At 37.9% G+C, this 288,358-nt stretch overlaps 1 protein-coding gene across 1 annotated transcript; it reads left to right on the plus strand.

Annotated features, from left to right (window-relative positions):
- Positions 1-1,623: 1,623 nt before the first annotated feature.
- Positions 1,624-142,272, plus strand: CHSY3 (chondroitin sulfate synthase 3). The gene is made up of 3 exons (XM_062513637.1): positions 1,624-2,335; positions 3,967-4,250; positions 140,707-142,272. The coding sequence occupies exons 1-3, from the start codon at positions 1,624-1,626 to the stop codon at positions 142,270-142,272; spliced, it is 2,562 nt and encodes an 853-aa protein (XP_062369621.1).
- Positions 142,273-288,358: the final 146,086 nt, after the last annotated feature.

The following is a 288,358-nucleotide window of genomic DNA, read 5'->3' on the forward strand; positions in this document are numbered from 1 at the left end:
TCCATTAACAGTGGACTGCTTGGAAAGTACACTCAGTCCTGGGGAAGCCATAGGATATGCTTCCTGAGCCTGATGATTCCACATCTAAAAACACAAAGAGCACACAGCCTGCTCACTCCCATGTCACATGGAAAAACTGCAAATTACTTCAGTAAGTGACTTCTTCACAGCCAAAGACTATGCAGAATAGACGTGCTTTGTTAGGTAGGTAAAGTGGTACCAGTCTTTTTCCAAAAAGGCTTGAAATTTTTCTCTCACTATTCACATACTTTTGCTAACATCTCAGAATGCCAGCCTCCATACTCCTCCTCCCACCTTGACACGAGCCTGACATTTGATAAAGTCACAAGAGATTATAAGGCACCACCACAAATTAGCCACAAAAATGGGTGGTTTTGCTGAAAACTATTAAATATATGCTACCAGATCTGTCATATTGATGTATTTCAGTGAAAAGGCAAATGGATGTGAGGAACAATTTATGGCGTTTGTTGGAGACAGACATCTTGCACAATCAAATACGGGATGCACATAAATACGGAGGATATGTAGACAACCTTAAACTTCAGGTTTAAAACTGTCCTTGTAGGCAGCACCCTGAACGTTTAATTCCTGCTGTAAGTCATCCTGGACTGTGGACACTGCCGTTACCCAGAGGTCACCCAGACATCAGGAAGATGAAGAAGCATTGCTCCAGGATCTTCGAGAACCAAATTAGTACCAATTAGAACCAAATATTATCAATACCAATAATACTAATAGCAATTATATACTCAGGCCATGCCACAGGAAAAGGCACTATTATCTGGGTAGTCGTTAATCGTCGAGGGCAGAAAGCAGAGCGGGGGCAGCGGAGAGGGCTTCTCTCCTCCCGACACGACATCCCAGACTTGCCTTCCACGACCAGCCCTCACTGAGGAGGAGGCGGCCGGGCGGAACGGTCCCGTCCAGCGCCCCGCGGCAGCCCTCGGATGGTGCGGAGCCGCGGCTGCTGATGAGACCCCGGTCTCACCCGCTGCGATAAGCGGGCGCGGGACGCACCGGGGGATGCAGAGATAAGCGAGGCTGCCGGGGGCAGCCCCACCGCGCCCCACCACTCCGCAGCGCCCGGCGGACGGCCCCGGCCCCGGCCCCCGCCCCAGCGGGCAGGAGGGTCGCTGGCGGACAGCGGGGCCGGTTCGGGTGCCGAGGCCGCGGCGCGGGGGATCCGCGAGAGGCAGCTAAAAAAATCGTTTCCTTCCGGAGCGGCGGCAGCCACCACTTCTCCGGCGCGGCTAGGGCGCCGGCGGCGCCCTCCGGGGTGAGGCGCTCGGCAGCCGCGGAGGAAGGCGGCGGGCGCTGCGCGGGGCCGGGGCGGAGGCGCCTGAGCGGAGGGAGGGGCAGGGAGGGACCAGCCGCGGCGGGGACAAGGTGCCAGCGGAACGGAGGCGCCGCCGCTCGCGCTCCGCCGCCCTCCCGCCCGCAGAAGTTTGACGCGGGAGCAGCGCAGCCGCCCGGACCGCCGCGGCGGGGCAGGGACCCGCGGCGGGAGACGCCGCCCCTGAGGCCGCGGTGGGACGGGGGTCGTCTCTTGCGGGACGCCGGCGGCGGTAGCGCTGCTCCGGGAGCCGCCCCGCCCGCGACATGGCAGCGCGATCCCGGAGACCCTGGCTGAGCGTCGTGCTGGGGCTGGTGCTGGGTTTCACCGCCGCCTCCTGGCTCATCGCCCCTAGAGTGGCCGAGCTCAGCGAGAAGAAGCGGCGCGGCGCCAGCCTCTGCTCCTACTACGGCCGCGCGGCGGGGCCGGGGGCGGCCCGGGGCGCGGCGGCGGTGGCGGGTGGGCAGCAGGCACCGCCGGGGGCAGCGGCGGTGCTGGGCGGCACGAGTTTCAGGAGCAGCCCCTGGGAGCTGGCGGCGGCGGAGGGCACGGTCTCCAGCCCCGCTGCCGGCGGGGAAGGGGAGCCGGAGGAGGAGGACGAAGGCGGCGAGAAGCGGAGCGGCCGGCCTGGTGCCAACCACAACGGGAGCGGGGACTGGGGGGGCGCCCAGAGCTGCACCAAGCCCCGCAACTTCCTCTACGTGGGGGTGATGACGGCCCAGAAGTACCTGGGCAGTCGGGCGGTGGCGGCGCAGCGGACTTGGGCGTCCTCGGTGCCGGGCCGCGTGGAGTTCTTCTCCAGCCAGGGCTCCGCTGCCCCCCCCGGGATGCCCCCGCTGCCCGTCGTCGCCCTGCCAGGAGTGGACGACTCTTACCCACCGCAAAAGAAGTCCTTCATGATGATCAAGTACATGCACGACCACTACCTGGACAAGTACGAGTGGTTCATGCGGGCGGACGACGACGTCTACATAAAAGGTGACCAGGGCGCATCCCGCCGGCGGGAGACGGGGAGGAAGGGGAGCGGTGTCTGGGAGCCCAGCGGAGTCCCTCGGTGGGTCGGGGAGAGATTCGGTTCCCGCCTGGGGAGGGGAGAGAGCATGGTGTGCCTGCGTTTGCTTCCAGCCCCGGTGTGCGGGGCATGGGAGCCGCCCTATCCCTGAGGGAACCCCGACGTGCCCGGGCCGGGCCGTATCGGCGGAGGCCGCCACTCATTGGAGAGCTGAAACTGCGGATTGGACCAAGCCGGGTACGGTGAGCGGTCCCTTGGATAGGCGTGTGGTCCCAGCGCTGCCGTCCCCGCCCTCGCTTCCGAGGCGATCCTGCGGGCGAGACTCCGCCGTGGTCCGGCCAAGAGGGTCCGGTCCGACAGCGGGGCAGTGCGGGACCCACGATCCGACCGCAGGGTGTCTGGCGGTCGTGCCTCGCCCCGGACCCCCCGGTGGAGTCGGTGTGGGACTCCTCGGGAGTGGTGCTGCTGTCACCAGCTTTCCGCCTGCCTCGACCCCTGGGCTGGGCGAGAGCAGCCGCCGCAGGATCCAAGTGAAGCCGCTGTTGAGTGCAGCGGTGCCTCCGGGCAGCACCAGCCCTGCTCCCGGGCGACTTTGGTACAGCACCATTAGGACGTGATGCTCTGCAGGCTGCTTCCTTTTGGTCTACGCTTGGGGCTGGCATGGTTCATGCCGTGTCCCGCGCTTAGGAAAAGGAAGCTGAAGTTGAAAGCATGAGCCCGGGCTGTGAGCTTGGTTTCTTGCACTGTTGTAAGTTCATTGGTGGTGGCTATACCCTTCCCCGTTTGTCACTTAGTTTTGAGTTGTTTAATAGGCTGCCTGCTCATCAGCTATCATTCACCTATCGCATACTTGTAGATGTACACGTTTATATATATATGTATATCTATATATATAGATATACATTCAGTTGCAGATGTAAAGTTGTGTTTTCTTTCAGCTCATTTCGAAGTTGTACTGAACCTGTCTTTAATTGATTACATGGTAGCAAATTAAACCTATCTGGAAACTTTAAATTTCAAATAAATATTAAACAAAGTTTCCCAGAATAACTAGCTAAGGGGTTTAGAGGAAAGCTGTATAAACATTGTAGTACTGGAACTGATTGAAACTAACAAACGTTTTACTTTCTTTCTAAGATTAGTCTATAATCAAACATGTGTTTCTTAGTTAATTTGGATTTGCTCTGGTATTTAAAAAAAAAAATCCTATAAATATCCTACCTGATATTTCCCATCCACTAGTTTTCCTCCCCAAGTTGTCCAAATTGTCCAGCTTTGTGGACTTTAATACTAGTGTGTGCTTTCCATCAGTATTGTTTGAACAGAACAAAGTTTACTGTTAAAAATTAAATTTTGACTGTATTGCAGCTTTTGGCTGAAAGGAAAATGTCATTGTAATGATAATTAAAAAAAAAAAAAAAGAAAACTGTTAACTTCTCCAAGGATGTTTTCTGTGAGGTGTAGGATATTGCTTTTGAAGTGATTTCCTCTGACAGTCTCAGATATCTGTTATACTTTTATAAAAGCTTGAAGTACAGGAAAAGAGATGTCTGGCAGAGTAGTCAGAGAAATAACAGTAATCTTGTCTTTTTGTCAGGTGAAAAATTGGAGGAGTTTCTTCGCTCACTGAACAGCAGTAAACCTCTGTATTTGGGGCAGACTGGTCTGGGTAATATTGAAGAACTTGGAAAACTGGGGCTTGAGCCTGGAGAAAATTTCTGCATGGGAGGGCCAGGAATGATCTTCAGCCGGGAAGTTCTCCGGAGGATGGTGCCACATATAGGTGAATGCCTTCGAGAAATGTACACCACTCATGAGGATGTGGAAGTGGGCAGGTGTGTCCGGAGGTTTGGAGGAACTCAGTGCGTTTGGTCCTATGAGGTAAGTAAAAATGTGAATTGCAGTGTGCTATTTGTTTACAGAGTTTTTCGTCTTGCAAGGTGAGTAGCTGTATGTGCAATCTCTTTCCACCTTAATTATCTTCCAGTGCTGGCATCAGGATGTGAACTGCAGACTGTGAGGAAAAATGAGAGGGAAACGTTCGCAGAATATTGCTGTAATCATATTTATTTCTACTTGTGTCTTATTGTTTTCATTGGTGACAATTACTGCAGCCTTGTAAGTGTTGCTATGCTGTAAAGTTGCTAGAGCATTACACAGAGGGTTTCAAAACAAGCCTTCACACGAAGCTGTTGTATTTGATATATGTAGTGTTCAGGACAGATTGTTTTAAGCAGATCTTTTCAAGTTTGGATAAACACAAAACATATCTGTTTGCTCTGCATCACAGTCACTTAAAATATATTGTGGGATTTGAAGAATCGCTTGTATATTCTTAATACTCAGGTGTATTTTACTCCAGTTCATTATTGACAAAAGCAGAAATAGGCGTTGTTTGGTTGGGTTTTTTCTTTTGGTACAGAAATGAAATTTATTAAACTGCCTTTATATAATACAACTTCAGTAGTGTTTTTCTTAGCATAGAACAGTGTTAAAATGGATTAAGAACATGTGCAGTGTAACAAATTTTCCTATGCTGAAGTAATTTTAGGAACAAATTACTTGATTCAGCAGTAGCATTTTCTAAAGTAATAAGGGTCTGTTGCAGTATCCGAAAGATTTACCTGCAATGCTGTGACTAAAATTCACGCTGGTATCTCTGGAAATATTGTGGTTATTTGCAAGGCTATCTTTGTAGTATCTTGCAAAATGCACTGAGCATACAACTACAAGAAAGGGTAAAGGGTGAAACCTAATATAACTAATATTATTTCACTTATTGTGAACAATTCTTTAATATCAATAATCAATATGCATTTGCTCTTGTGGCATTCCCTCATTAATCAGGAAAAATCCATTTAAATGGACCACAGAAAGAGGTTATATGGTTTTTAGTGTCAAAAAGTAAAAAAAAAAAAAACCCAAAAAAAACCCAAAAAAACCCCCAAAAAACCCACAAACCCTAATTTCCTGTAATAACATTTTTCTGAAAGGCCCAGGGGAAGGTGAGCATTTATAAATGGGTTTGGTAGGCTGCAGTGTATGTAAACAGGTGAACGAAAGAAAATACTCCATGCTTGGTACTAATTAGGTAGAAGTCTTAGGGGGGCAAATCTTCTTTACTTCACCATGGAAACATGCTTTTCGAGACTATTTCATTACATGTTGCAAGTGCCACTGTGAAATAATACACCTGTTCCTCTGACAGAGCAGGGAAGGCATTTATGGTGTTGATGGAAATCCATGTAGAACTACATAGAACCAGTGGTTCCTAATCAGACATCCAAATTGCGTGGTGCATCAGCAGCCTAATCTTACACTCTGGTGTGTTTGGGCTGTGTCTGTACAAAGCTTTTTTCCGGTCCTTACCGGCATGTGATGCTTGCTGATCTGTATCAGGTGACAGCGTCAATATTCTGCCTTGACTGTTGTATTGTGGAAAGGGTTTTGGTTTTGCTCTTATGTCTTGAATTGGGGAGAAATCTATGGAAGGGAAGAAAACTGATAGTATTGTCACCATGGTTATAATTGATTTCGATGTTGTATGTCAGGAAATGTTGACTCCAGGCACTGATCTTAAGGGAGTGGAACAAAAAAATAAAGTTTTGGAGACTGATTTATATGACTGCCCAGAAGCTGAGCTTTTCATGGTAAGATTGAGGTCTGAAAACAGACTTTTTGAAAACAAACTCATGCATGTATGGGATGTGGAATAGAGTGACACCAGTCTTGGTTGTCAGTTGCTATTGAAGGGCCTAGGTCAATGTAATAAAGAATAGAAGAAGAAAAACTGTGTTGGGCATACCAATAGTCCCTACTAGTATCTGACCAGTATTTCTGTCAGATTTTGAAGAATCTTTGACTCTGTTTCCAGTGCAGAAGCTGCTTGGGAAAATGCAGATGATTAAGACAAAGCTGCTTAGGATGTTAACCTATTAAACCTGTTTACATGGGAAGCAGTGAAATGGGTTGTCTGGAAAGAGAAGCTGCATTTGTGCTTTCGCATAGTTTGTTCTGTGTGACAGGATGATATGATACTCCACCTGAGAAAATCTGTGTGTTGCAGATTGCTATATTATTTGGTGAAAAGAGTGATTTACTGTTTCTGTGCAGTTTTTCATTCCTGCATTTTATCAGAAATTCTCTCTATGTGCTAGAAGGACGTTCAGATATTCCTTCAGATACATGTGCAAAAAATCAAAGGTTGGGGCCAGGATTTCCCTTATAACCAGTTGCACTTTTGTCCTGAAACCCTCTTGTTCTATGTAAGTATTAAACTGAGTCCTGTTGAGCTGCAAGATCATTATGAACTTAGTTGATTTTGGTAAGATAAATAATTTGCATTTTGTATATATTGGTAAAGACCAATGTAAGCTGGAAACAATTACGTTAACATTCATAGGAGCTTTTTAGCTCCAGAAGAGTTGAATCCCTGTTTCCTCATTTTTTTACTAGATTTCTTTTCTAAGAACTGGATCAGAAAGTCAAGGAGTTGCTGATAAAACCTGAAATGCTTGATCTTTTCTGAGTGGTTCAGCTGGTGTAATTGACTGGCTGCCTGTCAGAGTTTGTTCTGATGCTACTTATGGTTAAGTAACCATATGGTAGCTTATATGTATAATATGCTTGTTGACAAGAAGAAGGTAACAACTTTGGGTAACTTTCTTTTGTTGTTGTTGTTGTTATTGTTGTTGTTGTAAGAATGAATAAGGAGAAAAGATATTTATGAGCCTACAGTGAGGTACTCATATGTTTTGAGCTTTCTAGAGTTAAATTCTTGTTCTGCCAGATTTGAAGCCAGGTCTAAAGATTGGGACTCCCACGTACCCAGTGATTCACGGCTGAGGTGATGAGCCTTTCTCTGCTGATGGAGCTCCTCTGCTCTAAATAAAGAATTAGTCATTAGATTGCTGAGAGAGTGAGTCTAATGACAGTGTTTTTACGGTCCTTTGTGAAAAATGGAGAAAAGAAAGAGTACACACTTGACTTCGTGTCTCTTTTTGGTTGCTGTCCAGTTCTGCTGGACTTTTTCAGGCCTGTGGTGAGCTGGAACATGGGAGGATCTGCTTTACTGAGCATGAGCATCAGGAGAAATAGAGGTGGTCATAGCTAGGAATAAAGGACTAGCAAAATGTCAAACTGTTGTCTTGACAGCAGCTTGGACTCAAATTGTCTGAACGAAGCAACAGCTGAACTATAGCCTAAATCTAGACCATTTCCTTGCTTCATGAGAAGGTATCTGACAGAAGTGTATTTTAGATTAATCTTTTTTTTTTTTTCTACAGAAGATCCACACTTGTTCTGGTATAATTTTTCAAATATGTTTTAATTTATCCTTAGTTTTGATGATGCTGTAATTACTGAGCTATAATAAAACTGACAAATTTTTCTGAAGTATCTCTGTAAAAAGGCTATTAGTTTTTGTAAGGTCATAGCATCTCTTGCTTCCCCAGATCAGAAACTAAGCATTAAAAGGGCCTTTTGATTTGTTTTCAGAATCCATATTTCAAGCTATGACTCTCTTCCACTAATTTTGAAGCCTTCAAATGTTTTTATTTTAAAGCAATGAAGAAATTATCTTGATTTTAGTGAGTCATGTTTCCTATTCTTTTGAAAACAGAAGTATAGTTATAAAGTTATTGTTAAAAAAGCTGAGATGTTGTGTACTTCCTTGTTTGGCTGTTTAAGAGGGACTTGAGTATAAAGGATGATTTGAAATAAAGGGGTGATTGCTCTAGCTCTCTTCCCTTCCCCCCTGTTTTTTAAAATATGTTTTGGGTTTCAGAAGACCATTTTGTAATTTAAAACCTGAGATTTGAGCAGATCAAATAGTGTAGCTCCATAAAATGTCGAAATAAAATGCTGTGTATGAAATAAGTGGCTACAACAATGGAAGAAGATGTTGTGTGTAAATGCTATCAGAGAAGGTGTTTTTTTTTTTAGAAAATGAAAAATGTCAAATGCAGTATAAAATGTCTAAAGGAAATTCATTGATGTATTTATAACATATGTTCAAATGCTTGCAAAGATTTTCTTTTTGTAGCCTTTTTTCCTTTTTTATGGATGAAAATCACATAGAATATCTTATGGTAGAAGATTACCATAAGGATTATCAAGTCCAGTGCTCGCTGTGTTCACTTTAGAGTTAAAAACTACATTCCTCCAAAGCATCCTATACAGCATTGTTCCTTTGGTATTGGGTAGGGTGATGTTGAAAAAAAATATGGTACTTTGTACATATAAGTAGTCCACATAAATGAAATATCTATTTTTCCCATTGTTTTTTTCTCCCCATTGTTTCCAAAGTTCAAGGACAGCCATAGAATACAGTCTCATTATTGCAACATTCTTTTAGTAAAAAAGCTATTATCCTATTTGTTGTTGATTCCCAGTAGTAACAGTAAATATTGCAGTAAATGTCATGGGGAAATGCCTCTTTGGATAAAGCTGTGTACTCAGAAACTTCTCCCTTACAACACATTGGTATTATGACTGTCTCTGGTGGTACTGGAATTTTGTAAACTGTTTTATGTCTCTTCCTCTAAAAATACTTTATATTTTCTGTTTTAATTTAAGTTTTTCTTCCTGATATATTTCAATCTCTCATTTAAGGCTTTATCTCTCCATTTGGTGAAGATCAGTCCTGAGCTTTGAGTTCAACCCTGCACCAAACAGAAGCTTTAGAGGTGTGTGTGCCTTTGATGATGATAGGATGCTATTTTGCTCATTTTGGGTATTGTAATGATCAGTCTTGAAGCAGCAGTGCCCACCCCCACTTAAGCTGCTGAATTTGGACAGCGTCATTAGGTAGTTACATAAATGCAGCCAATACTTTAAATAAAACCCATGAAAACGCAGAGTGAGCTCTCAGTGATCCTAGAATAAAAATGCATAGAAGAGTTGATCTGTGCAGTACAGGTCTTTGAAGGTTTATGAAGAGAAATCAGATGATTCCAGAGGCCTTAGAACTTAGAAAAAACATTTTTTGCATAAATGCAAATATTTTCTGATACAGGATTGCTTGTGTGCTGTCTTAACTGTTTATTACCAATATCTATCCTATTAGTGATGTGAACTGTACTTAACAAATTTCTTTATGTTATTCTCACCTGGTTGGAAAAATTGAGTTATATTTTCATACTATTGTAGTACAGTGTTTCTATGTGTACATGATACAAATAACTGTAAATCCTTAAATGCATATCCTATTGTTGTAACCATGCTGCTGAGCTAAGTCGTTACTCTTGTCCTGTGTGGCTCTGTCTGGTCCTTACTTGGGCTGCCAGCCCTGACTGGGCAGGACTGTGCAGCCTTCCATGCAGACCATGCATGGAAGTGCAGACTTCCTGCTCTTTCTCTGGCTTTCTACATAACCTCCTGTCATTAATTTGGTTTTTTACATGGGGAATTTGGGGAGACTGCCTGAGGGCACTGCCTCCTTGGGTTCATGAACCCTGGGAGCTCCTTGTCTTCTTAGTCCTTGATCCTGCCATGATCAGCTTGGCTGGGAAGTTGAGAAATGTCATGGTGAGAAAGCAGAGTCATCCCCAGTGCTTGCATGTTCCCGAGTCATGTTTCCTCATGTGGCTCAGCACAGCAGCAAGAGCTAGAGATACCATTTTTTAGTGACTTTATTGTGACAGATGGCATTCCCATAGCTACCACAGAGATGTGCAGAACACACAAGCCTGTGTCTATAGTCCACTGTATGAGGGTATCTGATCTGTGGAGCCAAGAGCTGAGAGGTCCATTTCTCATCTGGTTGAGTGCTAAGGTCTCTTACATTTCTGTCTTGGTTTCATGTTAGTGTTCTGTTTTCTGCTCTGCCCCAAGAGGAAATATTGCTTGTGCCTTTTTGGAGTTGTACAGCTGTGTAATTGTGACACCTGGTGCTGAGTTACCAAGTTGCTGAAAGACTCTGGGACATGTTTTGTTTTTTTTTGTCCCTGGTGTGAAGAATTAATGGCTGCACCTTCCATCCAATGTGTTTTTATCTAACATTGTGGAAGACTAAATGAGCTAGCTAACAGTTTTGAGTCAGTTGCAAATGCTTGATTATTCTTAAAGCAAGTATTTCAAAGTTTTTCCTCTTTAAGAATAAGCTCTTGTTTGATTTACCAAAGGATCCCACAGACAAGAAGAAAAGAGTTCCTGAATTATTAGAAATTTGTCTTTAGTTCTGCATATGGGTGTTCTGAACCATGTCTCAGTGTCTCTGAATGTTTAAAGCTAACCATGTAAGATGTTTTCCCTCAAGTTTACTGTCATTTTGTTGGAAATATTTTCTTGGAAATATTTTCTCAAGACTTTTGTGCTATTGAATATATCTCGGTGGTACTTTCACAGATGTCTAGTGAAGAAGTCTAGGTGTTCAAGTGTTTCAAAGAGTGTTTGTCATGAGCTGATGGAATGGTAGCACAACTGTTGTAAGAGATATCTCATTTAAACCCATCAAATCATCAGTTTTTAAAATACCCTATTACTGTACTAGGAATAAGCTTGATTTTTTGAAATAAGAGTAACAGATGAATAACTGCATTAGTGCCAGCTTTAAGTGAATTCTTGAAACAAAGCAAGATGAAGTCCTTATATTTACTTTTTTATGAAATAATTTTCTATATTTTACCCTAAAATATAATAAACCTAACCACACAGGAAGCATTAGTTTCTATAGATATTTTCAGCATTACCTATGCTTTCAAAGTTTTGTCTTTCCTACAAGTTCTAAAATAACTGTGTTTCACATGTACAGATCTTATTGTGGTAATTGGTCATGCTTTGACTAACAGTTTTGTTTAACTCTCCTACTTCAACCTTTCTGAAGATGAATGGTTAGTTGAAATTAAATAGCAGAGAGTTGCTGAAAGTGTGTTTAATCTTCTCCAAGACACAGATAGTCCACAAGTAGTTTCCTCCTGTTCCCTCCTGACCTCCAGTATAGATGGGTTTTCTGGGCTGTTCTTTTTATCTCTTCTCATTCCAACTTAGAAAAATCTCACAGAGGTAACATTTTCCTGACTTTCCAACTTCACATCTTTTGAGATCAAAAAACATGCTTCTACTGAAATGCTCACAAAAGAGAGAGGCTGGAAGTTGTAAACAGAGGGAGTTAAAAAATTATTTGAAATAAAAGCTAAAAATGTACTCTTGAAAGTAATGGAATGCTACAGTAGGATATGTCTTTTTTAGAAGACTAAGCTTTCTAGCTACTCTTCCAGTTTGTGTCTCTTTTTGGAGTTTTCTTCAGGTAGACAACTAGCCATAAAATGTAGCTGGGTCATTTGAAGTCTTCTTGCTTTATTTTACGGTTTTCCTTACCAAAGCACTTGCCAGCTCTTTCCAATTCTTATGTGAAAATATGTATATTAACTCATCATCAGTATATTCTCTGCAGTATGTTTTTATTTAGGTACATCACTGCATTGCATAACACAAAATACTTGAAGAATACATCACATATTAAAATTGTAGCAAGAATTGCCAGCTTTGAGGACCAGTGCTGATTTAAACTCAAGATGAGCGCCAGATTGGTCACTTTTTAGTACATATTTGGAGCTGGGGAGCAAATAAATGTGTAGTTCCACCCCCGCTGCAGTATTTTTAGCTTCTGGGTATTACTCTAAGCAAAGAATTTTGGCGTGCCTGTAAGAAGTCTTTTAAAGCATTCATATACTTTTGAAAATAAAGAACATCTTGCAGTAGAGGTATAATTTAAGAAATTCTGGAGGAGGATGAGCAGCCTAGTAGCTGATGCAGGCTTCTGGAAACCTGTTTTTTGTATGAATTAGTCTTAAAGTGAACCTAGGAAAGGAATTAGCTTATATATGTATATCTGTGTGTGTGTATTTTTTTTTTACATAGTGGTGTTGAAATACATTTCCATTGTCTTTTCTGTAGTGCTCTTGAGATACACGTTCAACACATTGGTTGAATTTTTACCATTAGTAAAATAAACACTTTAAAATATTTTTTAGAAGGCTTAAAATAAATCTTCTGGAATATGTTGGTTTAACTGTACAGTTGAATACTGGAAGCTGAAACCTGAGGTTCTGACTGGACAGATTATTTGGTATTAATTTTTGGTTTGGAATATTTTATTTAGAAACTTGAAGCTGTTCATTTTAATAAGTTTAAAATAGGATGGTAAGCTTTTTGTTTGTTTAGTTTGGGGTTTTTCTTTGTGTGTGTGTACTTGTTACTCTGAAGGACTTTATACTTTCAGGAGTGCTTTAAAGTGTGCTTTAAAGTGATTTGCAATGCTTTTAAAACATTTGAGAACCTAAAATGTTTTGCTTTTTTAAATTAATTTTAAATTTTTTTAAAAATTAATTAATTTTTTTACAAACATTCATCACCTGAAGGACAAAAATCTGATCACCAGGGACACTGCTTCTTTTGACTCTGCATTTGCTGGTATAAGAAATTCTTGTTCATGGGGTCCTTTCTGAGTGCAGCATCTGTGAATGTGCTACTCACGGTGTATGAACAAATGCATTGAAGAAGTGCAGCATTTCTTTAGCACTATAAATGTGGCTGCAATGCAGTGGAAATATATGTGGCCTTTGCTGCTGCATGAGGCACACACTGTAACCCTGCATGCACAGAAATGTTCATGTGTGCATACACGTAAGTTTAAAGCTTGTGCCTAGGTGATAACCAAGCTTCCTGTGGCATCAGTGAAAGTCCTTTGAAGAATAAATTTGGTTTCTAAGTAGTTATTGCAGTGTCTCTACTGTAAAGCTTAAGAACTTATCTTTCAGTTTGTTTTAATTTATCTTTCCAGTTAGGTCTGTGTCCTTCCGTTCTGTATATGTGTAATTTTTTGCCTTCCATTTCACATAGCTTTCTTTAGCCTTTCTTGAAAGCTTCTTCTTTACTGCTGCAGACTGTAGTATACCTATTATCATGACTTTTCATCACAGAAAGGGCCTATCTTACCGTCCAACTCTTATCCTACTTGAATTGCACAAGTTCCTACTGTTGATCATGACAAAACTCAATGACTTTTTACAACATTTTTTATCAGTGTGGGGCAAAATTTTGTGAAGTGCAGTGAGTTCCAGAAGTCAGGGAATTTTACTACAACAAACGTAGCTGATAACTAAGCTTTTAAGAAAGTGCTTAGCTCAGCAAATGAAACAGTTTTGTTATGTGCTTTTGATATATTTAATTATTTTAAAATAATCTGCTAGGTATGAATCTGAATCTGAAAGAAGGAATGAAAGAAGATGCTAGTATTAAGCAGCCTTTTCTTCTGTGTTATATTTTTCCTTTTTCTTCATTTGGTAGGGGGGAAAACTGAGGGTAATTGACTACAATAGAAAATACGGTCAAATGGTACAAAATAATTTAGAAAAATATAATATGGAGGGGTCCAAGAAGGCCATATAAGTGTATATGCATTTCTTTTGTGGGATTTATTGCTTGAGGCTTGCTTAGAGTTATGGAGTGTGTCTGTTACATCCTTGCAAAAATTGATTATTGTTTTTACTTTCAAGAAAGAACTCTGTACTGAAACTATGCACTGGGCATTGCTTCATCCTCGCCATAGGAACTTGGTGCTCATGTCTGGTGTTCCAAATCTGCTAGCCTTAGTTTCCAGTCTATTATTTCTCTTATTCTTTAGTTCAAGAATGAACACTTTTCTGTTCTTAAATTCCTAACCATGCTGTGGTGGTGGCATGTATGCTTGAAGTGGCAACTCTGTCATGGGAGTGAGATATAAAAGATGTATAGTCTTTGTGGGTCAGAGAGCCTTGAGTGAGCTAAGACTGGCCTTCTTTTTGCAGTAGACTTATCAACTTGCCCAGCCTGAGCTTCCTAACTCATGACTGGAAAAATGTTTTGAACAGCAGTGACTTTATTATTGTAGCTCTACTCCTGCTAGAAAAACTGACTGCCTATGTCTTGGATGAGTGGCCTCTTTATTGGGTAAAACACTATCAACAACTGAGAGGCAGACAGGGACTACTGATTTGTGATCAGAATCCAAATTTACTGTGAGCTACATATGCTTATATACCGTTTTTAGGAAGGGTAGTAATTCATTTAGTTAAACATCACACAGACAGCTTTACATTTCTACTTAATTCAATATTCTTTCCTGTCAGCCAGACTAGATCCAATCTTCTTGTAATCTTCAAAGGTCTGTTTGCTCTTGCCAAGGCATCGTGGTTATCCAACTGCATATGCTAATTAAATCTACAGTGCTATCAATCTCAGTTACAGTTACCACAAAACACTGGATGTCTATGCCCTGATTGTGGTGAATGGAGATAAATGCAGTTGGTGGCTGATTGCTAGCACTGTTCTCCTGGTAACAGGATTTTGGTGCCAGTCCTGTTTGACATCCTTATTCATGGTATGGACATGGGGATTGAGGGCATCCTCAGTAGTTGTGTTGTAGACACCACAAAGCTGGATGGGAGTGTTGGTCCACTCGAGGGTAGGAAGGCTGTACAGAGACCCGGACAGGCTCGATCAGTGTGCCAAGAACAACAGCATGAGGCTCAATAAGGCAAGATGCTGGTTCTGCTCTTTAGTCTCAGCACACCCATGCAGTGCTGCAGGCTGGGGGAGGAGTGGCCTGAGAGCTGCTGGGCAAAAAGGGATTTGGGGGTGCTTGTTGAGAGCCAGCTCAGTGTGATCCGCTGTGTGCCCGGGTAGCCAAGAAAGCCGATGAATTCTGATCCAAGAATAGTGTGGCCAGCAGGACAAGGGAAGTGGTCATCCTCCTGTACTTGGTGTTGCTGAGGCTGCACCTCGAGTTCAGTTTTGGCCCCCTCACACCTCCAGGACACTGAGGTGTTGGAGCTTGTCCAGTGGAAGTCAACAAGGCTCATGGGAGGACTAGAAAACATGTCTTGTGAGAAATAGCAGAAGGAGCTGTGTTTGTTTAGTCACGAGAAGGGAAGGCTCAGGGGGGACCCCATCACTCTCTGCATCTCCCTGGGTAGAGGCTGTAGTGAGGTGGGGGTTGGTCACTTCTACTGTGCCTGCCGTGAGAGGATCAGAGGAAATGGCCTTCAACTGGGACAGGAGAATCAGATTAGGTGTTAATAAAAAAAAAAAATACTGTTAGGTTGGTCAGGCATTGGAGTAGGTTTTCCTGGCAGGTGGTGCAGTTGCTGTCCCTGGAGGTGTTGAAGAGACGTCTGGATCTGATGCTGAGTGATGTGGTTTATGGGTTACAGTGGTAGTGCTGGGTGGATAGTTGGACTTGATCTTGGAAAATCTTTCAAATTCTGTGATTGTATGAATGCTCAAAGCAGGAGAGGGAAATACTGGGAGGAGGTAGCTTGGAATAACAAACTGACTTGCCTTTCATTTTGGTGAGTTAGCAAACAGCTACTACAAATCAGCTGCTTGTAACTAGGTTTCATCCACACACAAGTAGGACTTCTTTTGTGAGTTTCTTCCTGAAGATAGGATGTGGTATTCATCCTCTGTGTGTGTCTAGATGTGTGTATACACATAGGTGTGTGTGGAAGTCTTTATTTATATGTTTAAGTATATTGCAGGGTATTGGCATTTGCCTTTTTACTCCACTTTGGGGAGTGAAAAATGATAAAGACCATTAAATACTTGCCAGTTTGTTACCAACTTTTTTCTGGAGACTGTTTATTACTATAGCCATTGTTGTGCCTAGAACTATCTGGTAATGTAGATTTCTCATCCCCATGTAATAATCCAGCATTAGAATGTTGTTAAGTTTCTGTTAAATATGCGAGTTATTTTCTGTAATATTCACTTACTGATTATGTTTGGCCAGTGTATGGAGGAATGTGAAAGCACTCAATAATCGACATTGATCAGAATAGGATTTCTATTAGCTATGTGTAGTGTTGATGAAATGCTGATAAAAATTTGGGAGTTCAGAAGAGGAAAAATCTAACTGAGGACGTCAGAACAATCATGTTCCAGAATGTAGAAGTCAAATTTTTCACAGTTCTGAATGCTGGTGGTACCTTCTTTTTTTATATGTAAATATACTTCAGAAGTAACATTCCTGCAGGGTAAGTCCAGAACTGCAGGGCCTTCCTGCTTACCTTAAAATAACTTTGCTGTTGCTTGTTGGAATATTTAGTTTAGTACTAAACTCAAAATTTTAGTAAAAAACTTCATTGTTAATTTTTCATTGCGAAATGTAATTTACTGACCTACTGCTTTCTTTGGAAATGGCCTCCAAGAAGATATTATGAAGATTCTGTCACAAATCTGTGATGTGGCCAACAAAAACAAAGGAACTAGGTTTTACTAGTTTTAATAGCCATTTAACCTTCAGTGTAGGCACACTGTATACTTTCTAACTTGAAATTTAGAAAAAAGTAATGGCCTGAGTTGTGGGGAGAGAGGGATTTTTTTTCCTTCCTTGTTGACTTTAATTTAGTTATTTCTGTTTGGCCATAATCATATTAGTCAGTTTGGTCCAACCTTCTCTGCAGAGTAGATACTAGCCTGTACAAATTAAGTAAATCTTTGCCCTTGTTATATCCATAATGACCATGTAGATAGATAACAAAAATAGTTGCTGGGTTAAGTATTTCAGTTATATGGGAAAAGAAGCTGTAGTGAGCAGTATAAAAATGGAATTGAAAAAAGTTGCTCTGTTACTCTTTAATAAACAGTTTAAATAATTTTTTTAATGTTTCATGGTATAATTTTTTCTCTTGGTTTACTGGGGAAAAATACATATTAATGACAGATGTTACATAGTTTTTTGGCATCTGTTAATCAATACAGATAATAAACCATCAGTGCTCTTGTTTTTAACAGGTTGAAATTTCCATTCATTCACAGACTCTGAGGACATATTAAAAACACCTTCCACACACACCACCATTAGTTTTTTTATATACACATTGAGCTACACATAGGATTTTCCATTTTACTTGTCCTGTGACTCAGGAATATTGTTGTATAAATGCAGTTTCCTCAGTAAGAATCAGTTTAAACTTATTTGAGGCAAATATGCAGCCTTTTTTTCTTCTATGAGCTGTTATTATTTACTTTAAAATAAGCTTTTGTTTTTTTTTCCTTGTATCTATATTGATAAGGTACTACTGAGCTTCTATTTGGCGAGGCATAAGGATTCACGATCCTTTTGTCCTCTTAATCACCCTTTCTTTCATTTGCCTCAGTATATTTATTTATTTATTTATTTTAAAAATATATTATCAGGATTATGTATGGTACTGTGTGTGGGCACTTACACATGTGTAACTCCTGCTGTGATGCTTAATGTTCAGCCTTGCTCCTGCAGCTCTGGAATCCATTTATCATTTTTAAGTTTTTGTCACTATAAATTGATCACCATTTTTCAGTTGGTTAGTACTGCCAGGTCAGTGTCACCTTTGGCTGTTTTCACCTACTGAACTTCTGACTGGCTGAACATTCCAGTTGTGTTGAAATTTACTAGTATAGTAGTTGCATTGCTTCATCCTGTTGCTGTTGGAAAACTGTGCCATCCTAAACATCATGTTGTAATATCAGCCAAAAATGGCTTTTTCTTGTGTAAAAGGAATGTTCCTGGTTCCTGCTGTGACCTCCACAGCAAAGGCAGATGCTGTGATAGTATGAGAGGGAATGTAGAGTACCATGTGATCATGTTCCTTGTGGAAAATGCCAGCAGTTTTGTCCGTTCAGCTTGTACCTCCTGGCATGCACATGGTTAGTGAATAAGAAAGGTTTCCTTTCACAAAGAGCTGAGTACTTGTTGAGGGCTTTAATTCCAACTGAAGGAAGCAGTTCAGTGCAACTTAGAGGGAAGCCTCCTTCTGGTTTTTCACCTTTATCCTGTCATTTACCTTTTTTGTCTGCTGTTCATTGTTAGTTAAATGACACCAAATAAACATGTAGATGATTAGAAACCCCCGAAGGATTATCTTTGGACACTGGACTTCCTTTTTCAAATCTGTTCTGTGAAGCTAAAGCTGAGCATCTATGGAAGATAAACATACAGTAATTTCCCATTTTGCTCTGCACCCTTCATAGCAAGGACAAATAACAAATGAATACTGGAATCTGCTGGCAGAGTTGAAGTTTCTGGTTAAAGCATGTTGGCTGTGTAATACAAGTCCTTTTGTGCTATGAATTCGTACCTAATTTAGAAAAAAGAAAATCCTCTGTATATTGTTTCTGAATGCTTTAATTCATGAAGAATTGAAATGGAAAATTCCAATTAATTGTTTATGGGAATAAAGTTTTAAGAAGTGTTTATGCATATGAGTGCCACACACGTGTGTGTATGTATATATATATATATATATATATATATATATATATATATTTGTGACAAATGCTGGAAGAGCACTTTTCAGTGTGACAGCTTGAGGCAATTTCCTTGAAATGTCTGAAATAATATACAAAATTTTAAAAGAGGTTTTTGGCTAAGTTGGCAGTCATGTTCTTGTGAAAACAAGACTTGCATAAATGCATGGGTTTTTTCCAGTGCTGATGCTTCTTCAGAGCTTTTAAATTTCAGTAATAAGTAGTAAATATATGTGTGTCAAATCTTGTATGTACCTATGTTCATTAGGCAGTTTAGTTCATGCCTGTGTGTTCAGGTTGGCACCAGTCCTGCAACTGATACCAAACAAATGGCTCAGTCATTGCAGTGTAGAAGCAGTCTGCTTCTGCCAGCTCTGGCAGCTTTCTTGGAAGAGAGATGTCAACTTTTAGCTTTTCCTAAGTAAATGAATTAATGCAAGTTGTAGACCTAAAACTGCCTTTGGAGTCTGCTTGCAGTGTTCTGCACTACATGCTGGTATATCCTTTGGTATGAAAAGATGTGTTTTCAGTGCTTTTTTGGCATTCAAAGGATAAGAGCCATAAAACTCTTGAGGAAGCTCTGAGGGCCCTTAGTATGTGCAGGCAATAAAGCTACTGCCCGTGAAGGGTGTTCTGAGCTGAGAATAAATCAGTCCATCTTATCTCTTTGCTCTGAAAAAAAATCTTTTAATGTCTTTCACTGACAGCTGTAGCAGGGAACCTGTGTCTTGTAGGAGTGATGCAGCCCTTGAATTTGTCATAGTATACAGCAGCTTTTTTGTGTTCTGCTTTTGGGTGACACAAAACCATGTGGTAGCAGGAAGCTCTACAAGGTGTTTGTTTTAAAAGGAGTCATTTCTCCCCTAGGGAAGGTTTGTTTCCTCTCCTACCTTGCTGCACTTGCTCTCTGTATACGTCTTTTTAGCCTATCTGTCAGAAGTCTCTTCAATTTAAAGCTCAATTAAATGTATGTCACATACTTATATAGTGACTTTTCTGCCATAAAATTGCCTCCTTGCTTAGAGCTTACATTCCCTTCGTCCTCTGTCTCTTTCTATGGTTTTGCCCTTTGTGTTCTGTTGCCACTTGGTCTTGTTTGCAGTAAAATTTTTCTTCTGACTATTGCCTCTGCTTTTGAAGTGGCATGAAAGCCTATAAAACCATACACAATTGCTCTGTGTTACTGTGGAAGAGAAGCTGTTTCAATAAAAGCTGTAATTGTCTATGAAAAGAAAAAAAAATTTCTAATGAGATAGATGTGCAAGGCAAACATATTAAAGGAATGTTGTGGGCTGTTAATGTTTCCTTCAGTGGTTTGAACACACATAGATGTCATTTTCAGTGCATGAAACATTAATCACTTTTGGAGGTTATTAAGGAGGGAGTATGTTTTTTCTGTAGTTTTTGAGCTTTTTTTTCCCACCAAGGTCCCAGTAGCTTTTAAGTAGCTTTTAAGTAAGCTGCTTGCTTCAATCAATAAATATGTCCATAGTCTCTTCTCAGCTATAATCTCTCCTCAAATCTTCAGATTTTTAAATTAATATATGTATTTTCTTCAGAATACTGCCGCTATAGTCTTATTTTCTTATGTCTTACAATTTTTTAAAATTTTTTTTAGTTTTGTAGGAAGGTGACAACTGGAAGTAATTCTCTGAGGCTGGGTGGAGAATGGATTACTGCTGTGTCAATGTGTGGTGCACTTCATCCTGAAATGGAAGGGTATGAGACACCAGGTTGTTTTGTCCTCACACAGTGGTAATGGCACTGAAGATGGTGCTCTACCTTCTTCCTTCTGTGTTACCCCATAATGCTGAGCAGCTGAATGCCATTGCCTGAAGTGTTGCTTTGACACCAGACAGATTTTAAGATAAACTCAATCTTCTTTGGTCTTCCTGTACACCTCTGTGTCTTGAGTATTTGTTATTTGTTTTATTATTTATTATTAATTATTAATTTATTCTTATAATTTATCTTCAGTACCTTTTTAGTGGCAAAAGGTCATATAAAATGCTGCTGAACTCATAAGACCACATCTTTTATACATCCCCTTTTTGTTCAGTCATGATCCACAGTTCTTCAGCTCTTAAACATTAATGGCACCGAGCATTCTTTGTTACAAATGTTCAAAACCTGAACAATGTAATCTTCATGGGACACATCTTCAACATTTTGCCTAATAAGAGGGTAAAAAAACCAGTAATTGCTTTTAGAAAGCATTTTTAATGTTTAATAATTTCATACACATTAATACCATAATGTTCTCCAGATGGTGAAATCATCAAGTAATAAAAATGCTTTCACTCTGGTAATGTGCGTGTCTCACTGAATGCCTGCAGCCATGTTCTCTGTTGTAAATCTTTCAGATGGAATCAGTTAAATGTGGTTAGTTCTCCAAATTAGTTCGATGGGAGACTTATGGAAGACATTAGGTGATTGAAATAAATGATCTTGGCAGTACCTGGTGCATTTCTCACTTTCCTTAATCCATACTTAGAAAATACCTGCAGACCAGAGTGAGGAGTGAAGATCTTGGGGTACTGCTTGCTGAGGCACTTTCTCTAGAAGAGTTATCAATTGTGGTTCTTGGAACTAGTGACCCAAAGAAATCCCATGTTAATCTGCTTGACAGTCTTCATCTTTTCCTGTTTCATGATCAGCCTACATAAGTCTCTTTGAAAATTGTTACAGTATTGCCATGTATTATGAAGTAGCTCAACAATGTTAATTTTTTTAGCTACATGGATTTTTTTCCCTGTTCAACAGCTGAACTATTTGGATTTCTGTACAAGCGATTAGAAAATATTCCAGTGTTCAAATGGTCTATGATCTTCTTCGAGGTGACTTTTTACGATGTGTGTGCTTTGTAAGTAATCAGTGGTAGGCAAAGCTGTTGTTTGGGTTGTGAACTGCTAGTGCATACTGTTGGTTTGACAGCTGAGCTTCTGTAACAGGATTGCAAAGTGTTCCTGAAATGTAGGTATAGAAAAAATATGTCCTTTAAGAGGGTATATTCTCTCAAGGCCAGGTGCTTGGAAAGCCCTGCAGTGCTGAAGAGGTGGAAGGGATGGGAGCGTCACATGCATGGCTTGGACATCTGCATGATCATCACTGAAGATGGAACACAAGATTGAGAGATGATTTTATTAGGCAAAATGAGGATATCTGAACAGATTGTCAACCGAAAAGTCTTCTATGAGCTCTGAAGAGACAAAAAAGAGAGCAGTGTCCAACAGTCTCCTTGTCTCCTGTGTAGCGGGAGATGGATGTGAGACAATGAGCATGAAAGAGGAAAGTGGAGCAAAAGGAAATGTGCTCATGTAGGAAGGGATAAAATCAAGTGTTTTCAGTCTGGGGTAACATGTATAGCCTGGCGATAGGGCCTTGAAGTTGAGAACTTTGAACCAAGAGATGTGGGAGCTGAAAACCGATGGAGTCTTTCCGTGGTTGTGAGTGATTTGTTTCCAGCTAAGGAGATACCTTTGGGGCTCTTGTAGGTAAGTGAAGAAAGGATGAACTGGAAGTACTAAATAAAAATAATGTTAAAATATAGTGGCGATGGGATGTTCTGAATAAAATTAAAGTTGCACTAGTTAAGGCATATTTGCTGGAAGAAGCTAATGTGCTCTCACACTTTAAAAGAGCTAGTTCATGAAGGGTTCATACTAACATAAAGGATACTTGAATCAACTGCAGTTTTAATAATGAAAAGTCCTCTCCTTGAGCAGCCTTAAAAAAAAAGGATTTTTTATTTCATCACTTTCCTGGTTAATTTAGTTTTCTTTATTTATTTTATAATTAATTTTTATTTTTATAGTTTATGTGATAGGTAACCAAATCAACACAAAATTAATAAAGATTTATAAAACAGCAATGATTCATGCATGCAAGAGTAAGAATAAGTTTAAGTGTATGAAGCTGTATTTTATAGGGATTTGCTACTATTGCTGTTTCGGTTTTTGTTGTTGGGGTTTTTCTGTTTGTTTGCTTTTCCTTTTTTTTTTTATGTTTTTTTTTTTCTCCCCCAGTTTAATGGATTAGTGCCAGCGCTCAGGCATCCTTGGTCTGTAATTTCTTGGAACAATAAATCCATAGCCTTTCAGTATTATCTACACTAACGGCAAGAAGTCATGTTGGAGTCTGTGCAGTAGGCTGATGATTTTGTTCATTTTCATTTTCAGAATGTGCATGTGTATCTTGCTTCCTAGTTGAGTGCTGGACTGAGGCACCCAGTTCTAGCATCTGGTTGCCTCATGAACATAGTCAGACAGGACAGTGTCCATACTGCTAGGTCTGCACCTGGTTAGGTTAATTTTCTGTAAAATATTTAGTATGGATCCAGTCTAAGGGGGCAGCAGTGGGGGGCGAAGGTATGAAATTGCAGCTTTTGTGACTCCCTCTTACTTATGGTAATAATTTATAGATGGAAGTTAGCCCATATAAAATACCTGTCAGGCTCATGTTTTCCTTCAGGTGTTGCTTTTCAGACACTGGATGAAACCGGGCCTCTTCTTCCTCAGTCCAAATGCATAGTCCAAGTTAAGAGCACCTCTGTGCAGAGGCTCTGGTACCTACCTTTTCAAATAGGCCTCTCAGACCGTGGGGAGCAATATGGTGTTTAAAGCCAGGATTTGCAAGTTCATGGGAATTTTTTTTTGCTCTCTACTTATTGAATGCTTCCCATCTTGCATGGAATACTTTTTTGTTTTCAGTCAGTCTATTCTTCTCTTCCTATGAAGAATGCCAATTAAAAAAACTAAGGACTTGTAAATCTAATAGAATAAACAAGAACATATTTTCTATTTTGCCCCCATGGCAGTCACCTCATCAAATTTCAGTCACGTTTTGATTCTGCTTGGTGATTTTTTTGACAAATCTAACTTTTAAACCAGCGTATATGTTATGCTACATACTGTCATTTCATACAGGTTTTCAGCTGAAAATTGTACTTAATTTCTATCAACAGTTTTCTTCAGTAAACTTACTGGAAAGCGCCTTAGTTTTTCATATACTACATTCTAGAACAAGTTCTGCAAGCATGAGCTAAAGGTAAAATTTTGATGCTTGGCAGATGTGGTTTTTGCAGACTATTGCGTGCAGTACAGAGGTAGAAAGGCAAACCAACTTCATAACAGCTGTTCAGAAATCTGTAGTTTACAGGCTTAGAGGGTTTTTAGGGTTTTTGCCTAAAGATGGTAGCTTTAAATAATATGCCATTTGTATGGTAATTTATCATAATCAATTTTAGTAATTCTTCTTTGCTTACAATTAAAAAAATGTAGTTTCATTTAAATGCTTGCTAGACAGATTATGTTAATTTGTCTGTTTTTCATCCAAACATTTCAAGAGTGCTATAATAGAGATAGCAACACAACATAAAAGCAAATGACCATCTCATTTTAAAAAAAAGCTTATAAAGTCAAGTGAAGACAAATGAGTTATGAGTGTTCTTATTTTTCCCTACTGTTATAGTCCACAACACTTCCATTATGCCTGTCATTTATCACAAAAAGTTCTTTGGGAGGAAGCACTGTAAGGAAACTCTCCATCAGCACATCTGCTAGTTTTAGGAAGTGGTAGGATACATCATCAGCTGCCTGAGGAATGCAAAGGAAAAGGCAGGAGCCTTCCTTTTGGCAACCAGAGAGGGGCAGGAAGGTGTTTTTCCTTTCTAGGTGCAACTAGCCATGGACTGGTCTATGGTAGTTTTTCCTCCCTTCAGCCCATACGTTGGCATTCTCCGAGACCCTCCTTACTCATAGGAGAGTCCTCACGATATGGACAGTCCTTCGCTTGCTGTAACACAGGAGGAAAATAGTGTGTTCCTATGTGAAGGAATTGGGGAGGATCGTGAAATAGAAGCTTTTCTGAATGCATTTTTCTTTATTGTCTGACATTGCAAGTCCCAGGATTTGTCCCATAATAAAGGGGGATTTGCCATGCAAATTGTCAGCTCCATAAGAATTAGGGTTTTATTTTTTGGTTCTGAATTATAATGTATGAACATTTTAAAGTGTTTAGGATGCATATGACACTAAGTGGCATTTCTGTCCCTGACTGACTTTCAATTGAATATTTTTACAGACATTCATTGTGACATTTTGTCACACAAGGTTTAGGAGAATCAGGATATTCTTTAAGTGCAGAACATACATATTTCCCTTTCTTGGGGCTCTTTTGTGTAGATCTGTCTGAGAGGTGCAGGAAGTAAAAAAATCCCACAGTTATTTGGTCAACTGTATCTTGTGATTCCATACTTAATACTCTGAGAACTTTTCTGCTTCATGATTACATTATCAAAACTGATTAATTTAAGGTTTTATTTCCACCTTTTACTTATAGTCTATACTAATGGCAACCATGTTACCAAAATAATTCCTCTAACATAAGCCAGTGTAATTTAAAAGATGCAGGATTTTTCTTGCATGTTGTGCAGTAACAGCTATTTTATTCTGTGCAGGTGCAAGTAGAACATACATGTGTATTAATGAACTTGCTATTTATGGAAAAGTACTTCTGTGACTGCATGTGTGAATACCTATTCTCTCATTTCTTCATCCAACTTTTTGTTCCAAAGTCCTTTTCCATAGATTTTGTATTGGTTGTGTAATTTTGTTCTTCCTGAGAAAGTTGAAGTCTAACACTTTCTCACTGAGACCCTGTAAAAAAACCTCTTGGGGATGACAAACTGAATTGAAGAGTTTGTTACGACATGAATAGTGTCTTGATTTCAGCAGCTTTGCTGCTAGACTCAGCTTTACTATGTGGCTATGTGCTACTTTTACAAAGAGGAATCTTTCAACCTTTTATTTAAAGCTAAACCATAATATACTTTGTTCAAAGACAAGCAGCATGTGGTAATTGCCTAGCATAAACCTGCAGCATTTATGAGCTATACTACTGTGGAATCACAGCTTATGCTTTGCATGTTATTTTTTATTATTTCTTCTGATCCCTGGGATAAAGTGTTCTAATTTTTCTCATCTCTTGTCATGTTTATTCTGGTTCTTAAATTCTAAATGTTTTTCCACTGTGCCTAATGCTTTTCATAGTTATCCAGAAGTTCCCCAGGGTCTTTAAATATTTGATACAGAATCAGTTATTATAATAAGAATTAAACAAAAATAAATTTATCAGGTTTCCCTTTTTGCTAGGTATTCTGAGGATTTATCTCTTTTTTTAGATTTTTTTAACTTGGTCAAAAGTTGTGTGTTAAGTTTGTCATTAAAATTGAAATACAGGTTGTTTGACCAAAAGCAATATTTAGCTATTACAGAATTGAAGGATACACTGATTCACTTCAGCTTTTTTGGGGAAGAGGCAATATAGTTTTAAGTATTTATCTTGTCTTTATCTTGTATTTATTAATAAACCTTCTCTTTTGGCTAGTATGTAAGAGATGGAGAAATAGTAAATTCCATTGAGCAGTTTGCAGAGATGGATAGACATTTTCTTTGGTGATACCTGTTCAGTGGTAGTATCTTCTGGTTTCTAACAGACTTCCATAAATGATCAGATTAATTCACTGGCATTGGTTTAGCTGTTGTAATTAGATTAGTTTGGCTTTAGTGCACTGAGTTCATAATTAGTAAGTATCATGTGCTTTTTTTCCTGTGCCATCTCTGAAAGAGTTGATATTATGATGGTGTTCTCTAAGCAGGTTGCTAAAATGGCTATTCTCATACTACAGTTACTTTACAGAATCATATACAACTGAATTTTAAAAGACTGACTAAAAGTAAGAACCTATTTAAGAAATTGTATCATTCTACCTGTTCTCAGCTTTTCACCTTCTTGATGCTTTGCTTACTTATGTTTTAAGATTGCTTGCTGTTCCATACTTAAGTTCCTATATTGCAAGAGCCCTGCTACTTCTTCTTAGTTATATTATCTTTCAGTGTGCAAAGAAACTTGCTTATTAATGTTCTTTTAAAGTAGAGGAATACATAAATCTGTCTGTTTAGTTTGTTTACACTGTTGCTGAAGAAGATGGAAATCCTTTATAACAATTTCAGAAGTGTTTAAAAAAATGAAAAAAAAATTAAAAATTTGGCCTGTAAGGACTAAAAGTGGTCGTTATGTCAATATTCTTTGTGTTCAGAAAGTAATTACAAATGCAAATAATTTGCTTTCTCAACATGAAAATAAAGGGAAAGTCAAAGTCTGAGAGAAGCCTTCTTTCTTCCCAAAAAGCAGTTAATGTTTTACTTGGTTTCAAGGCATGCTATTTACAGGTGTCTTCTTAGCTCTTGGCCATAATGGCTATATTTTTATTGCTTTAATTTGCAGACACAAAGTGACTTTTATTTCAGTCCACTAGTATGGCATAAAGCATATATTGGAAAAATGCACTTCAAATATTTGGTTTCAAGTGAGACAGTTTCTATTTATTGCTAGAAATACAGTAAAGCTATATGACAAACACAATAGCAAGGATAATCTTACTGTATGTTTTCTCTCTGTGATTAAATAGTTTCAGACAATCCTAATTGTAAAAGCTGCTTTTCAATGCTGAGTTTTGGAAAAAAAGCCTTTTTTCCTGTAATTTTATTAATTTTTCCCTTTATTTTTTTTCCCTGCAAATTTATTTTTTTCTCAGTATTTTGTCAGTATTTATTTGTGCAAAAGTTTTTTAATAAACCCCTTTTTAATTCTGCACTTCTCTCAGTATTAAAATCCTGTTTGTTAATATCAGTTTGAAATTAAACATCGAGCTAATAATAAGTGTGGGAATATGACAACAGAATGTAAACCGATAATGGTAATTTTTAAGTTCTAAGAAGTTTCTAAGATCTTTCTATTATTATTGTTCAAGCTTATGTCAAAAAATTACTCTTGTCTGTGTTTGACAAAACTTACATGCTTGATATTTTCTCCAAGATCTGAACTGCCTAATTAAATGTATTTTTAGAGGATGTTTTTGTGTTATTATTGTGCTTCAATAGTTTTCACTCTGCAGCAGATTATATAGTTCTCATGGACGCATGATGGTAATTAGTAAGTTCTACTCCTTGAATAAGAATGGTAATGTTTGTATTTGATAAGGATAATTCAATGCCATTTTTTTACATTTCCAGGAAGCATATATCTTCTGACATGTCTTTTAAAAACTAGTTTGACATTGTAATGGAAATTTCCAGTTTCCAACAAATACCTAATAAGGGAAGATCGATTTAATTGTCCGCTGGGTTTCAGTTTAAGTCTGTCTGCAGAAAGCAATTAGTCCAATGCACTCTCTGTTAATTTCCCTGACCACAAAATCACAGTAAAATACTGCTGTGTTTTGTCAGAGGATCATGGTTTGGTGAAGGTCCTGCAGGTCTGGTTGGTCTACAGAGGTAAAATGTTGCAAAGGGAGAAAAAAGTGTTACGCATATCAGCTTGTTTCATGAGTGGTGATATGGCTGTAGGGGCAAATCAATCTGATAAAAAGTGATTTTACCTGTACCTGAAAACAGGCTTACTTCATCTGCCTGTGGTAAATGAATGGAGAGAACAATAAAATAGTAAAAAAAAAAAGGGAGAAGGCTTTGATTGTAATCCTTTTTGAATGGAAATACTCAGGATTAAGGAATATGTGGAAAAAGTGAATAAAAATATGTACTTTTTTTCCCTTAACAGAAAATACAAAATAATTAGTAGAGGTCTAGTCTGTCAGTTGCAAGTGCAGGCCTATTATTTACTTTTTAACAAGAAAAGGAGATGAAAATATTTTATATTTTTAGTTGTAGTAATTGAAAAAAAAAAACAAAATTGCAAAACAATATGCACACTGTAAAAATTTGATGTCATGTGAATTTTCAGTTTTAAAATTTGTTGGGTTATGGTGACTGGACAGTAGGTAGTGCTTAGGAACTAATTTTGATTTGTACACAAACACACTAAGATTCTGAACTGTCAGTAACTACTCAGTGATGCTGCCTGATGCTAGGGAGATCTTTACAAATTATGCCTTGTTTGAGTGAAATGTCATGATACCAATTCTATCTTTTCTAATTTAGATGACTCCCCTGTACAAATGTATCATGGTATACAAATATTTGTAGATTAATAGGCATTTTTTTAAAAGTAGATTTACCCTTGCTAAAGATAGCTATTGACCAGGACAGGAATTAATTTGAAAAAAAAAAAGTAGGGGAAGAAAAAAAAAGGTTATCTACATAATTTCAAATATTCATAGCATTAAAGTTACAGCATTAGAATCTTCTAAGATGTTTAGAAAAGTTGAAGTTTCAGCATTCTTAAACAATAGGCAGAGAGAAAATAAATGTGATTTAAGTTTGGAAAAGGTGGAATTATATAAGTCAGTAGCTTAAAAACTATTTTTGATCATAGTGCAGTCTTGGGCAAAGCACATGAAAATGTCTAATTTTCTGCAATGGTTTTAAATTGTATGCATTGTTTGTTTGGTTGTATTGATTGGCTATATCATTATAGTTTTTATAAACTTCTTTCAAGCATAAGACAATGTTATAGTATTTTTCCAGTGCTCTTATGCCTGTCGGATTCCCTGCTTTGTATTTTTATCTCAAATTTTACTGAAGTTCTCTAAGTAAATATAGTGTCAGTTATATAAACTCTTTGACTTGGCACCTTTTAATGGTATCAAATTGCAGCAATATTTAGTCTTTAAGAAGTTGGTCATACTTCTGTTTGTCAGATTGGACTTAAATCATAGACTCAAAACTACTTCTCCATCCCTTTCATAGTTTTTTTTTCTTCCCACTGTGTAGAAAACACTTAATTCATGAGATCGTTAGGATGCACAGCTAGCAAAAGTGATTGCCACATTTTTGGTGTGTGATATATGATATGATATATGATTTGATATGCTGATATATGCAGCAAACTTAAGTGTTTTAAAAACTGACAATGAAAGGCTTCCTGTCAGAAACATATGTTACCTGTCAGTAACATATATTGACAGTTAATGGTCTTACAGTATGGTTATGCAGTATTGATAATCAGAAATCCAACTAGTGACTGTTCTTGCTGTTTTGGAGATGTGAGCTTTTATTTCCTGCTGGTTACACTGCAGTTGTGGTTAGTCAAAGGAAGTGGTCTGGAGGACTTGGCTGCATTTGAGACTAGGGAAAAAAACAAACTCCGTTTTTTTTATGTTAAGAAAACAAATAGAAATTCCTTCCTTTCCCTCTTTTCCCTTCCTTCCTTTCCTCCCTCCCTCCACTTTAAATGTATCCTGTCCCTGACACCCCCTAGCACTCCAGTTACATTCTTAAATCCTATTGACAGGATCCCAAGTGCATGATTTCTGCATGAATATTTCCTTGACTTGCAAGAGAAGCGTCTGTGCCATGTGCCTCTATCAAAGCTTCACACCTTATTACTCAGAAATAATAGTGTTGTTTATATAAATGATAAAAGATTTAAGAAAGATACCTGCATATTTGTAATCATATCTAGTGAGTACAATGAGAAAAATGGACAGCTCACAAGAACAACATTTTTCTTGTTACAGGAGCAAAATCTCCAAGCCTCAAATGAGTGTGCTTTGATTTATGCTATATGCAGTAAACCCTCACTTGACTAGTATGGTGCTCCAAAGGTAGCTCTTTTTCCTCTCTGAAGGAGAAGAAATAACCTGCTACACTACCAGGAAACAAATTTTCAAGCATGATTTACCACACTAATGCACTGCACAGGCTGAAATCTGTTTCAGCTTGATTTCAGACACTTACAAGCCTGGTGAATAGTGAGCAAAAAAGCTGACTCTATAGATGAGTCAGATCCCCTCTTTATGAAAATTTTTATGTTACTTAAATTTATGTCTGCATTTTACAAATTAGTCTGAGGAAGTGAAGACTAAGAAGGGCTTTAAATACAGAAAACAGTAATTTTGCTCAAAAAATATGAGTTGTGTGTATTTAGTGTGTTGCTAGAAAGTATTAATTAGTTGAAATCAAGTTACCACAAAAGCTTATGTTTGAAGCTCTTTCAGTGAGCACATTAAGTGAAGTTTCTCTTTTTCAGAGCTGAACCCCTCTGAAATTGTTCAAAAGGGCTTATCTGTTATTGGCATCAATATATATCCAAGGTGGGTACTGAAAATGCCAGCTGTTGCATTTTTAAGTACAGATGGCTGATCCAACTTCATCATTACTGAGTGCTTTGAGTAATAAATTCTCTATTTGTTTATTTTATTTTTTTGTTCATGTTGTCCTCTTGCATTTGGTGGCTGGTTAGCTGTTAGAGACAGCAAATGTCTGTATGTATTGGTTATAAATTACTGTCTGTATGAAACCTACAGTAAGTAATCTTGCTTAACTGTATATATATATATATATTCTGATATATACAGAAGCAGGAATGTGATTCTTGTACTAAGTTCTGCCATGTATTTCAGACTTAGATTTTAAATCATACAAACGTTGAACACACAAATGTTTTAAGACCTGATTCTACTGGAGCAGATTATTTAACATGCTCTTTTTAAGCTTTTTGCAAATTGGAAGTTATTTGAAGGTTATTGGAACTATATATCTATCCATTCTAAACTATCTATCCATGCTAAACACTTTCTGATAAGAAGTTCAACATATTTAAAAGAATAGTACTTTGTTTCAAAAACGGATGGAGGGATCTATCACAAACCCCCTGTTGATTAAATGTAGCCTAGTTACTGGGGATTACTGGGGTTAATTCCATATTTGTTAGATCTGCTGTACAACAGGGATATACGTCATCTCTTGAAATAAAGCAGATGCTACAATAGCTGTATGAATTACTGTAGCAGCAGCAGCAACCTCTCCCTAGAGTGTGTTGAGACAGAAGAATGAAATGGAGACACTGCTGTGAAATAATACACTTCTGAGATCAGTATAAAACTTAGGAGATTTATCTCCCTTTTTATGGATTGCTTCTCCTTGTATATAAATCAGTTAAAATAATCCTTCAGCATAAAAAGATGATTTTATGAAATGTGGTCAGGTAATACGGCTTATAATAAATGTCTGATGTGAAAACATAAAAGGAATGTAAAAATATTTCAAAACCCAATGGAGCTGATTTTTGCTTTTGTGTATTGTATAATAAAATCTGGAACCTTTTTAGGAAAGCTGTGTCCTCAAGTGTGCTTGCTTAAAAAAACTGCCATTTACTGTTAAGCAGCCTATGTACTTTTACAGGCCTGGAAGAGTAATAGTGATGTGACTGGAAGAGTCATGAAGGCTGTGCAATATTATTCTTATAGGAATTAATAGTTAAATTTATGGTAATTCTTACCACCGTTATCCTGCTCAAGACTAGATATTGACATCACCTGCCGTTCCGTCTAGGAATTACTTCCAATATGCGGTTTTGCTCCCTAGTGGCAATCTTAGGTTTCTGCCAAATTCTGGGACAAATCAGTGTGACAAGGCTCATGCTGTGTTTCGGGCATTTTTAAGCCCTGCGCTAGATTCAGTTACCATGGTGTGTTACTAAATTACTGTCAGTAGAGCAAAAGGAAGCAACTTTGTGTACTTAATTAGATATCCTTCTTAAACTGTTCTTTGAAATTTGGTTCTGGAAACTGCTGAATTAGTTTGCTTTATAAAATGATTCTTCATTTGGCAGTGAATTAAAAGCATATATACAAACAAATTAAACCTATCTATTAAAAACTAGTGGAATTTCTTTGTCAAGCACCTAAAACTTGGAGCACCAGGACGTAATTTAAATGCATCTTGCTTGTGTTAAAATAGAATTTCTAATCATAATCTTACATGTAGGTGTTCTTTTAATGGAAAAATGTAAAATTTGGCTTTAAAGGTTTTTAATAAAATCATCACAAGCTGGTAGAGTATTCTGCTGAACAGTAACATGTAGTGACCTTGGTAAGGCAGCAGATCATGATTTATGTTTTCTCTCTTAGATGTTTTGTCACAAATATCAGCAAACTTAAATGGGGTAATATAATGAATAATGAATTCTTCTTTCTAAAGCATATTTCTATTGTTCAATTATGTGTTATGTAGACTATAAAAAAAGGCTTTAATAACATGCCTTCTGAATAGGCTTGGGTAACTTAAAAATTCATTTATGGACTAATAGTCTAACATTTAATGATGTTTGAAATGAAAAAGTTAGACCTATCAGCTGTGGTTTGTGGACCATTGGTTATTTTGTAGTCAGTTGCATCTTTGAATAAAACAGAGAATTTGTGTAGCATCATCTAAAGTTGTTCTCTTAATTGCCTCTTCACTTTTTGTGTCATGTGATAAATCATGTTTCTTCACTTTGAACATATTATAGCTTTGACAGCTCATAAATGTAAAATTACTTTTGCAGAAGTATAACAGGCACTCTTTGCTGACAGTGTAAAACTGATGTGCTGCAGGTCTCTTCATCTCAAAGATAACTGACTACAGTCTGCTTTGTCTCTTCTGTTTGCATTCAATTTTACTGAGTTGCCCTTCAGATAATGCTTTACAAGTTAGAGGAAATTGAGTATTGGTTGTAACAGTAGAGTATTTTCAAATGACTGAAACTATTCCTTCATAAAATAGTATATTCAGATGTGTATAAATTTATTTTATTTCATTTTAGGGTTTTGCCTCTGTCCAAACTAAAACATTAAAACAATAGAATGTTGGGGTGTTTTACAAGAAAAATGTTTAAAGGCTTGAAAATACATACTCCTGTTTCTTTGCATGGGAGATAAATTTAAAATTAGCTGGCCAAATTAGAGGTTTACTTTTGTCCTGCTTTTAAGAAATAATCCCAGAGACCTTTAAAAATATGCAGTACTAATGGAGAAAATTTTTCTTATTTACTTCACATTGTTATGTGGAGGACTGTGCAATAGTTTTTCCAGCTGGATGATGTGACATGTGTTGCACTTGAGAACAAGTTAGAACAGAGAGCCAGTGATAAGATATTTTTGAGGAGTTAACAATTTCTGTGTTACTGGATTAAAGTTTAGGTATGGATGTTTCATTTCAGTAAGTGTCATGTTCAGTAGAGCTGAATTATTTGCTTTTGGCTGCATTAGAAAAAATGAGTGAAAAAGGTATTGCAGACTAACACTACTGCTGAACAAGTGAAAAGGCATGTGTAGTTTTTATAGTTTAATAGCTTTTAATTTATAACTTATACCTTAAAAAAACCTGTATGCTGAACTGGAATCAATGCATTTTAAAGCTGTTTGTTTTAGCAGTACAGTATTTAAGACATTAATCTCTGTGTCTAAGCATCAAATTTCAGTATTACAGTCCCCTAATCTTTTGCTTGCTAAACCAGTAAGCAATAATCACTTTGAGAATACTTCAGTGTTCTTATAAGAAGGTTGTGTGTTGTATTACTTCACATACTCATTTTCCTTCACGATCTCACAGTGATTCAGCTCTTTAAATGACTGTTTTGACTACAGTTAAGAATCTATTTTTTCTAAGTCTTGCACAAATGCAAGCTATTTTATTATAGAACCACAGAATACTTTGTATTGGAAGGAAGCTTTAAAGGCTATCTACTTCAACTTCTCTGCAATGACAAGAGACATCTTCAGCTGGGTCAGGAGCCTGATCCAGACTGACCTGGAATGCTTCCAGGTATCTACCTGGGTATCTACCGCCTCTCTGGGCAACATCCTCCAGTATCTCACCATCCTTATTGAGACAAATACCTTCCTTACATGTAGCAGAATTTACAATTTTTGTAGTTTAAAACCATTTCTCATTGAACTATCTCAACAAGTCCTGCTTTAAAAATCTGAGCCCGTCTTTCTTGCTAACTTGCTTTTGGTTCTGGAAGGCCACAGTGAGGTCATCCCACAATCTTCTCCAGGCTGAGCAACCCCAGCTTTCTCATCCTTCAGTCACTGGAAAGTGTTCCCTCTGGTTGCTTCTGTGTCCCTCCTCTGAACTCCCTCCAGCAGTTCCATGTCCTTCCTGTGCTGGACCCCAGAGCTGGATGCAGGGTTCCAGCTGGGGTCTCACCAGAGCAGAGCAGAGGGACAGAATCCCCTCCCTCCTCTGCTGCCCACGCTGCTCTGGATGCAGCCCAGGACACGTTTGGCTTTCTGGGCCGGGTCATGCCCAGCCTCTCACCCACCATTTGGTCAGGCAGGACTTGTCCTTGATGAAGCTGTGCATCTCAAGTCACCTTCCTGTCCTCCACATGCCTTAGCACAGCTTCTAGAAGGGTCATTCCAGACACAGAGAGGAGGCTGATAGGTTGGTAGTTCCCAAGATCATCCTTGCTAGCTTTTCTAAAAATGGGTGCAGTTTTTTCTCTGTTTTTGTTCACCAGTGTCTTCACCTGACTTCCATGGCTTTTCAGATATCATGGAGAGAGGCTTGGCAACTGTGTGGAATCATAGAGTTGTTTAGGTTAGAAAAGACCTGTAACATCATTCATCAGTCCAGCCATAAACCCAACCCTACCAAGTCTACCATCCTTACATAATTCGATACCTTCCCTATGCTCTTCCCTGAAAACCTGTTCCTGCTTTCATGTCTGCATTTGCTTTGTGTACTTCAGTTTGAGCAGCTGGTGTGCACTCATCCATGCTGGTCTCTGGCCTTGTTTGCCTGTTTTCTTGCTCCTGGGGATTGTGCTCCATGGAATGTGTTCTTTTAAGATCTGCCAGGCCTGTTCTGCTTATTTGTCTCTGAGGGCAGATTCCCTGGGGTCCTACTGACTAGCTCCCTTAGGAGGTAGAAATTTGCTGTCATGGCATTCAAGACTTTCCTCTCCTCCTCACACTCACATCTGCAAACTCCACCAGCACATCTTCACTCCAGGCTTGTATCCAGTCTTGCTGTTCCCAAATGGCTCACTTGCATTGGTGACCACTAGGTCCATCCTCTCATAGGGGAGTGTATTTAATATTTTAAGAAGTTATTCTCCATGCATTCAAGGAGTCTCCTGGGTTGCTCAGCATGCAACTTCTACAGTAGATATCAGGGTAGTTGAAAAACCACAGCAGGACCAGAACCTGCAAGCCTTTGATTTGGATTTATTTCCACATTAATTATTGAGGTTTTTTTAAATTAGATTGCTGTCTGGAAGTAATGTGTTGATTTATTACTGTAATGTTACTAAAAAAGACAACAAGCCTAGATTTTTTGACATTTGAAGTAACTGATTGTACCTTATGCTCAGCTCTACCTTTTCATTGTTCTTTTACTTGATGTCTATCTTGGGTGTTCAAATGAAACAGTTCTTTATTTAAAAAACAAAAAGTGATAGGAAACTTGCAGATTTCATGACTTAAATTGATTGACTTTTGCAGTCTTGAGAAAACAATCGAAATATTTTTGTGGCAGAGTATGTGTGTTCTGTTTGGGAATCTGAATGTTGGAAACATAAGGCAACTGTTTTTAAAGTATTTAGCACATTCTTACCACCATTTTGAAATGAAGGAATCAAAGAAACAGACTGTGAAATCTGAAGGATAAAATAGCCTTAAACCAAGAAATTTTGGCAGGAAAATTCAAGACAGTAAATGCCCATTTCCTATGACCAAAGTATTAACCATCTTAGATCTATCTATCTATCTATCTATCTATCTATCTATCTATCTATCTATCTATCTATCTATCTCTATCTATGTGTGTGTATGTCTGTGTGTGTGTGTGCACTGGCTCTTATCACAAATGAATTATTTTACACTAGAGGTCCTAAGAGGTTCTGCTATACAGGAATGAAAGTACTTCTTTTTAATACATCTCCAAATCTTAAAGCAGAAATTACAATATTGGTACCTAATTTTTTTAGACTTTTGTCAAGAAGAATGTATTTTTAAATTGTGATTAGGAGTACTTGGGTATCTAAAGATAGGCATAATATCTTCTACTTGTCTAATATGTGTTGATGCCTAACGCTGCTATAAATTTTCTCCTGGTCAGTATTAGTTTCACTGAAGTCAGGACATCCATAATATTTATCTGACTTTTTTTTAGGGAATTTCTTTGAAGTAAATGACCAAAAAATGCCTCCAACCTAAAAACCAAAACCAAACAAACAACACAAAACCCCCCCAAAACCACAAAAACAATAAACCCCCCAAAAAATTAACAACTCCCCCCCACCAAAGTCCCCAAAAAGCAACAAGAAAAAACCCTAAAAAAAAAAATCTAGCCTCTGTGCTGCAGAGAAGATGAGGTTTTTTTTCTCTGAGGTAAATCTCTAAGATTTATGTCACCTTGTTATTTCAGAAAGCTGACAACAATGCATTACAGTGATTGGATTCTTCTGCTGGCACATTCTGACTCACCTGCTTTTTTGGCAAGACAAATATCATTATGTTAAATTGGAAGGATGATACCTGGTGTCCCATTTGCAAAACCTCTTGTGTATCTGTTCCTGTTTGAAAATGTCTTGGTATGAGCACTGTGGAATTGTTTCCATTCTTCCACAGACTCTGCTTGCATTTAAATTTTCTGGGCATCTCATTGTTTTAATATTTTAGAAGAGTTATGGGAGATGTGGAATTATGAATTTAGAAGAATTATGGAATATTCAATGTCAAAAGAAGTACAAATTAGTAACATGCTGGCATTTTATACTGTCTGCTGAAAGTGTGTTCAGGTGCACTTAATTATTAATAGAGGGCAAAAATCTTGACGTCTGGATATTCCTTGAGCTGAAAAGGGTCTCCCAACAAATTTATTTAGACTATGGCTGAACTGTTCAGCTAATTTGGCAATTATTTCCTGGATTGTGGAGATAACTAAACTGTCTGTAGTATCTAATTTAAACAATTTCAGCATAGTCCTAGGAATTTTATGAGATAAAAATCCTTTTTGGTGTGTTCATAATTGCTTGTCTGCAATTTTAAGAATTATGTAGCAACAACACAGGAGTGTTCTCAGAACAGTAGTTCTGTTGGCTCCCATGCTGGGAATCCTGAAGTTATTTGTCATCAGCAAAGGTCATACTTCAGCTTTTTTTTGTGTTGATCTGAGTTTTTGTGAGACATCTACTTTGAGAAGTAGACTTCCTGAGGAGGACAGACAATTCCCCAGACAATGAAAATAGGTATTTATAGCAACAGGGTTTTTTTCACTTTCTTTCTCCTTAATCAAATCAGGCCTCCAGTTGTGTTGTGGGAAGTGTGAAACATATTGTTGTTTCAGCCAATACAAGTAGCTGATAACCCATCACTGCATTGGAAGATAGGTGTGACAGGCACAAAGGGTTAATACTGGTCATATGTGGGAACATAGCCATCACTTTCCCCTTTCTACTCACCTCTTAAGAATTGATTTCTATGGCAAGTTCTAAATAAGTCCCACTCATATATTTGTAATTAATTACAAACATGCTGCTGGCAGTGCATGGGGGTGGATCTCCAAGTAAAAACTGGGAGAACCCACAAGATGTCTGGGGGCCTGTCTCCAAGGCAGAAGTGCTAGGGAAGGAATACAGTGTGGCACTGAGCTTGTGATGGGTGTCCAGGCTTTGGTCTTGAGGCACAAGCAAGTATCTGTGAAGGGTGCAGGCTGAGACCAGACACACTCAGCTGGCTGAGTTACAGGAGCCAGGGAGAAACCTGTGTGGTGCTGGACAGGCTGAAGAAGAAACAGAGGAGGGCTTTTGTAACCAGTCCCTGATGGTTGATGCTACTCTAAGTAACACGCCACAGATCCTGGTGACTCAAGAGAGCAGAACTCCGGTGCGCTCTCTGCTCTCCTGCCTAGAAACCAGGATGAGATGAGAATAAAAGCAGTGTGACCAGCAGGTTGAGGGAGGTGATTCTCTCTGGTGAGATCTCAGCTGGAACCCTCCATCCAGCTCTGGGGTCCTGGCACAGAAAGGACATGGACCTGTTGGAATGAGTCCAGAGGAGGACACCAAGATGATTAGAAGGATGGAGCATCTTTACTACAAGGAAAAGCTTTAAGAATTGGGATTGTGAACCTGGAGAAGGTTTCAGGGTGTAAACATTGAGTATGTCAAGGGAGTCTACCAGGAAGGTGGAAAGAAACTTTTTCAAGGGCATGTAGTAACAGGACAAAGGGTAATAGTTTTAGACTTAAAGAGAGGACAGGTTTAGATTAGATATTAAGAATTTACTGTAGGGGTGGTGAGGCACTGGCCCAGGTTGCCCAGAGAAGCTGAAGAAGTCCCATCTCTGTCAATGCTCAAGGCCAGACTGGATGGGGCTTTGAGCAACCCGGCCTAGTGGAAGGTATTCCTGACCATGACATGGGGATTGGAACTGGATGGCCTTCAAGGTACTTTCCAATCCAAAACATTCTTTGATTCTAGCATATCCTGACACTCAAAGACACCAATGAGTAAGCTCTGGAGGGAGAAATCATACCCACAGCACACAAAAAGAAATTATGAGTGCTCATTTTAATTATATCTCTGCAAAGGAGTACTGACCCGTTTGTGAGCCTGTTAAGGATTCACCCGAATTTTGCTGCTTTCCAGGTGCCATGGCCTGGGGTGCCACAGAGACCACAACCTAGTAGAAACAGGGATTGTTATAGCTTCTTCTTCTCTCACATTGGCATGAATGGCACAGCAAACCAGGACGTGGGCAGAATCAAACAAGATGGCAAAGTTCTGGGTGTATTATTGAAAGGGATTAGTGCCCAGGTTACCTGCTCCTCTCTTTAGCAGTAAGAGGAAGAAGTGTAGGCAGGGAGTATTGGGGCAGGACCATCTTGGCACTTGACTGTTCTGGCTGTGGTTGGCTACCAAGAAGCACTGCACAGTATTCAGACTTGCTCTTCTCCCCCATGATAGATTTTGTAGAGCAAGCCAAAGGTCCTCTTGGAGCCTGCATGTGATGGGCAGAGGCTTTAGCTGCTGGGACACCACCTGTTACTTATCTCCATTTGGATATTGAGCCATTGACTGCAGTATTTTCTCTTTGTCTGCTGCTGTCCAGCCAGTTTGTTGTCCATAGAACAGTTCATACAGAAAATCCATATCTCTCCAGTTTATTGGCAAGGATGTTCTGTGTAACTATATCAAAGGTCTGCAGAAGTCTAGGGAGATACTGTTGCTCTTGCCTTGTCCAGCAGCACAAGTCACCCTGTTGCAGATGGCAGCCAGATTAGACTGGCACAATTTTCCATTGGTGAAGCCAAGTTGGCTGACTCCTATCACCTCCCTGTCTACCATATGCCTTGGCACAGCTTCCAAGAGGATATGTTCCATGATCTTACTGGGGCTTAGGATGTTTCTGAGAACCTCCATTTTACCCTTTTTAAAAATGAGTGCAATATTTCTCTGTTTTTCAGTCACAGGGCACTTCATCTGGCTGCCAGGACTGCTCAAATATGCTTGAGAATGGCTGGGCAACTACATCAGCCGTTTCCTTCAGGAACCTGAGGTGCATCCTATTGGATCCTGAAGTCTTCTGTATGTTTGAATTCCCCCAGTGATCTTATAATGATGGAAAGGAATTAACTCCCCTAGTTCCTGCCTTAAGCTTCAGGGACTTGAGAGTGTGGGAGGAGTACCTGCCAAAGAAAACGAAGGCTCTTGCTCTGTATTTGCAGCATCCTGTTTTCTCCTTTCCCTTCTTCCTCCTCCCTACTCTGCTTGGTTAGCATCTTTTAATCTGGATTGATTTAGTATACAAGTCCTTTTCACTTTTTTTTTTCCTCTTTCTCTCCATTCCACTACTTCCCTTGCTCCCTATTAAATTTTATGAGCTAGCTTTATCCTTTAACTTCTTTCAAATATGCTTGGATACAAGCTGCTTTTGTTCCTGGATTTGGGATAAGTAAATCCTGGATTTAACTAATATTACTTCATGCTGCTGAACACCTCAGTGATGCACACTTCTTTTCTGCAGCAGTGCTGCCAGCTTTTGAAGCCTGGTTTGGTGGAATATTGCAAAAATGTTGTAAAGATGTTAAACACGTTTTAATGTGATATCCAATAACAGATTGGAGATAGAAGTTCTTAGTGCATTAAAATTCAAAAATAAATTTTGCCCCCTCCCAGTGGTAGACTCTTGTTCATTTCTGTGATTCACAGTGGAATATTTTCTGCAGTGTATCATTATTGTTGGCATTAGTACAGTCCTGTATATTTTCAAAGTGAATCTTCATACCATAAGCATAATTTCTTCAATGCTGCTGATAATAACAAAGTCAGATATAAACTCACCCTTGAAAGATTTCATCTTGAATTTATAAACTGATGCCATTTTATGATGCTTACTTTCTGCCACCTGCTGCCACTTGTTAGTTGATGTAAAGTCCTTCTGTTTATAAGGACAGGCCAAATGTGTTGGGAGTTCCTTAGCAAAAGGATGTAAAGTGTCAAAAAGACAATTACAGTAGAGATCTTTATGCCTTTATCTGCATATCTTAAATGGACTTGTGATTTTTGTGGCTGTTAATCATATGCTAGACACAGGGTGAATGTATAAAGGATATTACAAAGACACACTGTCTAGACTGCTGTTTTTGCCCTTAAGTATTGCTCCTTTTCACTGACAGGTCTTAATTAAACAGAAAGTTTAGATTTTGCTATGATAAAGACCTGAAGGGCTTGTATTTGGAATCCTTTTAATTTAGTCTGTTGTGAAGTCATTTATCTCAAAGTCTTTGTTATAGTCTTCTGATAGATTAAAAAAGCATCTATCATGATGTGTAAAACCTGACAAAAGAGGTGTGCTTCTTGATACAAAATCCTACCCAAGCTGTAAGTGATGCTAAAAGGCTGTTAAAAATTTCCACTGTAGTATTTTACTGTGTTTTAAAGGCATGCAGTTCAGGATATAATTGCACATTTTACAGAGATGTGTCAATAAGTATTCTGTGCCTGGTTAGCCACATAATTTGTGAAAAATTTTCTATTTTGTACTTGCCTTGGCTATATATTTAAACATGGTTGTGCTGAATGCTTTTAAATGGAAACAGGTATATTTTTAATGACCTAACAGTAAATAATTTGAAAATTAAGTGGTATTCAACTGAAATTTCGAGCAACCATATATTAAAGGCAGTGTTTCCCAAAGAAAACATTTTCATGAGGATGTAGTGATCATCACACTCTACAAATTTTTTGGAAGGCTCAAGACTAGGTGACACAGCATAAGGAGAGTTAGGTGGAAAGTTTAAAGCAGGGGCAAAGATAACTTGTTACTAGTTGGAAGCCCTAAAGAATATACTTGTTAAGATCTCAGTATGATCATTCTATACCACTTGATGTGTTTGAGTGGACTTGGCATGTGAAGGAAACAGTTTAACTTGATGATCTGAAATGTCTTCTCCAACTGAGTTCTATGATTCTGTGAAATCCTATAGATATGATATAAAGTAGGCTGCAGAGTTATGAATGAATTATTTTAAATTTTAGGCAAAGTTGCATGTCTTTGCATGTTGCGAAGAGAGCAATGAAACCGCAGTGTGATCGGCTACAAAGGAATAAAATGCCTTTGAGCTTGAAACAGCATATGCTAATGTTCTTTTTAAATCTGCTCTTGCATTAGGAAATAAAAGGGAAAAGTAAAGAACAAAAAGGTGGAACTAAAAGATAGGACACTCCTTCCTCCACTTCTTTTATATTTAAAATGAAATGTGGGGTGGATGGAAGAACTCTTGATCCATCTTCATTTCCGTATTGTAAATCAGTAGTAATAATATAATAATTTATATTGCCTTAAAAAAAAGAGGGAATAATGTGTTGGAAGAAAAGAAAGACTGATAGCACCATTAAATAAAAAAGTACCGTAGATACCCTTAAGTAAAAAAAAACCTCTTCAAAAAAGTATTTTATTTTAATCTGTGTCACATTGTGGCTCTTTGCGTATGATCAGACATGTTGTTTGTATTTGGCAATGATCCTAAAATTCTGCAGAACCAGTATCACTCAAAACTTGGAGTTACAAATAGCCTCCCAATTACATTTCTGATAAATACTATTGAGACCCTGTATTACTTTTGGTTTGCACATGACTCTGCTAGGATTACAGTTTTTCTGCTTTGAATCAGGACAAATGCTCAGAGATGATGGGTTAAAGTTTGGGAACTGGATCCACCAGCACCAGCACTCTCAGTAATGGAGAAACTCTGCTTGCCTGAAAGGAGAAGAATGTGGCCTGGAAAGTTAGTGGAAAACTCTGAAAGAGATGTCAGAATTGAAAAATGGGAACCTGATTTTAAGGGCCTTTGCTGGAAGAAATAAATTTTTGACACAACAGATTTGAGAGAATTTAATAAATGCTGCTGAGTGGAGATAATTTCATTTTTCATGGTAATTCCTGAGATGGATAGTGCCTATCTTGGCTCTCAGCCTAGACTAAGTTTGCAATACTTCCAGCTAGGAAGGCTTTTGGTCTACCACCTGGGCTGCTTTTGCATGAAATCTGTGAGAAAAGACATTGTGAGCACCCAAATGCTTTTTCTGAGGCACTTCACCCAAACACCAAATCAAAGCACCAAATGCTTTTGAGTCACCCTTAAAGGTAATTTCTTTCTGAGGCATGTGTCCCTAAAGGATTATGAGTTAATGCAATTTATATATATATTCATTATAATCCTGATACCCATAGTCTTCAGTTCAAAAAGTCAATACTGGTTTTAGAGATTACATCTGAAATACCACAAAAATTGTTTCAATGAGCTAAATTTTGTAATGTTTGAATTTGTCCTTGTGTGTACCTCATTCATATAGATGAATAGAAAGACAAAAAGTTCAAGTGATCTCTTTACAACTGAAGAATGAATACCTACATGGGAATTATAAATGATGAAAACAATGAAACGCAGGATTGAATCACAGTTACAATCTCAAAACAACAGCTGTGTGAACTCAGATTCAAAGTAAATTCTAATATGCTTAGAATGAGGAAACCCAAAGCATTTTATCCACTAGCAGCTGAGATGTAAGCCACAGAGAAGCTTATAATGCTCAGGTAGACATAGCCATTTTCCAGCCTTGGGCTCCTCCCAAGGTTTTCCCTCTCGCTGAGTTTTGGAAGTTTTGACTCCTGAATCGATGAAGTTTCTTAACAGAAGAAATGGTCAGAAAAATTCAAGCCCCTGTGAAGTGGCATGTAAATAGTATTGGAAGATATTTTTTTTTTCCAAACAAGTAGAATTCTGCAATTGGAATATTTTGATCCAATATGTGTCTATTTTAAAGTCTCAATTTGGTCAACTGGAAGTGTGTGTGAGAAATTGAGAGTAGCATACTTCTTTCGGCTAGTGTCACAATGATTGTTGGCTGACTAGACAGTGCTTTTTTCAGCAAGATTGATCAACTGGTATTTCTTTAGCATTTGGTGTGGAGAGTTTTCATATTTTATATTAAATCATAGTGATGGGATTTAAAGCAAAGTATCTAATACAAAGGTCTTGTTTTCAGTACAGAAGTAGGTCTTTGGGAGGTTTGTTTTTCAGACTCATGAAGAAAAATCAAATTGCAGGAACTGATCAACTTGAATCATTATGATACAGAAACTTCAGTAGATCTTTCCTGCCCTGTTTAAAAGGAGCACACAACATACTCTGAAGAGCTGAAAAGTAATTAAATATATTTAGTGGGCCAGAACAGGGCATGTGTTGTGGTTTTTTTTTCACAGTAGCTTAGCCATGGGTATGCAGACTCTGGTATATAGTATGTGGTTTTCTTTTTTAGATGAGTTCACATAATTTTCACTAAGTTAGTTGAGCTAGTGGAAGAGGCATCTTCTGCTCCAAAATCAGAAAGTTGTGACATTTTTGTTTCTTGAGTTCCCAAATGAATTGGCATTTGGAAACTAATTTCAGCCTTATGTAAAAATTTGTAGTGTACCAAAATAAGCTTTCAGCCAAACAAGTTATATCATTCAGTCTGAAACTAAATATGGCCATGGTCTGCATTTGACTTTTTCCTGTGGGGAAAATAAAAAAATAAGCCATCACCTCAGACTCTAGAAAGCTGATGGAATGGCTTTCACCATGAATGGCTAATCCTAGAGACCATCTCTAAGCATGTGGAAGACAAGAAGGTGATCAGGAGTAGTCAGCATGGGTTTGTTAAAGCAATCTGATTGCTTTCTATGGTGGGACAGCTGATAGATGGGAGGGAGAGCAATGGTAGCTACCTACCTAGACATCAGCAAGGCTTTTGGGACTGTTGTACATGATGCCCTCATAAGCAAACCCAGGAAGTGTGGGCTGGACCAGTGGGCATTGAAGTGGGTTGATAAATCACTGAATGGCAGAGCCCAGAGAGTAATGATCAATGGCACAGCATCTAGTTGGAGGTTTGTCACTAGTGGTATCCTTCAAAGGCTGAAGCTTAGTCCAGTAATGTGACATCTTTCAAGAGGATGCCAGAAGACCTGGTTATTTTAATTGAAGTGGCAGGAAATTATTCCATTTTTGTGCATGAAAATACAATAGATTTTACAAATTTCATTTGTAAGGTTTTGAAGAACTATTATAATTTTGTGTAGTCATTTATATGTAAAGTTTTGCAAATTATCTTTAATCTCTAGACTATTTGCTTTGATGAGGAGACATACATTATGGAAGCAATAATAATTGGATATTAAAAAATCCTGCTACTGTAGCATACTTTGAAACACTGCAAGTGTTTATGTTACTAGATCTCTGTTCTGACAGCCTTGAGGTGGTAATTGTTACTGGAAAACTGAGCAACTGCATGTGCAGTGCTTAACTTTACCCCTACTGATTGTTAGTGGTTTGCTTCTGGGCACTTGAGAACTGAGTTTTATGGTTGCTTCTATGAAGAAACTCCACATTCTGATAGCTGACTACTTTGGTAGGAAGATAAAGAGTACTTACCACAGATAGGATTAATAAAACCTCAGGATTATACAGAGATGGAAGCAGGTACATTGTAGAATTTTTAGCCTGATCATAGTATGATTAGCTTTCAAGCTTACTTTCAGTGGTGAAAGGCTTGTGGGCTTTCCCCAGTCAGCTGCAGCCTCTCCAACTCTTAGCTGGAATGATCTGTGCTCACTGGTCACTAAATTGAAAATCCATTGTGTTCTGGGAGGTAGAATCATCTTATCCCTTAAGTAATTTGGATATATTCAGGAAAGGCATAAAGGAAAGATTTCAATCCTTCATGGATCTTTGAGAAATGCAGTCTTAATTGTGTGAATCATCCACAGAGCATTTTAAAATGCAGATATAGTATAAAAACTGGCCACTCAAAGACAACTTTAAAAACTACTGCTTCACCATCAGTCTTTTGGGAACCACATCCTACTGTTTTCTGTAGGCTTTTGTGAAGTTATCCTGTAGTTCCCTGACCATATGCACCCTAAAACACAAGGTTGGCCAAGTTATATGAAAAATTGAAAGTCACTGTAACTTTAATCCAAAAGTTTGAGTTAGCATATGCTGTTCCCTCCTGTTCAAACCGTGTCACAAGTCAGTGTGCTGAAAGAAGGACATGGTGTATAGCAATCAGAACACAACTTGAATATTTTAACTGCAGTATTTAGCTTTGATATCATGGCATGGGTTAATAAGAGTTCAGTATTTTGAAACACTAAGACCTGATTAAAGCAAATCTATGACCTAAAGTATGGGAAAAAATAAATAGTCAGGTAGTCCCATGATTCTTGGTATCTTGTCAAACCACAATACCTCTTCAAGTATAATTTCAGAAAGTTTGTATTTATTTATTTATTTCTAAGTTTTGAATTTATGCTTTATGTTTGTATATGCAGCATAAAACTGCAGTATATTCTTCTTTGTTACAGTACAGCTTTTTATAGAAACATCCAGAATCCCTACACATATTGTAGAGATTTTTTTTCTGGTGATCTCTGCCCAGGAGGAACTAAACAATGTTTATAATGTTAAATCTGTGGCCTTCTACAGTTACTCAAGGCTTGTCTGACAACAGATACTTCACAGTTGTTTTTTTTTTTTCTCAGAGACCTCAACACTAAACATCAGCTTTCTGATGCTCAGCGCATAAAACTAAGGCCCAGATTCTCTGTGGAATGAACTTAAATGCTGAAGTGCAAGATGTGAATTCTCACCTATGCTTCTAGGTCAGCTGAATACTCTAATCACCTGATACTGAGTGCTTGCATTATTGCTGTTCATGTCTGAAGGCATTTACATTGGCAGACCTTAGCAGCTATCATTCGTATTTGAGGCTGTTTGGATTTAATGGTGTGTTTTAATGCTGCAAATTTTGCATTATTTTTAATGCCAAACCTGTCACAGTAAGATTGCAGGCATATCACTCTCTTAGGTGTTTTATCTGACTGGCTTAGCATACTGAGGCAACGAGACAGCAGAGAAGTTTTCAGCGTTGCAGTTTTTATTTCATTTTTCTTAAGCTCTTTGTCCTTTTGATGAATTGTGTGGGGAACTTGACAGTGTAATTTGGGAAAACTTGCGCTTTATGATGCTGGAAGCCCAAGACAGTCGCTTCTATGGTCAGTATCATTGGTATTTTTTTAAAAATGGGATTCCGAAATTGTCATTCTGGAAACCTTGAGGCTGAAGTCTAATGTGAAAACAATAACTCCAAGTATGTCCCTCATCTTTCTTGAGTATATTATTAGTTGGCATGGGCCTCTGTACAGTTATGGTGTCCAAGAGTAAATAGTCACTAAGATCAAAGGTGACAGCTCTTGGCATTGGAATGCAAGTCCTAAAGTACAGAAAAGATGAAGAAAGGTAGGAAACAGATTAACAGTTTCTGCAAAGTACGAGGCAGAAGACTCCTGAGAATTTTTTCAAGGAGGATAAGGCAGAGAAGGGAGTATTCAAAATAACAGGATGACTGTGCAAGTTCAGCATAACATGTGGAGTTTTAAACCGGGTGTTTGATACCTTTCATCAAGTCTTGCAAAAGTGGCATTTGTTTGTAATGTACTTGTTTTTCTTACAAAACTTATTTTTGTTGCTTTTCTAGCAGTGTTTCTCTGTTGCTTATTACCTAGGTTATAGTTATTAATATTTTTAAATATTTTTGAATCTTAAACTTCTCTCAAGAGTGTGAAACACACACCTTAGGTTTTCTGTATTTACAGCTACTCCTGTTGGTATTTAAACAATTACTCCTGTGTTTTGTTGGGAAGACTTATATTTCTCATTTGAATCTCTTCCATGGTGCCTTTTATGAACTTCTTAATAACTGGCTGTATCAGCCAGTTACAGCTTTTTAGATAAGCAGACTATAAAACAATGACTTTTTAAGTGGCAGCCTTACAGCTGTGTCTTGTGACCCCTGCATCTGTTAATTGCTTGGTGATATTAGAAAAGTGAGAGGTGTATATCAGAAGTGCAGGAAGAACTGGTGAGAAAAAAAAAGAGAAAGAACACTGAATTTCATTCATTATGCATAAAGGCAATAATTGAGAAACAGTGAGTGAAAAGTAGGAGATTTGATTTGTTCTGAAATTGTGAGTATAAAAACATGAACTTGGGGAGAAGGAGGATTAAATGGAAGCAGTTTTCTCTAGGTGAATAGCAATATCCTGGATGTGATTTCTTGATTTTACTCTGAAATATTTCATGCTTTCATATTTTTATACTCTGAAATTATTTCATTAAGTAAAAAAAAAAAAAAATTTTTATTCAATTGAGTTTTGAACTGCTGTTTCATTTTTGGACCTTGAAACATCATGCTTGTTAGCAAGTCTTGTTAGAATGTCTTGCACTTTCACTTACTGGATGACACTGAATACCTCTAAATACTGCAGAGCTTCTACCAGGAAAAGACCATGAAGTTTGTCCAAAAAACACAGATCCAAAGCAGACTGTTTTCCAAGTCTGTGACATTTTTGCGTAAAAATCAGTAAATTTGCGTAGGCCAAAATTATTCTCATCTTGAAAACTGAAGGCACTTTTAACTAGAGGAGACACTTCAAATTGGAAAATAGTATATTTTGTCTTTTACGAAGTAAGTTTTGCCTGATGTTAAAGTACAAATATTTTCAGTGTCATTTCATAATAACAGTACTGCAACACAGTGCATAGCTACTACTATTAATTTCATTTGATCATTTTTTTCCTTTTGTTCCACCATGGAATAAAATTTAGAAATGTGGCTTTTTCTATTGCTTTTAAATTTAGTACATGCTAGAGAGTGAGATATTAGAGCATGCAAATTTTAAATCCAGCTGATTGACAAATTACTATATTGTAAAAACAGATGGAAAATTAATCTTTCATTCAACTTGATAAAAGAAAAAGTTAAACTTTAATTATAATCTTGCCTGCTGCTGCTTTGTATCAACAATTATGCTACAGCTATGCCTGTGGCATTTTTCATGCAGCAGTGTGTCAGGGACTTCTGTCCAACAACAAATTGTCTTTACTTCACTCTTACAGAGATACTTCTCTAGAGATAAAGATGTTAATTTTTATTAGGCATTTTCTTGCTTGGAATAATTTCCTTATAATTGTAGTAAGTCATTACATTCATTGAGGGATTGCTTCGAATTTTAACAAGTGTTAGTAGCATTTGAAACAATTTTATTACTAAAAGTTTTGGGAGTGACTGCACTATATATTATAAGTGTAGAAAATTGCATCATTTTATAAAGCATAAACCATGTTACTAACAGGTTCCATTGTTTGATTACATTGATTTATATGAATAATATCTTTACAGTGCTGACTTTTTTTTTTACTAAATATAAGCTTATTTTGCATTTCTGCAATTGAAAAGCAAATATGGAAATTCATGGGACTGAAGAATAATTGAAATTAATTCCTTTCCAGAATCTTAGTGTTGCCAGTTGACCACTTGATTTTGATTTTCATGTTGTCCCATGGATTAGATGTTTCTGCTGAAGAGCAGTCTTTTCTTATAGAGCAGTAAGACTATTTTTCCCATTTCTTTTAAAAAGTCTCTAATTTATGAGCCTTTCCTCCCTTTTTTTTGATCCCAGGGACTGGCCCAGCACCTGGAGTGCCAGATTTGACTCTAAAATTTGGTGAGATGTCTTTTGGAACTGGGAGCATGAGAGGGTGTTATGTGAATAGTATTCACACTTGATTAGATACATACATGATGTTTCTTTTGTGGCCTCATTGTGTATATTTGGTACAGATACTTGGGCTTTACAAACTCTTGACAGTTTAATTTTCAGGAATCTTACACACATTTGCTCTCATTCATCTGAGATGTGAGCATCTTTTTCTACTGCAAGAATGGTATTTTCTTTTCCCAGTAATCCATCTGTGTTTGTTGAGTGCAGTCCTTGTGTCTTCAGAGTTATTCCACTTTAAATTATTTCAAGGTTACCTGGTGTCTCTTGTGTTTTCTAGATAATTAAGGATATAGATGTTGCATGATTAGTCTAGCAACTATTAAATGTTGTTTCTTAGTTGCGATTTTACCCTTTTTAAAAAAAATATTTCGAATGTTCCCAGAATGTGTTAAAGAATCTGATTATTTTAGCAGAATTAGAAAATAATTTAATCTTAATGATGTTTTAAAATTTTCAAATACTGCTTCTTAAATTTAGTGGCTTAATTCCTATTTGGCTAACTCCTCAGGAGGGAGAAGATTTTGCAGAAAAATATGTGAAAACATTGTTAAGTATAACTCAGTAATCCTCTAATCTAATCTAGATGCAGTTTAACTGTGCAGTAGAGTTCCCTTCTGATACATTTGAATAATTGCTACTTTTTGAGTAATGCCTTCTGAGGATTTAGATCAGTGCAAGTCAGTAGATCTTGCAGAGCAATAAAATATATGTATCAAAACTATAATGACATTCCAGTTCCATTCAAATACCTTGGTATATGAGTTCTTCTGTACTATAGACTTCAGGTTAGTAGAGAGCACCATGAAGTAGCTAGGATAACAGAGGTGCAGAAGGCATGACAGTGTGGAATTTATGTGCAGTAATGTACCCTGCATCACATGGGTTTTGGTAAGTTATTGGAAGGTATCATATAGTGCACTGTAATTGTAAGCCAAAAATATCCAGTTATGTTTGGGGCTGGTAATGTAAAACCAGAATTATAGTAAAGTAGGGCAAGGAGCCTGAGCATCTTAGCAAAAATAGTATAACCGCTTGCATTCTTTATTTCTGTGATGTATAGTAATTAAGTCCTATTATCTTCTTTCACAATCAATTTCAGCATGTGGAGAAGGATCTGAGATTCTTTTTCTTTCCACTTTGTTGTTAGCACTAGGAGACTGCTTTACAAGCAGTTGGGTTTGTAATTACACTGGTCCATCTATAATAAAGGCATGAAAATCAATTTGTTTACATCCAAAAATGTGAATGTTCATAAGTGTAAATCTTATGAACTGTCAAGTGATCCCCTCAAATCTTCCTTTTCCTTCAGGGCACACAGTTGCAGTGGCAGAGACATCCACAGCCATGTCTCCACAACCGTGTTAGATCCAGGGCAAGATAGACTTCATTAGCTTACTACAAGGAACAAGAAGTGTTTAATCTTGGTAAAAAGTTCCTGAGGTTTAATTTTATTGTTCAGAACACAAGTATAATGCTCAAGTCATTTTTAATCACTTAAGTCCTTTTGTCCTCTAGAAGATGCTGATACTGGTGGCCTCTATAATACCATGCTAAACTTTATTCTCAAAAGCATCATGTTGGAGAGGGGGTATTGCATCATGCAAGCATTTTCTTTTCCTTTAAGATTGACCAAAGTGAGGCATGTTTTAATGGCATCTAATGTTTCCTTTTTCCTTGGGCGATTTTTGAAAGGTTTTTTGCTCAGTGAACTCATCTGTCATTTCCTAAATGACAATTTAATGTTTTAAATGACAATGTAATGTTTTTGGAAGCAGAAGACTTCAGAGAAGCCTTATTATTACTAACTTAAAGTCTAATATATTTCTTCTTCCTCTAAGAACTGCATATCATGAACTGGACCTTCTGCATCTGAAACTGATGCTTAGATCCATCTGTTCTGTAATTGCTGAAAAGGTGAAGTTTAAAACTGCAGGCTATGAGTGTCTTCTTCAGTGCATTTTACTGACTGCCTGGAATTTAATAATTTAAATTATGTATTATCAGTACAGCCCAAGAGTATTTTCTGCTTAGATTCTGTAATGATTGGCTCTTGGAGTTTTACTCTTGATTGTATAAAGAATATAATATTAAACGTGACTAACTGGAAGTTTCAGAGAACATGAGTTTTTCTATGATACATCTAAGATGTATGCATTTATTCCAAATGTGTTATACTCGGAAGAGAAAAGCATTTAGTAACATCATTTTGCCCTCTTTTGGGCCAAGTCCCAAAATAAAGGCGATAAGGAGTATCTTCTTTCAGGATAAACATAAACTTTCTGAAAACTTCATAACTTTTTATTACTGTTACCTTCACTATTGTTTTGTGGCAGTCAGTCTCATTTTCTATTCAAGCACTCATGTTGTTAAATTTTCCCTGAGACCACACCATCTGTTCATCGACATGTTTAGGTTGGGAATTAGGTGCTTTTTCAAGTAACAGTGTTTTTTGGGCTGTGTTGTCTCACACGTCATCACAAATACGTCTCTATCAGCAGCAGCAGTTCTGTGGTAGTGGAAGGAGATCTACTGCTACAGGTGCCCATCTATTCTAATGACCACACAACGGCACATTTTACTTATTCAAGAAGTTACACTGTGCTGTCAAAAGCCAGTTCTGAGTCCTGAGAATAGCATGTGCAATACAAAGCTCCTGAAATGAGTTGAGCTCCAGGTCTGAAGAGAAAAAAATAAAGGATTTGTGGCTTTGAAGGTGTATTTAAGGAGAGAGGAACTGATGGGAAAAGGGGTGTCAGCTAGGTGATACCTGACATGAAAACCAAGACCAGAAAAGGCTTTTAGTGAAGCATAAAACTGTGAACAATATTGTTCATCCTTTTCATGGAACTTCATTAATATATTTCTACTTGGTCATATAAATTCATATGGACTTTGGAGGTTGAATATACTTCAAAGTAAATTAAATAGTTTCTTGTTTTGTAGTTGTCTTTCTCTAATTGACTATGTGAAAACATATATATATGTATACATTTATGTACAAGGCAGGTGTGAAATATATGCTGTTGTAGTCTTCATGATATTAGATTTGATACTTTTGTATCCTTCATTACATGTAGTATAGTCTGTAAAATGCTAATTTACTATTTGAGAGTAATAACTTTTCCTCTGGAGCTGGTCTGGTTTTTTTTGTTTGTTTAATTTTTCTTCTTGTTGTTGTTGGGGTTTTTTTTGTTTTTTTTTTTTTTTGTTTTGTTTCTAATATGACAAATCTAGGTTTATTTTTTTGTTCAGTTTAGTCAACTTTGTTAAGTTTAAATTACTTTTAAATTGTTTGCCTTTTTTAAATTGTAGGTGCTTTTTTTAAGGAACAGCTTTTGGAGCCAGTAAATTGATCATGTGTCCGCTGGCTTACTGTGAAATGTAGTTCATAGTAACAGCTGTGTAAGGGTGCTCTTTTTGGCAATCTCTTACAGACTCTTTAGTGGTCAACTGAAGGAAAACTGGTTTGCAGAAGCATTTGAAAGGGACCATTTAACTGTTATAAACATGCTGCACTTCAGAGTATTCTCATGTTTGACAGCGATGTTTGGCATTAGAGACATTGTTAGTATTTTTGGTGTGCCTCTGTGGCACAAACTTAATATTGTGGGAAAGGATTGGATGATACATTTATCTTCACAACTGCTCTTACTGAAAAGGCTAAAGAGACATTTTTTATCATTTCTTTAGTAATGTGTATTACTAAAAAGGTCATAATTTCGTTCTAAAAAAACTGTTGGCAAAGTTAAGTATAAAATACAACTGGGTACCTGTGGCATGATGCAGAATCTTCGTATTACTATTGCCATGGCATCTAGTCATCCAGTACAGAATCACAGAATGGTCTGGGATAGAAAGGACCTTAAATATGTTCTGTTTCCAGCCTCCCCTGTCATAGATGGGGATGCCATTCACTGCATCAGGTTGGTCAGAGCCACATGCTGTCTAGCTTAGAACGCTGCCAGGGATGGGGCATCCCCAGCTGCTTTGGGCAGCCTGTTCCAGTGCCTCACCACCCTAACAGTAGGGACTATCTTCCTTTTCTAACCTAAACCTCTCCCGCTTTAGTTTAAAATCATTCCATCTTGTCCTATCATCCTCTGCCTGTGTAAAAAGTTTCTCTCCCTTTTCTTTATCAAGAAAGGGGAATACTTTAAATGCTGGAAGGACCTTGCAGTAAGGTTTCCTTTGAGCCTTCTCTTCACCAGGCTGAACCACTGCAGGTGTCTCAGCCTGTGTTTGTAGGAGAGGTGCTCCAGCTCTGTGGTCATTTTCATAGTCTGCTCTGGACCACCTCTAAGAGATCCATGCCTTGTGCTGGAGGCCCCTGTACTAAACACAACACTGCAGGTTAAGTCCACAAGGGCAGAGTAGAGGGGAAGGATCACCTCTTTAGGTTGCAAGTGCACACTATTGGCTTATCTCCAGGTTTTCATCCAAAATTACCTCAAGTCCTTCTCCACAGGACTGCTCTCAGTTCTACTTCTGTTCTGTACTCATGTCTCTGATGGCCCTGAACCAGGTGGAGAGCCTTGAACTTGGATTTGTTGATTTTCATGAGATTTTCATGGGCCCCTTTCTCAAGATTTTCTAGATCCCTCTCGATGACATTCCATCCTGTAATGTCAACAGCACCATTCAACTTCATGTTACCTACAAACCTTCTGAGTGTGCACTCGATCCCACTGTGTGTTTCATTGATGAAGATACTGAAGAGCACCTGTCCCAAGAGAGCCCTGAGGGATATCACTTCTGCTGGCCTGCATCTGGACATAGAGCCTTATACCACAGCTGTCTGTGTCCATCTTACCAATTCCTTATCCCCCAAATAGTCTACCCTTCAAATGTATGTCAAAGGATTTAAAGCAATCTAGGTAAATTATGTTAGTTGTTCTTCCCTTTGTTGACTGTTGTACTCCCTCAGTAACTGAAGGCCACCAAAGGTTGGTCAGGCAAAACTTGGACTTAGTAAAACTTCTTTGGCTGTCTTGGATTCCTTTCTTATCTTCTTTCTACCTTAACAGAGTTCTGTGAGGATCTACCCCATGATCTTCCCAGGCTCAGAGATAAGGTCTGCCAGTGTGTAGTCCCTGAGTCTCCCTTTATATTCTTTTAAAAGTAGAAGTGATGCTTCTCTTTTTCCGGCCACAGTGGACTTTGTCTGACTGCCATGACTTTTCAGATATGATTGAGAGGTGTTGCAGGCTTGGCAACAACCTTAGCCAGGACCGTGGGAAGCATCTCATGAGGCCTCATAGACTTGTGACTGTTCAGTTTCATCATGTGGTGCCAAACCTGCTCTTCATTTACAGTGAGAGAGATTTCACTCCCCCAGCATCCACTTAGAGGTTCACGGACTGCAAAGAAGTGAGAAGCCCAAAGTGAAGCCAGTGAAGACTGAGGCAAAACCCAGCCTTCTCCATATCCATTGTCATATCCACCATGACCATATCCACCAGTTCTGCCTTCACATTTACTGAGATTGTACATTCTTCTTGGCCTTTCTTTTCTGACTGATGCACTTAGAGAATCCCCACTTGGTATTCTTCACATCTCTTGCCAAGTCCATTGTATCTGTGCCTTAGGTTTCGTTACCCCATGCCTACACATCTGGACCATACCCCTCTACCTTTCCAGGCTTCTACTGGCTGTGCATTTCTTTTTTATTCCTCAGTTTGAGGAGCAGACCTTCCTCTTCAGACCTTACAGGTTTCCAGTCTGCCTTTCTTGATTTCCTAAACATCAGGATAGAAGGTTCTTGTGCTCCAAGAAGAAGTGTCCTTAAAGAGTTGCCAGCTCCTATCAGCTGCTTTGTCCCTAAGGACAGTTTGTCAGGGGATCTCACCTGCTAGTTCTTTGAGCAGCTGGAATTCTACTCTTCCAAAATTCAGGGTCTTGACTCTGCTCTTTTTTCGGCCTGCGTTCCTCAGGAACATGAACTCAGCAAGGGTGTGGTCGCTACAGCCTGGACTTCTTCAGCCTTGAGTCCTCTAATGAGCTCATCATGTATGAAGAAGTGAAGAAAAGTGAAAATTAAAAGCTAGCATTACTACTAGGTATTCATGTTTCAGGGTGTAATTTCTATATTTAATATTTAGATCTTCATAAAACTTGGAAAAAGATTGCTCTATGACTGAGATAAAGGACAAAATCCTAACTACAAATTCATGAAAATTGTTTGAAAGAAATAGTTCTCTGTCTTTTTTTACCCTAGGTTTGTGTATAAATTTAATTTGTAGATCAAAAAATTGAGTATTTTTAGTGCCTTGGCATTATCTAATTGTCTTGTGTGCAATTGGTGGCTGTAAAAATACACACTCATCTCACAAATTCTACCATTACAAATACCAGCCATTTTAAAATTTTTTAGGCAAAAATGGGATTTTCTTGGTATTAAAAGGCCAGCTTGTCTTTCAACATTATGTCTAACTACTATGCAATCTATTTATTTAAAACAAAAATAAATGAAGTGCAAAATCAACCAAACTCTAGTATGTTAGTTGTGGATGCTGAAGTTAACATTGCTTTAGCATTAGCACAGTGATTTATATATTTAATAATTTGTAAATAAGTCTACATTTCTCAGACTAAAAACTCAGAGCTAGTGCATCCTTAGGACCTTAGTCTGTTTTTATTCCTTCACTTGTTAAAGTGGAAAAATTTGCAAGTCTGTTGTGAGAGGGAGAAAGGTATTAATATGTGTGAGGTGTTCTTTTAGCAATGATCATTGCAGAAGAGCACAGATAAAACTAATTATTGTTAGTTCAGAACATAACTTATGGGACATACAGTAAAATGTATGGATAAAAAAGGGTAGTAAGTATTTTTCCATCGTATTTTTTCAAAAAACGCAGTACATTTTGTACCTTCATTGAAGTGTGCCTTCATTCCTCCTTTTGGAGAAATGTGTACCCAATATTGTATTCTGTGAATACCTGTGACCCAAAATAAGGAACCTTCAAGTTGTTATTTCTGAGTGGAATTTTGGACTTCACAACTTCAGTCCTTAAAATGTTGTATAAAAGGTTTTATATTTTAAGAGATCTGTTCTGCACAGTGATTTTTCCTAGAGGATAGCAGAAAGCAACATCCTTTTCACTCAGTTTTTGCCATATTTCAAATATCTGTTTTCTGCTTTCAGCTTTGCTAAAACAGTTCTCTAGCATTTTTATATGATCAGTGCTTTGTTTAGCTAGCATCACCTTTCCCTTGTCTGGCTTCCCTCGTTCTACAGAAAACAACATTTATTCTGAGGTAGATAGACATTGACAATTTCCATGCTGAAACATTGGGATTAAGAGTTTGCTAAAGTTATATTCCCAGGGAGGAAGAGGTGAACTAAGGGTATCTTATTAGTGTTTTGTGATAATACACACCACTGTGCAAGTGGCATGACAGCAGCCAGGTGGCTGTATTGGCCTTTTATCCACAGCAAAACACCATCAAACCCAATGTGCAAATCACAGATGGGCTCTTGAAGTATTGTGTGGCCTAAGCATGCAGACAGCATCCACTGTATATATTTTTCTACAATTCTCTTTCCAGGTTTTTCTATCCTGTTAATAAGATGTTGGGAATGAAGGTGGTCAGTATACCAGACAAAACTGAGTTGTGTGATTCTTTACCAATCTACAGGATTAGGTAGTCTTTTAATAACTAAAGAGCAGAGGAAGATGGTACATCAGCATATAATATTTAAGATGGTAAACGTAATGTTATCTATAAAGTAGCGGGTTTATGTTTTCTTCTTATCAATAGAGCAAATATAAGTGATATATTTAGCACCTGCTACACTGAGATATCTTACTTTTCACTTGACTTTGGTTTCCTGCACATTGCTATTAATATGACATTTTTCTTTACAATTTATATCAAACAACTGTAAAATTATAGTATTTTTAATAAATGGTTTTACAGTGAATTATACTGTAAGTACTTAAATGAGTGTGCTTACTTAAAATCCTTTTTAAAAAAATCTATAATTAGCAGTTTTCCTGTCAGGGATTGTTGTGTGTTTGAGCTGCTGCTTTTAACTCAGCTCTCATTTGCATTACTTAAACATATAGGATCAAAGCAACCACCATATTAATGGCAAGTGATGTAGAAGTATTTAAGACATGTAATAAAGCCTGTTGCAGGAAAACTGGTGATTCAGCCTCTCCTCCATCCACCTGACTATCTGTTTATGCATCCCATTCTTCATTAGCATTTCTCTGAGGATCTTTTATGAGACAGTGTCTAAAGCTTTTCTAATGTCAAGATAGACAATACCAATTACTCTTCTGTTGTCTGGCACTATCAATCATGGCTGCTTCCTGGCTAAAGATGAAGTTTGTAACAGAAGACAGTATTTTTTGAAAATAATGCAAAGTGAGAAATGATAGAGTATGAGAGTCAGTGTCATGGTGGGCTACTGAGAGAATTGGTAGGACTATAGCTACCAGATAGGCTTTTCTTCCTGGGAAGTAAAAACTGGAATGTGGGAAGCTCAGTCTGGTAAAAAGGAATAAATCAGTGAAGATTGAATAAGATTGAAGATTGAATCAGTGAAGACTGAATTCCTCGAGAGGAATTTCAAGAATTGCCTCTAAGATTATTAATGTGTTCTGTGAGTGACTTTTGTTTTGCAGCCAGACAGCATAGACGGATTACTTGAACTCAGAAACCCAGACAGGTTTATGTGTCTAATCCAACCACCCTGTTTAAATAGGGGACATGTTTTCCTGGGAGACACCACACTGAGATTGCTTTGTAGATCCTCAGGGTTGAAGACTTCACCACCTCCTTGGGTACCTTGCTTAGGTGCTCAGTCACTCTCATAGCAAAGAGTGTTTTCCAAAGTTCATATTTCAGTTTGGACCCACGGCATCTGGTCCTGTGACTAGGCACCAGTGAAAAGCTCTGGTCATATTTTTTATTACCCCTTCATTTCAGGTATACCTTCACCACCATCCCTTCAGGTATTTGCATTAAAAATGGCTTTATGCCATTACATACTGTAGTTTTACATTTGCATAGTTTGAATGGAGTGGTCAACCAGTGTCTCTGTAAAAGCACAGCCATCCAATCCTGTCCTGGTCCAGCTTATGTTCCTCTGAGTCAGGAGCTACGTCTGCTGACTGGAAGCATCAAAGTAATGACATTGAAGCATCAATATTGTGAAATGGCTTAGTGGGGTTCAGTTGGCTTACTTTCTGCTTGGAAAGACATCAGAATTAGGCAAAGGTAAGCAGTGGGTACACAGTCAGAGGTGAATGAGTTGTGGAGGGGAAAGGAGAGAAAGGGCCTTTATGTTTGATGGTAGAAAACTGTTAATTCAGTTAAGTAGGACAGAAAAATTACTCTCTGATAAATTATTCTGAACAGTGACAGAATCAAAACAGTATAAAATTTAGGAAGAAAGGTATGTAATGATTAGAGAAGAAGCACATGTTTAAAACGAGGAAGTTAATTACATTGTCAGTTTCTTGGATATCTTGTGATTTATGTTGTAACAAAATATAAGGCAAGTATGTGAGCGTTAAATGTAGTTACAGTTTCAGGTACATTGTAGTTAGTTTTGCTGGTAAATTTGTAATTTTAACAGTGTTTCAATATTACTGATATATATTACAACAGCATAATTTACTGCTGAATGAAAATTAAATTACCAATTTTTTTATTTAACATTTACCCATTTTTCAGGATTACTGCTTTAAAAGCAGCTTGTTGTCCACTATGTACATAGTGCAACGTAAATTTTTGACCCATTCTGGATGGATGACTCTTCATGGCTGTTCTTGGATTTACATCAGAATTTGAAGTAGCAGCTCTCTTGCAAGTATTCTGATTTTGTAGTGAAGCATTGGCTCACTTTATTGTAATTCAGCTCTACAGAGCCACACTGTTCATTCAGCAGTTTAGTCCCTTGACTGCCAAAAAGATCCTGATGAGTTCCAGTTTTCCTTTTGAAGAACAGAAGCACCAGAATACTGCAAAACAAGCATGCTTTCAAACTGATTATCGCTAACTTCTGCCAGGGTACCTGTTTTTCTTTGTTTGCTTCATGGCAAAATAGAGTGTATTAATACAGAAGACTTTCTTGGGTTACTTAATGCAGGTAATGTTTAAAAAATGGCTTCTCCATTTCACCACACCTGTGCAATTCTGTTTTGGAGTGTTTATTTCTATCCAAGCACTGTCACTTCAGACAATATTTCAGGCAAGTTTTGGATCTCACAGAGCATATAATATATATATTTATATATATATAATCCCAGGAATTCTTGGTTCTAGCAATCTAAAATCATTATATTGGTTGGTAGTCATCCAGATTTCATACTTTGATGTTTTGTAGTGTTGCTGGGAAGGACTTTGTAAATCAGTGAGGTTGTTAAGGAAACAAATAGAACAGCTGAAATTATTAAAACAATGGTGCGCTCTTTTTCCCCTATTTCTCTGAACTAAAACTGTAAGGAGTTTTTAACATCAGATTATGGTGACTTGCTTGATCCATGCTTCCAGCTGTTCCAATAGAAAGGAATTCATGGACCACTTTAGTCTCAGAGAACAGCAATCACTAACGCAGGGAGCTCTTTCTCCATGATATCACAAACAGAAATATGGCTTTATTCCCAGAAGCAGCATAGTATTTTGAAAACAAGATACTGTGCCTTCCCTTGGAGAAAAATGCATTTGTGTATTAAATAAATATGGCAATTATATTTAAGTTCATTTTCAGTATCAAGTTTCTTGGTAATGCTGCTTTTCATACCATCTGTAGAAGTATATATTATGCCTTAGATTTTATTACTATGGGATGACACTTCCACACAGAAAAAAAAATAAAAAGCAAACCTTTTAATTTAAGTAGTTTCTATTGTGTTTTGTTCTTAGAAGTGGTACTTAAGAATAATCATATTTTTAAGACATAGAATTCTGGTAGATTTTGCAGTTTCATAGTTTCATAATTCTGGGATTTTAGGTGGTAAGTGATCAGATGTATTTAAAATGGTATGTGATCTAATTGGACTGGTAATGCTTTCTCTTTTGAAGACATGCTAATGCTCTGGTTTTTTGCTGTTTATTTCAATCTGCTAATTTATTACATTTCTGCCCAAGAAAAAGGTTTATTGAATATGTGGTCTCTTTATCCATTATCTCATATAAACGCAGGGCATTTCTCATACCTACTAACATTTTCTAATCCTTTCCCTTTTTTGTCTGTGTTCAGCTGCACTATAATAACTGTCTACACTGACTTCCAATTCTGTTCTTTGGTTTAACTTATTTGAAAGTCTTCAAGTCCTCCCTGTATCCAGTTTTATGTTCTAATTCTCTGGGCTGCTTTTGGACTTCATACCCCTCCCTGTTGTCGCTCTCAGTCTGGTTAAACAAGTCATACTTCTTATCCATCTTTAAATTATCCTTACTGTTTACTTTGTTGTTTTTTTAGTACTTGGTTGTTTTTATTTGTCTCTGCTTTCCTCTATATAAAAAGAAAGTTTTCTTCTCCTGGACCTTGTTCTTTTGAAGGTCATTCTTCATTGCAGTGTGCAGTATGTCAAGTGCATTTGGTGTTGGAATTGTCATACCACATTTCTTTTATCAGGGGTTGATGTCTGGGAAGAACTTCATAAAGCATTTTTTCAAGTTTCATTTCTCCATTAATTTTCATATTTAAACTGGGTATTACTTCCCTTATTACTCAGTATTTATTCTGATCTTTCACTCTTATTTTTTTGTGATTTTATTTTACTTATTCTTGCATATTTCTGCCAGTGTTTAGGACTTTTTCAGTATTCAGTGTCTTCTGATTTCTCCTCTTTATCTTGTAGTTTGGTATATTTTCTTTCTAGCATTTTAAAAGAAATTGCCAGTTTATATTATGTTATTTTTTTCTGGTGATCTGCATCAACTTACCTTATTTTCAGTGTGTCAGTCTTCTCAGATGCTGTTCATATATACATCTACAATTCTGAACTGTTTAGCAAAAATAAAAGAAAGATCTTTCCACTGATGATCTTTGTCATTTTATCCCTCCCATTTCATATAGGGGGAGGAAGTTTTCCTGTAGCTATTAAACAGTTTCTCATTTTCCATGCTGACTTCACCTATATTCTTAGGCTGTTTTTTCTTCAATGTTTGCCTAAATTCTATGTACTCAAGGATATCCTTTCACTTAATTTTCTATTACTTGTCAGGATTATTCTAACTGTGGGTTTTTTATCCTTTTATCAAGTTCTTTATTTCTGCCTACAATTCCTCTCATGGAAGAGAATGAAGACATTGAAGCCTTTTCTGGAGTCAGGACTATTTGGTCTTCCCTCTGTAATTTCCCCTGCAAAATATGCATTTCCTTTTGAGAACTGTTTTTTAATACGTGTGCTTAAGTGTTTTTCTGAGTCACTACCTTTAGAAAGACAGAAGACTTTTTATGTCTGTTTGGTTGTTCTTATTGTTTGTTTTGTTGTTGTTCTTATTGTTATTCTTTGGGGGGTTTTGTTGAGTTTTTTTGTTGTTGTTTCCTGGGAGAATAACATTTTAGCTGAATCTGCTTCTATGTTTTTTCCACTCTACTGATATTCCTCCCATCAGGACGTGATTGTAAATTTTTCGTACATCTTTTGTGAATCTCTGACGCTTTATTTACTATATAACATTGAGGTTTGATAATATGTTAAACCTAAATTCTAGTCACTGACTGCTTACTTATCTGCTTGTTTCAACAGCAGCTGGAATTTCAGTAAGGCTCTGTAAGAGATTGTTGCAGAAGTTGTTGCTTCTCTGAGGGGGATAATTTTATTTTTATTTATTTTTTGACTGCTCACTATACACAATAACAATTCCAAGTGTTAAATGTTTTCATTTATGCTGCCTCCCTTGCAGTGATGATCAATGTAGGTTGCAAACACTGTCCTATCATCTGTAAAATGTTCATTTCCTGTAAAGTGAAATGGTACTTTTACCATTAAAATATTTTTTTTATTTTGTAAAGAATAAATTCCTACAGTTCACACTAGTAGCTATTAATTTCATTTAGGTTAGTGTTAATTTTTTTTTTAATTATAGCTCTGACTCATCAAAAAATATTTTCTGGCTGGTTCTTTCTTTGAAAATGTAGGTGTGAGAGTAATCACAGTGCTGTGCCTATGTGAGAGACAGAGAGGGATTTGTATTTTTGGCTTCCTCATTAAGCATTTCACTCCTTCCTTTCTTCTGAGTTGTCCCTTTAATCAGTTCCAGCACACTACTACTTACTGGAACAGAAGCACAGAAATATTGATGTTTTTTCTTACAATGGCTTAATTAGAGGCATGTTCTTTCTGACTAGAAACAAGTTGAGAGATAATAAAGATCAGACTCAAAGTTGGTTTTCCAGATGCGAACTGAACAGAGCCATTCCTTAGGATTTTAATGGAGCACTGAAGAAGTTTGTCATTGACTCTACAGGCAATGTCTTAATACAGTCTTCTGTCTTACCTGATCTAGTTTATTAACCTGTTCAAGATAACAATCTGTTTCTAAGCCAGAGAAAACAAAAAATATATAAGTATACAAACTGAATATGTTGCTAATGATGTGTGGTTTATTGAGAGCTGTCACAAATTAGAAATGCTTACAATTTGTGGATGTAAGCAGAAAGCAAAAATCTTCTACTGTTGCATCTCTTGTTCTTTCCAGGATGTTTGGATTGCTGAAATATTTTGATACTTAATGCAGCACACAATATGGTATTATATTTCTCAGATACTGCTTCGAAAAAAATTATCAGAATTTGAAAGATGTAATTGAAATCTCCTTAATTAGAAATGGATGTATCAAAATGTGCATTACCACTGAAATGCTTTGAATTTGACTTGATAGAATTTAGGGAGAGCTATATAATGAGATGAGGATTTAACAGTATTTTAAAGGTTTTGTAAATTTATTTGAAGTTTTTTTTTCCCCAAAAATTGCTATTATCCTTAAGTTTTAGTAGCAAAGTTCTTTATACTGAGGCTTGTTTTGTATATAAAAAATTCTCATAAAATGTATTTAAGGGAAATTTTTTTAAGCTTACTTTGTTCATTTGTTTTACATAGACGCTAACTTTGAATGCTCTGTCGAGTGGAGGTCGGGTTTTTAGTTAGTTTTCTTAGCTGAATGTTAAGAGGCAGCTAGATTTATTCTTTCTTCCCCACCATATTTGGTTGGTTATTTTGTATGAATACTGTGAAGTAGTTTAGTTGGTGGCTGTGAGGTGTGAAATGACTGGCATGAGGGTCAGTACTGAAACAACCACCACATTGTTGAGGTTTGTAAACACTGTCAAAGTAGATGTCTGCTCAAAATTTTACAGGCTGATGTCTAGACTGTGTTTCATGTCTCCTTTTGTCTAGTTTACTGCTTTAGCCAGAACATGTCAGTTCTTTTAATTTAAGTGTTTCCTCCCCGGAGAATTCTGTTTCCTTGTTTAGTGTTTCAGATTTTCTCTCTAAGTAAAACATTTAAGTATGTATATTTTACGATTTACTGTTTCATTACTGCTTTATTTTTTATTCTTTCTGCCCTCTTCACTTGGTCTATCTATATTTTTTGCAGAGAGGAGGTTTTTGTATCCATTTTCTCCTCACTACTAGGTTTGCTACAGGATATGATGACTTTGTTTTACAGCTCACTTTTTTGGACTCTCAAATTACTTCTGTTTTTGAATCTGATACTAAGTGGCATGGGATTTCTTTAATTATTTATTTATTTATTCTTAAAGGCAGTCTGTAGGTTGAGTTGTTTCTTAAATACATGTCAACCCCCATGAAATGTTGAGGAAAACATCTTATGGCTAACTTGATGTTTCGTGACTATCTTGAAAAATAAATAAATTAAAATTTTTACATCTTTTTAAAGACTGTATTAGTACACAGAAGACACACTTGAGATTTTATGGTAACTATATTACTATAACATTCTCCTGATAAAAAGAATGTAAAAGCAGCAGATTTAAATGAGCTGACTGGAGAAGGAAAGTAATTCATTCATCTGACCCTTGGATTGAATTTTAAAACAAAGTAAAAGAAGACTTTAAGGTACCAATTTTTAGGCTTTTTCAAGCTGACTTCCCATTTCCTAAATTTATGTCTTTGTAGTTCTTCATCCCTCTATTTTCTTTTCCTCGCTCTTGAGGGGGCTTTTTGTTTTTTGTTTTTGTTTTTTTTTGTTTGTTTGTTTTGTTTTTTTGTTTTTTTCTCCTAATATTGAAAAAAAAAATCTCACACTTGTAAACATTGTCTCCAAACAACTGGAAAAAAGGTATCCTTATTTACTAGCTGAAATGGAATGTATTTTTGTATTTTGCTTTATAATTTGTTTTTCTGGGTGTTGTGGTTGAAGAATTTCAGAACATAATTCATTCAACATTTTTTGTTACTTTTCTGTGGAATTGCCTGTTAGAAAGAGTGCTATTTCCTTCATTTCCTTACCTTCATTTATGGTAAGACAGAACTATTGTATATTAAAATTCTATTACACTTCACTTTTGAAGAGTCATTTTGCTATTATATTCAAATAATCTTACTTAAAGAGGGATTTTATATTAGAGTGGATATAAAAGTGTTTGTATCAAAACTGTGAACTTTTATCTCCTTGGGGCATTCTGCTTGGTCTTTAAATTTTCATTAAAATTTTATGGCATATAAAATTTTTAATTTTAGTTTCTTCTTAAGGCAGTGTTTTAATGTCAAAAACAGGGGTTGAAAATGTAGTTTTCCAGGAAGAGTGTATTTTTAGTTCACAGTTTCTGGAAATGTGTGTAATGCCACCCATGAGAAAATACGGACATTTGGAACATAATATACTACTGCTAATGTCTGGTACTACACACCTGCACAATTCTCTTGTAGTGACAGAAAATGCCAATTGGGCTAAGTGAGACTGATGATGATAAGGCTGATGATAATATTTGAGTAAGAACATAGTTATGCAGCTAAACTCTTTAATAAAAGAGCTTTGAAGTCAGAGCCAATGTGTTGCTGGCAGTTGGTGCTAAATAGAATTGTTCACTGGTATGCTGACAAACTGAATTTGTTAATTTTATCATTCTTTATGTTTCAGATTCTAATACTATCACTGGTATTTTAAACCAATCAGTCTCTGACACCCAGCCCTGTTCTGTGCAATCTGGCATAAACAAAACAAACCGAAAACTAGCTTATATATACTTGGGATGTGAAAACAACTACGAAATCTTTGAATCAGATATTTGATATACTGAAGGTTATATTTACAGAGATTATAGGAGATGCATTTTGCCAAATAATTTATTTCATTGTCCTTTTCTAGTGAGTTGTACAGGGAATAGATTCAGAAACAATTTGCATTTCATAACCTTCCACTGCAGAGTAAAACTTTGTTTTACTTGCGGATGGTTAGTGATATAAGTATTTCTGCTTTGTATTAATGTTTCAAAAGGACAATTAATTATAATTACTTTGGAGAAATAAACTCTTTTGCTGGAAATCAAAATTTTTCTAACAGTTGGTTGACTATTGATGCTATTAAAAAACTGTCCTCTTTTGTGTCTATATTCATTTAAGGTATTAAATACTTCTACCATTGTAGTGTTGGTGCTCTCTGTACAGTGTCAAGCACTTGGGGCATTGGTTAACTATGACAGGCTGCATAAGTACTTAGAGTTTCTACTAGTCCTTATTTCCATACAGGCAGTATAAAGCAGCACATATGCACAGAATTGATTTAAGAACAAAATATTTAGAAGCAGATGGAAAATTCAATAATGTGAATAAAATACATTGGTACATCTTGTGGCAGAAAGTTCCAAGTTAAATTAGCAATATTAGGAAAGAAAGGAAATGCCTTTCTAATACTTTTTTTTTCAATATTATCTGTTAGTTTGTCTGGTATGTTAAATAGAAAGCAATTTATAAAGCACTCATAATTCTACTATTACTTGGTTCAGGTCTTTTGTAGAAAAATAGGTACAAGTATGTGAATTTGATTGTGCACCAGAGGAAGTCTGTTGCTTTTTGTTTCCTGCTATGAAATAGTTCTGAAAATTCCAATGAACCTGAAAAAAAAAAAAAGAAATAATTTCTTTGCTTTCAAAATAATTTGAGTTAATATGAATCTATAATTTTCCCAGGTTGATAACTATCCAGATAACAAAATATTTTCCCATTTTTACTCCTATCAGACTGTTTATTTTTAGTACAGGCAATTTCCTTCCAGTTTCCCCTGTTGCTTCTGCTGGTTTTGGCAGAGGTGAAATCTGAAACTCTTTCTTCATACCATTGTGTGAAATTAATTTTAAAATTTGCATTAAAATTTCTGTAACTGTTTTTTAATGCAACCCATTAGTCCTGATCATCAGGCTAACAGATAGTAAGCTTTAAATTTTAGAGTTCTGACTTGGATTTGACAGAGTTGAAGCAAATGCAAGCTGATATTTTTTCTCCTTAGCAGTAGAGGCCCCTCTTTTCTGACTCATCTTTCTGAAACAAAAACCCAGGTCTTCTTATGAATTTTTTTACCTTTTTCAAAATGTTAGAGCTGGACTCCATCCTGCAAGTCACAAATGTGTGTGTAAGAATGGTGGGCCACGTGATGTTGGTTGTATCGAGCTGTCTTTGGGAGAAGACTAGGGGTGTACATTATCCATATACACAGCAGGTTGCTCTCAGCAGAGGGGGTCACGCTGGTCACCATCCATTTTTTCTGCCCTTTCTTGTCTTGATGCACATGGAATTTCTGACTACTGAGACTGTAAGCAGCACATTATCTCTGGAACTGTTTAAGCAGTTCAGACCTCCTGTACACACCACATCCTGTGGCAGGGCAAAGACCTAACAAAGTGAGCAGAAGGAGGAATGAACCACTAGTTGATGTCCTGACTGGGCTGGGCTCCTGGATTTTCTTGAAATCTTAAAGGAATATAACTAATTTTTTAGAAAGAAAAAGCCTGAATAATTGATGCTAATGCTTATTCCCCAGCAAAAACATTCATTCTGGCAGTGAGATTAAGTGAAAATAAATGGTCAGCAAATACTCTATAATAAAATAATTTTTTTACTCTTAGCTTTTTTGAAGTACACAGATTCATGTATATGACTGAGCCCCACACACAAAATAGCATGAAGAAGGTAAATTATTTGTCCCACAAGCCAAATGAGAAATGAGAAAGTTCTCTATCTGATAAAATTCCAAGGTGCTCTTGTAGATGCACAGGGGGCTTTCAGGTATATTGGTTCACAGTTCTAGCAATATCTGGAGTAAGTGCTTTTTAAGGGACAAGCTGTGGGGTTTTAAACATTTTCTGTTTTCATCAGTTTTAATTCAAAGTGTTTTAATATTACTGATAGTTATTTTCATTCAAACCTAACTTTATTTTAAAGAATGCATTTTTTTCAATTTTATTTTATCAGGTCTGGTCACACTTTTCTATGTCACAGACTAGCTAAATGTGGAGTCTGAATGGAGTCTCTTTAAAAATATTTATAGATCTGTGGAAATGAATTGAGAAGTCAAAGAAAATTTCAGAAAAAGAAAAGGAACCAAAACATTAAGATATGAAAGGAAAAATTAAAGATAAAAAAGGGCACACCTAAAGCCAGTATTCTGCTAAAAAGAATTATAGTAACTGTCAACTACAAATATTAGCAATAGATGTTTTGTTCATAGTAGCTTTGACAGAAACAAATATTTTTTTTTTTTTTTGTGTAAAGGCAAAAAATGTCTTTTTTTATTAGGGTTTTTCGTTTCAGTTTGGTGGACTTCAATAACCTAGCTACTTCAGGATAACAGAAAAGCTGCACTTATTTTAATTCTCTAAGTACTAATGGTAATTTCCTGTCCCTATGTTGCGACCTCCTAGAAAAATCTAATTTAATCATGATTTATTCTGCAGAACCCTTAAAAACTCAATTATAAAATTCAAATTGAGGGGTTTTTTATAAATAGTATTTGTAACCCTAGATTTTAAAAAACAATTAGCAGATATTTCTGGTTTAATGCTGAAATAAACAATCAGTTTCTGTGGTTTTTTTGCAGCCAATGACAATCAATCCTGCAAGAAAGTTATTATAATAATGAAAAGAATCACAGGAAAATCAAGTATACCAGTACAGTAAAAATGTCTCCACACTCAGTAACTTTACATTTCAATATAGCTCTCTTCAAAACTTGGATGTGGAAGTCAGTTAGCTCCTGCAGTTTTGACAGATTCCTCCTTTTATTTTCAAGCTCAGAAACACTGATTTTTTTTCCAACTTTATATATATTTGTATTTTCAATGCTCTTTGACCACAACTGCTAGGGTTTTTTTGTAGTTCGCAGATTTTCTAATTCTGTAATAATCTAAACTATTTGGAAGCAAGCTTGGGAGGATGTGCTTAATTTTTATTTATGACTGCTTATAATAATGAAAAGGTGCAAGATTAGACAGTGTCTTAGTTTTTTACATTCACTTCTTTTATTTACTGTTTTCTTGCTTTTGAGGAATCCTGCTGTACACTTGTCAATAGGGGTGTGTTTTTTTAAAAGACTTTACAGTAGCTGTGAAAAAAAAAATTACTTCCAGTGCGTTTGGACAGTACCCAGTTCTTTGGGGTTCCAAACTTTAAGATCTCTAGATGTTACCAAAATTATGCAGTCATAAGTCTAGTTTCAGAGAATATGGGGCTGCTTTGCAGAGCTGCTGACTGCCAGTAGCTGCAGAGCAGCTTCTGTTAACCTGTATACATTTTGAAACATGCAGTCGTCCTTCTGAAGGAGTAAGAAAATCCAAGGAACAGATATTTTATAACCTTATTTTGGAAATTCTGTTTAGCTGCAGAATAAGAAAAACTCCTGTGTCGTAATTGTCAGCAGCCAGGCCAGGAAATACAGCTTTCAATTGTATTCTTTGTTGTGGGATTGATCAAAGTAAGATGGTAAGAGTTTTGGTATGAGAATTATTAGTGTCAGATGTTTAAGAAGCCAAGGGGCATCTTAAAGTTCAAGAGGAGCAGTCTTCCCAGCAAGGGCAGAATCCACCTTTAGATGTGACACTAAGTCAGAATAATAAGGTTGCAGAAACTTAACAGTCAAATCTGAAAGTTTTGGTTATGCTGTGTTGTATTGTTAGTGTTCATTCAAGAGACTATCAATTGCAGCATAAAATATTTTCAGTCCTAACTTTTTTGCATGACTGTCCATGTACATTATATTGACCTCAGCCATTCATATTATCAGAAGGTAAAGATTTTACTATCCATTAATCTGTCTCAATTTAATCCCCAGAAGTTGGTATTTGTTTCCTCCTGCTTTTTAGGAACGTTCCTGTTAGTTAACATTTAAAAATCTTTGTGTTCTGATTTGTGATAGAAGTTTTAGTTTTATTTTTAGCACTAAGATGATTCAGTAAACTTGTAAGGAGTGTATATACATACTGTGAACATATATGTGTGCATATAAGTGTGCTAGATTGCCAGCTTCTAGAATGAAGTTGGTTTCTAGTGTATCACAGAGCAATTTAGTAAAGAAAATGGAAAAGCAACTTTAAGTTGAGAGGAAGTAGTTAAAAGGAAAAGGCTTTTTTATACAGCGTGTGTTGATTCAGTTTCAAGTTGGGATTGGGGCATGTGAGAGGGCATGAAAGGAATGAATCTGCCTTTTAATTAAATCTGCTGTAGCTGGATTAGATGCACTGTAAATGCACAGATACCAATGTAGAAATTGAATGTTGGAATTCAATCTGAACATAATCTCGAATGATGTTTACTGCTGGTACAGCTTAGCCAGGCTTTAGTGGAATACTTGATCCTTAATTCCTAACTCTGACAACTGTTTCTAGAAGATACATGATTTTTCTAGAAAATATATGATTTTTCAACATTTTCCTCCTGCAGCCAGTTTTTGGTACAGGAGCATTGACTGAACGGGACTTGAGGATGAGAAGAAATTACACTGTGGATGAATCTATATACTTATCATCTCACTAAAAATGCTCTGAATTTTCTATTGGAAAGTAAGATTTTCAATATTCAAATTCAGAGCTAATAAGTAAGAGAAGAGCAGTTAGAGAAGTAGCAAAGTGGGCTTCCCTAAAGGACCGTTGCAAATACTGTATGTATAGCTTTGTGTATATATGTATACATATTATTAATTACAATTAACAATTTTTATACCATGTCCAAGACAAATAATGCATCTTAAAACTGACTCTGATTCCTTGTTGCATACCTGCTTCAGTAAATCAAATATACAGTTATTATCTTTTAATATCATTCTTACATGAAATTACAAGCATTTGCTGGTATGGAAGGAGCATAAGGAGCAATTCTTTAGGGATACAAGAGCCTTTGTTCAATGAAGCTAAATCTCAGGCTTCAGCATTTCTGAAAGAAGAATTGAAGTACTTAGTGCTCTGTCAAATTTGTACCCAGCGTATGTCAGTGGTAAAGGACCATTAGCACAGAGAATTCAGCTGTTAGATTGTTGTCTGTAGGGGTAGGTGGAGGATTCTTGCAGGCATCCCTCTTACACAGCCCCCAAGACAGAGGTGACTGTGAGACTGATACTGTAAGTCTGGTGAACAGGATAGTGAGCAATTTTCATGAAACTCAAAAGTTCAAGGAAGACAACAGTAGTAGCATTCTTTTCCATAGTTTCTGTTACACCGTTTTGTAGAAACTCAAAATATAGAAATTTCTTTAAAGTTTATTGGTATTTACAGAACTGTGTGGAAACCCTGCAGTTTCCTATTTAATTAAATATGAGTATTCTGTAAGGGAAAGCAGTTTGCATAAAATCTAGGGTGAAGCTGACTGTGCGTCTCAGAGAAGAAACTGCCAGATCTTTCCTTTGAAGGCCAGTGCACAGTGCACACAGCCAGTAGCTATGTGTCAGTCCAGCACTGGTTATATGTTAGCCTGTGATAAAAGTACCTGGTGATCTACTGTGTAATATTGAAGTGGTTGCTGCTTTTCTGGCCTCCTGGAGAACTGTGATTAATCTCTGCTGTTTTCCCAGAAAAATAAGTGCCTATCTGTGCCCTTTGCTGTGTTTAATGCCCTGTAAGTTGGTCTGCATGAGATGCAGGTTTGGGTTGGTGCTGCTGGCACAAGGGAGTTACAGAAACTGCCACAAGAACTGAGGCTTCTTGCTCTGGCAGCACAATACTCTGCCTCTAGCTTCAAGTTAGGGCACCAAAGTAAACCCAAAACCACCTTCTTCAGGTGAGTGATAGCATCTCTTCTGTCAGGTGAATCCCACTTTTTTTTATTAAATAGGACTCATTTCAGCAACCATGCTGCATAAGCCCCTTTGATGCTTTGTTGTTTTGGGCTGAGTGCATTGCCCCCAGAGATGACTGAAAAAACCTGTCTGCTCTCCTGAGCATCACGCTGAAATAGCTGTCATGGGTGTGTTGCTGATTGTGCAGGTCGCCGTTGAACTGCTGAAGTGTGGAGTGTCTGTGTTCCTAGCAGAGTTACTAAGGAATTTCAGAGAGAAGTGATAAAAAATTCCAGGGTATTTTCTGCATGGAGAGCTGTGAAATGACAGAGTATGTCTGTGTTTCGAGTCTGAAGAAACCAGTCTTAAACTCTAGTCATATCTTGGTCAAGCATCAATTCCAAAGTCACTGTTAAGCCCATACTTTGTGACTGAGCTAAATTGAAATGTTGATTTTAGTAATTATTTTTTTCTGAATCGCTATTTATGAGTACACTTTATGAAATTGCATGGCTCTAAGTTCTGAATTACATTTTTTTATCTTCGGAATGGCCTGCATTTTCTCAGTAGAGGTAAAGGTATTTGATGGCATATCAGGAGGATTAGAATTCATTTCATGGTGACTGTCAAGTCTTTGAAATTTGATTTTGTTCTGCAAATACAGATAAAATATCCTAATGTCAAAAGAATGCTTCAGTAAAAGTTGTTTAGAGGTTTGACTGTATCTATATTGCATCAAGTAAGTAGTGACTATTTTACTGCCCAGTACCTGGCATTTTTTTTCACTATTACTGTCTGTAGATGTAGGTCTGATTAAACTTCTGTTTGAGGGTTTCCCTGCCTATGGGTATGTATGCAAAAGAGTAGAAGAGAGGGAATATAAGATTTATGTTAACTGTGACTGTTAATTTGAGCTAGGCAACATATGAGTTCATGGATTAATTCTGCCTTTAGATTCTTTACGTAGTCATTTTTTCAATTGCATTATTATAGTGCCATTATGTTTTAAATTTATGTTTAAATATTAATATAAACCTCCTCACTTTTACTTGATCTCCTTCTGCCACTTCGCCTACAATGTTTCTTAGCATCAAGAAACTTATTTGGGGTTTCAAAAGTTGGCACTGTTTTGTTAAATAGAATTGAAAGATCACATACCATAGTATTCCATATCTGCAGGAGAACCAAACCATAAGAGAGAAAATTAATTTATTTAGCAACTCAGCTGGTATTCAAGAGATTAGAAATGGTCTCTCATGTAATTCAGCTTACCTAATTTGGATGTTTAAAATCAGTGTAGTTCTGCAAGTAGCTCTTACTGTACCTGGTTCATCAGCAAGTATATACCTTTGTCTCAGAGTAAGGGTTGCCTCTCATTTTGGAGTGGCCAGAGGAGGAGTAACTTGCTCAGCTGCTAGTGGAAGGGGGATTGGATACAAGGAGGTGGGCTGTGAAAGAGTCTGGTCACCCTGAAATGCAATGACACTGCAACCTGCAGAGTGTTCTCAGTGAGTAATGCATTTACAGGGACTCCTTGACTGTTTCACTCTTGAGAGTGAGTGCTTTCCAGTTTGTAGTTGTTGTATGGACTTACCACTGCAGCTAATATAGCTGTGAATAGGTCAAAATACTTGCTGGAGTTTGTTGGTTTTGTTTGGTTTTGATGCAGATGATGCAGCTTTTATTGCTCAGTTAGACTCAAGTAAAAATCATTTATTCAGGCCACGTCCTCTTGATTTAGCCACACTGATTCTCTGGGTGTTATATGCTCAGGCTTTTGAAATCCAAATGTAAATTTCCACGTGAAACAATTTTGTCCTAAGCTATACTGATTAGCTGAATTTTTTAACAGGTCTTCAGGGACTGTCAGACATTCAGATATTTTAAATGCAGTTTCTGATTCATGAAACAATGATTATTTTTAACCTTTTTCACTGTTTTCAGTTTGAAGGGACTGTTACCTTTGTGTGAGCCTGTGGTAACTTAGGCACTGCAGTGCCTATACATATAATGAATCGTACAAGTATCACAGCACTTTCTTAAACTACTGCTCATGTTCAAACTACTGCTCATGTCTCTTGCAAAATACAAAGCATTGGCCTTTTAATTGAATTTAATCAAAAATCTTATAGGCTATCTTAAAAAGGATGAAAGTAAATCAGAGGAAGTTCCTAGCAGTCAATTTAAAATGAAAGAATTAAAGTATCCAGAGGTTTGCTAAATGTTCATGTTTCTCTAATCATCTATAATTTCCTTTGCATGAAATCAAATTAGGAATGCTACCTTGCGTGAAGTCTTGGCCAGTAATTTTAAAATTATTAATGATCACATTCATATTCTTTTTATTTATTCAAGTTTCTACAATTCTGAAAAGCACAGACTGAACTGAGAATAAATGAAAGGTATACACTTCTTTCCATTTTACTTCTGCCTTTTCAGTCTGCATCTCAGTTATATCAGGGGTTCCACTGTTCCACTCAGTTAAAATGATGCTCTCTAGAAAGAATTTTGATAATGATTTAGTAGCAGGGTTTTTTTAATAGCAAGAAGAAAAAAGTTTTTCTTTAAATATGGCTGAACTGCATACAGAGTGTCTGCTATGTTGCATCATAATTTCATTCTCTATTAAAATGATTGGTGAGCTCCATATTAATGTACTTGCAACATTAAAATTGTATTTTGGTATTTGCAATTGCAGAACTGTGTAAAACTCCTTAAATGTTCCATGAAGAGGAGCTTGTTTCTGCATGCTGTTACACAACAGATAAAAAAAATTGTGAATATATGTTTTCTCAAGCCCAACTGCATTCGTTGTCAGGTTATTGCAAGTCTTTGCAATAAATTTAAGAGATTTCAGGATAATTGCTTTTGTGATTTTCCTTCAATTGGATAGACTCTTGCTTTTTAAATTTTTGTGCCAAAAAGTAGTCTCACAGAATTGTGTTGTTTGATTTTTAAGAATCAGCTATGAGAAGATGCTTTCCTGTTACAATTTCACAATTTTATGAAAGTGTAACAGAAACTAAAAAGATACTTGCTACACTATTTATGAAATACTTTATGCATTTAATGAAACTTGTGCAGTATTTCAACTACTATGTGATATTTATTTCTTTTGAGGCAATATTCTTCTTTTACAGTAGTTTTCTTTACCAACATTCAGTAGTAGATCAAAATTAATAAACTGGTGTTCCTGTAAGTGTTTCTCCCTACATTGTCTAGATCATAGCAAAGTTTCTTCCACTGTTTTTTTTGTTTGTTTGTTTCTTTTGGGTTTTTTTTGTGTGTTGCATGTTGTCCATAGAAAATTCTAGATGAAAAAGAATGTTCATAGAAGAGAAAATATGCAACATAGCAATGAATTTTTTAGTGTTTTTAACCCTTGTAAAATCAATCATACCATCTAAATATGTACCTAAGTAATAATTCTGTGTATTACATGGGAAAAAAAAAAGAGAAAAGGAAAATTAGTCTGGATACTGTAGGAAATATACAGACAAGCAGTATTCTAGTTAAGAATATGTGTGGTTTGAAGCTTTTCCATTATAGATAACAAATAGAGTTCAACATCCTAGAGGCAAATGTGTACTAGCACTGATGGTTTAAATAATCATCTTCACATCATGCTTAACACTTCACATTGTTTTAATATAGAATGTAGTTTGTTGGGGTATTTTTTGTTTGTTTTTTGGCTTTTGGGCTTCTTTTAATTTTATCAGAGTACATGCCTAAAATTCTTATCTAGAATTGCAGGAATGGAATTCCGGTCAAGCTGTGGAGCTTGGAGCAAAACTTAGCTCCTTCCAAGGCAGAATTTAAATGTAAATGCCAAAGACATGCACTCACCAGGCTTCAAAGTACTCTTGGGCATGACCACATGAACAGTGCTGGCAGGTCTGAACTTTTTAATTATTTGAAGGCTTTGATTTTTTTTTTTTTTAGAAGGACAGAAAGAAATATTATGGAGGGTTAACATTTAAAATGTATTTTGGTGCAACTGCTATTGTGTATCGAATAGTAATCACTGATACTAAGTACAATACAGATTGTAACATTTTCTATTTATTTGTCCTCCTTGTTTTTTTTTCTTTTGTTACTTAGCATATGTAAATTTTTTTTCATCAAAGCATACCAAATAATTTAATGATTTTCCTCTAAAACTTAACCATTGTCACATATTTACGAAGTACCATCACTATGGTCAGATTAATAAAGAAGAGGAAACAGGCCCTTTGACAAAACTTATACCAAAGCTGGACTTTCCATATCATTCCATTCCCCACCTCTTCTTAAGTAAGAACCAGTCTAAATGTCAAACATCAGTGAATTGAGCTAAAAATTCTCATTATAATTAATTCATCGTTACTTCCTACCCATAAAAAGATACTATATTATTTATGCTAAGAAGTATTAGTGTGGAAGTGAAAAAGGCAGTGAAATAGAATCAGGGTAGTGTAGCCTACACTTGAATGTGACAGAAGCCATACAAAATGGTTCCATTTTACTTCTTCAATTGTTGCTTTTCAGCCTAATTAATCAGGTTTCTGATTAATAGAGGGCTTGTGAGAGTCAGTATTCTTCAGTATATTACTTCTTCATTAAGTGTTTTACTTCACATGTTAATCAGTTCATGAAGGGAACTTTGCCCAAGTGGCTTGGCAGTTTTGCAGTCTAGAGTATTAACACTTGGAATTATCCAATTAAGAGTACACTTTGTTTTTCGAGGTTAAGACTGGAGCATGGGATATTTTGAGATGAGAAGGCTATGCTATTTAGATAACTGCCGTAGGGTAGCTGTTCCTTTATTCATGAGCCATCAAAAGAGGTGAACTGCATTATATCTGGGCTGCAGCTGGGTTGAAGTTACTTTGTTCTACTCTAGAAGACCCAAATAGTAATTTAGTTCATAGTTATCTTGCAATAGGTCAAAAGTTGTCTTTTGAAAACTTTTATTCAGGCTTTTCAAGATCTTACTGATCAAGATCTTTGTGCCAAGAAGTCTTGAAAATCATGTGCTTTTGTTTCATTTCTGAGGACATCCTATATTCACATCAGTGAATACAGTTCATTGACCCAGAAAGCCTTTGATGGCAGCTACTGGGTACTTGAAGCAAACTTCAACCAATTAAAGCTGTGCCCCATGAAAGATGAGGGAGAAAAAGCTGACAGTATGTTGTTCATGCAAAGATAAAGGATAAAAGATAGTAGTGTGTTGCTTTCTGTGCCAAAGACTTCTTTCTTGCCTCTTTTTCCACAGCTGTTTTTACTTACATGTTTGGCTTAGGCTATTAGCATAGTAAAAGCAAGTGCTCTTCTAAGGAACTACTTGTTGAATATGAATGTTTTGACAGTAGTCATTGGTGCTTTTAAAGCCCCACAGACTGATAGGTATCTGTGCTGAATAACTATACAAATCATTAAATATCCATATAGCAAAAAAAAAAAATACAAATCACAGAAAAGTGTTTGTACTTGCTATCTTTTTGCTTGCATGCAGAAGTTAATTTTGCTGTATCACAATTAGAAGCCTGCGCTACCATTTTGTAGCAACTCCATCTTTCAAACACTTGAGCTCATGTCGTTTATTATGCTGTATATTAATTATTTACTATCCAGTGCTTGATTGCACTATATGCAGTCTATGGAAAAGCATTCTCTCCAGTAAGTTCAACTGAACTATGCACAAGTTTGTGGAATACACTTTCTGCCTCTTAATGTGTACTTACTTATAATGCTGATGTTTTTAATCATGGATTTAAGTACCCACAATTGTTTAAAACATAAATAAAAAGTATGACATTGCAGAGGCTTTACAGTGCCATCCCACACCTTCACTCCTTATAGTATAGTAATACTTTAGTATAGTAATATAGTATAGTATAGTAATACTTTTGTGATTGTTACACTTTTCCATGTTTTACTCATGCAGCTTCTTTGAGATTGAAATACACTGAAAAAGTGAGATTTTTATAAATGTGTAGGTTGAGGGCCATCATTTCCTAGTGCTGTTTTTTCATTTCAGGTAAGGCTGCTTCTCTGAGACTGCTGTCACTGGAATTGTACCCTGTCCTGTTATAATGAAAATTAATTGAGTACACTTAAATTTAAGTAAGCAGCCTGACCGATAAATCAAGAGGTCAGAAGTCTCTGGCAGTGGTGGACACACTGAAATGGTATTGCAGTGGTGCTAGCTGTGTTAGCTAGCCCTAAAGGGAGGTCCAACCCTAAGCTGGCTGTTACCTTTGTCAGCCACACTTGGAATAAGTAGCACAAGAAATTGATACACTTGATTATACTGCCTTGCAGCATGAACCTGCTTACCAGATAGTAATTTTCCTTTAGCTAGTCAGCATATAAACATTGAAAGTTTGAGCTTCCTAGAAGCAAGTAATATAGCTTCTAATTCCTTCAGGTTAGAGCAGCTCATTAGTCTGTAAATACTTAGGGATATACATGTAGGCAGACATTACAGGGAACGAGACTTTTGAGTCTCATTTAGAAACAGGTCTCTGGGAAAGCTGGGCTTTTGGGGCTATCTAGATAAATATCTTAAATATAGAAGCAACTGTAGTGTTCTTCTCCAGCTAGGAGCTATAAGGCAGTCTGAAAAATAATTATTGAAAGGTAAAAAAAGCAGGAGAATGTTTGATAAATCCCTATGTTCAACAAAGCAAGTTTTCTGTGAGCAGTAGGTACACACATGGCTATTTTTGCCATAGGTATATTTATTTATTATATTAAGAAGGCACTTAAAGATCTCCTTGTCTAGTTCTCAAATAATTGATTTTAAATCTCTGTGCAATTTAATGATTAACAACTCTTAACTGTTTACCACTTGGATGTAAATTCAATGCATTGCTTATAGTAAAAACTATTGCTTGTAATTAGAAAATCTCTGTATCTGACAACTATTTTGAATGGTAATTTTGATCATGAATATCTGGATTCTGTTATATGAATGTAAAATATTCTTCAAGAGCTTATCTGTAGCAGGGAGATCTCTTAATTAACTCCTGCTGTTTGTGTGTGTCTTATTTATTTTAATCTAGTTCCAAAGTATTTCCTTTGGAAGAAGCATAATTATATATTTGTGTGTGTGTGTGTGTGTGTGTGTGTGTGTGTCTGTGTGTGTGTGTGCATTCATACTTTATACAAAGGTTAAATTTGAACAGTGCTTTTAAAATACTACTTTATTCAGTAGACTTGTATAGGTAGATCTCAAAAGGTAGTATTCTCTCTTGTCTTCATCTGTACTTTTGTAAAGAATGGCCTTCTCAAGATCCTTCTCAAGGACATTTTTTTATTTCTGCATTTCAAGTCTTATCAACAGCTTAATTCATTAAAAATGCATAGCTCCTTCAGCACAGAGCTTTACTTACTTCAACAGACAGTGCTCTGATGAAATGGTTTACTTTTAGGAAATTACTTTACAAACTGAATTCTTTTCAAATATGTTTTCATAGTTGCCATGAATTGCATGATAAAGAAGTAAATGTAATCTTAAGAAATGCAATTAGAAGAAGGCTGTGTATATTTAACAGTGGTATTATAAAGGGTTCGGTACAAAAATTATGTAACAAAACATAATTTTAAATTTAAAAATAGTAAAGCATTTTAAGAAACAACGAAAACAAATTGCAACCAATGTCTCCACAAACTGCTTGGTTTTTACTGTCTTCATAAGTATGATATCCTTCCTGTTCTTTTAAACTTATTAAGTAACACAATTGACAAAACGTCTGACATAAATCAGTTTCTTACTGTCTCAGCTCTAACAGCTGGTTTATCCTCTTGATGTGTAAACTGCACATTTGGAACTTAAAGAGCAAAAGCTGAGTAGATTGACCTCTCTGGGTGAATGAAGAGGATGATTAATCTTAGAATATTTTTAGAATTTCCTAGCATAATTAATTTCTATTTTGGATACACAGTTCATCACTGTGGCCCTGGTAATCTTGTAGCATTAAATTAAGGTTGTATTTTTATACTCTGTTGAGAAGAGTTGCAGAATCAAATGCCTTTCCCATGAGACCAGAGAGGGAAATCTGGGAAATTTTTTTACTTAGAACTTCTTTCTCAAAGGCTGAAGTAATAGCCAACTACAGATAAAATAAAAATCTGGGTTTAAGGGGTTTAATATTTTCTTTTTTATTAGAAAGTATTAAGAAGTAGCACCTTCTATCAGCTAAAGCCTGTCATATTTTCCCCCTATCTTTATAGGAATACTGCTGATAATGATAAACTATTGCAAAGGTGGTACTCCTTGTTCTTCAAGTATTGTGGATAGTTTTGAGCTGGTTTCACAGTCAAGACAAAAAGGAGAGTGAAAAAGATGAGGGTTAGACACATGGCAGCTTTCTTTCCTTTCTTTCTTTCTTTCTTTCTTTCTTTCTTTCTTTCTTTCTTTCTTTCTTTCTTTCTTTCTTTCTTTTTTTCTTTCTTTCTTTCTGTTAGGGTGAAAAGACAGTAACAACATCAAAGCTGCAATTGTTTTAAGTTTGCTTACTTTCCCTTTTTTTTTTATTTTATTTTTTTATTTTTAAGATTCTTATGATTCAAATTGAAAATTGCCATGTCAGCTCTTAGGAAAAATGGAGGAAGAAAAAATCTTTCATGCATGCCTTTTTTTCTCTGACATTGGTATGTATGTAGTGAAAGTTAGTGGAAAAATATTTTATTTAATACCAAAGTAGAATAAGTCTTCCACCTGTTTTCTGTGCTAGTATATGTAAGGAAGGTTATTTATGTTTGTCAGTTGCAGAGCCATTCATTCCAGTAATGTTTTTCCTCAACCATTTGTCTTTAGGCTTATAACATGATGTACATTGCCTACATCCCAGCCATGTCACATCACTACACATGGGATAATATTGCTTTAGATATCAGATTAGGTATCTTTGCATTTAGCCTTCACATAAGAATTCTTTCTTGCTTAGTTACTCGCCCTTTTTTGTTGCAGAATTCATTTGCATAAGACATGATTGTTTGAAAAGAGATGAGTAAATAATATCTCATTTACATTGCTGTTTAATAAGGGATGATAATATTATTGATGTTTTAATAACTTTCATTGTATTTTTACTCCATGGAGGGACTGACTAAATTTTAACTTCTGGAAATGAATGTTGTAAAGTCCAACTATTGAGTAACTTAAAATTCTTTGCCAAAATTGTTATGGTAATGTTATATCATCCCTATTTCACATGCATTTGGCAAAATGTTAACTTTGATATTAGGTAAGTTCAGTGTTAAAGAAAAAACATGAACCTAGGGAAGGAAGTTTGAAAGATACCTTCTGATATAATTTTGTCTGCTACTTGAAGATGTTTTATATTAGTGGGAAACTTCTTTGTGGTTTCTCCTCAATTTTTCTGCTCACCACCCTTAAAGGCAATAAAATCTTTAAGTTGTAGCAGCAATAGTTTTCAATAGTGAAGACCTGCAAATACTTGTACTGCTGTTACTTCTTAAGTACATGAGTATCACTATGAACAGCCGAATCTTTTATCAAAAATCATGTGATAAAAAGACAAGGAGACAAGGAGTGGCTTAAAATTTCTGACGGGAAAACTGTGACAGAAAGACACATCTGGGAAGAGTAAGGATAAGATTCTTCCCAAGCCAACAGCAGATTAGAGCAGAAACTTCAGAGCCACAAATGTTTCAGTAGTCATGATGCAGCCACTATCCTACAGCCCTGGAAAGAGTCTTGGGTGGGTGGACATTGTGAGAAACATTATGTCTGGAGTGTTAGAGGAGAAACTTTTAAGTTAGTCTCTTTTTTCAGAGATTATGAATGTCATAACAAAGCTTAAGGACCATTTTTGCAATTTATATATAATTTCAATTCTTATGGATTAGCTATCTCTATAGAAATAATTGTCTGCTCTACAGTATATACAGATTTCTCTTTATAGGGAAAGCACTCCAGCAGCTGTCACATTTTAGGCTGGAAATGCAGCCCTTGATGTCTGTTCTCTTTGCAGCTTTGAATGATGACTTGTTTGTTGTGGGAAGACACTAGGAGCTTCTTGTTCTTAAGACAGTGATAAAAGCAAGTTGCCATCAGAGAATACATTGTATATTGCTGAACAGAAGTTTTATGAGGATTGCTGGTAAATAATATAAACCCATAGCACGTAATATAGTACAAACTATCTTTAATATTTTGCCATTTTAGAAGAATGTACTCTCTAAAGAATATCACTTTTCTGGTACCTTTTTAAAATGAAAACTGAATTATGTTAATAAGAATTATTATTTCAATCCTTATTTTCTAGTAGTGAGAAGTAATGAATAGTGACAACTGCAACAAAAAGGAAACTGCACCTTAGTTTTGGAAAACAAGTGTGAGGGCTTATTGCATGTCTGTTACAAAGCAATGTAACATTCAGTACAGGGACATGTTTCCCCTACTTTTAGGTGGTTGGTAGTCCAGTGCACCTCCATATGCAGGAGGTCTGGGTGTTGGGCTGTTAGGCTGTTCTGTTACTGGCTCCACTCATCAGTAAATGCCAGTTTATCCCATCCTACTGACTATGTTAGTTCAATGAGAGATCACAGACACTGAATTAGTCAGCTGACTTGAAAGTAAGTGTTTTGGTCACTGTTGAAGCTTTAAAACAGATGGTAATTTTGACTACATAGGTTTTAAAAGGTAACTGTAACTTTTGCAAATCAAAAAGGGATAATGTTGCCTACCTGGCTCAGCTTAAAAATTGACATATGCTTTTATTATTAGCCCTCAAAGCTCACCCTGTAAGCCCTTAAATTTTTAAGTGCATTTATGCAGCTCTGTGATAACTTGAAAACATCACTTCATTCAAGTCATCCTAGACATCAAATATCTTGCCAGCTTTCAGAATCTGTGGTGTGGTAAAAAAATAAATAAATAATCCTTCCTTAAAATCAGATGCAAGGCTATACTGCATTATTTGGTACTTTTAAGAATTTATGTGTAGCCTTTCAGACTTCATAGCATAGAAATACATGGAATACTGATCATTCTCAGCCTTGCTGCAAAAATTTTGTGCTTTTCTGTGCAAGTCTGTCAATATTTGATCTTAAGGTACCTTATAGAAGAAAAGCGGAGAAACATAACTCTTCCTGTTATTTTGTGTTATGTATGTCAAATAAAATATATCTGTAGGATGTCTATTACTTGGTCTTGTTTAGTATGTTTTTTTTTAATTGATTTTCTTTAAAGCTGTTGGAGTGAGATAGTTTCTTCAGTATACTTGCTGAGCATAAACATTCTTAATGCCTAGAGTTTTCAACATTAGAAGTACTTTGTGGAAGAAGTATGGCACTGATTTGTTTTTCAGTGTTAGTACTGGTTAGGAGATCTGAAATGTTTATTTAAAAATGCCGTAGTTGTCTTCATGTCTGTGTAGAGAGAGATGGTTGTAGTAGGCAGAGTTCATTTGGTTTACATTTATGAGAAATATCAGATCTGTCTTTATTTGTCACCATTTTCAGGAGTGTTCTAAAGGTGTGAAAATTTGATGTCAACAGACTCTTAAACTTGCCAATACAAGGCAGAAGAGAATCTTAAAATTAATTTTAGAAAGGGATTGTGTTGATCCTTTGTTTAACCTTACTGCTCTTTAAAATTGTCAACTGTCCTTGAGTGTACTCTATTATGAAGTATTTTGAATAGAAATGTACCTGTTAATTTCCTCAGTGTCAGGTAGTATATTTTGTGTACCTTTGGTAGCTGGTTTTCAGAGGCATTTGTTAAAGATCTTTATGAAAAGACCTACCTGAAGTGATCCTTACAGCTTTTATGCTCCTGATCAATCTATGCAAACACACCTAACAGAAGAAAGTCCTTCAGCATATTTCAGAGCACTGTGGCAAATCTCAACTAGCCCTTCTTCTCTACTACATCTGTAAAGAAAAGTCAGGAGGAGATTATGTTACTTAGTGTAGAATTGCATTGTCAGGATTTTTCATCTACAAGCAAGGTAAATGTATTTTAGAAAGCAGAATTGTTACATGCAATTTGCTACTGTAATACTGTATTTGTGTGGATAGTACAGCCTGAATTATTCTCAAAGTCATCCTTTTGTATGCTCTCAGCATTGCTGTAGAGGCCTCCGTTGTGTGGAGTACAATTGTGCCAGATTAAAAAGCTGTAGGAATTTTGACAGTGAGAGCTGGGTAGAATAAAAACAAGAGTTGAGTAGAGCAATCTCATAAAGTACTTTGAAATTATGTAATGCACATCATATTGTTACTGGAAATTTTCAAAATCTTTCAAACCTGATAGTACTCCTGCTGCATCTTTGCTAACCTGTGGTTAATAATATGCATTCCACTTAAAGCTGTTTGAGGTGCAGAAATCAATTTCAATTAAATCAAGCAGAGAAAATACTGATCTTTTACTTTGAGATGAAAGTTCTTCTAGTTTACCCTTAAAGGGACGCTGAAATTTGCAATGTATTCTGTACCTAAGACCATATGTATGACAGACAAGTGGTTGGCAAATCCTGTTTCTTGGGTGCTGGGCTCAACATGCCATTGACTGGATTCCAAACTTTTCCAAATCCTCATCTACCATGTACCTCTGTTCAAGGAACATTACTTACATCCTGGGTCATGCTTCTGGAATCATCCTTGTAGGTATTTCTATGTGTAACCTCCTGGCATCTTAAGTTCAATTAGAGAGCTTGCTTCAGCATGAAGAGTAAATATAAGTGTATTGATAATTTTCAGTGCTACTATCTAAAAACCTGGGATTGTTTACCACTAAACAGTATGGTGAGAATGGAAAACTATGTAGCTAGACAGCTCTATATTTACATACATTATGAATCTGTCCTAATTCTTCCAGTACTGTATGAAAGTCAGATGGAAGAGTGGACATAGAAGTGCAGATAAAAATGTATTTGTTTGTTCAAAACATTAAAGACATCAAATGTATGATACTTATTGTTAGTTGCCTTCCATGAATTCAGCAGGAGACCATTCAACAGATTTTTTTCCAGTGCTACCTGCTAAAATTCCTTGTATCATATTTTAAAATGTTTGAATGTGGAAACCTCATGTGAAACAGCTTATCTTCTTTTCATCTTTCAGGGAGAGTCTATGGTTAAATTTGCTTAAATAATTTCTTTCTTTTATCAGTTGGTCTGTAGGAATAATGAAAGAACTTTATTTCAAACATGCTTTACTAAAACAACACAAGTCATTGCTTTATAGAAAAAATGTATTTCTTTCTTCACAAGAAGGTATAATTTAATTGCTCAATCATTTGCTAGTTTTATTCTGAATAATTTTATTTAAATTTCAGATTGGACAAAGTAAATATGGAAATCTCTACAAAATAGAAGTCCATGAGGTTGAATAACACTTCCTGTTTTTCCTACTCTAAGTATAGGCTTTTATCAATGTTGAGTTAAGCTTGTCATCCACTGAGTGGATCACACAGATGTGATGATGAAGAAGACATACTGCTAGTTCTTAAATTGGGATGTTAACCTGATGATTAATTTTAAAAAGTATTTGTTTCTTTAGAACATAATATTATTTTGAGTAAGTCTTCCCTCTAGCATAATTTTTTATTGTTAAAAAATTGAAAAAAAAAACTTTAGTATATTTTAAGGTTTATCAAAATGTATGTCTGAGAAAGCCTGATGTTTTGCATGAATTCTAACAGTCTTAAAATAAACAAACTCTCCAGAAAATCTACCTTAGCTGTCAGTTGCATATCCACTGCACAGCCTAGTGATATTTGTAGTTGCAAATGTATCCTTAGCAAATGTGAAAGAAATCACAGTTCTAACTTCCTCCCAATTACTAGAATATAATTTTTGATTTTCCACATCCCCCCCTTTAAAATTACTTATTCACAACCTGCCAATTTTCTCCTAAAGTGATCCTATGATGCTACTTAAAATAGCCTAAAAATTTACAGAAAAACGCTAAAAAAGTTGTAGATGCTGTCTCAAATTTTGGCCCTAACTTCTACCATTTGTCATTCAATATTGTTGTAATAATTAATCCTGTAATCTTTAAATTAATGCCTTACCCTGTGTTGAGAAAACAGAGAGAGGAACATTTTTACTAGGTAAGGCTGCAGAACTTTTGTTCTGCTGTCTTCAACATTAACCAATAGGAGTTGAGTGGAATTTTTGTTAGTGGAAATTGTTTCCAGACCTATTTTTTTTTTCTTTGAAATATAAACAGCAAGAAGAGAAGGCATACATCACTAATTATCATATAACTTCAGATCACCACTACATTAACCAGTAGTACAGAGATACTGTAGACTTACATTTAGAAAGAGTGCAGTCTTGCAACAGAAAATGATGACTCCTTTTTACTTTAAACCTGCATTTAATGGAATTTTTTATTCTTATGAAGAGAATGCAGAATGAGCAGGAAAATAATAAACACAACTAGATTTGTCTTCACTGAATTGAATGCTCTATGGTTTTACGTGGCACATGCACATATATTTGTGCACTTTGGTCTTTATTTACCAACAATAAAGGAAATAGGAAGCAGATAACAACTGTGAGGTCTAGTTAGTAAAGGTTTAGTAGAACTTACTGAAAGAAACTATTTTTCTAAGTTGTTAAATATAAGTGAAGATGATCATCTCCAACAAATACTGCAAATCAGAAAGCTATTTTGAGTTTTTAATTGTTTGATGGTTGGTTTTGTTCTTATTGTTGCAACAACAACAACAAAAAATCTATGGTTTTAAAGGCAGTGCCAAATCTTCTGATACTATCTGTTGGCAATACAGTGAAGTATACTCATGTTTAAAAATGTGTCAATGTGAAGATTGACCGTACCAATTTTAATGTAATCACCTCGGCCTGTGCACATCATGCAATTTCCACTGTTACATCCAAGTACTTTTTTTACCTGGATACAGGAAATGTATAATACTTAGGAATGCTTAGCTGGAACAAATCTAGCACACAATGAGTGACTGTTGTGGTTTAACCCTAGCCACTGAAGCTGCCAGAGAGACCTAAGTGTTTGCATTGTGAAACTTAGTGTTAATTTCCATGCCATAGTTCTTTCCTTATAAAAGAAACAATTACCAACTTACTCTCATAACACATACTAAAAAATTGTGAATTTCTCTGTTGCACTTGCTGGGAATAATGTGGTGCAGATTAATAAATACGGTGTTTAAAAAGTAATTTTAAGTTATCTACTGAATATAATTAAAACTATCAAGGGTCCATTCCCATGCTGATAAACAATATGAATTTCTGTCCTCTGATTCTTATCACTCATAGGCTGAATCCCTTCAACAGTGATGTTGCCTTGCAAAGGGGCTGGATTTCTCTATCTCCAGATGTCTCCTTTGTACATAAAGATATATAATACCTCTTCTTCCTCCAGTATATCCCCTCTCTTCCCTTTGTTTTATTAATAGCAGATTACTTGATAATTCAAGCCAGGCAACAGGGGTGTAGTACCTCAGAGGAAACTGATGAGTGAATTCAGAGATACAAAAAGGAAATTTGGGAACTGGAGCAGGTTGTGAAGGAAGATAAGAACCCTCCATGAAGGAGCTGGATGAACTACATAGCACAGAAAATAGAGCTGTTGCTGCATATTCCCAGACACCTATGAGATGGGAAAAATATTTGTCACAGATTTGCTCACAGGGTTAGCTATGGTTTGACAATATCTCAACCCCCTTTATAACCTACACTGGGACTTTATCCTCTACTGTTGTGGCTGCATTGTGGCTCTTTTAATCTGATTTTACTTGTTTTTCTTCAAAACCTCACTATTATTTGGCATGTGTGAAATATGATTAGAATTTAATTTGTAAGGTGTACAGTAGCATAAGTAGACCCTGAATGTAACTGTGAGTACTCAACTCAATATTCATTTTACAAAGGTAAGATGTCTCTCAGTATGTAAAATGCGTGAGCATTACTGATATATTTTAAAGCACAGCAACCCTATTTTCTAGGTTATCAACATTTAAGTGCAGTTGGCAGTCTTACTGCTTGAAATTGATGTTTTACCAGAAGATAAATTACAATGAGTTCGGAACATGAACAGGAACATGAAACATGAACAGTGGTGGGGGTTTGTTTTGTTTTGGTTGTTGTTTGTTTGCTTGTGGGAGAAGTTTGGTGGGAGTGTGAGTCGACTTTTGGAATGTTTAGTCAAGAGAAGACTAAGTGGGGGCCTAATTAGTGAATATAAATATCTAGAAGGTGGGTGCTAAGAGGATGGTGCCAGACTCCTCAGTGGTGCCCAAAGACAGGATGAGGATCAATGGCCATGAACCAAACCACAAGAAGTTCCACCTCAAATTCTTTGCACTGAGGGTGTCAGAGCACTGGAACAGCTGCCTGGGAAGGTCATGGAGTCTCCCTCTCTGGAAACATTAAAAATCCATCTGGACATGTTCCTGTGTCACCTGTTCTAGGTGACCCTGCCTTGGTAGTTGTGTTGGACTAGGTGAACTCCAGACTAGATGATTTCTAACTATACTATGATTCTGTTAAATTGTTTACCTGTAAGCTTACTTTCCCAACATACTTGAGACTCAAATCAGTGTCATTCTCTTGCTGCTTGAAGTTGTGGAATTAATCAGTTGTTTTATGTGCTGTTTTGTGGTTCCTCAATTACCATAACCTGTAACCACTTTGGTTACTTCCCTGTGGATTCTTCTCTTTGCTCTCCTATCTTCAGCTACTAGAGTGGACCTCGTATTTTAATACTTATCTTGTTACAAGGATTATGTTATTAATTTTTTTCATAATCTATGAATTATGTTATCTTGAACATTTTTGTCAGTAAGCATCAACAGAAGACAGGGAATGATTACAGCTGGGGCTGAAAATTAAGTATTTGTTCAGTATCTCATATCTTAGCCTACTTTCTTCATAAGTAAGAATTTCCCCATAAAGCTCTCAAGCTATATAGTAGTGTCTACTTATATCTTAATATAACTAAGCGTAAAACCTTATTACATATATTAATTAAAGCTAAATTCAATGTCTACAGACAAAGTCTGTTTCCTTGTGAGGACAAGTAGATGGTGATGTGCTGTCCTGACCCTTGCTGCCAGATGTGAAAGAGAAAACACTTTCCAATGTTAGTCAGATCCAGTAGTTTTCATGTTGACTTCACATGACCACCTAAGAAGTAGATTTTACATCATTTATAGCTTTTTATATTCAAATTTAGTATAACAAATTAATTTCATGCTATATTTCCCAAATTACTTGAATGCATACAATCCATAGGCTACATTTTTAGTAGCTGTCTCTTATTAGTATTGTCTAGTTTTCTGCACATTGTGAGGAAAAGATGTTTCTCTTTACATACCTTATGTATATTATCCTCATTGTCAAACCTGCTCAAATAGTGTATTTCATCTTCATGCCCTTGTTTTTTTAAGAATGTGTTTTGGAGGAACTGGGTGGGGGGAAAACATGAAACACGTCTGCCTGAGTGCTGTTGGAAGCAATTCCGAATTGCCAGATGACGAAGAAATGCAGAGACAGAGACAGCTGCATGCAGAAAGTTATGTTAGGGTGAGCTTTTTGTAAAGTCAGATATGAAAGGAAATACTAATTTGGGCTCTGCTCTATTTTTAAAAAATATAATAAAAGATTATGATAGAAGAACAATTATGTTTATACTTCAGGATTGCGATCTATCTCTTTAATTCCCTCCTATGTTCCCCAGTTTCTAGTAGTATTGTGATATTTTAGTCTTCAGTGCATTTTGATCACTTGTAGTAATTCTAAGACAGCTGTAAACTGTGTATTCGTTAAGAAAAAAGATATAAAATTCTTTAATCTCATCTGCAGTACAAAATAAATTATCTTAAAATTCATTTATTTCTTTAGTTTTTATAATTTTTTCCCCTCTGACTTTCTTCTGCACAAGTTCTGTCAATTAGACATTTAAATATACATGTACCAATTTTACAGCCTAGGTCAGTGCTCTGTTCCCCTGCATTACACTGAACTTATTTTGGATATTTACTAGCAATTGTCTGTTTAGTGACTTCATGCTAGAAAAATACAAAATCTTAAGCTGCAAAACTACCAGATTAAGGTGAAGTACTCTTCTGGTAACAAAATAAGCAAGAATTTGATGTTTAGCACTTTGTAGTAGAAGACATGTGAAAACTTGTTTTTTTTTTTTTTTTTTCCCTCCTCTTTTTGATTGATGAAGTATTTTAGAAAAATACAGAAGAAATTTATAGATGGAATTATACCTTTAGGAAACACAAGTCACGGACTGCTGTATTACATGGCAACAGACATGAAGGGTTGAATATGACTTAATTTTTACTTACCTGATTATTAATATTTGACAGTTAATTAGAAACACTTCTATAATTTTTTTAATCTCTGTTTACTGTAGTTATTGTAGAACTTCAAATGAAACCCAACTCAACCAAAAAATAACCTACAAACCCTGAATGTTAGACTTTCCCAATTACTTTTTAATTGATTGTGCTTTTCATACTCACCTAGGACAGTCAATGTGTTACTTTAATCAAACCTTGCTGTAATGTTTTTACGGGTAAAAATTTGAAAGAGCTTATTCTTCATGACTGAGAATCAGGGTTTTTGTCATTGTTGCTTTATTCTGATGTAGATCTAATTTTAGCAATGATGCACTTACATAAGCGTTTAAATAAGATTGAATAAGACTTCTGAGTTTTGTCGCAGTCAAAATAACATTTTTGAACAAACAGTCTTCATGATTTTAGATTGTTTGTTTTCTGGGGCCATCTACCTGTTAAGCAGAACATACAGTGAAATAAAGCTTCCAAAATATATAGGGTTTAAGTACAATTTCTTTCATGGTGTAAAATCCTTGTACAATCTCAGGAAGGTAGACATCAGGCAAGTGGGATAACCCTCAAGGAATCCTTCTTTACACTTCTGTGTATATGTCACAGTTGTAATAAGGTGTTTCTATTTATTATTTCTACATACCAGTCTAATGTGATTATCTTCTGTGTTGAAAACGCTTTATGAGAGAAAATTCACTGTAAATAAATGTAACAAACTTTCAAATCAAATTTTAAAAAAAGAATCAACCTCAGGCTGTGGAAATATTGGAACCATAGATTAAAAATAATACATTGCAAATAAGTATTACATGGGATTTTAAAATATTTTCAGGTGGTAGAACTATCAAGTGCCAAATCTGAATTAAGAAAGAAAGGATTTTAGTTTGCGTAGCTCTCATTACCTTAAAAAAACCCTATCTTCATATATGGAAATATATTTTCTCTTTCTCCACCATAAATGATGTTACCAAATTTTGGGATATTTGCAGCAGCTGTAGTGATGCTTGAAGCCATTGTGCTGGCCGAAATACACACTGGCTCAGCACACCATGAAAAGACTGGAGATGAAACAAACAACAAAGAATTCTCTGTTTTAGGAGCAACTGAAGACAGTGCTGCATGCAGTAGCTACTCTTGCAGGTTTTCAGACTTACAATGGGAATTGATGTGATATGGTCCATCTAACATACAATTTCTTCATTATAACACTGATGCCAAGCACTGTTCTCTCACAATTCCATGTGGGTGACTTGCCTGTGACTGGTGGGTGTTGGGCAGGGACATGACTGGTGTCTTCAACAATACTGTTCAATTCCCTCTTTCATTTTTTATCTTCTTTTGTCCCTAATATTTCAATTTTAATTATATCTGCACTTTTAACAGAAAAGGAAAAAAGGAGTATACATATAAAAAATAAAAAATGTGAGTGGGTAGAAATAAATGGAAGAACTAATGGTATGTCAGGTACATCTCTTAATAGACTAAAATCTGGTAAAGTTAAATATCAACAATGGAATTCAACCAGGTAGAAATAACAGTGAAAATAGTTCAAGAATAGAGAACAGGCAGTAATCTGAAGCAAAAATTTGGAACTGAGAGAGTACCCTCAGGACAGGAAAGACAACTGGTTAGCATAGAGAAAATCCAATTAAGTAAGAGCACATCTAATGAATATAACAGGAACTAGTGCAAGATGAAACTACAATTAATTAATGAAGTTAATACCTTTAGATGTATTTAAATTGAATTAATTAGGGTGAAATACAGTTACATTCCTATATGTAAACATTCGGTGATGCATGAATACATGAGTCTGCTGCTGACACCTACCCTGTCTGTCAGCATAAATATGCCAGTCCAGTAAGTCCATGCTCATTATCAAATAAAGAGATTCCTATTTATACCATTTGTCCTTTCATTTTCCTGTAAGATGATTTTACAATTATCATAAACTGAATACAGTAATATTTTATTGTTGTTTTAGCTCAAAAAAATAGCAAACTCTACAGATTATAGATTTGCATTTTTTGAAAAAAAGTAAGGGTTTTTAAAAAATCAATGTAATACATGTTTTCTGAATGGAATTAAGTATTTTTTTCTGTTAAATGACATTGCGTCTTTACATTACATTGCCCAGCAGGCTCTTAAAAACTTCTCAGCTTCTTCATATGGAAAATTTGTTTGACCCATTTTGTTTTTAAACTAGCAATTTCATCAGCATCAGCCCAAATGACCCTCATAGAGCTGAATTATGTCTCTGGATGATTTTAGGGGGAGGACACCCTCTCTGGAGATAATTGGTTGGAATATTGTTCTGGAAAATTTTTAGGTTTTATGTGGCTACTTTGGCATTAAATTTTATTTGATTTGATAAAAAAATAATTGGTGGCATATGCTTGCTGCAGCCTCACAGAGCACTGGAAGTGTGCTTTAACTGTAGCAGTGCAAAGGTCTGACCTCAGGTGTAGGGGAGCCCATCCACAGCACAACTTTATACAGCTTGTTAAAATCATTAATTTTTATTCTGCCTTAGCAGTGACGTCCAGTGACAGCATGGTGCAGGGGACGTTTGAAGGCGTGCTCTTACACAAAACAGGAGTGATGTGATTTATTCAGTGTCAAAAAAACACTAACCGGATGGAGATAGCTGCTACATGTTTTAGAAAAGTTGATAGATTCTAATGTAGTCATTCCTAACTTACATTACACACCAAACTGATAAGATACCGTGTGAAGTGTGTTGTGTCTGTCTTCTCCACAGCCCACCTCTGCAAGCTTGGGATTGACAAAGTTATTCCTGAGAGCTGCTTCTGAGGTGGAGTGCTGTTTGTCGTGAAAACACAGCCTAGCCTGTGGGGGAGGCTAGTGTTACCTAGGTTTAAAAATTCTTTCAGCTGGGCACCACACCGTGCAGTCTTGATAACAGCTAACCCGTACTTCTCTTGAGCAGTAGCACTCTCTTCTGCTGCCCAAGTACACCTGTGCATGTGGACAGGCATCTACACCTGTACCAGCCACAGAACTTGCAGCAAAGCTCTATGCCTCTAGAAGCCACCATGGGACTAAATCAGCTTTCTGTCCACAATAAAAAAGACCTGGTTTCCTCCTCATTATGTTCTGCACTTTGTTGCAGCCTGTAATTCAGGATATCCATGCAGTTCTCATATCATTGAGAGGCTCCTCCTGTCTCTAGATTACTGGTATGGGGGCTTGGCAGTGAGATACTTAAGAAATAAATTTAAAAGTTAAGTGATTACTAGGGAAGCTTATTGTTATTTCCACTGAAAACAATGGGCTTTTAGAAATGAAATATGTAACCCATGTTTTCAGCTATTAATTTTATATTAATAATAGCAGCTCTGTAAAATATAAGTAAAAATAACTGATTAAACTATAAATCTTTGCTGAGATAATATTATTTTTTGCCCTTTGAGGGAGTTGTCTTTATTGCTTTTAGAGATTTAAAGTAATTGCTCCAAGCTTTCAACAAGTGTACAAAACTTACTTTGATTTTCCAACCATATTTTGTGTTTAGTACAATGGAAATACTATTATAGAATAACAAAGTTTTAGTTAAATAGATCTATATTTATATAATATCTTCAATAGCTGTAAGGAGTCACTGTGATTTTCTTACATGTGTTTGGTCTGTGGGACCTGGAAGACTTTATTCAAGCCTTAAACTGTAGGAAATGATGAGGAATACACCTGCTGCAGGTAGCTCACTTTGCAAACTGCAGGTCAGGACACAGATTGAGATGCAGCTGGAGTTCTGGGTGAGAGCCCACAGAGACAAGAGCTGTGAGCTGCCCACCCTTTGCACAGCAAAGAGCACAAAGAGCAGTGGCACCGGCCAGGGGAAGGGACACTGGGAGACACAGCAGGAGCTGAGGGCTCAGGGGGAAGAGAGAGGTTTGGGGACTTGAGACTTGCACCCAGTTTGGACTGTGAGGGTATAAAATCCCAGGGGTTCCTTTGTTCAGGATCCTCCTCGGAGGCACCATCTCAGGCTGTCTCCACGTTACTGCACCGTGAATAAACTGTTCTGTGGAATGGGACACCTACGGCTCTGCCCTGGAAGTCTCCTCTGACTGTGAGTGGGGCTCACAAGCTCAGTGCAGCCCCCACTTGTGAAGGGGCTGTGGTCCCAGCAGTGACAGTCTCTGACACAGGGACTCGACTGCCAGAGTCTCATCAATGGTCAGACTGGGAAGTTTCCTTTACCGGACAACCCCTTCTGTGGTCAAATTCTTGATTACATGTCTATAAGTAGGAACAAACCACTGATATTTAGCATTTAAAAACATACCCCCAATCCCCTCCAGTCAGCATTTTCACTGTGGGAAGAGTATGCTTTTAAAATGAGTATTCCAGTCACAGCTACCTATTGCAACATCACCTTCCTGACTTAATATATTATAACTACCATGACAAATCATGGTGTATTATTTTTTAGGTCTGAAAAACTTCAATATCATATATTGGCCAGTATACACACACAGCAAAAAAAAAAAAATTAAAAAAAAAAAAGTAGTTTTCAGCTGTGCCATTGCCGCAGGCTTTTCCTGCAGCTGACTGAAAGCTTGAGAAAAAGGATTTAGGTTATGCTTAGTGACTCCATAGTGTGAGTTTGCCTGCTAAGACACCGGTCTGGATTTTAGCTGGTGTAATGCTGCAACCAGAAGCAAAGTACACCAACAGCAGGCGAGTGTAGCCATGGTGCAGAGCTAGAGAGCTGTCAGCAGAATTGCTTCTGTGTCTTTGAGCACAGCACTGAGCTTCTTCCTTCAGCCATGCAGAAGCCAAGTAGCAGCAGGCCAAAGTACAACTCTCTCTATGCCTCCCATAGTATCTAGAGACGTACGAGTACAGCTCTTTGAGTAACAGGACTGTGGATTGGAAATGAAAATTGTTTCATTTTTTATTGTCATTCTCACTAATAAGTCCTGTTAATCTGTGCAGTAACAAGTGCAGCAATGTATAGATTTGGTATTTAGAGTTAATTTTTACTGGGGAAAAAATGAGTAACTATTATATCTAGTTAAAATTTCAGCATAAAACATTGCAACTATGTGTATTCTTGTCACTCTTCACAAAAAAATATTTCTAATTTCCTAAATATACTGTTTTATTTTAGAAGGTGGCCATGCATAGAATGCCTGGGCATTTTGTATTCTTGACAAAGAAACTGGTTTTTTTCCCTTTAATTTGTTAATTTTTTGGGATTGTGTAGAGGCTTTTTCCCACACTCAAATTTTGTGATGCCACACTGTGGAATTCTGGTAACATATCAACGAGGTGGTATCATGTGCTTCATTTATATCAAAGAAGTTACATGTAAGTTAGATGTTGTGGTGACCTGCCTCTCAGGCAGGTTTGGTGTTCACAGACTCTTTGGAGTGCATTAAAGCAAATTGATGCAAAATATCCAATAAAGCAACAAACTTTGTTAGAACAAATGCTTTGAAAACATAACTGGAAAAAATCATAATGATCTGGGAAAGATCATATAGATCATATAGATGTTCTGGGGTGTATGATCACTGTATGAGAAGATAATTGCCAGGAGAAAAAACAGAGAAAAAGATAGGAGAGGATTCTGGAAGGCTGGTGGTGTTGAGAGGAGGGGATGAGTGTGTATTGGTCTGTCTGGGTGTGCTTAGACAGACTTTCGGAGTACACCCTGAATTTTGTGGCCATGCAGTGGTGGCTAACAGTGTGGGAAAGAGACAGGCATTAAAGAGAACACTGACCCTGCTTCTGCAGGATCCACTGCTTGACAGCAGCTTCTGCTTTAGCTCAAAAACAACTTGTTTAAGGTAAAATTTAGCTGCAAGGTTCCAGTGGTTCATTACAGATTTTTTTTCATAACAAAACAGAACAAAACAAACAAACAAACAAAACCTAACAAACTTGTCCTGTAGAAGGAAGACTTGAGAAAGTTATGAACTGACGTGCCAAAGCTGTGGAAGCACTTGTCTGCAAAACACTCAGCAGGGAGAAAATGAATAAATAAGCAAAAAGCAAAAAAACCCCAAAGATAATCAGCAGGGGAGTGTCACACATATTGTTTGCTGCCACCTGCCTTTTTTCTGCCTAATGTAAAGCTTCTCTGCAGTGCAATAAATCAGCATGGCAGGAAGCAGAAAATGGGTTATATTCTGTATGTTCACTGTGCTTGTACATCTCCTTTGGCGAGTTCTTGCATGAGATACTTCTGCAGATATCTTTCTTGCTGGATTAGAGAGATTTGTGTGCTGAGCAGAATGAAAAGGAAGGAACAATACCTTCAGCCTTCACTATTAATGCACATAGAGGACTGATGTTCTCAGAGGAGCAAGCAATCCTGTTGCAGGTAATAAAGAGTTAGGAGCAAGTTTCTATGACAAAATGCCTATCCAGAGTTTGACCAGTTTTCACTCTTACCTAAACTGAATGCTTTTCCTAATATCTTTTGCTAAGTAGCTGTTTTATTCATTAAACCTAATGGGAGCGGTTCATCCTTAAAACAAATTATTGCTTTGTGTGAAGTTAGTGGTGACATCAGAGTGATGGTCTTTGATTTCATTTTAGCTTTATTTGATCCTGAATGTGGAAAGCAGGAATTACTATTTTCGCACTCAGGTCAAGCAAATTCACTCTTTCTGCAGCTCATAATAACATATGAAGAAAAATAGAGCTACCAAAGAAGCTCTAAGGATCAAAAATCTGTTTTAATTAATTCCTCTCAAAATTCAGGGAGCAATTACTTGCAAAATTATTCTAAGACAACAGAATAGTTACAGCCTTACCTAAATTGCCCCAAGTAAAATCTACATTTCAGGCTTAGTGAGTTTGGGTGATACACCTAAAGATTCACTGCTAGTTTATTAATAGCATATTTAAGTGGTTTGCTATAATGGCAGTGAAGTAGGGGAGAAGGATGGGAGGAAGCTTGAAAAATATATGCTGGGAAGAATTTCAAATGACTTTAAAAACTATAAATTGTTGCAATATGCAGTGCATAGTCTATTTCTTCTTTCCTTCAGCAGAATCAGACTGGTTTACAGTAGCCCTTCCTTGAATACTATCTCTCATATTATAATATTCAATTTTTAAAGAAACCATGAATATTTTCTATTTTGCATGTTGAGATCCACAGAGAACAGTAACAATTCTTCCTATTAGTGATGCAAATGGAACACAGCAAATCAAACACTCTTTTAAAGTGATACTTATTTTATCCCAGTGGTTCTCAGATTTATCTGATTCATTGGTATGTTTAATTTCCTGTTCTCTGTAAGCCAAAAAAATATTCCTAGGGCACATGTGGTGTCTCAGCTGCTCTTTGTAGTATTTCTTCCTGCGCCATCTTCCTAATCTCTTTCACTGAAGCAGTACCTCTGTCTGACAGTAGTCAGACCATGATATTTGCCTGTGAACAGTTTCAGAATAAGTTTGTGTCTTCACATGTGACCTTGAGAATTTAATCTTTATTAATAGCTTTCCATTTAAACTGCTTTTTATATCAATATTTAATTGCTTTCAATATTTGAGGTCTTTATGATAGCATTTTTCTGTCAAGAGATCACATTTAAATATGGTATTTTAACTATTACATGCAAGCTACCTATTGGTATTAAAATATTTGTCTGCTTGTGTATCTTATCAGGAAGGTTTAAAAGTGATGTAATACTGAAGAGCCAAATAAATCAGGATGATTAATGGTGTAGTGCAAATTTTAATTAGTGTGACATTTTAGGTGAGCACTTATGAACAATGGCTTGTGTTCCTTCTTTTCTTACAAAAGTGCAGAACAATAGGATAATAAGCAAAGGAGAACATCTCTGAAGATGGAAAGGTTCAGGTGGAAATTTTGTGGTCACATACTTGTGAGTGCATACTGGCTTGCTGTGCATCATCCTCATCGGTTCATCTTCTTGGGCTCATACTATACTGAGTGGAAAAAAAGGCCTCCATATTTTTTAAGGTGATTCAGGGAAGGAGGCTGAATTAGGTTCTTGGTTTAGACAATTCAAATGTTTGTCTTTAAGAGATCCTTTTCTGCTTCCTTCTACTCCTGTTCTACCCACTGTACAAGTTATAATCTCTCAAATGGGGAGATCTGTTTGGTCAAGGATGACAAGGGATTAGATGCTGGTGGTGTGACAGATGCATTCTCCTTCTTGTAATTGCTTCTGATTCTGCCACCTCTCATTTCAGTCTGGGGGGTGCTGGAGTGGAGCCTTCACAATGACAAGCTTTGCTGTACAAATATCCCACTTCTGTGGGACCTCTTAAGGCTCTTGCATTATATTGTTCCATGGACCATCTTGTAACAGATGACTGAAATGTCATCTAATTTAGAGGAATCATGTTTTCTGAAAATATTTGGTGAATACCTATGTAAAGGATTGTGCCCATGTATGGGATCTATACAAACTTTTATAACTTGGTCTAAACTCACAGTAAAGAGGTGGCAAAATGCCATTTAACTGCTATTCAGACCACACCATGTTAGAAAAATATGGCAATACTGCAAAATCTATTAATGCTGTTTCACAAAGGTTCTCTTAGACCTAAGGAAAGGCAAGGTCTGGTTTCTTTCAAGAATATGGCCCTTTTCTGTAGCTGTCACTTCTACCTGCAGAGTGCAGATCTAATTTGCTGTCAAAGTTCACTGTTTGTATACTTTCAGAATGTGCTGAAATGATGAGAGGGTAAGAAATCTGAGGCCTGTTGGTGTTCATAATTTAGGTGGTTTAAGTTGAGTTAAGCCTGTGGAAGTTTCTTCTTGAATGTTTTTTTTTTTTGGTTGTAATGAAGTTCAGTTTCAATAGCCTCTGTTAATAAGGAATGTGTTTGGATAGGCTGAATTCCTGCTTGTATTTTTAGTACTTTCACCAAACTGTTAAAATTCACTTTTGCAGAAAGCATCTACTTTTTTAATAAAGTGGAATGTGTATAATGTGTCTGAACCCATTCCTGTGTCAGATGAATGAGACAAGAAATGTGCCCCCCAACAATAACCATGCCAGCAAAATAAACTTATTAGTTAGATGTAAATCCAGATTCTGCCTACCTGAGCTGGATGTTTTACTGGAGTATCTATTAAAATGTCCAGACCTTACCTGCAATTGTTGGTCATTGATTTGGAACACAACTAACGTGCATGAGATCTTTTCTGTTTGATTTGAGTGCTTTCTGTTCCATGATGACAGTCACGTTGTGACATTTTTGCATCACCTGGAAAATGTCGATAAAATGGCCTAAACTTTTGTCCACTGGCAGTCTGTTTATAAAAGAACTGGAAGGAACTCAGAATATTGCTTCATTTTGAACCCTGACTGAGAGTGACACTAGCACTTGAGAAGAGTGGAAAAATGGGTGAAATGGGGAGATTACAGTGATGAGTTCATAAGTGTGATTTCCAGGTGTCCCTGCTGAAGTGGACATTTCCCACCCACCATACGCCCCCTCAAGTTCAATTTAATAGTCCCTCTCCGAACATGAACTGCAAGAAGAGCTCTGACGGGTGTTAACACCTAAAAGGCTGCCTGGCTTTGATATCATATTGGTTCGCCTTAGACCTCCCATGTCTTACTGGGATTGTATGGCTTGGATTGTCTTACATTGGATTGTTTGGCTGCTGCCCACGTGCTGGAGAGCTTGAGCTCTTGTAGGTGATGCAGTATGCTGTATTGATGTAGTGCTAGAGACCTTTTACTGTTTGGTTATGAATGAGCTGCCACATGTTGTCTGTCCTGGGATCATTTTAAAGAGGAAACTTTGGATTTCTCCCCTTAAAAAAAAGAGTTGTCAAACAGGATTGAAAAATAAAGGAAAGGAGTTGGAAAACAAAGTTTAGTGCCTCTGGGCAAGACTTTTGTAGTGGTCTTCAGGAGGACAAATTTAAGAGAGAGGGAGACTTTGTTCTGGTTGATGCGTAAAAACTTTGATTGCTTCAAGAGTAGATACAGAACTTCTTAATACATGAAAGGCTTTCCTCTGGGAAACTATGAATTTTTTGACCTATCTTTGTATTTTAGAGTCAAACAAATATAGCCTTTGAGTTAGAACCAGTTTTTTATTGCTGACTTTTGGATTTGAGCAGTTTAAAAAACTCCAAGGTTACTGGAAGTCCTCCAGAAGGAATATGGTATTCTTCCAGAATGGTTTTATACCACTTATTCACATATTTGAGGGGTTTGGGGCTGGTTTGGATTGATCTTGTTTTGTTTTTTGTTTTTTGTTGTGTTCTGTTCTGTTTGTTGTTGTTGACACTACTTAAAATTCAGAAGGTTTTATTAAACTGTATCTCTATAAAAGTAGACATTTCTATATATAGATTATTATGTGATGAGCCCTCAGAGATTTTTTAAAGAATGATATTTTAGCCTGGTTAAAATATATTTAATTTCTGGGGTTTTTTTTCCCTTTTGATATAGGTACATAATTTTTAAATGGCGGAATTTAAGACACAGAAATACAGCTGTGTGATAGTCATCTAACCTTGAAGGATTCAGTTCACTGAGGCCTTCTTAAGTCTGCTTAGGCCACCTCTTCTGGAAATTTAAGAACATGAGAATATGTTTTTAAAAGTCTCCTGATTAGAACAGTCTCATCATACCCTATTTAATCACATCATGCAATTTTTCCACTCTACATATAGTAGAAATGCCTGTTTCTCATGTGAAAGCAAAATAGCCTTGCTGCAGATTGAATCTCATTCCTCATAGTCTTCTCCTGGAGGCCCAGCAAATGAGGAAAAGCTCATAGCCACATTCCTCGGTTTTCTTGAATACTGGAAGGTTGCTTCTTATTTTTCACTCATTCTTCTCTTCTTAGTTTCTGTTTTCTTCAGCTAGATTGTATTTCCAGAGACAGCTGGGTTTCTGCTTTCCCCAACATGTGTAGATGGTAGTTTCATTGAAAAGATTATGTCCATACCTAAAGATAACATTCAAGGTCACCAAACAGAGTATGTTTCAGAATGTTTTTTTATATCCTTAGATCCCTTTACCTATATCTAAACATGATAGTCAGCATACTGCATGTGCTCTGTCTTCTGAAAGCTGCATGAGTAAAAATAATAGCAATTTGGGCTATGAATTTGGTATATTAAAAAACAAAAGAAACCCAACTTTTGCATATTTCGTATATAAATAATAAGGATTATTTATATCCATGTCTATCATATCCATGAGGAAGATGATCATCTATATGGACTGCTGTTGGCCTTGATAATGGTAGCTCTCAACATTAATGCTTGGAAAAATCAGGCCTGTACAAACCTCAAAAGGTCATTTAGTTAATGCTTTCAGGATCAATTCCTGTTATTCCAGATAAATTTTTGCCTAAGTTCTTTTTAGAAACCTTCTGTGAGGGAGATCCCATAACCTTATTAGGAAGTCTATTTCAGTATTAACCCAAGTTCCTTTTCCTGCCTGTTTTTTTCCCCTGCCTCTCTCATGCTACAGTTTAATACCCAATTCACTGTGGAGACAAGGAACATTGTTTTGCATCCAAGAGTGTGTTTCTCCTTGGTCATCTCAAGCAGTGAAAAGGAGTAAATTTAAGTATTGCATGTCAACTAGGATTTCTGATGTTGGCTCTGTAGAAATTATTTTCTGCTCTCTCTCGTTTAGACTTGAAAGATTTGATGGAAAACAGTATGATCAGTACTATGCAGAATAATTGATTACACCAACATCACAGATTTGGTTGTTGCTTTTTTCTTCCTTTACCACTTTATGAAAAAATTACATGCTGAGTTTTAGTAGTGAGAAAGAATCACAATGTTGTATAGAGCCCCATGTTATGTATTGGTATTTCTTCTTTTGGTGCCATGTCTGTGCAATCTGTTTGGTTTCTCCATCCTCTCCTCTGGACAATGTCTACTATTTTTCCCATTTGCATTCTTGTTAGAACTTTCAGTTTTGAACAGATACAAAGGCCATTCAAAGGTCATTATTCTGTTCCTGCTGGCCTAAGTGACTTTGTTAATGCTTTCTGATGTGCGTTAACTACAACATCTTAAGAATAAAACCTGATTTTTGTATTAAATCTGTGTGCGACTCACTGCTAAAAAAATTGTAAAAATCTACATTTCTTCTTGATATCCTCACATACTCTATAGTTGGATTAGCCCCAGACAACATACAGCTATGTGTTGAAACATACAGCCTGTGTTGAAAAGGAAAAAGTAGGGCGTGTTTTCAGAGTGGTTTGGTTTTGGTTTTGTGAGTTTTTTATAAGACTATTGATGGCCATTATGCAACAGTTGCTTTGCCGGGTCTAGAGCACTGAATTCAAATAACTATTAAAGGATTTTTGGCTTTTATCTGTTTTTGACATGTTAAAATACCAATACTTTCAAAGCTGAGTGGCTGAGTGAAAGATCTGTTTTTTTAAAGAATTAAGGAACAATTGTTCATTTTTTATCTGTCCTTTTTTTGTTGCTGAATTCTGTATCTGAATGCTCTATAGATTTGCATATTTTCACGATGAGGAAGTCAGCCATCACTCAAGGTATATTTAAAAAAGGTACAGACTGAATAGATCAGTTAAATTTTTTACTGACTTAGATTAAATTTATTCTTACATCTAAAATGAGTGTTGCATCATCATTTGTTCCCTAAGCCTATTGTTTTAACCAGGTACTCTGTGGATTGCACTTTGGTTTTATTACACTGGGAGAAATTTAAATCTTTGTTCAGATGTACCTATTGTCTACGGTCTTATGTAGCTTAGTAAACCCAGTGTTCACAGTGAGTATTGTGCTTGTGCAATGTGCAGATTTAGAATCAAGCTTACCCTTAGCTAACTGGCCCAGTGTTCTTGGGGATACATATCCTGGCAGCTCTCCACAGACAAAATTAGAAAATTACATCATGACCAGGCTTTGTGATGAACTATACTGTTGCGTCTGGAATGTAGAAGCTTTTCTTGCCGAAAAAGTGTTTGGACACTATATTCTGGTGGTTCTTCTAGAACCAGAACCATGTTTGTTAACATTTGACAAAGTGCAGTGGGTGAGCCTTTGCTGAGGACCAAAATCCCACCCAGCTGCTTGCTCATGCTGCTCCCTCAGTAAGTGGGGGGAGAAAAGACAAAGAGTGTGAGATTACTTACCAGTTGTCATCATGAGCAAAGTAAATCCAGCTTGGGGGAAATTAATTTCATTTACTGCCAGTTAAAAAGGCATCTCATTCTCTGACCTTCCTGCTCTCCCTGCTGCTTCTAACTCTTTTGGTTACCTCTTTCTCCTTCTGTCCAGTGATTTTGCTCATCCTTAAGCATGCTTTCACAGAGTCACCACCAGGTGTGGATCTGCTGGAGGTGATTGGACCTGCCAGCGCAGGCCACCACAGGCACATGGCACCGCACAGCCCTCTGCCACCAACACCGAGACACAGATGTCACATAGTCCCAGAACACAGACCCTACTGTGCTGTATAAATTCACAGCTTTGGAGCTGACATACTATGATTTTATGGTGGAAAGAAGACTGCAAGCTGTGTGGAATTTTGTTTTAGCTGGGGTTTTTTTTGTTTTGCTGTTTGGTTTTTTTACAGCATAATGCAATTTTGTGCAGCTTGTATGTGAGAGAAGGGAAATCCTTTTCTGTTTTATGAAGATATGTTTTGTTCTGTGCTTAAAAACTGATCAACTTGTTTTTCCACAACAAACACATAAATGGATTTTGAGGGATTCTTATTTTTTCAAGTAAATATGTTTGCACTTATCACCATACTACTGGCTTTGGGATGGGTATTATGACTTTCTCCACCAATATAATGGCTAATAATAATTTCAGAGCTCAGACCCTCTGTAAGCCTATTTTTATGATATTTTTAAGGTGTTTCTAATACCTCATGGTAATTGTTGGTAAGTGCAACCTGATTTATTGAGCTCACTGCTCTTAAAGAATTGGACATCTGGTTTGCACTGGAAGGTCTTTGTCTCTCCTGGAAGGCAGAGAGAGACTTCATTTGTCTAGTTTGTTATTTTAGCTCCTTTAAATAATTGAAACTTCCATTTTTTTTTTAGCTTAGAATCCTGTAAAAAGCATACTGAAATAGGTAGCACTTGCATCTCCAGCATGTATTGTTTGAGCAAGTTGTCATCTACTGTCAGGATCTGTGGACAGCAGATACTGGTCATTCCTGCAGAGCTGCCTGCCAGGATGAATAAAATGGTGAGTAGCAGATGCTTGAAAAAGCAGAGTAACAGCAGAATTATGGGAGTCTAACTAAGCAGGTCTTATCCTGAGACATACAGTTGGCAAATGTATTTAAGGTCAGATATAGAGTGTGTAGAGTCAGAGGATGTTATATGCTCTTTAAATTACTTCAGTGATCCATATGAATTTCTGCTCCAAGCTCTGAAACCAACGAATTTGTACCTCAGAGTGGAGAAATGAAAAACACCTGGGATAATCTGCTGTTTATCTGTTGCATAGGGAATTACCTAGGGGAACAATATATACCTCAGATGTTGAGTGCTTTCTGTTTTTATGAAACTGCTGTTTGCCTAGATCATCTACTTGTAAAGTAATTGATGTTTTCGTATTTGGTTGTTTTTGTGTTCATCATGTGTGTTTGATAGCAAAGCAGATATGATTATCCATGGGTTTAACAAAAAAGAACAGAAGAATTAATCTGGTTCCACTTACAGTGATGCTGTATATAATGTGTGTGTGTGTGTGTATACACACACAAACACACAAAAAATTGCAATTGCGTTGTAATCTTATGGCTAAAGTTGTGTAATTACAAAAGGCTGTTATGTATGTTTATATATTTAGTACTCTGGTAGCTCTTGTTTCTGGAAAAGGAGTCATGTAAAAGAGTGGTTATGTGTAATTTTTTTCCTCCTTTGAGATTTGAGTCTCTCATGTCTAATGATACTACCATAAAATCTGCAGCTCTTTCTCCGTGCCTTCTTAGCACACTAGCTGCATTGTTATAGTCAAGCGCTTTTAGTAGACTGGAATTGTGTGGTAAGGTCTAAAGGTTAGGAAGATAAAATGTTAGAATACAGCCTAGTCTTTCAGAGTTTGAAATCTAACCAACACAGAGAAACATTAGACAAAGATTAGATTGCATTGAAGCAAATCTGGATGAAAGAGGGAAACTAGCGATGGTTTTTAATAGGACTGAAAAATAATCAGTGCAGAAAAGTAAACTAAGAACTGAGGATGGGGAACACGATATTTGTTTATTGATTGATATAGATTCTGAAAAAGAAACAAAATATTTGAAGTGTGTGCAAAAATACATTTACACTTCTGTACTTGTTGGATACTGACTGTTGAAAGTTATATCTAGAAGAGGTCAATTATCTTAATTTTTAAACCTAAGGAGATTTACTAACAAAGTGGGGCTAGAAAGAACATTTGGTGGTAAATTCAGGCAGATGTTGCCCTAAATACTCGTTTTGTTTATAAGCAGTGTAACCAAGAGTGGTAGATTTGCCTTCGATCTTGCAAACTGCCTTAGAAATTGAAATAAGCTGAATAATATGACAGTGCTTTCACTGCTTTCCAAAATATATTTTTAATGAGCCTGTTTATTTTGCTGTCCTTGGGTTATTTGTGGAGACTTTCTTGTATACAAGCTTAAGGCCTTAATATCTTCTTTACTGGAATATGTATGGGTTTATTTTATTCACAGGTGTTTACATAACCTGCAATAAACATTAATCTGGCTAAGTAGTATCATATGCTTTTACTATCTTTTTCTTAATGCTTTATTTCTTTCTCTTAGTCTCTTATTTTATCATCATTACTTGTTCAGTTCTTCCTATATTTTCTCATTTTAAGCTCTCAGAAATTTTAGTGTTCTCCACTTCCAATTTTAAAAGTCAAGTCAAAGGCAAAAACTCATAAAATATACTTTTAAAATGATTCAGTTGTATCTTCTTAAGCATGTAGACACAAATAGCCCATATTACAGTGTTTTCTGAATTCAGTCAGTTATGATCCCTGCTTTACAGCCACTGGTGAGAGTTTTATGGTTTGTTTAATTTCTGTAAGTCCTAGTGAATACTGTATGTAGTGTACTTATGAACAGAAATTATTTCTTTGATATGACCTGCACAAACCCTTACTAAAAAAATCCTCTTTTAAATGGAACCTTTTAGCAGCTACTGTGTTAGAATTTGTTCTTCTGATCACTTTGTATGACACCTGGTGGTCTGCTTTTATGATGACTGAAGGTCATATTTTGATTCACACTTTCCTAATGAGATATTATCTGATGATAATGTGTTTCCTTAGTATAGTCCTCTTCTGTTGTAATTATACTGCAGTTTATTTTTTTAAAAAGCAGGGATTTTTCTCTTGTCTTCCAACTAACTTATGCAACAAGTACTGTGTTTATGTTGTTTTATTTATTTTCATTTCCTAGGTAGCATATACCTGACTCTAATACTTAACTTTCGGAGTAAAATGAGCCTTTATATGACTATATTTACCAATTTATAGTGGCCTGGGCATTTTCTGATGCATTGTAAAACACAGTATAAGATTTCAAGACAGCTAGCTAGATGTTTTTGCAGTAAGCTCACAATAGTAGATTTCAGCCAGAATTTTCAAGCATTAACTCAAAAATATGACGTCATCTGGTGACAGGATCTACAAATGTGAAATTACGTAATTTACTGTAAAAGCATAGACTATTTGCTTATTTTGGCTGCTGGCCTCAGTCAGTTACATCCAAACAGAAGAAACTTTGTTCGCCTTGGAGGTTTCATGGTTCCATTTGATCTTCTCACAGATTGTGGCCATTCTGTATGTTCTTGTCTTTATAGCCTAGATATTTTATGATAGGTCTGCAGCAAAAAGTGAGAGATTACTATGTTTGTGAGTAGCACAATGTTCCCAGCATTTCACATAACCTGGAAGGTTGATCCTGTACATAAAGGGGCTACAGAGAGGGAGAAGCTTTGGCTAAGGCAACAAGAAAATACTTTCATTTTAATTTTTAAGGACTGTCATTACTGGTTTGATAAGACCTTAATAATGTTTAATTAGTAACTTCATGAAATATTTTCTTTATTAGATCGTATCGCGTCTGTTGTAGACTGGGATAGCTGTTTTGCAGCTGTCAGGTATCTTTCTCATATATTGCTGGTCATTTCCTCTTGCATGCCATGGAAAGGTTGTCATGTTTTGTTGTTTTGTTTTGGGATGACAATAGGCAATCATGTTCCCTGCAACCTTCTCAATTCAAACTCATTTCAAAGCTTGGTAACATCAACAAAGTATCTTGAGCATAGCTTGTTTGTGGGCTGTTTCTGAGGGATTCTGCAAGCTCACATGCTGGCAGCTCAGTCCCTGTTTGCTCCTTTGTTATGGCTTGCACTTCTACCATAACTTGTGTCTGTAAATGTATTCTATTGGGAACCATGTTAGCGTCTTTCTGTTCAATAGTCTACTATTTTAACTTTTGGAAGAAAAACTCATTAGAGTTAAAAGTGAAGAATGTTGTTAAAATTCATCAGAACTGGGACATGGAAAATAAAAGCTGTCAGCCAGATTCATTTGCATCCCTTGATGAGATTCAGATTTGATTAATAAAGGTAAATTGCGTATAATTATTAACTGCTTTATATCGCTTGGTATAGTTTTTCTTAATTGTTTTGTATGCTGTGAAGAGAGTACCTGTTAAAGCTATTACAATACAACTAGCAACGTGTCAAAATTTTAAGAGAGAAATTTATAGGAACTAACAGATTAAATATACTATTTTATATACAGAGATTTTGTTGATCCTCTGTTTAGAATGTCTCTACTGTCTACACACTGAGTAAATCTAAAAATTTTGCATTTCATAGTTTAAAGACAGATGCAAAGTTTAAAGATAAAGATACCAGGCCCAGCTATATTCTAAAAACAAAACACCTGTTGCCTTATCTCACAAAGCCAAGGAGAGTTTTCATTTCTTTATCTCTTACTCTTCCTTCAGGGAAGAAGTTTATGAATTCTTTTGAATGCCTTGAAATATATTTCCAGGTTCTCTTATTGTTGTTGTTCTCCTGCACTTCTTTCTCCTTCCCCTGAGTGTAATTCTTCTGCTCAGCTGAGAATAGAAAACATTTTGTTTTTCGATTTCTCCTACAGATCTGATTTTACTTCTCCCCCTCCTTCTTTCTGTTTTTTTTTCCTGGGTGTGGAATTCTGCTTGTGCCCTTCTTGTCTACTTCAAACCTTTCTTGACTTCAGATTGCTACCAAGTGTCCAGTCTTGAGTGTTGTCTGTCAAAACTTCAGCAAATGTTTCCTTTTATTACTTGAGAAGATGGTCGAAATATTGTCTGAATCAACTATCGATCTTGGTCTTTGATAAAACTGGGAAAATGTTGCACTTTCTCCGTGAGAAAAGTCCCTTTAACGAGTTTGATTGGTTCTGAACCCTCTTTAGAGCTGTATTAGTAGGCTTCTGGAACATTCAAGTCAGACTGATTCTCTGTTTTTAAATTACTGTTCTGTATAGTAAAGACTATAGTAAGGAAAGGAGCAGTTAAATATATTCTCAGGTCTCCTCTAAATAACTCTCAATTGTGTACTCACAAGAGAGAATTAGAAATACATAAGCTATGAACAATGAACAGAAAGTTGAACGCAGCTTGTGTGAAGAAGTTATTTTCCCTTGTTTTAACCATTCACTGGTTCTTCCTACTTTCATAATGTCTAGCATTGTTTGTTTCATGTATGTATAAAAAAATGTGTTAACAGCTGCAAATTTTCGGTTCTTCTGAGTGGAAGCACAGGATACACACAAAAATGCCTCCATCTTACATTCTTCAGGCATTCCCGATTCCTTTTCTGTGAATACTGCAAATCTTGCATGGGTAGGATTCTTTTGTTAGGTGAACACTCTTCAATCCCAAAAAGCATTGTAAGTTACAAAAGCAAAAAAAAAAGATGAAACAAGATTAATTTAGACTGGAAGCAAAGCACAGTGCTGAGCAATTAAAGGAAATATCTGTTGAAACAGAACTGTTTAACACCTGTTATGTGTTTGTAAGCTTTATCTCTCCATATCTTTTAAGATTTAATATATTTTCAAAGGATGTGACTTAATTAGAATTTATTGTGTTTTTTCAGGTGTTTCCAGACAAAGTGTTGTCAAATATGTAAGAAAGTGAAGGCAAATTGTCACAATGGTGCTGGTTAGCTCCAATATCTGAGATGCTATTGGAATGGGGAACAGGAAGAGGCTGATGAAGACTTTTCTCTTAGGCTACTCAAAATACCATCTTAACAACTTTCAGAAATGTGGATCTTGACTCCATTTCCATGATTGATAGTGTCATATAATCTCATCTTTACTTTGAGGTGCCCTGTGGCTGCATCTCAGAGCTCTTCAGCATCTGATTTGAAAACTAGTGGCATTACTTTGTTCTCAGACCAGTCCCAAAACTGCTGGTGGCAATTGTGATAATGTGATGGTCAGGGAAATAATTAGAGCTGGCCTTGGAAGTGCACAGTAAAGCATAGGGAGTAAAAGCCTAGAAGGGTGCATAAGAAAATATCAAATCCATTGTTTTGTTAAATATCATCAGACAAACTGATCAAGAGAGAATGTGTAAGTGTGGCTTATGCCAGCTGCTGTAAAGGCACTGTGAAAATATATCCAAGTGGTTAGTACATTACAAACCATTGTAGAGCTTTCTGCTGTTTTAGACAAGTACAATTAATTTCTGGTGATAACTGACAGATTTCTTGTGGATTTAAGTAATGCCTTCCTTAATACATGGCAAATGTCTAGTTTGTTTTTGTGGGGTTTTTTTCTAAGTATTTTAATTCTGGGAAACTAAATGAGCTCAGAAATCCAATTATATTAGTGTGAGCCTCTCACTGAAAAGTACTAAGCAGTCATACAGGGTTTGGGTTTTCAGCTACTTGCATCTGTCAAATAATTGCTTCTTAAAACCTTCCATTACTTCATTAAAATACAGAAATGAGGGAAACTGCTAAAGTATTTGAAACACAAAGTTTTAAGGAAGATTTGCATTTTTTATTGCCTCCATTATTTTTTTTCTCTTAACTTCAAAGAGTTTATTTGTTTCATTTTTAATGAGAGACACTGCTCTTAGCATTCTTTTGGAGAATCTTGGACATGGAGGGAGGAACTTTGTTCACCTGAGCTGTGCTTTAATCTTACTTTTGTGAATATCACTTTCACTTCCAGACAAGAAGCGAGAAAGAAAAAGAGCCACTACACAGGGGGGAAGAGAGGACCAGGGAAAGACAGGGAAAGGAGAAAAAAAACCCAGAAGTCTTACATTTCTGGAGATAGTTTGAATTTAGGAGAAACACTTGCATGAACTTCAGCTTATCAGACCTTTGGGAGCCAGTGCAGCAAGGCCAAAAAGTATCATGATAGGTCTAGAGGTGTATCTGTATTTGCACACAGCGCCTGTTGTTGCTGATGTTATTTATGAAATAACTTGTTGCAGTTGGCTCTGCTCTATGCAAGCAGAACAAGTACCTACAAGTATTACCTTATATGCAAGCATTAGCATAAGCTTTAAAACTAATTTCAGGAACATTTTGGAGGTCCAAATCTCTGTTTCGTGCCTTCTTGCTTTGTCCTTCAGTTTTGTCATCGTAACAGAAAATGACCAGTGTCGAGTGTCACCAGTAGATTTGTAATGACATGAGGAACTGTATAGCTGTTCCTCAAACTGCAGTGACTGAATCATGGAACAGAGATTTCTTTCATTTTTGGTTATCTGCTCGTACTCTCTGCTTAATGAATATTTCAGCTACAATGGAGAAGATCAACATTTTTGCAAGTATTAGGTCAGTTCATTTCTGGCATGAATTTATGTAGTTTTGAAAACTATGAAGACAGTTTTTGCTGTTCTAAAACAGACAGACAAGCACACATTCACACCCCCATGCGCCTAAGACACCCATTAAACAATCTCTAACCACAGATTTTGCTGTAATATATTTATGTGAAGCCAGAAAGGTTTTACCATCAGATCTCTGCCTAAAGCAAATGCAAGACGTGACTGATCTCTCTATGAAAGAAGCAGAGGACCAGTAGGGAGTGTGGTAAAATGTGTTAGCATAACAGCGAGGTTTCATATTTTGGTAAGCATTCTGTATATGTGAGGCATTCCCTAATGGAAACTTGAGGTTGTTAATTCTTAATCATGTTTGTCACAGAACTATGACATGTTGGAGAGTGGCTGCAGAAAAAGTTAAGTCAAAGTTGATGATTTGTGCTAGGAAGTTCATAAGAAAACCTGAAGTGTTCTCTTTCCAGTGAAAAATTTGTAAATGCAATGTGATGATGGATTTTTTTGGTTTTTCTTTTCCACTTGCAGAATCATTGGAGATGTTTTTCTCTATATGTTTTTTGCATGTTAGAGTAGAAGTTAGTGTTACACAATTATTTTTTTTTCAGTATTTCCTTTGTGGCACCCAATGTAAGAGTTTTGTAAGCTGAAAAAACAGGAGGTAGATGACTATCTGATGATAGTCATCTGACTAGATGACCTTCTGGGAGGTACAGATTGTTAATGCATCTTTTCCTGCTGGAAATGTTGGAAAAAAATAATGTTTATTACAATACTGAAACAGTAAAATAGTGTGTGGCTATCTGTAAGGGTACTAAATTTTCACATAAACTCCATAGATATTCTCATCTTCTGGGGAAAATACTTTGTATTGTACTCTGTGCTGAAAAAAACCTTTTGATCTCTAATGAAATGTGACACCTAAAATAGATATGCTCATGATGGGTCCAGTTTTATGTATTCTGCATTTTTAGTTTAAAAGAGCTATTTTCAGTACAGCAGCTGTAATGGAGAGTCATTAGCCCCTTACCTTGCCTAAGGATGGGAGTCCAGTAAGGGATTCTTGCTGCTGGTGTGAGCTACTATTTACGGAGTGGTTTTTAACACAGCTGGAGAGACGAGTAATAGTGGGAGCTATTCCAAACAGTGTTTCTGCGCTGTGAACTCTGGAAAGGATTTTGAAATATACTGAAAAATATACTTGCCCATTGTTAGGTTACTTCAGTGACACGTTTTGATAGTATCAGAGAGCCAAATTAGTGCAGCAAAATAACCAGAAAAGCTGAATGAGCTCCCTCTCCAGCATGAATATAACTGTGAATTGGAAGTGGACATAAGGAGCAATGCATATGATTTTTTTCCCTGAGTCCCTTCTCTTTTTAATTGGACTGTCCTCTAACTACCCATGTTCCATTTAGAAATTGTTTCTGTCTTAAAAACTGGAGTTTGAGTTTCAAGAGAAAAGTCAGATAACTTCTGATCCCTTTCTTTTACTCAGATGCCATAAGAAATATTGACATTATTGAGAAAAGCAATAAAAAAGCATTACCTCTCTTTTTCTTCCCTTCTGCCACATATGTGGAGGTGACTAATTGAAGCACAATCACCCTACTATTGCAGTTTCATAATGAAAGCAGAAAAAATAGAAGGTAATAGAACACAATTTTCTGTGTGCCTGTGGCTGCTCACACGTAAGTGGGACCTTTCTGCTGTGGAAATGGCGCAATCTCTGCAAAATCATTTAGGTAGAGTGGGCTGTGACTTCATCCCTAATGCTCCTGTTGCACAAATTCAGCCTATTTAACAGAGGAAAATACAGTGTCTGGCTGTGAAGATGTAAGACCAACATGGGAGTTTTCTTAGGTAGTTCTTGAATGACTTTATCATTTGAGAGAAACAAGCCCATTCATGTTTCCTTGTGAGATTTTGTGAATATCCACAACCCACTATCCTTGGCTGGATTAAAACCAGGTGTTTGTTGTGCTGGGTTTGTTTTGTTTGTTTGTTTTTCTTTTTTTTTTTTAAGGCTTGGAGTATAATTTATGTTAGATTAAGTAACTCTATTAGTTATATATCAGTATTGAAACATATTGTTTGAGGTACTCTTCTGTCTGAATCTGGATATGTAAGAATACATAGCATCTTCCAATCTGAAACCAGCAATTTCTTCCTAAATAATCCTTATCCTCTAGTGAACATAGGAAACTCTGACACTCAATGCAGCTATAACTAATACTAATTTTCAGCATAATTCTTGATGTCGGTTCTTAAATATAGCACATGAATTCCAGTCTTGTGGAATTACATTTTTTAAATTAACAATGCAAATAGTTGGAAATGTATTTACAATGCAAATGCATCTCATTCTTTGCTTAAAATAAAGCAAAAGAAAAAAAAATTTCATGGGGCAAAAGACTGCAGAACACAAGGAAAACAGTTTTGCAAAATATGTTGCATTATTTTGTTTGTAGATAATGATGTTAAAGAACAACTGTTCTTTAATTGTGAATACAGTCTACAAGATTGCTGTATTTTAATTCACATTTGCTATACAATAATAATGATTGCTGTATTGTTAGAGGACTGTTAGTTGCTCTCAGTCATCTTTCAGCTGAAAAGAAAATTCAGTTTGCAGAAAACAGTTTGGTGGTTTAGTTTTCTTTCCTTACAGTGTTTTGCATGTGAGAAGCAAAAGCTGTAAAAGGCATAAGGAGGTAAAATAATATGATGATAAAATCATGCTTTGATCAGATTAGGGATAACAGCTCCCACAAAGTTTTTGCAAAAGAGTTTCATCATAAACATTGTTTATCAGTAACATTGTTGGTTGTATTTATACCGAGGGAACTAAGTAAAATACAACACTGTGTTTTAACCATAACATCTAATCATATCTGAAGATGTCTGACTGAAATGGCTGGCTTTGTTTTGGTTGAAATTTAGCTCTTTTTGTCAGCCAGTCTTCTTGAGCTTTTGTGTGTGTGTCTATGTGTGTGTGTGTGTGTGTGTTTTCAAATAAACATGGTCTATGCTCATGATAAGTTTATTTCCTTTAAAGTGCTGGAGTGCTTAAGTTTCTAAGTTTATCTATTTCATTTATCTAGTTTATTTATTTTTAACTTATAATAAAAGTAATCAGTAACTTACACTTCCTGTATTATTTATTTGAGATAGTCCTTCAAGGAATCAGTAGTTCAAGAAGAGATTTATAAATGTGGACTGATGTGTGTGAGTGTGGTCTTAACTGTATGTTACAGCACTGCAAGTTGTTTATACTGTATGTTGAACCACCATTTCAGCAGATTGCCAGCTCTGGTGTCACTCCTTAAGGTTATCGGAGTCTACAAAATACATCAAAATAATTAATTTTGGTCTTGCACACAAGAGTAATCTCTCTTCAATTTAATGATGTCTTTTCTTTGTAAATGTTTTTTGACAGTTGAAAGAAGGAATGGGTGTCTAAAAGGCAGCTCACTGACAGTAGCTTTCCCAAGAAAAGGCAAAGGGAGAAGTAGTGGTTAAGAGAAGTGATGACCTATGATGAAATTCATAGCTGACTAGTATTTCCAGATGTGATGTTAAAGTTTTATCTTAATTAGTTCTTGTCATACTTATCTTCTAGTCTCACTGGAACATTTTCAAATTATTTGAATAGCTTTATTTCCTGGCACCAGAAAAAAAAAAAACTAAAAAAAAACCAAAGCAAAAAAACACAACAAACCCAAAAAAGAAAAAAAAAAAAAAAACAACCCAAGTAAACCTGGTTACCATTGATTTCCTCTTTCCTTCTTCCAGATTTAATTTCATCATTCTATGCATACTTGAATGCTTCTTCTGGTTTCTAATTTTCACTCTTGAAAGTTTTATCTTTGATCTAGCTACAGTAATTGCAGAGTATTCAATAAATTATCTAAGGTTCTAACTTGAGCTATGTAGGGAAAGAGTGAGAGAAGTCCATGTTTCTATGTAATAGTCCATGAAGGTGTCAGGTCAGCTTCAGGCTGCTCAACATTACCTTAAAATATTAGCTCCTGGTATAAATTTAATGTATATAATATATTTGTAATATATTACAAATTTGTAATATATTTTAACTTCATCTGCATTATTTGAAAATCTGGTCCCACATTTAGCTGAAAGTAAGTCCGGGTTACTGACTGTGGGTTATGTAGGGCATATTTGATTTTCTGGTTTAGGGGTTGAAAAAGGTGTTGAATATTTGGTTTACCAGGACATCATTATAGAACCAGTGTTTCTTTGTGACTAGTTACTGAAACAGTCTCCTGTCTGGAATAATTTTATTCAGTTACCTTCTGGAGCTCCTGGTTTTTCAGAACTTGGTCTTGCATGCAGCTCACCATTGTACATTTGCTTTGCCCTGTCTCTGCAGTGAGACATCACAGCTCTGCAGCACTGGTCTTAGGCAATGTTGTTTATGTGGATGTATATTGAATCTTATCATCTGAGACCAGGGTGGTCACCTAAACAATTCCATTTCTTATTTTGAGAAATTCTTAAGTATAAAATACTGGATATCTAAATGCTCTCATTTGTTGCTTTTTTGTTTGTTTGTTTTTGGGGCTTTTTTGTTTGTTTGCTTGGGGGTTTTTTGTTTGGTTTTGGTTTTGATTTTGTTTTTTTCCATGCTGGAATTCATTATATTTCTGTTTGTCTTTTTGAGCATCTTCATAAGTGTTTTCTACAAATTGCTATACTTTATCTGTTATGTATTTGTCTTGTTTTGGTATCTTGCTTCCTTTTTTTTTTTACTTCAGTAATGACATTCCTAAAGAATCTCACAAAAGAGGATCGTGTTTTACTGCTATTTAAGTCAGGAGAGCTATGATAATCTTGTTTAGATCTAGAAGACCTAGGAAAAGAAGAACTTGTCTAGGGAAATAAGAACTTTAGTATCCTATCCTTTTAAATTAGGTAACTAATTGCTTTAACTAGTTAAAATGTCTTAAAAAAAAAGCAAAACGTATGGGTTTAGCTACTAAAATAAGTGGAATGAGAAGTTCTTGGAAAAAAGATGTCCTTCAGAAATCAGATTTGAAGTGGTTGATGTAATAAATGGTGATTTTGCAAGCAACAGGGGACCACCACTATAATAGGTGGTGCAGCTGTTTTAGATCTGGTTTAGAGTCTTCTCAGCACTCCAGCCCTTGGGCAGTGTTCTCACTTAAGTTAATCAAGATTGAATTACTCAGCTGCAAACTGAGTAGGGCACAGAGCTGATCCTCTGCCAAGCTGGCTCAGGGCAGGCGGGGTGTTCTTGCTCCAGTGCCTTCACAGATACATCCCTATGGCTTCCAGGTGAAGTGGAACAGCTGCTTCAAGGCAATGTGGTACTTGGGCTGATAAACCCGCACCTATCAGCACACAGGTCATGCAGAAGCACACCCACACAACACCACTGCATGTGAACACACACCCATTCCCATTGCTGTCTAATCCTGTGTGATCTGCTTTATCCTTTTGTTGCGGGAATCCTCTTTCGTCCCGTTACTTGAAGTGATGAAAAAGGACTCTCATTGATCTTGGCTTTTAAAGATTTTCCATACAAAAAATCTTGATTTTAGTTAAGCGATCTAAACTAATGTCCGGCAGCTCAGGTCAACATGTGAAAGGGAGCCCTAAAAACCTAAAAAAATCCTAAAAACAGTAATTGAAGGGAGTTGTGGGAGCTGGAGCTACAGAAGTGCTTGAGGTCTTAATCAATCATGCTTGCTTCAGTACTGATTCATAAGATAACTGCTTTCACTTGGACTAAAGTAAGGAGAGTAATTGAGTTATAATAATCTGAGCTAACTGCTCCAGTAAAGTCTACCATGACTTTGCAAAGCCAAATTAGGTAAATACGCTTGGTAAATCCTTTTGGTTTTGGAAACTTCCTAATGCTATATGATAACTGCTATGAAAGTGTATTCTTAATCTAAAATTAAGATCAAGTACAAGTAGTGTGTTGACCCTGGCTGGATGCCAGGTGCCCACCAAAGCTTCTCTGTCCCTCCCCTCAGCTAGAAACAGTAGAGAAAATATGACTAAAGTTTTCTGAATCAGCAGAGGAGCAGACAGAGATCATTGACATGCTACAAAAGCTTCATGGACAGAAGTGTCAGTTCAGGGACATTCGTTTAATTTCTTAACAATCAAATCTGGTCAGAATAATGATAAATAAATCCCAAATTTTTCAAAAATATTGCCCCCAACCCTTCCATTCTTTGCAAGCTCAACTTCACTCCCAAATTCCCTACATCCTGCCACACTCTGATGCAGCGCAACAGACAATGGGGATTGTGGTCAGTTCATCACACCTTGACTCTGCCTCTCGTTCCTTCTCAGGGAAAGGACTCCTCACACTCTTCCCTGCTCCAGTGTGTGGTCCCTCCCACAGGAGATAATTCTCCATGATTTTCTTCACCATAAGTCCTTCCCCCAGGCTGCAGCTATCCGCTAACTGCTCCGGCATGGGCCCCTGCCAAGGGGTGCAGTATTTCAGACACAGGCTGCTCCAGTGTGGGTCCCCCACAGGGTCACAAGTCCTGCCAGCCCCGCCAAGAGCCTGTTCCAGTATGGTCTTCCCATGGGGTCACAGCCACTGCTGGGCATATCCATCTGCTCTGACATAGGGTCCTCCATGGGCTGCAGGAGCACAGCCTGGCTCAGCAGGGTCTTCTCCACAGCCTGCAAGGGAAGGTGCTCTTCTTCAGCACCTGGATCCCTTATTTCCCTCCTTATTCACTGACCTTGGTGTCTGCAGGGCTGTTTTTCTCACATGTTCTCATTCCTCTCCTCTGGCTGCAGTTGTGCAGTTTTGTTTTTTTTCTCCCTTCTTAGATGTTTTCCCAGAGGCACTGCAACCATCGTTGATGGGCTCAGCCTTGTCTTGCAACTGGATGGCACTTCCTACCCTTGCCTGACATGGTAGGAAGCTTCTGTCATTCTCTCACAAAAGCCATCCATGTAGTCCCCCACTACCAAAATCATATAAAACCAATGCAGCACAACAATCTAGAGGTTTGCAGATTTTCCTTGGTGATAATTGCATTTAATTACAGTAAACACTGTACTCTTGGTCAGTAATGCAGTTCAGCATGTGAATCTGTCAGTTCCTCCAGATAGATCATCTTAAGTTGTTTCTCTTTCTAATGAAACACTTCAGCTGTCATGAGATGGCTTATAAGATCTTATATTTCACAGCAGCTCTGATACGAATTAAATGCAGCTGCTGTTTATGAAGAATGGTATGGTTTTTGTTTTCCTTTGGGTTATGCTTGGTCAATTGTAAAAATGCCCTTTTTTGAGTACAATTCAGTTCCTTTTGTATCAGCCAGTTAAAAAGGTGCATGCATTCTTGAAGGCCTGTCAGAATTTGGAATGATGCACATATTAGTTTGTGGCAATATTACTGCTTGGCTGCGGCTTTGTACGTTGGTTTGCTTATACTAGGAATGTCAGCATTAAATTGTAGTTCTTTCTCAACAATTGTTCTTGGAGAAGGATAGTATTTGTGAGCACAGTAAAAAGTGCTTATGATGATACTCCATTTATTTGGAAGCGGCTTACTTAAGTAGAAAAGATAGGACTAAAAGCAAAAAAACACTAAAAATTTTATCTCATAATGCAGTTTTACTAATCCTGGTGAGCAGGTCTAAGGAGTTAACTAGACCGTTTTCCTAAATTTTATATATATTCACATAGGTAAGTTTCCAGCTGTGAATTGTGAACTGAATCCATTGTACTATTTCTTTACTGTTGCTGTGTTTATCTATGACTGTTAAAGCACCTGTATATTTTAGACAGGGTTGTGTTAAAATCTTGGAATGTTCATGGCAGGATCCATTTTAAGATTTATGGCATCACTAGAAAAAGACATTTTCTCAAGGGGAAATGCTGCCACTTTCTCTGTATCTGCAGAATTACATAAAAATCAGAATGAGCCTGCCTGTGTTGGAACTGGGAATTTTACTAATATTGTAGTGTTGTATTAAAAAGTAACAAGATTTTCAAAGATCCTGAGATAGAGTCTGCAAATGTGCAAAGACAATTGTAATGCATTTCTTGGCAAGTTGTATGCAAAATGATGTGGAATCAGATATTGAATTAATGTATAAATGTTAATGTGTATATATACTATTTTGTCTCATCAACAAAACTGAGTTTTACAATTAGCTAATAAAATACAGAGACTAGTAAGGGGAACTGCAGTTAAAGTTCTGACTCTCTGCAGTTTGTTTAGTTACTGGTGACATGTCCTAGCTGTGCTGTCTTTAAAAGATGCATCACCACTTTCATAAGGAAAACAAAGTTATTAGCATTCCTCAATATAGACAGGAATTAAATATATATGGATGGATATCATGCTAAAAAGGGAAATTAATCACTAATTGAACTGCACAGATGGGATTGGGATAATTGAAATATATATAAAAATTTGCTTTACAAGCCATAAAAAGAAACACATCTGTTTTAATAGAATATACAAGCAAGTATAAAATCAGCTTGACTCATATTTTTTTCATAGCTCTTGAACATCTGTGCAAAGCACTTTACTAGTGTAAGTAATAATGGATTTGCTTTTATCAGCAAAGAATTCATTTACAGGAGTAAAAAGCTGTAAATACAATACAAACACTGCTGAGCTCACAAGTCTAACTTGGATTGCTTCCATTGGAAGTTTGTTACAGGGGTGCTGCTGTTCTGCTTGTAGGCTTTTATTAGTGCAGGCTCCTGTCTTCTTGTCATATCCTGCTGGAAGGTCATATAAACAGTCATCATCTTCATAAGCACGCCTTCTGAAAAAGATAGTACGTAGGAGTTAATTTTGGAAAGAATTTTTTATTGCATTTCTTTTCCCTCCAAGTTTTGCATATATTTGCAAAGCAACACTATATATTGACCATTGCTTTTTCCCACTCTTGGAATTTTTTTGCCTTTCAGGACTTCAACTTATCCAGAGAATGAGTCCATAATCCAGAAGAGCTGTTTTCCATTTTGTTTTTCTCAATTGTCACATTATGGGGTTTTCTTCTACAGTTTCATCATAGTTAAATCTGTTGTTATATATTGCAAGAGAAATTCATAAACTTTTGTATCTAATGTCTGTACTGCCTGAAGTACCCAATGCATTTTTGGATACACAGGAATACAGCTGGTACCCAAAGGTTCCTCTCAAAATATGTCTGGCCAAAACTGAGGACAGCCAATTTTGAAATTAACTGCTATCTGTAGTAAAGTGTCTAAATGTCTTACTTTTCTAATAGAGGGAAATAAATTATGTGTTTCCTATCTAAACCATGTAATTCTCTGATGTTAAATGAACATTGGATTGATCCAAATTTTGGCTGATGCCAGGGGATATTTTTTCTCTTAATGGAATAAAAAACCTCCTATGACTGCAGTTTAAAGGTAATAGAAAATTAGGTAAAAAGAGAGAAGCATATGTAAGTAAAACTATAAAAAAGGTACGAAAATTTTCAGTATTTTAAATCTTAAGCAACTTTTTAAAGTTAACCCAAATATTTAAAATCTTTACACAATTTATTAGTACTAGAACAGCTACTAATCCAGTAACAGACCCTGAGGAGTCTATGGTGGCAAAATTGCTAGGAAATTTTGGTAAACAGAATAACTCAGTCATCATGCTTAGACTTTTGATCAGACATTTATTTGTCTTTTGCTTTAGTGAGCAGAAAGAAAACTTAATTCTGTATAAGAAACCTAAGGTTGCTCTGCTCTTTCACAGATATATGCAAATATTTAGTATAGCCTGCACTGATTGTGTTGCTGTCAATTATGGGCTGCTTAAATCTTCCTGTGAAAAGGCTTTCTTTTCTTTGCTTATAGTTCTGCTAGATTTGAACCATTAGATCTAAATCTTTCTTTGCCATGAACAGATTTTTTAAAATTTTGTAAAAAATATTATTTTCATTTGAGGAACAAGATCAGGGGAACTATATTGCTGATCTGAAAACAGAAATGCCTCCTAATAGACAAATTGCTTCACATTTACAGTTGCGGTAACTACTCATTACTTCAGTGCAGTGACTTGAGCGTGTGATGTGGAAGGGACTGGGGAGGAGAAAAAATTCGCATGAGAATGCAGATAGAAAGAGAATGACAAAGTGGGCACTGCAACTGGCAGAGGAGCACTGGACAGGGCTTTAAGCGGAAAATACAAGTAGGAATGATCACAAGTACCAACAGGAATAGGGACGGAAGATGTAGGGTTTAGAGCATTCACTTTCTGGAGCAGACAGTTAGGGGTTTTCATTCCTATACTCTTTGTTCATCTGCAACTCAAACCAAACTGAAAGGTTTTTTTCTAATTTGCCTTCATTAATTCAAAAATTATGCATGTGCAGAGAATTTAGTATTTAATCGAATTAGTAGTGAAAATGGCCAGGAGTGAAAATGGCCTACCTTACTATTTCTGGCCCAGGCTTGAACCTCTGTGCTTTGGACATGCTAATCTTCCAGTCTGGGGTTGCCGTGTCCCACACCTTTTGATTACAACTTTATTGTAAAGTGCAAAATTGGATAAGAGTAGTTATTTCTGTTAGATGGATGCAATAATGGCTTTTAATTTTTGTTTTTTGGCAAGGAACAGAAAATTACATGCAGAATTTGGTAAAGAATAGAAGCATTGAAATTTCCTACACTTAGAAACTGGGGAAAGTCAGGCTTAATTCTTTCATTGCATCAATGATTTTGAGTTTTTCTAAGAGAAAAAGTGTGTATGAAGATACACATAATGCTTTTGTTCGACCTACTCAATAAAAGTGAGAAAATTGGGTCATAGAAGCCCCCTTCAAATCTGTGATACAACATTAATTTCCAATTAAATACAATTTGAAAAAAAAATATTTGGCACTTTCATTACATAAAATTGCTTAGACTGTCTGAGGAAGAGTGAATGGGAGGGATTGTTGACAGGATTAGAAATGTGATAATTTATTTCAATGGGATATTATGCTGTGGGTTGTCTTTTTGTTTACAGAGGGTGAAAACTGAATTATAATTTATACTTCTAAAATACAATAATGTAGTATTTTTCTAAAAGACCCTGTGTTTCCTAACTTTTGATTCTTAATTTTCAGACTTGCACTTGGCCTCTGTTAAACCTCATGAGATTCCCATGGGCCCAAGTCTTGAGCTTGTCCTGGTCCATCTGGATGACATCCTGTTGTTCAGGTGTGTCAACTTAACTACACCACTCAGCGTGGTGTCACTTGCAGGCTTGCTAAGGGTTCACTTGATCCTGATGTCTATGTCATTGATGAAGACATTAAACAATACTGGTCCCAGTGAGGGACATCACTTGTTGCTGACAGTCATCATGACATGGAGCCATTGACCATCACCCTCTGAATGTCACCATCAATAGATGTTTTAAACATTAAAGAACCCAGCTGACATTAAAGAGGAAAAGAAGAAATTTAATTTTCAAATAAAAGGTAGCTGATTCTTCTTCTTGCTTACTGAAACTCAGGAAACAACTGATCACATCAGCATATTCACAACACTAGTAGGAATGCTAATGATTATATCTGGAATTTCTAGTTAGTGCATTTTGGCTTACTAGGAGGAAGTTCCAGTACATTAATTTTTCTTTCTTTTTGATAAGATTAGTTAACCTTATATATGAGTGAGGTCATTTTCACATTTTATTATATAGTTCTCTGAAGGCAAAGGCTACCTGGTTTTGAGGCAGATACACTTGATACTTCAACCCATCTTCCTAAAGCTTGTGTCAATAACCTTTGTGACTCAATCACTGCTTGAGTGTCAGTAGCCCTTGTGACTCAACTACTGCTTACATTCCCTTGTTCTACATCTGCCTTCAGTCACAATAAGAAAAATATAATTTTGTTGCCATTCATTTAAATAAATGAATTTATTTCTGTTATCATCTCTCTGAAAAGTTCTTCATTGCTTTCCCCATTTGCATTCAGTATTCTAAATAAGTGTTGTCAACCTCAGCTGCAGGTTGAGGGGGGTTATTCTCCCCCTACTCTGCCATTGTGAGTCTCATTTGGTTTACTGCATCTAGCTCTGGACTCCCTCCAGCAGTCTTCTGTCTTTCATGAAGAAAGACATCAACCTGCTGGAGGGATTCCAGAGAAGGGCCACAAAATGATCCAATGACTGGAGCTCCTATTTTATGATGACAGGCTGAAAAGGAGTTGAGCTCGTTCAGTCTGGGGACGTCTCCAGGGAGACCCCATTTCACTTTCCAGTGCATAAATGGGACTTAAAAAAGGAGGATGAACAACTTTTTACATGGGCAGATAATGATACAGTAAGGGCAAGGGGTTTTAAACTACAAGAAGAAAGATTTAGATTGGATATTAGACAGAAGTTCTTCAGTCAGAAGTTGGTGAGGCACTAGAACAGGTTGTCCACAGCAACTGTGCATGTATCATCCCTGCTAGTGTTCAGGGCTGGACTGGATGAGACTTTGAGCAGTCTAGTCTAGTGAAAGGTGTCCCTGCCTATGGCAGAAATTTAAAATTAGAGGGTCTTTAAGGTCCTTTCCAACCCAAACCATTGTATGATTCTATGACTGCCTAATTTTACTTTTTACAGGATTTGGTATGCAGAATTGTAACAGTAGTAACAGCTCTCTGTAGGCACACATTCAAGCAGATAAACGTAATAAATGCATAAGGTGTGTTTCAAGCAGCTATCAAATGTTATTTCAACCTGATCATAAATGAAAATTGTGTAAGAAAAACTTTCTCTTAACATAAGGTGTCACCATTCTTATGAAATAGATCTACTGGCCACCTTGACAGAGAAGTTATTTGCTTAATATTCATCCTATTTTAAAAAATGTAATGTTATCCTACAGAAATAGCCTCAGCTATGTATAGTTCTGTTCTGATTCCTTCAGGGTATTATTACCTTTTACAGTAAGAGATAAGAGAACAGTAAAATGGATTATTGCCCTTTGTTTCAATTTTTAACTCTTCTTTCCCAGTTCTTTTCTCTCTTATGCACTCTATTCAAAGCACAACTCAAGGCAATCAACAATTTAATAAAAACTAGAGAAACTTATTTCTGAATTATTTAGATTATTCAATTGGATTGGTAAAATCTGAGCTCCTTAATAATTTTTTTCTGCTTTGTTTTCATGAATTCTCCAAATATATAAATCCCATCTATTTTCTGTACAACATTGCACCTCCCTATTTTTTATCTTTTGGAGTTTTTCTTTTTGCTTTCTTTGAATTGAAAATCTATAGTAAAGATAGAACTGCTTTCTATATATTTGATTATTCTGTGGCATAATATTGTGTGACTACAGTGACATGATGTAAAAGAAGACATTGTGTGTATAAATTGGGAATTCCTTAATGAGTTAAATCACCAAGCTAGACATACTTCAATGATTTGTAAGAAAATCATTATTACTGAAGAACTAATCAGTGAATGTGCAGGTCTTTTACTGCCTGAAAAAAAAAATTAGTTTGAAATCTGTTACTTAAAAAGGAGGGTAATACCACTTTTTTTTCAAAACATAAGCCTTGAAATGTCCATTAAAGGTATTAATATTTTCAGCCATGAAGAGACATGAGGCAGTATAAAATGGGTTTCAAACTCTTATGGTCTAGCTGAAAGACTTTTTATTAATCAACCACACTTCACAATTCAGAAGTTCAACAATGAAGTATCTTGTTAAGGATATTTTATAATTCTGAGAGGATGAAGAATTACTGTTCAATCTTAGATCTCCTGTTACTATGAAGCATGTAACTCAGTAGGCTTGGATTTTTTTTATTTTTTTATGTAAGAGCGATTCTCAGTGATGTTATAAGAAGACAGTCATGTTAATTAATGTTATATTTTCATACCATCCCATCAGAAAGCACAGGCATGCCTGTGGAAAAGTATAATGGCAATATAATTAGGATTTCTTCTAAGGAAAACATTGTAAAAGACATCCTGCCATGCTTATGTTATTTTAATTGGATGTTTAGCTCAAGGGCGTTCATAATTTATCATAAACTTTAATGATAATACAATCAGCTGGAAGGAAGCCATAGTTATCTCCTTGATTACACCATAAGAAATGAAATGCTAATTTGAACATCCTTGTTTTAATATTCTTTTACTGACATGGCAAGAAATGAAGACTTGGTTGACAAGGAGATCATGCTGTTCAGTGTCTCAGCTGGGTAGTGACTCAACGTGGTACAAGTGTAAGAAAAATTGAATAAAAAAACAGATTAAATCTGGCCTGTCATGCAGAAATCTGACCAGTATGCAGACTGATGAAAAGCTTTTGTGTCAAGAGGATGGCAAAGATTACAGTATTACAGGAAGTCTTACTCCTGTACCAATTTTACCTTTTCTTTCTTTGGAAGAATCCAGATATCTTGGGTCCTCTAGTTCAGTCATTAGTTCCCCAGTGGTAACTTCTGAAAAACTACTTTTAGGTCTACCAACCACCAGAACCGGGTTCCAGTCATTCCCAAATTTTGAAGTTAGAAATTTTATGGTTAACCTTCCTATAAGAATGATTCAGTATTAAATTAGTGGGGATAGAGACCCTTGGTCCTTATTAGGTAGGTCTGCTGGCAATTCTGCTTTCTTACTTAATATGAGAGCTTAAAATGTGACTTGGCAATGCATTTAAGTGTTCTCAAGATGTGTTTACCTAAAAAGAGAATAGTTAATTTTTCACCTGTCTATGTTTATTGTTTTGTTGTCCAAAGATGTTGAAAATCCTGTTTTAACAATGTTAATGTGATGTAATATATGATGGGATACATTTTTTTAACAAATATATTTCCCTTAGAAAAGTTATTAACATTGCATTCTGCAGGCTTGATCTTTGTGGTTAGTTTGTGCTGACACCTTCCAATGGGTGATTATGAGCTGCCAAATTGCTTTTACCCTGAATAAGTAAGGATTCTGATTGCTGTTGTTCCTTCTAATATCATCTTGGATATTCTTATTATGTGTATGTTTAATCCTTTTAGCTTCATGCTAAGTTCTGAGCTTCACAGTTTTAAAATTAAATAATTTTGATCTTCCTTAAGTAGTTTTTTGCACACATTTTCTTTTTCTCCATTTTGCATCTGCTGACTTTCTATTTTTTTGTCCTAGTAAAAATTATATGTCTGAGTTACATTAATTATTATTATTTATAAATTATTCATATTTTGTTGTTACTGCATGACTTATGTTTCCTCCATAAAGTTAATATTCCTAGCACTAAAAAAATCTCACTGGAGCCAATCCTTAGTTCCAGTTATTTCAGAGGCTTTTCTCCCAGTACCCAACTCGATCATCTGCTTCTGGCTGGGAAGGGTAGACCCTCCACCCAGGCAGACAAGACCTGTACATAACAGGAATACAAAGCCACACCACTATGTGCAAAGTGAGCAAAGAGGGGAACATAGAGGGAGTTGGCTGATACAGCTGCCAAGCATCTTTCTGTGATTTTTGAAAAGTCATGGTAGTCAGATGCCATGTCTAAACTGGAGAGAGATGGATTAAATGGGTAGACTGATCAATGGGTAAGAATTTGGTTGAGTGGTGACATCCAAAAAGTGGTGCTCAACAGCTCAGGGTCCTGATGAAGTGACAAGTGGTGTCACTCAGGTGTTTGTACTGGGGCCTGTGCTATTTAATACCTTCATCAATGTCACTGACAGTAGCATCAAGTGAACCCTTAGCAAGTCTGCAGATAACACCAATTTTGAGTGGTGTGGTTGTCACATCCAAAGATGGGGTTACCTCCAGAGGGACCTGGACAGGCTTAAGAGGATGGCCCATGGGAATCTCATGAGGTTTAACAAGACAAATGCAAGGTGCTGCAACTGGGTTGGGGCAATTAGATATAAGAAAGAATTTTTTTACAAGGAGGGTGATGGAATACTGCAATAGATTGCCCAGGGTGTTGGGAGATTGTCAATCCCTACAAATATTCAATGTACATGAGGGTGAGGCTCTGTGCAACCTGTTCTACTTGAAGATATCCCTGGTCATTCCAATAGGGGTTGGACTAGATGGCCATTAAAGTTCCCTTGCAATTCAACCTATTCTATAATTCTATAATTCCTTCTTACCTCTTGTAGGTAAAAGGATATGGCACACAGGGAGGGTCATTTCTCACTGGGTCATTGCTTTAATGATCCAAGATTACCACTTACCAGTATTTCCTACTATGTGCAACCCCTTGTCATAGCCCTAGGTCTCCCAGACTACTTCCATATAAATATAAATAAATTAAGCCAGGGCTGAGTGTTTAAACACACTTCAGTGTGCATGTGTAATGTATTTCAGAGAATCCCAGACTCAATCAGGTTGGAAAAGATCTTTATGATCATCGAGTCCAACTTGTGACTTAACAATACCTTGTCAACAAGACCATGGCACCCAGTGCTACATCCAGTCTTTCCTTAAACACCTCCAGGAGCAGTGACTCCACCACTTCTCTAAGCAGCCCATTCCAATGGCTATTCACCCTTTCTGTGGAGAAATTCTTCCTGATGTCCAGCCTAAACCTCCCCTGGTGCAGCTTAAGACTAAGTTCTCTTGTCCTGTTGCTAGTTGCCTGGGAGAAGAGGCTGACTCTCACCTGGCTACACACTCCTTTCAGAGAGTTGTGGGGGGTGATAAGGTTCACCCTGAGCCTCCTTTTTTCCAGGGTAAACACCGTCATCCACTTCTCACAGGACTTGTGTTCTAGGTCCTTCCTTCACCAGCCTTGTTACTCTATTTAACTTTCTGTCCTAGTTAATATGGAGTCATTCTTTTTTTTCCCCCCCTTGGATGCTGTCTTTCAGGAGTTCTGTGCTCTAGCACATTCATATCTTAACACCTAATCTACCCAACAGCTTTTATAAAAAGCTAGGTTTTGATGACAGTTTGAATAAATGCGCAGATTTCAAAGCAAATCAAATAAGTTTAAGGCTCTTAGAGCTCTAAACAAAAAGTTGATGCTCCGCTAGAAGTGTTGATCTTACGAGATTGCCTGTTTTTATCTTAAAATGTTCTTCCTTTTAAGTCCTTGATAGGCATTAGTGCTAATCTTTTTTGCTTTTTTGTCTGCCAGTTTCCATTACCCTTTATCACTTTTGATACCTCAGATTTTGTCAGTATGTTGGATTTCTTACCAGAAAACAGGAAGTGAAATAACTTGGCCTGAGCTTGAAGCAAGGAGACTAGTCTGCTATTTAAGGTATCCAAAAGGCTTCCAAGTAGCTTTAGATCTCCGAACTGCTTCCCCTATAAGCATGTTTATATTGTCCATTTGCCTAGATAGTTTTAGAAACATATAATACCTCTGTCGCACATTCTTGGCTCCATCCTTAGACCAGCACTGTTAAAAGGTGGCACTGAGTTTTTATTCAGTGTTGCCTGGATGAATGTGATTTCAAATGGATGCTGCAGATTGAATTCATACTTTCCATCTTTAAAGGTATAATCAAGTATCATTCCTATGCTAAGCTTCTATGTTTTCCAGTTATGTATATCTCTTGATAATGCTTATCCTTTCTTTATTTTGTGTGGAAAAATCTATCCAAGTAATGTCAATGTACTAAGGAATTAAAATACGTAAACTAATAATGAAGTATTGCTAATTATTAATAAACAATGGCATTTTCAAAGTTTGGTGTATTCCTACACTCTTTTTCTTGTAGATGTTTATGCGTTAATGTAAACAAAATGTGTAATGTATGCAGACAGTTAATTTGTTTGATTGATGAAGTATTTAAACAGAATTCATGGCATTAATGTAAGTTATGGATGCCTTTTTTATACATTATTTCAACATTATCTGATAGTGCTGGAATATGAATCTGTACATAATTGGCTATGCAAGCATTTACTGAGTTTTTCTTTGAATAATTAAAGGATTCAAAAGCTTGTTTAAAGGGTAAACACAACAGTTTTCTGAAGTGTATTTGCAGTGGAATGATAGTTTCTTGAGATTAAAAGAAAAAAGAAAATTTTAGCTTCTAAACAGTAGTGAGGAAAATAAGCTGCATGCCTGTGCCTCAAATGAAATAAAACTTTACTTGCATAATTATAGATTGTGTTGAAATATATAAGGAGTTATGGGATTTTTTTCCAACAGTCTCATTTTTTTCTTGACTTCTTGAAATTTAAACCGTTTTTCTCATTTCAGCACTTGAGGTAATTTTTATTAGTAATATGATTTACTGTTAGGAGCTACAGTTATTTCACACATGAAAATACTTCCTTTCAGATCTGCCTGTACTGAGGAAAAAATATCTCTAGAAATATCTGACTAGTGACAGTGAAGGCAAGTGCACATTCTGTTGTTTCTGCTCTGCAGATCTGTTCAGATGAGACATCTGAAAAACTCTGATTGAGAAACTCACCAAACGCCTTCCTCTTTGGTTCCAGTCTGCGGAGGATGGCAAACTTCAGTCTCCTGGCATTTTCCACCTGGGATCAATTCTGCTCTGGATAGGGGTTCCTTGGACATTTTTGGGCTGATCTTCTGTTCAATTTTAGAAAATTTGCCATTTTCATTAACCTGCTGCTTTTTTATTATGGTCCCCTGTAGCTAAACCCCCTAGTCTATTCTGGCTATGTGAACATTCCTGATACAGCTTAATTTCCCAGTGGGATTAGGTGGGTGTAGATAAAACTTATGTTGCAATGGTGGTAAGAGCACACCATCGCTATTCACTTGCTGGCATAAACACAGTTTCTGACAAAGCAAGCCCTATATGCAGCAGTACCCTGCCTTGTTATCTTTACTGTTCAGAAGTATTTTGTTATCAAAGGAGAGATCTCCTGGTTCACTGCATTCTTCTATATGCTGCAAGATATATCTCCTGGTCAAGAAGTTCCTTCCAGTTTATCTGACCTTTCCAACTTCTGCATGCTCATGTAAGTTGATTCTCACCACTCCCCAGGATAGGTTGGAATCCATCTGTTTCCTCTTGTCATGCTTTCTATTTTGACTTTTTGAAATTACTCTTTCTTACTAACTTCTATTCTCTACCTTCACAGGCTATTCAGACAACATTAGCAAACTGGTATTTCTCCTCAGGCAGTACTTTAACAGTTCGCTTTGCCCAAGAAACAAGCACTGAGTATGCTTGTTTGCCATTTGTCTGGTAGCCGTTCATCCAGTCTTGTTTGCTGAAAAGAAATACTGTCTTCTTCACAAGATGTTATACTGGACTGTTTATGTCATTACCTGTGCAATTGTAAAATATCAGCCAGCTTTTTAAATTGCATGAAAGTTCAACTATAGAAATTGCTGTTGGTGTCATTTTGTGCAACTTGATGTGCACAATACAGTTGTTGAGACCGTGTGTTTTGCCTTCAGGTATGTTGTACTGATCTTGTAGGGCTCCCAGTGCATAATTTTAGGCATATGTAGAACTTGTGGAGGGAAAAAAAATACATGAATAAATAGAAGGGGATCAAATAAACACAGGAGAATTATTGGTTCTTTACTGTTTCTAAATCCATAAATCTGCAGAGGAGTAAGACATTCCAAAGAAAAGAGCTGAAAAATTTTAACAGTAAAATAATGGGGAAAAAGGATAAATGAACAGAGAAAGTAGCATCTCTTTAAGGCTGAGTTACTCAAAATAATTTTGAATCATGCTATGTATTTGCTTCCACACACATGCTGTATAAAATAGATCATATTATATGAATTTAAAAATAGGCTGATTTGTCAATGTTTCCAGTCTCCCAAAGTTTATATTTTTGTGAAAAACTTTTGGAAGACATCAGGTGCATATTCCCTAATATTGATTCTACAATAGACATTGTTACCATTCTGTTCCTCATCAAATTATGTTTTCTAATACAAGTTTACTAATTAATATGGAATTATAAGACTGTGAAGTAATATAAGTTAAACAGGTACAGAGATCATCTGGTCCAGTTCTTTGGTCTTCAAGCAGGATCTGTTTCAAGACTGGAAATCAAAGTTCCATCAGGTTGCACTGGATTAACATTATTTAGTAAGTTCCAAAACCTCATGTTTTTGCAAACAGAAGCGTTAGAGGGTGGCAAACAGATGTGATAGAATGCCTATCACTGTGCAGAATTAGGTTATATTAAGTAGCTCTTTATAAATAATTGAGGTATTATCTCAAAGGGAGAACTTTTTTTGGTACATGGCTTGTTTAGATAAATCCTCTAGTTATAGTAAAGATGATTCTATTATTTCTTTTAGTATTTATGAAAAGTTCTGCTTCCAGATAATTGTGGACTTTTGGAAGGATAGGGCTGTTTGGTTTTACTGTCTTATACCAAAGTAGATTTTATGGAAACGTGGCTAAAACTGAAGGTAAAAGGCAATAAAAACAGTGTGAGAAAAATATTTATTACTTTCATTATAGCCTCAAATTTAAGTCTCAAACTATAGTACTATAAGACTCCTAAAACAATAGGAAAAACATTTTGTGTCCTAGTAATTGACTTCACTGATGGATAGTAGCTCACAGCATTGCCCTTTTGTAGACTATAATCATAAATATACTGTGAATAGTAAACTCAACTGATTGTTTTTAGTTAGAGTTTTTCATTTAGAGAGAAATGTGACCAACTTGTGAAGCAGAGGAATACTGCAGTTTAACTCAGCACTTAGATCTCAGTATTGGTAATGCTGAGGCTTGATCCTTTAAATAGTTTTTTCAGAAGAATTAGAAATTAAAATGGCTTTATCTCAAAGTTTTCTTCAACGTTTGAATTGGTGAGTTACTTTAAAAGTAAGGATATTTAGGACTCAGTTAAGAAGTCCTTTTAAGCTCCTGATGAGCAAAGTAAGGTGCACGTTTTCTGTAGTGGATAACAGGTTTAGTAAGGCACAGGCATGTAGATTCTTCAGGAAGATTGATTCTTCTAGGGGAAGTCATAAATACGAGGAAACCCTTTGTGTCAGACAGCTCTAGTTTGCAGGATGCTCATCTCCCAGTAGGAAGAATTATGCCTTGTAAAATATCACTACAGTATATGGATTTTTCATGAGACAGGAGCCTCATACATTTTATAGCTAGTGTTGTTATTGGGGCAGGGGCACACAGAGGGCTGCTTTCTCCTGCTGTATGAAATTGTCCTCTCCCAGTGTTTTAAGATTGCACACTCAGAGTAATTGAAGCATAAAGGCTGTAGAAACATTAATTTTTTATATTGCACTGCAGAAGAAAACCTCCCAAATTCTTCATTCAGCAGAAGAGGTTTCCCACATTGAACATGACAGGAGTGCAGATGGTGTGCTGAGCATCTGAACTGTTATCATCTGGTATGGTAAGAGTGGAGTCATCACATGAAGCAGGCAGCACAGCCTCAGGCCATTACAGTATGTTAATTCTGTGGCTTCAGCTTCGCTTGGTTAGCATGAAATGGGTCTGGATGGACAAAGATTCTCAAACATGTACAAGGAGATTGGTCTCAACAAGTGAAAAACAGGAGGGATACATTACCACTGGTTTTTTTTGAGGAATGGCTCTAGCCAAGTGTGAATGAAATACTATCCCAGGCATCTTCATATTATCACAAACCAAAGTACACTCTTCTGTAACACCGTGAAGAGTGCTGAGTATATCCATGCTAAAAAGTGTTCACCACACTAGCTGTCTGTATTTGGATATTTTCCTTAGAAGTGGGGTTTTTTGTAGGAGGGAAGGCTTAGGGGATAAGATAAATGGAAACACATGAGTGCTACTGAGTAGGAGTGAAAAGGACATGATCTTCTTTGGTGTAACAAAAGGGAAATTTCTCAGTAAAAATTCTTTCTGGGGTAATCCCGCTAAGTGGGGTGTGTTGCTAGTTCAACTGTGATACTACCCACAAGATACCAAAAAAAGCAAGATTTCCAGTTTCTATATAATTGGTTTATGTAGAATCAGCATTTGTGGTGTTTGTGCACTTCAGAGAATAATTACAGTATTCAAATATTTGATCAGATACATAAATGCATGAGTCCATGTTTTAGAAAATGTTGCATGTGCTATATAATGGAGTTAATTGTAAGTTTCACTTAATAAATAATTCCATGGGCACACTAAATAATTTTACTAACACAAGAATTTGGTTTTTAGTGTTACGGTTCAAGAATCATTGTAAACTGACTTCAGGACTATGCTTAAGGGAAAAAGGTTAGCAAAATAACCTTCTTCTGCTTCCTAAAGTTAATGATTAAGAATCTTTCTCAACTGTCTATTAATAGGAACTGTCTATTTTGTAGGAAGAAATGTTGGTAAATGCTCTGGTACATTGCTGTATATGACCCTTCAGAAAGGTTTAGTGTCTTCCTCTGAAGATGTGTTAGTATAAAAGATTATACATTACTTTTGTGGTCACATTTTATAATATAGTAAAATAGTATACATATAGTGTGAATTCTGTAAATAATAAAGCATGCACATAAAAAAGCTAGTGTTTCTTATAGAATGTACTTGATACAGGTAATAGCTAACTAGTAGACAATAATGTAATGTATGTTATTTTAACAGTGGAGTATTTTAGTGACTTGATACAAATGCAGCAAGAATGAATTATTGACTAATTATCTTTAAATTTGTGAAATGTCACTTATTAATAAATTCTTTGTCTGTCTCATGCTGTATGAAACATGCCAGGGAGTGCTATTTGGTTGTAAGGGACCTGTAGCACCCTTTGTGGCAGGGTGGGAACCTTGGCAAGATCCAGTTTTGGAACTATGGCCCTGAGGTCATAGGAGATTTTGCTTCAAGGAGGGTGGATTTCTCCTTTGCTTGATGTGTGGGAGCCAGAGAACAATTTTATCATGTGGAAAAGTTTTTAGCATCAAACTGTTATCTAAGGATGCACACGTGCCCCACCAAGATGCTCAAAAGGATCTGAAGTACGTATGTGCTGATGGTTGTCACTGGATGTGATAGCAGCAATGCTACTGTGGTAAATCACCTTCTGTAATGAGGCAAACAATGGCAAAACTTCAGATGGCTCTACCTCCTGGACTGCAGGGGTATTGGTTTAATGCCGTGGAGAGCATGTTCAGCTCTCAAGACTCAAGGCATAAACATGTAGCTGGTCCCAGTGCGCTTGTTTGTGTCTCACTGTGCAACTCTCTGATAATGAAAATCTGTCTTTCTCTGCTGAGCACTCTCAGTGACTGAGTATGTAGGAGAAACCACAAGTCTAAACATCACTGAGTTACATGAATCTTAAGCTATGATAGGAAAATTTTTTATACCTTCTCTGTGATCACTCATCCCTTATCATCCAGAACAGGAAATGAGTCAGATCCTTGGCATCATCACAACTGCTGAGTCAGCTATTTCCATTTCACATCCTAGTGGAAAAATTTGCAGTGGATGGTTCATTGTAACTGGAACGGTTATTACCAGCTTCTTAACCTGTCATCCCTTCCACATTACCCTCGTGCTTCTCTGCTGGAGGCTGGTTTGTTCCAAAGAAGGGGGTTAGTGACACCTGTCAGTCCAAACCTGAGGATGCTGAAAGACTGTCAGCCTACCTTCCTTAAATCTGCTGACTACTAAAATGCAGCCTTTCCCACAATTGTTTCACTCAGATAATACTTATCATAATTTGAGACATTTTTCTGTTTCCTTCCATGCATGCTGCTGTCCTTGTATACCAATGCTGTTTAATTTGACTATTTACAAGCTAAATTAGAGAAGTCCTGACAAGTTTCTTTTGCACTGATTTGGTCCCATGCATTTCATAAAAATGCAGATCCAGAATTGTGTGAACTTGTTTGTTGTGTCTTTCTGAAATATTCTGACTGATGCAACACTGTTTTGTGTCCCTTTTCTGTAGAGGTGTCACAATGAATTTTCATAATCTCTTAGTGTCACTTTACTGTCTGCTAATATTCTTATGCTTTCTTTGTATGTCAATTATTTCCAGTTTAAAAACTGTATGTCAATTTGTGTGTCAATTATTTCCAGTGTAGTTCAGCTTTCCTAAGATGCTTAGTCACTTACCTCTTACAACCATGGATATTGCATTATATGTGTTGTCTTCTTATAGCAACTTAATTTCCACAGCTTCTTAATTTCTGAATTCTGTTGCTCTTTATGGGTTGTCTTCTCATTTAGTCACAATGTCCTTGACTATGTGTCATGAACAGTGTTCAAGATTTTGTGCCAGTGTCACTAGGTATGATATTGTTCCTTAGAAGCTTCCCTCCAAACTGATAATTCCCCACTTGTACATAGCTTCTTATTGCTTCTCTTTTATCTAGTTGATATGCATTTCATAATTTCAGTCTTAATCCTTATCTTCTCCAGGTTGATAGTATTTCTCAGAGAACCAAAACTGACTTGGTCAAATCTGTCTTCTTGTCCAGAAACTTAGATTACCTGTATCTTAGTGTTACATTATATTATGGTTCATATTATTGAGACCATCCTAATGTGTCTATAGTCATCTGAATTTTTTTTAAGTACTCAACTTCCTGCTGTTCAGAATAATGTCATCTCAAACACAGTAGATTTACATGTGTACTTCATATGGATGAAATGTCCCTTGAACTCACTGAAAGTAGTGAATAAATCTTCATCTTTAGAAGAGCTAAACTTTGAAGGACAGAGGGAAGAAAGACCAGGAATAATTCCTGCTCATCTTACTTCTACATTTATAAAAAGTCCCATTTAGATAAAATGGTCAAGAGTTTAGCACTAGTAGATTTAAGAACAGCTCAACAGGTTGAGTGGATGGAGGATTGGGTTTTATGTCTTCTCTGTTAAATGGGGGAAATTGTTCTTAATGCTCAAAAAAATTGTGTTAATTTAAAAATCACCATTTGCATTCACTCTTAATATGTGATAGTCTTGCAATAATGAAGTTGGTTGTTTTGGGCTTTTGTGTATATGTAATAAGAACTTCCCTTTTTTATTATATCAGTAAATCACAGCAATTACAATAATTTCAGAGCTTGCAATGCAAATTACTTTGTGCTTGTGTATTAGCTATTGTATTTTTCTTTCACGATAATAAAACATTGCCTTTATTCTGATTTCTTATTTACAATTTTTTTAATTCCTGCTTGCAGTTCAGAGTTCCTTAGAGCATGATTAGATCATTAGAATTTCTTGCCAAATTCTAGTTTCAGCTGGCATGGAAAAAGGCAAGCAGAAGTCTGTGCCAACTCTTGCATTAGCTCTGCTGTAAGAATCATTCAGAAGACAAACTATTCAAAAAAGTCACTAAGTCATACAATATGGAAAGAAAATGTTGGGCCTCCGTGTATTATACTGAAGTCAAATTCTCCCATTCACTGCTTTCAGGGAATGTAAATTGGTTGTATCATGTCAAACTAAATGTTCATTTGGCAAAATATTCTCTCTATGCAGTAACTGGTAGGAGAAGCTGAGGCAGGGGTGCAGGACAATAAGGAAATATTGTGACATATCTTCAGTTGAGGCTCCAGGAGTTCTAGATAGCAATGATTGGAGTTTCCTGCTAAAGTGTTACCTCAGTATTTAAAGTAATCCAAAATTTTACTACCAGCAGCTTGCTGTGCCAGTAAAATCTGTGTTTGGGCTATATGATTATTTCCTTTTCTGTTTCTGAGTCTTGAGTGCATCCTTCTAAGTGTCATAGTTCTTTATGTGAGAAGGATGGTTCAATTCCTATCAATTTTTCTTACGGTTCTCACTTAGTCTGACTCCATTGATCTCAGGGTTGGCCCTCTTTGAATTACTCCCTTCTACCCTGGTTATCTGTATATTTAATGATCCTGATGTGTAATTGTTGGGTAACCTTGGTTAGTACCTTTGTACCCACATGGTGGTTGATGATAAACTCAACATGACCCAGCCATGAGCACTCCCAGCCCAGAAAGCCAAACGTGTCCTGGGCTGCATCCAGAGCAGCGTGGGCAGCAGGGGAGGGAGGGGATTCTGTCCCTCTGCTCTGCTCTGCTCTGCTCTGCTCTGCTCTGCTCTGCTCTGCTCTGCTCTGCTCTGGTGAGACCCCAGCTGGAACCCTGCATCCAGCTCTGGGGTCCAGCACAGGAAGGACATGGAACTGCTGGAGTGAGTTCAGAGGAGGACATGAAGTTGATAAGAAGTACAAATACAGGCTGAGAAAACTGGGGCTGCTCACTCTAGAGAAGGGAAAGTTGCATGGAGACTTCATAGCAGCATTCCACTATCTGGAGGCGTACAGGGAAGCCAGAGAGCAGCTCTTCAGGGATTGTATTAGTAGAACAAGGAATAATGGGTACAAATGGGAAGAAAAAAACTTAGGCTAGATGTTAGGAGGAAATTATTTCCTGTGAGGGTGGTGAGACGCTGGAACAGGCTGTCCAGGGAGGTTGTGGATATCCCAACCCTGACATGTTAAAAGCTGGGTTGGGTAGTACTTTGAGCAACCTAGTCTAGTGGAAGGTGTCCTTGTCTATGGCAGAAGTATTGAAACTAGATGGTATTTCAGGTCCCTACCAACCCTTAACATTCTATAATTTTGTGTTACCAGTTTCAGATGTGACGATTCTGACAAGGTGCCTGGCCACAGTCTTCAATGAGCAGTTGTGCTATGGACAAAACCATGCTTCTGATTCACTCTAGACTTGTCCTCGTGCTATTTGCTTTTCCTTTCATTACTACTCAACCTCTGTGTGACTCCTACACAGAATTACATACTGTGTGGACTAGGTTCTCTTTCCGGAGTCCTAACAGCTCACACAGTCTGACATTCTTCAGGTAGAGTTAGGATTGTGTTCCTCACATGTATGCTGCATTTATCTACACAGAATTTAATCTGGCATTTTATTACCTTGCCATTCAAAATGATGAAGACTTTTGCAGAACGGTTTACTCTTACTATACTGAATAATTTTAATTTATAGCCAATAAATCTTGCCACTTCCCAAACCCACCTCCCTTGTCAGATAATTTATGACTGCATTTTTCAGTTCAGAATATCACACAAATCCATTTTCCAGGAAATGTAATCATCCTTCCCTTTACCTCCTAGGCTTGACCACCTTGCTTAGAAATTTCAAAGCAGGATCAAATTGAGTTGCTTTAATTTAGATGTTAATAAGTTGAATTGTAAAAATTCCTGGGTTTTTTTTGCAATATAGAGAACAAATTTCTGCACCAAGATTAAAACAGGCTGTCTTCAGGAAGTGCTTTCAGTGTCATGTTTGTTCTGTTTTCTCCAAATTGGGGTCTATTAAAAGTTTTCAATAACATAACTGAAAATGGATTAGTGCAGTTTTGCATATGTGATAGTACTGCATTACTGAGTTGATTGAATTTTTTTTCATTGCTACTTTTAATCTTTTGTTGATTATTAAAATTGAAATCATTATTATAATGGAGTATGTCTTCTCTCCATTATTTCAGTGGAGCATATCAAATAAACCCAGGCATCAGAAATTTGAACGTGCAAAAAATGCAGTATTTATGTCAACAGAATATTTCTGTTAAGTAAGTGCTGCTAATGAATCTTCTGTAAAGCAGATTTTGTAGTAAGTCAAGGCTTACAGAAGAAATTGCGTAGTAGGAGGACAGCATTTAGCTTTGCAGCAATAGTATGTCATCTGTTGCAAATCTTTTGAATAAAAAGCATTTTACTACTTTACATAAAACTTTCATGTACTTAAATATGAAAAAATCATGCACTTTAAATATAATGTGTAAAGGCATTAATGGTTGTAAATATATAAATATGTAATGGTTGTTTCATTTATACTCAAATAGCATTCTTCATTAGCCAAGTTAGAAAAGAAAGCTGCCCAAACCACCTCCCCTTTACTTTGTTTTCGACATTACACATTTTCTTTATTTTCTTTTAAGGGGACTTTACTATGAAATTCTAGATGTAAAAATCACACCTTCAGCTTTTTGCAGAAAAATTGGACAATCCAAAAGCATAGTCAGCTTGCAGATCCCACAGCATACACTTTTAAATAAAACAGATCAGGAAGGAATTGTAGCTTAGAACTGGAGAGCTGGAAATCTAGCCAGATCAGCTGTTCTTTTATCATTATTCAAAATGTAATTTGTAGAACAAGAAAACTGTTTTTCCAAAGAGCAAATATCACCACCCAGCTCCTTCCTACACACTCTTTTCCCTTTCAATCTCTAATCCACCTGTCTTGCCAGCGACCACCTCTAGTTATCAAGGAAGCTATATTTCATGTCTTCCAGCTCTGCTAGTTAAAACACTCACAGGCCTCGTGATGTTGGTTCCTATTCTCTGTGGTTACAGGGAAATCACCCAAACCCTTGTGTCCCTGGTTCGTCTCATCTCATGTAACAACCAAAACACCTACATTTCAAGACAGAGCAAATGTTCTCAGAGAGCTTTAGGTAGGAATTCTGTGAATAAGGGGTATAGGAATCATGTTGTAATTTTATATGTTTTTTCACATTCATTTTCACTTAAATGTATTAGAGGTACCTGTTTGTTTTATTAGAGGCAAATTTAACATAGCTTAAGGTATTTCTCAGAATGTGTCTGTTACTTTTCTGCATGTTATATGACGAACTTCAAAAATTTTAATCGGAGTAATAGTAGCAACCATGTTTGCTCAAGCAGAAGCATTTGGGGTCTGAATGAGATGGGAGGGGCACTCTAGAAGTTTTATATTAAAGTTCTGTTTTTATAAATGTGACAATGTTTATGTCTTGTACATGCCAATGAATTTTACTTAGGTTTTATGATTCTTAGCTTTGTTAGGTGTTATTTTACATTTACTGCCCTATTCCTACTATTACTTATGGTAGCAAAGCTTCTGTTCTTGAAAGAATTGAAGTAAAATGAGCTAAATGTTTTGCATCTGATATACTGTGCAGTCAGAACTTACCTCTCTTGATTTCTTCAGTGTATAAAATACAAACTTCAATACCCATCTCAGAAACTGATTACAGCTTAAGTTTACAATGCATTCTTGAACAACTTTTTCTATCTAACTAGCACATTTTCCTTATGTATTGATTACAGACCAATCAGTTTGCAGATAAAAAACTGCAGTATGGGAAATAATTCTCTGGAGTTCGTAGGTGTCAGCAAAGGGCAGCAGATTTTACATATATTTATGATGTCAATATTTTACTACTCCATATAATTTCCCATTTAAGAATAAATACTCATCACATTATTAATGAGCTAAGTTGTCTTCTAGGAAGGAAACTGAGTCAAATATAGTTTTATGATTTGCTTATAATTTAGTTGTCAGCACAGAAAGTATAAAGGCCAGATATTTTGGATCCTGACAGCCAAAAATTGTATCTCTTAATTATATCCCAACTACTAATCTGACAGCAATAGAATGTCTTTTTTGCTGCAGAAATAAATTGGAAATCACTATCACAATCAATTGCTTCACTGACATACTCTATTATATAAATGGTGCACCTTGCAAATGGTTTTATTTCAATTATTGAATTCTCTGTCAATATGAAAAAAAAAGTTTTGTTAAGGCCATTCAGTTTTTTAATGTTAAGCAATGTTATTTGCATATATCAGTACAATCAGCTTTGTGCTCCACAATCACAAATACAGCATGCTCTTTAAAAAATTGTGAATGTTGCTAGCCTTTCATTAAAGATCTGTGCTAATTGTGGTTTTCTAATTGAAGTCGGTGGCTTATGCATAGCATCTATGAACTCAGAAATATTACCCACAGACCTAAGCATTTCCCTTAGCTCCACAGTTGGACAAAGTGAAGATAAACCTAAGACAGCTGACCTTCTCTTTAGGCAGAGGACAATATATGGTTGTTGAAACTCAGACCAAAACAATAAAACTATTTTCTACAGAAGGATTTAAAATTATGTGCCTAAAAACCCATGATCTATAAGAATTGGTAATGATACCAATACCTATGTGAGTCCTTTTTTCAGGTAGAAGAACTTCAACTTAATGTCTCTTTCCCCCTACACCCTTCTGTCTTTATAGATGCAGCAATTGTTCCATGAAAACTATGAACACAACCGCAAGGGTTACATTCAAGATCTTCACAACAGCAAGATCCACACAGCCATAACACTTCATCCAAACAAAAGACCAGCCTACCAATATAGGCTGCACAATTACATACTGAGTCGCAAAATTTCTGAACTGCGCCATCGGACCATCCAGCTCCATCGAGAAAGTGTCCTGATGAGCAAGCTCAGTAACACTGAAGTAAATAAGGAAGATCAACAACTGGGAGTGGTGCCGTCTTTCAATAATTTCCAGCCGCGTGAAAGGGATGAAGTCATTGAGTGGGAGTTCCTGACAGGAAAGTTTCTTTACTCAATGGTGGAGAACCAGCCACCCCGGCAAAGCCTGAGCAGTGTCCTGCGGGCTGCACTGGATGATACTGTGATGCAGGTCATGGAAATGATAAATGAGAACTCCAGATCTAGAGGAAGGCTCATTGATTTCAAGGAAATACAGTATGGGTACCGCAGGGTAGACCCTCTGCATGGGGTAGAGTACATCCTGGATTTGCTGCTTTTGTACAAAAGGCACAAAGGAAGGAAAGTTACAGTTCCAGTGAGACGCCATGCTTACCTTCAGCAATTGTTTAGCAAACCTTTCTTCAAAGAAGCAGAGGAGCTGGATGTAAAAAGCTTGCTGGAGGACACCAACACTGACACTCAATCTTTCTCTTTCCTTTCAAATTCTTTAAAGATTTTTTCCTCGTCATTCCAAGGCACCAAAGAGACTGGGGGACACAGTGACAAGAAAATACATATTCTTGTCCCTATCACGGGAAGATTTGATACTTTCTCAAGATTTATGGATAATTTTGAGAAGACTTGTCTGATTCCCAAGCAGAATGTAAAGTTGGCAATAATTCTCTTCAGTTCTGAGTCAGGCCAAGACTCCAGCAAACACATTGAGCTAACGAAAGAATACAGCATTAAATATCCCAAGGCAGACATGACCCTGATTCCAATGTCAGGAAAGTTTTCTAGAGGTTTAGGTCTTGAGATGGCCGCTTCTCAGTTTGACAATGACACTTTGCTGCTGTTCTGTGATGTTGATCTGGTATTCACATCAGACTTCCTCCAACGATGCAGAGATAACACTATTCAGGGAGAGCAGGTTTACTACCCTATCATCTTCAGTCAATATGATCCAAAAGTAATATACGGAGGCAACCCTCCAGCTGACAGTAGTTTTGTTTTCACAAAAAGAACTGGATTTTGGAGGGAGTATGGATTTGGAATTACTTGTATTTACAAAAGTGATCTACTGACTGCTGGTGGATTTGATACCTCGATTCAAGGCTGGGGACTTGAGGATGTAGATCTCTTTACTAAAGTGATAACGTCTGGCTTGAAGGCTTTCAGAAGTCAGGAAGTAGGAGTTGTCCATATTTTTCATCCTGTTCAGTGTGACCCAAATTTAGATCCGAAACAATATAAAATGTGCTTAGGGTCCAAAGCAAGTACATTTGCCTCTACCATGCAGCTCGCTGGACTCTGGCTACAGAAACATTTGGGTGTCAAGTACAACTGGACTCTCTCCTGACAACTCAGCCTATTTGGCCTTTTTAGGGGAGTTTACCTCATTGCTGTTATTTGATTTTACTGTCATAGTTTTAAACTCCCTCCTTGTAGTCTTCCAAAGACTGTTGACCTCAAACAGGATGACTTTGCTGTTCACTGAAGTTTCTTACACCTACTGAACTGGTGAGATGAATTCCTTCATATTTCCTTTATTTGAAATTCAGTCTAGTCATGGAAATCATACAAGCCCATGGAGCATATTCATCGCAAGAGACTGTATTAGAAGAATGCTGTCTTTCAGCTTTTGGATTCAGTATCATCTTTGTTGCATTTCTCAGATTTGATGTGAAACAAATATTTACTGGTGAAGGTACCACAAAAGTGCTTTATGCTTCTTCTGGGGATGGAACTCTCTAAGATAAACTTGAGTTTTATAATTTATATGAGGACTTATATGTATAAACGCTACTTTTCTTCATCTTTAGAATTTTTAAAGTAAATGAATAACTATAATTGTACCTTTATTTTTTAAAAAAAGAGTAAAGCTGAGGAGCTACTTGCAAATACAACTGGTACTGGCTACCAAGGTCCTTAAATGTCTTATTATTAAAACAAACTCCTCATTGTTATTCAGTCAAAGTGTAAATGAACTTTATTTTCAGAGCAAACATGATTTAACCAAATGCTTATGTACACTTTGAAGATTTTTGAGCCAACATCTTTCCTTTGCAGGCAAGAAGAAACTATGACTCAGCATGGTCATTTATGATAAAGTGCAAGCATACAGTGTTCTTACTTTGAAACACATAGTATAAGTTGCTCTTTCTCTTTTTAGAATGAGTCTCTAATACATAATTTTCTTCCACATTCCTTTCACAAGGCTGCATTACAGTGTTAAAAGTTAAAGCTCTATTTTTTTTTACATTTTTCGTGAATATTGGTACTCAGTAGTAACTTGTTGTTAAAATTAAAGTAACTGTAGAATAGTTATTTAAGTTTCAAAACTTACTATTGCTGGTCAAAGTTCCTTGGCAATGTATTTATATTAGTGGAGGTTATAAGACTGTGTTCAGATTTATCTCTCCAAACAGCCTGAAGTTGTCATATTGTGGATTCATGAAGTATTTAAAGTAATACCAACAGAAGAAATAATAAAATAAATTTATGAAATGTTTATATAGGGATATATATGTGTGTATGTGTGTGTGTGTGCGTGTGTGTATATCCCTATATATATTGATATATAGAGAGAGAAATTTCAAAGTACATTCCACTTTTTAGTTCAGGCAGTGATTTGTTACAATCACTGCTATTTTTGCTACATGATTGGAACATTTCATGTTATACTGTGGTATGAGCTTAAAGACGTTCAGGAAACCATCATAATTCAGCTAAACTTAAGTTATTACAGTGGGTACATCTAATAACCTCAGTACCCTTGATTTCAAACTGTATTTCAAACAGAGCTGGGCAAGAAAAATTTTAAGGTTTTCAGCTGTGACTGACTACTCTGTTTCCTTAAAAAAACCCAAATACTCCAAAAACCCCCCAAAACAACTAAGAGTTTGAAATCCACTGGTACATTTGTTTGTGTGAGGATATCCAGATAATTTCTTAAGGCATGAAGAGGGTATGTAGGTCAGTTAATGTCTCTTATCTGTGGTTCTCTGTTCTGGATTTACCATGCAAAGAAAATGGCAAGGATTGAGTAAACTCAAAATTAAAGAGCTGGCCATAGTTTGTTGTCTGCTTTAAAAAAGGCCATTCCCTTACTCTCAAGAAGGTAGTAATTGTGGTAGATGAGAACAGAGAGTGGAATTCATATTTGTACCAGCCCTCCTCAAGCAGAATTCCTGGCTTGTTATTTTCCTGGAGGCTCTTGCCTTCCTAGCCCAGTATTGTTAGCTCAAATGTCTGACAAAAGCAAAATTCAGTATCACTTATAATATTATTCTTGGAAATTGCTCTTCAAATTGAGTGCAAAGTCACACTTTGTTCATTAAAAAAGCCAAGAACAAGGAACATGATATATTTAAAAAATCTCAATTAATGCAACACCCAAAACTGATTGCCTGTTGATACATGTTTGTGATGATTTTGTAAACAAGAAAAAAACTAATGACTTACAAAGACATCTAAGGAAATCATTGTCTACTGGGATGTATTCCAGTACTTATTTCAATTACTTAACTTAGTAGCCAGAAAGTATTTGCTCAGCTCAAAGTAAAATAGTAGATTAGAACAAGCAATGAAACCAATCATTCAGTGGGGATAAAGATGTATACAGAGGGCTTGCAGGATCAGGTCCTACATGATATAATCAAAATGCTAGTATTTACCAGTACAAGTATTTATTTAGTGTCTTGACTGATTCATTTGTTTATATGATGAATTACTTTGTTAAAAACCTGATTATAAATGTTTATTATGAAATACTGCATTTTCTTTTGAAACAACTATCCTGAGATAACTTGAGAACTTGTGTTAGTTTGTCTAAGGAATAATATGCCTTCTAAAGAGATCATATTAAAAGAAAAAAAAGCACAAAAGTGTTAATGTTATGTATGTATTAAGACAGGAATATCTGTCTTAATCAACTGTTTGCTTTTGTCTAGTCTGAATCATAATCTTGATTGTAAAATGAAATTTCTATGTGTAAAATGTCCCTTTGTAAATGCGTGACAAGTGAATTCACAACAGAACATACCATCCAGTTTTTCCCCAAACTTCCTTCCCCTGGGAATAGTGTCCCTGGCTTCATTGCTGGGAACTGGGCTGTGAACAGCTTGCACTTTGGCTTTTCAGGCACAACAATTCTTAAAAAAATTTCAGCATTCACTAATCAGAAACCTCAGAAATACCCAGACCACTGCATCATGACATGCTTTCCCAGTCACAGTGCTTAATTTAACAGAACATTTGCATCTCCTGGATAAAGGAAAAACATCATGTTGGGCTTTCTAAGACTTTATGAGTGTACTCTCCATCAAGGTACTACTGGTTCTCAAGCTGAAGAAAGGCAGAATGCCAGGGCGACGTGTGAGGCTCATGGGAGCCATGGGGGTTTGCACCTTGTGCCCAAATCATCCCTGTGCTGCCACCTGTGCTGCCCACTGCCTGTCTTGCAGCCATGGGTTGGTAGCTCAAGCCAGCACAGAAGAACTTGCTGCCACCATCTGCTTTTGAGAAGCAAAAGGGCGGTTTTAATCAGGGGGGAATGAAAGGAGGGTCCCAGACTGAAGATTTATTGAGTGGGGTGGCAGATTGTTTTGTGCAGATCATGTTTCTCACTCTCCCCAGGAGAAAAGAAAGCCTGGTCCCACACTTCTTTCCTGTTTGCTCTCAAAGGGCTTTGAAGGAAGGGGCAAAACTTCATGGGGCTCATAGGCCTGCATCGTGTGCTTGGGTCCTATCATATCACAGGACATGTCTGGGGAAAAGGTGCATGCCACATGGTTTTCCCGAAAAGCAGTACAGAGAGAGGCACCTTCTGCACTCACCAAACACCAGGTGTGCCCAAAACTGCCTTCTGGAGCCTTTGCTCTACTGTGTGCTTCACAGTGCCTCAAGATTCTTGTAAAATATTTCAATGCTGGTAAAATGACTCCTAGGAGTGTACTGCCCATCCTCAGTAACTGTGGAGAGTTGCGAGCAGCATGAGTTAAAAACCAGCAGGAAAATAAACAGTTTAAACTTATTTTGATATCTTAACTAGTCACTTCAGCTACTTCTTAAGATGTAGTTTGATACATGAAACATTTTGCTCCAAAGAATGATGCCAGTTTTAAGATACACAAAATCCCCCACATATATAGTCTATATCTTATTTTCCTGCAACTTTAAATCAGTTAAAATTTATGGAAAAAACCAAGGACTAGAAATTACTGAGTCACTGACTGGGGGAAAGGTTTATGTTTCTGCTGTAGTTTTAAAAGGATCAAATTCGGAGAAAACAAAATTACTGTGTTAGATGCACACAAAAATCAGCCATGATGTTAAGAAGCAGTGATAATTGTGGTCTTAAGCTGCAGCAAAATTTGCTGTTTCACTTAATCTGAGTATTTACAATAACTGAATATCACTGAAGGTTATATTCTGTTGTACCTCTGTAAGTAACATGTGTAATCCATTTTTAATTAATTCATTTCTTGGAATAATTTTAATTTTCTTCCATCAGCATTTATTCACTTGATTTATAAGGTAGCTTGTCATGACTCTATCTCAATTTCTTATTTTCTTTATCTTGGGTCTTCCCATTTACACTATGTATTATTACAGAACTGAAACTTTTTGAACGAACATGGTATTTCTATTACAGTTTTATGGTTTCACTGCCATACAAAACTGCTGAACTAGAATATTTTAGTGAATGAGTTTTCAAGCCTACTTCAAATTGTTTCCATTTGCCTGTCACTATAAGTTAAAAGTGTTCTGAATATTATTACTTCATTTCTTCCTCTGGTCTCCTTCATACCAGAATCACACCAAAGCAAGGAAATACAAAACTTTGTAATGCTTGCATCTAGGAAAATTAACAGAATCTGGGGATTTGTGTGATTCTTTTTATTTTTTTATTTTTTTATTTTCAAGTCTTTTATCTCAAATTTCAGAACCTTACTTACCAGTTCTATAATTTTAGTAAAGAAATAATGGTTATTAAGATGTAAGGCTGCACGTATATTAGCTTCACCCTACAAATTTCCATTTTACATCCTTATTTTCTAGTCACCTTATTATTCAACAGCTGCATTATTCAACAATGCTATTTATAGGAACTTTAAAGATAAATTAAAAGCATCCTTGCTGGTTCAGTATTTACCTAGTCTTAGTGAAGAGCCTAACCATGTAGGCAGAGATCCAGAGATGTACTATATACTGTAGGCTGCTGTTTTTTGTTTCTTTGGTAGGGCTGAAGGGAAGATCTTAGCTGTGCATAACATGCCTGCAGTGTGAGAGTGTTCTTCAGAAACAGCCATGTCTAGCAATGATTTTAAGTGACTGCAAAGTTATGCGTTTCCAGTTTCATACAGCAGGCAAGATTTATTGGATTTACCTAAACACATGAGAGACTGATCTTCAGATTCAGAGGGTGATGGCATAATCAGGTGGTAGACAAGTGAATTAAATGTGTGCTGCTGCAACATGTGGGTACACCCACTGTAAGCACCCCTTTACACAGGATGCCCCAGGAATGTAGTAGGCTCAATGAAGATGTTCTTAAATGATGTGTATTCTAGCCAACATTGGAGCCAAATGCTTTTACTTAGAGGAGGTAAATTTCCTTCAGGCGATTTCCATTAAAAAAAAAAATAAAAAAAAAGCCAACCCACCATCACCAGAAAAAACAAACCAAAAAAACCAAACAAAAAAAAAATAAAAAACCTTGCAGTTGGGATTATTAATATTGTTGATACTGGTTATTTCGGAAGCCTTCACTATTTGCTCTCATTCCTGATTAGGGTAATATAGCAATAAACCATGCATATTTTTCACATTTCCTCATACACTGTTGGCTAAAGGAAAGAAAAGCGACCAACTGCTTTGAAGATGGTGGTTGAACTGTGAGTGACCAGAGAGGGAGAACTGCTTGGTGTAGTATTAACTTTGAAACCAAAACTGAGACCTACTACCAGGTAAGGACAATTTCAGCATAAGAAGTAGAAACCTGGATTTGTGTGAGGCATCATGGTATCTGGGGGTCCACCTTAATGCTTTGTGAATGATTGCTAGGAACAGGCATGTGCAGTCTGGACACAGTGCTACCAGCATTTGAAGAAAAAAGTGAGGAATGCAGTAAAATATGTTTCACAGGTAACAGGATGGATAGTAAGGATGTAGATCCAGAGGGGTGTGTATCTTTTCTTCTTTTGAGAGAGTGGAAGATAAAACATCTTTTAAAGAGGAACCCTGCTTTACTTTCTTCCTGAAAGCTTTTCCCCTTGTACATTCCACTTGTACATGCAGAGACAAATGCTGGGACAGTCTGGAGCAATATCACAATCTTCCACATCTGATTTGTTCTTACCAGCAAGCCCATGTTTTTTGAAGTGATAACTGAGCTAGCAATTTTTAGTCCCTCCTCTTCTCTTTTTGGATGTGACACGCTTTATTATTATTTAACTAAGGGGGATCTTTTATAGCTTTGTGTCACAGATGCTTTAGTGCTTTGTGCCTAAGATGCTTTAGTTTTCCATTGTATCTTTATATATTGCACTGTTACATGGCATATCACTGCTTTAAATTACGAAGTTCCCTATGAAGTAGTTTTCAGCTGATGTAACCTTGCAACCACAGCTGTGTGGCTGAAACAAAGTTCAATCACCTATGGTAATTTATTTGTTGTATTCATACAATGGGTTCTTTTGGTAGAAAATTCAGAATGAAGTTACAATTGAATATTTTTGTTGACAAAGTGAGGAAAATCTGTTTAACTGGGACCAAGCAATGAGCCATTGCTCCAGCATGTGCTGTTACTGGAGGACATCCAGAAACTACACGTGTTTTTAACCAAAAGGGAGATATGTCTAGTATAACTGAATGGGAAACACTGTGTTGAGCTTCAGAGGAGCTAGTAACAGAATGTAGGAGTCAAACTGGCTGACATCCCAAGCCAGACCAGTGTTTTTGCTGAGGAGTTGCCCCTTGGCCCCAGGCCTTGGAGGGCATTTGCTTAAGTTTATAGTAGTTCCTAAGAAGGATGTTAAAAGTTTTAAAACTCTTTACGGTAAAGCTTTATAACCCTAATTTCCCATTGGTGGTCTCTATTCCCAGCTCTGTCATCCCTTTTCTCTTCCCAGTTCTGGAAAGTTCTTGAATCCTTGTAACCCCCATTGGGTTATGTTCACTGCATTGTTCCACCCATCCTACCCTATTGGCTCCTGCCCTATATTGCTCCTCCCTTGAACCCCTTCTCCCTTTACCCATTGGATTTTGACCCTGGACCCACCTCTCACCATCCCTTATAAATACCCTGGATTTTCCCTCACCCTTGTCTTCAACCCTTAAATCTTAGAGTGTATGCAAGTGTTTTGGGCCTCGTCCCACATTTTCTTTTACGGTTATTAAAGTATTTAGTCCCACAGTTGTGGTGTGGACCCATTCCTCGTTTTGCCACCTTTGCCCTGATATCAGGGGACCCTTAGAAGTTGGTCGGGGAGACTACCCTCGAGTCTTGCACCTTAAATATTAAAAAAAAACTCAGACAACAGAATATTTATCTTGCCTGTAAAAATATATTAGTCATAACTTCTGCCACAGTCAGCCCTTATTTAAGGGACAGACGCAAGGGCAGATCCCTTGATCTTGCCCTCATGTGTGAAAGAGACCAGAGAGATCAAGATTGAACCTGGAAAGCCCTTTGGAAAGAGTCCACTCTGAAAGAAACATGGACAAAGAAGGGAGCATGCAAGAAACCAAAGAGAAGATTCTCCTTCTCCTTCTCCTTCTCCTTCTCCTTCTCCTTCTCCTTCTCCTTCTCCTTCTCCTTCTCCTTCTCCTTCTCCTTCTCCTTCTCCTTCTCCTTCTCCTTCTCCTTCTCCTTCTCCTTCTCCTTCTCCTTCTCCTTCTCCTTCTCCTTCTCCTTCTCCTTCTCCTTCTCCTTCTCCTTCTCCTTCTCCTTCTCCTTTTAGTCTTGGCATGGTGCTGTTTTCATCAGGGAGCTACCAGGTCTTCCTGGATTGAGCTTGGCACCAGGCAAAAGAAGCATTAAAAACAAAGCATAAATGTTGTGTATATGACAGGACCAGATACAAGTATGTGGGAAAGCATATAAGGAATCAAGAAAATTAATTATTTTGCATGTATAGTAGAAAGTGTGTGTGTAAGCTATTTTACTAGCCCTGATATGTAGAGACCAAAGTGAGTAATTAAAGGACATAGATTTGACAGGAAGGAGAAGGTACAGTGCAGGAAACAGAGTAGGTGTCTAAACACAAAATTTAATTACACTAGACTGTAATTAAATTAATTAAAGTATATGTGGAAAAAATAGCACAAGAAATAGAAGGAAAGACACTGCAGGATGAAAGAAAGAGTTTAAAAACAATTAATAAAAAGCAACTGAAGGACTAGCATAGATGTAACCTATGTCCTGGATACAGAATTCATCTTAGTGCCATTCAAAGGAAACGTTATGAGAAGCCCTTCTGTAGCACTGCATCCCACTGTTTTACCTGGGTATGGCTGAGGGACAAAATGTCAAGCTAATTCTAAAATACTCTTTCTTTTGTTTGCTTTTTATCAGAGCCCAAAATACCTACATTTGTTTTCCTCTTTGTTTGCCCCCACCCTGCATGGAAAATATCTAGTCAGATACTGTCTTACTGGGATTTTGTGGTTTTGAATTCAGTAAAAAATATGGGAGATGTCGTTAATAAACAAAATGGCAGTACCAATGCTATCCCACATCTGAATTTATCTTTTTGTTGTTAAAATGTCCTCCGGTTGCAGAAAGTTGGTTGTCAGCAGGAACTTCTGCAGTCTTGCCACATCTTTCATTCCCTCACACTTTCAAAGTCTAGCTTCTGTTGTACTTAGGTACTATGAGAAATTTAGAGAACTGAGGAAAACTCGCTCCTTTTAATAGCTTTATACCAATGAATTTATTTTTTCACACAAACTTTGTTACGAAGTTATGGATTTGAATCAAAATCATATATCCCAGATAAAATTATCTTCCAGAGTCTTTCTAGTTTATTCATACAAATATGAAGTTAGACACTGTAATGATGTCACCAATGTGTAAAATTGTTGAACTACAGTGTTTTGTTGCAGCTCTGTTGCAAGCCATTTGCCTGTCACTCTCTTTAACTCCTGAATTTTATTACAGCTTCCCTCAGCCCCTACTTATGACATCTTGAGTTTATTGCCAGGAACAGAAACACAAAAGCTTCCCAAATTTAAAATGCACCTCAAAAATTAGGTCTGAAATATACAGATTCACTGATTTGGTAGATATTTGAGGACTCAGTGACACAAGAAGGCAAAAGTCTTGGAAACAGAGAGAGAACATTGAAGAAGTGGAAGGATGCTTAACTCCATAGACATTCTATTTTATGGAATGATGCACAGTCACAGAATGTCTGAGATGCAGAGGGGCCTCTGAAGATCATAGAATCATGGAACACTAGCTTGAAAGTGAGCTTTAACTGTCATCTAGTCCAACTCTCCGCAATGACCAGGGGCATCACCAGCTCTATTAGAGCCCTGTCCAACCTGACCTTGAATGTTCTCAGGAATGGGTCATCTCCCACCCTCCTGGGCAACCTGTTTCAGTAATTTACCCAATTTCATTGAAACAAAACCTTCCTTATGTCTAACGCAAGTCAACTCTCTTACTGTTCAAAACCATTATCCTACATCCTATTGCCACAGAACTGGCAAAAAGGTTCGTCCCCATCTTTCTTATAGGCTTCCTTGAGGTACTGAAAGGCTTCCGTAAGGTTTCCACAGGGCCTTCTCCTGCAGGATGGCCAATCCCAACTCTCAAGCTGTCTTCATAGACAAGGTGCTCCAGCCCTCTGAACATGTCTGGACCTCTTCCCACTCCAGCAGTTCCATGTCCTTCCTATGCTGGACCCCAGAGCTGGATGCAGGGTTCCAGCTGGGGTCTCACCAGAGCAGAGCAGAGGGACAGAATCCCCTCCCTCCCCTGCTGCCCACGCTGCTTTGGATGCAGCCCAGGACACGTTTGGCTTTCTGGGCTGGGAGTGCCCATGGCTGGGTCATGTCCAGCCTCTCAACCACCAGCACCCCCAAGTCCTTCTCCCCAAGGCTGCTGTCCATCTATTCATCCCCACCCTGTGCTGATACTGGGGTTTGCCCCAGCTCAGGTGCAGTACCTTGTACCTGGTCTTGTTAAACCTCATGAGATTCCCATGGGCCAACTTCTTGAGCTTGTCCCAGTCCCTCTGGATGGAATCCCGTCCTTTAGGTGTGTCAACAGCATTTTTCTGCTTGGCGTCACCTGTGGAATTGCTGTGGGTTCACTTCATCCTTTCATCTGTGCCATTAATGAAGATATTAAATAGCACTGATCCCAGTATGAGCCCCTGAGATATACCACTTGTCACTGATCTCCAGCATGACACTGAGCCATTGACTGTTACCTCTGGCTGCCACCATCCATAAATAGTCCACCTATCCAATCCAATTTAGAGTGAAGGATGTTTTGGTGGACCATGTAAAAGTCTCTGCAGAAGTCCAGGTAGATTATATCCATAGCCCTTCCCTTGTCAAGTGGTGGAGTCACTCCATTGTAGAAGGCCAGTGGGTTGGTCAGGCAGGAAGTGAAGCGATGATGGCTCTTTTGAATTATCTCCTTCCCCAAACCCTGCTCAAAGATGGGTAGAATACACTGATGCCTCTTTCACTTAGTAGTCTGAATTTGTTTTCACATGTAATTTATCTGGGTAAAAACTCTGCTGAATTGAAAAACATCTGTGGAATGAATACAGGTGCAAAAAAAGCTTCTGTCTGGGATCTGCCTTGTCCTGTCTCAGTCAGTAGGATACTTGATACAAATATGCCATGGGGCAAGACCCAACAATGAGCAGGCCGAAGATATATGGAGCATCTCAGAGAAGCTTTTTTATTGGTATTTCTAAGATAAACTGCTGTGCTGCTGTTGTTAAGATGCCAGTTACTGCTGAGAACTGAACTGAGATGGTAAGTTAACCACAAGTGTGCCCAGAGCTTTCTGGTAAGTGCTGGGATACTTATATTGATAAAATGAGCTATTGCATATTTGGGATTTAAAAACCTGGGATTGTGATCAAACTGCTATTGAATAGTGAATGTATTTTCCCCTTTCATGTGCTTTTTTAATAACATCAATTAATTATAGACAAAACTTTGGCTGAATTTCAGCTCCTGCAAACCTAGTCTAAAGCACCAAAGAGCAATTATAATTTCCTGAAGGCAAAAGAAAATATACTAAGGCAAATCTCACTGACTCTGATAGAAAATGTTCTGTATGTGTTGCTATCTATTTGGATTATAGAAACAAGAAGATCTATGTTTTGCCAGTTCTTGAGGGTTTTTTTAGTCAGCGACATTTCCTCATATGAAAGGGAACAAATGGCTCCTTCTGGTACTGCTCTATGTAATCTTTCTTTTTTTGTCTACTGTGGGTCGCTTAAACTGGCTGAATAGAATGGTCAATAGTAGTTGCAACAATTATATGTCAAATCTTTGCAAGTCTGTCAAACCAGATCAGTAGAGGTAAAACCTCTGGAAAACAGCAAGTACCAATTAAATTATTGCTGGTGGCATTTGACAAGTTAGGACAAGGAAAAAAAATTACAGTTTTATGAAGCTATTAAGGAAAGACTGAAGCACTTGTTAGAACTCAATAGAACATATTCTCTAATTTTTCCTATGTCTGAAAAACAAGCAATCTTATAATGGCAAACTTTATACTCCAGATTACTATAGCAACACAATAGTGTCAGTAATTGAGATTGTGTCTTACATGCCTCTGGAACGAGAGAGATTTTCCCTATTACCACAGTGGCATATTCATACCATCTTTCTGTGTCCACTTACCAAATCTTGACATGAGTCAGACCACATACAGCCATAACCTAACTTCCAAACAATCTTTGAGAGCACTTCCAGAATAAAGGAGGAGCACAATGCTAATATGATTCCTGCCCAAAGTTCAGCATCAGTGTGGTATAAAGTTTTTGTTGCTTGACATAGGAGTCTAAGGGGTATTACAATAGTAGTAGTTACCTTATGATTATTTAGTATTTTCCATCTTGTCCTCCAACAAAATTTGATGTGAGCCAGAGTTTCCTGTTCTTCCTCACACACCTTGGTTAGATGAGATTTGTTGGGCACACAGAGATAGAAAATTGAGGAACCACTTGCCTTTTCTAAAATTTAATCTGTTTCTGGGAAACTGAAGAGCACTTCTTCAAAGCAGGATATGTTTGTTATTTTGATACACAAGCTCACTTCTATATTGAAGAAGGTCTCTATCAAAATGAAGTGATTCAGAAAGTGTTAATTGCTGTAAGATATGATTAAATCAGACTGAGAAAATAGACTGCAATAGGCCATACTCTACATAAACCATACCTTTGTGATACAATTGAAAAAAACCCATAACTTTTAGAAAGTATTTTTGAAATCTATACCACTGCCATTCAGCAATATAAGTGAATCACAGTTGCCCCTTCATCTGCCTTCATTTTAAGAGTAACACCAAAGGAACTGATAGTATTTCATGGGTCATTTATAAATGAACTCATCTTTACAGAAGGCTTTAATGGAGGATTTTTAAGATTTCCTGCAGGGAGGCTTTTATTAAAATGGAAATCTCCAGGAGAGTGGAATAGAGTAAGGGATGAATGTCATTTGGATTATATTTTTTGGATGACTAAAGGTACATTAGAGATCGTTTGAAATGCCTTAATTTTCTCAAAAGCTTTTTAGTGTCATTGCTGCTGTAGCATGGATAGGACCAACTTTTGGAAAAGTAGTGTAAAAATCATCATCTAGAAGAAAGCAAATTATGGATGCAAAGGATTTGGCTTATTGAACATAGTTATACTGAAAGGTTAAAAAAAATAAAGTTAATATTCTTACATGCTTTTATGAGTTCTTTATAAAACTTCATCCCTGGCAAAGGGGGGTGGTGATTGCTGAGGTTATAAAAGGCTGCTCCCAGCTTCAGGGGAAGGATGACAGGTTGCTTGAACTAAACAGGTTTGCAGGCAGCAGGATTTCTGCAGCTGTTGTAAGAGGAGGACTGGGAACTACCCACTTAGGTAAGCTTTATTACTGGGAGTACAATCTACATCAAAAAGGCTTCAAGAAGGCAGCAAGATTGACAACGCCTTGCCTCTACAGTGCCTGTAGAGCAAGAGAATAGGAACAATGGTTGCTAACGGGCCACAGTGGGGCTGTGAGAGGTTGTTAGGGCATATGTTCACTTCTTCTGAATGGCATGGAGCTAGCAAAACCCTATGGAGACATTGTCAAGAGAATTGCTATGCTAGTCTCACACAGCTGGTGAGTACACATAGCAGCTATCCTATAGCTGATCTAATTTATACCAGCACTTGGGTCCCAAGAGATTACCTCCTGACAGTCTCTTCTTGTGCTGTTGATATCCCACAAGCAACTATGGCACTCCATTTGCAAATAGGCAAATTGTGCTTCCAAGCCTAGCAAGAAATACAGGAGATCTGGAAGAAACATGGGATGATAGAGATAAATAACTCCTGTGAAGATTTTGTGCACCTTCCTTTGCTTAGAGAAGAAAAAGATTATTTAATATGGCCAAAGGTCACACAAAAAAAGGGTGGAGAAACATAATGACCTCTCTGGGGTCCATGCCTACACCTGCTGCATGCTATGGTTTTGCAGATAAGTAATAAAAATCAGGAAGAAATTTACTACTTACCCTGGAAAATAGATTATCAACTTGTTAACGAGAAAAGGTGAGGACAAAAATGTCACCAAAGCTAGGGAACTGTTTGAGGAAGCCCATGCTGTCAGAATCAAAATGGTTCAGAGGACCTTGCTGGCAGAAGCTGGTGCAAAATGTTTCTAGTTACAGGATTTGTTTCTCAACAAACATCAAAGGATTTAAACATCGCTTGCTTTGTCAACTAGTATATGATCATGGTGACAATTGGTTTGCAAAGTTTAATCAAAGAAATGCAATTTGACAACTTACTAAAACCTATGAGATCAAGATTATCATCATTAAATATCATCATCACCATTAATGGACCCGTCAGAAATCCTCCCAGTCTCAGCAATGTCAGTTTCAATTAATAGTAATAGTTAATGGGAGGTACCTGTCTGTCTTGAGTAATCTTTGAATTTGAAGATTGATTGTTGCACATGCTCCACTATGTATAATGCAGTTTCCAAAAGTGTTATCAAAGAAATTGTAACTCATATGAAGTGCACATTTTGAAAAAGACAATTATATCTAATGCGTGACATAAAATTTGGGAATGTCCTTATTTTTCACTTGAGAAGCTTAATAAATTCAGTGGAAGCCATGGTAGAAGTCAGAATTTAGATGACAGCCATTAGAAACCTAGGCAAATCCAAATCAGAGTTTGCTTTTTATGTTTTAATTATGTGCTTCCAGCAAAAAAAAAGTTAGGAATTCAGCACCATGCTAACCACCAGTTTTCTGTATTTCCTAATGTAAATAATGCTTTTCTGCTCTTCTGGAGCTGACCTTACCCCCATGCACACCTTTTTCATTATCAATATAAGACACTACTGCAAAACTCTGTTAAATTTTTAACAAGAATCTTACGCAGTTGTGAGTGGATTCCGCTTGCCATTACTGTCTATTTCATCTTCCTTTTATTCCTTTCTCTTAGTTGGCACATGGATAGTAGGTCTCTGAGATCCATTCTACTTCTCAGCCTGTGTTTACACCGTGTATAACAGGCTGCCAAATCTTTTTATGGGTTTCAATGAACTCTAGTAAAAAAAAAAAGTCTGGTGTGGTTTTTTCTTATATTGTATTTGTGTTTCACCCTTCAATAGAATTAAATACTAATTCAGGATCTCAGGAAGCCAGGTTTGCAGAGATAATGTTTTTATCACTAGTATGATAGCATCTAATCTCTTGCAAGTTATGAAAACCTTAATAACAAGAATATGAACATTAGTAAATTTCTGTTGTAGTAACCTCCAACTGTTTCAATTTATATAAAAATACTTCAATAAGTAGAAATTCTAAAAAACAAAAAGTAAATTACTGGATAACCATATACACATTTGTAGAGAAATATATCCATGCAGCTCACAGTAAAATCGATGAGTTCTGCAGCTCAGTCCCCTTGCAATTTGAAGTGCAATTGAATGGTCCTAGGTCTAGGAGTTTGCAGCTGAAAATTCAGTAGAAAAATATGTATATTCCAGAAAACTGTTCTCTGAGTATACTTACAGAGGGTTACCCCTAACACTGTGTGGATCTCACACTTCGAGTGTCCCTCTGACAGGCTTAAGAGTGCAATTAATTTGGTCATATGAAATCTTTGCATCAGTTTTGACTTTTATGACTTCTTCCTTGAATAGAAGGGAGAGAAATCATGCCAGCAGAGGGAATTTATCTTCATGGATCAGTTTAAAAAATCCCCAACAAAAGATGATAACAACAACAAAACCACAAACAAAAAAACCCAAACCCTTGAAGTAGAGTTGTGCTATGGGAATTGTCTTTAGGGTCACTCTGCCTTTGAACTTACTTGTTCTGAAGCTGTCAAATGAAAGTTATCCTCAGAACAATATTTATATTTGTAATTCTGTTCAGCATTTGGGTTTTGTCCATTGGGAATTAGCAAAATGTGTTTTGTTCACCTTGCTCACCTCTGTAAGTGTTACACAGCTACAGCTCTTCCTGCCAGCCACTCATGCCGGCAGGTGGGCACGGGCATCTGATAACCTACTCAGGCAACAAAGTGTCCAGAAAACTCGACTGCAGCAACAACTCACTCCAGATAGACCGCAGTGAATTCTGTTCTCCTTTCCTTCCACAAGTGCGGATTCTTGATGTGTCCTACACAAGGCTAAGAGTTAATAAGACTCAATAATCCTTGTGGGTCACTTCCAGCTCAGCATATTCTGTGATTTTGCGCTGGACATTTACCTTTCTTTAACCTGTATCAAAGCCTTATCTCCTGAAAAAACTTTACAAAAGTGGGATCCTTGATGGGTACCTAATCGTCTGTGTGGTAAGTTATTTTTGTCCTGTGTTAACTTCACTTGCAGCTGCTGGAATCATTGCCTCCAATTCAATAGGACAAAAGAGTGAGAAAGAGAGTCTATGTGTGTTTAACCAAGACCACAGAACAGAATTGCAGTAATTAAGAGCCACTCATGAAAGAAACAAGTATAAAACTAATGACAGGCTAATGCAGAAATGCACATTGAAAGCATTTCCATAGTTTGAGATGAGCTGACAGAGAAGGAAGGCAAAGCCTGTTAAGGAGCACTACTACCTGCTCTGTTGAAAACTCCAACTTTGTCTTCCACATATTTTCCATGTGCTGTGAAGAGACTGCATCTATAAGGCAGCATAGCATATCATGGTTGGGTTGTAGTTTTGAGCCTGTAAGCAATCACAAGCTCTGATGGGTTTCCATTCTGAAAAGTGACAGATAGAGTGTCTTTTTTTTTAATCACATGAACCAGTGGCTTCCCCCTAGCTTTCTCACTGTTCTTTCAGGGGCTTCTGAAGCCAGTAAAAATCAGGTTGCTTTGATTGCTGTTACTTTCCATACAACAAAGGCGAAAATGCTCCCACCACTTTAGCACTGAATTTAGCTGTTCATTGAGCAGTACTCAACTACATAAAAATGAGAAAACTCTTGTAACTCGTTTATTTTCTCTGTCACTGTTGAGAGATGTGTATACTTTGACCCTATTAAAGACATATTTGATTATGGGAGGATTATGTCTCAAAGCTAAACTATAGTTTTGAGACTTGAATCATATACCTAGTCCAGGTGAACCAGAACTAATTTCTGTTTAAGTCAGTGGTCTTCAATATTTATTTTACATTTTATTATCACACAGCTTACACTCTGGGTCTTTGGTGCATGTCTAGACTCTTGGAAGAATTCAAGCCCTCTCCCAGAACTCAGTGCAAACAAGATTCATGCAGCCATTCTCCTGTCACCCCCATCTACCAGTAACTGAAGGAAGCCATGGGTCAGTCTTACAGGGTTCCTTGTGGTGACCAGCTCAAGCTGTTATGTGTGTGACAAAAAGCAAACACTGCAGGGCTGTCCTTTCCACTGAGATGGCAGTGTTATTGGTGTCCTCTGTTCTATCTTGCATGACTTGATGCTGTATGGCCTTCATTTCCACATTAATTTAAAGCTGTAGGAAAGGCTATTCAAAAGTGTGTACAAATTAAAATCTGTAAGATTCACTATTTTTAAGTTGACTCTTACATACTAGAATAACTCAGGCTTTTAGCTGAAACCATGCTAGATTCAGCTGAAGTCTTGATAGCAAAGAGGGAATCTTAATGTATGTTCTTTGATTTTATTATAAATTTTTATTCCCCACTTCCCCAGATAAATCTGTCTTAAATTCATTTCTAAGCCATCAAAGTATATGTTCTGCGCCTCTCAAGTGCACCATTGACATTCCTTTGATTTTTTCAATGGGTGATATTTTACAAGCTTTTACTTCTCCACATAGACCAGCGCTAGTTGCTATTTTGGAAATAAAGCATTTTAATAATGCTGAGATAAGCAGGAGTTGAAGGCAATTTCTATCTACTTTCCAAACACATTGTTAATTCTACTTACAAAACTTATCTGTGCAGTATTTTCACTTCATATTTACAATCTTTCACAGAGTTCAGATGACAATTAGTTCTTTGGGCTTCCTATTTGGATTTAAAGGTTTTCTATGGAAAAAATTTACATATGTTTAAGTATTTTCTCTATAAGTGATGTTGGGATTTTCTATTTGGAGAAGAGCAAATGTAAACAAAAGAGCTTAATTTTAACATCAGAATTTTCAGAGTTGCTATAGTAGTTAGTGCTGACATTTTTAGTCTTTGCATATTCCCCTTAAACATGACAGCCTCCGTATCTACAAGAAGTGAGTTCTGCAAAGCAAAGTAGTTACAACATCACAGTGTCAGTTGGCTGGCAGTGCTTGATAGAATTGGGTGTACTTGCAAGACAGGCCCTTGGAAGGGCAAGGGAGCAAACAAAGGAAGCAAAGGAAACCTTCAGCATACTTCTTCTGTGACCCCTTTGTTGCTAATTCTGAACTTATTTGTGCTGGTGCTGGTCCAAGGGGGTAATACTGTAACATTTTGCTTACAAAATGAACAGAAATTTCCCTACTGAGGCAGGCATGTAGCATTTCCAGTATGACACCTTGATTAACCGGCTTGATGAGAGGACTCATAAGTCCTTGAAATGGGAACTATGAGAAAAATGGAGACATTGTCTTGTTTAATTTCAGGAAGTCCTGACAATTTCTTACAGTCCGACAAATTAAAAGTTACCTTTTTTTTCTATTTTAGAAATCCAAATGTAGAGTCTTTCCATATGCAACTGTCCACTTAATAAGAAAACGACATGTGTCAAGATCATTCATTTGCAAACCAGATCCCTGCTCTCCTCTTCTTTGACAGGAATGCTGTTAAGAAGCCTGGGATTTTTTTTGTCATGGAGCAATATGCTTGAAAGTCAATAAATATGAGAGGGTATCACAAAAATGCAGCATTTCTACACAAAGGATAAAAACATACAGCCTAAAGTACAAAGGGGAGTACAAAGGATGACAAGAAATATGTGCTTCCAGAGTTGCCCATGTTATTAGAATCCACACTCCATCTGCATTTTAAGAACAATAACTTGTAGAGGTTTAGCCACTCATCAGGACACTTAATTTTTTGATGCTATATTTAATTATCTTAATTTCTCTGAAATCATATATATGAAAATTGACATAATTCCCACTGAAATTTATTTCAGACTGAAATAAATTATTTTGACTCATCACCCAAGAGTGAAGATAATTCATTTCAAAAATAATTTGCAAACAGAACATCCTGTAACTACATCTAAGGAGCTGAGAATATCCTTCCTAAATTACTTCCACCACTAATATTCACCAGTATACTGATAAAAAGGAGGACCAATAAAAGGAAGCAGCTTTCCAGATGTGTCTGTATAGTTTGAAACTACTTATACTTCCATTGCAGATTCAAGGAAAATTGAACATGAGTGTAGAAACCACAGATGAACACCCACTTCTTTCTCAGTGAACTCAAATCACTCAGGAGAAACACATATTCATTCTTTTGCACTGAGAAAAAAGGGTGTGGTCCTTCTCAAGCATCACATCAGTTATATCAAATAGAAACAAGTCCAAGCTCTAAGGCCTTCATACTTATGCTGTAAAAAAACCTGCCATACAATGTTTCAAGTAGGAAGATACTAAAATTATTGTTTGTCAAATAGCAGATCTTGATTTCCCCAAACATGTAGAAATTACAAAGGAAAATGCTTAACTCAAACTTCAAATAAACTTCAGAAACACAAGTTTTCACTGTTTGGCACAAAGCAGTTAAAGAGTAAATTTTTATGGTGTATTTTCATACACAAGTTCTCACCAGCCACAGATGAAGTATGGGATACTCCAGATTTGGGTTTCTCAGCACCAGGAGTCGTTGAGGTCCCAACACCATGGTGACACTAATCTGTGCTTGCCCTCATGACAAAACTCTTTGATGACGTTCTTTTGTGGGAATGGTCTTTGCTGTCCTTTCTCTTAATTCTTTACATTGCTTAGTTGAAAATTACTTTAAGTGTAGGGAATGACAGTAAAGTATGTGATAATGTGAGATGTGTGATAGGCATGAAGCTTTTGCGTTGGCTGATGATAATCTTAAAATTACACTTAAAGATCTTCTGCTGCACATCTTTGTATGTACAAGGTAATTTCCTGAGGCTCTGCAGCAGCACATTTCTGAGCCATTTGTCTTATGCTCCCCTGCCTTTCATTGCCACTGAAGGCTTGTTATATTTGCCCAGAAATGCATTGCTTGATTACTTATTTTTCTTTAAGATTGGTTTTCCTTGCATGCAGATTTTCTTGTTCTATAAAACAAAAAATGGATATTAAGATGAAAGGAAATGGAAAAAAGAAGAAAGTGCTTGCCAACATGTGCTCTCAGTTCACTAGAAAACTCAACCTGAAGCAATGCTTCCTGTTTTTCCTTTGTAGTTATCATGGGCTATTGATTAAAGAACCAAATTCATTTGTAAATACTAGAATACAATATATAATATAAAAACTATTTTAAAATTTAGTTTTAGAAAATAATAATAATGAAATATAGCAAATAAAAGCCGCAGAGAAAAGATGTACCACATAAAATTGTGACAATAATGTGATGACAAAGATTTTAGAACTGTAACTTTTGATTGTTTGATTTGTCTATCCAGTATAAGCTCATACATAAAAGCAATGCCTTGGTTATTGACTCATTAGGATATTGATATCTTGGATATTGACTCTACAGCTAGGAATCACCATCATAATCCCAAGAGCAGAATAGTATAAAAAGAAGACATTTATTGTAATTTGCAGTTAATTTCAATCCCCAAAGGTTGCGTAACTTACTATGATTAAATTGTGTATTGCTTTATAAATAACATTTGTCAAGTCTGCAGGCAAACTTTAAAAGCTTTGTGTTTATGAAAGACCAATTTGAATCTTTAAAATCATTGAAAGGAAAATATGTTTACTTTAACTACACAGAAAGTAAAAATAAATATGGTATTTCTAGACAGCTGCTGATTTTCTTCTATCTGTTTTTTAAAAGAGTGAGAAGTAACTCATTCATCCTAACCATTTGTGCTAGAAGAGTTGTCATTTGAGTATTGCAACAGCAATAAAAATATCTACCTTTAAAGACCTTTATTTTTTTCTGTGTTAGTCCTGTCTATTTGTTAAGAAAAGTCTGAAATATTTATTATTCTCTTACATATCCTAAATTCACAAACAATGTTCACTAAGATTAAGCTGTGCAGTGTCTAGATTTCTTGGCCATGAAGCACTCCATCACAGTGACCACTCACTGCTGAAGTAAGTAGACAGGTATCAGTAGACAGCTTCTGTACTTCAATAGCTCCGAAATGACTACTGTGAATGTGGGGAGAAAGAGTAGTATTCAATTCCAGGAGAATCTTCATAATGAAATATTTAGGCTAAAATGTTGACAAGTGGCTTAGTTCAGACCCTGTACTTCTTCTGAATAATGAAAAAGATGATGTGACTTTTCATGTGACTTTTTTTTTAATTGTAATTTGCCATGATTTAAAGAATTGTTCTTCTTCAATTCTAATATCTCAGTTAAATGGCAAAGGAACCAAATAATCTACTGGTTTATAAAGACAAGATTATCAAATTCACTTAATATACATCAAAATAAGATGTTAAGAATTCTGTAATACCCCGTAGTTTTAGCTCTTCAGTGTGGGAAGTATGCCAGAAAAGTAATTATTTAATTATATCTGCCAGATTTTGCGGAGTGGTTTTTCCAGTTACTCTTTGGGAATATTTCTTGGGAGCATAAGTGGCTTAAGGCCTTGTTTCCCCAGTGCTCTGTAGGGTTTGTTATCCAAATTAAAGAGTCCCATGAGGATGGGCAGCGAATACTGGAGAAGTATTCCATACTTCTGAATACAGCACCTCAGCAAATTCAGTCACATATTTTTCTGGGTACACATCAAATGTTTGTAAGTACCACTGATCATATGATATTCTCATGATGATATGATTGATGACATTATATTCACAAGCTCTCAAAATCTGTTAAAATTAATTCCAATCTGAGATGAATAAATTTTAATTTGTTTTGCGGCAGCTCTTGCCAGAGATCTGTCACAGGATTTGTAGGTAAATTAATTATTTCCACAGTCTTAATTTCCAATGAGGTGTAATTAGGAACTCTTCTTGTAATGTTCTCTCCTGTAGGGCTACAGTGAGGTAAATCAGTCTAATATTAAAGCTTAGACCAACCAGAAAGATACGCAAAGAATCACAAATTTTTCTAAATCTCCTTAGGTAAAATGTCAATTATACCTTTTAAGAAGTGTCAGAAGCAAAATCCACTATGTACAGTATCAACAAATGGGAATAAGACAAATGAATTCTTGGTGGTTTCACACCAGTTCAGTGCCTAAGTTCAGCACATCCTCATTACCCCTATAGTCTCATTTTGTGGACATTAGCAGCTTAAAGACTATTGGGTTGCAAAAGAGCTAAAATCCAGCTGAAGTCAGCATTTTGTGAACATCCACAGTCCTGACTTTTAAGCCATTAATAGCTCCCAATGGTCTTTGTTAGGCAAGAATGACCCCAAGAAACAATTCAGAAAATTAAATATAAAAGGAATTAGCTTACAGAGGCAAACTCACTGTTAAGATAAAATGAAAGAGAGAAAAGATGCTACAATTTCTCATTAAATGTAGAAGGACAACATGTCAGGTATTCACAGTATTTATTCACCTAACTTTTAATAAAATGCCATGATACAATGAAAAACCTTCAGAAGAAACACAGAAATGATGCCATAGTTTTCTGTCTTCACATCATTCTTCAGAGCTCCAGGAACCTTTACAAAATTTAGGGCAGACTGAAAGTCCCACGAGGGAGGAAAATATCACCTTGCAGCCCTCACTAATATAACATCTCCTCTCTAATGAAAGGAAAACCTATGGTTACTGTCACAGGCGGTAATGGTTGTTGACCTCTACAGTATTCCTGAAGCTGGCACTGAGTTTCAGTACACTGAAAGTCATAGCTGAGTTATACTCTAGGCTATGGTTCTATAGTTTCCATTAAGGATGCAGTGGCCAGGGCTTAACAAATGACTGAGACCTCTTGGAGTGTAACGGGAAGGTCATGGCAAGGAGGAGCTCTCTAGAGGATGCTATGCACAGAAATGCTGACCTTTTATAAGTTAAATGTATGACACTGAATTGTTAATGAAAATCTGAACTAGTACTAATGTCTTGTGGTTTAGGGAAGGTACTCCCTAGTTTAGTGCTCCCACTGAGACTCTCCAAACTGTGTGCCACTTGCTTGCTCCCCTCCTTCCCCATCTTCCTCCCTTCCACTCCTGAAGGTGGCCGGAGAGGCACCAAAGGTGAAAATCATGGGTTGAGAAGAGAACACTTTCCTGCAAACAGCAATGAGACAAGATAGTGAACAGTAACAGCAATAATATTAATAATAAAAGCTCAAGAGAGGGGAACAATTCACACATGATTGCTGAGAGCCAGCATCACTCAAATACTCCCTTCACTGCATTTAGTCAACCAGCAGGACCCTCCTGTCCCCAGAAGAATCTCCTTTACTCTTGCCCTCAGCAATGAGGTGAGATGGTATATAGTAACTTCTAGGTAGATACGACTGGATGCAAGGCATAATATGTTGTTAGCAGAAATGTATTAGGTATCTTGCCCTTTAATCTTCAATTACAGTAATGATACATAAACGAAACTGAACTCAGCTGCTAGATATTTTAGTTCAGATGGATTCACAGAATCACAGGATAATTGGGATTGTGGAGATCATCTAATCCAAACTTCCTGATAAAGCAGGTTCACATAGAACAGAGTAAACAGGATTGTGACCAGGTTGATTTTGAATGTGTCCAGAGAAGGAGACTCTGAGCCAAGTAATCCTGACTAAAATTATGGTCTTTGGAAAGATCCTGAAATAAAAAGTTGCGAAGAATAAATTATATTTTGTTGTCTAGATGATTTTTTTTCCTAAAACAATAATAACAACAACTTCTTTACTAGAAAAAGTCATTAAAATGAATGTGTTTCTTCCTTCCTCAGACTTTTTTCCAGACAGTGATTTGGCCTTCAGCCACTGACTTTCTGTTTAATTGCAAACAAAATATTTCTATCTACATGTAACAGTGAGAGGTAACTTCTTCACTATTCCTTTCTTTCTTCCTGAAAAATGCTGCCACAAGTACATGAAAAACTACCCAGAATTAATTTCACATTTTATGTCCCACTTGCTGGAGCATAAAGGGAAAAAGTAGAAATGTAGCGAAACACTCTACATTCGAATTCAGTAAACTGAAGTAGTTACATATTTCTGTCTTTTAGCAATATTCTTTTCAAAAGACACACAGTCAACAGCCATCTTGTGTTAATATGTGATGTGCTGGAAAGAGACACTGAGCAGGAAATCAGGAAGTCACAAATAATGTATATAACTTTGAACTACCACAGGATATATAATAGATTTAAATATGCTACTTGCTGGCTGAAAAGAAGAAATTGCACTTAGACTGATAGAACTATGCAGAGCTATATAGCTCCAGCTCTGTATGCTAGCAGAAATGGCGTAAATATGCAGCTGGTTAAAATAACATCTGATCCTGAGCCTTTGAACGGTATTAAGACTACCATAGTAACTCCTCTAAAGGCCACCCATCTAAAGGCCACCCATGTCTAGTGTCTTTATCCTTCCTTTAAAAATTTATTCCTCTTTTAGTTTAGCTTATACAGCTGGCTTAGTTTCATGCCTAGAATGAGTGAAAATGCTCCTGTAATTGATCAGGAATATTTTGAACTGGATTTGCAAGAAACATGCTAATGTCTGTGCCATTGGCTCTGCCTCTGACCAGTGATGTTCTTGTGGAAGTGATATATTGTCTGTACATTTTACTGAGGAAGAGGAGGTGAAGTATCACCATCCAGGTTGGCCTTACAGGTCACTACTAGTGCTTGTTATATTGAGGTGGAGGATGAGTCAAGAAAAGGGGCTACAGACATCTTCTGTCATTACCTGCCTCCTCAGAGGATGAAACAGTTGATGATGTAGTTTACCTCGCAAAATTGGGATAGGCATGTAACATATTCCTAGGAAAAATTCAGAACACTCTTTGTCCTAGTTTGAAAGACAGGTATTTGCTAAGAAAGGCAGAAGCCTCCTTTTGAACTGAAAAATATGATCCCTCCTCCCCACAAATTATTATAATTTTGGAATTAAAGGAGCTCTCAGGCAAAGATATGGGGATAGGAATAACAGTTCTTTACTAGTATATCTAACAAGACAAACAAGAACAACAACAGCTATGAAATTACCCACAAACAGAACAGTAACTCAGTCCCAGTCCCTTTCTGGCTGCAGGCACCTTTTCCCTGAGCTGCAGTTCCCGGTGCTGGGGGCGGGCAGGTCCCACAGAGCCGCAAGAGGGCTGGGGGTGATGGCAGAGCTGTCCCAGGGGGAGAGAGAGATGGAGAGAGCCCTCTGCTCACGGTGTGGGTCCTGATGCTCAGCAGAGTGCTGGATGGTGGCAGGTTACAGCGAGAAGGCAGCAGGGCAGGGTCCGACAGCAGTGAGGATGGCTCCTGGCGCTGGGATGGCAGGAATGGATCTGAGGCGGCGATCGTCCTTCTCGTCCGAACTCTGTGGGGGAAATGGGGCGAGGCCCAGCCTTCCACTTCCTCTTCTGGCTGTTTGGATATTGAGGGGTTTCCCTCTTCCCTCCTCTCCCCCTTGCCACCAGGGCCCAGTCAACAGGTATCTTAGCATGGCAATGGAGAAAAATCCACAGAGGGAAAAAGGGAAAGAAACAACCCCCAACACTCTTTTAAAATGTAAATTGCTTTTACATTCTTCACCCTGTTATTTTACCAATCTAGAGTAAGGACACAAGAAAGGATGCCAAGTGTAGCACAGATGTTAGGAGGTCATTTAGTTACCTAAATTTTAAGCTTTTGTTGTAGCTCACCCACATTTGGGTAAGCAGCACATCAGGGTAAAAGCAGGTATGTTGGGGGTTGGTTTCTTTCCCTTTTTCCCTCTGCAATTTTCCCCATTGTCATGCTAAGATACCTGTTGACTGGGCCCTGGTGACAAGGGGGAGGGGACGGGAGGGAAGAGGGAAACCCCTCGAGATTCAAACAGCCAGAAGAGGAAGCGGAAGGCTGGACCTCGGCCCATTTCCCCCGCGGAGTTCGGACGAGAAGGACGATCGCCGCCTGTGTCCCATCCCTGCCATCCCAGCGTCGGGAAACCACTATCGGACCCTGCCCTGCTGCCTTCTCGCTGTAACCTGCCACCATCCAGCACTCTGCTGAGCACTAGGACCCACACCGTGAGCAGAGAGCTCTCTCTCCATCTCTCTCTCCCCCTGGGACAGCTCTGCCATCACCCCCAGCCCTCCTGCAGCTCTGCAGGACCCGCCTGCCCCCAGCACCGGGAACTGCAGCTCAGGGAAAAGGTGCCTGCAGCCAAAAAACACTGGGACTGAGTTACTGTTCTGTTTGTGGGTAATTTCATAGCTGTTGTTGTTCTTGTTTGTCTTGTTAGATATATTAGTAAAGAACTGTTATTCCTACCCCCATATCTTTGCCTGAGAGCTCTCTTAATTCCAAAATTATAATAATTGGAAGAATCACAATTTTTTTTTCAGTCCAAGGGGAAGCTTCTGCTTTCCTTGGCAAACACCTGTCTTTCAAACCAAGACAAGGTATGAAATGAAAAACCAAGGTTTTGTTTGGGTGTACAACAGTTGATCTCCTAGGCAAGAAAGAATACTTTGTGGTCTGTATGGTTCCTTCATGTGGTGATAGTATTTTTTTCTCAAAATTGTATGCTAAGCTCAAAAATTAATGCCATCCTGATCTCTCTTTATTCAAAGAGAATGTAAATGAAATCTACTATGTTGGAAAGTCTTCAGTACTTTTAATTTAATTTCTTTTATAATGTCTTTTTATACTCTCAGCTGGAATTTCTTTTAAAGAAGAAAACAATATGACCTTGCTAATTGCTACAATTAGAGCCACTGCTGCTAAAGCAATTATCCATATAAACTAAACAAACAAACAAAAAAAAAATTTGCAAATTTGCAGCAACCCCCAAGCGGATTAACACTTCAATTTTAGAAAGGCAAGAAATAAAATTCACAGAAAGGATGCCAGTCTATATTGAAGGAGCATCTTTGTATGTTCCATGAAGATTTTGGCAGTGTTCAACATAATTCACTGTCACTATACTGATATGGTTGGTGTTGAAAAGCTAAACTTGTATTCATTTTACAGAGAAAAATATATTTGTGCCTTAATTTGATATATCTTTTATCAAAAATTATTTCAATTTTTATTATAATATGAGAATCATTAAACTGGAACATCCTTTATTAATGATTTAATATCTCAAATTTATTTTGTTTGGTTGGTATAAGTGATACTGACAATTGATATTATGGAATGCAGATAAAATTGAATATTTTTTAAGCTGAGTGTGGTATTTGTTTTATTACAGTCCTTGATCACCAATACCAGTGTTAAGGAAACTTCTCTGTCCAGCTACTCAGGAGCCACTTCCACACTTGCACCACTGGAGCTGGCACCAAAGCCCCTTTGCACACACCCTACACTCACACAGTCAGATCAGATTTCATTACTGTCTTGACCTCATGTTTCCCATGGCAGGCCCAGATGTCCCAATTCTTAAAACAATCAAATCAGTGCAGTAACTAAATAACACAGTAACTGATCCAGCTGCCTTCTGAGGAGGCACCCCAAGCAATGGAATCCCTGAGTTTTAAATACTTATAGTCTGACAGTGGGGAAGTCTGGGGTTCATGGGTTTCTGCAGTGTCTCAGTGTCCAGTCCCCATGCCCTTTGCTGTTCCAAGGGTTGGCACTTCCTGACCTCTTGCCTCAGGCTCCCACCCAGACCTCAACCTGCAGCTCCCATTGCAAGTGCATGCTGAGCCACCTGCATTGAATATGTTCCTCAACACCAGTCACCATGATTATTTAAATACTATGAAGAATGGCCTTGCACCGAAATCAGATAGCTCCCTCAGGCCTCATGAAGTTATGTATGTCCAGTGTTTTTTAAGCTCTCTCCAATTCTGTGTTCTTCTGTGAAGGATTTTTTTCCTTGCTCCAGACTTAACCTGTGATCTGAGGGGCCTGGGATTACTAAAGGCATTTCTTACTGATAAAGACCAAGTCAGAGATTAATATGCTGGCCTGTTTTGTGTTCTTTATCACCAGCTCCCCTGCCCCATTCAGCAGCAGGTCCATGTTTTCCCTAGTCTTCCTTTTGCTGTTCATATACTTGGAAAACAACATTCTTCTTTCCCTTCGCCTCTCATGCTCCTTTCACATTGACCTTGAGTTTCCTGTCTTCATCTCTACAAGACATGACAGCAACTCTATACTCCTCCTGTTGGTGATTCCACTTATTGTGCAATTTCTTATGTCCAACATCAATCACAAGCTCTTTGTTCATCCATGTAGACCTCCTGCCGCCTTTGCCTAATTTCCTACTTGATGTGATGGGCCATTTTTGAATTTGGAGGACAAGATCCTTAAATATCAACTTCTGAAAAGCTGGTGGCATCTCAAATGAACTGTGTCCATACTGAAAAACCAAATCCAATGAGAACACTTATAGAGAATGTGGAACCAAAGTGGGGTTACAATACGTGTATCAAAATTATCCCTTATTATTCATATTAACAGGTCAGTCCTCGCCACCAAAGTGACAAAATATTTTTTCATATGTTGTTTTAGTGGCTTTTAATATTCAAAAAAGCAATTTCCATGGCTTTTGGACTTTTTAATATGAACATTTGGTAAATTATCCTTAGAGTGTGGCAACATCATCATCATCATCCCCTGATATAAGGAATAAGAATTTAGGTACATACTGAAAGTGTTGGATGAAAAAAAAAAGAAAAAAAAAACCTTTTCTCTTTGCTCTTTCCAAATACTCACTCTCTTCCATCCCTGTCAGCTAACCCCACTTTTTTCGTTTTAATTACAGCAGATGTAGGCTTATTCAAAACTGTTCACGTTTCAAAGGCATGATGGCTATTTTTGCCAGAGTAATTTTCCTCAAATTTACTGACTGTATGGTTCATAGTATATGCATCAACTGAAATAAAGATTTTCTAGTATAAATGTTTTCCACCATTTTCTACATTTTCCTTCTATATCCTCCCCAAATATTTGAAAGCATAAATATATTTTTATATTATATTATGATATATGTAAATTCCACATCTGAAAAACAAGTCTGGAACATCTGAAATACAAGCCTGGAATTGATACAGAGAAGATTTATTGCATGTTGCCAACTGAATGAGGCAGTGAAAATGGCAGAAAATTTAAAAATCTTTATTATGTTTACTTCAACAGGTCATAACAGCTGGTTTATGAGAAGAAGCTCTTTTCAGTAAATTTGTAATAATTTTGATGTGTTGAGATAACTTTGATCTGCCAGTAGATCTGGAATCACCCTCTTCAGGTTAAGGCATGGTCCCATGTGAAGAGGAGACTTGAGTGCTTTGGCCCAGCTCAGGATCAAGTGAACTGGAAAAGTGCTTATGCAGATTTAGCCCCTGCCTCAAACCTAACATGATCTCCCCTTGTCTCCAGCCAAGCCTTCTGTCAGAGAAGGACAGGGAAGAGGGCTTTTTCTCTACATCTCTTTTGCCCCCTTCTGGGGAAATGTTGCTTAAGTGAGCTTAATGTCTTTGAAGCAACTGCACCAATTTACTTGTGCTATAGTAAACAGATGAATTGGGACTGTCAGGTTCATAAGAAGATAAAACAGATCCTCTTCCCCTAGGAATTAAAGAGAAATACCTTGTCAGGTCAACTGAGCAGCTCCTGAAGAATGGAGGACCAGGAGGGGAAAGTGATAATTCAAGGTTTCAGTCTCTTTGGCAGCTCAGGTGCCTGAAGCTACATGGTTATCCTTCCAAGAGAAACACATCAGGGCACATTTGTGCAGGACCCCAATCTTATGGTCAGCCAGGAGTGCCCAGGGAGCATTTTGCACCCTGTGCAACGGCCTAAGGGCAATGCAAGAAATGTAACAATGAGTCATTTTATTTCCAGAGAAAGAAAGACTGCTAAATCAATCCCTTGAATATTATGAACCATGAGAATTGAAGCTGGCAATACAATTGATTCAGCAATTCTGCCTTACTTTGAAATGTTATCTTCCTGCCATTGTAATGTGACTTTTCTTCCACATTTCTCCATGCATTTTCAGTAATTCTTAAAACATACTTTTCACATTTTCTACATAAAAATGAAGCAGAAGGTGGCAGAGAAATCTGGACGTGCAAAAATTGAAAGAGGCAAAAAAGTTTTAAATTAATACAGTAAGTCTAATAAAAATATTTAGAAAGTTGGAATAAAAGTGTTAAGAGTGAGCCACCTATTCCTGTCCTGGAAGCCTGTTTCCCCCACTTGATAGGTTCATCTGTTCTGAAAAGAAAACAGATTACTTATTTCCAGGCCTACAACTCCAGTACTTGGACAGCTGGGCATTCTGATTCTTTAGAAGTTTCTGTGCTGTGTTTCCCTTGTTTTCCCATGGACAAATCCAGTGTTGCTAGGTTGTGATAACTTTTAGGAAGAGCCTCAGCATTTAACCTGACTTGTACCAGCTGGTTTAGGCACTCAGTACTAGCTGAGTTAAATAGCAGGTTAGACCAATCTATGTTAAGCTGACAGCTTTAAAAATGTTGCTGGACTGTAGGGTTAAGAATAATCTCATAACAAATTTGTGATATATAAAATTATATTATTGCCTTTAAAATTTTTATTTTGCCTGTTTTTTGTAAAAGTTTCAGTTTAATTGCAATATACAATGGTTCTAAGAAATTCTTGACACATCTGCAGTTCAATTTGAATAGGAAGCAAAAGAAATCATCTTGTTTCCCCCACCTCATAGAAAAGAAGATAGGGTCTTAATTTCTTTGGATTGCATATTAAAAAAAAAAAATACAGCTAATTGCTTTTCAAATAGTTACTTCTTCACATATTGGAGAAGTAATGTGAATCTGTCAGAAAAATTGTGGTTTTAGTAACATTTGGTATTCCAGTAAGTTGAGATAATTAAGATCCTTCTTGTTTATAAAGGGGTTTTAAAATCTGTTAGATGTGTACCTTTTATTTTCTGCATGCTTTTAGCGTGTTGATTGATTTGCTTTGGTATCGGTTCAATCTATCTATTTTATAAATGGCAAGAGCTTCCTTTCTTTCTGAAGAGTGTTAAGGTTGTTTGGAGCAATTAGCCTGATGTTAATGAGGTAAAGTTTTCTCCTTGAAATGCAAAGAACTACTGCAGTGCTGAGCAGCATTAGCAAAAAAGGACCATGGTAGATTTTGTATCCATAGCTGGCCATATAAAGCCTTGAGCTTTGCAGCAGAGAGGTTATGCCTTTTGGGGCATCTAGCAGGGTAATATGGAGTAATCAATATATTTTAGCATCCCTACTAAAAACTGGTGAGAAAGAGAAGGCTCTATACTTGTTCATAACCAAGGATGGGCAGAGACAAGGATATGGTGCTGCTGTCCCTTAACTTCCATTACTAATGAAAGTTTTGATGTCCTGCCTTGTCCTTATAATAAAGTCCAGGATATAGTCCCTCTCAGTTGACAGACTCATGTGATTTTATGGATGCATCACTGAATTACTTTTTCTTGAGTTTAACAAACGCTTCTTCATCAAGGAACTGAAGCATTCACCTCCCTGCTACACAGCATAGGAATAAACAATAAGCAGTTTTTCAGTCCTTGTGTTTTGAGTTGAGACCTGCCACAGAACAGCCTGAAACCTAGGAAAATACGGGTACAAAAAAAGAGTGGGAGGGCATTCATTTGGATAATTTATTTATTTTTTAGCTGGGAGATTTTTGTTTTGTTTTTTTTTGGGGGGGGTGATTTTTTGGGGGGCTTTGTATTTACACCACCCTGTTACAGTTGTGTCTAGTTTAAGAGACATGCTCATCATGATATTAAATGCTCTTAGAACCTGAATGCTTTCCCTCTGCCATCTCTTAAAACTGAGGAAGTAGCTGAGCTGCTGGGAAGGAGCCCACACCACCTCAACGGCACACAGGTCTGTTAGCTGGTGTCCACTGTAGCTCAAAACAACTCCTTGCAAACCTGAATTGTATAAGAAGCTTTCCTCCTTGAAGTAAATATGTCATAGTAGACTAATACTGCATTCCCAGTACTTTGTCTGCCCTCTTTTTCAAACCAGTAGAGCACTGCCAGGACAGCACAAGTGATGGTGGGGGCATCTCTGGAACCAGTCGTTTTGGGGACTTCAGTTTGAGTTCACTTCTGAATGGTTGGCATTGGCTGAGAAAGAGAGGATGGAGAGAAGCATTGTGGCATAGCCATTCCTGTGATGGCAGACTCGCTGTAGTTGCACTTGATCACCCACAGTTGTGAAGATTCTAATGGTGAAAAACAGTACCTTTTTTACCTGATGCTCTTGCTGCATCAACCACCAGTTAATATGCCAAGATTTATCTCACCCAGGAGATAACTGGGCAGTGCAAGGGAGGATTTGTTGTACTGGTAACAGATGTGTCCAACAGAAGTAACTGGAAGAGGAGCACTTTTAATGGCCTTGTAATTATGGCAGTGTTGGCAAATTTTAGCAGGTTATTGACAAAAAAATTGTCTGTTTATGGGAAAGATAGCCTTAAATGGTGCATATTTGTTTTTATTGCAACTTCTACCAAGGCAGTAAAAGAAAAAAAAAAGGAAGTTATTCCCTCAAATGTATGAGAAGGCATACAGAAACTCAGTTCAGGTCATGATGATCAGTTTCTTATCCTCTGAGACCCTGTAGAATAAAGCAAACAAATAGTACAGAGACTTGAAGATCCCCAAACAACCATTTTGTGTCTATGTTTCATTTAATACTAGCTGTAATCTGGGGTTTTTTATGTTTACAAAGATCCTTTTTACAGGAAAGTAAAGGAAAGAGAATAGAGAAATTCTGCCAAAGGAGATTTTATTAAATCAACCCTGGGCATATTCAAATGCAGTGAAAAGCAAAAGAGTGATAAATACAGACATTTAATACATGTACCTTTGATTTATTATATTTAATTTCACTGACTGCCTTAGTGACTCAGTTGTAGCTATGAAAATCACCTTATAGTTTGCACACTAACATATTTAATTTCAGCATGACTCTGCTTGGATTATTACCTTAAAATATTCTGAAAGATGGAAATCAGAACCTGAAGGATTTTTGGTTTTACAACCACATATATGGCAGAAGGTTTAAAACACAACTGAACCATGCATAATCACTGAATACCCGTGTTTGCTTTGAACAATGTCTTAAATCATCTTGGTATTTTATTTTTTTTGTTAGCTGTTAGGCCATTTCTCATTATTTCAGCCTGGTTTTTGGGGCTGTGACAATGAGTTAAACCAAATGTGCTGAAAACGTCTGCTCCAAACATAAATATAGGTTTTCATTGGAAATTTGGTGCAGCTCCCCTTGCTTTCTCTGCTTATCAAATTTGCTGGGAATAGCAGTGGTGAGATTTAATTGATGCCGTGATATAATTATTCCTTTGAATTGCTCTCAGATAGATTTTGCAGTCCTTCATCAAACAAGAGATGCTGGCTGAAAAACTATTAATGCAAAGAGCCAAAGATTATGTGGTCTGCTTTTAATCAAAATCACTTCCAAAATATTAAAAAAGGCTTTTGAATTTTTTTTTTCTTTACTAATAGAGTCTTTTCAGAAATTCTACTGAGCCCCCTAAGACCCAGTGAGTCTGATGGTCAATTGTTTGGCCGTGGTTTTCTTTGTAGCCAGTAATTTCCTTCCCTTGATGTCACATTGGTATTTTGCTCTTAAGAAACAAATCTAACCCTTCAGATTGTGGTTGCTAATTCTGCATGACAGATAATTACACAGGTTTTCCATATCTGTGTCAGAAAACATATGTGAAAACATCTCATGTTTTTCAAGGTAAGAAGACAAGATATCCTTACTAAGGTAAGGAGGTATGAACTAATAATAAACTAAAAAACAGGCCAAGCAAGGAAGTTGGAGCATTAAAAATCATAAATCCCATTTTGACATTTCTTCAAAGCATTCTTTGTAAATTCAACAGCCACTATGTAAGGGAGGAATCCTCCAGCTGGAAGTCTTGGCTGAACATATCTAGCTCAAATGAGGCAAAAAATACCCCCCTCTCTCTTTCCATTTAGTGCTTCAAACAATTTCAAAAGGTTGGATTAAACCTGCTCAGAGAATGACACCTAAAAATCTCCCTTCTCTGTGGCTCCCCCACATTAATTCTGAGGCTGTAGAAGCTGGCTACAAGTTACTGGTCTGAATGTTCCTTCCCTAAATATTATTCTATTTTTTTTTTGCATTGTGGCTTTGGAGGTTTTTCTTTCTCTACAATGCTTTGGAAGCCAAATAACTGACGTCACAGTAATTAATTAGTTTTACCTACCTCATCACTCTACTTTTCCAAAACAAATTTTCTGAAAACTGTAGTGGAAGCTATTTCTTTACATTGCTGCAGACTAATAATATTTGAATTCTTACTGGGCTCTACATTTCTGATATTTTTAAAATTAAGTGGAGAGGAATAAACAAAAATGTATGAGGAAATTACTTTGCTATGGCTTGTTTTGAATTTCATTTGTGGAGTTTTTTTTCAATAATCCTCCTGTTTGCTGATGGCTCGTTGATTTCATAGTTCTGCTGGAAGAGTTTATAAAAGTTAGAGATTCCTAGGTCTTGCTAGACTTTCATCTTTCCACTATCAATAAAACTGTGGATTTTCAGATGCATTTTGTTAGGTTTGTTTTGCTCCATGAGATTGGTCACGTCCTACTTCCCCAAACAGTGAGCTGAAAATGGCTTGAATCACAGAGGAAAATGTTTGTCAATGGTGAAGCAAAAACAACTGTTACGCTGAAAATGCTACATCCTTGGTAAGCTGTCTCTATGAAATAAGTAACTTTGACTTTCATTGCATTTTCCAGATTCTGAGTTATAAATTTGTCTGAAACAGGGTGTACTGGTTTGAAAAGCAAAACCAGTGAGACTTCAAGTCAGTAATACAATTTTTAATAGGGAAGAGAAAAACAAAAAAGATAAAAAAACAAAATACATGCAATAATAAAAATAAAACCACTGACAGAGTCAGAATACAACCTGATACCCTGTCAGTCAGGGTGCTGGTGCAGCTTTCCTCCAAAGGGTCCAGCGATGATATAGATAAAAACCTGGTTCTTCCTCTGGAATCCAGTGGAAAAAGGCTGCCTTTGGTGTTCTAAACCTCAGTTTTTATCTAGTTAGGAAAGGCTTGGCTCGTCCTCCTGGCTGGAGCATCTCCCAATGGGATGATGTAGTCTTATCAGTTATGCAGTAGGACTCAATGGCCCATTAACAGAAGATACTTCCCACAGAGATAAGGATGATCACCCTTATCAGTTATGGCCCATCAACAGAAGACATTTCCCACAGAGATAAGGATGATCACCCGTCTCAGATGGTAATAGAATATGTATGTTGTATTGTAAACCAGGACACAGGGCATTACTGTTTGGAATGTACAAGGAGAGAAATATTTTCACTGTTATATACTTAGAAACCAAGTATGTTTGCTCATACGGTAGAAAAACATTAATGTTTTAAACAGAGACCAAGTATAGGAAAAGCTCGTCCCAAAGACAGGTATTCATGAAGGCATCAAGATATGACAAAATAAAAGAAAAGGCACAGCTAGAATGAAATTACATCTTAAGCCTTGGTTGCTGTGATCTGCTTTGGTGCAATATAATGATCTGCCCAAAACAACAACAAATGCATATTTTTCTTTTTTTTTGTTTTTTTTTTTTTGTTTTTTTTTTTTTTTTTTTTAGAAGAGTTACTCTTCAGTAGGCTGTTGATATTATGGCAATACATTTTACGGTGCAACAGAGGACAATAACTGCTACTGTCACAGAATCATACATAGTGTAAAAGATGAACAGGACCAATGTAGTTATGGTTTGAATTGTAATATGACAGCAGTGTTTACACCTCAATTAAGCAGAAACAGGAACAGCAACAGACTCCTGGGACTGAGGACAAGCACTGTGGTTTACTTAAAATGCAGAAAACTGTCTATAATGAGCTGTTTCTTTTCTTTTCAGTTTATGTTTAATATTGCATAACGTCATGTTCTCTGTTTCAGTCTTTGTTATAAGACCATAATTCATTCTGTCATATGTGTTTTCTTCTTCTGTCAAGGGGCTGCTATGTGCATTGTCTTTTTATTAAAATTTCTTGCATTATGTGCTGTACTTGAGGAATAGCTATTGACATTGTTATTAAAATACTCAAATGAAGTGAAAATGATGATGTAAAAGTGACTGTTTGAAAACAGCCATCATAGAAAAAACAGTGTGGTTGAAGGGAATCTTTGGAGATAATTTAGTCCAACTGTCTGCTTCAAGTAGGATCAGTGCAAGTGGCTTTATTTTTAGTTTTTCTGGCACCATCCCTACACTCTTGAACATTGTCTAGATACATCTTCTGGGTCACCTGTCTCTGCTTCTAGCTCCAGTATGCTTCCTTGTTTTGTTTTATTCTAGTCAGGAATTAATTCATCCTGTCACTCTTGCTTGATTTCTTAAGGCTGGTTAATGTCCTGGAAAGTCAACTCATTCTTGGGAACCCTCTCTTTTCTGTGACCAGGTCCCATGGGATTTTTCCAAGCCAGTCCCTGAACAGATCCAAAATTGTTATCTTGTAGTGAGGGGTTGTGATCCTGATATTCACAATGTTTCCTTCGCTCAGGTTCCTGAACTCCAGGTTTCCTTGGCTGCTTTGGACCACATTGCCCTTATATCCTTGTTGTCCTTGTTTTTAAGAATCAGATCCAGCAGAGCACCTTACCTCATCATCCACTCCTCAGACACCTGTCTTAGGAATTCCATTAACTTCAGATACCTCTATGACTGCTTGCGTTCTGCTGTGCTGTTCCTGCAGTAGATCATCTGGCAGTTTCCAGCCCCCCATGAGGACCAGGGCCTCCAAGCATGAGTCTTCTTACAGCTGGCTGAAGAAGCCTTATCTACTTCTCACTGATCAGAGGGTTTGTAGCAGACATCCACCACAATGCTGCCCATGCTGGTTTGCCCTCTAATTCTGACCCATAAACTCACAAATAGTTGACTACTGTCCTAGGCAGAGCTCTGTGTTCCTGCTGCTCTTTCCCACTCACAAGAGTCCCTTCTCTCAGTGCCAGCCTGTCCTTTGCAAAGAGCCTGTGTCCTCCCATTGCAGCACACCAGCCATGTGAGTTTTCCCACCATGTTTCTATGATCCAAGCAAGACTGTAGCCCTGCTGTGTCACACATATCTCCACTTGCTTCTGCTGTTCCTCATTCTACCTCCATTAATGTGCAGGAGAGACCATGATTATTTCCCAGATAAACTGTTAGAGCTTCACACAAAATGCTCCCTAATAAATGGAAAAGTAGTGAAGCAAATTAAAAATGGATTTGCTTTTCATTTTGTCTAGGCCAAGGCTCTTGGATTTTCCGTATTGGCATTTCTGCACAGGATGCTTGGAAAGTCCTGTAAGTTGCTTCATGTAAATTAGTTAATCTTTCTTGTGTCTCTATCAAAGATATTCAATAAAAGCTAAGTGAGGTAACTGTGCCTGCTTGACAGCCTTCAGGAGCAACTAAATCTGATAAATAAATATATTTGTTATATCTATGTTTTTTCCATTAATGTTTGAGGTTGGAAGGAACCTCTGCAGATCATCTGTTCCAATCCCCCACTTAAGCATGGGAACTGAGAGCCACATAGAAGGGTTTATCTATCTTCTAGCTTCTGACAAAGCTGCTTACATGGATAATGCACCTAAACTGGAGAAGAAAAGTGGCTGGGTATGAAAACACTTGAACATATTCTGACTAAAATTCTTATTCTACAGAAAAACTGCTAGCAAAATTAGGGAGAAATATTATTAGGACATTAATAGAAACAGGAACAGTATCTTTGTATGTAGAGATTTACCCAGAGCACCAGCCAGAGTGCTGATTTATTTAACTCGTGTCTCTGATTTTTCCTGAGTAATGTCCTTCCTTGTTGCAGGAAGGGAAAGTATACCATGACTGTCTGAAGAATAAAAACGGCATGAAAGAGCCTAGGCAGTAAAAACAATGAAACAAAGAGTTATTTTCCCAGTGACTTCTGTAGAAGTTCCTTGAGATTTATGAAAATCCTTCATCTATCAATTAATTTTCACCAGAAGATTGGAAGCTAAAGAAAATATTATGCAAATACAAAATATATTTGTTAACAAATGATTATAAAATTTATGTATCTAACAGGAACTTATTATGAATAAAGTTTTAAAGGAAATTAAAAATATAAGAATTAGTTGTATCATACAAAAGACACAAGATATGCCTTTGAAATGTAAATGTGAATTAAGAGACAAAACTACCATAATTTCAGCACAAGTAGGAACAGTACAGACCTAGATTCATGAACTCCTCAGAGGTATCATTTTCAGGTCTTTCATTCCCTTAAAATATAATATGGTTTCTTCATCAAATTCAGTGCCTGACAGGGTCTAGGCTTTTGCTTGAGTAGAGAAACTTGAGATTGTGGAAACACAACTAGTTACCTTCTACACTAGTTCTTTGGACACAGTGCAGAATTATCCAAATAGCTGCATTTAAGGCTCCTGGGAAGGGCTAAAGAAAATTTGGTTTGTGCTGTATAACCACAGATGAGAGGTTAAATCTTACTTAGTATCCATAAATGCAAAGAAATGCATTCAAGAAAAGCTAACCTTATCTTCATTTCGTAGGGTACTCTAATTGCTTGTTACCTTTAAGAAAAAAAAAGAAGAAAATAAACAAAAACATGAGTCCATTATAAACAGTTCCCTTAGGAGCAGTTGCAAAGTTAGCAAAAAGGATGAAAGGAGTGCAGAGCTTTCCTGGGAAAAAAAAGAAGATAAAAATTAAAAGAAGAATGCTGTGTGTGTACATCTATGTGTCCTACAAACCTAGGACAAAATCTTTAGTTATCAGGCTGTGGAGGGACAGAGTACAGGAGTGTTAAGAATAGCACTTAGGCAAAGTAATGGAAGACAGCTATGATAAGCATTAAGTGTCTGCATGTATCTGCAATTTTCCAAATGTTAGAGATGTTAGTCTCCATTAACTCATATTCTTTTATGCTTTTTCCTTAAAGACATGGCTGTCAGGAGCACAGGACCACAAAACATTTCATGTATTTCTATTTACAATATCTCCAGAACTATTTTACATCACATAGTGAAATGAGAAATTCAGTATTACCTACTCAATCAAGAGAAGAAAAAGTGTCATTTCATCAACTCATATTTCCCTCTCTATCAAGAATAAGGGTCTACAGGGAGAGCCCTACTTGTCCCCTTCATTTTGTCAAAAAATGAGGTCAGGGACTAGAATTACGCCTATGAATACCTCATCTTTTCTGCAGTAGAAAAAGGAAGGGCAGTTAATTTAGAAATTACAGCAAAATATAAACCAGTCTATAAATTATATGTTATGAAGAGTGTATGAGGAGAATGTTTTTTATCACTGTAATAAGTTCTTAGGATGCCAAAAATACGAGTTTTCAAGGATTTTTATTTGGGAAGACCATTTTTCTCTGTGGCTTCCAAGCTGTTAGTTTACAAATTCCTTTCTTAAAATGTCACATTTATTTCTAAAGTGGCTTCCATGTGAAACATTGTCTGGCTAGGTTTTTTCTTCTGTATTATGGTAGAATACTTCATTTAAAGTAATTGCATCTTTTGATGTACAGTGACTTTGCATAATTTTATTAGTCACAAAGTAAAACCACAGAATTAAATTTTAAAAAAGAGAACCTTTGTAAGCATATTTGACTACTAATGATGTCTGTGGAAGTTATTGGTGTTTTGAATATAATACCATGATACCATGCCTGCAATGTTCTGCAATGCAGATTTGTACTAAAATTGTACAGACTGAGTGCCATACAGCAGATGAAGACATGGTTCACTGCAGTGCAGACTTTAAAAGTGTGATTAAAAGAAAATTATTTCTGACCTGAAAAAAAAGGTGTGTGACCACATCAGAGACCTTAATACAACACCTAAATGTTTGTTCTGCAAAAGAAATGGTGAAATGGCTTCAAATGGCAGAAGTTACAGAGGGAATGATTTTTTTAGAATTCTTTAAAGTGTAGGACTGGCTGTATTATATGCAGAAAGATATAACTTCTTAATAAGTTAGAGCAAGAGTATAGTGAAAATAAATAAAAGAATTGCTGTTCCCTATGCCTGTGGTCTACCCTCTGACATTTTGATATTTAATTCCTATTTTGCAACAAACAGTCCCAGATAATGAAAAAAAAAAATTGTATATACATATATAACGTATAGCCTTTGCCATACATAAAGAACAGATAACACCTCCAAACACTACTACCAAAACCCTTTACACTCTGAAACTATTCTGCAACTATTTCTTTGACGAAACACTCAATTTCCAGCTGTTGCTCTTTTTACTCCAAAGAGTACTGCATATGGATACCACTTGGAGTAAAATTGTGTCCCCAGGAAACTGTCATTCTTCTCTGCAAAGGAATGTCACACTACGTTCACATATATTTTACTCCTTCACACCCTCCAAGTATTTGGGGCACCTGCTCCAGGGGATTCCACATGACTACACCCTGAGCATTTTAGAGGCAGTGTCTAGTGAAAATAAAAGATATGCTGAGGGTACATTGAGTACACATTTTTTGAGTCTCTAACCCTTTAGAAATACAGTTTATAGCTTGTGTTCTGTCCTGTGATGAGCTGCCTCCCAGATATATAACAACTTGGTGCCCATTTGGCAATAATGTTCTGAAACAAGCAGTTTTCCCCCTGCTGTCACCATGGTTTTCAAGGGGACACTAATATACCCAGGCAGACAGTGCATTCACTCTCAAGAATCTTAGTGCCTAGTGTAAGCAGCATAATTTCACACTGTTTAAAAAGAGATTGTTTTCTGCACATGAAATCAGGTCATTTTCCATACCTGCAGTCAGACTTGCCTGTATTACAGTCTGGTAGCAGAGATACTGGAATCTATCAAGCTGGAAATAAGGCAAAATTGCCTGAAGTACTGTGGTTAGTGTTACACATGAATAAATAAAATTTAACTGTGAGAAAGTTTTAGGCAGATGCCATATCTAGAGTGGAAAAACTCTTTAAAAATGGAACAGAATCTTTAGATCTAATCTTAACATTGATTTAGACAACAAAATTATGAAGATTAGTTATTAATTATGTTTCATAAATATTTAGGTGCTCAAGTGCAGTAGCAGTTGCTTTCTGTAATTTCACCAAATGTATGCAAAAGATATACAAATGCAGTGTATAGCCCATGCCTGGCTTCCTAGTGAAAATCTTCAACCTTTGAATTATGTAAAATCTTACAGCTATTGTTTTGGGCCTCCTAGATTGGCTAGCCTGGGTCAATTCATCGTTAGTTTCATACCATTTGATGGGTTTTCTTCCTTCAGCTGCCATTCATGGATTCACGAAGACAATTCTTGTCAATGAATAAATAAGAGCTTAGGTCTGCAGCCAATGAAAGACCACAAATATATATGAAATTCTGGGTTTGACAGTCCTGCCCTCTAATACTGAGTCAGATTTTTTCTGTATCAAAAATCAGTTTTCAGCAAAGTTTTCCCACTCAGGGTGAAATAAGAAAAGTGAACATATGTGAAGGGCTTTTTTTCTTTTTCTGTCATCCCTACTGCAGGATGTTGCACCATTTTTGTTTCTGCTTTTTCCCAAGTTGTGTGTTCAATGTTCCATTAAAAACATTATTATAGCAAGATCTTACTCTAATATCCAGCTCACATTTGGTAAACATAGATGCATAAACAGATGCAGTCTTCCTTATCTAGCCAATAACCCTGATAATTTTGTCCTCGCCTTCCTATTCTCATTTTTGGCACATAAATCTTTGTGTATTATAACTTCTACACCACAATATAGGAAACCATATTCTCTCTTGGCTCAGTGGAGCTGGTCAAAATACAAAACCAAATATTTTGTTCTATTTAAGAAAGAATTTTAACACAGTTTGGGGTCTACATGAAGTTAAAGGATAGTTGTTGTGTATGATAGTACTGGTGTCTTCACTAGTTAAGCTTCTAATCTAAAATAACACCATATTGATTTTCTCCTTACTACTATATTAATTTTATTTGTATATGCATATAGTAAAGAAACTCAAATAGGTAATTGCTGTAGGCACTTTGTCTCGCCATTCCTACAGGAAACAACTAGGGTAAACCACTATGTATGTTGAGGATGACAGTATACTATTTGAAAGCATGTTCTGAATAATTTCCTCTTAACTTCCCCAAGCTCCATCTAATATCTAAAAGCAAAACTTTGAGGTATATTCATGTTAACATATTGCAGCTCGCCAGCTACAGGAGCTGCTCTGGAAAATCCCTGTATTATCGAAATCCAGGTCAGAATGGTTATATAATCTCAAAAGGAATAGCACTTTGGCCTAAATCTAACAGCTTAATAGCAACATAATATCCTGAATGTTAAGACACCTTGGATTTTAAGGAGAATTAGAGTACTACCAATCCTTTGTACTTTTCCAATTTCAATCCTGTGTATTTTTCCAGTGCAAACAGTTCTTTTTCCAATGAAATAGCATGAGAACAGAAGGCCAGAATACAATCAGAAAGCCTCATTTGGAAAAAGGAAACTCTTACATGGAATAAATTAAGACATCCTTCTTTGTACACATGTACATTTCTTTCTCTTTGAAAAACAGAGTATTGGGTGTGAAAATTATATGAAATCTTCACATTGCTAGCTCCAGACAGCTAGAAGATATAATAAATTATATTGTGGGTGTTTTCTGCACAGCACGGGCAAAATCTGACCATTCTGTTGAGTGATATGGGAGAACAGCAAGGAACAAGTTTCATTTTCTCTTTCATCATACAAAATGCCCAACCCCAAAATATGGTATGTGGCTTTTCAACACTTGTGGCTGCTTATGAGAAAGGTGGACAGAACATTTTGCATCATCAAGGATTTGTGACCAGTAACATCACTTCCTCTAGACTAAGTCTATTTATTGTAGTTATCTCTGATAAAACTAGCTTTTCTGAAATGTATCTGCTTAGGATTCAATTCTGAACGTCTTAATTTAAGGTTGAAGCAAGTACTTAAGCATCTATTTGAAGCTTAATCTTGCTACAGTGCTTACCTGACTGTGTATCCACACATTTGATGTTCTGCTATGAGCTGTGTTTCCAATGGCGACTTCCCACTTAAGTCAGTTGAAGGGAACACTTACTGGGAAAGTTGTCCATTATTTCAGTTAAGATGTATTCCAGTAAGTGATGCAGTGGATCTTCATTTCAATAGAGAGATGACAAAAGAGAATGAAGATATCATGATTACAGAAAAAGCAAACTGTTTGTATTTTTTTCTTTTTTTTTTAGTTTAAAGGACATGAAATAAACACCTGGCACAAAGGACTTTTGCTGTTCTATTTAATTTTGGCCTTGTTTGTCCCTGTGGTCATGAAGCAGCAAATAAATCTCTCATCCAAGAGGACTGCATTTGGCATAAGTAGAAGTGGCATGTTCTACTCTGCAAGGAGTTTAAGCACAAGTAATCCAGACCTGTATTTATCACTCCTAACTTGTGATAGCACCAAGCAGAGAACACATCCCTCAAGACAACAGACTGAAATAGTATTATAATGGTGTCTTAATACGCATGAGAAAAGCACATCTATGGACTACACTGTATAATTAGGCTATAGTTCTCAGGTTAGAGAACAAACCCTGAAATAATGTTTTTAAGAAATCTTCATTCTGATGTTACCTGTCTTTCACACAGCACTGATCTTTGGCCTAAAAATATTAATTACAAAAATGCAAATTTCAAAGTGAGTAACAGCAGCAAGGACCAAGCACTGAAGTTGAAAACTATGTCTATTCAAATTTTGCAAACTTACCCAATGTATTTGTATGGAGGAGTATATCACACCTCTTGAAACTGAAAAAAGAGGAGAGGAGAGGAGAGGAGAGGAGAGGAGAGGAGAGGAGAGGAGAGGAGAGGAGAGGAGAGGAGAGGAGAGGAGAGGAGAGGAGAGGAGAGGAGAGGAGAGGAGAGGAGAGGAGAGGAGAGGAGAGGAGAGGAGAGGAGAGGAGAGGAGAGGAGAGGAGAGGAGAGGAGAGGAGAGGAGAGGAGAGGAGAGGAGAGGAGAGGAGAGGAGAGGAGAGGAGAGGAGAGGAGAGGAGAGGAGAGGAGAGGAGAGGAGAGATTTTAAACTAAAACAGTATGTAAATTTAGATCAAACTGGTGGCTATATTGAGATAACAATTCTTTTGTATTCTCAGTAAGAAATAAAATTCAGCATCAAGTATTTAGAATTTTTTAAGTGCATTATTTGCATTATTTATTTTACATAATGGGTGTTGTTGTACATATCTGCATATGGAGTTGAGCGGGAAATATTCACAATAAGGCAAAATTATGCAAACTCTTTAATTGACAGAGACAATCATCACCTTTTTAATGAATTTTGCTTTGGTGTCTGTTGTTTGGGTTTTGCCTTTTCTTTGTCTTTCTTTTTCCTCTTCTCTTCCTCAATTCGTCTTTTCTTTTTCTTTCTTTTGTTTTCTGCTACCTTCAACAGTAATCATATTGAAACCAAGAGGAAACAGGATTATGAATTAGGAACTAGGATTAGGATTATGAATTATGAACTAGGATTAGGATTACAAATTAGGATATATTCTAATAAGTTCTAATGTGCATATGCATTATCTATCTATCTATCTATCTATCTATCTATCTATCTATGTATATTTTAAAAGAAGGGGAGTTTTTTCAACTTCTTCACTAACAACTCTATGCATTTAAGAGATACGAAAAACAAGAGAATAGATAGTTTAATTATTACAGTCCCAGATGGTCTTGGTTTGAAAGACAGGTGTTTGCTAAGGAAATGATCCTTCCTTCCTACAGATTATTATGATTCTGAAATTAAGGGAGCTCTCAGGCAAAGATATGGGGATAGGAAGAACAGTTCTTTACTAGTATATCTAACAAGACAAACAAGAACAACAACAGCTATGAAATTACCCACAAACAGAACAGTAACTCAGTCCCAGTCCTTTCTGGCTGCAGGCACCTTTTCCCTGAGCTGCAGTTCCCGGTGCTGGGGGCGGGCAGGTCCCGCAGAGCTGCAGGAGGGCTGGGGCTGATGGCAGAGCTGTCCCAGGGGGAGAGAGAGAGATGGAGAGAGCCCTCTGCTCACGGTGTGGGTCCTGGTGCTCAGCAGAGTGCTGGATGGTGGCAGGTTACAGCGAGAAGGCTGCAGGGCAGGGTCCGACAGCAGTGAGGATGGCTCCTGGCACTGGGATGGCAGCGAATGGATCAGAGGTAGCGATCGTCCTTCTCCTCCAAACTCTGTGGGGGAAATGGGGCGAGGCCCAGCCTTCCGCTTCCTCTTCTGGATATTTGGATATTGAGGGGTTTCCCTCCCTGTCTCCCCCCGCCCCCCCCCCCCCCCCCGCCTTGTCACCAGGGCCCAGTCAACAGGTATCTTAGCATGACAATGGAGAAAATTCCACAGAGGGAAAAGGGAGAGAACCAACCCCCAACATTATCCACCCCAAATTTTCTCCTACCATCATGCTAAATCAAATTAAAATCTTCAAATTATAGACATCCATACAGTTACAGATACAGGCACAGTATCATAGGTAGTTCACCCTAAAACAAGGTCTCCTTGGGGTATGCATTGGGTCTTTCCATCCCTTTGCATCACCTACCAGGTACAACCCGGCCCTTGAGTGAAAACCACGCCACGAATTGGATTGTCTTTGCTGGAGGCAGAGTTCACCCAAACAGTTTTTCCTCATGTGCACCACTGGAACCTTGTCCCCATCTGGTGTTCTCAAGGGCTCAGACTGGACAGGGCCTGCTCGGTTAGTGGAACCTCGGGTGTTCACTAACCATGTGGCCTTTGGTAGATTAATCTCCCAGCTCTTGAAAGTCCCCCCACCCAGTGCCTTCAAGGTGGTTTTAAGCAGTCCATTGCACCCTTCCACTTTCCCAGCCGCTGGTGCGTGATAAGGAATGTGGTACACCCACTCGATGCCGTGTTCTCTGGCCCAGGTGTTTATGAGGCTGTTCTTGAAATGAGTCCCATTGTCTGACTCAATTCTCTCAGGGGTACCATGTCTCCAAAGGACTTGCTTTTCCAGGCCCAGGATGGTGTTGCGGGCAGTGGCATGAGGCACAGGGTAGGTCTCCAACCATCCAGTGGTGGCTTCCACCATGGTCAGCACGTAGTGCTTGCCTTGGCGTGTCTGAGGCAGTGTGATGTAGTCAATCTGCCAGGCCTCCCCATACTTCTATTTGGACCACCGCCCCCCATACCAGAGGGGCTTCACTCGCTTGCCTTGCTTGATGGCAGCACACGTCTCACAGTCATGGATAACCTGGGAAATACTGTCCATGGTGAGATCCACCCCTCGGGCTCGTGCCCACTTATAGGTAGCATCTCTGCCTTGGTGACCTGAGGCATCGTGGGCCCATCGAGCCAGGAACAACTCTCCCTTGTGTTGCCAGTCTAAGTCTATCTGTGACACCTCTATCCTTGCAGCCTGATCTACTTGCTCATTGTGTTGGTGCTCCTCATTAGCCCAACTCTTGGGAACATGGGCATCTACATGACGGACCTTTACAAGTAGCTTCTCTACCCATCTGGCAATGTCTTTCCACTCATCAGCAGCCCAGATTGGTTTTCCCCTACGTTGCCAGTTAGCTTTTTTCCAATCTTTCCAGCCAACCCCACAGAGCATTGGCTACCATCCATGAATCAGTGTAAAGGTTGAGCTTTGGCCACTTCTCTCTTTCAGCAATGTCCAGGGCCAGCTGAACAGCTTTGAGTTCAGCAGGTTGACTTGATCCACCTTCTCCTTCAGTAGCTTGTGCAACTTGTCGTGTGGGGCTCCATACGGCTGCTTTCCACTTCCGGTTCATCCCCACGATGCGACAGGAACCGTCAGTGAAAAGAGCGTAGCAAGTTTCATCTGCTGGCAGTTGGTTGTATGGCGGGGCTTCATCAGCCCGGGTCACTTGTTCTTGCTCCTCTTCATCGGCAAGACCAAAACTTTCACCTTCTGGCCAGTTTGTAATTATTTCCAAAATCCCAGGGCAATTTGGGTTTCCGATACGGGCGTGCTGTGTGATGAGGGCAATCCACTTGCTCCATGTGGCATCGGTGGGAGTGGTGGGTAGAGGGGACCTTCCCTTTAAACATCCATCCCAGCACTGGTAGTTGGGGTGCCAGGAGGAGCTGTGCTTCTGTGCCAATCACCTCTGAGGCAGCTTGAACTCCTTCATAAGCAGCCAAGATCTCCTTCTCTGTTGGGGTGTAATTGGCTTCAGACCCTCTGTAACTTCAGCTCCAGAATCCCAGAGGTCGGCCTCGGGTCTCACCAGGTACCTTCTGCCAAAGGCTCCAGGACAAGCCCTTGTTCCCGGCTGCAGAGTAGAGCACATTCTTCACCTCTGGTCCTGTCCTGACTGGGCCAAGGGCTACAGCATGAGCGATCTGCTGCTTGATCTGGGCAAAGGCTTGCTGCTGCTCAGGGCCCCAGTGGAATTCATTCTTCTTCTGGGTCACCAGGTAGAGAGGGCTCACGATCTGGCTGTACTCAGGAATGTGCATTCTCCAAAAGCCTATGGCACCTAGGAAAGCTTGTGTTTCCTTCTTGTTGGTTGGTGGAGACATCGCGGTGATATTATTGATGACCTCAGTGGGGATTTGGCGCCACCCGTCTTGCCACTTTACTCCCAGGAACTGGATCTCTCGGGCAGGACCTTTGACTTTGTTCCTCTTGATGGCAAAACCAGCTCCCAGCAGAATCTGGATGATCTTCTCTCCTTTCTCAAATATTTCCATTGCTGTGTTCCCCCACACAATGATGTCATCGATGTATTGCAGATGTTCTGGAGCTTCACCCTTTTCCAGTGGAGCCTGGATCAGTCCATGGCAGATGGTGGGGCTGTGTTTCCACCCCTGGGGCAGTTGGTTCCAGGTGTACTGCACGCCCCTCCAGGTGAAAGCAAACTGAGGCCTGCACTCTGCTGCCAGAGGAATGGGGAAAAATGCTTTGGCAATGTCAGTGGTGGCGTACCACTTTGCTGCCTTGGACTCCAGCTCGTACTGGAGTTCCAGCATGTCCGGCACGGCAGCGCTCAGCGGTGGAGTCACTTCATTCAATGCACGATAGTCCACAGTCAATCTCCATTCTCCGTCAGACTTGTGCACAGGCCAGATGGGGCTGTTGAAGGGTGAGTGGGTTTTGCTGACCACCCCTTGGCCCTCCAGCTCATGGATCATCTTGTGGATGGGGATCACGGCATCTCGATTTGTCCTGTACTGCCTGTGGTGAACTGTTGAGGTGGCAATTGGCACTTGCTGCTTGTTCACCTTCAGGAGTCCCACTGCAGATGGGTTCTCTGACAGTCCAAGCACGGTGTTCAATTGCTTAATGGTTTCTGCCTCTACAGCAGCTATTCCAAAAGCCCACCTGAGACTCTTTGGGACTTTGGAATAGCCATTCCTGAGGAAGTCTATGCCTAGAATACACGGTGCCTCTGGGCCAGTCACAATTGGATGCTTCTGCCCCTCCTTCCCAGTCAGGCTCACCTCAGCCTCCAGCAAAGTCAATTCCTGTGATCCCCCTGTCACCCCAGCAATAGAAACAGGTTCTTCCCCCACATGTTCTGATGGCATTAGGGTGCACTGTGAACCCGTATCAACTAATGCCCTATGTTTTTGTGGCTCTGATGTGCCAGGCCATCAGATCCACACCATCCAAAAGACCCGGTTTTCCCGTGCTTCTCCCTGGCTAGAGGCAGGGCCCCTCCAGCACTGGTTATTATTTCCTTCCTGGGCATACATACTGGAGGTTCCCTCAAGGGGATCTGACAAATCATCCTCCCTTTTGTAATACCCTGCATCTTGGTTATGGGAAGTTGAGGTTACCTTCACTTTAGTGGAGCTCCCTTGGTTAGCGTTTCCCTCCCTGAGTTGATGCACCCGTGCTGCCAGGGCAGAAGTGGGTTTCCCATCCCACCTCCTCATGTCTTCCCCATGGTCACGCAGAAAGAACCACAGGTCAGCTCATGGGGTGTACGCTCTCTCCCTAACTGGGGGACGTTGGGCTCTAACTCTGGCATCTGTGACTCACACTGGTGCTGCATTGACCTTCCTCATCTCCTCCCTCACCCCTCTTATCTCCTCCTTGAACTCCTCTCTGAGTACCCTAATCATGGCAGAGACCTGAGCCTGCATTGAGTCATTCATTATACTCTCAAAATTTCTGAGCTTATTGGCAACAGAACCCACTGTCTCGTGGTTGTTGTCAGCATTAATGGCTGCAATGAATATGGTGTATTGAGATGGCCCCAGGTGTGCCAGATTCCACAACATCTGCCCTGTGCACCTGACCTTGTCGGGGTCATTGTCATGTTGTCCACCCCTCCCAAAGAGTACCTCCAGTACTGCCACTTCTCTCAGCTGTTGGATCCCCTTCTCAGCGGTCTTCCAGCGCATTCTATGGTGGTGCTCCTGCATTCTCTCTCTATGGACAAACCTCTCTCTTACACTCATTACAAGCCGCTTCCAGAGGGAAAGGGGGCCTGGTTCCTTTACGAATATGTGATCCACACCTGAGTCCTGGGTCAGGGGTCCCAAATTCCTTGCCTCAGTACCATCCAGTTGCACACCTGTACCCATAAGGTCCCAGACCTGCAGTAACCACATTGTAAAAGCCTCACAGCCCCTTTGTACAACGTCTTTACGCAGATTACGGAGACTCTCGTATGACAGGGACTCCGTGACGGTCTCAACCTCTGGCTCCCCTGCTGGTTGTGAGGGCCCTGCTTTCTGATCCTTATTATCCAGGTGCTTTGTTTTCACCTTAGACTTTCTAGTCTCCACGGGGGCAACTGCTGCTGGCTGTGAGTGCCCTTGCAGTTCAGCTGGAACCTGGCGAGATGTAACATTTGTGGGTTCCACTGCTGCACCATCAGGTTCTCCCTCTTTAAGGCAGGGGGAGAGTTTCTCAAGAGCTGGGGAAAGGTACTCCTTCAGCATCTGGCCCATCTCCTTCACTAGAAACCCCACCCACTCTGGATGGTTCCTTTCTGAGGTGAGCTCTGGGGCAGAGTCAGGCTCAGGGGCAACATCCTTAGTCTCTGGGGCAGAATCCTTAGTCTCTGGCGCAGAGCCAGGCTCTGGGGCAGAATCCCTACTTCTTGGGAGACGTATCAGGGTTGTCATCCAAGTCAATCTCCCCTCATCTCGGAATGTTAAATAGTACAGGTTTACAAGGCCTATTAGCAATGTCAGCCACTGTATGATATCATTACTACTTAGAAGAGATTTGAACCCCTCAAAAGCTGGTGGAGCAGACCCAAAAAATTGTTTAAGGGTTTGGGACAAAATTTTTCCTGGTGTCATATCCTCACAGTATGTACCATTATTAAAGTAACCCCAAAAACATACAGTTAGAGTGTGATAGCCCTGAATCCATGTGCCCACATCCAGAGGAAGTTAAAAATCCATGAATTTCTCACGTTATCAGCCCACAAAATGAACTGGATAATAGTTACAGCCGCCTGAGTTATAGGACCCATGTTCAAGTAAGGGATTGCAAATGGGAGAGATAAAGCTGTGGCCACATGGAGCCCAAACCTCGGTAAGCTGGACAACATGATGCCACCTAACACAAAACTGAGGTAACTCAGGAACTGTTACTCCTTTTTCACCCTTTCCTCTCATTGCCCTCGGGCCTCACGTTGGGCGCCAAAATCTGTCTTGGTTTGAAAGACAGGTGTTTGCTAAGGAAATGATCCTTCCTTCCTGCAGATTGTTATGATTCTGAAATTAAGGGAGCTCTGAAATTAAGGAAAAGATATGGGGATAGGAATAACAGTTCTTTACTAGTATAACTAATAAGACAAACTAGAACAACAACAGCTATGAAATTATCCACAGACAGAACAGTAACTCAGTCCCAGTCCTTTCTGGCTGCAGGCACCTTTTCCCTGAGCTGCAGTTCCCGGTGCTGGGGGCGGGCAGGTCCCACAGAGCTGCAGGAGGGCTGGGGGTGATGGCAGAGCTGTCCCAGGGGGAGAGAGAGAGATGGAGAGAGAGCCCTCTGCTCACGGTGTGGGTCCTGGTGCTCAGCAGAGTGCTGGATGGTGGCAGGTTACAGCGAGAAGGCTGCAGGGCAGGGTCCGACAGCAGTGAGGATGGCTCCTGATGCTGGATGGCAGGAATGGATCTGAGGCGGCGATCGTCCTTCTCGTCCGAACTCCGCGGGGAAAATGGGGCGAGGCCCAGCCTTCCGCTTCCTCTTCTGGATATTTGGATATTGAGGGGTTTCCCTCCCTGTCTCCCCTCCCCCCCCCCCTTTGTCACCAGGGCCCAGTCAACAGGTATCTTAGCATGGCAATGGAGAAAATTCCACAGAGGGAAAAGGGAAAGAACCAACCCCCAACACAGATATAAAAGTTATTTTAACGATATTTACCTTTGTCCTCAAAGGTACTAAATAGGCTGTGGCGTAGCTTTCATTTTAAGATGGTTAATTTTATGAAAAACATAGTTTTTTAACACTCTATCTGTTTTATCTGGGTTCCCCAGGTAAAATATTTTAAATTATCCTTTGGCTATTTACATAGAAAACAAATAAAATTTGATAAAAAGTAAACATCAGCAAGAAAAGAATTCTGATTTGGGCCTTCTATGCAAAATATAATGAAAATAAGATAAACTGATTTAACATTTCCTTGTGGAAGTAAGAGAGAGATGTTTCCCTTAAAACAAAGTACAAAACAATCCACTGGAGATCTGAGACCTGACGCATGACAGCAAAATTTAGTCAGCATTCAAAGCACTAGAGTAAAATTAAGAATTTTTCTTCACCCTCTTCAGTTTGTTTTCTCAAGTAGATATTTAAATGTCCATTGGACATATGCATATCACTGTTTTATGTGGAAAATGTGAGTATTATTCCTCTGATTCTCTCTACTTTATAGTTTTCTTGGCACAATTTGCTGTAAAAATGCATCTTTATGTTGCTCATTGTTTTGTATATATTTCTGACTTTAGGCAGAATTTGTTTTGCATTTAAGAAACATTTCTTATATTTTTAACCATATATTTTGTTCTTTTTTTTTAAATATAAGATATGCTGACTAATGATTCTCCTTGTATAAAAGCATTGTGATTGTATGCCAAATAGGGACAAGTGTTCTTAATTACTGCTATTTGTTGAAGAAGATTGCGGGTGCTTAATTCTGATGCAGAGTCAGTTTTATTTCAGCTTGATGTGGGTGCCTCCTGAGGGGGAACCTGAACAAGGGAATCCCTGGACCTTTATACCCCTGCAGTCTCTGCACCCAATTCTCACATGCTCTACATGCACCCTGAAAGCACCTCTTGGTCCAACAGGCTAGATTAATGTCAGGGGTCTTCTAACACCTCACTGGATTCTTCTTCCATGTTCACATGGGCAGGCCATTAATTACTCTTATCTTTCATCTTGGGACAGGCTTTGGGGCCTCCAGGGTCTCAAGCCTTATCTTAAAGGTAAACCTTTGTTTACTCCCCTGCTTAGTCATTTATGTTAACAGAGTTAATTTATTAGTTCACCTGTGCCAACCTTTGGGCTGGTGTTGGGTTTTCAATTAAACTTAAAACTACATAATTAAGTTCTAATATTCTATAAGTAAAATTGCTTTAATCCCAAACAATCTCATTTTACGTGTTACAACATAAAGAACATTTTGTTTAATCAGAATTCATATTATTGTTAAATGTTTTATTACGTGGTTTTATAAAAGCAGAGTGTTGAAAACTGAGATCTAAGTGAGACTCAGGAGCCATGGCAAGGAATTTTTTTTTGTTTTTGTCTTACCTCCATTCCTAGTTAGAAATGTGTATGAGGACCTGGTTAAATTAAAATACAGCAAATTGATAATGTGAAAACTCACACACATTTTTATTTTTTCTTTCTTTTAAGTCTTACTGTTGACTTTATTGATCTGGATGACTGTGTGTTCTCACAAAAACTATTGGTGACCTGTCAGAGGCATAGCTGAAGTGCCAAGGGGCAGGAGGTAGCTTTCAAAACATGCAAAGCAAATCATTATATCCCAGCCTGCATTTTTTTGAAGTGTGATTTGAATTGGTTGGAGGCTTTTGGGTGATGGAACCTGACCTCTAGGAGTGCTTGCAGCATGGCAGCTGCTGTGTTGCCAGTGGAGGTGGTCACTGCATGCCCAAACATGTTACAAACACAAGTTTTAGTGACTGACTGCAAAATAATGACAATTGCTTTACAAATAGGACCATTAACTTGGTCCCAAACCCAAATCTGGACTTTTTCTTAGAGAAATGTAGTCTCGAGTCAGTGTTCTTGTATGGTGAAGGATGGACAAACTGAAATTCTCAGCTTTTATTAATAATTCTTATCTCATACACTATGTCTTGGTTTAGTTCAAATTTCCTGGCCAACACACCAATAAATGTTATATATAGTTTAGGTTCACCAAGTTCAATATACTAATTTTTTTTTCTTTGTTGTGAGATAGACTTAGGAGCAAAAGCAAGGCAGGTAAAAGGGTGTAAAGGAAAACTTTATTAACAACACAAAGGTAATAATAAATTCAGAATAAAACCTTCAGACCACCCCCTCCTCCCCCCTCCCACACCTTCTTAACAACAACATACAGAAACACTTGTGCCAGTTACTGACTTAAATAACCTTTCTCAGTTCACTTTTGGGAACAGAGTTTCTTCTTGTTCAGCTTTAGGGATTTTTTTCCACAGGAAGAAAAAAGTTCTCTCATGGCATTATTTTCCACTAATATCCTCCCATCTTCACAGCTTTCCCAAACTGTTTATGGGCCATGTTAAACTCATGGGGTGTTTACTTTTAAGAATGAACTATTCAAATGCAAAAGTTCTCTTCATCTCTCTTTTCTCTGTTCATACTTCATTCCCAGGAACAGAGATCCCCTTTTTCCCTCAGGGTAAAGGATCTTCCTAACACTTCAAACCCCCCACCCTTGTCTTTTTCCATGATTTATAGGAATTCTTAGTGTAGTACAGTCACTCCCTATAACTTACAACAAGATTTTCAGCCAACCTTCACGGCGTCTCCACATTCTCCTTCTATCTAAAACTTGGCTCCTTCTTCATTGACTTCGGTGTAGCCTCTCTGTTCTTTTTTCCTCTCACTCAAGGGAGGTTTGAAGGTCTGTAAGACTTACCTGTGCTTTGGAAAGGTTTAAATTTCACACAGAAATTTCAGGGGCTGGGTCAGACCATGCTGGAGCTGTGTCAGGAGCTCAGGCTGCCCAGGCCACGCTGGAGGGGCAGGACGAAAACTGCAAAGTCCAGCCAGGGCGAAAAAAGTGGTAACAATCCTCTGACTTCAAGGCTGTCCTCTGGCACTGACTGCACCCATCTCCAGCCACGGGTAGCGTGTCCTCATTCTGCCTTACCCAGCAAGCAAGGGCATGGGGGGCTCCCCCAAAATGGGGCCCAGCTGCGGCTTGGAGGGCTCGGCCACCCCAGGGCTGCTCCGAGCCAGCAGCAGGGCAGGGCAGGGCCCTGCAGAGCCACGGCCACACCTGGGGAGGGGATAGGGCTGGGATCTTAGCAAGGGGCCTCTCCTCCCCCTGGCTATCGGGGCTCCTGGTTGGAAACGGGGCCCAGCAGCCTCCTGAGAGCAGCCCTGCCCAGGCCGCATGAGAGGGGCCCGGGCCAGGTCGGTGTTATCTTGTGAGAGAATGGAAATGAACGAGAGGGCTTCCCCTGGAGTTTACCTGCTTCAAAAATGTGGATTCACAGTGCAAACTAACTTGTCCAATTGTTTTCTCAGGCTGTCAGCAGCTAAACCAGTCTCCAATTGGTCCCATCAGTTCACAGAGGAAGTTCTCAGGGAGGAAAATCTTCCAAGTATACCCTCCTCCCCAGGTGCCTTCAATGCATAACCAGCACACTTCATACTCATGGTTTTACTAGATAAGTAACCCTGTCTGCAGATTGGCTAGTGCTAATAACACTGGAAGGTTTGGACTAGGTTTGGAATATGAAAAGACATAAAGCGTTAGCAGTTTTGTGAGTTGATTGAAGACAGTTATTTCATGTTTGAGTTTGTTTTAAGATAATTTATTATGATTTTATAATTTAAAGTGTCAAATCTGGTATAACTCTGGAAAAAATACAAATGCATTTTAGGCAATATTGAATTTATTTTTTATCTCAGTGAAATTATCAGTATGTCTTTGTATAAATGCATAATCCCCATTTCACATTGCTTTAGTTTATGTTGTTCCATGATTCTTAATACTGTAGATCAGAAGGCAATTGTTTTTTCTAGTCTAAAGCCATTCTCCGAAGGAAATGCAATTATGAATAGAAAATTTGGAGAGACACACCTTACATTGGGAAAATAATTAATGTGTTTGTCTGGGTGATGTGTTTGCCAGTGATTTAGAAAGTTTTCCTGTTATTCTCTGCTATATGTCTGCTAGAGTTGGGGATTTCCAGCCTAGCTTGTTCAGGTGATGTCACCTAAAATAGCAATGGCTCTGGGTGCTTTTCTCCATTAGACAAGCACTGCTAAAAATGCAGGTTATAAGTTTCTATCACGTAAATGAGATGATGTTTTAGAAAGTTCATTATTCCCCAGAGCTTTGGGTCTACTTAACAGACACCTGAGAGGCATAAAGCAAAGGATCTACAATTTTTAGGATCTTCATTCTACCTTCATTCTGAGGGCTTGCCTTCAATCTCCATTTTGCACTGTGTTGTAATTGATGGCGGGCCAACAAAACTACAGAGGTCAGGAGCTCTTGTTACAAGATCTGAACCTCACGTGACAGCTGTGATAACAGCAATATAACTTGATCTTCTTTTTTATTTTTAAGGAAAAAAGAAACAAACAAACCCAGTGAATTGAGCTCTCAAAGATACTTAAAAGTTTTTCAGGCACCGGCATTTTGATACCTCTACAAAATCATCTACCAAGGCTTGGAAGAGAAAGAGGGATGCTTTGACCAGAAGCTGATGAAACTCATAACATTTATTATCTGGTCTCTACTGGTATTAATTTTTCCACCATTCTGTATAAGCCTTCTGTATGTTTGGAGCTGCTTCTGGTAGATTCCTAAAGGTAAGTCAAGACTGCCTTTCTGGTCCTCTCATTTTCTTCTCAGCTTTTTTTAGATACATATGTTAGTAAGGATGTATGGCTTTACTTCAATAGTGTGTGTTTGTCTATACTTCACTGGTAGTTATGGAGATGTGGGTTGGACTTTGTGAAAATGTGGGTTCTTTACTTTCTGTTTCCTTAAGGAGAGGTAGTGTTAGAAATCAATCCATGAGATTTTTCTTCTTTTTAAATTATAAAAGAAACTATTGTTCTGTTGAATTTAGATAAGAGTTGAAATTAGATAAAACTAAGTAGATGACTTACTAATTAAGAGTATTTGTGTGCTAAGCACACAAATAGGAGCTTTCCCATTGTTTCCATTATAGACTGCATTTCTACTAATCCCCAAATTTACCTGCAATCCAGACTTCACAAAATTCCTATTGTATGTAGGGACAAAGAAATTAGCTGCAACACTGTGAGGAATCCCAGAAATTATAATACTTATTATTTATATTATTTATAATATTATTATAATAATAGTATTATTGATAATATTACATGTAATACTTATTATATTTTTCTGAGTTAACAAAAAAAAGAGAGGCTAAAATCTTCAAGCTATCTTATTTTTAAACAAGCAATAATGTCTTAATGTCTTTCCCCATTTAGCTGGAATATGACTCAAACTGTCTGGAAGGATGTGGAAACAGAAATTGTGATGAAAACCAGTCTTTTTTAATTCCTTCTGTAGAAAGAATTGTTTTCTCCCTCACATCTCATTCCATTAAAATTCTACTCATTTTTCTGCTGGACAAAGTGAATCTAGCATGAGGCCCTCTTTTCAAGGTCCTCTTTCCATGTGTTCTAGAAGTCCCCCTTCATTCTCCTGTGAGCATTAATCAGCAAGTTATTTCTAGCTTAAAGATCCTTTCTGTTGTAGAAGTATTTTCAATACTTTCAGGCCTGTCCCAACACTTTATAAATCATAAGAGAGATTCACCATACTTAGATCTCATTAAATTGACAGTCTCTAGCTTGGCATTTTTTCTTTGTACAGTTCATGTGTGACACAATGATCATAAAATGCCGTATATCTCATTTTAATTAGTTTTCTAACACTTCCTACTCCTCTTTTCCTACATGTTGTCAGGAAGTAATGAAGTTATATTTTTGTAATGTTGGTCTGAAGTTATTAACTGACATTAAAATTAACTATTACCACAATTTAAGACAGAATTTTTGCTTTAACATGAAAAAGCAAAAGAACATAACATGTGTACTGCATCTTCCCAAAGTACTTTCTACAAGGATGCTTTCTTTGCTTTTCTAGCTTTATTCTTAAGGATGAAGGGAGTATGTTACTGACTTCAATATTTTTTTAATATAATTAATTGAATTAATAATTTGATAATTTAACTTCATCAGATATTTAAAGTGCCAATATGCCTTAGGCTGAAGAACTAAGCAATGTGTGTCAGTGCAGAAAGGTGTTCACCAAGAGTTATTGGTATTTTGGGGGGCAAGGCAACAGCAGAATTTAATGCAAATTTAATGCTAGTTCAGTTCATAAATTAGTTACTGTATTTTCAATATCCTAAAAGTACTGGGAAAAAATAAACTGCACATCCTGGAAGATATATCTGCGTGAGACATATCAAATACTTCTCTTTTTCAAAACAGAAGCTGATATATTTGGTTCTTTTAACTAGTTTGTTTTCAATCCTTTCTCTGAGGTGTAACTGTCAAAGTTGAAAAAGCATTCTGTTTATCGTCACTACCAAAACCAGTGCATTGACAAGGTGTGGTTTTTAGTCACATAAACACCAGGGACAATTAAATTTCAGTTGCAATCTAGTCACTGAAAAGTTCATTTTTCAGTTGTTTTTAAGCTCACCACTGGAAAGTCAGCATGACTGATTTAAAAGTGTTTGTAATCTTGCAATAATGCATGCTGTCTCTCCTGATCTGGTCATACTGTACTCAGCAGAGATTGGGATGTTTCAAATGTATTAGCAGATTAATGTTTAAAACTGATGTATCACATAGAAAATCTATAATAATCATTCTACTGGAATACTGTAGTGAATCATAGCTGTAGGTGAGTTGATCATTCTTCTATTATAAACATGTCAACTTAGAAGTTTTAGTTTGTTTTTATGTTATTGTGGGTTAGAAAGATGCAGTCTCTAAAGAGAAAGGGTTTCCTCTTGGTAGTTGTTAATGCTCAGGGATTCCACAGCCTTATCATTTTGGAAATAAAAGTTCTTGGCTCTCAAAACAGGTTTCTTTTTTGTATCTGCTCCTTGTATCAGTCTTCTGTCATGCTGAAGATCTACCTCACGTAAGATTACTCAATTTGTACATCTTCTTGATGTATCAGGTGCTGGTGGATAGCTTTGTAATAGCTTGCATCTCTATGCAAATTTTTAGTATTGGAATTTCTTTGATTCTCTGGCTGCAGCCTACCAGAAATGTCAATTCTGCCTGTGGTGAGGGTTGCACAGATGTGCGGTGTTCTAGAGCTGTTGTGTGAGCCTGGTGGAATAGGTGTGTGGCCAGATTTTGGGGTAGGCCAATACACCTTTCAGGGTAGATATCTTTTGCCAATGTCTGTACTGGTGGTGTCTGTAGGACTTGCTCTTCTGGGGACACAGCTTTAGTGCACTTCTGCTGTTACATCTGCAAGCAACTCCCCAGTCAAATTGGTCTGTAGAATCTTTTGGTGAAGTCTGATACAAATAGTGAGGTGAGTAGGAATAAGACAGAGACCAGTAGACAGATACTCTTGCCAACTCTGGACAGCTTCTAGGGGAAACTATCTTGCTAAATGGTGCATCAGTTCCTCAAAAGAACCAGGCACACGCATCTGTCATGCACAAGGAAACATTATGCAAAGAAGGCAAGGGCATAGTTGGGAAAAGACTCTTGCTTCCCTACTCTTGAAGACGTGTCTTTGTTTGACCCAAGCGATAGATAAATTATTCAATAATAATTAATCTTCTAGAGATATTACTCATGTAATGTAACCAATGCTACTGTATTTTTTAAACCATCATCACTGAGGATTGCAGAAAGGAACATGATGTGGGGAAAATTCTTCCTCTGTATTTGGATTTTGAATGAGAGATAGGATTCTTCAATTAGTTCAGGGAGATTATGAGGAGTTTATCCAATCTTTTGGATTTGAGGCCTGAAATAACTCTGTAAAATTACAGAGATAAAGTTTTATTAACACTTCTAGGGTTAATTAGGTCATACATTAGCATTAAGCCCTCTTTTCCTTAAGAACACAATAAACACAGTGTATGTTGTCAGTCTATAAAGCATGTTCCTTTCTCTATAGACTATGGCTTGATATAACATTACTGAGGCTAGGATTAGATCATGAACTGATCAAAACCACATAATATTTTGCCTAAATGTGATGAATTGAGGATCTTGAATGTATTTTTATTTCTTTTTCATCTATTCTCACATGAAATAATTTCATATCAGCAAAAAATATATTTTGACAAGATGTCTGTGAAGCTATGCTATACAACTGCATATAGGAGGTGGCAAACAACTGGGTACTTCTTGTGAATGGGTCATTCAGTCTATAGTGTATGCTCAGGAGTTGGACACCAGATTTTATAGTTTTTTTTCTTTTTTTTTTCTTGCAGGTACAGTGTGAAGTTATCTATCAGCAGATAAAGTAAAGCAAAATAAAATAACTGTTTTGGAGTTAAGGCCTGAAAAAATATGAAGAATAGTTAAAATGTTCCTGTGAAAATGAACCATATGATATATGTCAGAATGTGTCAAGATGCAGCAGAAAACACAGCTAAAATATATATCTGAACTTATTAACCACTGATACCCAGATGAAAGCAAAATACTTTATTCTTCTATAGCCAAGTGGAAGCAAAGTTTTAATGTAATTATAATTTACATATCGGGCTATGGTTCAGTGGGCTCCTTGGTGTTGTCTACCATGTTGTCCTTCCTGAGGAGTCCTAGGGCAGCATTATGTTGTTCCTGTTTCAGAAAGAATAATACCTGAGTACACACTGCAGGGTCACATGCAGGGTCACATCCCCAGCCACTGTGGTCTACATCAGGCACTTGCAACAAAGTTATTGAACAGAGGACAAGAAATCCATCCACATACAAGCCAAAGAAATAAAGCAAATTCATGACTGTGTCTGCATCTGATTCTGGAACATATGCCATGCAGCACATAAGACTGACAGACAAAATAAATTTTGCAAACAGAAATTGTGTCAGTTGGATGAAGTTATGTGAAAATTATTGCTTACATGTTTTGTGTCCATTGTCCTTATTTGATTCTCAGGTATAAAGAGTGAAAAACTGAGGCAATTTTCAGTGTTAAAGATTTACAGAAAATGGACTGGTGTAATGGCAGCATCTTGCAGGCAAGTCTTGTCAAGTCAGGCTATTTTAGTAAAATGCTTTTTATCTAGTATTCCTTAAACACACCTGCTTCATCAAACTAATGGGAAATAAGATTTACCTGTCTTTGTTCTGATACATTCTGAAAATATATTTTACATCCACTATGACTTGTACCATTAAAATACGTAAGTCTTGATTAAATCTTGTGGTTAATGTTTTTACTGATTGAAAATTTTTAATACACACTCTCTTTGAAGATGAATAACAAAAATGCCTGGTTAATTCTATTATGTAATATGACTTAAATGCGATATTTCATTCCTAGCAGAGGTTTTAGACCAAAAATCAGCTTAGAGTTGGTGATTAAACTAAAGCAAAAAATACCAGTTTTCTCTGCCTTAATGTTATATTTTCTTCTTAGGGTATATTGATATAAAAGGGGGAGCAAAAAGTATTTTAGTGTGCCATAAGGTTTTAGTGTGTCATAAAGTTTTAATGTGTCATAAGGTTCGTTTTCATGCAGTCATATGTCATTACCAGGAACATCAGGATTATTTTCCTTGCTCTAGCTTTTAACACAAGTCACATATGAGAGCTTCCCTGGACTAAGGCCACAAAAATCTTTTTGCCTACAATACAGACTACTTTTAGCTCTAAAACTTGGGAAGAACAGATTAAAGGACTAATTACTTGATTGCTGATTTTAAGACAATTTAAAATATCGGTAGTTTTAGATGACAGAAACAATATAAACTGCACTGTAGCCTGAGTTTAGTGGGCTTATGAGGGAGATGACAGTTCAAACCATAGCTTTGCCAGAGTTTTGATTGTTGCTTTGTTTCTAGGTATGTAGTTGGTAAGTCAAACCAGATTGACAACCCTTTCTGAAGTGTAATGGCTTAAACCATCTACAGATGGCTTTTTAAACTATCAGTGCTATCTATCTATCTAATCTCTCTAATCTATCTGTCTATCTATCTATCTATCTATCTATCTATCTATCTCTATATATACATCATCTCTATCTATACTAAACTATATCTAATCTATATCTATATCTAATATATATCTATATCCTTATGGTCTCTATATCTATCATCTCTATCTCTCTATCTCTCTATATCTAATGTTGGGGGTTGGTTTTCCCTTTTCCCTCTGTGGAATTTTCCCCATTGTCATGCAAAGGCATTAGGCCCTAATGGCAGGGGGAAGGGGGGAGGGGAGGGAAGAGGGAAACCCCTCAATATCCAAACATCCAGAAGAGCAGACGGAAGGCTCTGGCTTGGCCCATTTTCCCCGCGGAGTTCGGACGAGAAGGACGATCGCCGCCTCAGCCCCATCCCTGCCATCCCAGCGCCAGGAGCCATCCTCACTGCTGTCAGACCCTGCCCTGCTGCCTTCTCGCTGTAACCTGCCACCATCCAGCACTCTGCTGAGCATCAGGACCCACACCGTGAGCAGAGGGCTCTCTCCATCTCTCTCTCCCCCTGGGACAGCTCTGCCATCACCCCCAGCCCTCTTGCGGCTCTGTGGGACCTGCCCGCCCCCAGCACCGGGAACTGCAGCTCAGGGAAAAGGTGCCTGCAGCCAGAAAGGGACTGGAACTGAGTTACTGTTCTGTTTGTGGGTAATTTCATAGCTGTTGTTGTTCTTGTTTGTCTTGTTAGACATACTAGTAAAGAACCGTTATTCCTATCCCCATATTTTTGCCTGAGAGCCCCCTTAATTCCAAAATCATAATTTGGTGGGGGAGGGTGTTTACACTCTATTTCAAAGAGAGACTTCTGCCTTTCTTAGCAAATACCTGTCTTTCAAACCAGGACAATCTATATCTAGTGAACTATGTCAACTACACAGTAAATACTAGGAGATGTGGATTCCCCCCAAATATCCTCAAAGTCAGTTTCTAAAAAGTGCGTTCCAAAGGGGTCTGTGTGCACAGCAAGACATAAAGGTATTGAATAGACAGTGACAGGAGGAAGAAAAGGCAGAGGACAGCTCTACTGTATGATGGACAAATTTGCTGAGAAGACCCTTTCCCTGATGTTTAAAATAATTGATCTGTTGGTAGAGTAAGCATCCTGAAACAGAATTTATGGCAGAGGAATAAGGGTGATAAATCATATTCAGTGGAGTTTAAAAGAAAATTCATTAGACAAAACAACACTAAGTCAATAAAAACTATTCAGCCTGGGAAAAAAACACATAGCAATGAGGGTCAGAAAACACACAGCAGAAATACTGCTACTTGTTCAATTAAACTGTGCACATAATGGAGCTTCAGATGGAAGTCTGGCCTTGCTTGGCCTCTCAGTGAGAAATGTGGAAACTACTATAGATCATGTCCTTTCCATCCAGCTATTATAGCCTGAAGGTGCTAGGCTTTCATAAGACACTTGTAATTCTGACAGAAATTGGGCTCTGTTGAGGTGGAATAGACTTATAAATTTTAGGTATTTACAGTGAAGAAACATTGTTAGCAAAGTCATCTTGTCATGGTCCTGATACAGCACCAGTACAGGCACAACAAATCCTTTGAGTACTGACTGCTCGCTATCTAGTTCAGCATAATATACTTTCATTTCAGTCAAGGGTTGCAGAATCAGGTCACTGCAGCTACCCTGGATTTTTCACTATAGAGTAGAAAGTGCTGAAGGTTTTTTGTCAGATTCAGAACCCAAACCTCTGGGTTCTTGAGAGGCTCTGAGGCTGCTTGTAGCACAGCTGGCTCAATGTCCAACACAAAGCTGTCGGAGTTGCCCCCTGAGAAAGCTATGCTGCAGATGGAAGCAGAAGGCAGGAATCAAACTGAGGTCAACAAGGACTGGGAAGGTTTCCAGAGTTGTTAAGTGGGTGCATAGTACTTGGCTCTAAAGCATTACCATACCAATATTTTCTTGAATGATTTAATCCTCTGGGGTTTCTGCCTTAGATTTTCCCCATTTTTTTCTGATTGAAGTAATTCCTCAATCAATAGACTATAGTAACATCACAGAAACACATTCTTGTCCAATGAAGGGAAAATATTTCCCCATGAAATTCTTCATATAATAGTACCAGTGAAAAATGAAAAATAATTAAAATTTTATTGTGCTAAATATAAGCTCGGGGATATCTGTAGCAGGAGTGAAAGGAAGGAAATATACTATTTTCTTAAAAGCAGTGAGAATTCAGTAACACTCTGTGCTCACAGCCCAGGAAAGCAACTATATCCTGAGCTGCAGCAAAAGAAATGTGACCAGCAGGGTGAGAGAGTAATTTCTGCGACTCTAGTACTGCATCCGGCTTCAGGATTCCCAACAAAAGAAAGATGTGTATTTGTTTGAATGAGTCCAGAAGAAGGCCACGAAGATGATCCAAGGGTTGGTTCTCCTGTCCTGTAAAGACAGATTAAGAGAATTGGGATTGTTCTGCCTGAAGAAGAGAGGGTTCTAGGGAGACCTCATAGAGGCCTTCCAGTACCAAAAAGGGGCGTTTTTTTTTTTTTTTTTTAAAGAGGAGTGATAGAACAGTGGTGAAGGTTTTAAAGTAAAAGAGGAGAGATTTAGATTTGATCTTAGTAGGAAAGTCTTTATTGTGAGGTGGTGGGACATGGGAAGAAGTTTCCCAGAGGAATTGTGGATGCCCTGTTCCTGGAACTGTTCAAGGCCAAGTTGGATGAGGCTTTGAGCATCATGACCTAATGCGACACATCCCTGCTCATCGTGGGAGGATTGGATCTAGATGATTTTAAGGTCCCTTTCAACACAAATTACCCTATCATTCTATGAATTTCATTATGAAATATATGAATAAGTTTTCCTTACGCTGTTCAAGTCATTCAGTATTAGATGATATTGCATGTACTTTGTATGGAATTTCTGAAGATGTTCCTCTGGGAAACAGCCCCTCCAAAACAGGAAATCCGATGAAAATGTGAATGCCTCTTATCCTTTCATTGTGCAAATTCCATGTGCTGTATCTGTTTCTTTGCATGGACATAGGGCCGTTTGGAAAATAGGAGATAGATATTACTATGCCTCAAAGGAGGGCCTAGAGCTTCCTCTGCTAAAATTTGTCACAACTACTCTGACATAGCCACAGCATAACAGTCTGGTGTTCAAAGGCCAGTTTTCATTGGTGGGAATGAAGTCTTTAAATAAGTCTCCTGAGCTCTGTGGCAGTGTAACATGTTTTCACTTGTTTTCTTACACTTAGAAGTATTGGGGAGTTTCCTAGAAAACAAAATATGTACTTCAGAATGTGGCAGATGCATGCAAAAGCTGATGTTATCAAAATAAGAATGGATTACTTCCAGCTGAGATGAACTTTTACTTATCAGCATTTAAAAATAGTTAAAACCACATCCTCCCTGGGTTATTCTATGATCTTTTAGATAGAATAATAAACCTAATGTCTTCAACCAAGAGAAGTTACATTTCATTGTGTTGGCTAGATTTAAAATATTGGCTATATTATAAAGAAATATTAATTTTAAAAAATGGTGTCTGATGGAGGCTGACTTGAGCAATACCCAAGACAGCTGAATACATAGAAAGAGGGCCAGTTACTGTTTACAGTGGAAAGATGAAAATATCTTTGAGAAGACCTTTCATGAAAATATATTTGAGCTTGCAGCTGGACAGAAGAACTAAATTTTATTGCTGATCAGCCCAAAGATTGAGTAAGTGGTAAATGTTTTATGCTGGCTTTGAAGGTGAAAGTTTCCTCTCTTGACCTTAAGGACTAACTGTCTCACTTTCTTAACCATTCTCCAAGACACAGATTGAGTGGCACAATAAGGGTCCCTCATTACATGACTTAGAAAGGGATAATATTTCAGCTAAAAAAAAGAGGTGAAGAAGTTAGTAAAGACCCAGGGGGTTAATGGCTCTTTTTCTGCTTGGTTTTTTTGCTTTGTCCTTTTTTTTTTTTTTTTTTTTTTTTGTTAATTACATCTTCAACAGGGTACTGCATTTGAAACATGACATTACTTGCCTACAGCAGGCAAAACAGTTATTTGCTGAGGCTTGTGGACACAACCAGAATCTTGTGACTCTTTCTGACTTTTAGTTTGTTAGCTTGATGTTTGGGTAACCCCAGGGCAAATATTGTCCCTAAATTCATAAACACTTATCAAACAGCGTGCTGACTTCACAATTCATAATATTGCCTGCTATTTGGAAAACCCCTTCAGAATGAAGAAAGTAGTAAACATTGTTATGTGATCAAAATTAAGGTAATTGCAAGTGTTATTTAACATAATGCTAGTACTAATACTAATACTAATACTAATACTAATACTAATACTAATACTAATACTAATACTAAAAAAACAATTCCCTAGGAAATAGCCTCCAAGACAAGCTTAGTAAAATATGACTTCCTGTTAAAAGGATTAGGTCAGGTACAGCAGAATGTTATAATCCTTTAGTTCACTAACTTTAGGTCTTCTAAATATAGAGCTGCAGAATTATATGTACATTCAACAGAAAGTACCCTAGGAAAATATCAAAACGATCAGTTTTGGGGCTTTTTTAAAGTACAAATTGAAATATTCTTAGGAAAGAAGTCTTAGGTTTGAATGCATGTCAAAACTGACTTATTTATTTTGAAATAAAACCACCTTAACCTCAAAGAAACCTTATTTTAGAAATGCATATGTATTCATTGTAGGCAAAACTGTTTATACATGAAGAAGTGAATAAATAAAGGATAGTTCTGATTCTCCAACAGAAGACTGACTGAATGTTTCAGTGAGGGAGAAGAAGCACTCACGGTTTGTTATTCACTGGCAACATTTTTTCTTCCAATGAGAAACTGTTCAGCCTGGGATGTTCGTCAAAATATTTCCAACAAATCCTACTCTGAGTTTCTCTCAGTATTGCCAATCCCAGAGAAAATGGAAGAAAATCTTAATTTACACAATTTACCTGTAGACACTGCTGTTAGAAATCAGTAAGATGAGGGAAAAGCAAAACCCTAAGGTAATTATTTCTTTTTCTTAATCAGCACGTCCTACCTGCAAGATATTTGCCATGGCATTGGCATTGGCAAGCATTGGCAGAGCATTAAGAAAATGCTGAAAAAAAAAAAGGGTATACCTCTCTTATTGACAGTCTTCCTACTTGGGAGCTGATAATCAGCTCAGTGCACTTGGTGCAAGGCCTATCATCTCTCCTGAGTATTCCATGAAGTTTCTATGGGCTCTATTGTATTGTTGAATAGTGTGATTCACACATTGCAAAGTTACTTTTGGTGATGAGTGAAATGGATTTTGCCCTGTTACTCCTGACCCAGCTACTCTATCAGTAAGAGCCTCTCTGCTTCCGGGTTGTCCCCGTTGGAAGCTTCAGCACTGAAATCAGAATGGGCACAAGGCCTAACCTTTAGATCTGGCTCATAAGGAAAATTATAGTTGTGCAGTATAGAGAAGCTACAAAAGGTGTGTGGTGTCTGCTTATGGAAACAACAGAGGAATTCCGCTTTGACCTGTCTCTCATGTTAGCAAGTAGTCCATCTTTGTGTGCGTGGAAGTCTTATGGTGAATGCTTTGGAATAAGTACTGATGATATTAGTTTTCACAGGGTAAAAATAATCTTGAAAATTTACTTGAAATATACTGTTATTTTGTCATATGTTTTTCTCCCTCCCCAAAATTCCTTGATCTAATTTTTACCCCCAGACTATTTTATAAAAAAATCTCATTATGTTGCAGAGAAATGTGGCAGATATTGAATGACTTTCTGATTTCAGTAGTGCTGCCATGATGATTATTTCTCCTTTGACATTACATGAAACATTAGAATTTAAAAAAACATAAATGAAGGTGGGGATGTTTTTATTTTTAGTGTATATAGTGCATTTTATTCTGAAGTCTTCTGAAAGCCATGTTTCATGCGACCTTCAGATGTGATAAACAGCTGCATTAACTGCTGAAAGTCCTGTCCTGAAAGTCATTCAACATAAGAATAGAGCATTCATCTCTATTCCATCTCATTTACATAATCCTTTTCAACACCTGATGCATAATAAAAAAAAAAATCAAACCATTTATCTAGCATTCACCCCCTCCTTTCTCTTCTTCTGCTCTATCTTGCTATTATGCAGGAATGATTTATCCTCTAGATGAATGCCTTACTGTTTAATTACTTTACAGGAAGCTTAACTGAGATATGAATAATCCAATAGAAGGAGAGATCCATTCCTACAGCTTCTTCTTCGGTTGTCAGCATCTCATTTGCGCACACTTGGCAGGCACTTGCTGATGACTAGTTGTAATTGATGTCAGAAGGTATAACATCTCCATTTCTATAAACATCAATTCATTACAGCTTTTAAAGTGAAAACTTAGTTTATTTCCTGATTAAATATATTAAAAGGTACTAAAGAAGACATTGCAAATCTACTCTGATATTAAATATATCTGGGAAATAAGTGCAGAGTATACTGGGCAAGTCTGCCTTCCAGGATAGTTTGCTTTTAAATATCATGGTATTTTATTTATAATCATCTTTATTTTTAAAATTTATCTAAACATGTTAAACACAAGTTCACAAAGCAGTTTAAAAGATACATTCAAGGAAGTATCATCTATTGTAATTAATAAGATTTAGAAGTCACAGAAAGACAAAAAAGAGTAATTTATGTTTTAATATGAAATAAAACTTGATTATAAACAGTTGTACTTTATACTAAAAAGCAGAAAATTTCAACTTAAAATCATAGAATATCCTAAAATGAAAGGACTTTTGAGGATCACTGAGTCCAACTCCTGACTCTATGCAAGGCAACCTGCAAGCTATACTTCACACTTAAGTCCACTGTACAAGAACTTCTTGAGCACAGGGAGATTTGGGGCCATGACCATGTCCTGCTGGTAGGCTTTTTCAGTGCTTTATGCCCAGATTTGTATGATATGCTAAAGACTGTAACTGATACATTAAAGTAAATACTTTTCAGTAAGTTTAATAAAGTTTAATCTTCAGCAAAGTGGCCTAGTGGCTCAGTTGAAATTAACATTTAGTCTTATTTTAGCTTTAGTACCTGCATGCATATGCTCAAAAATTCTAATAACTGAATGTTTATTGGTATCTCAAATAAACCCTGAAAAATCAGATACAAAAACACAGCCAACCACTTTTTGTTGGACAGATCTATTTGTAATATGGACCCCTCTTCATTTTCATACTGTATTGTTGAACTGCTATTGCATACAAAGGAGGATAATTGTTCTCAGAGGCCTAAATTTGGTTTTAGTAATACCCATTTAAAGATTTCTGATTTAACCTATCTCTTTCATATTTCTACAAAATTGATTTCTCCTTCAAATGCTGAGGTGGGAGTTCCACCCAGCTAATTAACCTGTGCTTCTGTGTGACAGTGTTATCTGAATATAATGTCAAAGAAAAATTCTAGTTTCTTCTATAAACATCATAAAGTCAACCAATAGCATTACAGTTATAAATATATATAAATCTATCTTAATTGTAACAGCCAAAAAGACTGATGCATAGGCTCTGATCTGATCCCAGATTCTCTTAAAACAAATAGGTTCTCCACCCTAGAAATTCTGGTCCTTACAGTTTCTTTCTGTTTTCTTCTCAAAGCTCTCATTCTTCTAGTGTGTTAGGGTAGATTTTACCCTTCATTTGAATAATCATGGTTTGTAGGTAAGAAGGGATAGTCTATATTCACCAAAATAGCTATAATGATCTGTTTTATATTGGGACATTGTATGCATTTTTTGAGGCTCATCAAGTCCTAATGGTCCATCTGCTATCATAGCTAAAGGGTGCAGCCTAATCAGAGGTTGTGTTCTGCACATACCAGAAGTTGTACTTGCTGAGTATCTTTAAACTGTTTTCTGAGCAGGCCTGTTAGCGCAGTGTATCATTCAGTCTTCTTCAGAAGGGAGCTTGGCATTTAATTAATTCACACTGATAGAGCAATAGGAGAATTTTGATTACTCCTCAATGCTATGTTAGCAGCAACAGATGCTTATTATTATAAACAGATGAGTCATTATTATTTCAGATAGTCAGACAACCATATGTCTCAAGCCAGGAGACTTCATAATTTTATATACATGGTAGCAATTTGCATGAGAACCTCCTTTTTCTCACTAAATTACTGGGAGAGGTCATCTCTGCATTCATTTTTAAAGATAAAGTACTTGGAAAAACAGGCACTGCAAATTATATGAATCACAAAGACATCAAATATCCAAACGATTGTATTCACTTGGAGATAATTATAATAGCTATGGTTGGTTAGTTTTTGATTTATGTTATATTTTTCCAACCATTTTACTAATAGTAATTACATTTTTGTGTTGCTTGATTTAACTATTGAATTTATTACTAAAATAGATGGACTTTAAACTCTTTCTGCACTTATTTAAAGATCTTATGTTTCAATAGGAATCTTCCTATTCATCTCTCTGAATGTGGTTTTAAAAACTTAAAACAATTGCAGTAGATAAGATGAATGGAATATTAATGAAACAGTGAGCAGTTCAGAAAGTACTTTCATTGTCTATTCATTAATGTATCTACAAAAGTAATGCTTACACTGAGCTTGTCAGCAGTTAGGTTTGTTTGGGATCAGAATAAAAATTTCCCCTGCATTCAGCTGTATAACCAGTTATTAAAATATTTTTTATGCCTTTTTAAAGCTAAGTAATACTTCCAAAAGAATGTTTTCATCTCTTACGTACATTTAAGAAATATTCTTTCCTATGTTGAATTTAAAAATTATGATAAAGAAATTCTCAAACGGTATAAAGTCTAATGTTAACAAACTGTCAGTAACAAGATAAGTACCTGTACAAGAAAAACAGTAAATGTTGCAATGCACAAGTTGCTATCATTTCTTCGTATGGAATGTGCATATAATGAAATTGATGAATTGAACTACAAGAACAAATAATATAAAAAAAGAGTTATTCTGAGCCTCTCAAATTTTAATGAGCTGAAATAGAATGTAGAGGCTACACAGAATGTTCTGGGGTGCTACAGAGGGAAATGAATTCACATCCAAGATTGAAAAAAAAAAATAAAACTTCTCCCTTTGTGAGGAATTTGAGTAGCCTGAGAAGGGAGAGAGCTAGGGTTTGAAAGAAGAAATCTTTCTCAAGAGTCTTGCAGAAGTCCAAGTCCATTAGAAGTGGTTACAGCCTGGCTGACTTTGCTTTGCAAAGGTCAGTAAAAGTTGCTTTCCACCAGAAAACCAACCAAAAAAAAAACAAAAAACCAAAAACAACCAGAAATAGACTGTAACCCAACTGCTTAAATTACTCCAAATTAATGTGCAGATCATGTGAAATGTTAATATCTGTTTAAAGATCAGAAACTGCAATAACCTCTGAAAGCCTTCCATTTGCTCCACTTAAACTTCGATCTTGGACATTACATTCTCACTGTTGTTTTTACAAATAAAGAAAATTCACTGGCATCTTGGATTTCTAAGTCCTTATCTGATCATATCTGAGGAAAAATTAAACATGTGACACTAATGGACTTTCTGTTTTTATTTCAGCTTCCCATCAAGGTATTAATTTGAACACCTATTGCCCATTTTTAGCCTCAAACAAAACTAAAAGAATGAAAAAGTGGAAATATATTCAGAAAATGTAGTCAACTCACATCCTGTATATCTTCACCTATTAACTATCAATCAAGTATGGCCCCAAAGCAGGGGCTATTAGACCCCTGTACATGTTATTTCACATGTTCAGATGAAACAAGCATACAGAAAGATAACACTTCCTGGATAAGCCACACGACAAGGAAGATTTCCTCATGATGATTAGAAAATTTTTAGAAAATTTAAAAGCATAGGTCTTTTTATCTAATAACCTTCATTGAATATGCAACAGTAAATTACTTCTTTGCTGTTACTTGTTAAAATCATTTAAGTCTTCACCTGCCATGAAGTCTAAATAATAAAAAATTAATCAAGATTCTAATTTAAAATCCTTAAGGAATCTGACAGGTCTAAGTTGTTGTATAGCTAAAAACAACTTGTATGATGTTGTCTTCTTGTCAGAGTGAAGACATTTTTCCACATCTGAAGGCTAAAAACGTGGATTGCTACTTTAGAAACCAGGAAAGATTTATCAAGTGGGATATTACCAAGTACTGAAACACTTTGTTTTTCAAGCGAGTGTGGTAAACTGTCTCTGACATAGGCAAGTTAGGGCAGGAGAGCTGATACATAAATGTTTTATCTACCAGATGCCAGTACCATTGGAGTATGTGGATTCCTCTGCTGAGCTTTGCCTGCAAAGTCCTGTCTCACTTCTCTGGATGTTAGAACATTAAGACATTTATCCCAAATTATAAGATCTAAACTGTCACAGGATTTCATTTTTTTAAAGTGTGAAATCACGGATTATAAATGCTTGGTAGACTAAAAATAATTCAGGCAGAGGAGCGCAGCAGAGAAATTAATTAGTTATGCCCAAATGATACATAATATCAGCACCTTTGGAGTGGATGGTGAATTGTGCACACACTTTCTCTGAAAGGTATTTGATGTGGTAAGAAATAAGTCTTTTTTTTCTGCTGAGAGTAGTGTGAACAGGCTAGCTGGCCTTTCCTTTCCAGAAAAGAGCAAGCCTTGTAGAGGAGTGGCTTACTGACACATAGAGGTGTCCAATATTTTGGTTGCCATGTTTTGTAGGGAAGTCACAGAGACTCCAAACAGAAGGCTAGAATAATTCATTAAAATTATGAAGCTCTTAATAGGATTTTCAAAATTACAAAAACATAACAATCAAAATCATAGCTTTCTTGGTTGAGCACCTTTAGAAATCACAGTGCTGAAGAAATCAGAGTGTTATTAACATGACTTTAAAATTATCACCCAAAGAAACCCTTAAGTCACCAGCAAAGCTTCTTCCTTCTCTTTGCTCTAAAACAGCAACATTTCTAAAGACAGAGACTGTAGACATTGTTCTGTTGCACCAGAAACATCATGATTTCTCTCCTTCAAGTGAATTACAGTAAGGATTTTTTCATTATCCCTGTGTAAATATTCAAACCCTCTCAAAACCAAAGACCTCTAGGAATGGTACTTCTTTCTCTTTGGCATAAGAAAGGGAATTAATACACCAGTTTGAAACTGTACTGCAAAAATCACTTCTGATACAAAGCTAATTATAATCTGTTTTTGATGTAAAATACTTCATGTGTGAAAAGTGGCTGACAAGCATAATCTTCAAAAATCCTCGAACTTGTAATGCTGCAATAAAGGGTGAGGCTCTCAAAAGAAATCAGCCTCTTATTAACAGCTCCCAAATGCAGCACAGTAATAATCAGTAGTAGTAGTAATAATAATAATAATAATAATAATAATAATAATAATAATAATAATAATAATAATAATAATAATGTTTGTTGTTAAAGCATTCAGTGATTTGCTCCTCCAGCTTTTTATTGCTGTATCTTTAGTAGTAATTAAAAAAAAGTAACAGTGGAATATGAAATTTATAGGCCTTACTTCCTAGTTGCTATAAAAATTGTTCAGAAATTTAGTTCTGAAAACTACTCTTAAATAATTCTTTGTCCCTTTCTCACAGACATTGCCCAGGTCTATGAGGTTTCTCATATTGCAGTGTAACTGCATTTCTTTCCAATCAACTAAAAATGCTGGAAAGCTCTGCAGTTGCTGGATATTTGTGATCACTGCAATAAATACAGTTGTTTCTCTCGTCTAAGCATTTTTGAATTTCAGGGGCTTTTTTAGTTGTTGTAGGTTTTTTAGAGGTTTTTTTTGGCTAGGAAAAGTAGTGTTTTATAGAGTGCCAAAGTGTAGTAGGAGTTTTGCAGAGAGACTTAGAGGCTTTAGAACTAGAGACTGTAGATTTTGATTTGATTTCAAGTTATAACACACAGAGGAGTGATGGCCAAGATTAATCTGAAAGAAGACTGCAAAGGCTGGGAGTGGGGAACCAAGCAGAACAAGTTACAAAAGATTTCTGTAGCTAAAGACATGGCACATGGGCATACAGGCCTGCCTTGCATTTTATTTCTTTTGTGTCTTTTTTTTTCCTTATTTGGGTTTCTTTTTGTTTCTGCTGGTCAGTCTTTTAAAATTTTATTTTTCACTTTCAGTTGCACAGAAACAGATTCTCTAAAGTCATACTTTTCATTCTGATTTTCAAATGACATCAAAATAAGGGACAGCTCTAAGGTTCCTGCATGTTGCTTATTATCCAGTCTACCTGCCATTAGGTAAAGGCATAATTTAAGAAGAGCCAGTTTGCTACTTGATCTTCCTGTGAGTCAGAGAGCTAAAATAGCTATATTTATCTACCTGCTTTGCAACCCCTTATTAATTATCCAGATGTAGTCAGTTTGTTAGGAAGAACTTTGGACTCTCAGAGGATTGAAGCAATTACTGCAAATATGATATCTTAACCAATCTCATCTTACATGTTGTTTGTCACTGAAGAACTTACCTACAGAAGAAAACAAAATTCAAGAGTCTTCCTGTTTTCTTCTCTCTGTGTTTTTGGATAGCTGTGATAAGACAAGAAAGGATTTAAATCTAAGTGCTGGTTTCTATGATGAGGTAAACTAATAACCTTCGTTTTCCTAGTAAATGATTTCATAGAATCACCAGATGATCAAAGGAAGTGATTGCCTTGCTCTGCTCTGCTCTGCACTTGTGCAGCCTCAGCCTGAGTAATGTGTGCAGTTTCGAGCACCACAATATAAAATAGACAATAGGGTTTCTCAGCAAGTGTCCAAAGGAGGCCTACAGGGATGGTGAAGGGTCTGGTGGAGAAGTCTTATTAGGGGTGGCGAGGTTACCTGGTCTGTTCGATCTGGAGGAAGATTCGAGGAAATGGCGCAAAGATGAGTGAGGGAAGGTTTAAGCTGGATATTAGAAAAAGGCTTTTCACCTAGAAAGTGTCTGGGCACTGGAACAGGCTCTCCAGGGAAGTGGCCACAGCACCAATACTGACAGAGTTAAAGAAGTGTTTGGAAAATATTCTCAGGCACAGAGACTCTGGTTTGTCCTGTGCAGAGCCAGGAATTGGACTTGATCCTAGTGGGTCTCTTCCAACTCAGGATACTCTATGGTTCTAGTCTATGATACATCATTTTGTAACTTCTTGTCATTATGAGACTGATAGTTACATGAGTAACCTGAAAAACAAACTTCTGAGTCTAGCATGATGCTGTATCGTTCACCATTGTGAATGTTGTAAGTAGCACTTGAGATTTCCACTGGATCTTGTAACAGGTTTTGACTGCTTATGAAGACATTAGGAACCTTCTCTACAAATTTAATTCTTTATTTTTCTTGAATTTTGAGCAACCAGCATAAACTGACAATATTTATTTTCTAAGTAATTTTCTAAATTGTTGACCAGTATATAGATAATATTTCTCTGTTTGGGACTCAGGAGTTTTTCTTTGTTCTGTCCACATGCAGACTGATCAAATTCCAGTGGTTTTGTTTGTTTGTTTGTTTGTTTTTGTTTTTGTTTTTTGATTGGTTGGTTATTTTGGGGGTTTTTTTTACCTCATTTTCACTGTGAAAAAATATTAAAAAGCAAGGTTTAGGATACTGGTAAAATGATGAAAGCACTGCTGAATAAAAATATTCTCTAACACAGGATGATCCTATATTTTTATTATAGACACATGGCATAGCAGCCATACTGTGAGGAGCAGGTTTATCAAAGGAGTTTGATTTTTTTGTCATTAACAAAGCTGAACTATGACTATGTGAGGTCAATCCAGAGGAGCATCAGTACCTGAAAGCTGTGCTTCTCACTTGTCACAGACAAAAAACTATAAAATGAGAGGCACCACTGTTTTTCCAGAGCTAAGTTCTAGTTTCCAGCAGTTTTTTAGCTCTCCATGAGCTGGGAGTTGGTGCAACACTCAAACAATTCAATATCTCCATGTTTTTCCACCATTCACTCACTAGTTGATGACTAGCTTTCTTATATTCTGGTACCTCAAGTATTTTGCAACAGTGAGTTCACAAGATTACCATATGCACTTTCTGAAGAAGAACTTCAATCATTCTTTCTTCTCTCTTTCAGGAATTTGTGCATGTCTGTCAAAATCTTCCCCAACTGCTTCTTCTTAGGATAAGAAGCCTTTGTCTGTTTAGTTATATGGATTTTTTTCTACAGCTCTAATAACTCTTTGTACCTTTTGATTTTATTGTATTTGTATCCTTTTGACGTGAAATAGTCAGATCTATGTGCAGAATTTAAAATGCAAGTGTAAGGGGAAGGTGTACAATACTATAATTATTTTGTTTTCTGGTCTTTTCCTCTCAGTTCTTGCCATTCGTCTTCGGTTACTATAATGAAATAAGCAGATATTTTCACAACCCTCTAGGTCCAGATATTTTTCAATTCATAGAGTGATAAGAGACAGCTTAGGAGTAATTGTTATATATTTATGGTTGGAATCAATTTTTTTGAAAAAGAAGCTAATTAAAAAAAAAGATGACAAAAGCAATGGAAACATCTAGAAACTTAACAATGCCTCCAGGAACCTACCTTGGATGTTTTCACCCTATTTTCCAGTATTTTCTATTTCAGATGCAATATTAGGTATTATACTACTAACTATATAATAATTTCATACTACCTAACTGCTTCAGCAAGTATGAATCCACATGAATAATTATTTGATATTGCAACATATATTGACCAAAAGAGGATCAATAAATAACATGGATGGCATAGGTGTGTATTGCTTTCCTGTTATATAAAATATTTGAGATAATTTCTCTAATATACTAGAAAATAAGTGCTGAAGTCCATATCTTTGATTTTAAGAATGTCTAATACTGAAACCCCCCACTTCTTTATCTTAAAGAGCCTCCTCATATTGAAGAATTGAAAGATAAATTTGTGCTTAAAAAAAAGATATGGTGTATAATGTTGAAAATATATTTCATGCAGCAAAAGGCAGTTTACAAAATGTATGTGGAACAAGCATGTTTTTTCCCCATAAGTGGGCAATTCTGTAGTGTGTCAAAATGCAAACTGGTAGAGAGACAGATTCCCCAGTAAATATGGGAGGGGGAGGGGGGGTGAGTGGGTGAGTGGGTGTGGGTTTTTCTCTCTTTCAAATAAGCTGTTCTTCATTCCAGAGGTTAGGTCACTGCATTTTGCTAAATCATCCTACTGGCATCACAGAGTTGTAAATTTCTGTCTTCCACTTAACAACGCTTTCCTATCACCAGCCTTGTAGCAACCTTCTCAGTTCACAAGACTGGGAGGAAATTCATCTATGGGAGATCAAACCGTGATGTCATGGAGAGCAAATGTTGATTCAGTGAGGTTTGCTATTGACTGCAGATACCAATCATTTAACAGGGGAGACAATCCAACTTTAACTTTGTTAGAGCTAAAATGGAAGACTAAGAAATAGGAACATATTGTAGATAAACTGATCATGTTTTCTTATTATTTTGTGGTGAAGTTTTAGCAAGTAGGCAGTAATTAGAGCAAAGTAAACCCAGTTAAAATTAAACACCACAACTGAACAGAAAAGGCAGTGTCAACCCAGAGTCTCTACTTGGAAACACAGTCCATAATTAACACTTTCTTTGAATAGAAGGTAACAATTTTGATCATCTGAGTATGATTTCGAGCTAAGTTTCTACTTCTTACATGAAGGTTTCTTCAGTAATATTAATAAAGGCTTCATTGACAATCCAAAAATTTGCTATTTATATTATTCAGTGAAACATTTTAGACAGGTTTTTTAATTCAAGTTAGCAGACTAACAAATTTGAGGTTTGGGAATATATATCGTATATGCCTGAAGATACGCTTTAGAGATATGGTGAATTAAAGCACTAGAGATAATCTTACAGCTCCTTACAGTGAAAAGATTCTTGAGTTGTGTAAATTCCCCTATTTTCTTTATAGTTAAAGTACAGGAATTACACTGATTTACACAACTTGATAATTTGATCTCATAGAACTAAATATATTTTTCACACTCAGAAAGAAAATCTGAAATGAAATGCAGTCAGCAAAAATTTTATTATAATTTGCAATGTTTCCCAGTAGAGAAGGCTTAAAAGAAGAGAGTCCTCTGGGGAGGAAAGGGTTGCCTTTTAATCTGGGGTTCAAATAGCAAGTCTAAAATGAGCACTTTGTTTAATCTTGGCTATTTACCTGTGAGTATACAGTCATTTATACACGTTATACAGCACTTTAGAACTTCACTGCTTACCGCATTGCTTTACTGCTAATCTACACTCTCCTTTACTGCGTAAGGGAATCAAAACTGTATTTCTCAATAAATTCTAGCATACTTAACAAAACTGATTAATTCTAAATCTTACATAATACATAACATAGAATAATTTTGGATTATATTAATTAATATTAAATATCAAGCTTAAAAACCAAAATGCACATCTTGTTTCAAAGCTGATGAAACTTTAAATCAGCATAATGCAAGATTGTGTTGATGCTAGCATTCAGTCAGTCTTAGATTAAACACCAGCCAAAATACTTCCTCCATTGAACCTCTTCTATAATGGAATAATCTGTTTTAACTAATACTTTTGAGCTAGATAGCCCTTGTAAGGAGCTAGTCCTTAAAATATACAGATGCTTTCACTGTATTTTACTCTGATGTTTCTTCTGCTTGAACATAAGAAATTAAGCCAACATAAAAGATGAGCTTTTGCTTTTATTTCTGAACTAAAGGCAGTATTTGAATATTTGAAATGAGTTAACATTTTCTCAATGAAGACATGCAATACATTACAGAACTCCAAGAAAACATTAGTTGTCAAAATGCCTAGATCTGTCCTATGGATAGTAGTATGCAAGATATAGGATGAGTATATATGAAAATGCAATAGATTCCTTTAAAAACTAGAATATTTTTATAATAAATACAGCTATATTGGAAAGTATAATAACATAAATTTCCTTGTTGGTTGTAGAAAACAAGCAGTGTAAGGAATGTTTTTACTAATTGCTTTGCATTCAGCAAAGTGCAGAGCCTCCTAATCAGGCCAAATTAGAGAATACTCTGTAAGCTAATCAAATTTTTTTCTGTATAGTAACAAGATGATTTGCACCATTTAAAGGCTGTTGGTACAGCATATTACTCTGCATTATGTTATCATTCAAATTTATACATTCCAATGTCTTGTGTATCTTATTCTTAATATACCTCACATCCTACAGATATTTTAATTTCTAATAAGAATGCTTTCTTTCTTTTCTTTTACAACAGCTCGAAGCTGATGTAGCTGTAACTGAAAGAATGCACAGCAAAAAAAGCAAATCAATGATCTTTATGGGATTTAAGTATTCCTTAGTCTGCCTGAAATTATCATGGATATTTAAGCTTTAATAATGCTCCCCATGGTACAGAATTTTCCCTCAAAATTTTCACTCCATTTTATATAGCATAACTACTGTGATGAATTTCTGCAGCTGCCCTATAAATAGAAAAGTGTCTACTTTTCTATAAAGAGACATTTATTCAGCCCTTTCACTGGGATTGGCTATGTTTGGATGTTAAAATAAATACAGAACCAGCTAAGTAGAAAGTTCTACAGAATAGAGATATTTCTTCAAACACATATTCCGAGGTTTCTCCCTACCATTAGATTTTCTCCTCTACAAGCAGGAGCTATTTTATTTATGTGTGGTTCATAGACCTAAGGATATTTTCACTGTATTTGCCATTAACTCCAAGCAACCGTGCCTGGTATGTCTTAGTCTGGGTCAGGGTTTGTTCTAATACTGGGAAATATAGCAATCACTCATTCGGATGAATATAACTTTTCTGCATCTCCCATGTACTTCTTCCTGTCACAATCTCTGCCACTTACTCAAAGGTTTTTTTTTTTCCTCAGGTGATTCTACCAAAAAACTGCCTTTTAAAACATACAACAATGGCTAGTTCAGTACGTCTGTTACTTTTGAAATCCTTGCTAAGAAATCTGATAAACATGCTGAGAATTCTTAAGAAAGAGAAAGGTGGATTGTCTTGCCATTCCTCAAGTACTTAAATCTCTATTCATTTCTTCAAACCCAGGTGCCTGAGGAAGACCAGTTCCCACAAAAAAGAAATTACACAACACTCACTTTCCCATGACTCTATGAAGAATGTTATCAAGATTTAAACTTTTGCCCTCTGGAAGTTAATGATAATCTCACTCTTCACCTGTGTCCTAGTTTGAAAGACAGGTGTTTGGGAAGGAAAGCAGAAGCTTCCCTTTGGACTGAAAAACGTGATCCTTCCTTCCTACAGATTATTATGATTCTGAAATTAAGGGAGCTCTCAGGCAAAGATATGGGGGTAGGAATAACAGTTCTTTACTAGTGTATCTAACAAGACAAACAAGAACAACAACAGCTATGAAATTACCCACAAACAGAACAGTAACTCAGTCCCAGTGTTTTTTGGCTGCAGACATCTCTTCCCTGAGCTGCAGTTCCCAGTGCTGGGGGCGGGCAGGTCCCGCAGAGCTGCAGGAGGGCTGGGGGTGATGGCAGAACTGTCCCAGGGGGAGAGAGAGAGATGGAGAGAGAGCCCTCTGCTCACGGTGTGGGTCACAGTGCTCAGCAGAGTGCTGGATGGTGGCAGGTTACAGCGAGAAGGGAGCAGGGCAGGGTCCGACAGCAGAGAGGATGGCTCCTGGCACTGGGATGGCATGGATGGGGCTGAGGCGGCGATCGTCCTTCTCCTCCGACCTCTGTGGGGAAAATGGGCCGAGCCAGAACATTCCGCTTCCTCTTCTGGATGTTTGAATATCGAGGGGTTTCCCTCCTCTCTCTCCCCTCTCCCTTGTCACCAGGGCCCAGTCAACAGGTATCTTAGCATGACAATGGGGAAAATTCCACAGAGGGAAAAGGGAGAGAACCAACCCCCAACATTATCCACCCCGAATTTTCTCCTACTATCATGCTAAATCAAATTAAAATTTTCAAATTACAGACATCCATACAGTTACAGATACAGGCACAGTATTGTAGGTAGTTCACATTAAAACAAGGTCTCCTTGCGGTATGCATCGGGTCTTTCCATCCCTTTGCATCACCTACCAGGTACAACCCGGCCCTTGAGTGAAAACCACGCCACGAATTGGATTGCCTTTGCTGGAGGCAGAGTTCACCCAAACAGTTTTTCCTAGCATACCTCTCATGTGCACCACTGGAACCTTGTCCCCATCTGGTGTTCTCAAGGGCTCAGACTGGACAGGGCCTGCTCGGTTAGTGGAACCTCGGGTGTTCACTAACCATGTGGCCTTTGGTAGATTCATCTCCCAGCTCTTGAAAGTCCCCCCACCCAGTGCCTTCAAGGTGGTTTTAAGCAATCCATTACACTGTTCCACTTTCCCAGCCACTGGTGTGTGATAAGGAATGTGGTACACCCACTCGATGCCGTGTTCTCTGGCCCAGGTGCTTATGAGGCTGTTCTTGAAATGAGTCCCATTGTCTGACTCAATTCCCTCAGGGGTACCATGTCTCCAAAGGACTTGCTTTTCCAGGCCCAGGATGGTGTTGCGGGCAGTGGCGTGAGGCACAGGGTAAATCTCCAACCATCCAGTGGTGGCTTCTACCATGGTCAGCACGTAGTGCTTGCCTTGGCGTGTCTGAGGCAGTGTGATGTAGTCAATCTGCCAGGCCTCCCCATACTTATATTTGGACCACCGCCCCCCATACCAGAGGGGCTTTACTCTCTTGGCTTGTTTAATGGCAGCACACGTCTCACAGTCATGGATAACCTGGGAAATACTGTCCATGGTGAGATCCACCCCTCGGTCTCGTGCCCACTTATAGGTAGCATCTCTGCCTTGGTGACCTGAGGCATCGTGGGCCCATCGAGCCAGGAACAATTCTCCCTTGTGTTGCCAGTCTAAGTCTATCTGTGACACCTCTATCCTTGCAGCCTGATCTACTTGCTCATTGTGTTGGTGCTCCTCATTAGCCCGACTCTTGGGGACATGGGCATCTACATGACAGACTTTTACGGGTAGCTTCTCTACCCGACTGGCAATGTCTTTCCACTCATCAGCAGCCCAGATTGGTTTTCCCCTACGTTGCCAGTTAGCTTTTTTCCAATCTTTCCAGCCAACCCCACAGAGCATTGGCTACCATCCATGAATCAGTGTAAAGGTTGAGCTTTGGCCACTTCTCTCTTTCAGCAATGTCCAGGGCCAGCTGAATTGCATTGAGCTCAACAAGTTGACTTGATCCACCTTCTCCTTCAGTAGCTTGTGCAACCTGTCGTGTGGGGCTCCATACGGCTGCTTTCCACTTCTGGTTCATCCCCACGATGCGACAGGAACCGTCAGTGAAAAGAGCGTAGTGAGTTTCATCTGCTGGCAGTTGGTTGTATGGTGGGGCTTCATCAGCCCGGGTCACTTGTTCTTGCTCCTCTTCATCGGCAAGACCAAAACTTTCACCTTCTGGCCAGTTTGTAATTATTTCCAAAATCCCAGGGCAATTTGGGTTTCCGATACGGGCGTGCTGTGTGATGAGGGCAATCCACTTGCTCCATGTGGCATCGGTGGGAGTGGTGGGTAGAGGGGACCTTCCCTTTAAACATCCACCCCAGCACTGGTAGTTGGGGTGCCAGGAGGAGCTGTGCTTCTGTGCCAATCACCTCTGAGGCAGCTTGAACTCCTTCATAAGCAGCCAAGATCTCCTTCTCTGTTGGGGTGTAGTTGGCTTCAGACCCTCTGTAACTTCGGCTCCAGAATCCCAGAGGTCGACCTCGGGTCTCACCAGGTACCTTCTGCCAAAGGCTCCAGGACAAGCCTTTGTTCCCGGCTGCAGAGTAGAGCACATTCTTCACCTCTGGTCCCGTCCTGACTGGGCCGAGGGCTACAGCATGAGCGATCTCCTGCTTGATCTGGGCAAAGGCTTGCTGCTGCTCAGGGCCCCAATGGAATTCGTTCTTCTTCCGGGTGACCAGGTAGAGAGGGCTGACGATCTGGCTGTACTCAGGAATGTGCATTCTCCAAAAGCCTACGGCACCTAGGAAAGCTTGTGTTTCCTTCTTGTTGGTTGGTGGAGACATCGCGGTGATCTTATTGATGACCTCAGTGGGGATTTGGCGCCACCCGTCTTGCCACTTTACTCCCAGGAACTGGATCTCTCGGGCAGGACCTTTGACTTTGTTCCTCTTGATGGCAAAACCAGCTCCCAGCAGAATCTGGATGATCTTCTCTCCTTTCTCAAATATTTCCATTGCTGTGTTCCCCCACACAATGATGTCATCGATGTATTGCAGATGTTCTGGAGCTTCACCCTTTTCCAGTGGAGCCTGGATCAGTCCATGGCAGATGGTGGGGCTGCGTTTCCACCCCTGGGGCAGTTGGTTCCAGGTGTACTGCACGCCCCTCCAGGTGAAAGCAAACTGAGGCCTGCACTCTGCTGCCAGAGGAATGGAGAAAAATGCATTGGCAATGTCAATGGTGGCGTACCACTTTGCTGCCTTGGACTCCAGCTCATACTGGAGTTCCAGCATGTCCGGCACGGCAGCGCTCAGTGGTGGAGTCACTTCATTCAATGCACGATAGTCCACAGTCAATCTCCATTCTCCGTCAGACTTGTGCACAGGCCAGATGGGGCTGTTGAAGGGTGAGTGGGTTTTGCTGACCACCCCTTGGCCCTCCAGCTCACGGATCATCTTGTGGATGGGGATCACGGCATCTCGATTTGTCCTGTACTGCTGGTGGTGCACTGTCGAGGTGGCAATTGGCACTTGCTGCTCCTTCACCTTCAGGAGTCCCACTGCAGATGGGTTCTCTGACAGTCCAAGCACGGTGTTCAATTGCTTAATGGTTTCTGCCTCTACAGCAGCTATTCCAAAAGCCCACCTAAGTCCCTTTGGGTCTTTGGAATAGCCATTCCTGAGGAAGTCTATGCCTAGAACACACACAGTGCCTCTGGGCCAGTCACAATTGGATGCTTCTGCCACTCTTTCCCAGTCAGGCTCACCTCAGCCTCCAGCAAAGTCAATTCCTGTGATCCCCCTGGCACCTCAGCAATAGAAACAGGTTCTTTCCCCACATGTTCTGATGGTATTAGGGTGCACTGTGAACCAGTGTCAACTAATGCTCTATGTTTTTGTGGCTCTGATGTGCCAGGCCATCAGATCCACACCGTCCAAAAGACCCGGTTTTCCCGTGCTTCTCCCTGGCTAGAGGCAGGGCCCCTCCAGCACTGGTTATTATTTCCTTCCTGGGCATACATGTTGGAGGTTCCCTCAAGGGGATCTGACAAATCATCCTCCCTTTTGTAATACCCTGCATCTTGGTTATGGGAAGTTGAGGCTACCTTCACTTTAGTGGAGCTCCCTTGGTTAGTGTTTCCCGCCTTGAGTTGACGCACCCATGCTGTCAGGGCAGAAGTGGGTTTCCCATCCCACCTCCTCATGTCTTCCCCATGGTCACACAGAAAGAACCACAGGTCAGCTCATGGGGTGTATGCTCTCTCCCTAACTGGGGGACGTTGGGCTCTAACTCTGGGATCTGTGACTCGCACTGGTGCTGCATTGACCTTCCTCATCTCCTCCCTCACCCCTCTTATCTCCTCCTTGAACTCCTCTCTGAGTTCCCTATTCACGGCAGAGACCTGAACCTGCATTGGGCCATTGATCATACTCTCAAAATTTCTGAGCTTATTGGCAACAGAACCCACTGTCTCTTGGTTGTTGTCAGCATTAATGGCTGCAATGAATGTGGTGTATTGAGATGGCCCCAGGTGTGCCAGATTCCACAATATCTGCCCTGTGCACCTGACCTTGTCGGGGTCATTGTCATGTTGCCCACCCCTCCCAAAGAATACCTCCAGTACTGCCACTTCTCTCAGCTGTTGGATCCCCTCCTCAGCAGTCTTCTAGCGCATTCTATGGTGGTGCTCCTGCATTCTCTCTCTATGGACAAACCTCTCTCTTACACTCATTAAAAGCCGCTCCCAGAGGGAAAGGGGGCCTGGTTCCCTTACAAATACATGATCCACACCTGAGTCCTGGGTCAGGGGTCCCAAATTCCTTGCCTCAGTACCATCCAGTTGCACACCTGTACCCATAAGGTCCCAGATCCACAGTAACCACATTGTAAAAGCCTCACAGCCCCTTTGTACGACGTCTTTATGCAGATTACGGAGTCTCTCATATGACAGGGACTCCGTGACGGTCTCAACCTCTGGCTCCCCTGCTGGTTGTGAGGGCCCTGCTTTCTGATCCTTATTATCCAGGTGCTTTGTTTTCACCCTAGACTTTCTGGTTTCCAACTGCTGCTTCTTGTGAGTGCCCTTGCAGTTCAGCTGGAACCTGGCAAGATGTAACATTTGTGGGTTCCACTGCTGCACCATCAGGTTCTCCCTCTTTAAGGCAGGGGGAGAGTTTCTCAAGAGCTGGGGAAAGGTACTCCTTCAGCATCTGGCCCATCTCCTTCACTAGAAACCCCACCCACTCTGGATGGTTCCTTTCTGAGGTGAGCTCTGGGGCAGAGTCAGGCTCAGGGGCAACATCCTTAGTCTCTGGGGCAGAATCCTTAGTCTCTGGCGCAGAGCCAGGCTCTGGGGCAGAATCCCTACTTCTTGGGAGACGTATCAGGGTTGTCATCCAAGTCAATCTCCCCTCATCTCGGAATGTTAAATAGAACAGGTTTACAAGGCCTATTAGCAATGTCAGCCACTGTATGATATCATTACTACTTAGAAGAGATTTGAACCCCTCAAAAGCTGGTGGAGCAGACCCAAAAAATTTTTTAAGGGGTTGGGACAAAATTTTTCCTGGTGTCATATCCTCACAGTATGTACCATTATTAAAGTAACCCCAAAAACATACAGGTAGAGTGTGATAGCTCCAAATCCATGTGCCCACATCCAGAGGAAGTTAAAAATCCATGAATTTCTCACGTTATCAGCCCACAAAATGAACTGGATAATAGTTACAGCAGCCTGAGTTATAGGACCCATGTTCAAGTAAGGGATTGCAAATGGGAGAGATAAAGCTGTGGCCACACGGAGCCCAAACCACGGTAAGCTGGACAACATGATGCCACCTAACACAAAACTGAGGTACCTCAAGAACTGTTATTCCTTTTTCACCCTTTCCTCTCAATGCCCTCGGGCCTCATGTTGGGCAGCCAAAATCTGTCTTGGTTTGAAAGACAGGTGTTTGGTAAGGAAAGCAGAAGCTTCCCTTTGGACTGAAAAATGTGATCCTTCCTTCCTACAGATTATTATGATTTTGAAATTAAGAGAGCTCTCAGGCAAAGATATGGGGGTAGGAATAACAGTTCTTTACTAGTATATCTAACAAGACAAACTAGAACAACAACAGCTATGAAATTACCCACAAACAGAACAGTAACTCAGTCCCAGTGTTTTTTGGCTGCAGACATCTCTTCCCTGAGCTGCAGTTCCCAGTGCTGGGGGCGGGCAGGTCCCGCAGAGCTGCAGGAGGGCTGGGGGTGATGGCAGAGCTGTCCCAGGGGGAGAGAGAGAGATGGAGAGAGCCCTCTGCTCACGGTGTGGGTTCCAGTGCTCAACAGAGTGCTGGATGGTGGCAGGTTACAGCGAGAAGGCAGCAGGGCAGGGTCCCACAGTAGTGAGGATGGCTCCAGACGCTGGATGGCAGCGAATGGATCAGAGGCGGCGATCGTCCTTCTCGTCCGAACTCCGTGGGGGAAATGGGGCGAGGCCCAGCCTTCCACTTCCTCTTCTGGATGTTTTAATCTCATGGGTTTTCCCACCTCTCTTTCCCCCCCTCCCCCCCCCCCCCCCCCTTTGTCACCAGGGCCCAGTCAACAGGTATCTTAGCATGACAATGGAGAAAATTCCACAGAGGGAAAAGGGAGAGAACCAACCCCCAGCAGCCTGGCCCATAAGTTTGTCCCCCAAACACCCATCAAGCAGATATGTGGGACTGAAGCAGTTCTAGCAGATTTTACTGAATGCAGTCAGCTGTCTTTGAGCCAGGTTCCCTAGAACCTTAGTTACATGCGCCCCTGATTAGGGAGGATCAAGAAAATTTTAGCCAAAGCTGAGGAGAAGCCTATATTGGAATCAGCCCTAGAACATGGAAGATTAAGATAGCCAACTGATACAGAAGTTTGTGCAGAGAGGCATAAAGAAGGGAACCTCAGCTGAATTTGTACCTGGGTAAACTGTCAGGTATAGAGGTTATATACTACAGGTCAGTTTCCCATGCAAATGTTTGAAAATCTGGCCCTGTTAGGGACTTAGGTGCAGGCAGATCTTCAGATGGTGGAAGCATTCCTTCAAGCCTCATGCCTCAGGGAGTGCCTGGAGCCTCTCTGACATCAGAAGAGATGTCTCTTGTCCTGTGGGAGGTGTGCCGTGTTGCAGGAACTGTGCCTCCAACTGGAGGAGCTGTAGGGGACAGTAAGCAGCCTTCACAGCATCACAGGAGGTTAAAAGGAGATAGACAAGGATCTTTTACAAGAATAACTGGGACACAACTGCTGTTGAGGTAGAGGCAACATCTGTCTCTAGCATAAGTATAAACATTGAGGGAAGGTGAAGGATGAAGTTGATGACTTCAGGCACAAAGAGGAAGGCTCTTGCCCTGCCTAAGGGCTTACAACAACTAAATAGGTTCACTGCCTTTGGAGTTGAAGAGGATCCAGGTGTGAACTGGCCTTCCTGACACTAAATCATGCATGATCATCATGAAAAATTAGCAAGTCATTGAAATGGCTGATTTCATGCTGCAGGGAACAAAGCCACCAATCTGTCAAAGCAACCTATCATCTACAGGTTTGCTCCTTTCTGGGAACCCAGATCTAAGTTGTTCTGGAGGGACTGACAAATATTTTCTGACACTCAAAAAAATACCCCATGATTTCTTCAATGTGGGTACCACTGATGCTGCCAGGAAGAATCTGGACAGTATGAAAAGTTACTTCAGAGTTGTGGAGATGGTAGTTAAGGGCCTGGGGCCCAAGTGGTGTTGTCCTCAATCCTGGCAGTGAGGGTAAAGTAGTGAGGAGGAGGGTACTGATAACTCAAGTTGATAACTGACTGTGGATCTATTACTGATGACAGGGTTTTAGGTGCTACAAGCACTGGGCACCTTATGCACACCATCACCTTCTTGAGAGAAACGGACTTCACCTCACTAAGTGTATTATCTTTGCCAGCAGGATGCCTGAGCTGGCAAGGAGGGCTTAAAACTGAATGATAGTGATGCAAAAGAGTTACTAACAAACCTGAGAAGGAATGATGAACAGGCTTAATGAGTAAGGGTCACAGAGTGATGTGATAGGAAAGAATCACAAAATCAAAACAGTGGGAATTAAGTGGGATCACGTCCATCACTTTGCTAATAGGCAAGGAAATGCCTGCAGACACCATTATGAGGAAATCATTAAAAATTCTGGGAAATCAGTACGCTGGGTGTGCTGGTTTTGCCCTGAGGGGAGGGCACGCTAGGAAGTTTTTCTCCATGAGGACTTCCTCTGTGGATTGATGGGACCAATTGGAGGCTGGTTTAGTTGTTGACAGCCTGAGAAACTAAATGGAAAAAAGGTCGGTTCACTCCGTGAATCACATTTGAAGCAAGTAAACCCCAGGAAAGTTCCCTTGCAGTTCCGCCCTCTCACAAGGTAACACCGACCTGGCCCGGGCCCGTTTTCAGTGCGGCCCAGGTGGGAGCGGGCTCTGGAGGCTGCCGGGCCCCGTCTTTAAGCAGGGGCCCCAGTGGTCAAGAGGAGGAGAGGCCCATTGCTGGGATCCTCGCCTTTTCCCGGTGTGTCCGTGGCTCCTGGGGGCCCTGCCCTGCCCTGCCCCGGCTCGGAGCAGCCCTGGGGTGGCCGAGCCCGCCCGGCCGCCCTCACGGGCTGGGGGGAGGCAGCCGGGCCCGGTTCGGGAGAGCCCCCAGGGCTTTGTGTGCTGGGCAGGGCAGAGGGAGAACCCCCGGGCTGGGGCTGGAGCTGGGGGCGGGCAGCGCCGGGGGAAAGCCATGGAGCCAGAGCCTTGGCACCCATTTCTCCTCTGCATGGACTTTGTAGTTTTTGTCTTGCCCCTCCAGCGTGGCCTGGGCGGCCTGAGCTCCTGACACAGCTCTGGCATGGCCGGGCCCATCTCCTGCAACTTCTGTGGGAGATTTTAACTTTTCCAATGCTCAGATAAGACTTACAGACTTTCATCTTTCCTTGGGTGAGAGGGAGAACAGAAAGGATACACCAAAGTCAATAAGGCAAAAACTGTTTCTAAATGGAAGGAGATTGAGGAGACACTATGAAAATTGGCTGAAAAATCTTCCTCTAAGTTATAGGGGTGGACTGTAATTCACAAAAAAATTCCTTTAAACCATGAAAAGAAAAAGACATTGGAGGGGTGGAGTGAAGTGTAAAGTGTTTGGAAAACCCTCTGCCGCGAGGGGAAAAAAGGGGGATCTCTGTTCCTGGGAAAGAAGTATGAACAGAGAGAAGTGAGCTGAAGAGAACTTTTGCCTTTGAGCAGCTCCTTAAAAGTAATCCTTAAAAGTAATACCCCATGATTTTTAACATGGCCCACAACCCAGCTCTGGGAAGACTGTGAAGTGGGAGGAAATTCATGATAGCAGCTGTTAATCATGAAAAAGTGGAGTCTGGAGAGAACTGGTTATTTCCTCTCTTGGTAAAAGATCCTTATAACTAAACAAGAAGAAACTCCTCTCCCTAAAGTGAACTGAAAAAGGTTATTTAAGTAAGAAATTGACTGAAGTGTCTCTGTATGTTGTTAAGCTGTGACAAAGGGGGAAAAAGGAAGTGGTCTCTGAAAATCTATTCTGAATTTATTATTATCATCTTTTGTGTTGTTAATAAAGTTTTTCTTTATCCCCTGTTAAATTTTAAGCCTGCTTTGCTTTTACTCCTATTTCACAACAAAAGGTAAATATATTAGAGTTGACAAACCCAAACTATTGACATTTTTGGTGCATTGGCCAGGAAACGAACAAACTAAACCAAGACATGAAGGAATGAAAGAATGAATGAAAAGAGAATGAATGAAAAAATAAATCCAATTGAAGTGATTCAGACAATGTCCTACAGGAAAACTACTGGCCAGTTTCTACCTATTTGCTGGAAGGTTCCAAGCATCACCTTATGAATATGGCATTTAGTTATATTCTAGGAAAAAAGCTGAGTACCAGGCTATTGTCTTTTAAACTTGATCTGTTGGATGTTGGTAGTTTGCCTAAAATTTTAAAGAATCGGTAACTGGCTTTTCCCTTTCTCCCCTGAGAAAAGGAACAAATAGAAGTCAAAGTATGTCTGCATTCCATTGCTAGGTCTAATAGTTAAAAAATCTATGAAGCACAGACCTCCTCCACTCAGAGGAACTCTGTGAAACCCAAATGTTCTAGGAAGATTCCGGGGTGTAAACTAATGCAATTCTTATACAGTAATAAAAAATAATATATTTTGCATGTAGAAAGATGTTCTTTCTGATTCAAGTTTCCAAGGAGATGTGCTTGAATTGAGCTTCCAGCTGCATTTTATATGAGACAGTAATCAATTTAAGTTTGCTATTCAATTGGGTCTGCCAAGACTTTTTATCTTTTCCTACCTGTAGCTCATGCTCTTTCAATAGACAAGAAAAATCTACAAAATTGTTAAGTACTTTCCATGGAATAACTGATATGTCTCTATGGTAGTATTGTTTACTATTGGGTGTATTTGCTTCACTTTCTCCATTGTTCTTTTAATTTTCTTAATCACCATTCTTTATTTCCTTACGTACCTGATTTTAATCCCTGCTTTCAAATCTGCTCACTTCCCAGTGTCTAAATGTCCTCTTCCCAAAGCTGTAACACTATTCATGGTGTGTCTATATTTCCATCCCTTTTCCAGGTTTTTTTCTCTGTTGTTGCTTTGCTGTCTTTCTAATTGATTTCCTATTTCTTTTTCTGATAGTAGTCCTTTATCCTTTTCATAGTGCTAAAGGCCTTTTCTGTGGTCCTTCTTTTTTCAGGACAGAATTTTTACTCATTGATAGATATTAATCTGTTTAGAAGCAATGTACATGCTTCCTCAGGAGGCAAGCTATAAATTCTTATAAGCTCAATTTCTTCATTACCTGGCTAATATTTACCTCCTGTCAGTGTCATTATCATTATGATAAATTCCAGCAAAATTCTTCGTTCAGAGATTCATCTAATCCCTTGCAGTTTTTGAGTCACATACAGAAAACAAATTTTAAATCAAATGCCATGTCTATTGCAGTGCCCTTCAAAAGCCCTTCAAAAAAGGCCACATTAAAACGGATAAGCTTGAAAGTGCCAGTAATTGGTAAAAATAAAACAGCATAATTATAAGCTGAAATTTCTGGTTTTGCATACAAGAATATCCCTCCTAACTTCTCTGTGACATTTGTTCACCTTGTTCATTTATTCTTGTCACTCAGTGAATCATCATGTTGGTGTTGCTTAAGAAAATCAGACTGTCACTACCCTGACATCTCCGCAGCTAAAAATGATGCAACATATTTAATTAATGAAGTAACTTTTTAGGGCAATCAGTATTAATAGAATAACAAGTAAACCCACAGCTAGAGTTCAGAAGAAATTTGCAGATGCTAATGCATGTTCCAAGTTAGAAGTCTGTGCTGCAAAATTGAATAAATGAAATCAGCAAGAAAGTTAACACTGGAATGTTGTATTTTAAAAATATGTCCAAAATGCTCCCGGTACTGTAAAAATGGTTCAAGCATCCATGTATTCATTAAATGCATTAATATTACAAATAATTTGTAGGAGAGGAATTACTTTACTCTTGGATATATTGTTGAGCCCTATACTACCATATAGCACTCAACAATATATCCAAGAGTGCAGTGATTGTTGTTTGAAACATCAAAATGTTCGCTATTCTCCTTCTGAACTTGACAGAAAATTCCTTTCATAAACTAAAGCCATGTAGGTTTTGGTAAGATAATTGTAACTAGGTACCAAAGTCTTCAGTTTAGTTCACACTACATTTACTACCTTACCTAGCCAGAATTTTTTCAGGTGTTGTTGTATTTTTTTTCTATCACACACAGCATAATACAAACAACAGTTGAAGTGCAAACCTGATTGGCAGTTGTGTTAAGATTAAACAAAAAAGCTACAATAAATTTCTATTATATAGCTATTGTTCTATCAGAGTAACAAATTGCATATATCAGATAAACGAGATTTATCTCTTTGCACCTCTTTAATACCAGTGTTTAGATGTTACAATGATTGGTATTCTGGGAGTTGGAGCAAGAGCATTGTTCTAGGCCTCTCCAAGACACATTTTCACAGAATCACAGAATAAGTCAGGTTTTAAGGCACCATAGTGGGTCATCTGGTCCAACCTCCCTGCTCAAGCAGGGCCTTCCTAGAGTACACAGTGAAGGATTGTGACTGGATAGTTCTTTAAAATCCTGAGTGAGGGAGACTCCACACCCTCTCTGGGCACCCTGTTCCAGAGTTTGGTAACCCACAGTTTGGTAACAGTAAAGTTCTTCTGTGTGTTAAGGTGGAACTTCCCAGGCATCAGTTTCTGCCCACTGCCTCTTGTCCTGTTGCTGGGCACTACTGACGAGAGCCTAGCTCTATCCTCTGACACCCTCCCTTCAGATGCAGACAGACATTGCTGAGGTTCCCTCTCAGTTATCTCTTCTCAAGGCTAAACAAGCACAGCCTCCTCAATGTTTCCTCACAAGTCCCCTCATCATCTTTGTTGCTCTCCACTGGACCTGCTCCAGGAACTCCATGTCTTTCTTGCACTGAGGAGAGTAGAAGTGGACAGAGTACTCCAGATATGCCTCACCAGGGCTGAGTAGAAGGGCAGGATCACTTCTCTTGACCTGTTGGCAAAGCTTTTCCTATAGCACCCCAGGATACCTTTGGCTGTCTTGGCCACACTGGCACTGCTGACACTTGTTGAGGAGGCACCTGTCTCTTTGTACAATAAACAACACTGGGCCCAGTGTGGAACCTTGGGGTACATCACTAGTGACAGGCCTTCAGCTTGACCCTGTGTTTCTGACTATGACCCTCTGGGAGTGGGTCTTCATTCACCTCACTGCCCACTCATCAACTCCAAACTTCCTGAGTTTGCCTATGAGGATGTTTGGTGAGACAGTGTTGAAATACTTGCTGAAGTCAAGATAGACAATATTCAGTACTCTCCCCTTGTCCGCCCAGGCAGTTTTTTCATTTAGAAGTCAACCAGGTTGGTGAAGCATGATTTACTTTTGGTGAATCCATGCTGATTGCTCTTGATCCCCTTCTTGTCATTCATGTGGTTATTAATGGCCTCCATCAACAGACAGAGGCTCTTCATCCTTTCCAGGGATTGAGATAAGGCTGAATGGCTATAGTTCCCTGGTTTCTTCTTCTTATCCTTGAAGACTAGAGCGACATTTCCTTTCTTCCAGTCTTCAATAGTCTTCTTCCAGTCTTCTGAATTCCCATGACCTTTCAGGGATGATTAGGGCAACCTTGCCATAATGTTCACAAGCTTTCTCATGAATGCATCTCATTAAGGCAAATGGATTTATGGATGTCAGGTTTGCCTAGGTGTTCCCTACACCAGTCTTCCTTGGGCTGGGGAAAGGGAAATTTTTCCTTCCAACACTTTATTAACTTGTCTCTTTTGTCAGATGATCCGGAGGGCTGATCCTGCCAATTAAGACCAGTGCAAAGAAGGCATTCAGTAACTTTGCCTTCTCTGCATCCTGTTACCAGGGTTCCCCCTCCATCTAGTACGGTTCCATGATTTCTTTTGTTTTCCTTTTGCTATTGTTGTATTTGAAGAAGCTTTTCTCATTGTCCTTGACATCCTTAGACAAGCCCCAGATGGGCCTTGGTCTTCCTTGCCTCATTTCTACTTAAGATGAAAACCTCTCTATATCCATTCCAAATGGCCTGACCCTACTTTCATGTCTTGTGTATCTCCTGTTTATGCTAACATAATTGCATAAATAAAGCACAGGGCTTTTTTTTTCATTCATGCAGGTCCCTTGATCCCTTTGCCTGATTTCTTGCTCATCGGGATGCTTTGTTCTTGAACCTGGTACTCTTTACAAGCTAAGGATACTGTGCCATCCAGGTTCCTGTGGTGTACAAGTAAGCTTGTACTGGAATTTGGTGGGCCTGAAAGTATCAGCAGTTGTCCCTAATAAGATCCACTTTTAATAGTGTATTCCAGCCTCTAACTGTGTAGTGCCATAGTTGGTGGGGGGTTGCAAAAATAAATCTTTATGTCTGTATGTTGAGATACCTGACTTGTTTCTGCTTCTCTTTGTTGGAGAGTAGTATAATACTGTGGATGGCTGAGATTTGTGGTTCTCCAATCATCCTGACTGGGCAATATTCAGGAAAGGAGAACACAAAAGAACAGGACCAACAGATTCAGGCAAAAGGTAGTCAGTGACACGTGGTAAATTAGGTCAGAAAAAAGAGTCACCTATTCTGTGTGTGAGGTGCATGAAATCTGTACAGGAATGTTTGTGGTAGCTTTTCTGTTTATTTGCATTTTTCTGAACCACTTACAGATGGCAGGAGGGAGCTTGAGAAAAAAGCTAATGATCTTCAGGCACCATTCTTTATGGTTTTCATTGGAATATGATCCTTGGTAATAAGATGAGACATTGTCAAGAACACAGCTATTGGCCTCTTTAGTGGTTTGCCTTTGCATGGACAGACAGGCCTGTGGCAACCCCTACTCCCAGTATACAGTGTGTGGTAGAAAGGGCAGTGCAAGGTGTGTTTCCAAACTGTGCTCTCTTCCATGTCTAGATGAAATGATTTAACTTCCCTTCCTGAGATGCAATAGAGAGAATGATCTACCCTGGGGGATGGAAAGGAAATTTTCAGAGACAGCAATGCTGTGTGGGAAGAATTTTACAGGCACATCCACAAGTAGGCAGAAGGAATGTGATGTTTTGGTTTTGGCAATACTGTCACAAGTAGTGGCAATCCAATCTCTTCTAATGCTAGGTAACAGTGCAAAAGGAAGCATCTTCTAAGAACCAGTGGAAGAAACATAGGGTTTCATGCGCCTGGTACTGCAAATGACTTATACTGCTCCTGTATGGGTATCATGCCTACACAGAGGGGAAAGTTCCCCAAGGGTGAGTTCAGAGCCAGCTCTGATAAGGTTTGTGGTGATGAAAATCCTTTGCCTCAGAGAAATAACTAAAGAATCAAAGCCACATTGAATAAGGTATAGTGAGTTATTAATGAATTAGTTAAGTTCATATACATTTCACCTAATTAAAGCATAGTTCTTATCTTCTTTTTTATGCCCGAAATGTTATTTTCTTGGTGACTGAGAAACGGTACTTTAAGGACAGCAGTGGAGATACCAAATGTCATTATGTGCTAAGACATTGCTCACAATAAGACCCTTCCTTGCCCTGGTTTTGTATGGAGGGCAGGAAGCTAAGCCTGATAGGATGAGCACTGTGGTATTAACAAACAGAGGACCAAAATTAGATTCTTACGCAAATGACAGATAATAAAAGAACAGAAGCAATGCTGCATTTATTACTTCATAATGCCTCCAATTTAGAGCAGTTTTACATTTCAATAATTTCTGCATGTTGGAATTTATTTTTCAAACTGACAGGACTCCATACACCTTTGACATTTTACAAGGAATAAACAACAAAAAAAGGTTGTCCCTTTAGAAAACCAGATTTTCTCTGGTTGTCCCAGGCCCCAAAAACCAAAATCTATGGACCCAACTGGAAACCCAGAAACTGAAGGCATTTTCTCACTTGATCTAGAAACAGTTTCTTCTTGTTTCATCCTTACAAGAGGTCAATACTTCTATTGGCATCAAGGTTTGGTCCTAATCAGGCCTAAATAAAGCCTTTTCCTAATTAGTGTTGTGACGGACAGCAACCTGACCTGTGGTTCAGGGCTTGTTCCTTGACATCTGAAGTATTTCACTAAGATTTTGTCCACATTATTCCATGTGTTTTAATGTTGAAAATAAGTGCATTTAACTAAACTTGCAAGCAAAAGCAATACAGAAAACCTCTGGTGAGTGGTTTAATAAATAAAAATAAAGCAGTGAGGTTGCCTGAGCCAGAATTTTGAGGGAGCATCTCAGTGAGAGCCTGAACAGGCTTATCACTGTCAGCACACCAGGCTGCAGAAAGAGATTGCTATTGATCAGATATATTAGGAGCCAAAATCAAACCTATGAACTTCTTCAGTAAAACAATCTTCATCTTGTGGTTAAAGCAAAACAATGGATCTAAAAACAAGTCTGCCTGCTGTATCCAGGTCGCAGGCCAAGACCCCAATGCTGCAGTTAATTACCTCTGATTTTGAAATTCAGAAATACACACATCAAATAGACAAATTATCTTTTTCTCCTCAACTGACCTCTGGAACTCACTATGAAGTGTCTCTTCAGAGCACAAGTTAACCTCATAAACCATGCAATCTTTTTAAAATTTGATTTTGCAGCATGAGAGTATAGAAAACCCCAATTTGCAAATTCAGCTTTGAAATAGGACTGCTGCAGAGTGTAGCTATTTTTTTTTGACCCAGTTTCAGTTAAATTAAAAGCTTTTGTGTAGACATGATCTAATTGCTGTTCTCTTGTTGTTATGCTACTTCAGAGTAGCTCTGTGGGAGGTCAAGAAGGAAAATCTATGCTTCACTTCTCACACAGAGGATGACAAAGAAGAGCTAGGAAAGTCTCATAAGAAAAAACAGTCCTCTGTGTAAAAGAGTAGGAGTTCCTAATTTTCTTTTTGGTTGAGCAGATCTCAGGGACACTTGGCTAGAAAATTCGAGACCCATAAAAGAATTCCTTCCCTCTACACATGTGCTCGCTGGAGTTCATGCACTCACTGGAATGATTCTGAGTTAGATTGCCAGACAATGCAGATCACTGCTGAATGTCTTTTCTTCAATCCATATTTGTTTTCTCCTGAAGTAAGTTAAAGCAGACATGGATAGTAGCAAGAGTCGATGTGGTGAGGCCCTCTTAAATGGTCAGGATTTTCTTGTTCATACTATGTTCATAACTGAAAATCTCCTAAAAGCATCAGATCTTTGATAAATTGTGTCTGCAATGGAAAAGACTTCTTAAAAGCAGCAACGATATTAGCTTTTCTTTCCATTGATACATGCTGTGGGACTCTGAAAATAAAATAGGCCTTTGGGTAGATTAGCAGTCTAGCTTTTTCCCCTCTTTGTAGCCAGAATCCAGTCAATTTATTCTATTAAAGCAGTGATGCAAATCTTGAATATTAATACCATACAAGAGAGATAAATTGTCATAAGTAATCTTTTTTTCAGAAAGCATTTAGTTTAATTTTTAAACCCTGGAACTGCCTGCAGAAAAATGGATGCTCTGACAAATGACCTGCAGGAAAATTCTTTGATTGATGACACCCAGTACATGTACCTATCTTCCCAAGCCTCACGCTGAAGAGCTTTGCTTGTTTCACAAACAAACCATTTCAGACTGATTGGATGCCCAAAGAGAGAGCACACATTGTTGTGCTTTCAGGTTTGACTTTGATTGATTAAAGAAGTCAGGAAGAAAATATCAGATGCAGCAGGTATCAGCAAAGTATCTACAGATTCCAGAAACCAAACTGCTGAGAAGTCAGATGATTTGGAGGATGGGGGCAGGGAGGCAGAAGGATCCTGTAATTACAGGGAAATTAAATGGTATGGATTTTTAGCTGTGCTTTCCCATTTTGGAGAACTTGCTATCTTTTATCTGAATGCAAGAAGTAGTGTTGTGTTCTTTTTTCAAATAGTAGCTACTCAAAAGGGTGTGGAATAACAATATATGAAAGAAGATAGTAATAGTTAAGCCTATTAGCCAGGGCTAATATTTCCACAGGTGGAAAAATATTTGCTACATTCTTCTCAGTTGCTTTCCAAAAAGCCTACATTACTGTCTTTTGCATAGATTGCAAACATATATACAGTTTTGCTGTTGTATCATTTTCTATGAAATCACTCCAAATATATACAGTTTTGTAATGTAAGGCTTTGAGTGCAGTTAACATATCCAAACAAATCTTTGCTTTTTCCAGAATCTTATAACTGCTATTGAAATTTACAGGACTTTGGAGCTTAGTAGGGTGCCTTCCACTGTGGTCTAATCAAGTGATGTGATATGAAAAATTGATCAGATATTTGGGTTTCTACAGAAGACCATTACATCCTGAGAAATATTTTATTTAATGTTATTTGTTATAACATGAAGCAGGATGGCTCTCTGTTGCATATAGGTAAAGCCTTATAAAATAAGGGCCTTGTTACCCTTGCAAAATCATGGCTCAGGCCTAATACTTAGGCTAAGTAGAAGGGAATGATGGGAGAGTGCAGTCTCCGACCCTGGCCCAGATATCAGGGTCAGTGGCTACACTGAACTTGGTGATTTTATGCAGAAAGAAAACCTGACCTGATTGTTCGGGAACTAAAAAAATTTAATAATATAAAATAAGAAACAGCAAGCCAAAGAATTTGTACTGAATGAACCAGGAAAGATGGTACAGGGAGATTAATTCTATGCACGAGGGCAAAATGGCAAAAAGCAGGTGTTAGGACATGTCAGGGGTATTTATAAACTTGGAGGAGGGGAGAAATTAGGGTGGAGTTAAGGGAGGGGGTCCAATAAAGAAGGGTGATTAGGAATATTAAAAATATTGCAGCACAAAGGAACCAATGATAACAAAGGAAGCAGAGAACTTTCTGGCAATGAACAGCATACTGGAACTGGAGGATTCTGGGGGTTATTTTTTACTCACCTCTATTGAAGGGTTTTTCCACAACCTTAAACTGTAGCCATCTGCACTTTTATTGGAGCTAACTCCAATAGGAGAGTGACTCAGCTGGAATAGGGGTAGAGAGAGGTGAGAGATGTGCTGCGTGACTGCCACATGTCCACATCATGGTGTATGGTGGCTGGCTGACTTGGGCTTGTTGTGCCTTAAAATGATGTAAACTGATAACTGCTTCAGAAGGGCTGTTTTTGCAATAAAGCAGCTCTCCTCTGCACCTGCCTGGGGACTCTGTGTCACTTTGCTTTGTACAGTTCTCATTCACTTGGACACCCCACTACATGAAGGAATACAAACTTATACATGTAGAATAGACTGAGGAAAGGTACAGAAAATCTGCGTGTAGGAACATCCTTCCAGTGTTCCCCTGGCTACAACTCAGTGAAGTATATCACCTGGACCATGTTTGCCAGTTGCTGGACAGACATTTGAATGATTGATGTCTAGAATAAGTAAATCAGAAGAGTTGCCCAAGTGTAACTTGAACAAAATTTTTCCAGTGTCCACGTACAGATTTAACCTGATGTAGGGAAAAATTCCTGCCTGTAGTTCATATGCCAGAGGAGCCTCCTTACTGGTATTCTAGCAATAACATTGGTGCAACAGCTGCTGAGATACTGCAGTCCTATTGTCACCTTCTGAATGGTCTCAGAAATCCAGCAAATTCAAGAAACACATTCATTGCACAAATACCCTTTATGTGTTCAGTCCAGGGAAGTATTTCTGTAGTCATTGTACTGAGTCTAGCTGGGATCAAGTTAACTTTTTAGCCATCCTCACAGTGCTGTGCTTTGCACTAGTATCTAGAATGGTATTGATAATGCACCGGTGCTTTCACTACTGCTGAAAACTGCTAGCACAGCTTAAGTTCTGTCTCTCCAAGATTCTACTCCAGTCAGTGGCTTGGGGCTGGGCAAGACCTTGGGAGGGGAAATAACCAGGACAGCTGACCTAGACTGACAAACAGGTGCTCCATAGCACATGATATAAAGGCTAATAAAAGAAGAAAGAAGGAGATTCATTATTTCCAACACTGTCATTCTGGAGCAATCACTGCCCATGCTGAAGCCCTGCTTCCCAGGAAGTGGCTGGACACTGCATGATGGTGAGAAGTAGAGAATAATTTCTCTTTCCTTGTACAAGTGTAACATTTTGATTTTGCTTTAGTGAATTGCAATATCTCAACTTACTTGTTTTCCACCCTTTTTTCCTCTGTCCTGTCCACGTAATATGGTGGAGTGATAAATTAGCTTGGTGAGTGCCTGAAATCCAGCCAAGGTCAACCCACCACAGTCCTCCACAGCTATTGGAATATTTGATCATACTCTAGAGACATATCAGCTGTACATGGTATCATTTGTCATTATGCACAACACAGCTCATCTTTAAGTTCTTACCATTAAGGAATTACAATCTTACCATGCCAAAAAGTAAAAGGGTGTGATATTTAATGTGGTCATATTCAAATCTTATGTACAGTAGATAAGCTTCTGGCTACTCAACTGGTGTGGTTGAAGGGTGGCTTACATCTCAAGCAGAGATCTACACACAATGCAGTAAAAAAAAAAAAAAGTTGCACATGAACCTCTCCCTCCAGTTTTATTTAAGACAATTTCAGTTCCTGTTCATGTCTTCTATGCACTGCATCACTTAATTAAAGCCAAATAGAAAATAGTTCCATTCCTTATCTGTTTTTGGGGGTTTTTTTGTGCAACAGAGCCAGGTATCCTATAATAAGACTTATTTTCCTGTATTTTCTTTAAAACTTGTTTTTATTCCACAGTGCTTACAGCAAATGAGTTGCATAGTTAACAAGCTAGATCTCAGTTCATTTGCAACAGTCTATTTCTGTTGATACTAAATTTAAAAAAGGAGGCACAGGTGTAAATGATCTGTGTATAGTCCAGTCTGGAGCCAGTGAGACGTGTTAAATCTGTCCATTAGGGCTAAATTAAGCTCTAACTAAACCTAAGCAAGGCTTGTTTTCATAGATTTTGCTACAAAGAGTATCCACTTATCATATGTCTTTGATATACAAATATCAGACTAGGACCACAGAGATGCCTGGCCTGATGCTGAGGTGATGGCTTTGGATTAGGATCTTCTGTTAGTTACAGGACAGCTGTACTCTGAAGAAGCTGCTAGTTTAAGCAAAGCTTCAACACAAGCCTTGTAGTATATCTAAGCCATCTGTTTGCAATTAATAGTAAAATCTATGATGGAATTAGGGGTCAGATCAAAAGAAGATACTGGCTTTAGATTAAATAGTTTGTAGAAATGCCTCTGGACAGAAACTGTATCCTCTATGTGTACCCTCTATGATGATAATGAGTGAAGCATCTTGTGGTGAGAGAGCAAGTCAATAAATGTGAGTAAACCAATATAAGATATGGATTGGAAAGGACAGCAAAACTAAGACTGAAATGTGCAAACATTATTATAGCCATGTTTAGGTCAAAGTCAAGAGGGGCTGCTGGTAAATCCTGAGATTATGTTTGTGTTCTGCTTCATAGAGGTAAATAATCTAGAATCCATAATTCCAGATGCCAGAACTTCTGCAAAGTTAGCTGCGGGAGTAAGATTTAGCTGCATCTGAAGCTAGATTATCAGACATTTATAATTTTGAAAGAACTAGACTGTTGATCAAATGCATTGTAGGCTTGGTTCCTAACAGCTTCCCAGTGTGGGATAGAAGTATTACAAGGTGCTAATGTCTGAAAGGTAATACATTTTATCCAAGTGCTCTGCCAGAGCTGGAAACCTGCAAACAGGTCAGCATCATGACAGGCCAAGCAAGTTCCTCATTTAGGCCTGAGATTTTATTTTCCATGTGAAACACCAGAAGTACTTTACCAGGAATTTCATCTCAGGTATTTTTTTATGTTCTGTTGTGTTTCTACGTGTGGATGTTGGCCTCTCCAAGGTAGTTTAAGCTGTTCCATCAATATGTTTTTACCAAACATACCCTAAGAATTAAGTTACTACATGTTAAAGAGAGCTTCTTCCTCTCCATTCCAGCAGGTAACTACTACAATATTAAAACTGTAATCTTCATTGCAAAACAAGTGTCAAATTAAGCAAAGGCAGAGCTGTGCTTCCCCCTTTATTCAAAGCTACAAAATCTGTATGAATAATGTCACCTTTCCTTTTTCCTTTCACAAGACTTAAATATAATTTTCTTTCAGTTTCTGGATTAGCTTTGTTTCTAGTTACTCAGGCCTGCCAATCTGTTGTTCCTGTATAATATTTTGTCTTAGAGTGAAAAGTATATTAGGCTATACAATGCCTCCCTGTGGAATTTTTATGCTTCTTCAACATAATATTGCAACGTGTTTTCTAAATTACATTGAGGCACATTGACTCAAAGTAGTGGTATGTTTCTATCTGCTTTCCCTAAAACATAGTTTTATCCTGCAGTACTGTCCTTCATGGAATGGCTAAACAAGTGAAAAATGTTTCTAATTTCTTGGTTTTTGTAGTTTGGTAACCTAGTGAAGTAATAAATTCAGATTTTTGAATCAGCTGGAATTCACATCAGTTACAAAAATATAAATTGCTAAGCACAAAGATGAGTGTACCAGGAATAGAAGCATAGGATCTCCTATCAGTGAAGTGGATTTTGTGCACTTCTTTTCTAGCTCGGTGTATGATTTCTGCAGGCTGATGGCACTAACTCTCTGAATGTGCTCATGAGGCCATTCAGATGTGTCATTCATCCTAGTGAATATACAAACAACCAGACCTAACAGCATATGTTCAAGAGAGCAGTCACAGATATGCTTCTTGCTGGCAACTAGCAGAAATGAAAGAACTTTCCCTAAGAAAAGGAGTGTTACATATCTATTGTTGTTCTGTTGCCAGGCACGAAATCAAAGTCTGCTTTACTTTCTCTGGGTTTTTTTTCAGCAGTTAGAAGAGGAGGAGAAGATGTCTACTTGCCTTGATCTCTTGCAAACAGTGGTGCAGTAAGATACTTAATGCACGCTGCTAGATGATAAATCAGCAATCAAAGCATTCCTTTGTGTTGAATGAGCAATCTGGTCTTTTGTTTTCCAGTGTTCTGTTTCTTAAGTGATTTCATCCTCTGATACAGATGGAGAAAAATCATTCATTTCTGAAATGTAATAGCAAATTTTAATGAGATCTATTAAAATGCTTGTTAAGTGTATGTTTTTTTAGACTCTTTTCAGGACAAAAAGAATATTTAAACAGGAAAATCTCAGGATACGTGACTGGATATTTTTTAAGCTGTGAAATTCTCAGTTATTATTAAGAATGGAATGGACTATCTAATTTTTTTTTTTTTTTTGCCACTATAAATATTTTCATCATCTGGGGAGAAAAGTTTTCTTATTCTGACAATTTTACACAGATCATAAGTAAAGTGATATACACAACTACTGTGAATTTGGTATTTTAGAATTACTCTTGAAATTGTCACCATCTTTGCTGAGCCTTATGTTTACAGAGTAAATTCGGCTCATACATAACTTTAAAATAAATACCCATAATGACAATGAAGGAAGTAGTGACTTCTTTGGCTGTGTTTTTCTATTTCACTTTACCTGTGATATGTGGTTTCAGATATGTGATATGTGGAAAGTAATAGCTTTGAATTCACCATGGTAATGGCAATAAAGCCCTTTTCTATCTTATTGTCTTTTTACAGAACTTGCTGCATGATGTAGGTCGATTGGAAGCTTCAGAAAGAAAACAACTTTTCCACTATGCCAAGATGTATGTTTCTTGATAATACCTTATTGCAAAATGGAGGTTTGAGCTTTGAAATCTATTACAGGGACATTGCTTGGTTTATTTCAGAGGCAGTATTTTTCTGTCCTGGGAACAGAGAGTAGGGAAGGAGAGCAGAAAAAGGGACATTATCTATTGTGTTCTGAGAAGTTTTGGTGAACTGTAATTGCCTTTCTCTTACAGAAACTTGTTCCACTTAGAGTTTTTCTGTTCTTCCAGAGAGCAAGTACATTTGCTTAGAGAGAATAAAAAGTTAAAATAAAGAGTAATAAAGTTTTATAGCTTATTTAACACCTCAGAATCCAAATATTGTCTCTTCTGTTTCTGAAAATGGATTTTATATGCAGCAGTAATTTTGCTCCAGCTATATTTTCTGGCAAGGCTGATTTGGATGATTAAAAAGTGGGCATTTTGCTACATTTTCTGCTGTAACATTTTGGCACTTCAGTGTTTCTCAAATAGTTTGCATAATTTATTTTACTGTTGAGTTAACATTGACTAGAAGTATAAAGCAGTGACATCATGGCTTCCTGCCAGGAAAAAAAAAAAAGAAAATTAGTAAAAGTAAATGCTGAAATATAGTAAATGAAAAAGGGTTGCTGAAATAAATTCAAATACTGCCTGTAGTAAGGAACAGAGATGCAGTTGGGTTTGCGGGGTTTTTTTGTGTGCTTTTTTGGGGTTTGGAGGGGATTTCTTGGTTGGCTGTTTGTCTTCAAATGAATGTTGAATCTCTGCAGCCTTTATAAGACTTGATAAATTTCAAGTCCATTGTTGAAAGTGACAGCAGCTGAATGGCAGGGTAAAACAAGCTATTCCAGTAAGTTTGACATAATTTACCTCTAAGGACTTAAAGCACAAAAAATGAAATATATTATCAAGGTTAGGACTCCACTTACAGAATGGCATTAAATTAGCTTTTCTTGTGTTTCAGTGGTTCAAGTATTCTTAACTCCAGAATTAAATGCTAAGTTTAAGTTTAGCCTTCTACTGTAAAAAGGAAAAAATAAGTACACATATGACCTCTATATGTAGCAATGACCACTTTATTTATACAAACTTAAGCCAGATTTCACTGTATCTAGTAAACTGTAAGACTGCAGACTTGGTAAGGTAAGGGAGTTGGACGTGAAAATTGCCAAATTAATCGCTCTTTCTCAAAATAGTTGAGAGGTTTAGTGTGAATGCTATGTTTCTAACCACAGGAGAGCCATAAGAAAACTGTTTTCTTTATCAAATAGAGCTGGACAGATACAAATAATTAAGAAATAGCTGCAATGAAAGCAGAACACCATGTTATACCAGTGAATCTCTTGACCAGTGCAGCAACAATTAACAGTGAGCTGCTCTTACAAAGCCTTGTATAGTGAATACAAATTGCCACCTAAGGGAAAAAAAAACAAAAACAAAAAAACAAAAAACAAAACAAAAAAAAAAATCAAAAAACCAACCAAACAAAAAAAAACAACAGGAAAAAAAAGCTGCAGAGTTCAGTGTTTACTTCAGGTTGTATTAACTCAGACTAAATACTCTGCATGTTTTAAGATGTTTATATTGCTTCTTTCTTGAATATTCAGCTTTGGGTTGGAAGGGGCTTTAAAGATCACCTAGTTCCAGCCTCTCCTCATGGCCGCGACACCTCTCAGTAGACCAGACTGCTCAGAGCCCTCATCCAACCAGGCCTTGAACACTTCCAGGGATGGGGCATCCACAGCATCTTTGACAACCTGTTCCAGTGCCTAGCCATGCCATGAGGAAAGAATTTCTTACTAACATCTAGTCTAAATATCTTCTTTTTTAGTTTAAAATGTTTCTCCCAGGCTTATCAGTTTCCATGAAAAAATTTGCTCTTGCTCTTTTCCATAAGCCCTGTTCAGATAGAGGTCTGGGCCAAGGTCTCCCTTGAGCCTTCATACCCCAGCCTGAGGAACCCAAAATGTCTCAGCCTGTCATCACAGCAGAGTAGCTGCAGGCCTTGAATTGCCTTTATGGCCTCTTTCAGACTCACCCTAGTAGGTGCAAGTTTTTCTTGTGCAAAGGCCCGAGAACTGTGAGGAATACTCCAGGTGGGATCCATGAAGGCAGACTACAGGAGAGAATCACCTTCTTAGACATATTGGGTCCACACCTTCTAAGATGCAGCCCAGGATGCAAGTTTAATGGACTACATTGACTTTAAATAGCTGTTAATTAATTCTTCTTAGAAAAGTACTATTTTCTTAGTAGTAGATTATCCAGTCTTGCCTGAAAATGACACTTTTTTTCTAGCATTCTGAGTGATTTATCATCTTGTCTGAAAGAACTTACCTTTTTCCAGTTTATAAAAATAAATGATTGCACTTTTTTTCATATCAAGAACAAAGTACAAGAGAGCCTTTAAACAGGCTTTAATATAATTGTTGGAATAGAAAACATCTTTCTCACAAATTAGTATTTTACAACTTTAAGAAAAATTCTGTATATCTTTGTAAGCTCATTCAGTTAATTGTTCACCAAGCTCATTCAAAATTTTATTTTCCTCACTATACTGGTTTGAAAAGCAAAACCAGTGAGATTTCAAGTCAGTAATACAATTTTTAATAGGGAAGACAAAAAAAAGGAAAAACAAAATACATGCAATAATAAAAATAAAACCACTGACAGAGTCAGAATACAACCTGATACCCTGTCAGACAGGGTGCTGGTGCAGCTTTCCTCCAAAGGGTCCAGTGATGATGTGGATAAAAGCCTGGTTCTTCCTCTGGAATCCAGTGGAAAAAGGCTGCCTTTGGTGTTCTAAACCTCAGTTTTTATCTAGGTAGGAAAGGCTTGGCTCATCCTCCTGGCTGGAGCATCTCCCAGTGGGATGATGTAGTCTTATCAGTTATACAGTAGGACTGAATGGCCCATTAACAGAAGATACTTCCCACAGAGATAAGGATGATCACCCTTCTCAGATGGTAATAGAATATGTATCTTGTATTGTAAACCAGGACACTCTCAAAAATATGTGTGACAAAATATCACTGCCAACACAGTACTTCAGAAGATAAGGTGATCTTTTGCTTAAACTTACCTGCATAAACTCCAAGGAATACAAAAGCAAAATCTTGTTTGTTAAAGACAGATTTTTCTATCAGGGACTTAGAGATTATGAATTTTCCTTAATGCAGTTTTGCTGTATTGGCTTTCTGTTGCTGACATGCCAATTCTGTAATCAGTCATATGGATAGTATAATTTAATTAAATAAGCTTGGTGTTTCTAAAATTTACAGCACTATCTTAATAGACATAACTATTTGCAAGATCAGAGTTTAAGTATCAGCAATTACTAGATGTTGATGATACATGGACATACTGTATCAAATTACAGAATTTTATTACAAGCTGGTAAAAATGTTTATTGCAGCCAAATATCCTTGGTTATGGAAAAGACTTGTGAGGGCTATTTCCATCCTCTTTCATGTGACAACTCAAAATTCTAGAGCTTAGTCAAATTCAACAGAGAAATTAGACAAGTTTAATTAGAATATAAGACACTTGAAGTGACTTGCAATTCCTTTGAGTCACTCAACTTAGCTTTCTAAGAGCTGGCTCACTTCATGTCCTCAGAAAAATTGTGGCTTCTGGGGAAATGCTGGAACTAAATAATACCTGTGTTCTCTTGTGCCTTTGTGGTGAACCTGAGTATGCTCCAGATTAGTCTCTTTTTAGGTGATGCATGGGCCTGCAATATATTTATGAGGGTCTAAAAAGAAGCAGTAATCTTGTTCCAGAGTTGAAGAACCTGCATGCATTTTTCTTAAAAAAATTTTGATACTTAAATAAATTCTTTAGGTTGCTTACTTACAGATTTGCATATAGCAAATCTATCATGTATATATGCTACTAAACTAAACAAAGAACTAAAAGAAGTTAGTGACACTGCAGACGCCTTCCTTTTATAACTACATGGCTATGTACCTGATTTGAGTAAAGCTGGTGGATGTACTCTAGTTGCAGAATGACTTTCTTTCTGTGTAGAGTGACAGAGATCTTAAGGAGTTTTGCTTCCATTACAGTTCTGAGTGAAGCTCAGCTGTTGGTCTTTTGGGGACAGACATTACCAATAGGTTTCTTCAGAGTTATGCATTTGTGACACTTGATATTTCTTGTTTTTTCCTTCCAATAAGAATTTTTAAGTCACCAGATCACTTGAGATATAGACATACATGCATGTACATACATATATGCATGTACCTCTTGCAATGCTGCAGCACGGCACTGTAGAATAACTGAACTATTTTGTCTGGGTAGGTTTATTGGCCTTATATATCCAGGAACTAGAGCCTGGTGGTCTCAACAGACTTTTTGTCTATATGCTTTATGGCCATAGCTGTAGTACTTACATTTCATGTGATATTTCTAAAGAAGGGAAGAAATTGTGGGTGTTATACATTCCCAAACTGAAAATTTCATCAATTTCATTAATTTCTTTCTATAGCAAAAGGAATAAGAGTGGAAGCAAGGTTTCCAGATGTACTAAATAATCTTGTCAGATGGATTTGTTTTAATGCCAGCATTCTTAATGTGTGCAAGGTCAACATGTAAATTATGGGTAGAAAAATTAAATGGCTGGTTGCGGCTATACAACCATCAACATCTATTCTCTAGACACACAGAGAACTGCAGAGATAACACTCAGCCTGTTATGCATATAACTGTATTGCGTTGAAAGATTAAGGAGCTCAGTGATTTTGTCCTCCATTTAACTCTTTACCTACTATTTTGTGTATTAGGGCCCTGTAAGGATGCAAAGAGCACAGTTGCTTCTCTCAAAGGCCACAGAAGAACTGCCATGAGATAAGCACAGAGGGAGTGACAGTATGGTGCTATCTCCAGGCCTGGTGGAGGCAAGATCTGGTTAGTACCTCCTGAGTAATTCATCTGGACAAAAAATCTCCACCCGTGAAATGACCACCAAAGCCCTCCCCTCCCTTGTCCCCCTCCCCCAAATACCCTTACATGGATACGACATCACACCTTGAACCTGAGATAAGATAAAGGTGGTACTATTGTCTGTTATCTCAGACTTAGGGAGGGGATTAACAAAGCTTGAGGGGAAGAATGGATCACTGATAATAAACACAAAGGAGTGCAGAATTTACACACCACAAGGAAGGCCAACTCGGCAACTGTGCTGAAATCAGCTCCAACCAGGTAAAAGGTAATTCTGTCAAGGGGAGATCATGATCACTGACTCACAACCACTGACTCAACAAACCCACTAACTGAAAATAGAAAGATCTGGCGTGTGCACTAATTACCATAAGAAGGGAGGTAATTATTTAACCATTAGAATAAGAGAACTATGGAGACAATGAGCATTAATTCCTTTGTTTCTTAAAATGTACAAATAGTAACTGCTTTGATACTGGCATCTTTGGTAGAGGATGGATGGACACCAATTAATTTTTAATTGTATGACTTGTAAAATAAATTGCATGTCTTGAAAAGGGGTGGAAAAACATTGTTAGATTATATTGTAATTTTGATTTTGATTTTGGTCAGAAAAGATTTCCTTTTAAATTTGCATATATGCGAGGAAATATACCCTTAACATACCAAATACTATCAGCTTGTAGAGCAGATTTGAAGCCTTTGAATCCGGGGGTGCTGCAGGGATGACTGGCTGTGTAGGTAACCATGCAGATTTCTCCTAACCTAACTACTTTGGTTCAATGCTGCACAGAGATGAGTTACTTGATAGTAACAACTTAACATGCCTGTTCAGTGATTTATTTTACCCTACTTCTTCCAAAGTCCAAACTGATAGAATAGACAAAGTAAAAAAAAAAATGGAGAGCTATAAACAGACTGTGAAAAACATGCATATAAAGTAACATTAGTAAAGAGAATTGAGAGAGCCTCTCAAATTGGGAAACATTAAAAAGACTGAAGGAAAGACAGACCATATCAAAGAATGAATTAGACAGGGGAAGACAAGAAAAATAGAAAATACTTAAACCTTTTGTTAGAGTAATTTTGCTCTGAACTGATTTTCTTTCTTTGCAGTTCAAACATGCAATTTCTCTTTCTGAAACTTCCCTTCCCCACCCCACCCCACCCCTTTTTGTTGTTGTTGTTCAAACACACACATTTGCACTGCTAATTCTGCTGTTTTGTTGCAATTTCTATGTTATGTGTAACTTGTCAGGATGTTGGCTGAATATATCTGGAGCCAACAAACATCTCAGTGTCTCATGCAGTGGATTTTTACATACCAGCCTGGTACAGTCACGTTACAAGAGTTCCTCACAGAGGACGGTGGCTTTTAAATGGTGGCTTTCTAGAGACCTCTGGGTTGTGCAAATCTGGTGAGTTGATCCTGTCTGAAAGCCAAGTGGCCACCAAAGCTAGTCATCTCTTTGACTGCACAAGTGAAAATATAATGAAAAGTCTTCAGATTTGAGATAAGGATATGATAGGGAATGGGGACTGCTACACACTGTCTCTGCTGCTCCTTCCTCCTCAGAAACGGGACTCCTCAACCCTTCCCCTGTTCCAGCATGGAGTCCTGCCCATGGGGTGCAGGCCTACATGAACATTTCCAAGATGTGTTTTTCCCTTCGACTGCAGTGCTTTATTAACTGCTCCAGTGTGGGTCCCTCCCATGGGACACAGTCCTTCAGGAACAGACTGTTCTAGCATGTGTCACGTGTGAGGTCACAAGTCCTGCCATTAAACCTGCACCAGTGCAAGCTCCTCTCGACAGTTTCACAGATCCTGACAGAATCTTGCTTCACCATCACTGCCTGCAGGCTCAAAACCTCCTTCAGACATCCACCTTCTCCAGCATGGGGTCCTCTGTGGGCTGCAGATGGATCTCTGCTCCACTGTGCACCACCGCAGGCTGCAAGAGCAGAGCTGCCTGGGCATGGTCTTCAACATAATCTACAGGGGAACCTCTGGTCCAGCACCTGGAACACCTCCTGCCCCTTCTTCACTGCCCTTGGTGTTTGCTGGGCTCTTATATCATGTGTTCTCTCTCTTCCATTACCTGGTTGCAAATACTCCTGTGCAATAACTGATTTCCTTCTTGAATATGGTATTCCAGAGGTGCTACCACTACTGTGGCCAATGGCTTCAGCCTTGGCTGGTGTTGGGTCTGTCTTGGAGCTGACATGGATTGGATGTGGCAGACATGAGGGAAGATCCTCACAGTTTCTCACAGAAGCTGCCACTGTAAGCCCCCTCTACCAAAACCTTGCCATGCAAACCCAATGCAGTCAGGTTTTATTATGCAGTGAGTTTTTCAAGGTGATGCCCTTTGCAGAGTTCATGATTGGCTACGAATTCTACACCTGCATGGCTGGTGTGTGACAGCCACCCTTCTCATATTAAAGTAGCAGCAGCAGCGCAGAGTTCAGCAGAGGTGACTTGAGTTATTTGGGCAGAGCAGTGGCAGAGCAGCTGGACAGCTCATGACTACACGTGAGGGTTGCACCACGGAAGAGAGCTGTCTGTCCATGAACCAGCTCTCAGCCAGGCAAGGTTCCTAGTGTGCACTGTGGTTCAGGCAGATTCATTATTTGGAAATGCAATGGCATAAACTTTCAGCTCTCATCAACTATAGATTCCTTGTTGTGCCATAGGACAGAACATGCACTTTCAGAACTTTTAGAAACACTAATTAATACATGTGATACCTTGAAGAAGAAAACAGAAAACTCTGATTATCTTACAAACCATGAACACTTTACAGTCTTGTTGGGGGACTTTGGTTGGTTGCTTTGGGGTTTTTTGGGATTCAGTTACTTTTGTGGTTTTGTTGTTTCGCAAATTTTTTGTTCTGTTTTGTTTTGGGGTGTTTTTTTGTTTTGTTTTTTTTGTTGGGTTTTTGTGTGTGTGTGTGTGTGTGTGTGTGTGTGAAATCAAGTAAGATTTGAGGGCAGAAAACCATTTTATCAAAACTAAAAAAATGGATATACATATACATATACATATACGTATACATATACATATATCTATTAAATTAGTACAGGGATTGCCAAATTCTTTTGAAGTCTTTTGTTTCAAGACCAAACAGAAATGGCTCATAATGAATTCCTCTGAGGACATTTCACATTTGCAATGGATAGGGAATTGGGAAAAGCATTGTGTCATTGTTTTGCAGAGACATCTTCACATTAACAGTGTCTAACACATTATGATTGAGATTATACAAAGGCATGATTTCAGTACTTTATATACACTCATGATAAGATCAATTACTGTCTTTAGCTACAACGTCATGCAACCCAATTCTGCATCTTTTTTACAATCCCTTGGGAGTTTAGCTTGTATTACCTTGTGAAAAAGTATATTGTATTGTTCTGCTACATTTGTACAGTTATTTTCACTTTTGTAAAATTTTCATAGTTCTTATTTCCTTTGTTTTTTAACAATTTTTATAATGAGAACCACTCTTCTCTCTCAGATGCTCACTTCTAAGGATTAGGTCTCACAAATGTTCATCGAATATGAGTTCTCATGTAGATGCTGCACTTACTCCCAGGAACAGTCCAATTAAGTCAAAGTGCACCTTGGATCAAATCCAAGACCATTAAATCAGTTGAAGTGTTTCCATTTACTTCAAAGGATGCTGGATCTAAGCCATCACATCTGCAGCTCTCCAAAAGTACCATTGCTTATCTCAAATACACCTACTTAAATTTAATTAAGACTAGACTAAAATCTCCCGAAGAACATGTGATGACACTGTGCCACAGAAAATACTTAAACGCTATATTATAGCACATAATAGGAAAAAAATACAAATAACCAAACACTGTAACAAAGATGATGACAAAGGCAGAGAGATTTTTTAAAATTCAATCAGTATTTGACTGAAATCAAGAACTGATTGGAATTTGGCAGAATTGCTGTCACTCACATCTTACTCATTTGATTTATTGATTGTCCTAGTTTGAAAGACAGGTGTTTGCTAAGGAAAGCAGAAGCTTCCCTTTGAACTGAAAAATGTGATCCTTCCTTCCTACAGATTATTATGATTTTGAAATGAAGGGAGCTCTCAGGCAAAGATATGGGGATAGGAATAACAGTTCTTTACTAGTATAACTAACAAGACAAACAAGAACAACAGCTATGAAATTACCCACAAACAGAACAGTAACTCAGTCCCAGTGTTTTTTGGCTGCAGGCACCTTTTCCCTGAGCTGCAGTTCCAGGTGCTGGGGGCGGGCAGGTCCCGCAGAGCTGCAGGAGGGCTGGGGGTGATGGCAGAGCTGTCCCAGGGGGAGAGAGAGATGGAGAGAGAGCTCTGCTCACGGTGTGGGTCACAGTGCTCAGCAGAGTGCTGGATGGTGGCAGGTTACAGCGAGAAGGCAGCAGGGCAGGGTCCCACAGCAGTGAGGATGGTTCCCAGTGCTGGGATGGCAGGGATGGGGCTGAGGCGGCGATCGTCCTTCTCGTCCAAAGTCCGTGGGGGAAATGGAGCGAGCCAGAGCCTTCTGCTTCCTCTTCTGGCTCTTTGAATCTCGCAGGGTTTCCACTTCTCTCCCCTCCCCCTTGTCACCAGGGCCCAGTCAACAGGTATCTTAGCATGACAATGGGGAAAATTCCACAGAGGGAAAAGGGAGAGAACCAACCCCCAACATTATTAACCCCGAATTTTCCCCTACCATCATGCCAAATCAAATTAAAATCTTCAAATTATAGACATCCATACAGTTACAGATACAGGCACAGTATCATAGGTATTTCACCCTAAAACAAGGTCTCCTTGGGGTATGCATCTGGTCTTTCCATCCCTTTGCATGACCTACCAGGTACAACCTGGCCCTTGAGCAAAAACCACCCCACAAATTGGATTGTCTTTGCTGGAGGCAGAGTTCATCCAGTTTTTCCTAGGCATACCTCTCATGTGCACCACTGGAACCTTGTCTCCCTCTTCTCTCCCCTCCCCCTTGCTACCAGGGCCTAGTGAACAGGTATCTTAGCATGACAATGAGAAAAATTCCACAGAAAGAAAGGGAAAAAACCAACCCCCAGCAAAGTGCAAAGGTCATGTCTCCAGTTTTCCTTCTATCTCTTTACCCCAGTCTAAACAGAGGCCCAGTTTAAAAATTCTCTGTTGGAAATTGAGCAGTAGGATGGCAAAGAAATAGTTAACTAAGTGAAGAGGACCTGCTCCCTCTCTGTGTGTCTTCATTCATACTCCCGTTTCTGCATTTTGTCTTTTTCTACACAAGTGCAGAGCTGACAATGGTTAAGACCAGGGTATGTCACTTCTGAAAGAGGACTCCATCAGTGTATTTTGCATGTTTCTCTGGAGAACAAAGGGAGGAAAAAACCCAAGTTTTCCTTCAAAAATTCTATCACTTAAAAACCACCAAAAAACCCCAAAAAACCAACAAACTTTTCTAAATGAATGGCAGAGGGATCCTGCATTGTTAGACCTTTGTCCCTTCATATTAGTGCACAGGCAAGAGACAAAAGTGTTAATTAAAAGACAAACAAGAATACTGAAATACAAATACACTGAAAAAGTGTACTTATTGGAGAAGGGGACTGGAACACTAAGCACAGGTTCTTTCTAACAGATGTAGGTATTTCCTTAGTATTACGTATTTTTCTATTTTTCTTAGGAATTTTTCTCTTCATCCTGGAAATTGCAACAATTTTACCCATAATACCAAACACCTTAGAATTTACATGAATCATTTTAATTCTTCATTTAAAGAACTGTTATTTTGGTTTTACATTCTTTGTATAATATGGTGCATATTTTCTCCTTGTAGAAAATATATTTTTTTTTGTATCTTAGTTAACAGGATAAGGGAAAAGACACTCATATGAAGATATTTTTTTTCCTACTGTAGTCTGAGTTTATAAAACACTGTATCACTGATGACTATATTATTTTAAACCCTGGTTAGAGTTTTGAAAAACATATTGCAAATTGAGAAGTCTAGACCAATGTGAACAAGAAAATGTCATTATTACTCATAGCTGATTTTTCACCCTGCCTTCTCTAGGTGAATTTACTGTTCCTGAGTGTCAGTTTGATGACCCAGAGAATTGGAATTTTGTATTTGTTCAGAGATCACAGCTGTCAGGACTTGCTTTGAAATCATATATCATATCCTTAAAATTAAAAAGACACATGAAGCATTATCATTCCTACAGACTCATTAGAGTTTGCAAGGTTATCTAGGTCATGAAAACAGAATTGTGGGGAAAGTTGGAATAGTTTAAGAGTCCCATTTCCAACTTCAAAACATTGTTGCTGCCAGCCTTGAGGAGAACTAGGTGCCATTCTGCACCAGCATTTCCAGTACTCATAGGAAGTGAGGTAATGTAAGAGAATCTATATCAGACAAAAGACAAAAGGTCCCTTTCCCATTTTCTACCCCTTTTCTGTAGTTTAATTTGCAGCCTTAGTTACAGGTACTTTTCACTAGCACAGCAAAAAGTCACCAAAAGAATGCTCTGCTGCCTCCATGATGGTCAATCTCCTACATCATCAGACAGTTTAACAACACTTCTTTTGCTTATAAATTCATGTGGTGCTGAAAACAAAAGAGACTTTTGCTCTCTCCATTCCAGCTGTGAGCCATCACCTGAAAGGCTTTAGATTTTGCTTTCAGTAACATAAATCTTTAAAAGATTTTTTTTTTTCATTGATTTTCTGGTCTGCCTCTTTGCTTTATCGGTGATTTTTATCTTTCCACTGGTAAACAGAATCCAATTTAAAAAATATTACATTGTAAGGATACAATAATTTTCAAATATTGCTTGCTTGTGGAAATGTTAGTGTTCAGTGGAAGGGTTTGCTGATGTTCACATGTTCTACATAACTAATTTCTGTTCAGCCCATATTGTTACATATTCACCCTTGAGCATGGGGATAGCCAGCAAAACCCTGGCTGTATTAGTAGAGCACTAATATGCAGGAACACAAGAGTGTGGAGATAGTAATATACTTAGAAAAAGTGCCAATGGAGATCTGCACACCCTCCTATGGAACACCTGACCTGCAAAAAAATAATGTTATTTCATCAGAATCCAATATATTCCTACCTCTAATCTTTATCATAATATTATTGAAACCCATTTCTTAGACCCATATATGTGCACAAACTCAGAAGACCTATGATTAAATGAGAATTTTGAAGCTCATCTGGTCCAGCCTGCTTGAGCTGAGCAGGAGTGTTGACCCAGATGGACCTAGAATTGCTCACACAGGATCATGACCAGATGGCTTTTGAAGATCTCCAAGACGGAAGACTCCATCATGTCTCTGGGCAACCTGTTTTAGTGCTCAGTCATCCTCCCAGTAAAAATGGGTTTCTCGATTGTTCTACAGAACTTCTTGTCTTTGAGTTAGTGCTTGTCCTGTCATGGGGCACCACTGGATAGATCCTGGCTCCATCCTCTTTGTATCCACCCTGGGTGTACAAACACATTGGTAAGATTTCCACAAGTCCTGCCTTCTCCAGGCCTTCCCCATAAGACATAGGGTCATAGAAGGTCGTCAGGTTGGTCAGGCAGGATTCCTCCTTGTTGAATCCATGCTGACTACTCCTTACTACCTTCTCTTCCTTCATGGACCTGGAGCATATAATACATTCACATACATTTCTGACATTTCTGCCTGGACACCTGCTCTTTGGGAGGGCTTACTCTTGAGCTTGAACATAACCGTCCCTGAATACTGACCAGATTTCCTGGACTTCTATTCCCTCCAGGGTGTCACCCTGTTGCACTCTTCCAAGTACATTTTTTAAGAGGTCAAAATATGTTCTGCTGCAGTTCAGTGGTGTGATCTTACATTTTGTACCATTCCTTCTTGATCTTACATTTTGTAACATTACTTCTCTTGTCTCCTGGTTCTGAACTCCACCATGTTATGGTCCCTGCAGGCAAGACTGCCTCCACCCTTCGCAGTCCCAAAGAGACCCTCTCTGGTTTTGGATATGAGATCCATCCCTGCACCTGTCATGGCTGGTTTCTTTACAGATGTCTCAGGAATTTTACATTGATGTCCTCCATTAACCATCTGGATTGCTTATGTACTGCTTATATTCTCTTTCTAGCACACATTAGGATAGCTGAAGTCCCTTGAAGCCGGTGGACCCACATCTGTGTGAGGCCTCATCCAATTCTTCCTCATAAATTTTTTTGGCCTAACAGTGCAGATGAAAGAGGATTCAAAGCTAGAAAACTATTGTAAGATTCCTTGCCAGATCAGATAGCTTGGAATTTATCAGACTTACTCTGTGGGATGTCCAGCAGGGTCTGTTTTTCATTCTTGTCTAGTGAGCTTTTGAGATTTAGTGCAGCGACTGTACATTTTACAGATCTTTGTATTCAGAGATTGATAGCTTTGTGAATCAAAAATAATCTTCCAAGACCCATATCATCTCAGTGATAATGTTTGTCTCTGGATGCTATTAGAGTATTTGCTTGTAAGAATTAGATGTAAAGATGGCTTCTGTTGTAAAGAAGGAAGACTGATACATTTGTTAGTGCTGCATGGCTGCAGGTCCACCGCAGCTTCTGAATTTCTCAGTTGTTCAGCTTTTGATTGATTCACTTTGGTGGTGAAATGTCTGAATGGGCTTTTTCTGCTCTTCTGTAATAGGAATTTTTTTGCTGGGATCATGTCTTGTTTGTCAGAATCAACACTCTGTGATAAAGAACTCATTGTGATGAGCAGTCTGACTTAGAGAGTAATCACTGTGTAACCAATCTTATTCCTATCCTTCTACTGCAATTGTCCCAATAGTGGGCTTTATTTCCCAACATGAAAAGTTTTGTGATGAAGTGTTTTCTGGATCCTGAAAAGCTATTCAGATAATGTAATGTAAAGATCAGTTCCACTTAGACGTGCCTCATTTTCTAAATTACTACGAATCCCAACAAAACTTGGACAGAAGTTTTTTGGGTTTTTTTTCTTTTTTTTTTTTTTGTTTGTTTGTTTGGGTTTTTTTGTATTGCTACCTCTAAAGCTTCCTATTCAGTGAGGTACTGGAAGCAAACAATTCTAGGGAAAAGGGTCTCTTCAATACTAAAATTCACTATACTTGGGAATATTTGTTTGGACCAAGTCTGTGGTTCTAGCTAGAGCAGCAAATTACAAATAGAAAGAAATGAACACTAAGATTTTAAAATTAAATATAAACTATCAATAACTGTGTTGTCTCATTGTTGTCTCTGTTTGGTCAGACAGGGAATCATAATGGCTCAATTTAATTCATGTAGGAACAACTAGGATCTTTAGTTACATTAGCATTTAATCTTACAAGGACAAAACTGCTGTTTAGTTCCTGTCATGGCAGGCATCAATCAGAACATGTAGAGAAGACAAAGATGATGATCTTCCAGCATTTATTTGCAAAACTGGAATTTGCCATAGATTTGGAGAAATATCTAAGTTCTTCCTTACCTTGTATGGTGGGAAAGATGCAACCAAGTTATGATGTTAGTGGAAGAAGAACTTCGCTGGAAAAGATAATATTCTTTCTTTCAGTACAGACTACTGCAAAAGCAGTATTTCTGGGTTATGTTTATTTCATTGCATGATAGAGCATATTTAAGTATAGCCAAAGGTGTATCCACAGCTTTATTGGAGTACTCAAAGAGATATTTTAGAAAGAAAACAACTCTTCTAATTTATTTTTAGGATGCAAAATAATCTCTGACTGTGGCTGCCTATTCTGGAATTCTAGCTCTACTTGTAATTAAATCACTTTTTGTCCATTGTGCCCTAATGATGTTATCTTCCAGTTAGCATTATTTTGTTTAGGAAATGAAAGTTCTGAAGTAGCTACTCAATGCAAACAGCAGTGCTCTATCTCCTAAACTTAAAATATGAGACTTGAAATGTTAATACCAACTGTGTATTTGTTTGGGTTATTTATTATATTTTCAGGAAAGACTGCTTCAAAATAGAAGCTTCCTTAAGTTTCCTAAATTACCATGATTTGACTATAGCAGTAAAGATATATGAAGTTTAGTGAAAAGCATGAGGAACATTAGCTCTCTTTCCTTAACCTCTCTTTCTCTCTTCAGGAACTTGAAGTAAAATAGGGCTATAGTTCAATACCTGTAAATGTTAGGAATCTCTTTATGCATAGTTCTGTCATAATATTTAGCGACTATACTTTTAGCTTTTTGTTATTTAAGACAGTATTGATGTGTGGCATGCACAGTGGAAACGAATCCTAAATATCTCCTGTTACAAGAATAGGTGGTTAGTTTCTTAATAAACAGACTAAAATCTTGCAATCATATGGCTGCTTGTGGCTGCCAAGCATGTTAATAACACATACAGGACATAATAATTTCATATACTGTACATCAATAAGTCTTTCAGCAGGTGCAGACCAAAGGAAGAGCAGACCAAAGCCAGACTAGAAGTATTTACTTTACTTTACTGACTATTTGGACTGGATTTGAGCCACCAAACCATACGTCATCATCTTCTCCCTCTTACTGACCTCATTGTTAAAATTAGTCCTTTTAGCTGTTGGACCTAAACTCATTATTACATAATTTTAGCCAAGACTTATAAAGGGACTTTATGAAAGAGGTGTTTGCTAGACTGGAATAAGGTTTCCAAAACTAGGTGAATTCATCCAGAAAGATTTTTGAATACAGACTCTATTCATGGAAAAAATAACATTTGTCCTAGTCGGCTTGGATGAATTGTACAGTTTGTCTGTGTAGTGTGGAGGAGGGATTCTGCAGTATGTGCTGTTTACAAAAAGCCCTGTGTGCTGTCAGGGAGTGGAGGCACACTCTGAAGAATTGCTCTGCCACTGGTGTTTGTCTCCATGCTGATTCTCTGGTCTTTTTACCCTTGATTTACCACCTCCACAACCATCCCTTTGTGGAGGCTAAAAAAATCCCAGCGCAGTGCTTTTCCATGTTTTATAACAACTTCTTCTCTCTTCTGTGTCCCAGTCAATGATAAAGCAATTCAAAATATGGTCTTCAATAAATGTAGCATATACTTTTGGTCAGAAGATTTAGTGAAAAAATCCAAAGATATTTCATTTTTTCCTGAGAATTTTCTAGCTATAATTGCAGTACTGATTGTATTTCAGCCCTTAGGTTTTGCAAACAAAACATCTGGCTATTTTTGGAAGACCCAAAGCAAGATAAATACAATCATTGCTGAATTGTTCATATGTGGTGAAAAGTTAAGCATGGGAATGAAGAATATATGTACTAGAACTATGAAAAATGTTATTATTGGTCAAAAATGGCATAAACGCTATTTCAAGACAGAGGAAAAGACAAAGTTAATTTAGGCTGAGAAACAGTGTTGCAATGATCATTCATAAAAATAGTTGATCACATTATTCTAGAACTCGCTAAAGTTTTTTGAGGACTACATTGTGTCTAAAACTGTGTAGTACAAGGAATATGTTTTCAAATGGCTGTGGGCTGCTTGTGCCTCTGACCTCTGTGGTAGTATCTTCCCCACAACAGGAACAAAACCAAACACAGTGCAAGATTCACCATGTAAATTTACAGGAGGATTTTGGATTCAGATGCAGTGCTAATACTATGAATCAAATTCTGAAGGCAAATAAATATTAGTCTTTCTTGAGACAGCTCTGTATTTAAGCATGGAATACATAAAAACAAACAAATGAAATTAACTATATTTACTTGGTTTACTGTTTTCTGTGCCTTTAGGGTGTTCTCCATTCATGTTTTTCATGATTCAATTTAAAACCAGCAGTTTAAAAGACACTTTTTGGAAGTGTTAGAAAATTCAAGATCTTGCAACTTTTAGTTTGTTCAGGAGTCTTCCGGTCTTATTCTTCTCTCCCTTTCACAGGTAAATGTACACATATACAGGCGTGAAGAGTTTTTCTGAGATCACAATCTCTGACACTTGAGAGATTCTCTGCAAGGGCTATAACAAAGTGCAGAACTGAAGGCCGTGAGATAAAGTCAATGGAAATGTACAGAGTATGTGGCATAAGGCTTTGAGCTCTTCTTAGTGAAAAACAAACTAAATTTCAGAATTCAAAGTCAGCTTTTATTTCGATAATACTGTGTTCAGACAGGACCAAGCTTGTAATAATGACAAGTGCACATAAAACCATGAAACCTCAAAAGCATAAATGTAAACTTCTTTTCATGAGTGGCCTATGGCAATATTTCATTTTCATTGTTAAATATTTTTTCTGTCTGTTGTTTCAGGACACTTTTTAGCTATTATGTTAGCTAACATACAATGATAGAAATCTCGAGCTCTGGAAGTGCTTATTCTTTTAAACTGTTTATTTGTACATTAATACAAAAGTTTAACATAAAAAATACAGGAGAAACAAAAACTGCTCTAGATAGCATATTTCAAAGTAACAGATCAGAGGGGTTTTTTTTGTATTTCACATGAAAACATACTTCATACTAAGGTGGCTTAAGACTGCTAATAGCATATGCATCTCATGAAACAATATGATTCTTTGGAAGAATATCTCTACAAATTTTAGAGTGTGTAAATGTGAGCATGCTGTAACTGTAAAGCTAAAATGGTTTTTGCTTTTTCCTCCATCCATTCATGATCTATTTAATGTGAAACATGAAAACTCATATATTTTCAAAGGAATTATTTGCTAAAATATATAGTGCATGGTTATATACAGATTTATCATGCAAAATGACACTTTAAAACTGTCAGGAGACTGATTAGGACTGCAAACATGTTTAGCTGTGAAAAAAGCCAATTTCGTTACAATAACTAAGTCAATATCAGCATTTACATGGATGCAGAGAGGAACATGGGCAGGACAGAGTAGGTTTTGGAGCTAAGGCTACCTTTGGATCAGCACGCATTGCCCCAGAAGGAAAGGGTTGTGGTCCACATTGCAGCCTGCACTGGAGCTGATCCATCCTGCTGCTCAAGACATTTTTTCCCTTAGGAGTTGCGGGAGCTCCTGCAGTAGATTAAAGAATTGCAGCAACCTCTCATCTGGAAATGGACAGGGTTTGGGTTGGTCTTGTACCTGGCGACTGCATGGGGGTTGAGGTGTTGGCTGGTGTTGACGTTTAGTAGGTGCTGGTGCTGGGCTCAGGCCCATCTGGACCAGGATCCAGTTGTAGAAGTATTGAGTGGAGGTGGAGTCTCCAGGCAGCTTGGCACTGCACAGCCTTTTCTCCAGCTGGTCATGCCAGCTAGCCAGAAGTCAGCGGGGTTATCTCTGCTGACAAGGGTCCCACCACTGTCACCCTGCAGCCAAGCAGAGGATTAAGGTGGCCTTGGGTGCTTGCCAGCAAGAAGAACTCAACTTAACTACACATATTTTTAATAGTAAATAACTCAGTGAATAGCTATTTTCTATTGCAAGTATTTATTTACTATTTCATGGGGACTCGATGTCCTACAGTATCACTGGGTTTGGCAAATATGGTTACAAAAATATGATAACAAACACTTATTCTGTACCTATCCAGAAAAATGGAGTGTAGTGCAATCACTGCCATGATGCTCTTCTATTGGATCCATTCACATGAGCAATGAACTTAATCACAAAACAGAAAAAGATTATTTAGTCATAGAACTAGAAAGCTGCATTCTTCTTGAAAGGCAGACTAGGATTTACATAGTTCATAAGGAAACATTTTTCCCTTCCTAGAAAGCAGTGTTGGATATGCATTGCAAAATAAAATGAAAATGTTTTGTTGAAAATATATTATTGTCATATTTTAATATTAATTATTGTCTTTGGGGCTTTGTTGCATAAAATTGCTATGTGTCAGAATATATAATCTAAACAATTAAATTGTGGGGAAAGCCGAAATTGTTATATATCAGTATCTCAGATAGTTGATCTGTCTTTAATAAGTCAGAACCTGTGCAGACACAGAGATCTGTGGAATAGAAATACTTGTAAATGGTGCAAAATAATTCTTCCTATAACCATAGGAAGAAAACATAAACGTGAACTGCCTGAAAATGTCTAGTGGAAATTTTAAAAGAATGAGTCTGTGAAGCCTGCAAATTTAAATCAACTATTTATAGTGCCCTCCTCAGACACTTCTCTCTACTGACACAATGGAAGATGTCCCACTATCTCAAAAGGCAGACCAATGATTTCTAGGGCATCTTGCTGGCCTCTGATTTGACATTTAGATCACATGTGCCAGGAGCAGCTCACCTTAAGGCAGACTACAGTTGGGAACTCATGAGTTCTGTGTAGGCTTTCTTTATTGATGGACTGACTTAAATTTAACTAGAAGAGCTTAACCTAGCCTTTGAACAAAGGAGATCTCAACACAAAATGGCTTTCTTGCAGAGCACTAGGAGTCTTAAAGGAGAGTAAAAAGTCTGTAATCATTTGATCATAAATTTCTTCACCATAAAAGCATTTATTTGAATACAATGATTTCATTATTTATTTCCTGAATCCAGGTTTGGGATATCACAGTTTTCAATACAAATATTTTGGCTCATTGCCATTTCTTTTCCTGTGTTTGTGTCCCTGCCAATGAAGTCTCAGTGTTGCCATTGACTACGGCTGCAAGTTTATTATTTATGCACCCACAGGGAGGAAATAGCCATTTCATATTGCCAACATTTTATTCTAACTGGGTTGGCTATGTACAGTGCTCACTAGATCTAAATATATCTTTTGCTGAGCAATCAAAGTACTAAATGTTATTACTAAAGATTCTCTCAATTTTTGAGACAAGTAAGCAAAATTATTAAAGGGAAGCCTTAATGTTTGTAAGGATGTAAAAAAATACATCAGTGTTAAGATATTTTTTTAATTTAAAAGATATTTTAAAGAAGGGTTACAATGTTAATAATAATCACATTTTCATCAATGAGGAAAGATTCTAGGAACTAATGTAGTGTTAGGCTTGAGGCAATGAAGAACCACCTAGAGGCTCAACTTTAATTATGCATTTATAAAAAAGGTAATTTAATTATTGACATTGGACATACACTAATTTCAAATTTGGAGTACTGGCTAAAAATTTAAAATGTTTCTATGAATCCCAAGCCATCCTTAGAATTGAATCCCTGGTACTAATGCCAGGAGTCCTGGCATGGAAAGTCAGCATTAGGGAGCATCGAGACCCCCCACCCCACAGAAGAGGGGGGTGGGTCCTCCTTGTTCCTTTGTCCATAGTGGAGCTTGTGAAGTGCAGTAGAAAATAGCATTGAGAGAAATCTGCTATGACAGTTAAGTTTGGTTTCAGTTGTCTCCACTCATTCTGGCGCAGGCAAATTGCCCAATGAAGGGCTCTGACAGAGAAACATGCAAAAGCAGAGAATAATCTTACTTCAAGAACATGAAGATAGAGCAGAGTTATGGGAACAGTTGGTCAGATGCTTCAATGAATCTGACAAGTCTTGTGTTACTCTGTTAAAAAAAAAGTCATGAAACTCACCATTATGTTGTGGGCAGATAATAAAATATTCTCAGAGGACTTTGGCTGAAGCCCAGTGTCAAAATATAAATAAAGCATATATGGCATGAAGCCCATATATATTTTGTACAGTATGTTCTGGCTACAACCAAGGAGTCTTTCACTGTGTGCCTTTTGATGAACTTGCACTGGCATTGGACTCAAGACAGTGAGGTACACATTTCTTCACTTTATTGCCTTCTCCCCATTCCTTCTACAGTTTACTAAACTTTGAAAGCAGTGAAGTTGAGAAGGGGCAGACCTTCTGACTTCCCTGTAGTGATACCAAAACCACTGATATTTATGTGCTTTTCTGGAAGAAAAGAGAAAATTTGGGAAAGTCATGTCTTTACAGAGTAATGGATGTCTCAGCATGAAAAACCACTCTAGATCTGGGAATTCAAAACACACTTGTATCATTAGCTATCTTGTTCATCAAGAGTTTTTGTTAATCAATATGGCTTAGGCTGCATGCTCTTAAAAATTACCATTCTTTGTGGCCTTTCTCCCAGCCAAATGTAAAAAATAGCTAATAAAATCAACACTGTATAATAAATAAATAGCCAGCGAGCAAGCCTGAAGTGCATTTATATGAAGAGCTCTGTGGATCTCAGCACATTGTTTAGCTTTGTTTAATCTATTGCTTTTAGGTGCAGTATGTTCTAGGGCTTCTTTATTACAGCCTAATGTAATAATTATTTCTATGCGAATTAGAGCAAACATCTCGACAGCTAAATTCTCTGCCTTCTCAGGCATCACGTAGGTGCTGTGGATGCCCATTTGTGTCTGACTACTGCCTGCCTCTGCTGTTAGTGACAGCAGTCTCTCTCCAGAGGTGGATAAAGTCTGGTTTTCAAAAAATATTGATAATTCCTGGAACTTCTTATTTTGAGTGTATTTTTTTGCCTTCTTTTTCAATACATACCAGCAGGTCAGTAGATACCCTGATGTTAATTTCTACTGCAGGTCTTAAAAAGTCAGTGGTGGTAAGCTGTATTTCACCAGTGCTATTCTGCTTTTGAATGTAACTGAATAAGCATCAAAGCCTGTCTGCATCATTTTGATAGGATGTATTCAATTGTTTTCCTGATATTTTCCACTAAGACATTTTGCATGGGAATAACGGGAAGTAGGATTTCACCTGTGTTTTGTTGCATAATGTGTCTTCAAGGTAATTTCATACCAGATATTTAAGCTAAAAATGAAACAGTTGATAGGCATAATCTCCTATTTACTTGTGTTTGGTAAGACTGTCTCAGGGAAGTTAAGAGATTTTTTTTTTTTCTGGTAACAGTAAACTGCTTCCTCTTCCAAGGTCTATTTTTTAACAGTGTTGGGAATATAATCTCTTTTACTAGCCTGGTTTATTTTTGGTTGTATGCATTTTTCAGTGCCTCTATCCATTTGAATCTAGGGGAGGAAATATTTAGTTTTTAAATTCTTGGATCACAGGTGATTTTCATGTGTGTCAAAAAATGCTTCTCTCATGTCAAGATGAGGAATTGCCATGCTGGTATCTTTCAAGATCTCCCATTGGTTGAGAGCAGCCACTCTTAATTGGTTGTTGAGTATGGGCATGTGCTTTTTGTCACATACTGAACTCCAGTGACTTTTAATAAGGCTCATCTTTAGCAATGTCTCTGACATCCCTTGATGATTCACAGGCTATTTGCTTATGTACTCCTCTGCTTTTTATTGTGAAAATTCAGAAACTTTCTCCACTTTCCTGAAGAGTTTATCAAATACCATAAAAAATTGTTTGAACTCAAGTATTAATTGAGTTTGCAATTCTGTTTTTAAACGCCTTAGTTTTGGATATGGGTGCTGTTTAGCATTGAAGATGTTTATTTTGGTTAATCTTGTCTTCTTGTGTGCAAAAGCACAAAGAAAGCAAGCAAACAAAACTCTTCACCTCAGTAGCTACAGACCACCTCCATACATTTTCTGCTATTCAAGAGTTCAGATGTCAAATTTTCACCAGTACTGTAACACAGAAAAGTACAGTTTTGATGATTTTTTTAGGATAACACCACCAATAACTTTCTTGCAGTATCATGTGTTCAGGTCCGAACTACCTGGGGACATTTCGTACCGAAATCTTCAACTTCATTTAACCTGTTTTTAGAAGATAATCTCATGTCTGTTTTTTATCCTTTCCCAACAGTATTTTTGGTGTACGCAGTCAAAATGGCTGCATGTTCTTACAAAAGCTGAAACTCATATATCTTACTTCTTGAACTATGGCTGTGGTCGCATGTTTCGAACTTTGAGATACACTTAATGCATTTCATAACTTTTCTTTCTGCTTTTAAATTACAAGTCTAGAGCCAACTATCTTTGGCTTTTTTAATATTCTAGTGAAACACTGTATCTGGTGAATTTAATGCAAATATCAAATCACCAATGAACAGTGATTTTTGTTGACTGCACAACTGCTCTGCTCTGATCTGCTTTGCTAATTCACCTTACTAATAATCAGCAGAACATCTAAATATCAGATGGTATCAGATATGCCTCACAAAATTTCTGCTGATAAATAGCACACAATATGTCCTCTTTTTCTTATATTAGTTTCTGATGGGATTTCTTACTTAAGGAACCACTTTGGCACTTTGAAAAGGTTTATTATCTTTCAGATTAACTTGCATTCAGGCAAAATATCCTGCACTGCAATATTAAAAAAAATGCATAGTACTGGAAGGCATTATTTTGGAAAAAGTGTAGTGAGAAACAAGTTGCTAACATGTTTTACAGTCATGCATATAGAACTAAGTCTTTTATAATCTTGTTAATAATCCTGCTAATAAAAGATTTAAGGCATCAAGTTCTATATGGGGTTAAAAAGGAGATGTAAGACCTATTAGTTTTAATTAGGTGAAGAAAGTAGTCAGAAACAGTTCTTTTACTGCATCATTTTTTAGCAATATCTAGACATAAAATTTTTTTAGTGATGTTAAGGTTGAAAGTTTCATGTGGAGCCAAACTCTTGTGGAATTTGGGTATGTTCTAATTTCAGAATAACATCTGGCTTGCAGTAACTTCAATCACAGCACTGTGAGTGCTGGCAGGAGAAGACAATGTAGGCACATCCCATGTGCATCTAAATTCCTGAGTGGGATGTGTGCTAGATAGTATATCTTATGTACTCTGTGAGCAGCTGCATAGCATATATATGTAAGGCAGATGAATCCTCACTAGGAGGAAATGTAACGTGGTACAGAAATATTGCTCATTTCTACCTTCCCTGAATCAATCTAGGACAATTTTTCTGCTTCTATGGATTATTGATTTACTAGTGTTTACAAAGACACTTTAGAGGAAGTGAAGCATTTAAAAATTATTTTAGAAAATGAACTTCACGGGATGGAATTGAACTGGAAGCTTGCAACACTCCGCTTGCAACAATCAAGCTGAAGAGAGAAGAGAATGACTGAGTGACTTTAAACTGTAAGAATTTAAGTAATCATCTGTGATTTCAAAAGAAGCATAAGAAAAAACTTGTCAAAATCTAAAATGATTGGGAAATTGTTTAAAAGTATGATTTTATTTAAATATTGACATATATACAGAATTATTATATAGTACTAAAGAGAATTACCAGATTTTTATTTAAAGAATTCTTTATATTGGCAGCTAAAATAAATGCCATAATTCTTATTCTTCAGATAAAATCACTCTTCCATTCTTAAGAGGTTTTAGTACAGCTTTAACAGTTTGACAATAGATTTCATTTACCTCGAAATTTACAAACATTTCTTAAGGACAAATCCTCATAGATTATAAAAGGAATGGTGCATGTTTCAGCCTTTAACGAGTTTGGTAAGGTCTAAATCTTTATCCAAATTAAAATTTAAATATTTACAGGGGATTTGTTAAACTAGTAAACCTGTTCGGACTTCACTTCCTTAATCAGTTGAATTGATTGAAATTGTGTGAGTCCAATGCCAAGGCTACGATATTTTGATAATCCCATGGTAAAGAGAAAATAATGGGATTTTATAGGAAATGGAGTCAGGACTGAAATTATTATATAGGCAATAAACATAGATAGGTAAGTACATGTCTGATTAGCAACTACAGAAATAGACAAAGGAAATAAATCTTGATATTTTCAGGAAACCTTTCCAGATACCTGACATTAAATTAGGGATCTCTGTTACTACAGTCTACCTCCTTATTTTAATCAGTATTAAGAAAAATTCAAACTGGAAGGCATGAGCATTTAATCCTATGGTATAATGACATATGATCAATATGATAATTTAGTACTTTATTTTTGTATAAATTCTTTTTGCATACATAAGTTTAGGACAACAAACTACTGGGACATCTTATACTTTAACAAAAGGTTGAATAACTGCAAAAGAACTTTGAAGCTCCACAAAGAGGAAAAAAAATCAAAATTATATTATCAAATTCAGCAATAGGGTTAAGTTAAAAAAACAAGCTGATCTGTAGTATTTATAGTCTGCAAACTACTCCTCACTATAGGTATTAGTCATAGCAGGAAAGTAGTACCTACAAACAGTGTTGTAAGACAAAAGAGGTGGGGATTTACTTCGCCAACTAAGCTGTATAAAAATGTAATTAATATTTGAGCAATTGCTTAGAAGTCTCTGTTGTACAGCTATTTGCCTATCTACCTATTTATATATGTCACTGACTTTTTAGAAGTTCCTTCAGCTCTGTTTGTTCTGATGAAAGAGGACTGTTTGGTCAAGGGTGGAAATCCTTAGGGAGGGTGTCCAGCAAAGATTCAGGGGGAGATTAGCCTCAAAAACATGCATTCTTGGATACCTGAATTCTTTTATGCAGAGTAGCAAAAGCAGAGACTCATGGACTATAGCACTGATAGTAGAGTTCAATGCCACAGTGTGAGCATCATTTACTTTAAATTCTTGAATGCACTTAGCACAATTCTGGACCTTTATTCCAGGACCTTTATTCCAAGAGACTTGACAAGGAAATGGTTTGGATTAGTATTGCAAGGATGATTTGGGGAATAATAAAAACTTAGGTTTAACCTGACATTTATTTATGGGGAGGAGATGGTATAGTGATTCTCTCAATCATGTGTTAGGCTGTCCTTTTAACAAATAAATGAGCAATTTTTCTCTAACCACCACCATCTTTTGTAGACCTACTCATTATGAGCTATTGTTACTGCCAATAGAATATAAAAAGTAGCAATAAATGGATAATTCTTGTAACGTTTGATCTGGGCAGTGAGTAATAACCACATTTTTGGGGCTTCTTGAACTTGTCTATTTACTAAGTTCTTGATTAAAGTCTGTATTCCATATACAGAACATTGAAAGGCCCACTTTCAAATTTGCTCTGCTGCTGGAACATTTTTAAGCTGCTTTCAGGTAAGCAAGATCATGCAATAACTAATAAGCATAAAATTCCACTGACAAAGCTGCTGGGAAAGAAATTTACAGAAGGCATCAGTTTCTAGTGAGAAACACACTTTGGTGAGTGTGTTAAATTATTGGGTGTTTAAGAAAGATTCTCTCTTCTAGTTGCAACACCCAATTTAGGTAGAAAGAAACCCTCTGAAACAGTGAAAGTCTTCAGCAAAAACTTTTCCATCTGCAGCATGCAACCTCCATGAAAGAATCTTAAATAAATAGACAGATGCCTGGATTTGACTGGAGAGGGAATGGTCTCAAATGGAAAATGACTACTCAAGAGTATGGAAAGTTTTAAATAACATCCAGTTCATGGTCTGTGGCAGCTAAGAACTTTTTATGGTGAGATGTAGCAATTCAGTGTTGCATGCAGCGCCATGCAGTCATCACATTTTGTCTAAAAGGCTCCACAGAAGAGTCTTGTTTTTGTAGGCAGGTAAGTACTGTAATTCAGTTCTACAGTTGAGGAAACATGCGCTGGAAATCTAAGATCTCTGCAGTTCAGTGCCTCTTAATTTATCCTGCATACATAGAAAAGAGAGAGTGTCTCACACTGAACTACACACAATAGTAGAAAGAAATTTGCATTTAAGGTGACAATGGAAATTTTCAGCTGTAAGTATGATGTAACCTTTAGGAGACCTTTTGCTATTCTAGATTATTTGAAAGGCACTTACAATCCATTATTTAAATAGTTTGGTGGTAGATGTGCATTTTATTCTTTTAAATTTGCCATTTAGATCCAATCCACATTGCTTGATCTATCCTCCTCCCTGCTCTCCCCACCTAAAAGCAAACTTGAGATGTGCTCTGATCCTGTCAGTTTAGTCTGCTACTATGAGCTGAAAATCAAAGCTTGTATAGTCAAAGCTTTGGCAGCTTCAATGACTTTCCTTTTCAGAGTGTATGTAATTCCCCTTTTCATGCACTGGCACAGACATGCCTCTCAGCTGCTCTTCAACTACAGCTGTGCGCACTTGTATTGACAAACTTATCAAATAAACTCAAAGGGAAAGAGATAAGTATAAAGACATTTTCCTATGGAAAATACAAAAACTAAGAAAAAGAAGAAGAATTCTATTTTTTTTAAATAGACCAAACTGATTTGCAAATATTTCCTCAAGCAGGCAATTGCAGTCTGCAGGGAAGGTAATTGTGGTAATTACCTGCAATTATTGTAGCTTTCATTTATCATGTATTTATGTTGTATGCAGATTATGCAGGAACTAAGTATATTAGAATGCCCTTCTATTAATATAAAATATCTTACAATCTGCCTGTCTCATAGTGTGCTTATATTCTGTTGTTCTGTTGTTCTGTAAAGGGGTCATCCCAAATGCCTGCAAACACTTGATTGTGTTTGGTTTTGTTCACTGTGCTTAGTTTTGTACCTCAGTTCATGCACACTCACTGCAGTTTACACTAATGGAAGGACACTGCTGCACAGCACACCTTGCTTTGAGGACTGTCATTGGGAGCATTTTTTATGTTTTTAAAGTGTGTATGCCTTCTTTTTGCTGTGTGCCTCATACTGTTTATACAGTGCAGTCATCTCTGGCCATTTGGCCAAGGCAATAGGGAAAAAAGCAGTTGCATGAAACAGAGGAGTCACTGAAGGTACAGAGGGAGCAGAATAAAGACAATCTCTTACTAAATGCTTGTGTCCTGCTTTGAAAGACAGGTGTTTGCTAAGGAAAGCAGAAGCTTCCCTTTGGACTGAAAAAAAAATGTGATTCTTCCGATTATTATAATTTTGGAATTAAGAGAGCTCTCAGGCAAAGATATGGGGATAGGAATAACAGTTCTTTACTAGTATATCTAACACGACAAACAAGAACAACAACAGCTATGAAATTACCCACAAACAGAACAGTAACTCAGTCCCAGTGTTTTTTGGCTGCAGGCACCTTTTCCCTGAGCTGCAGTTCCCGGTGCTGGGGGCGGGCGGGTCCCGCAGAGCTGCAGGAGGGCTGGGGGTGATGGCAGCGCTGTCCCAGGGGGAGAGAGAGATGGAGAGAGAGCCCTCTGCTCACAGTGTGGGTCCTGTTGCTCAGCAGAGTGCTGGATGGTGGTAGTTCACAGTGAGAAGGGAGCAGGGCAGGGTCCGATAGTGGTTTCCCGATGCTGGGATGGGACAGAGAGGCAGGAGGCGGCGATCGTCCTTCTCGTCCGAACTCCGCGGGGGAAATGGGCCGAGGCCCAGCCTTCCGCTTCCTCTTCTGGCTGTTTGAATCTCGCGGGGCTTCCCCTCTTCCCTCCCGTCCCCTCCCCCTTGTCACCAGGGCCCAGTCAACAGGTATCTTAGCATGACAATGGGGAAAATTCCACAGAGGGAAAAGGGAAAGAACCAACCCCCAACAGCTTGTTAAAGCTTTCTGCCTGCAGTGTTTCTTCCAGACCAGACTAGAAGAACAATAGACTGCAGAGAGCAACAAAAAGTGGTGATGGAAATTAGTATCTTAATTCACCTGAATGTGATGGCTGGATGTCTCTCAATACCTTGTGAGAGAGTTTGGACATGCGTTGGTGTCTGGAAGAAGGATATTTCAGCCGCTCTTGGAATGTATTGAAATAGAAATCTTCACTGATGACTTCTGAGAGCCAGACTCCTGAGATGTAGCATAAATCACTTCACTGCTGTTTTCTTAAACTCTAGCTTCTTGAGGCTTGCTAGTTAAAAAAGGTCATAGGTTAGATTAAGCTAGGATAGGAGGCAAAGCACAGATTGCAAGTTAACAATACACCAGCTGCTTCAACTACTCTTAGTTATCATTATGCCACAGAAACATTCACAAAAGTCAGAGAAAACTCAGCTTCAGACAGGAAGCAGAAGTACAGTCATGTCCTTAGGATAAGAAAATAAACAGAACTCCTACAAGCACAAACAAAGATCTTCAATAAATAAAACTCAATGTAATGCTAACTATGTGTTTGAATAAAGGTCTGAGCCTTCCAGTGATGTTAATGATGTGTCTGTATTTATTTCTTATCAATGAAGGAAGATGCTCAAAGAATCATAGAATCATAGAATGGTCTGGATCTTAAAGCTCATCTTATTGCAACTCCTCTTCAGCTAGATCAGACCCCCGTATCACCTGGCCTTGAATACTTAAAACTTTAATTCTGTCTCTAGAACTTTACAGGAGATCTCTTCAGTTTATTTCAGAATTCTGAGCCTTGATTATCTTCCATCACTTATGAGGCTGCTGCTTATTAAAAGAAAACACCGAATGTCAGATACGTTAAAATACGGTGTTCAGCATTAGTCGTGATATGCCTTGGCCATGAACCTAGAGGTAGGTTTTCAGGCAAATGCACAATTATGTTTGTTGCCAGGGAGACCACCATTATAATGTTTCTGTTGTTCAGTCAGATAGCTAAGCACTAGAGATCCAGGGTTGTGTCATCCAGGTTGCTGATTAATTTCCCCTTGATACACACAGCAAAATCTATTAGGCCACTTCCTTCTAAGCATGCCACATTCTATACATACTATATATTGCAGTATTCTTGTAGCAAGGTGCATCAGGCACTGAGTGCCCAGAGTAGTCCTCTCCTTGACCCTGTTAAACACAGCTATTCCTAACTCATATTTGAACTCCTGTAGACAGTTTCTTGATTGATTTCACCTTTGCAGCTCTATAATCCTCATCAAAAAAACTAATAATATAATGTCTGAAAATATCTGTCTGTCACCTAGACACCTAATATTCCTGATGAAAACATAATTTACCTTACACTTATGGGGCATGGTTCACATTTGTGGGAATGTGGGTAAGGACTATGAACCATAGCTCTTCCTCTCTGGCTCGCTCCATGACTAATCTGATATCTAAATTGTTCTGGTGATCAGTAAATATCAGCTACGTCCTGAAGAAGTCAGCTTGAATTTTTTTATTGGACTTTTCTGTTATGCCCATTCTCTGATGCATTAAACTACAGCTCAGCCCAGAAAAGCATCTGAGCTACAGTTAGTAAGTGCAAAATGTTCCTATTTGCCACTGCCATTTTTCAAATGCCACTGATATCCTTAAAGCCCTTATCAAGGTGTTAGTAAACTGTTAAATCCTATTTTGTGCCAGTGGTCCCCTGCCTAATTTCTAATGCCATCCCACAGTTATGAGCTGTTGATATCTGTATTTGAGGTTTGAAATCCCAGTGGTGATGTATGACAGTGTTTCATGCATGAACTCCATGCACGCTGAACAAAAAAAGATGCATTTCCTAAAAAATGGTAAGTGCTTCAGTTCCCATGGTGTTCTCTTGATCAAAATCTCTATTCTTCAAATATATTCAAAAATACATGTATTCTATGGACTTAGTACACATTGAAAAACTATAAAAATATTGCTATTGTAAAATTTATTTTGTAATGATTGTTAGCTAAAGTTATATGCCAGTAAAGTTTGAGAAATTTGTGGAATATATTACTTGAGTTAGGCCACTTTCCTGAAAGCCTGTGATTTAAAGACATGGCCAGGTCATCCTTCTTGCCCATCTTGAAAATGATCACATCCGCCAATTTGCTGTTGGCAAGGACACCTCTAGATTCCCCAAAACTGAAAATGCACTGGAAGAGCTCTCATGAAGACATCAGCCAGCTCTTTACCCTTGTATTAATCTCACTAAGCCTGCCAAAGTTATAGGGATCTATCTAGCACAGTAATCATGCACCAGGAAGGCAGACCAAAGCAGGATGTTTAAACTTCGCAGCTGACTCCTATCTCTGCCTTGTGCCTTGTTCAGATGGGGGATAGGGTTGGATTATGAGGTGTATGCAGAAGGGGATAGGTTTTGGCAGGGTTTCTTTATCTTACAACTAACCTAAAAAAAAAAAAGGCATATCGCCTCCCCCCCCGCCCCCAACCATTCCCTTTAAAATGAACCCCTATAAGATATGTATGCTGCCAAACTGTCCAACAGATTCCCATCTTCAGGTTTTTGGAGTGTCCCAAATATGTGGTGTAGCTGCAGGAAGAAATCAGAAATCACTGCTGGAAAGTGGTAGTAGACTGGTTGGTAAGTAGAGATCTCAGAAATATTGCTTGCCAATCTGATTATTTACAAACTGGTTAGGGATACCCAGGGTCAGCACTCTACTACTGTGATTAGTTCAGCATCTCAGCACTGGGTATAATAGAGCCGGCCTGGAGCTGCTCAGGGTGAGCTGCATACAACATGGAGCTATTTCAGTTATTCACCAGGAATTTCTGGGGACACAAGAAGAGCTGAAATCCCACTTGTCTAAATTCTGAATGTATTAGATCAGCATAGGTAGTACATTTCTAAGTGACATTTTCAGTCTTTCTTTAAGACAGGCAGACAGATTATCTAAGTCACCATAATGTCTTATTTCTTAGGTACCAGAGGACATTTCAAACAACTTCTGTGAAAGATTGCCAGTCCTAGTGAGCTTGTTGAAGTAAATTAGTAGGTCAGTTCTGGAAAGGAAGTTTCTGCGGCAGATCAGCATGTGGTCTGGGCTACTTATTCCCCTGTGATCAGGGTGGTGCCCGAGATTTGGTTTTGTGTGGAGGGCAGACAGCTCCTCAGAACCTCAGACAGTTCAAGTCTTGTGTAACATATGTGCTGAATTCAGCTCAAAAAAGAGCCAGTGACTTGTCCTGACTACCTTGATCTTTACAGCAATGGATGACAGTGTGAAATACTCTGGTATGTTCAACCTGTCCTTGCCCTCTTCCTTAGGTATCTTATTGAAAAAAAAATAAAAATACAGGCTAGATGGATACAGATGTATCTGACCTGGTCAAACTATCTTATCAAGATTACAGAGATCCTTGCCACTCTATGAGTACTTGAACAGACAGCTCTTATTTTCTAGCAATATGTCTTAATCCTGCAAGACCATCAGGAAATACAAAAGCAGAAATTGTAATAGGAGTGGGGCAGAAACTAAGCAAGACACAATTTGGTTCTGCTCTCCATGACCTTCCTTAGGGACAAAGGTGGGTCAGGAGTTCCAAATTATCTTTGTTTCAGAAATATATTGGGTGTTTTGTCCTGTGCAGCATCAGGGCTCACTACAGCTTTTCTTCACCGTGTTTGTCAGTCATCATTACTTCACTTCAAAATCAAAATTAAAGTCATTAGTCAGTTAATAGAATTTCCAATGTATTTTTTTCTCTCTGGATGCCTGAATTAATACCCCAGATCCTCAATACCTCCACTGCATAATGATGCTTCACATGCGCAGAGTCAAAACCATTCAGCATACAAACATTCTGATGAGTGCTCCAGCTGTAACACATCTCTCTACAGATACAAGAGCATATTTACTTGCTTGTTTACCTTTTGTAGCAGCATATGAAAACTGAAGTATTTCATACCCTGTCTCCCTCCCTTCCTCCCACTCATAATTTTCGTCTACATGTTTGATCTTCCTGTATTTTTTGGCTGCCATACATGAAATCTTTGTTAACTCTGATTTTCTTCCTTAGGTTATTTCTGTATGCATGTTTTTTAGCAAATGAAAAGTGCCCCAGTGTTTTCAAAGACAGCTGGAATTGAGGAAACCACAAAGTATTACAGACATAGGCCCTTTTATCTAACAGGAATATTGATGTATAGATATAGGAAAGAAAAACACTAGTTAAAACCAATGAAACTATTTCAAAAAGGAACTTATTGTTTTCATCAAATCTGCATTTTCAGAAGTCATTACTCTTACTCTTTCATGTCACAAAAAGAATATCCCTTAAATCCATGGCTATGTGTAACAAAATTAATTTGAAATTTTAAATGTATCATGACATAAATTTATCAAGAACTAAATTCTACTTATAAACCCTATGAGAAAAATCTCTTCAAACCTTGCTATGAATGGAGAGGGGAGTTTAAACAAGTTTTGCCTCTGCCCAGGCCTCTGACAGCAGACAGTAGTTTATTGAGGTGGCTAGCACCCCAAGACCCACTCTTGTTTACAAGTTCTTGATAATGGCCAATTAGGCCATTACAAAATGAATTATTTATTTAATAGAAACAAATTTAAAAGACATAAGACTTTAAAATATTACTTTCTACTCAGGATAAATAAAATAAATACTACTTGTAGATAACCAATTCAGTGCACTAAAATAAGGTACTTATTTTATATACTTATATTACTATTATATATTTATATACTTATATTACAGCTAATGAAGAAATAATATAGATTAAGATTCCATGTGTCTTGTCCAATTTCTGATGGGGCACACATCAAAAATCCTGTGCTCTCAATTTCACAGAATTACAGAATCACAGAATGACTAGGTTGGAAGAGACCTTCAAGATCATTGAGTCCAAACCATGACCTAACACCTCAACTAAACCATGGGATGGAGTGCCACATCCAATCTTTTTTAAACACCTCCAGGGATGGTGACTCCACTTTTCTGGAAATGTAACCATAAAGATGTATCCAATGTTTTGGAGAGGAGGCCTGCTCATTTCCAGGACGTGTGCAGGAGATTACTCTCTCCATGAAAATCTGTGTCATTTTATGGTGTAAAAGTAGTGTTGTTCAGTCAATGATTCCTAGCTTGCCTCTCTCTACATCTCGCTCTCAAAGCAAAATTGTTTATTTCTCAGCTGGGGATCTTGCCCTCTTGGTGTCAGAGATAACTCCCCACTGGGCATCTGTCTGGCCTGGGTTATCTCACCTGTATTCACCAGCTGATGGACACAAGCAGAAAAGTTTTCAGTCATAGAGAGTAGGGGGGAGAACATCCTGCTACAGCCTGTGGTTGCTTTTTTCACTTTTTCCTCATATGCTTCCTAGCACTGATTTACAATCAGCAAGTCAGAAGTCAAAAAAATCCCCTTTCACCTAGATTTTTGTTAGTATTAGATTCACTTTTTCTCTTCTGCATCAGTCCATACACATATTCATATGGCACTGGCTATGTAAATAAGAGTCTTTCAGGAGGATTCTAGGTATAAAGGATACTTCAGAGATATCTGAAGGCTGCAACTTACTTTAAATTCTAAATTAGTCTTGTGTCTCTCAGTTCAATGTATGCAAAAATGTCCATAACATTTTCAGAAAACAAAAGACTGTCCAAATTTAATGTGGGCTTTATATAGTTTTTTTAAGCATAATGTTGATAATCTTTTAATGCATCTTAATTTTATCCTGTCTTGCAAACGCAGCATTGTTTGAACTCTCTCACACACTGTTGTAATAAAACAGAATTAGGCACTTCAATAAATCACTGGAAAACATTTTTCCATGTGCACTAAATCAACAAAGATTGCTCAGCAGCTAATTTTTTTTTTTTAAAGCAACAAAATATACAATAAAGTCCTTTGACCTACTATACATGTAGAGGAAACCTAAACTGATTTGGTGCAATTGCTACTCTTTTTCAATTAGTTCTGACTCTGTGTTTCACACTACTAAAAAGTGGAATATGTGGACACTGGATCTAAGTTCTAATAGTTTTGCAAATCACAGCAGAATTAAACTTCCAAATGACAGACCTTTACAAGGAGAAATAAGGCATTTGGGATATTCTACCTATGGATTTACTTGTGCAAGCCAAGAGCTGGTCTTTTTTCCCTTGCAAAACAGGCACAAATCTCCATTGCTCTGACCTTTGATATCCCTGCACCAAGCTGTGAGGCTGGGGAAGATTTGGGGTTAATTAGCAAAGAGATGTCACTGGGGTCCTGCATCACTAAAGTGTTAATTTTCTTGAGTTATTAAAAAAGAAACTTCTTCTGGTCTTCTCAATAGCATCTGATCTGAAACCTCCTCTGAGAGATCTTCACAAACAGATCTCTGCCCAGTGCAGGTGATGTAGTGGGTGACCCACAATTTTATGTAATACATTTACACTCTGAAAATCAGAATATAATGTTAGCTACAGATATTAGGAGTGAAAGGGACCCATTATTTCACTTTCATCCCAAATAAAATGCATGTTTACCCTCTGTGCTTCAATCAAATTATGAAATAAGCCACTTTACATATTTGCTTGAAATTGTGTTTCACAGCCAAGCTCTATGGCACAGAAGATATTCCACTGATACGCTGCTGATATTCTACTAAAGCATTCTCTTTTTAAAGCTTTTCTTCTGTTTCCTGGTAATGATGGGAATAGGAAGCACAAATCATAGTAATCTGACTGTTAACTCTCTTTAGAAGTTGGGAACTGGAATGGTTTATTGCACTTAGAAAGGTTTTACAAGTAAGTACTCCTTGGAATCACAGAATTATTTTTTAACATGGGAATGACCATTACACCTAATATTTCCTTCTCTTCTAATATTAATTTCTCTGCTAGGCAATTAAATCATTTTAGGATGCTTTGTAATGTTTCTCTAAATTGTATCTAGAAAAACTCATCCAGCTGATTTAAAACCACCACAATGGGAACACGTATCTCTCCTTGGCAGAAAAATACTTGACTTTTTGTTGATATAATTTGAGATGAAATCTACTTGTGAGAGAGAGAGGTCAGAGATGGCAAGGTAGATGTTAAATGGCTTAGTTATTTACTTTAGAACTTACTGTGATCAAGTGAAAGTTACCAATATACTATTGTGCAGATAAAAATTTTTTCACACAGAAGACATTTAGGGAAGGACAGGAGCAAGCACCAGTGTGTTGGCTATGGATGTAGCACACCTGCTCTGTAGCTGAGGCCTGGTACTGTATCTCTTCAGCTGCAAATCTGGAACTGCAGATGGTTATTAGCAAAAATCCTAGAATGGTCTAGGTTGGAAGGAGCCTTAAAGAGCACTGCATCCCAACTCCTTTGCCATGGGCAGGGACACCTTCCACTAGACAAGGTTACTCAAGCCTATCTAACCTGTCCTTGGACATTTCCAGTGATGAGGCATCCACTACTTCTCCAGACAACCTGTACCAGTGCCTCAGCACCCTCACAGTAATGAATTTCTTCCTAATATATAATCTATCCTTTTCCACTATACAGCTATTCCCTCTTGTCCTGTCACTACATGCTTTCAAAAGCTACAGAGAAATCCTGCTCTGTTGCTTACAAGGGGTTAATGGACAGGGATGAGGTTTGCTCAGGATTTCTCAGCCCGGTAGAATTTCTGTGCAATATTGAGCCTGTGCTAGTCTTCTAAAAAACTACACATTTCTGTATTCCCCATATGAATCTCTAATCCAAATGAACATCAGTATCATGCACCATAATAAAATTTGCAAACATCTGTAAACCCACTGAAGGAGTCTTTCTGTAACACAATTACAAGAATTACAAGCCAGATGTGTACTTATTCATACAAGGATTTATAAATGGCAAGAGTTTGACATGGGATTTTGTGAAGTGTAATTTCAAATAATGGCATCTGTTCCAGAAGAAGTTGCTAAATTGAGTCAAAATTAAGCTCTCAGTAGGGGTTTGCTTCACTTTATTTTTAACTCATGCTTTAAAATAAAACCATAACATCATTTAAAAATATAGCCCTAGTTAGAATGATATTTATCAGTTATTAAAGTAAAAAATCATTGCAAGGTCAAAATAGCTCTTGAGGTTTCCACCAGTACCTGTCATTCAGATTCAGCTGCTTCAGCATTTGGATTGCAGAGGATCAAGAAATTTCAAGAACTATTCAGCAAAACTGCAGGCTGATGTTTTGCTATAGTCTGGAAGCCATACAAGCATTAATAGAGACCTGCTTGTGAAATTGCTTCGCTGTAAAATGAAGTGATGACAAAAATATCCCATAGGTTGACCAAGAAATAATTGGTGTATTTACTTTCTTCATTCATAACGAAGTAATTGAAATGCTGATAGATTCCTGCATGTAAATAATCATGGCATTGATGTACAATTCAAGGAATATTCAATGTGTGTATCAGTATCTCCAACTCTGTTAATCTGCAGAAAGAAAATTTCAAAATAAAATCCCTTCAGGAATTTGTTTGCTTATTTGTGGCTGTCACCGTCTTTTGCAGCACTCACATTATCTTCTTTCATGTGAAACTTGCCAGAGGTCATCCAGAAGAACCTATGTTATAAAGGAAGTGGATGTGTCTTTATGCCACTGCCAATAGAGAAAATTACTGTTTGAGCTAAGCTACAAATTCATTTCCCTGAAATAATTTAGCATATATTTCTTTCGAAATCCTAACATATCCTTTTAGGTCAATTTGATTTTTAGCAACAACTAAAGTTAAATGCTTTGTGGAGGCTAACACCTGGGTATAGTTAAGAAGGCAACGTACTCATCTTTTTAGACATTGTGTTAAACTGGTATTTTAGAATAGATGAAAGCAAATGGAAATATTCCAAAACATCCTGCCAAGTGTAGAAATTTATAAATTACTCACTGAGGACTGAAAGTGCAAATCCAATAGTCACTTATAATAAACAGGTCCTCGACTACTGAACCAATCAACATTTCTAATGCTTGAAGCCTGGGTATCAGATCTCACAGACTCTCCTCTAGACCTCCCAGCTGGATTTCACTTCCAAATGCTGAAAGTAATCCAATGCTACTGGGAATTCTACCAGCTGTATGTTTGGAATTAAAACCACATTGGTCAGGAAGGGTTTTTAAATGAAAAAGAATGTGTTTTCTGTGTGGATAAATGAAGCTATGATTTTAACTTTGTCTGGCAGGGAAAGTGTGCATGCACAAATTTTCTGAAAGGAGATTTCAAGGAAAAGAGATGAAGTGGGACCTCATTGAGGTCAGTGGCAGGGCTGATACTTAAAAGGGCAAAGGAGAACTGGCACCTGCCTGCCCTTGACTCACCACCCTTAACTCCTGCTGGGAGGGCAGACACTGATTATTTCAAGCCCGGGCTTCCTGCTCATGGAAACCTGGCTTCCAGGTTATGGAAAAGAAGTATAACTACACGTCTAGAAATTAACTAGACCATGTGTCTCTCTCTCCCACAAATTAACTGTTCTTTGCATGTACTATAATTACTTCCCTTAGAGGTTGCTAACCAGCATCTAAAGATATTTTCTTTCCAAGCTTGTGTCATCTCTTTTTATGCATTCAAAAGGGTCAATCAATGACCAGAAAACTTTCATAGGAAATGCTATCCATTCTGAAACAGCAGCTCTGTTAAAGAGAACCCATAAAACAGTGAGATGTTTAGCTGGCTGCTGCTCTGGTTTTAACAGTTAGACAACCAGTTTTGGCACAGTCTTTGCAGAAGCCCAAGAAGAAGCTCTTTCATTCAGGGAACATGTTTGTTCTCAGATTTAGTTTTAGTGTTCCCTGTCTCTTTCCATCTGCACAGTTCTTACTATCTCAGTTATATTGTATCATGTAACTAGTGCTTACTAACAAGTGAAATATGACTGGTGAGAAAGAGTTTCCAAAGAGTGGGTATAATTATATTTTTCAAAATAAAGACTGTTATTGAAGATGTCCTATAGGTCCAATACCCGAAGGCATAATTTTTATTTGCTTCTCTCCCAAAAGCCATATTCAAGGTAATAGTCCTTGAATGATCCTGTACCATTCTGAAATCCTGCTGACTTCCTCAGGCATTTTGGTCAAATTAGTTACTTAGGTTTTGTTTCTTTTCTTGGATTTGTGAAATGGAAATAACTTCACCCACTTAAAAAAAATTAAACACTCTATAACTGAACAGAATTCTGTGCCAAGCACTAATTTCCTCTGTTGATATTAATGTTGGATACCAGTAGGTCATTTTCATAAAATAAACTGCTTGAAGAGTTCCACTGTCCTTCCCTTCCCTGTACAGGTACAAGTGCCCTGGTCATTTCTGCAACCACATTGTAAAAAACTAAACATTTTGTGAAAACTCTCTGCAAATAAATTCAAATAGCTCGTACAAAAGTTATATGACCTTTTTGACCTCTATAACCTATTGTCACTATTAAATACCATTAGTGTCAGTGATATTAGTGGAGGCATGATGCAAGGTAAAAATCCCACTTTTATCCATGTTCCAGCCTAACCCTACTATAGATATGTTTCTGCAGTCTTTTTGTCTCTATGAGATCTTATTTTCACTTCCTCCTACTCAAAAAACTGGAAATATTGTCTTCTTCGGCAATTATGCAAATTTTACTTATTTTTCTTCTGATTTAAATATAGTTTGATTTTCTGAGGTATTACATTATTAATGACAATGAAGACATGACAAAAAAGAATGAAAATATAGTCTGTTATCAAAAAGATGTTGATATTGGAACAGAAACAGAACAAGCCATCATTACTTCTTTACTTTGTGGGAATGTTCAACAGCATTCCCACTATAAAGACTTTAAAGAAATATTCCAGGCTTCAACTACACCCTGGTACACAATAGAATAGGCTGACATTGTTCAGCTATTTTGCCTTTCAAATAGTGTCTATTCTAGTGAAATATGCTAAATATTTTATATTACAAAAGAATGACAGGTAGGGAAAATCCCACCACAACAACCATCTAACAAAAGATAAGCAAAGCATACCAGTTAAGAGCTTGAGATAAAAATGGAGCACAAATAAAATCCTTCAGACTGATGCTTTCATTTAACATATTCCTGTACTTCAGTGACCTAGCTTTATGTATAGTTAGTAAATAACCCATGTATTCTTGATTTCTTTTTACTTTATTTTTTATCTCTCCAAAATTGCTGACTTTGTCAGTATGCTGAATATAGTACTTGATCTAAGTGACTGTGAGATTAATTTTTCATTAGGAGATGAGTATTTAGCATTTTCTTTTTAATGACTTGATAAATTGTTGTGTTTTCTGTGCCTTGTGACAGAATTTATTTTTACTACAGATTGCCTAACTGTTATCTGAGAATTATAATATTAATAAGCTTCTTGCTGCCTCCTCTTCGTGTTCTTCAGCCTGTTCATCTGTTGTCAAAACAGTTCTAAGCAGGAAGTTTGACAGCAAGCAGAGGGTATAAAATCATCAGATGGACCATTTTTCTTTGTTACATTCAAATCAAAAGACTGTAGTTTCATCATTTAAATGTGTATTACTCTTAGGAATGTACGTGCATGCATAGAGAGATTACGTGGAGATTATCTGGAATCTGAAAAGTCTGAGCACTATCATGAATTGTTTTAATCTAATAATAAAATATAAATCAAACTGGTTTGTTTTGGTGCTTTTTTCCCTCAAAAATGGCAGATAATGAACCAGCAAGTAAACATACAACTCCGTATTTGAATGTTAATGTCCCATTGATTCCCCCATCTATCATGCTTTTTATAGATACTGCTCTGAAAATTGTATCACTTCTTTTTATTACTGATGCAGCAGAAAAACTTTCAATTTGATAAGAAACTCCTGCTTATTGGAAGGTGCACAAGGATTTTAAGTGCACTGGGATAGATTCTCAGCTGGCAAGAGCAAGAGTACACTAGTCAGGTTGATTGACCTCTGCTTTCATGTGCAGCTGGAATTGTGCTGGCAGGCCACATAAGCATAATTGTTTGAAATGTCTTCTTTAAAAAGCTGCCTGAGAGTGTTTGAGAGGGAGTACAGCAGTGGTGGTTCATATTGCATAGGACAGTCAGCCAAGAAATAAAGACTGGAGAAAAAGACCATCTTTCAAAATATAAATTTCACTGGGAAAAGTATCACTCTCTCATGAAACAAGGAAAGGTGCACAGAGGATGTGTTTGTAGGGGGTTAATCCCCCTACAAGGGGTGTTTGTAGTTAATTAGTATGGCAAACTTGTGCTACAGGATGGAATGGCTCTGCTGAGTATTTTTGGTCTGTCTTTTTCAGTGTGACTTTTGATGGGAAGTAGGGGAAAAATTAACTGTGTTAGGACTGTTCCAACAGCACTGAAAAGATCCTTTTGCTCTTCAGAGCTACACAAGGCACTGACTCCTCCTGTTACTTTAGCTGAGTTTGTGGTAAATACTAAGTATTGATTTGGTTCAATCCATGTATTAGGTAACAGTGGACAAAAACAGTACGTTGGCATGTGGTTTCTTGGTATCAAATGCATGTGTATTTTTAAAGGAAACTCACATGGAAAATCTGGTAGAGCTAAAAACTAATTCATCTTTCCCTTGTAAATGAAAAAATATTATTTTCTACCCTGGGAAGTACTAAACTATTCAAGCCTTAAGTCAGAGGAAAACTGTTACATCATATTTCAATTGGTGTCTCTGTTCTCTGAGCTTCAACATACTTGAAATTCTGGAAACAGGGTCTGTTGTTTGTTGGGGGGATGGCGGGGGGGGGTGGTTGTCATCTCTTTTAATTCCCTTGAACTCAGACCATAATGAAGAACCTATACCAGTCTTACTTTTTAATTCCAGAACTGAGTTGAAAAGGCACAATGTCACTTCATGAGGAGAAGAAAGTCCATTGTCCCAAAGAAATCATTGGGGTTTTTTCAACAGACAAAAACAGAAGCAGAAGGAGATCATCTGATCAGCTGAGGGAAAACTACAGAGTCTACATGAAGAGAATATCTGTAACTCCAAAATTGAGAATGCTTATTTAATATGTAACTACTCATGTGTAAAGTATGCATAAACCCAAAATAAACACAAAAGCTTAATTATACCATGTCTATAAGTAAAAATAGTATCCACTGAGAGCCTATCTCTCAAGGAAGATTACAAGGCAAATTCCAATAACAAAGCACAGGTTAGGGCAGATTTAAGTAAAATACTTAAATAAACTGTTCTGTCAAAGATAAGCCTTGAACAAATTTGATCACCATCCACATTTATCTGTTCAACCACTTATTCTTTGTTAATTATGCTCTGTGTAGCAAAATTTTGTCTCATTCATTGTCTTGTTCATTAATCATTCATGGGGAGATCAGGTGAGGGTGTCTTACAGACCTATTCCAGAAAACTTTGAATCTCTTCAATATGTTAACCTCAAACAGAGCAACAGTTGTGACACTGAGATGTTTTTCAATTAAATCTATATGTAGCTGGTTATTGTGCACTTAACATGTTACTGGCACTACTGTGGCAATATATTTATTTACAGACTCCTGAAGTGGATCAATATTTCTGTGGAATATTTAGCTGAGAACATTTTGGGTTTTTTTTTTTTTTTTTTAATAAAAACAGAACATAAGAAATACGTCCAGGAGAGTAGGAACTTGAAATCTGTCCAATAGGGTGCAGTATTCTTCAGTGACAAAATTCATGAAGTCATAGAAGGAAAAAGTCAGATAGCAATGAATTTTAATATTATTGGCTTTTGATGCTGGAGCAGCATATGCTTTCATAAAGGGTATAGGGAGCTGGCATGATATGGAATACATTTGCTACTACCTTCTGTAGCACGTCAGACAGTGAAAAATAACCTTATGCTAGATTTAAGTCTGCATTTGCATTTAAGTCTGGAAGTCATAAAGTCACTTTAAAGCTTTCAGCTAGTAGCTATGTTTCATATTATGTTCTAGGTAGTCTCAGTTTCCAACAAAAAGTTAAACATTTGCAGCACTCAGAGAAGAGACATTGGCTTTGACTTACTGCCTAATGAAGGTTGAGAGAATTCAAACTGCTGAGAAGCATTCAGGCTTTGTGCAACTTTTTTCTGTTAATATGCAAGTGGACAAAAACTGCATATTGGAAACTTCTTCTAAAATATTCTGATCCATAGGATCATTAAAAATATTATCTCCAGTAATAGAAAAGTGTTTGGGACATGCCAGTAATTAGGATGTAAGAAAGGGGATGGTCTGACACAACAAAGGTTTGTAGTCTTATATGCATGGTTATGTGGACATGAAGACAGAGCATGATTTCTTTTTTCAAGGTGGCCTATTTGAAATTAAACGTTTTTTGGTATGACAAAGTGTTAAGTTGCAGGTATAACAAAAATAATTCAGAATAAGGGGGGGAACTCACAATATAAAAGATTCCTTTCCATTGTTTTGACTAAAAAACCAATGTAGTCCTTTGATGTTTTAGTAGGTACAGGAAATAGAAGTAACAGAAGGCTTTTTATTTCTTTATATAATATTAAGATGCCAGGGTTGAAGTCTCACAGGGATTTTTGATGTCATGTTTTTTCAAAAAAGATGTACTGAAAAACTGGAGAAAAATCTGAGGCGGTCATTAAAATTTAGTCAAAGAATGAAGAAAAAGTCTTATATGGATTTAAAGACCTCAATGTGCATGGCTTGCAGCCAAAAAATAAGTGTGATGGGGTAATGAAATCTGGTCACCATTGTTTTTCATTTTTCCAGGCTCAGTGAACACTTTACATGAAAACCACCCAGTATTTGTACAATTTGTTATTAATATTGATGCTGCTGTTTTATTCTCTCATTGCTGTTTCCCATAAATTGTTCATGTGATCTTTGACTTTAGATCTTTGACTGATCTTTGACTTCCTACTAAGGGGAGTGGAAGTGGGTGCTGGTGGGAGCATTATATTGGGACTTGCTATTCTTAAAGCACAGCCTTACATTTCAGTCATGATGTTAAACATGAATTACCAGGTTACATCTAGACAAAGTGGTGTGGTTTTTATTTGTCCAAGCCCAGGTGCCTTGCAGAAACAGCATAGTTGACCTGGGCTGCATGAAAATCACAGTACAAGGTATTCTTCTAGGGTTGGCTGATGACATATGTACACCATACATACCTTGGTTTTCTGAATATATACAGGCTGAAAAGGGAGCAACAGAAAAATATAGCATCTACCAAGTAAGTGTAGGTGAATAACTTAATTATTAGTAGAAATAGCATTAGAAGGAGTGCACATTTTAATGAATCAGAACAGAAGAGAGAGAAAATGGGAACCAGGGATATAACAAAGCTTTAGGTGTGGTCTGGTGTTTCCCCCATTCCAAAACA

This window comes from Cinclus cinclus, chromosome Z (assembly GCF_963662255.1).
Source record: "Cinclus cinclus chromosome Z, bCinCin1.1, whole genome shotgun sequence".
In the NCBI taxonomy this organism is placed as follows: Eukaryota; Metazoa; Chordata; class Aves; order Passeriformes; family Cinclidae; genus Cinclus; species Cinclus cinclus.

Coding starts and splice junctions, on each gene's coding strand:
- CHSY3 (XM_062513637.1), top strand. CDS start 1,624: ATGGCAGCGCGATCCCGGAGACCCTGGCTGAGCGTCGTGCTGGGGCTG. Junction 2,336..3,966: donor CGACGACGTCTACATAAAAG/GTGACCAGGGCG, acceptor TCTTTTTGTCAG/GTGAAAAATTGGAGGAGTTT. Junction 4,251..140,706: donor AGTGCGTTTGGTCCTATGAG/GTAAGTAAAAAT, acceptor CTGTCTTTATAG/ATGCAGCAATTGTTCCATGA.